The sequence below is a fragment of the Leucoraja erinacea genome, chromosome 37, assembly GCF_028641065.1.
Source record: "Leucoraja erinacea ecotype New England chromosome 37, Leri_hhj_1, whole genome shotgun sequence".
Classification (NCBI taxonomy): Eukaryota; Metazoa; Chordata; class Chondrichthyes; order Rajiformes; family Rajidae; genus Leucoraja; species Leucoraja erinaceus.
The window spans coordinates 8777026-9065383 of NC_073413.1; the positions used below are offsets into that span (position 1 = coordinate 8777026).

The 288358-nt window shown below is 45.6% G+C and overlaps 1 protein-coding gene and 1 non-coding gene across 2 annotated transcripts; both read right to left on the minus strand.

Moving 5' to 3' along the window:
- Positions 1–3524: 3524 nt before the first annotated feature.
- LOC129713917 (glutamate receptor ionotropic, NMDA 2B-like) lies at positions 3525–157226 on the minus strand. The gene is made up of 12 exons (XM_055663295.1): positions 155335–157226; positions 112098–112696; positions 29923–30037; positions 27031–27236; positions 24013–24181; positions 22791–22944; positions 21123–21248; positions 19364–19593; positions 18577–18737; positions 15264–15451; positions 10346–10584; positions 3525–6059 (listed from the first exon to the last, which is right to left on the minus strand). The coding sequence occupies exons 1-12, from the start codon at positions 155740–155742 to the stop codon at positions 4299–4301; spliced, it is 4356 nt and encodes a 1451-aa protein (XP_055519270.1). The 5' UTR covers positions 155743–157226; the 3' UTR covers positions 3525–4298.
- LOC129714013 (U1 spliceosomal RNA) lies at positions 155899–156062 on the minus strand. Its single transcript, XR_008726307.1, has one exon. It is a non-coding gene; the product is annotated as a U1 spliceosomal RNA (small nuclear RNA).
- Positions 157227–288358: the final 131132 nt, after the last annotated feature.

Consider the following 288358-nt stretch of genomic DNA (forward strand, 5'->3'; position numbering starts at 1 on the left):
CCAATTCTTCCAAAGAGTACACCATTCTCATTTTGCCGTGCTCTTCGAAAATGAAAATAGCCTTAAACATCTACAGGTCAAAGTAAAAGTCAAATCTATGCCAAAGATGTATTTATTTTTCTCCCCCCACATCTAAGTTTGTTCAACACAAGTATATCCTTTCAACAAAAAAGAAACTATCGTGAATTTTTCTCCGCTTTTTCCACAATCTTTTCCATACCAAAATACTTCAAAATCACAAAAATCACACAAGCATGAACACCCCATTTAAAAACTCCAAAGAAACAGTCAAATACACTCTTCCCCGAATATTGGACAGCGATCTGCGCGCATTCATACTATGTACAACTTGAAAACCTTTGACCAAATCTCACCACATGCATGCAAATGAACGGCGCGCTTGAATCTGAGGCTGCCCAGAGTTACTTGTCTATTTCAATGTGATGGTGGGGGGCAACCAAGCTTGAAAAGAATGACTGGGAACTTTGGCAAGATCAAGCAGAGGAAGGAATCAGTTCATCCATAACGTTCGTGAAAGAAAATTGTACAAGCATCCCTATTTCACGAGGCACCTCTGGACTCTGTGTTCACCGACCATGGATTCCAGGCCAATGAACAAAACCAATATGTTTGCTGGGAAACCAATGAACTCATTTGGTATGGGGACATTGGGAAGACCGACCCCTTTATTTTGGATTCCAGCACCATGTTTGGAATGTGGGACTTCTCGCCTCACTGTGGTGGAGTTGCTGCCTCTCAGCGCCAGAGACCCAGGTTCCAACCTGGCCATGGGTGCGTTCTCCCTGTGTCCACAAGGGTTTTCTCCGGGTGCTCTGGTTTCCTCCCACACTCCAAAGACATACAGGGTTCATAGCTTAATTGGCTTCTGTAAATTATAAATTGTCCCTACTGTGGTGCTAGTGTACAGGAGGATCGCTGGTCGGCGTGGACTCGGTGAGCCGAAGGGATGTTTCCTTGCTAAATCTCTAAACTAAACTGTGTACTCTTTTCAGAATCTACAGGCTACTAAGAATTCACAGTTGGCTGGCATTAAATCTCCCTGTTGCTTCCTGTACCGAACACCTTCACTCAGTCTCCTTTCAATGATGTACTTTCAAGAGAGAGTTGGAGTTAGATTTAGCTCTTAGGGCTAAAGGAACCAAGGGATATGGGGGGAAACATGTTCCCGATGTTGGGGGAGTCCAGAACCAGGGGCCACACACACAGTTTAAGAATAAGGAGTAAGCCACTTAGAACGGAGACGAGAAAACACTTTTTCTCACAGAGAGTGGTGAGTCTGTGGAATTCTCTGCCTCAGAGGGCGGTGGAGGCAGGTTCTCTGGATGCTTTCAAGACAGAGCTAGATAGGACTCTTAAAAATAGCGTAGTCAGGGGATAAGGGGAGAAGGCGTTTTGGAATGGGGTACTGATTGGGGATTATCAGACCAGATCACATTGAATGGCGGTGCTGGCATGAAGGGCCAAATGGCCTACTCCTGCACCTATTGTCTATTGTCTATTGAAAAGCAGGAACGGTGCACTGATTTTAGATGATCAGCCGTGATCATATTGAATGGCGATGCTGGCTACTCCTGCACCTATTTTCCTATGTTTCTATGTCCTCAGTGATGTCTCATGGCCTTTCCAAAAAGAACAGAAAACTGTTCTAACCAAAACTAACCCAAAGATAACAAATCGCCTCTTCAGCCAATAATACTGCAGCAATCAATGTATCCACATTGTCAACATCACAGCACTCAAACCAATGTAGACTTTTGCTTAATACATGCTCCTTCCCTGGTTTATTCAGTCAAATGCTCATCCAAAAGTCACAGTAAGTAAATGTCCATACTTACTGGGCTTTCATGTTCAATCCCCGATATACCTCCTGGTTTATGGCAGAGCCATGCACCACCTAATCGCACTGTAAAATAGACTTGGTGTGTGCAATGTTACTTTGGCTCTTTGATTGGGTTCTGGCTTCTATAAGAGAGGGGGGGGGGGGGAGAGAGAAGGGTCTTACCCAATACAAATAACTGAGACAGATGCCCACCACAAGGATTATTTAACCTGCGTCCTGCAACGTGCAAACGCTTGTAAGGTTTTAAAGTTGTGGAGTCAGAATTAAAGGACGTTCTTTTAAGAAGGTGAGGAGATATTTATGGGGAGAAGGCAGGAGAGTTAGGTGGGTGAGATAGATCAGCCATGATTGAATGGCAGAGGAGACTTGATGGGCCGAATGGCCTAATTCTGCTCCTAGAACCTATGAACTGTTGGAAGTTCACAAATACTAATCCTTACCAGAAGGACTAAGAGGCCCCCATTGAACTTGTACCCCCAGACACAGAGGGCCAACCAAGTCAAAGTTCATCCCCGTTGCTAGAATTTGTTCAATGCCCTTTAATTTGTACAGTAGACTCAGGCATGTCCTATGGTAGGCAGTAACACAACACTCTCTAACCAAGACGACATCCATCAGCTGATGGCGACTGACTCTTTCACAGTTTGACTTTTGGCTCGATGCTCTATTGCAGGTGAGGTGGATATTTAGAACGATGGGCAATGGCGGGGGGGGGGGGGGGGGGGGGGGTCTGTCATGAGGGAGGGGGGAGAACAAAGGGGGGGGACCTAGCACGAGGGCGGAGGGCGGAAGGGAGAGGGGGGAATTTGTAATATTGTAAGCGCCCTTTATGAGCGACTATTTGCATACCCGAAGCAAAGAATTCCACTGTGACTTGACAATAAACATTCAATTCAATTCAAGGTATTTTCTCCCTCTATGTTACTGAGCTTTGCTGCAGCCACACGCTGCTAGTTCCTGATCAGAAATACTGGACTTTAGTGCAATATCACGTGTCGTTTCATTCCAATGAAATCCCTTATCTTGAGGCATTGAAGCGGTGAAATGATCTCCTAGACTCGTGGAATGGAAAGCAGCTGCTTTCATGCTGACCGTTAGATAACGGGCAGTGCTCCTTCACAGAAAGACCAGCAAAATACTAAGCAAGTTAGTTATGAAGTTAGTTGTGTGCAATTTGATGATGATAATTATTTCACTGGCCACAGTGTTTTCCCTAGGTCCAATTACGACTGAAATCATAACCAAATCTTGTAGCACAAGCATCTGCGGGTAATAGTTGCCCAGCTTGGACACCCCACTTCATACGTCTGCTGGGACTTCAAAAGTTGCTCAAAAAAACTTAAATCTCACCACCACTGTGATGTCAATGATTATCACCGAGTTTCAACAATGTCACGGCACGCTGTCATTATGGAGCCATGCACACGTGTGCATGAATGCACACACGCACGCACACGCACGCATACATACAAATATATACACACGCATTCATGCAGTGTGAACGTGTGTGGATACACACACACACACATGTAAATAGTCATGGTGTGTGTATATATGCACGCGCGCACACTCGCATGTAAATGGTCATGGTGTGTGTGTATATGCGTACACGCACAGATATGCACACACACACACACACACGTGTAAATGGCCTTGGTGTGTGTATATATGCACGCGCACACACACATGTAAGTAAATGGTCATGGTGTGTGTATATATACATACACGCACAGATATGCACACACACACACACACACATGTAAATGGTCATGGTGTGTGTATATATGCATACACACACAGATATGCACATACATACACACACACACACACACACACATGTAAATGGTCATGGTGTGTGTATATATGCATACACACACAGATGTACACGCGCGCACACCCACACACGCACACACACATGCATGAATGCAAACATTTGGCACACCCACCCACACCCACACGCAAACACACACGCACACACCGACGTTCTGAGATCATATCGCTGCAACCCATCTCCACGCCTGCAATAAAGTCTGCAGCTGAGGGTCATCGAGGGCCCTGTCCGGCATTCAGATCAAGGCCAGGCAGGGTCTTCAAGTGGCAAGTGGGTTAAAACAGGTTTTAAACTGTACAGTACTGGCACTGATATGCATATGTACTCTATTAATAATCGTCATCCCTACACAAAGATGCATCACCCGATGTAACGATACAATTGACATGCATTTAGAATTTTTGCCATGTTGTATTGGACCAGACTTAATGTTCATCGTGGATTCCAATTCACTGCCATAATGACGCTGCGGATAAAACAAAAAACAAAGACTGTTGATGCTCTGGATGAAGATCAAAAACCTAAACAGTAGAAAAGGACAGCTGATCTGGATCTCCAGCGCGTGGACGAGAGAGGGCAGGAGGTCCCGAGCAGCTCCCGGGCCTCTCAGACGTCCGACTCGATGCTGGAGAGCTTCTCGTACACGTGCCCGTTGCTGGAGCCGTTGAAGGCCCTGGCAGTCTTGTTGTTGGCCATGCACATGTTGGCGGCCTGGCTGCCCAGGCACATGTCCTTGGCGAACCTGGAGCCCAGCACGGCGGATGCCGAGGAGGGTGCCCGTCCCATGGGGGGTGCCGGGTGCTTGAAGTGGGACTTGGTGCCGTGCAGCAGGCACTGGTCGTCTCCGAAGGTGGGGATGAAGGGGTTCTGGGTCACCCGGTCGGGGTAGAGGGACTTGCTGAGCGTGTAGCGGCTCAGGCTGCGATGCTCGGGGACGGGGGCCTTGCCGCTGAAGGGGGGCTCCGGGGCCAGAGGGTCGAACATGTGGGCGTAGGGGCTGCCCTCGGGGAAGCGGTCCTTCTCCTTGAGGCTGACGCTACGGGGAGCCATGGCCACGCTCTCCTCCTTCTGCAGATCCACGAAGGTGTCGTAGGAGTGCTGGCGCCTCAGCTTGTTCCGCCCCCGGCGTGCCAGCTTCGCCGAGTCTCCGGGGCTCTGGTACTTGAGCGGGCCCGGCCCCGACGACAGCTCGGCCTCCTGCAGCGAGTTGTCCTCGCTGATGTCGTACAGCGTGGCCGCCTTCTTGCAGGCCTCGCACCAGTGGCAGGCCCCCCTGGCAGCCCCCTGCCCACTGTAGTTGTGCAGCTTGGCCGGGCAGTTGCGGCAGTAGGCTTCGGCCTGTTGCCCGGCCCAGTCCGGCTTGTCCCACATGCCGCCCTGGGGCTGCCCGGAGCCAGGGCCGAACTCGGCCAAGTGGAGGTGGTGGGGCCTGGCCAAGCGCGACACCTCGAACTTGCCGTATTCGTCTTCCGGCCCCATGCCCCCGCCGCCGTGCCCCTGGTACAGCTCGGTCAGGTCCACGTGCTGCCAGCGGGCCTGGCCATCCTTGGCGCAGCGGAACTGGTCGTGGTACAGGTCGCGCAGCTTGTCCTTGTTGAAGAAGCGGCCCTTGCGGTCCGTGGTGTGGGCGCGCCGCCGGTACGCCAGCTCGATCTCGTCGAACTCCTTGCGGGACTTGGCCGAGGCCGGCCGCTTCTTCAGGCTGTCCTTGTACTGCTTGCGGCGCTTGGTGTTGCCGATGTTGCCGTAGGTGACCGTGTGGGTGGAGATGTCCGACACGTCGGAGCGGATCAGGTCGTCGTGGGCGTAGCGGTCGTTCTTGAACGGGTACTTGTGGTTGTCGTAGCTGTCGCTCAGGTGGCCCTGGGCGTGTTTCAGGGGCAAGCCGATCTCAAAGGGCTTCCGCGGCAGGGTCCGGCCTTGCGTGCCAAACATGGCGTTGTCGCAGTCGTAGGGGATGTCCAAGGAGCTGGTGCTGGCGATACTGTGCGGCCGGTGGTGGTGGTAGTGGTCCTGGTAGATGCTGTTGTTGTCCTTGGCGTGGAGGTTACCGAACGTCCTCTCCACCTCGCTGATGTAGTCACTGAACAGGTTGTCGTCCGGCTGGTAGGACTTGCAGTCCGAGTGGGCAAAGCTCCTCCGGTGCTCGGACACGTCGAAGACCGACGGGTCGTGCCCGATGAAGTCCAGCGCGCTCTGCGGCGAGCCGAAGTGCGTGCCGTTCACCCCCGTCAGGTTGGCCATGCTCTTGGCTGTCCTCAGCAGACGCATGATGTTGGAATGCGTGTCGTTCACCGTGGCCGTCGGTGAGTCCATGCATGACTGCTTATCCTCGATGGGAACGCCGTGGATGCAGCTGTATATACCCTGCAAGAATGCAACAAGACAAGGCAAGGTCAAGACCTTCAATTAAGTCCATCCGAATTGTTGTTATAGACTCATAGAATGATACAGTGTGGCCCAACTTGCCCACACCCGCCAACATGTCCCAGCTACACTTGTCCCACCTGCCTGCGTTTGGTCCATTTCCCTCCAAACCTGTCCTACCCATGCAGTCTGAAGAAGGGGTTTGACCCGAAACGTTGTCTATTTCCTTCGCTCCATAGATGCTGCCTCACCCGCTGAGTTCTCCAGCATTTTTGTCTACCATGCACCTGTCTAACTGTCTCTTAAATGTTGGGATAGTCCCAGCCTCAACTACCTCCTGTGGCAGCTCGTTCCATACACCCACCACCCTTTTGTGTGAAAAAGTTACCCCTCAGATTCCTAGTAAAATATTTTCCACTTCACCTTAAACCAATGTCGTCTGGTCCCAGTGGCATGAATACTGATTTCTCTCACTTCAGGTAGCCCCGGCATTCCCTCTCTCTCTATCCCTTCCCCAACCAAGTTGCACCAGCTTCTCACTTTCACACAACAAACAGCTAACAATGGCCTGTTTCCTTTATGTTCGGGGCTTTTTTGCATATGTTTCATTCATTGCTCTCTATCTCTCCACATCACCGACTATATCTCTCGTTTCCCTCATCCCTAACCAGTCTGAAGAAGGGTCTCGACCTGAAACGTCACCCATTCCTTCTCTCCAGAGATGCTGCCTGTCCCGCTGAGTTACTGCAGCTTTTTTGTGTCCATTTTCGGTTTAAACCAGCATCTGCAGTTCCTCCTTACATTGTGAATACCAGCTCGTGGCCATCCCAGTTTCCTGTGGCTTATCGGCACCCGTTTGTGTGTTCAAATCCCCCCCATCGTTAGCCTGGGGTCTATAATTTTGGGCAAGGAAGGCAGAGCACACGATGAGGTAATTTTAAGGCAGAGAGAGAGATAGATTCTTGGTGTTCAAGAAGGAACTGCAGATGTGTACCTGAGATAGATTCTTGATTAGTGTGGGTGTCAGGGGTTTTGGGGAGAAGGCAGGAGAATGGGGTTGAGAGGGAGAGATAGATCAGCCGTGATTGAATGGCGGAGTAGACTTGATGTTTAATTCTGATCCTATCACTTATGAGCTGATGAACAACAAACCAAGCATTGCCCACAGTTTGAAAATTACAAAAAAGAAAATTGGAAATCTGAATCGAAAAACGGACAATGCTGGAAGCTCTCAACAGGTTTTGCACAGCAGTGTCTGTGGAATCACTGTGTACGGGCCGCAGCTGAACGTCACAGCTAAGGCCCAGCCATCTCTGGGTCTCGGCATAGAAACCTCAAGACAAAACTCCAAAGGTCCATCTGCTGGTGCAGCAGAGTGACAAGGACAGAATCTCCGGTCTGTGGAGTCCAAGCTGAAGATGGCCTGGTTGGGTTGCTCCTGGGCCTGGCCAAGCTGCCTGCCTCTTTTCCGGGGATACGCCCGTGCCCGGGTGCCGATAGAAAGGGAATACGCCCTGTCTACGGGCACCCTGAGGGACTTCCGTGACCGCTGGGCACTGAGTGTATCCTGGACAAGGATTGCGATATAGTTGTTTAGCAGTTGCTTAGCATATTTGTTCGTCTTGTATTATGGTGGTGTTTTGTTTTATTGTATTGTAAATGCTATTTTAATATTTGAATAAATATTTTTGATTAAAAAATTAAAAAAAAAAAAAATGAATGTCACGGTGGCACAGCGCTAGAGTTGCTGCTTCATCGCACTAGGGTCCCAGGTACAGTCCTGACTACAGGTGCTGTCTGTACGGAGTTTGTACATTCTCCCCGTGACCTCTTGTGTTTTCTCCGGGTGCCCTGGTTTCCTCCCACACTCCAAAGATGTGCAGGCTTGTAGGTCAATTGGCTTCGGTACAAATTGTAAATTGTCCCTAGTGTGTAGGATGGTAGAAACATAGAAACATAGTAACTAGGTGCAGGAGCAGGCTATGTGAATGGCCTCCTGCTGCACCTATTGTCTCTGTTTCTATGTTTCTAGCGCTGTGAGGCAGCAAGTGGACCTCTGCAACAGCAGATGCTGCCCAGGTGATTTTGCCCAGTGGGATATGGATTATGTGCAGGTAGAGGAGATTAGTTTTTGGCACCAGGTTCGGCACGGATACTGTGGGCCGAAGGGCTTGCTACTGCCCCGTGCTCTGTTGGGACGACAGATGGCGCAATGGGCTAAGTGTTCGGCTGGCGACCGGAAGGTAGCTGGTTCGAATCCCGCTTGGAGTGCATACTGTCGTTGTGTCCTTGGGGCAAGACACTTCACCCACCTTTGCCTGTGTGTAAATGTAATGTAATTATGTGAAGCACTTTGGGGTCAATGCAAGTTGACTAAAAATGTGCTATATAAATAAGATTATTATTATTAAATAGTGGCTGCATCGATTGTCTCAAATTGTGACCAAATGATTAAATCCCTCACCACCAGAGGGAGCTATCTTCAACTATTTCCCCTCACGCCTCTGACTGAAACTCTGAACTCCAAATTAATGTATAATCTCCCTACTACCTCCACAACGACTCCCTTGAAGTGAGATGCAGGGAAATAAGAATTGATTCATAAGTTCATAAGTGATAGGAGCAGAATTAGGCCATTCGGCCCATCAAGTCTACTCTGCCATTCAAACATGGCTGATCTATCTCTCCCTCCTAACCCCATTAGAAACATAGAAACATAGACAATAGGTGCAGGAGTAGAGGCCATTCGGCCCTTCGAGCCTGCACCGCCATTCAATATGATCATGGCTGATCATCCAACTCAGTATCCTGTACCTGCCTTCTCTCCATACCCCCTGATCCCTTTAGCCACAAGGGCCACATCTAACGCCCTCTTAAATATAGCCAATGAACTGTGGCCTCAACTACCTTCTGTGGCAGAGAATTCCACAGATTCACCACTCCCTGTGTGAAAAATGTTTTTCTCATCTCAGTCCTAAAAGATTTCCCCCTTATCCTTAAACTGTGACCCCTTGTCCTGGACTTCCCCAACATCGGGAACAATCTCCCTGCATCTAGCTTGTCCAACCCCTTAAGAATTTTGTACGTTTCTATAAGATCCCCCCTCAATCTTCTAAATTCTAGCGCGTACAAGCCTAATTCTCCTGCCTTCTCCCCATAACCCCTGACACCCGTACTAATCAAGAATCTATCTCTCTCTCCCTGCCTTTAACATATCCATTGACTTGGCCTCCACAGCCATCTATGGCAATGAATTCCACAGATTCACCACCTTCTGACTAAAGAAATTCCTCATCATCTCATTCCTAAAGGAACGTCCTTTAATTCTGAGGCTGTGACCTCTGGTCCTCGACTCTCCCACTGGGAGATTCTCAGTTATCTATCTTCTCGTTGGATCTGCGGCCAAGGGCAGTCCCATTAATGAGGATAAATTATCCAATTTTGGCCCAACAGTCTGTGAAAACAAATCCATTCAGACACCGTTGTATCATGGGTTTGAAGGCCAATGGTTTGAATCATTGGGATCTGCACTCTCCCTGTGTGACGGTCATTACTCAGCAGCACTTCCAGTTATGGGAAGAGCTTCCTAAAGAAGGCAGCTAATAATGTTTAAGAAACATTTAGACAGGTACATGGATAGGACAGGTTTAGATGGATATGGGCCAAGCGCAGGCTAGTGGGACTAGTATAGATGGGACCATGTTGGTCGGGGTAGGCAAGTTGGGCCGAAGGGCCTGCTTCCACAACTCTATGTTTCTAATGTCATCAAACACCCCGATGGTGCAACTGGTAGAGTTGCTGCCTCACAGCACCAGAGACCTGGGTTTGATCCTGACCTTGGGTGCGGTCTGGGCGGAGTTTGCCTGTCCTCCTCCAACATCCCAAAGAGGTTAATTGGCTTCTGACAAATTATCCGGAGTGTGTAGCGAGAGGATGAAGAAGAAGAAAGGAAGAGGAGGAGCCCGAGGGCTGAGGGAGAGCTGGGAAGGGGAGGAGACAGCAAGGGCTACCGGAAATTGGAGAATTCAATGTTTATGCCGCTAGGGTGCAGACTGCCCAAGCGGAATATGAGGAGCTGCTCCTCCAATTTCCGGTGGTGCTCACTCTGGCCATGGAGGAGGCCCAGGACAGAAAGGTTCGATTCGGAATGGGAGGGGGAGTCGAAGTGCTGAGCCACAGGGAGATCAGGTTGGTTAATCCATGCTGTATCTTGAAAGGTAACTGAGCTCATGACCGTCCAGTACCACGCTGTGCCTGCAGACGGGGCAGACGAGGTGTGTGCTTACCCTGCTGACTGAGAACAGGAAGCCAGGTTTGCCGGTGCAGACGCCCATGAAGCAGTGCCTCAGCTGCCAGAAGAAGAGGTGCTCGCAGATGAAGGTGAGGAGGCTGAGCGTCATTGCAGCGCCCAGCATGTAGAAGACGCCCGCCATGTTGTCCACGTCCAGCTGGCTGCTCATCACCTCGTTCTTCTCGTTGTGGCAGATGCCAGTCAGCCACATGGCCTCCAGCTCCTCCATGTCCCCTGCAAAATAAAACAGCCAGTCAGAGACCCGGGTTCGATCCCGACTACGGGAGCTTGTCTGTACGGAGTTTGTACCTTCTCCCCGTGACCTGCGTGGGTTTTGTCCCAGATCTTCCGTATCCTCCCACACTCCAAAGACGTGCAGGTTTTTTGCATTCAGCAAAACTCTCCACTTGGGTATTTATATTAGAAGCTCCGAATGTAAGTGTCATGGTGTAACTGCACCCTGGTGCAAGAGACGGGGGTGGGGTGCCAGTGTACAGCTGTAGTCCCAGTGGTGCATCTGTGGTCCCAGTGATGTATCTGATGCTGGCAGGGTGCCAGTGAGACAGCTGTGATCCCTGTGGTACAACTGTCGTCACAGTGGTGTTGGGTGCCAGTGATCCCAGAGGCATATGGTGCCAGTGGTACAGTTGTAGTTCCAGTTGTGTGGGGTGCCAGTGGTACAGCTGTGATCCCAGTGGTGCAGGGTGCCAGTGGTACAGCTGTGGTTCCAGTGGAGTGGGGTGCCAGTGGTAGAGCTGTGGTTCCAGTGGAGTGGGGTGCCAGTGATACAGCTATGATCCCAGTGGTGGGGTGCCAGTGATACAGCTGTGGTTCCAGTGGCCAGTGGGTGCCAGTGGCACAGCTGTGGTTCCAGTGGAGTGGGGTGCCAGTGATACAGCTGTGGTTCCAGTGGAGTGGGGTGCCAGTGATACAGCTGTGGTTCCAGTGGAGTGGGATGCCAGTGGCACAGCTGTGTGGTGTGTTTACTCAATTCTCATTCTGCAGGTTCTACTATTTTGCCTTCCCATTCACCGTACTATTCAACACTGTGTGTCGCGATCAACATAGAATGCGTAAAGAACGGGCAGCTTTGGATCGAGGGCTGACATACAGCACATCTTACAAACAATTCATTCCGTGCCCTTGAACTTCACTTGTCAAGAACTTCCACAGTCTTGATCTTCATCAGCAAAAACACAGGAGTCTGATGATATGTTAATAACTCCCCTAAGACAGCAGAGAGTGGAACACTGTGTGAATGAAAATTAATTACACTCTGTCATCAGCAGCCTATTTAGTTTGGTCCTGTGGGTACATGGCAGTATGCATTCACTGCCATGTGTGGCCATTTATCTCAGTATGTAGAACTACATCCACATTGCTGCTTTAGTTCACCAGCTTTGAACGTAAATTGAGACCTTAAAACCCTCTGGATTCTGTAAGAACCTGTTTAACACGCGTTTAAATTAGGCAGAGTATAATGTGGGCAAGTGGGATTAGTATCAGTGGGCACAGTGGCGCAGCGGTAGAGTTGCTGCCTTACGGCGCCAGGGACCCGGGTTCGATCCTGACTACGGGTGCTGTCTGTATGGGATTTCTACGTTCTCCCCGTGACCCTGTGGGTTTTCTCCGGGTGCTCCGGTTTCCCCCCACACTCCAAAGACGTACAGGTTTGCAGGTTAATTGGCTTGGGTAAAATTGCAAATTATCCCCAGCGTGTAGCGTTTTGGTTGCGAGTCCAGTTGCCGGAAAGACTACACTTGTTTACAATCAATCCGTCTACTGTACACAGATACTGGAGAGAAGGGATAATGTTTAGAGCGAGATGAAGACCAGTAAATAAAGTCCGATCATTTTGCCAGCGTTCTGCCGAATGTCGGCAATTAGCACCCCCTTCGCACTTCACCATCCGACACTAAAATGTCTCTGATAGACACAAAAAGCTGGAGTCAAGAGCCTGTCCCACTTAGGTGTCATTTGTGCGTCACGCTGATGGCGTGCAAAGATTTTGTACATCCCAAAATCCTGGGGCGCTGCGCATGACTGCCTACGTCACCACGCACCATGCGCGCATCACGTGCGCGTCACGACGAGCGAGTCGTGCGTCATAGTTAGCAGGGCTAACCATGTCTCCATTAGTATCCCAACCCGAAATGTCGCCTGCCCATGTTCTCCAGAGATGCTCGAGGAGACTCTGCACTGGAGCAGACAAAATGTGTAGGAAGAACTGCAGATAGACACAAAAAGCTGGAGTACCTTACCAGGTTGAGTTAAACTCAGTCTGAAGAAGGGTTTTGGCACGAAACGTTGCCTATTCCCTTCGCTCCATAGATGCTGCTGCACCCGCTGAGTTTCTCCAGCATTTTTGTGTACGTTCGATTTTCTAGCATCTGCAGTTCCTTCTTAAACACAATGGTTTAAACCAGCAGCTGCAGTTCCTTCCGACAAGAAACTGCAGATGCTGGTTTATGCCAGAGATGGATAGACACAAAATGACTGAGTAACTCAGTGGGGCAGGCAGCATCTCTGGAGAAAACAAATTGGTGACGTTTCGGGTGGGACTGGAAGCAGAGGGGGACACTGCCTGACATGCCTGGGGGAGTTACTCCAGCACTTTGTGACTTGTTTTTAACCCCGATTGTTATTGTTTGGATGTGAACTAGGACCGAGGAAACCATGCATGCAGACCCAAGACATATTTAAATATCAAATCGTTAACCACAAAAAAGGCTAATTTTACCATCCATTTGGGCTGATGTCACATGGCTAATTAAAATGGAGTTTCTTCCCCAAGAACACTAGGTAATTATGGCGAGGAGCAGACCCAAGGGGCGGAAGGGATGGATCTGTGCCTATGAGAAACCATTTGTTCCACTTTCATTTCAGCGGTTCCTCATTCACCCACCATTTCATCCATTTTTTAATTAAATGAATCTCCTCCAGTGATCCTTCCGGGAGTCTGGATTTCTTAACACGTTAAGGCCATCTTAATAGCAGAACAAAAATTAATTTTAATTAGTTTGAATACGTGCCTTTCTTTCAATGGAAAGCAGTGAACGACGAAGTAAGGAGCCATTCGGCCCATCTTGGCTTTGTAAGCCCATTGGGAGAACTTGCCAATTCATCCTGCACATAACTCTCTCCCTTTGCTATTGAAATGCCGTCATAAGGTCATAAGGAATATGAGCAGAATTAGGTCATTCGGTGCATCATGTTTACTCTGCCATTCAATCATGGCTAATCCATCTCTCCCTCCTAACCCCATTCTCCTGCCTTCTCCCCATAACGCCTGACATCCGTTCTAATCAAGAATCTATCTATCTCTGCCTTCAAAATATCCATTGATGGCCTCTGTGGCAATGAATTCCACAGATTCACCACCCTCTGACTAAAGAAATTCCTCCTCATCCCCTTTCTAAAGGTACGCCCTTTTATTCTAAGGCTATAACCTCTAGTCCTAGACTCTCCCACTAGTGGAATCATCCTCTCCATATACACTCCATATCCATGCCTTTCACTATTAGAAACATAGAAACATTGAAAATAGGTGCAGGGGTAGGCCATTCGGCCCTTCGAGACAGCACCGCCATTCAATATGATCATGGCCGATCATCCAAAATCAGTAGCCCGTTCCTGCTTTCTCCCCATATCCCTTGATTCCGTTAGCCCTAAGAGCTATATCTAAAGGGCCTGTCCCACTGTATGAGGTAATTCAAGAGTTCTCCTGATTCGAGCTCGTGTAATGTACGTAGCGGATATGTTGCGGCTCGTACCAGTAAAAAGTAATCATTTCTTTCATCACGAGTATTTTTTTACTCGTGGACATTTTTCACAGTGTTGAAAAAACGTCACGAGTTTACCGGATTTCCCGAGTACCTACCGTTACTCGTACGAGCCGCCACGTGACATCCACGAACTCCTACGTACCCGTTGAGTTGGCTGAGGAGGCCACATATAGACCCCGACCTCGGGTGGACTATGAGGGGGAGAACTGGACATTTTTAGTGCCTTCCCTCACAGTGAATTCTGCTGTGGGGGGACGTTTCTTGTTGATTTCTATAGTGTACTGTTTTGTGTCTTTTTTTCTTTTTCTTTTTTATTTTGTATGGATTTATTGACATTTCATCTGTTCAATTAGTTTAATCAATCTCTGTAAAGCACTTTGGTTCAAATTGATTTTGTTGAAAAGTGCTATATAAATAAACATTATTATTATTATTATTACACAAGCTCGAATCAGGGGAGAACTCTTGAATTTCCTCGTACAGTGGGACAAGCCCTTAACTTCCTCTAGAAAACTATTCGGTAAGATTCAATGAGGTCTGTCCTCACCCTTCTAAACTCCAGCAAGTGCAGGCCCAACGAATCTAAATGGAAGTGAAACTAGCCTGTCCCGCTGAGTCACCCCAGTGTTTTTGTGTCTATCCCCAGTGTAAATCAGCATCTGCAGTTCCTCCCCATGCTAAATGGCTCAGATTCTCGGGAGGATGTATCTGAAACTTACAAAATTCTTAAGGGGATTGACAGGCTAGATGCAGGAAGATTGTTCCTGATGTTGGGGAAGTCCAGAACAAGGGGTCACAGTTTAAGGATAAGGGGGATGTCTTTTAGGACCGAGATGAGAATTTTTTTTTTTTTCACACAGAGAGTGGTGAATCTGTGGAATTCTCTGCCACAGAAAGTAGTTGAGGCCAGTTTATTGAGAGGGAGTTTATTAAGAGGGAGTTAGATGTGGCCCTTGTGGCTAAAGGGATCAGGGGGTATGGAGAGAAGGCAGGTACAGGATACTGAGTTGGATGATCAGCCATGATCATATTGAATGGCTGTGCAGGCTCGAAGGGCCGAATGGCCTCCTCCTGCACCTATTTTCTATGTTTCTATGTCTATGATATACGGGAAACAATCTCTCTCACCATCGCCGAAGAGTTGCAGGATGGCCAGATCCACCGCCCGCTTCCAGCCGCTGCTCTTCTGGATTGCAATGCCGTAGCCAGTGGTGGCAAACACCTTGCCGCTGCCGATGGTGACCAGCTTGCAGCCCTCGTCCCTGCCGGCCATGTAGTTCAGCACTGCCGCATCGTAGATGAATGCGTCCAACTTCCTGCAAGAGAGGCACAGCCCGTCAGAGGTTATCCAAAACTCACCAAGAGAAAGACAGATGGGATTTCCAGGACCATTGGGTGTTGAATGCATCCTTGACAAAGGAGTGTAAGATAGGTGTATAGTTATTAAGGATATTTGTTTGCATTGTATTATGGTGGTAGGGTTCTGGTTTGTTTTCTGGTAGTGTAATATTTTTTTTTTAAAATAATTGAATACATTTTTTGAAAAACAAAAGAGAAAGATATATCAGCCATGATTGAATGGCGGAGTGGACTTGATGGCCCTCCTATCATTTATGAATTTATGAATTTATGAAATCCTGAAGTTTAAACTCAGCCTTCTTTAAAGGGTGGTTGCAGGCAAAGATGGTATCAAAGTGCAAGCCACACATCTGGGCTGAGCCATTGCACAAGATCCATGTGGCCATTCGGCCCTTTTCACGGTTCTGCAGACGCAACATGCCACTTGCACGACCCTTGTCTGTGTTTGTGTCGGGAGGGACTGCAGGTGTTGGTTTAAACCAGAGAGAGACTCACAAAAAGCTGGAGTAACTCAGCGGGTGTTGTTCGGTCCAGTTCCGCCATGCTATCCGGTCACTTCCCTCACTGTGAATTGTCTTTGGCATGGCTGGAGTTCAGGATGAATTCATGAGAATATCTCACGCAAAAGTGGCTCGAATTCCCCCGAGTTTCAAAGTGTCGAAAGATTGTTAAAGGCTTGGACACGCTAGAGGCAGGAAACATGTTCCCAATGTTGGGGGAGTCCAGAACCAGGGGCCACACAGTTTAAGAATAAGGAGTAAGCTGTTTAGAACGGAGACGAGGAAACACTTTTTCTCACAGAGAGTGGTGAGTCTGTGGAATTCTCTGCCTCAGAGGGCGGTGGAGGCCGGTTCTCTGGATGCTTTCAAGAGAGAGCTAGATAGGGCTCTTAAAAATAGTGGAGTCAGGGGATATGGGGAGAAGGCAGGAACGGGGTACTGATTGGGGATGATCAGCCATGATCACATTGAATGGTGGTGCTGGCTCGAAGGGTCAAATGGCCTACTCCTGCACCTATTGTCTACTGATCAAGATGTCTAATGTGAAGAGATTCAACAGGGTGCTGGGGGAAATCTTCCCTTCTTGTGGGAGAAAGTATTAGGAGTGCAATCTTATAATTACGACAGGGACCTTAAGGTAATCAGAAGCCAGAGTAGCGGTGGTGAGTTGTTCGTTTAAAGCTCTCCTCTCTGACATCAGTCATCAGCTGGTTCCTGTGCCTTGCCTTGAAGGTCTTGGGGGACAAATCAAATTAAAATCAATGCCAGTGTGATTTTAACACAGTTGTTAACCATCTGTTAATGAGAATATTAATTAAGGCGCAGAGCGAATCAAAAATTATAATCCAGCCGGTAACAACTTTTATATCTTGGACTCGTCCCACAGCCTTGTGCGGCACGGTGGCGCAGCGGTAACGTTGGGTAGAGGGGAAGAACAATGGACAATGGAGGACCTGGCATGTTGGGGGGGGGGGGGGGATGGGGGGACACTGCCGTGAGGAGGGGGGGGGGGAAACAAAAGGGGGCCTGGTGCGCCAGTACTTTGCAAACTTGTAAGCGCCCTTTATAGGCGACTATTTGCATACCTTGCGTATCCAAGCAAAGAATTTTGCTGTGACTTGTCACATGTGACAATGAAGTATTCATTTCAATTCGATTCAGTTGCCAGACCCGGGTTCGATCCTGACCACGGCTGCTGTCTGCACGGAGTTTGTCAGTCTGAAGAAGGATTTCGGCCCGAAACGTTGCCTATTTCCTTCGCTCCATAGATGCTGCTGCACCCGCTGAGTTTCTCCAGCTCTTTTGTCTACCTTCGGAGTTTGGACCTTCTCCCCGTGACCTGCGTGGGTTTTTTTCTCCGGGATTTCCGATTTCCTCCCACACTCCAAAGACGTGTCGTTTTTGTAGGCTGATTGGCTTGGTATATATGTAAATTGCCCCTAGTGTGTGTGGGATAATGTTAGTGGGTCGGCGCGGACTCGGTGGGCTAAATGGGCCAGTTCTCGCTCTGTGTCTCTGGCCTAACACACAGAGGAACTGTCTGTGTTTTGTAAGTAGGATCAATCCCAAAAGCTCACCAACTGCACATGACCCTGTATTACACTGCACCAATCTTGCCCAAACTCCCAACAGGTTTCCAATTGCCCACAACAATAATACAATAATAAACAATGATCTAATGATACTTTAATGTCACCTGTACTGAGGTACAGTGAAATGCTTTGTTTTACATACAACCCAGTCAAAGCATACAGCGGACCTCACCTGGGCAGTACGCAAGATGCAACGAGACCTGGGTGTCATGGTACACCAGTCATTCAAAGTAGGCATGCAGGTGCAGCAGGCAGTGAAGAAAGCGAATGGTATGTTAGCATTCTTAGCAAAAGGATTTCAGTATAGGAGCAGGGAGGTTCTACTGCAGTTGTACAGTGTCTTGGTGAGACCACACCTGGAGTATTGCGTACAGTTTTGGTCTCCAAATCTGAGGAAAGACATTCTTGCCATAGAGGGAGTGCAGAGAAAGTTTACCAGACTGATTCCTGGGATGTCAGGACTTTCATATGAAGAAAGACTGGATAGACTCGGCTTGTACTCGCTAGAATTTAGAAGATTGAGAAGGAGATCTTATAGAAACTTACAACATTCTTAAGGGGTTGGACAGGCTAGATGCAGGAAGATTGTTCCCGATGTTGGGACAAGGGGTCACAGCTTAAGGATAGAGGGGAAATCCTTTAAGACCGAGATGAGTAAAACATTTTTCACACAGAGAGTGGTGAATCTCTGGAACTCTCTGCCACAGAAGGTAGTTGAGCCCAGTTCATTGGCTATATTTAAGAGGGAGTTAGATGTGGCCCTTGTGGCTAAAGGGATCAGGGGGTATGGAGAGAAGGCAGGTACGGGATACTGAGTTGGATGATCAGCCATGATCATATTGAATGGCGGTGCAGGCTCGAATGGCCGAATGGCCTACTCCTGCACCTATTGTCTATGTTTCTATGTTTCTATGTTTCTATGTTTCTAGCACTGACAACGTTACAAACAAGTATTCAATTCCTTACAACAATAATACGAATAATTCTTACCCAGACTTCAAGCTTACTAGTGCGTCCAGCACTGATTTCTGATTGTACTTAGTCATGTAGGAGTGCATTTCGAGGTAATTGTTACGGATGTTTCTCTCTGTGCTGCCATTGGGAACTGTCCCGAACCGAAAAGGAGGAGAAAAATCATTTGGTCTCTGAAACTGAAGAGAGAAAAAGACAAACTGATATTGACTGAGGTTCTGATATTCAAAACATGGTGCGGTACTAATTCACAGAGAGAATGGCTATCCACGACAGAGTTGACGTGAATAAGCTTTTCCCATTGAGAGTAGCGAAGATTCAAACAAGGGGACATGATTTGAGAATTAAGGGACAAAAGTTTAGGGGTAACATGAGGAGGAACTTCTTTACTCAGAGAGTGGTAGCTGTGTGGAATGAGCTTGCAGTGGAAGTGGTGGAGGCAGGTTTGATTTTATCATTTAAAAATAAATTGGATAGGTATATGGATGGGAAAAGAATGGAGGGTTATGGTCTGAGTGCAGGTAGATGGGACTTGGGGAGAATATGGGTTCGGCACAGACTAGAAGGGCCGAGATGGCCTGTTTCCGTGCTGTAATTGTTATATGGTTATTCAACAATCTGTTAAATAATGTCTTAAAGATATCATTGACTTGACCTCCATATTACAATGTCCCAGCGTTGTTTTGTGATGTTAAAGGCACCGTGGAAATCTGATTCTCATTGTTGTTTCTATCTACAACCAACGCTTGTGAACTCACGTGTCTACTCGAGCGTTGGGCTATCGCAGGAGAGGCTGGCCGCTTACCTTCTTATCGCTGAGGCCTGATACTTGGTCCACGTACTCCTCTTGAATCATGAAGGCAGCCAGGTTGGCCGTGTAACTGGCCAAGAAGATCACAGCGAAAAAGGCCCAGACCGACACCATGATCTTACTGGTGGTGCCCTTGGGGTTCTGGACTGGCACAGAGTTGTTGAAGACGAGGCCCCAGAGCAGCCAGATGGCTTTGCCGATGGTGAAAGATGGACCTCCAGGCTCTGCACGCAAAACACAAGATGGGGCATTCAGTGAGCTGCAGATTGCAGTGAGATTTCTGTACCTTCCCCCAACTCTGTTGCACTTCCCCAATGATCTTGATTCCAGTTGGCCCTTGACCGCTCTCATCTCCCCACCATTTCCTAATATATGAATTTACAAATCTCTCAACTCATTCCACCTTAGAAATTAGCACCTCCTATACTGCTAATGACCACGTCAACCTTGGCAATAATTCCTCAGGGAAGTTTTCAAGACAGAGTGGGATATGTGGAGACAGACTTACTGACTGACATCTTCCCAGGAGGCAGACTATTGACGGACATCTACTACAAACCTACTGACTCCCATAGTTATCTAGACTACGCTTCTTCCCACCTTGCTTCCTATAAAGACTCAAGAATATAATGATAAGATTATAAGATCATAATTTCCCTGGGACTGCGTGGGTTTCCTCCGGGTGCTCCGGTTTCCCACCACATCCCAAAAGGTGTGTGAGTATGTAGGTACGTTGGCCTCTATAAACTGTCTCCTGGTGTGTAGGAGGTGGATGTGAAAGTGGAATAAGCAGAGGACTATTGCGAACGGACTCGGTGGGCCAAAGGGCCTGTTTCCTCGATCAGTTGGATCAATAATCCAGGTGATCAGCAGCCCTGTGTAGTGACTGCGGGGCTGTAACAATGGTGAGACAATTGTAAATCGTCCCTAGTGCGTAGGGTAATGCTAGTGTACGGGGTCATCTCTGGGCGGCATGGACTCGGTGAGCCGAAGGACTTAGAAACATAGAAAATAGGTGCAGGAGGAGGCCATAGGAGGTCAGGAGATATGGGGAGAAGGCAGGAACAGGGTACTGATTGTGGATGGTACACAAAATGCTGGAGAAACTCAGCGGGTGCAGCAGCATCTATGGAGCGAAGGCAATGAATAATAATATAATAATAATAATAATCTTATTTATATAGCACATTTTTAGTCAACTTGCATTGACCCCAAAGTGCTTCACATAATTACATTACATTTACACACAGGCAAAGGTGGGTGAAGTGTCTTGCCCCAAGGACACAACGACAGTATGCACTCCAAGCGGGATTCGAACCGGCTACCTTCAGGTCGCCAGCCGAACACTTAGCCCATTGCGCCATCTGTCAAATAGGCAACGTTTCGGGCCGAACCCTTCTTCAGACTGATGTTTCGTCCTGAAACGTTGCCTATTTCCTTTGCTCCATAGATGCTGATGCACCCGCTGAGTTTCTCCAGCATTTTGTGTACCTTCGATTTTCCAGCATCTGCAGTTCCTTCTTGAATAATGATTGTGGATGATCAGCCATGATCACAGTGAATGGGGGGTGCCGGCTGGAAGGGCCGAATGGCCCCCTCCTGCATCTATTGTCTATTATCTATTGGATCAACCAACTAGGTCACAGCCCCACCCTCTTCTGGCAGAGCCCTAGGACCTCAGTAACGTGTCCAGGCGATGTTAATGTACTGAGTGAAAGAGTGGATGAAAGCTTGTGGTGTGAAGGCATCTTACCCCTTCCATCAGCCAGACACCGGTTGTATCCCACGGGGCTGAAGTATTCAAAGACAAAGACAGCGACCGCTGAGACAATCAGAAGCATCACGAACATCATCACCCAGACGTCAGCGCTGAAGGGCTCTGTGGCATTGGGCAAAGCAAAGAGGCAAGAGTCCATAACCACAGCATCTTCCACATTAGTTAATGGGCTGAAGAGCCTATTTTTGCACAGGCGAGATGTCTCTCATCCAGTTACTGATCATTACTGGTTGGTCCTGTTTAACAATGCAAGGCCTTCCTTATTGAATTTCCGTTTATTATCTATCTATTTGGGGCTGGCGGTAGAGTCGCTGCCTCACAGCGCCAGAGACCACGGGTTCCGTCCTGACTACGGGTGCTGTCTGTGTGGAGTTTGTACATTCTCCCCATAACCTGTGTGGGTTTTCTCCGAGGACTTGGGTTTCCTCCCACACTCCAAAGACGTACAGGCTTGTAGGTTAAATGTAAAGCAAAGATCCTATAGCGGAGCAAGATAGACCACTCCTGCTAAATGCAATGGGCTGACGTGTAGTATGCAACGGAACGGAACGTGGGCCTTGTTTTCATCCATTTCAGTAACCTGACCCGACCCGAACAGTGTAATCAACATTGCGGGAGGAACAATTTGTGTTAATAATTTATAATTCTGAAAATGAGAAGATTTTTACCAAATAACTTTTATTTTTACGAGGATGTTTCCGTAACCGGCTTCCGTCTCCGCACTAGTATATTTGCTCCGCTGTGACGGGATCTTTGGTGCGGAGACGGAAGCCGGTTACAGAAATGGGGGCGAAAATCACCCATGAACCTGCCCATGACCGTATTATGTCTTTTTCGTCGAGTGGACTATCTTGCTCGCTGTAGGATCTTTGATGTAAACTGTCCCTAATGTACGCAGGATAGTGTTAGCGCGCGGGCATCGCAGGTCGGTGCAGACTCGGTTGGCCGAAGGGCCTCTTTCCACACTGTATTTCCATCTGTAAACTAAGCTCATTGACCTTTCACAACCCACCACCGTCGCTGGAACCCCACTGGTGAACAGCATTGAGGGGATGTGATGTTCTGACAATGGGAAGAAGGTACATGAGCCTGAAAACTGTGACCTCCAGGCTCAACGTCAGGTTCTTCCCAGCTACTAGCGAGATGTTGAACACTGCAGCACGCTAACCGTCACCCTGCCTCAGCATCGATGCGCTTCACTGTGGTTGCACTACAGTCTCCGGTTTAGCACTCTTATGATCTGGTTACCTGTTATTACTGATTATTAATTTATTGATCATAAGTTATAGGAGCAGAATTAGGCCATTCGGCCCATCACATCACGGGTGCTCTGGTTTCCTCCCGCGTACCAAAGACATGCAGGTTTGTAGGTTATTTGGCCTCTCTTAAATTGCCCCAAGATTACATAGAACTAGTGTGAACGGGTTGGCGATCGATGGTCGGCATGGACTTGGTGGGCCGAAGGGCCTGTTTCCATCTGTACTCTCTTAAAATAAACCCAGAGATTTCTGTATCTTCAACCCGACCAAGGTCACATACAGATGGGGGATGTCACCCTGGGCACTTCATGCAACACGGAAGAGCTTTAATGAATGGATTAAGGATCTGAGAGAAGTTATCTTGATAGCCTAAATCATGACTTACCCAGAAATGCGGAGGGTGATACCGTCCCGTTGCTCCGTGACACCATGACACTGATCCCAGTCTCAATGAAAGGCACCGAGAAGTCTATCACCTCTGAGCGTTCTTCGTTGATAGTGAGGGAACCCACGGCCATGTGTGCGTGCTTCCGGACAACCTGGTGACATAGAATGAGACTGTTTCTGTCATGACTCCTATGATCAGCCATGATCATATTGAATGGCGGCGCAGGCTCGAAGGGCCGAATGGCCTACTCCTGCACCTATTGTCTGTGTTTCTATGCTTCTATGTCCACCTTACCCTCTGAGCAGCAGTGGTGCAGCGGTAGAGTTGCTGCCTTACAAGCTAGATGCAGGAAGATTGTTCCCGATGTTGGGGAAGTCCAGAACAAGGGGTCACAGTTTAAGGATAAGGGGGAAATCTTTTCGGACCGAGATGAGGAAAACATTCTTCACACAGAGAGTGGTGAATCTGTGGAATTCTCTGCCACAGAGGGTAGTTGAGGCCACAGTTCATTGGCTATATTTAAGAGGGAGTTAGATGTGGCCCTTGTGGCTAAAGGGATCAGAGGGTATGGAGAGAAGGCAGGTACAGGATACTGAGTTGGATGATCAGCCATGATCATATTGAATGGCGGTGCAGGCTCGAAGGGCCGAATGGTCTACTCCTGCACCTATTGTCTATGTTTCTATGTTACAGCTCTTGCAGTGCCAGAGACCCGGGTTCGATCCTGACTACGGGTGCTGTCTGTATCGAGTTTGTACATCCTCCCCGTGACCTGTGTGGGTTTTCTCCGAGTTTCCTCCCACGTTCCAAAGTAAGTAAGTAAATAAGTTATGCCCCTGTCCCACTTCGGAAACCTGAACGGAAACCTCTGGAGACTTTGCGCCCCGCCCAAGGTTTCCGTGCGGTTGCCGGAGGTTGCAGGTGGTTGCCGGAGGTTGCAGGTAGTGGAAGCAGGTAGGGAGGTTGACAAAAACCTCCGGGAACCGCACGGAAACCTTGGGTGGGACGCAAAGTCTCCAGAGGTTTCAGTTCAGGTTTCCTAAGTGGGACGGGGGCTTAACTCTCTCTTGAATGGGAAGGGTTTGGCAAACGGGAGATCGCGTAGGTCAGGACGGACTTAGCGAAGGTTTTCGGCGAAACGCTGTTAGTCGGGCTCTCGCCAGTTTTGGACCAAACATTAAATGACATTTTAGGCAATTCCAGTTTGTGATGAGCGCACCTCTCCGACCAGTCCGTTCCACGTCCCATTAATTTTCTTCCCGTGCTTTCCATTTGTCACCAGATACAAATCATATGTGAACTTGACATACTTGGCAATTTTCTTCAAAATGTCAATGCAAAATCCTTTACAGCATCGCTTGATGTAGATCCCTCCTTCGCTTTCATTGCTGCAAGGAATGAAGAACAACAAATGAAGAGCAAAGTAGAAGTTCCCAGGAAAGATTTCCTTCCCTTTAGATCCCCTTCAATCCCCCTGAAAGATTCTGCCCAGCTGTTATCAGGCAACTGAACCATCCCACCACAACTAGGGAGCAGACCTGAACTACTATTGTCCTCATTGGTGACCTTTGGACTATCCTCGGGATGGGAGATTGCAACCTTCACGTGACCCACCCTGTTTCGATGAATGCAATCAACCCGGCGTGTACAAACAGAAGATCAAACAGAACGAGTTGTCCTACAACTTTAGGCTGTGCACGCCGTACGCAAGAAGAAGAAGACTATCCTCGAGCGGACTTTACCGGCTTTAAGGGCCTGTCCCACCAGCATGCGACTCCATGCGGCAAGCATGACCTAAAGGGCCGGTCCCACCAGCATGCGCCTGCATGCAGCAAGCGCGACCTAACGTGGTCGCTTGAGCCGTACGGCCTCGCAGGGCCGGTCCCACTTCGATCGCCGGAGCCGTATGGAGTTGTGCGGAGCTGGTCCCGACATCGCGCGGGGCTGATCATGGCTGATCATCCCCAATCAGTACCCCGTTCCTGCCTTCTCCCCATATCCCCTGACTCCGCTATTTTTAAGAGCCCTATCTAGCTCTCTCTCGAAAACCGGCCTCCACCGCCCTCTGAGGCAGAGAATTCCACAGACCCACCACTCTCTGTGAGAAAAAGTGTTTCCTCATCTCCGTTCTAAATGGCTCACTCCTAATTCTTAAACTGTGGCCCCTGGTTCTGGACTCCCCCAACATCGGGAACATGTTTCCTGCCTCTAGCGTGTCAAAGCCAGTAATCCCCAATTACACGGTGGCGCAGCGGTAGAGTTGCTGCCTCACAGCGCCAGAGAGTGTTGTGTTCTTTATTTTACTTGTATGGTGACCACACATTTCACTGTACCAACTGCTGCATGTGACAAATAAATGTATCTTGTATCTTGTGTTGCCATATAATACTCTTTCATGCAATCTGGTCTTTCTGTCTTTAAGTGGCTGCTGCTTTAAAGTGAATCTGGGGGGAAGAGCCTCTGCAATCTGTTTGCTTCCAGGCGCTATGCCACAATCTGAAATCCTGACAAAAAAACGAGGGTCACAAAAGGTTCAGGGCTCCCATTTATACCGATAATCTTCATCGGTTGCGGGGAGATAAGGATTTCTTATAGACACTTCGGGTAGCATCTAATGGGGATCTAAACGCGTTCCAATTCTCCCGACATAATCTATATTAGGTATCTCTATTCTACAGAAACATCACAGTAATCTTTACGTAGGATCAATTTCAAGATAATTTCACATAAATAGGTTTCTCCCTCTCAAAGAATATATTGTGTCCTGGCAGCCAATGGATTGGATTATACTTGGTTCGCAGTTAGGAAAAGATGTTCCTTACTCTTCAATGCCTCTTCCCCTCCCATCCTCTTCCATCTAAATTCCCTCCTCTGGCTTCACTTTTCGTGCCTCTTCTTTCTTTACACTCTCATCTCACACAATAGACAATAGACAATAGGTGCAGGAGTAGGCCATTCGGCCCTTCGAGCCAGCACCGCCATTCAATGTGCTCATGGCTGATCATCCCCAATCAGTACCCAGTTCCTGCCTTCTCCCCATATCCCCTGACTCTGCTATTTCTAAGAGCCCTAGCTAGCTCTCTCTTGAAAGCATCCACCGCCCTCTGAGGCAGAGAATTCCACAGACTCACCACTCTCTGTGAGAAAAAGGGTTTCCTCGTCTCCGTTCTAAATGGCTTACTCCTTATTCTTAAACTGTGCCCCCTGGTTCTGGACTCACCCAACGTCTGGAACATGTTTCCTGCCTCTAGCATGTCAAAGTCCTTAACAATCTTATATATTTCAATGAGATACCCTCTCATCCTTCTAAACTCCAGAGTGTACAAGCCCAGTTGCTCCATTCTCTCAGCATATGACAGTCCCGCCATCCCGGGAATTAACCTTGTAAACCTACGCTGCACCCCCTCAATAGCAAGAATGTCCTTCCTCAAATTAGGGGACCAAACTACATAAAATACTCCAGGTGTGGTCTCACTAGGGCCCTGTACAACTGCAGAAGGACCTCTTTGCTCATATACTCGACTCCTCTTGTTATAAAGGCCAACGTGCCATTCGCTTTCTTCACTGCCTGCTGTACCTGCGTGCTTACTTTTGTCTTTTTGTATTTTCTTCTGTGGGTTTAGTCCAGCTATCTACCTATCGACCTCCCCTTCTACTGTATCCACCTATCACTTGTCAAACTATATACCAACCCCACCTCTCTTCCTGCTTTATCTCTCTCCCCCCACCCCCCTCACTACCATGAGTCTGAAGAAGGGACCCATCCCGAAGCATCACCTATCCATGTTCTCCAGAGATAGACACATATGCAAAGGGTAAGCCTGGCAAGATCTCTAGTGAAGAGGAATAGGCGATGTTTTGATGTTTCAAATGGAAACCCTTCTTCTCCAGAGATGTTGCCTGACCCGCTGAGTTACTCCAGCACTTTGTGTCTTTTCTTCTCTCTAATACAGCATCTGCAGTTCCTTGTGTCTGCATTGATGATCGCTGTGCGCCCAGTCACATAGAAACATAGAAACATAGACAATAGGTGCAGGAGGAGGCCATTCGGCCCTTCGAGCCAGCACCACCATTCAATGTGATCATGGCTGATCATTCCCAATCAGTACCTCATTCCTGCCTTCTCCCCATATCCCTTGATTCCACTCTTAAACCCAATCAGTGACTTGGCCTCCACTGCCCAGCAATATACCCTGCTGTTAGCACCGCAGACAAGACCAGCTAGGTGGGTACGTACATGGGTTTGACGTGCTTCCTGCAGGGTACCGTGTTCCTCATACACGTGCCGCTCAGAGAGTCCACGTTCTCCACAATGACGAAGGGCGCCTCCTCCAACGTGACGATGCTCAGGTGGTCGTCTTCCTCTTCCGACTCCGAGAACAAGTAGTACCGGGGCCAGATGTGATACTTCATGGCCAGCCTTTTTGCCTCCCACGTCCCAACCTGCACACAAGTGAAAGACCAGTCAGTTAACCACGGGAGGTAACGGTATGAGCTGCTTCTTGCTCAGTGGAATATGTGGGCTGTCTGGCCTGGGCCACACACAGAATGGTGGTCTATAACAGTAGACCTACTGCCTTACAGCGCCAGAGACCCGGGTTCGAGAAGATTGCAACCTTCACGTGGCCCGCCCTGTTTCGACTAATGCAATCAACTCAACGTGCACAAACGGAAGATCAAATAGAACAAGTTGTCCAACAACTTTAGGCTGTGCACGCCACATGAAAGAAGAAGAACCTGACTACGGGTGCCGTCTGTATGGAGTTTGTACGTTTTTACGTGACATGTGTTTGTTTTTTTCTCCGGATGCACCGATTTCCTCCCACACGTGCAGGTTTGTAAGTTAAGTGCCTGTCCCACTTGGCAATTTTTTCGGCGACTGCCGGCATCATATCAGTGTTGCCAAAAGATTTTGAACATTTCAAAATCCAGCGGTGACAAAAAAAATGTTGCGACTCTTGAAAAAACACCGTGCGTATATACGTCACCACGCCGCGTCACGCCGCTAATTTTCCGGTGACCTGATACGTCAGTCAACGTTGCCGGCATTCGCCGAAAATATCGCCATGTGGGACAGGCCGTTTAATTGGCTTGGATTAATTGCAACATTGTCCCCTGTGTGTGTAGTATGGTGTTCGTGTGCGGAGGTTGCCGGTCGGCACGGACTCGGTGGGCCCAAGGGCCTGTTTCCGCACTGCATCTCTAAACTAAACAAAATTGAATTGAATTGAATTGAATACCTTGAACTGAAATATGGTTCAGAGTTGCAATTCATGCCCTCTCTGTATTTATCCATTATAAACATAGCACCGTACAACACCGTACAACGCAAAAACAGGAAAGCAGACTATTATCTAAATGGTGGCCGATTGGGAAAGGGGGAGATGCAGCGAGACCTGGGTGTCATGGTACACCAGTCATCGAAGGTAGGCATGCAGGTGCAGCAGGCAGTAAAGAAAGCGAATGGTATGTTAGCTTTCATTGCAAAAGGATTTGAGTATAGGAGCAGGGAGGTTCTACTGCAGTTGTACAGGGTCTTGGTGAGACCACACCTGGAGTATTGCGTACAGTTTTGGTCTCCAAATCTGAGGAAGGACATTATTGCCATAGAGGGAGTGCAGAGAAGGTTCACCAGACTGATTCCTGGGATGTCAGGACTGTCTTATGAAGAAAGACTGGATAGACTTGGTTTATACTCTCTAGAAATTAGAAGATTGAGAGGGGATCTTATAGAAACTTACAAAATTCTTAAGGGGTTGGACAGGCTAGATGCAGGAAGATTGTTCCCGATGTTGGGGAAGTCCAGGACAAGGGGTCACAGTTTAAGGATAAGGGGGAAATCTTTTAGGACCGAGATGAGAATAACTTTTTTCACACAGAGAGTGGTGAATCTCTGGAACTCTCTGCCACAGAGGGTAGTTGAGGCCAGTTCATTGGCTATATTTAAGAGGGAGTTAGATGTGGCCCTTGTGGCTAAGGGATCAGGGGGTATGGAGAGAAGGCAGGTACAGGATACTGAGTTGGATGATCAGCCATGATCATATTGAATGGCGGTGCAGGCTCGAAGGGCCGAATGGCCTACTCCTGCACCTATTTTCTATGTTTCTAATAACAGGCCCTTCGGCCCACAATGTCAGGGTCGAACATGATGCTATGAACCTGCGTGGATTTTCTCCGAGATCTTGTGTTCCCTCCCACGCTCCAAAGACATACAGGTTTGTAGGTTAATTGGTTTGGTTTAAATGTAAAAATTGTCCCTAGTGTGTGTGGGATAGCATTAGTGTGCGGGGATCGCTGGTGGGCCGAAGGGCCTGTTTCCGTGCTGTATCTCTAAACTAAACTAAACTCACAAGCAGGGAAACCAATGGAAGTAGAACATCACAACTAAGATAATTGAAAGTTATGGGGAACTGATATAGCATAGAGGACACGAGACCTGGGGCAGTCAGATAATCACACTGACTTAAATGTGGTGTAGGTTTGAATGGATGAGTTCATGTTCATAAGTGATAGGAGCAGAATTATGCCCCTGTCCCACTTAGGAAACCTGAACGGAAACCTCTGGAGCCTTTGCACCCTACCCAAGGTTTCCGTGCAGTTCCCAGAGATTCCCGGAGGTTTTTGTCAGTCTCCCTACCTGCTTCCACTACCTGCAACCTCCGGCAACCACCTGCAACCTCCGGGAACCGCACGGAAACCTTGGGTGGGATGCAAAGTCTCCAGAGGTTTCCGTTCAGGTTTCCTAAGTGGGACAGGGGCATTAGGCTATTCGGTCTACTCCGCCATTCAATCATGGCTGATCTATCTTTCCCTCTCAACCCCATTCTCCTGCCTTCACCCCGTAACCCCTGACACCCACAAATAGTCGTCTATTTCAGGTTACAACCCTTCATCAGCTAGAAGACTGAAGATGTCAAAAGAAGGGTCCCGACCCGAAATGTCACTGGTCCTTTTTCTCCAGAGATGCTGCCTGACCCGCTGAGTTACTCCAGCATTTTGTGTCTTTGTTTGTAGATGAGATTATAATAAATACCCTTGGTTGCTTCTATCATGGCACGATGGCTAAGGTGGCTTGCAGCACGTATATCTAGGATCTTCATTGCCATACAAACCCCACTGAGCCCCTTACCTTTTCCCATAGCCGTTCTTTGTTCAGTAGGATGATTACTAATTTGGGGTGCATCTGGTACCCGTCTTCACTGAAGGAGAGGTTTCTTCCCTCAAAGCTTACATTCATAAGGTATCTGCAAAGACAGGAGGAAAAGCGATCAGTGAGTACCTGGAGCGTGTACGGGTTCATGCTTATTTTTGATTATTTAACAAAGCACGGGTGTCAAAAGCTCAGGACGAACAGAGCGCACAAGAGCCTGTGGGTTGAACTCATTATAGTTCAAACCTCAACATGCGTTGACTCCCCCACTGTGCGCAGTGCTATTCTCGGGATGCTCGTGCACTGATTGCACTCAGCAATCTCACATTCCTTTTCTTAAACCCGCAAGGTCGAATTTATACAGTTTGGTTTCTTGCCACGTGTATCGAGGTACAGGGAAAAGCTTCCGTTTGCGCGCTATCCAGTCAGCGGTAAGACAATACGTGATTACAATCGAGCCACTTGCAGTGTGTGCTGATACGTGATCAGGTAAAGCCAGCGAACCGGGATGCAGAGCTCATCCTGAAGCTGATGTGCAGCTCTTTCAGTTGCTGCCATTGAGGGAGACGTCATTGTCTTGAAACCATAATACTCAGCTTGTCATCTCCTTCCTTTACCCCATTGAACACCTTTGCTCAGCCCGCCTGGGCCTACCTGATCTCCCGGTTGCTAAACACTTTAACTCCCCCTCCCATTCCCACACTGACCTTTCTGTCCTGGGCCTCCTCCATTGTCAGAGTGAGGCCCAGCGCAAATTGGAGGAGCAGCACCTCATATTCCACTTGGGCAGCTCACGCCCCAGTGAGTTTACAACCCAGTATGAATATTGATTTCTCTAAATTCAAGTAACCCATCGCTCTCCATCCCTGCCCCCACCCATGTGGATGTACCAGCTTCAAAGTCTTCTTGTTGAGTCTCGTTGTCGGCAACTCGTTTTCACCTAGGCCACAACAAACAATGGCCTGTCTCCAATATCATCGGTACTTTTTTGCATTTATTTGTTATCTGTCTCTCTCTATATCACCGTCTGTATTTCTTGTTTCCCTTTCCCCTGACTCTCAGTATTAAAACGTCACCTGTTCCTTTTCTACAGAGATGCTGTCTGACCCGCTGAGTTACTCCGGCACTTAGTGTCTGACCCGCTGAGTTAGTCCAGCACTTAAGGACCTGTCCTACCTGGGCATCATTTGCGCGTCACATAGATGGCGCGCAAAGTTTTTGTACTCCCAAAATCCTGGGGCGCCGTGCGCGACCACGCATTACTACCTACATCACCATGCACCATGCGTGCGTAATACGCACCATGCGCATATCATGTGCGTGTCACGATGCACGTGTCGTGCGTCGTGACGCGTAAATGAGGTCGCGTAAATTACGCGCAAATGACGCCCAAGTGGGACAGGCCCTTTAGTGTCTGAGTTACTCCAGCACTTAAGTGTCCATTTTCGGTTTAAACCGGCATCTGCAGTTCCTTCCTACACACATCAGAAAGACTGGATAGACTTGGTTTATACTCTCTAGAATTTAGGAGATTGAGCGGGGATCTTATAGAAACTTACAAAATTCTTAAGGGGTTGGACAGGCTAGATGCAGGAAGATTGTTCCCGATGTTAGGGAAGTCCAGGACAAGGGGTCACAGCTTAAGGATAAAGGGGAAATCCTTTAGAACCGAGATGAGGAGAACTTTTTTCACACAGAGAGTGGTGAATCTCTGGAACTCTCTGCCACAGAGGGTAGTTGAGGCCAGTTCATTGGCTATATTTAAGAGGGAGTTAGATGTGGCCCTTGTGGCCAAGGGGATCAGAGGGTATGGAGAGAAGGCAGGTACGGGACACTGAGTTGGATGATCAGCCATGATCATATTGAATGGCGGTGCAGGCTTGAAGGGCCGAATGGCCTACTCCTGCACCTAATTTCTATGTTTCTATGTTTCTATCATTGTTTAAGGTCTGGCCCACGATGTTGGCAGACGGGTGATGGTCCTTGCTTTACCCAGATGCCAAACTGGGCATTGTGTGAAAGGTGAGGATATCAAGATAGACACAAAAAGCTGGAGTAACTCAGCGGGCCAGGCAGCATCTCTGGAGAGAAGGAACAGGTCGGGACCCTTCTTCAGGTTGGATATCAAGGTAGCGTCTGGTCAAAGTGATGGGCTGTAAGGAAGGGGAAGGAGGTGGAGAGACAGGTGGAGCCAAGGTGGGAATTGTTGGCTTTGGTTCACACACTATTGCTCAACCTGGGAAAATAGGAAAAGCCCACAGGCGTTCTGTCAGAATTCAAGAGCTCAAAAATAGCTGTGGCAGAGTCCTGTGAGTCAGCCTCATATAAGGTGACTGATCTAAATTGCACCTCCATTCACATTGAGAAAATTGCATTCATCAATACTGCCCATTTCATTGATAAGGCCTTTGAGTTTTAATTTGCGAAATGACAATTGAAAATTGCAGCAGGACCTTAGGGCACTGCCTAGCTGTTCATCATTTGGACTGCGTCATAGGTCTAAACTGCACAAATTATACTGTGGTAAATATAAAGATCTCTCACAACTGCTGGCAATTGTATGTGTACATTGTACGCATGTAGATCACAGTGCAAATATAATGTGGTGTACGATACAGGTATACATTGTGTGGTGTACACAGTTCAAGTCTACATTATGCAAGCCTACTGTTCAGGAGTAGATACATCCCGACTTACGCAATAATTGTTGAGATGCAGCATAAGGTTTTATCCTGATTCATTGCAACTTTACATAGCCTGGTTGCTTTTTAGTTTACTTAAGTTTAGTTTAGAGATACAGCGCGGAAACAGGCCCTTCGAATCTGCACCGACCAGCGATCCCCGCACATTAACACTACCCTACACACATTAGGGACAATTTACATTTATACCGAGCCAATTCACCCGCAAACCTGTGCGTCTTTGGAGTGTGGGAGGAGACCGAAGTTCTCGGGGAAAACCCACACAGGTCACGGGGAGAACGTACAAACTCCGTACAGACAGCACCCGTAGCCAGGATTGAACCGGGGTCTCTGGAGCTGTAAGTGCTGTAAATGCTGCAAAGCCCCTGTCCCACTTAGGAAACCTGAACGGAAACCTCTGGAGACTTTGCGCCCCGCCCAAGGTTTCCGTGCGGTTCCTGGAGGTTGCAGGTGGTTGCCAGAGGTTGCAGGTAGTGGAAGCAGGTAGGGAGACTGACAAAAACCTCCGGGAACCTTGGGTGGGACGCAAAGTCTCCAGAGGTTTCCGTTCAGGTTTCCTAAGTGGGACAGGGGCATAAGGCAGCAACTCTACCGCTGCGCCACCGTGATGCCCTAAGGCTTCTACTCTTCAGCAGTCATGAATAAGGAGCAAGCCATTTAGAACGGAAACGAGGAAACACTTTTTCTCACAGGGAGTGGTGAGTCCGTGGAATTCTCTGCCTCAGAGGGCGGCGGAGGCAGATTCTCTGGATGCTTTCAAGAGAGAGCTAGATAGGGCTCTTAAAAACAGCAGAGTCAGGGGATATGGGGAGAAGGCAGGAACGGGGTACTGATTGGGGATGATCAGCCGTGATCACATTGAATGGCGGTGCTGGCTCAAAGGGCCAAATGGCCTACTCCTGAACCTATTGTCTATTGTCTATTTTCTATTGAATCTTTACTAGTATTTCTTAGATATTTTCATAATAGGGATTTGCAAACCCTTGAATTTCAAACAGCAAGACTTTTACTGTATAATTTCCACTTTCAAGCAAAGAAAGTATGATGAACAATAACATTTCTAAAATAAAGAAATATTCTAACGAAACCATTCTATTCCCTGCCATCCAGTACTTGGCAGCACTTACAGCCACATACATCACGATGAAGCTCCAGTTGGCCAAATATTTGCCTGCAAGGCTGCTCAGCGCGGTAAATGTTATTCCCTTGGGAATTCTGCACCGACAGAGATTAATATCATCACTTGAAGCAGATAATTACTTAAAAGTCTGTCTTTACTGAACCAGTAAAACAGCAGCCCTGGTAAAATAAGGCTCATTAGCTTCAATTAGTGTGTGGACATCGTACAAACCAGTTTGTGTTCTGCTTATTGCCACTGAAATTGTAACCTTTAGACACATGTGCATATGAATCCCGGTATTTACAGGCTTAATCCCAAAGGACATTGTGGTCGACTTCAACTGATCAGCTGAAGATAGACACAAAATGCTGGAGCAACTCAGCGGGACAGGTAGCATGTTGTTAAGAAGGAACTGCAGATGCTGGAAAATCGAAGGAAGACAAAAATGCTGGAGAAACTCAGCGGGTGCAGCAGCATCTATTGAGCGAAGGAGATAGGCGACGCTTCGGGTCGAGACCCTTCTTCAGACTGAGAGTCAAGGGAGGGGGAGACACAGAGATAAGGAAGTGTAAGGTGTGAGAATGAGACATCAAAGGGGATGAAGTTCGTGGATCATTGTCAGCTAGGAGAAGGTAACAACAAAGCAAACAGAGATAAAATGTAATCAGTGATGGTTAGACTGGTCGGAGAACTGGGAAGGGGAGGATGGAGAGAGAGGGAAAGCAAGGAACTTGAAGTTTATACCGCTGGGGTGTAAGCTGCCCAAGCGGAATATGAGATGCTGTTACGATCAGCGCTCCCTCAGTGACTGTAACTGAGATGGAATAATGGTGATAATTTGGTCCGGGGCTAATAATGGCTTTGGATTGTGCACTGTAAATAAAAATGCAGGGTCTAACAAGTTTAACTTGCTTGTTTTATGAATCCTAATTATTTTAACACCTAGTAAAGATGCACTTATGTTTCTTGTTCCCCGGGGATCCCTGGAGCCTAATGATGATTCCACAGTGATGCCTGGGTGTGAATTCTAACATGGGGTGACTGTGATTACCACACGGTCTAGAGAGAGTGAGGACTTTATTGGAATCGAAGTATAAATGATTGCACACCAGGATCTGTTATATATCCACACGCACACACACACACACACACCACACACACTTAGACATATTTACTCAGGTACAAGCAAACAGAGACACTGAAACACAAGCATTTGCACACACGTGCACATACATTCATTGACACACCTATACATAATCAGAGACACATACAAGAATACATATCCACGTGCCTACACGAGCCCTACATACACACACACACACATATACAAACACACACCTATACAAACACATACCAAGACATATACACACAATCACACACCTATGCATATAAAGACACTAACATACAGACACTGACACACAGATACGCACACACATAGGTACCTAGACGTACATATACATGTGTACACATACATGCACATATACAGGTGCACACGCACAAACACACACACACACACACAGACAGGCACCTAGAGCCACATATACATATACAAACAGGTGTGTAGACACTCACGCACATACACAGAGGCATCCAGCCACACACATATTAAATACATGTAGGTATACTCTAACAGCACACACTTAAAAGGACATGAACACATCGAATCTTGCTTGCACAATTATCTTTGGTCCACTGTGTATTGTATCTGAGAATGTCCGTAGTGGATGCTTTGCAGCGCTCGGACAAGTAAAAAGTAACAGTTTTTTTCATCACGAAAATTTTTTTTACTCGTGGACATTTTTCAGTGTTGAAAAAATGTCACGAGTTTACCGGATTTCCCGAGTACCTACCGTTACTTACTCGTACGAGCCGCTACGGGACATCCACGGACTCGTACGGACATTCTCCGAGTTCGAATCAGGGGATAACTCGGGAGAACTCTTGAATTACCTCGTACAGTGGGACAGGCCCTTTACTGTTATACCACCTTCATTGTTACACCCCACTGTTGCAATTGTAGTGTCGCACCATGTAATGGAGACAGATTCACAGAGCGATGCTATACAGACACAGGCCATTCAGCCCATCTCGGTTTGCCCACGTACGCTAATCCCGTTTTAGCTCACGTTCATTGTTACAGTATTGTTACAGGACAATATTGACCATTGTTGTTGTGTTCTGTTGTTATGGAACATAAACATCTTGTTGTACTGTTACACACTCACATAGGTGGAACCTAATGCCCCTGTCCCACTTAGGAAACCTGAACAGAAACCTCTGGAGACTTTGCACCCCACCCAAGGTTTCCGTGCGGTTCCCGGAGGTTTTTGTCAGTCTCCCTACCTGCTTCCACTACCTGCAACCTCCGGAAACCGCACGGAAATCTTGGGTGGGACGCAAAGTCTCCAGAGGTTTCCGTTCAGGTTTCCTAAGTGGGACAGGGGCATTACTGTTGTACACTATTGTGACAGGAATAGACTTATCACTGTTACAGAATTATTGCAGTTCCATCATGGTGTGCCCTCACTGTTTACATTCAATTTCACTGCACATCTCGTATGTGTATGTGACGAATAAACTTGACTTGACTTGACTATAATATTCCACATTAGTTAAACTCCATTGTTCCACATTACAGTGAAACACTTTCCCTCTTGGTGCATTTCCACAGATAACACCTTCACATAATGCACTCTCGTACCAGCATTGAAGCACTACCATATTGATCACCTTCCATTATTGCACACTGATGTTGCAGACTCTATTAGTGTCCCTGTTACATTTTAATATTGACATCACGATATTGCTGCACTTGCATTTTGTGGTTTGCACTGTGGTTGTAACGTTCCATTGCCATAACTGCATTGTTGCACCACGGTATTAATGCACGCTCAGTATTACACTCTGTTGTGCCAGAACATATTGGTGCACCCTCATTTGTTACACACCATTGTATCACTCCTTTTAGTGCACTCTCATTGTTTCACTCTGTTGTGACACATATTTATGCACTATCGTTTTGCACGATTATTACACCACTATTTGTCGCATCCCTGCTGTTACGCTGCATTGTAACACACCTTCACTCTGATGTGACACCATTGTTGCACTATTGTTACACCACCAGATTGATGCACCCTCGCAGTCATTCTCTCTTGGTACATTGCCACGTTGGTGCTCTCTCATTGTTATGGGGCTGTCCCACTGTACGCGCTAATTCAAGAGTTCTCTCGAGTTTCCCCTGATTCGAACTCGGAGAATTACGGTAACGGCCGCTCGTGGGTACTCGGGGCTCTCGTGGACATTTTTCAACATGTTGAAAAATCTTCACGAGTCTTCCCGAGCTTACCGCATTTCCCGAGTACCTGCCGTTAGCGTTACGAGCCGCTAAGAGCCGTCCCGAGCTCCGACGTACCCGTACGTACATTCTACATGCTTCCACGAGTTTGATTTTTTTTTAAACTCAGGAGAGCTCTTGAATTACCTCGTACAGTGGGACAACCCTTACACTCTATTGTTCATCTCTATATTGGCCCTGGCGCATTATAACACTAGATTGTTACACATTGTATCGGTGCACTCTTATTGTTACAGTATCGTTACATTGCCACATGGAAGCCCCCTTGTTGTTGCACTATGGTTACACACCATATTGATACAAGCTCACTGTTACACTGTACATTTGTACACCATTTTGAACAATCGTTTTTGTTACTGTCAATGTACCTGTACATATGACAATTGAACAATAAGACTCTTTAAGTCTGTTGTCACACAACCATTTGATACAGCTGATTGTTACACACTGTACCAGATCGCTTTCTTTGGTACAATATCATTGCAGCCAGACTGTTGAGTTTAGTTTAGAGATACAGCGCGGAAACAGGCCCTTCAGCCCACTGAGTCCGTGATGACCAGCGATCCCCGCACACTCACACTAGCCTACACACACTAAGGACAACATTTCACTGCACATCTCGTATGTGTATGTGATGAATAAACTTGACTTGACTTGACAATTTACACATACACCAAGCCAATTAAATTACGAACCTGTACGTCTTTGGAGTGGGGGAGTAAACCGAAGATCACGGAGAAAACCCGCGCGTTCAACGTGCAAACTCCGTACAGACAGCACCCGTAGTCAGGATGGAACCCGGGCCTCTGGCGCTGTGGGCCAGCAACTCTACCGCTGTGCCACCGTGCCGCCCTGGCTGGGTGCGTTTTTATTGCCAATGTCTGCATTAAGATATTTGTTGCCATTTGTATTTTGTCATGCTGATATAGTTCCCTCTTAGTTCTCCCTCAGATGAGCTCCCTTTGAATGAATGATTGTGTTGGAGTAGACCAGTCTCATGTGCACGGCTAAATCACTGCACACTCTCAGAATGATGCACTGATGTCTCGAAGGCTCTTGGCTCGACACACACTCGATTGTTAAGACTCTCAGATTGATTCACAGTCATCGTTATGGCTTTAGATTTTTAAATTGCAGATCGCTGTGTTGCAATGACATAATGAGAAATAAACCTCAGCACACTGCCAGCTTTCACACCCAAAATTATACATCTTAATTAGTACACTTTCAGACTGCCCTATGCTTCTTGATAAACACTCAGGCTTTACTCAGATTAAACAAACCTGCAGATGCTGGAAAACAAACCTGCAGAGGCTGGAAAATCGAAGGTATACAAAAATGCTGGAGAAACTCAGCGGGTGCAGCAGCATCTATGGAGCAAAGGAAATATCCAACGTTTTGGGCCGAAACCCTTCTTCAGACCAATCTTACGTTGGCATCAGTATCTATATCTATCTATATAATATTAAAACTCTGTGGCTGGCTGGCAGTGTGTGTTTCTGCCTGACTTGTGGGTGCCAGCCTTTGATTCGTTGCTACGCCAACACCAGACCCAGAAACGCCCAGATTTTTTCCATTCCGGTAGAGATTTCACTTTTCATTCCAAGTATCCACTCCTCATTAAATCTAGTCATGTTTATGTACACATTTTTAATAAAATGCTTCTTCCCCCCCCCCCCCCACTCACTCATTTTGCCGCCTGCTGCTGGCCAGCGACCATAACGGCTGCTGGCGCCCGCCTCAAACACGCCATTTAAAAACAGCCGCACTGCTGATTCCTGAGCCGCTTGAGTTGGAGGACCACGTCTCCCGTGGGGGCTACGGGTAGGGAACGGCTGCGTTGGGGGAGCAGACCCAACGGGTCTGCACTTGGTCTAGTATTCTTTAAAATTCTGATTTGGCACGTTTATCAGTTCACAGTTTAGTTTGTTGTCACGTGTGCCGAGGTACAATGAAAAGCTTTCGTTGTGTGCTAACCAGTCAGCGGAGAGACAATACATGATTACAACCGAGCCGTTCGCAGTGTACAGATACATGATAAGGGAATAACATTTAGTGCAAGGTAAAGCCAGATTTACCGACAAAACCTGTACGTCTTTGGAGTGTGGGAGGAAACCGGAGATCTCGGAGAAAACCCATGCAGTCACAGGGAGAACATGCAAACTCCGTACAGACAGCACCCGTGTTACACTCTGTTGTAGCATACCTTTCAGTGCACCTTCCATGTTTCACTCAAGTGTGATCGAACATATTGGTGCACTGTTACACACTCATTTAATGTATCCCCATGGTCACACTTTGTTGATGCCCTTTCATCACTTCACTGTTATGACACAACATATTAGTTACAGTTTCGTTTATTGTCACATGTACTGAGGTACAGTGAAAAGCTTCGGGTACAACCTCATCTCCATTACACAGCTACATCTCTTCACCAGATAAAAGCTGTCCAGGGTCTGACCTCCCCAGAGGAGCATGGGTGAAGCTCAACAGACTTGGCACTGGAGTTGGGCGTTTCAACGCCAGCGTGTGGTGATGGGGCCCAGCCTGTGAATGTGGAGCAGAACAACAGACAGACAACCATGTCATCTCTGGGTGCCCACTCTACCACCCACCAAATGGAGCTGTGTCAGGGCCTGGCAGACATTGACGCCATCAGAGACAACAACCTGGCTGTTCAACACCCGGCTTGAGTTCTAACTATTCCTTTGGTTTATGTTTCATTCGCAAGAAGAAGGGTACAGTGAAAAGCTTTCATATACAAGCTGTAATAAAAAGCGTTAGTTACCCCACTAGATTTGTGCACACTCTATTGTTCAAACGGCATTATAATTGGCCCTCTTTTTTACACTATTATTAAATACCTTATTGGTCTGCGCACATTGTTACACTGGAACATTTGAAATTTACATTGGTTCACTTTCACCTGGAAATTCTCAATTAGATATGTTCATTGCTCACGTTCTAAGGATATTTCACACTCTATAATGCATATTTTCAGATTGATTTGGAGAGAGATTGCAATTCTCTCAAGTTAACACACTCTCTGAAGAATGTGCCTTCTGTTGCACTCGCAAATGTGTACCATGTGTATCCTCTGGTTTCTCAACTCTAGAATTGGTAAGTTCAGATGGTGCACACATCCTGGCACTCTCTCAATATCGGCTTACTCTCATCAAGGTAAGTTTATGGGTGGCATGGTGGTGCAGCGGTAGAGTTGCTGCCTTAGAGCTCCAGAGAACCGGGTTCGATCCTGACTAAGGGAGCTGCTGTATGTTCTGTGTTTGCACATTCTCCCTGTGACTGCGTGGGTTTTCTCCGGGCGCACGGGTTTCCTCCAACACTGCAAAGACATGCGGGTATGTAGGTTAATTGGCTTCTGTAAATTGCTCCCAATGTGTTGTGTAGCGCTAGTGTACGGGTGATCGCTGGTCGGCGCGGACTCGGTGGGCTGAAGGGCCTGTTTCTGCGCTGTATCTCAAAACTAAACTAAATTATACTGCCAGACTAGGGAGCCCCCATTTACAGTGTGAGTTGGTTTCAACTTTAGACCAATACTGTTCAATGTCGGCTCACGACTGTAATTCATGCACCTAGATCGCCAGAATCGCAAACTGCGGCACGATTGAATTAACAGACCCTGGAACAGGTAAGAGCCTGTCCCAATTGGACGTCACTTGCGCGTCACGCAGATGGAGTGCGGAGATTTTGTACATCACAAAATCATGCGACACCACGCTTGGCCGCGCGTCACTGCCTATGTCATCACGCACCATGCGCGCATAATGCGCATCACGCGCGTGTCACGACGTGCATGTCGTGCATCGTGACGCGTAAATGATGTGGCGTAAATTACGTGCAAATGACGGCCAAGTGGGACAGGCCCTATAGATATTTCCACTGACATGCTCGCAGATTTTTACATTGCCGTGTCGGCACTCACCATCACTGTTACAGACTGACAATTGATGAGACTGACGATGTACAGACTGACGAGCTTAAAGATGATTATTCTGCTTGGCCAGTGTTCCTTCCTTGCTTCACATATCGTTACATTGATTGCAACGTGAGTGTTTTCTACTGATACAGTGCTCAGACTGGTCCACTCTAATTGCCGCACCCTCAGGTTCCTGTGCTGCAAAGTCCCTCTGTTCTCTTTAGCGCATTGCCACATCAGTGCAGCCATGGATCATTTACTCTTATTAGTTAACACCATTTTTTACATTGTGTGGGAAGGAACTGCAGATGCTTTGGATTAAACGGAAGATAGACACTGCAATGGCAATCTCAAACCTTTCCACTGTCATTACTATGCAGGCGGGGGGGGGGTGAAACAGATTTACGCAGTTGATGATAAAAACAAATCTTCCAGTTGTTATTTCCACAAGTTTCATTGATATATTTCATTGAAGTTGCTTGTAAATGCAAAGAAGTGAATATACCAGATCCTCTTCATTCTTATACTTCTTCTTCTTGCGTATGGCGTGCACAGCCTAATGTTGTCGGTTAAGGGTAGACATCCAGGCCAGGACAGCATCAGTTACTGGGTGGATGGCTTTGATGCCCCTCCAGGGAAAAGCCTCAGTGGGCAGTCAAATACAACTTCTTATACAAATTGTGGCTTTCCGTTCTTACTATCTGAACTATATTCAGTAGACAATAGACAATAGGTGCAGGAGTAGGCCATTCGGCCCTTCGAGCCAGCACCGCCATTCAATGTGATCATGGCTGATCATCCCCAATCAGTACCCCGTTCCTGCCTTCTCCCCATATCCCCCTGACTCCGCTATTTTTAAGAGCCCTATCAGGATTGAACCAAGGCTGTGAGGCAGCAACTCTACCGCTGCGCCACCCCGCCACCCTTATCAGGTTATTTACATCACTCAAATTATGTCACAGCTGCATTGCTTATTGATATACTCAGACTGCGTTGACTACTGAATCTTTGCTACGATATTATGCTCACAGGTTGTCTCCCAGGCTTCTTACAGCTAAGTCAGTATAATCCCACTGATCCAGTAGACTTACTATTAAATCGGCAGCATGACTGTCACAATTTCTCATCCTCTCAATGGTTAACACTGCCACCCAACCCAAGTTGTTCAAGAAGGAGCTGCAGATGCTGGAAAATCGAAGGTGGAGAAACTCAGCGGGTGCAGCAGCACCTATGGAGCGAAGGAAATAGGCAACATTTCGGGCCAAAACCTTCTTCAGACTGATGTAGGGTGGGGGCTACGTACAAGTTTGCTCCCTGCCCCCCCGAGCCTCCAACCTCATCGTTCCCCAGCCCCGCACTTGTGATTTTACCTTCCACCCAAAATCCCCCCTCCCCCCACCCTACATCAGTCTGAAGAAGGGTTTCAGCCCGAAACGTTGCCTATTTCCTTCGCTCCATAGATGCTGCTGCACCCGCTGAGTTTCTCCAGCATTTTTGTGTACCCTGTACACTATCTGTTTTAGATACTCCCATTGGAGTGCTCCTAAATTGAGTGTATTCTTACTTGTACACAGTTAAACTGCAGCACTGTTAAAATGGTGAGCAGTCAGAATGGCTCCTATGTGGAATGCCACTCGCCCAGCCCCAGTACACTCTTCATGGCATGTGCCCAGATTGCAGCAATCACAGGCCGGACACTCTCAGCTCAGTACACCGTTGTGCTCTCACAAACCGCACACTCTTGGTAAACATGTCGTCTCGCTATAACGAACCTTCTGGTGCAGATTTGGACTGTGCACTCCGACATCAGCTTACCCTCAAAGACAAATTCCCACATTGTTACATTCAAATTACCTCGTTCCTTTAGGTACGTACTCACATTCGTTTTTGGACGCGATAAAACACGCTTTGATACATTGACAAGTTGCTGGCTGCCCTTATTGAACAGCTACACCAAGTACGAGAGAAGTCAACTATTACTGGAACATTTTCTATTACAAGGCTAGATGATGCTGATTTGTGTGGCTCAGTTTGGTACACCTTAACGCTGATGTACTTTCATTCAGAGCGTTTTAGATTTTGCATTCATTTGCGTGCAAAATGGCTGTTGTTTGACTGGTTATGATTAGATTCTCGGAACTGGCCCATTTTCAGTTTGCTGAGCTCATACTCTGTGCTCTCACTGGTACAACAGAATGTCACCGCAGATTATTGCACTCACGTTTGTCTGCTCTTAGATCGTAGGTGTCGAGGTGATTACAGTTGGGTTACTGCAATCAGACTGAAATATTGCAGTTTCCAATATTGGTGCACTTCAAATTGATGCATTGTCTCTCTAATGCCCCCCACTTAGGAAACCTGAACGGAAACCTCTGGAGACTTTGCGCCCCACCCAAGGTTTCCGTGCGGTTCCCGGAGGTTGCAGGTGGTTGCCGGAGGTTGCAGGTAGTGGAAGCAGGTAGGGAGACTGACAAAAAAACCTCCGGGAACCGCACGGAAACCTTGGGTGGGGGCGCAAAGTCTCCAGAGGTTTCCATTCAGGTTTCCTAAGTGGGACAGGGCATTACACACTCACACTAGTGCACTGTCAGGCTGTTGATGCATTGTCTCACTTACACACTCGCACTAGTGCACTCTCAGGCTGTTGTGCTCAAATTATTACTGCTAGATCCTACTATTGTACACATACACATGTACCTATACATATATACTGGCAACCTCCTAGATCGCCACACTTATTGTAACTGCTCCAGATTCCACACCATGAGTTTTGTACGATCAGACTAATGCACTCAGATCTCTTCACCCTCAGACTCACAGGCTCTGAAATATTAATTGCCACATTCGAACGTTATATTGATATGAATATAAAATATAAGATTGGTACAATCTCAGAATTCCACACAACTATTGCTTCCGTTTCATGAGTGCATTTGCAGATTATCTACACACATTGCTTGTACACACATTGTCAGACTACGAGAGCATGTGACAGGTTGGTACATTTGTTTTAGATCCATGCCCCAAGTGTTTATATATCACATCCACCTGTAGGTGAATGGGTCAGTTCGCACATCTTCAGAAAGCGTAGTTGAACACAATAGGTTTTAGCACAAAGTGGTGGCAAGGGTGAGCTGCCTCGGTCAAGGGTCACACTGGCACTCTGGTTCCAGTTACCCAGTGGCACAAATACCACCACTGATTCAGCAAGACCCCACAGTAGCTGGGGTGAATTGAAGACCTGTACTGCCAAACCTCCGCCAGCCATTAGCTTATTCAACCAACGGCAGCAATTGCATCCATTCCACAGGTTGGTGTAGTAAATCTGAAATAAGAAGCAAGAGCTGCTGGAAGCACTCCACAAGGCAGGCGGCATCTGCGGAGAGAGAAACAAGAGTTAACATTTTTAGCTTTTATATAGTAACTACAGATTTTAGCTCCAAGATTCAAGAGAGTTTATTGTCATGTGTCCCTGATAGGACAATTAAATTCTTGCTTTGCTTCAGCACAACAGAACATAGTAGGCATTGACTACAGAACAGATCAGTGTGTCCATATACCATTATATAAATATATACACACATGAATAAATAAACTGATAAAGTGCAAATAACAGATAATGGGCTATTAATATTCAGAGTTTTGTCCCAGCCAAGTTTAATAGCCTGATGGCTGTGGGGAAGTAGCTATTCCTGAACCTGGACGTTGCAGTGTTCAGGCTCCTGTACCTTCTACCTGAAGGTAGCGGGGAGATGAGTGTGTGACCAGGATGGTGTGGCCAGAACGGTAACTACAGTTCAGATTAAGTATGGGACACAGTAGTTAGGGTGTGCCAGTGATGGATACACTATATATCAGGGTAATGTACTAGGTAGGGGATTACTTTGACATGGAAGCTATTAAGGTCAAAAGGTCATAAGTGATAGGAGCAGATTAGGCCATTCCGTCCATCAAGTCTACTCCGCCATTCAATCATGGCTGATCTATCTCTCCCTCCTAACCCCATTCTCCTGCCTTCTCCCCATAACCCACTTCTATCCACGTACCTGTTCAAATGGCTTCCAAATGCTATTAGTTTTGGTCCTCAATTTGAGGAAGGACATTCTTGCTATTGAGGGAGTGCAGCGTAGATTCACCAGGTTAATTCCCGGGATGGCTGGACTGACATATGATGAATGAACGGATTGATTAGGCTTATATTCGCTGGAAGGCAGTGGAGGCCAATTCCCTGGATGTTTTCAAAAGAGTTAGATTTAGCTCTTAGGGCGAATGGAATCAAGGTGTATGGGGAGACGTGATTGTGGATGATCAGCCATGATCATATTGAATGGCGGTGCTGGCTCGAAGGACCGAATGGCCTACTCCTGCAACCATTTTTCTATGTTTCTATGGTGGTGGCTTGTTCTAGATGAAGATAGACTGATTGTGCAGTCTCATTCACACAGAGAGTGGTGAATCTGTGGAACTCTCTGCCACAGAGGGTAGTTGAGGCCACAGTTCATTGGCTATATTTAAGAGGGAGTTAGATGTGGCCCTTGTGGTTAAAGGGATCAGGGGGTATGGAGAGAAGGCAGGTACGGGATATTGAGTTGGATGATCAGCCATGATCATATTGAATGGCGGTGCAGGCTCGAAGGGCCGAATGGCCTACTCCTGCACTTATTTTCTATGTATCTATGTAATGTCTTATGGGATCGAGTGTGGCTGACGAGTCCGATGCACGAGCCATACACAAATGCTGCATTGGGGGGGGGGGGGGGATTTAGGGCTGCAGCCTTCCTCCTGTCTCTGGCACTAACGAAGGGTCTCGACCCAAAACGTCACCCATTCCTTCTCTCCAGAGAAGCTGCCTGTCCCGCTGAGTTACTCCAGCTTCTGGCACTAACGAGCCGGCTTTGGCGATTGTCTTCCTAGTGGTTGCAGGCCAGCCAGTCCTGCCACTGGCAAGGGTTTCCCCTTCTATTGTGGCTCAGCCTGCTCACTGGCGGTGGGCCTTGATGCAGTCCGTGACCCGTGCCTTAGGTCGCCAAGGTTCACGTAAATTACGGCGCCAAAGAAAAGGGTCATTTTAAAGAGCAACAAGTCCACTGAGATTTCCAACCCCAGGGTTGAAAGGGATTGAAATCCAATGGGAACAATGCAGAGACCCTAAGTATTATCCTCCAAAGCTTCTTGCATTCAGGAGCCACTCCCACCTCTGTAGTAATGAGGTACTGAACCTAGGCAACCTTCCCCTGGTTCTCCTCGAGATTCTTCACACTGCCACCCTACTTGTTCATTGAAAGCACACAGGTCTGGTGTAGACGCAGAGTGGACACACTTCGTAAAGACCAAAGCTGTAGTTGTACCTTCCACCACCTCAAACACCCATAAGTCATGACCCAGAGAGCAGTGCTGTACTACTATCTACCTGTTTGGTGACCCTCGGACTATCCTTGATCGGACTTTGCTGGCTCTACCTACATAGAAACATAGAAACATAGAAAATAGGTGCAGGAGGAGGCCATTCGGCCCTTCAAGCCAGCATCGCCATACATTGTGATCATGGCTGATCGTCCCCTATCAGTAACCCGTGCCTGCCTTCTCCCCATATCCCTTGACTCCACCAGCCCCTAGAGCTCTATCTAACTCTCTCTTAAATCCATCCAGTGACTTGGCCTCCACTGCCCTCTGTGGCAAGGAATTCCATAAATTCACAACTCTCTGGGTGAAAAAGTTTTTTCTCACCTCAGTCTTCAATGACCTCCCCTTTATTCTAAGACTGTGGCCCCTGGTTCTGGACTCGCCCAACATTGGGAACATTTTTCCTGCATCTAGCTTGTCCAGTCCCTTTATAATTTTATATGTTTCTATAAGATCCCCCCCTCATCCTTCTATATTCCAGTGAATACACGCCTAGTCTTTTCAATCTTTCCTCATATGACAGTCCCGCCATCCCAGGGATCAATCTCGTGAACCTACGCTGCACTGCCTCAATCACAAGGATATCCTTCCTCAAATTAGGAGACCAAAACTGTACACAATACTCCAGATGTGCTCTACCTTGCATTAAACATTATCTCCTTATCATGGTATCTACAGTATACACTGTAAATGGCTCGATTGTAATCATGTGTTGTCTTTCTGCAGACTGGTTAGCACGCAACAAAAAGCTTTTCACTGTACCTCGGTACACGTGACAATAAACTAAACTGAAACTGTAAATAGTCAACAAGCCCCAAATCAGTTTCTAATGACGAGCTCCATCCTGAGTCGTGGGCAGGGTCCACTATTTACAGTCCACACATTCCATTATTTGATTTGTACGGTCTGCTATCAGTCTCTCCTGAGGGACTTTATCAAATACCTTTTGGAAGACAATAAATAACATCCGCAGACAAATCCCTGTAATTATCTCATCAGAAAATTCAATCAGGTTGGTCAGGCATGACTGCTCCTTATAAATTCACTGCCATTCTCTGATCTGCTGGGTTAGAGTTCACTCATTCCACCCATAGTTATGAGGTCTCACACACATCCAGATAACTGACCATAATTCTCTGGCAATGCCCCCTCTCATCTTTGTTCATTAGCAGTTTGGCATGTGCGATTTTTCAGTCCAAATAAACCACCTGTGTATCCTTTCCAACACCCGGCCCTCTTTCCAGTAAAGGCATTGTCCCCCTGTACAAGGTAATTCAAGAGAGGACTGGGCTCGGCTTGACTTCTCCCTGCCCCTCCAAGAGCGAGCACACTGCCCCACCATCCTGCTTCTCCCGGTCCTCCTCGGTGAAGCACCACCTCAGTGTTCTCGGCAACCCTCGTCTCCTCGGGCTTCTGTCGGTCGATCTGTGGGAAGGAGGTGCAGAATATTACAATGTTTATCTTCCACCTGCTTCAACCACCCTCATACATTGGCAATGCCCCAAGGAAGTCACGCACTGTGTACGCAGCACCAGCTTCAACATTTCCACTCCTGTTTGTCATAAAGGTGATCTACGGGTGTATCCCTGGACTGCCTCAAATCTCCACGCCTCTCACAAAGCCTGAAGATGCAACACTAAAGCCCCTGTCCCACTGTACGAGGTAATTCAAGGGTTCTCCCGCGTTTTCCCCCGATTCGAACTCGGAGAATGTCCGTAAGCCATTTAGAACGGAGACGAGGAAACACTTGAACTTGAACTTTGATTTTTTGGAAGGTTGGGGAAAAAGACAAAGTGATGAAGGAACATCGTCATCGTGTATGGTCTTTCCGCTGGCTGGTTAGCACGCGACACTCGTGACAATAAACTAAACTCAGTTCAGGCAGCATCTGTAGGGAAAACATAGAAACATACCCAAAACGTCATCCAGAAATTAGGTGCCCGAGGAGTCCAGGCCATTTTTTTTTGGCCCTTCGAGCCTGCACCGCCATACACATATGATCATGGCTGATCATCCAACTCAGTATCCCGTAACAACACACAAAGAAAGGGTTTCATGTTTGCCTTCAAATGGGTTCGATGGTTCTTTCGTATGAAATCTTTCACAATTTTGGTGCCGTTTTAACAAAACACTCCATACCCCCGGAGTTTGCACGTTCCTCCCCCACCCATTTAGCCACGAAATTTTGGAATCCCAAAATCAGTCTAACTCCCTCTTAAATACCCGGGTTCGATTCTGCCAATGAACTGGCCTCAACTACCCTCTGTGGCAGAGGGAATGAACAGGCGACGTTTCGGGTCTGGACCCTTCTTTATTCTGACCCAAAACGTCTATCCATTCCACCTCACAGAAGCTGCCCGACCCGCTGAGTTCCTCCAGTACTTTGTATTTTTTTGCTCAGGATTCCAGCATCTGCAGTTTCTTGTGTCTCCACTCTGGGGAAAATTGTTACACATTCCGATTGTATGTTACAGGGCGGGATTAAGTCTTCCGTAATTAACACAAAACGGACTAGATTGGAGGGAACAACACGCAGACTTTAAAGGTCAAGACTTTAATGGGTCAATGGTTCGATGGTTCTTTACTGCCACGTATGAAATTCTTTAGCACAACCCACAAAATACAGTCGCCACAATTTCGGTGCCGCTTAACAAAACACAAAGAAAGGAAAAGTTCGATCCTGACTACGGGTGCTGTCTGTACGGAGTTTGCACGTTCTCCCCACTTGAGCGCCATTTGCGATGGTGGCGCACGAAGATTTCGCGAATCCCAAAATCGTAGGGTGCCGCGCACGACTGCGCGTCACTGCTTACGCCGCCATGTCTCACCATACACGCCAGTGACCCGGGTTCGATCCCGACTACAGGCGCTGCCTGTACGGGGTTTGTACGTTCTCCCCGTGACCTGTGTGGGCTTTCACCAAGATCTTCCGTTTCCCCCCACACTCCAAATACGTACAGGTTTGTAGGTTAATTAATTTGGTCTCATTGTAAATTATCTCGAGTGTATGTAGGATAGTGTTAGTGTGCGGGGATCGCTGGTCGGTGTGGACTCAGTGGGCTGAGTTGTACCCTCACAGTGTCTCTAAACTATACGGAACTAAACTAAACTTCTTTCAAGAACGGTCTGTGAAGAAATGCATGGACTTAGCTCTGCCAATTATTTTCTACTGCTGTGTGGATTGACATTAAAATATTCTTGGTTAATTTTAGCCGCCTTTTTTATAGCTAGCCCCAGTGCCACACTTTAACGGTGATGATGTGTGGCTGGCCTACTTAAAAATTAGGTCTGATTGTCACAAAGTAGTTGAAGAATCGTTGACCTTAACTCGCTGCTGCTGAAACATTAGCAACAATTAGAAGTTGGAAAGTAAGACAGCCTGAAGAATGAGTTCATAAGTAAATCTTTAAATGATAGGAGAAGAATTAGGCCATTTGGCCCATCAAGTCTACTCCGTCATTCAATCATGGTTGATCTGATCTTTACTTCTTAATCCCATTCTCCTGCCTTCTCCCCATAACCCCCGACACCTGTTTGCAGTCGTTGCCTTAAAAAGGCTGGCAGTATCATCAAAGACCCACACCATCCTGGCCACACACTCATCTCCCTGCTACCTTCAGGTAGAAGGTACAGGAGCCTGAAGACTGCAACAACCAGGTTCAGGAATAGCTGCTTCCCAACAGCCATCAGGCTATTAAACCTGGCTCGGACAAAACTCTGATCATTAATAACCCATTATCTGTCATTTGCACTCTACCAGTCTATTTATTCATGTGAGTCTATTTGAGGCAGCCTGTGAGGCAGCAACTCTACCGCTGTGCCACCGTGCCTCATACAAGGTAGGAAGTATGAGGTAGGAAGAACATCTCAGAGGGTATTACTGAGGGTACACCTGGTGAGACTGGAAGTGGATGGTGACCCTTCAGTGTTGAGGATGGGGATGCTGATGTACTGTCATAAATACGGGGGCCCATGTTGTCGAACCTCCCCGTGGCGAGCCCTGCCAACTGACCTCAGTCAAGCCAACGGCAACAAACAGAGACAGCAGCAGCGACGCAGCTCGGCGCCAATGCGGAGCATGCGCCCTTTATAGGGCGGGGTCCTACGGATGTCAAACCGGATGGGCATCACCCTGCTGCGGACTTCTGCTGCCTCAAACGCAAGAGGAAGAAGAAGTCATAAATACCGTGGACTCCCACATGAAACCACAATACTGCAGTAAGCAATGATACTGAGGCAGTGGCACATGGAAGTAACACATTATCAGAGAGTATAAATATAGTGAGATCACAGTGTGTATCATGGCAACACACTCCCAGTGCAGCTAAAGATGCAGTGCTGGTGGTAAATTGTTATGTATGTTAATACAGCATGTAAAGCTCACAATGGTGTAGCGTGTACAATTACAACACAGGACCACCTCATGATAACACAATGAGGCCACAGCATGTATCAGTGCAGGCGATAATATAAATACATGCACTCATTCTGTCAGCTGCACCATGCTAACACGTGATTGAAGTACTGGGATTTTATATTGTACCAAGAGTGGCGCAGTGGTAGAGCTACTGCCCCACAGCGCCAGGGACCCGGGTTTGATCCTGACTACGGACGCTTGTCTGCACGTTCTCCCCGTGACCTGTGTGAGTTGGCACTTCAGAGGAATCTTGTTGGCTGTAAATGCCTGGGATAGTCTTGGGATTGTTAAACTATGATATAAATGGCAAGACAATTCCTTTTCCTGATAATACAATTATAATTCCTGTGTATGACAACTCACTATTAGTCTCGTGGAAATTGACTGAGACCACTATGTTCATGATGGCAACCCATTGCTATAAGATTAGATCGTAATAAGGCAAATGTATTATCATGGCACATTGTGGAGGCCAACTCAGCATGTTGAGGCTATATTTTACATTCTAGCAAAAAATTATCACAGGTGACAGCACTCATACTAGGCTACATTACAATGAACACATTATCTCAGGAATAAAAATTAGCGATGCCATGGGGCTGATCTTCGCCACAAGTTTCAAACATGTTTGGTTGCGCTTGCCGCATGCAGTCACATGCTGGTGGGACAGGCCATTTAGACTCATTTTTGCAGTATTTGGATGGACCAGTAAGTCTTGATTGCATGCATTACCATTTAGTGTGACTGACTCCAGCCATGGGAATCCACCAACATTGGCAACTCACACTGAGGCTTAAAGGTAACAACTGATAATGAATGAGTTGCTTTTGACTTGTGTACTGTATATGGATCATTTGGCAGAGTTGGCAGTGTAATAGAAGGTAAAGTGAAGGGAAGATTTCACTCATGACGGAGTTACAAACAGCAGCTAAACACCCACCAGCAAATGAGTTCATGCATGATACATGCGTTGGGCAATTTGTATTCTGTGATCTGGTCAAACATGGAAAAATAATAATTAGGTTGTACATCCCCTTGACTGAGCAAACAACAAACATAGAATTACCTAGAGCAGGAAGGAACTGCAGATGCTGGTTTACACTGAAGATAAGACACAAAATGCTGGAGTAACTCAGCGGGAAAGGCAGCATCTCTAGAGAGAAGGAATGGGTGAAGTTTCGGATCGAGATCCTTCTTCAGACTGAGTACTAAACCCATGTACTAAAGGGGGTTAAATGTGGTGCCTCAAAGGCAGTAAGGTAGAGTAACAATATTTAATGAACAAAATCATGAGAGGAATAGAGTCTGTTGCCCAGAGTAGGGGAATCAGAGGGCATAGGTTTAAGGTGAGGGGAGAAGGTTTAATAGGAACCTTAGAGGTAACTTTTTAATACAAAGGGTGGTGGGTGTATGGAACGAGTTGCCGGAGGAGGTAGTCGCGGTTGGGACAATCGCAACATTTAAGACACATTTGGATGGGTATCATGGATAGAACAGGTTTGTAGGGACATGGGCCTGAAACTAGCAGTGTTTATCGTTGCAAGAAAATCCGCAGGAATGATGTTACCTGATGAGGCAATATTTTGCAGCAGCACAATAGGATGCATTGACTGCCATAGCTGGGATCTCCAACAATTCTCCCTATCGGCTCAAACGTGAAACGCTCCCTGTACAGAACCAGGGAAAATAACATTCATGAAAGAATGAAGAGCATTTTGAGGGGAGAAGGGGTTCCAGTCAGAGTCAATAAGCAGGTGTGAAGAAGGTTGTAGCGGGCTAAAATGGGTTAAATGCAGTGCCTCAAAGGCAGTAGTCAGTTTCAGTTCAGTTTAATGTCACGTGTACCGAGGTACAGTGAAAAGCTTTTGTTGCCTGCTATCCAGTCAGCAGAAAGACAATACATGATTAAAATCGAGCCATTTTCAGTGTATAAATACAAGATAAGGGATCATGGGATACAGGAGCAGCTGGGCTTGTACCCTCTGGAGTTTAGAAGGATGAGAGGGATTCTCATTGAAACATATAAGATTGTTAAGGGCTTGGACACGGTAGAGGCAGGAAACATGTTCCCGATGTTGGGGGAGTCCAGAACCAGGGGCCACACAGTTTAAGAATAAGGATGAAGCCATTTAGAACGGAGACGAGGAAACACTTTTTCTCACAGAGAGTGGTGAATCTGTGGAATTCTCTGCCTCAGAGGGTGGTGGAGGCCGGTTCTCTGGATGCTTTCAAGAACGAGGCCTCTTAAAAATAGCGGAGTCAGATGATATGGGGAGAAGGCAGGAACGGGGTACTGATTGGGGATGATCAGCCATGATCACATTGAATGGTGGTGCTGGCTCGAAGGGCTGAATGGCCTACTCCTGCACTTATTGTCTATTGTCTATTGAATAACGTTTAATGCAAGGTAAATACAGCAAAGTCCAATCAAGGATAGTCTGAGGGTCACCAAAGAGGCAGATAGTAGTTTAACACAGCTCTCTGGTTGTGATAGGATGATCCAGTTGCCTGATAACATCTCGTAGAGTTAAGGAACGCCAGGATTAAGCACGTTAATGCACATCTGGGTAAAACAGTGGGAGAAAACGGATTAGTTCTCATCTTGAGAACATGGAACAAGAGAGGCAGATGCCTCAGTCTGAAGAAGGGCCTCGACCCGAAACGCCACCCATTCCTTCTCTCCAGAGATGCCGCCTGTCCTGCTGAGTTACTCCAGCATTTTGTGACTGAAACTAGGATAAAACGGATTAACGCACAGCTGGATAAAACACTGGGATAAGAGGGATTGTTGCACATCTGGTTAAAACAGTCAGCTAGAGCATTAAGGCATAGCTGGATAAAACAGCAGGATGAATGAAACAGTGGGATAAGAGCAGATTAACACATAGCGGGGCGAAAGAGTACAAGAAGAATGGATAACACAATGGGATAAACGTTGATTAATACACGGCTGAATTAAACAGTAAAATAAGACAGATTATCACACAGCTGGACAAATAGCAGGACCACACAGATTAACATACTGGATAGAGCAGTGGGATAAAACAGACAAATATCCCAATGCAGAGATGGTACTAAGGGAGGACTTTATATTCCTGGATCATTGGGACTGATCCTGGGGCAGACTGGAGCTGATTCAAGGTGAACAGGTTGAAATTTGACAAAGCTGAACATTAAACAGATTTGCTTCATATGCTCATAAGTTCTTGTAGCAGAATTAGGCCATTCGATCCATCAAGTACATGGATAGTAGACAAAAGTGCTGGAGAAACTCAGTGGGTGCAGCAGCATTTATGGAGTGAAGGAAATAGGCAACGTTTCGGGCCGAGACCCTTCTTCTGATGTAATAGAAGGTAAAGTGAAGGGGCAGGTACATGGATAGGACAGGTTTGGAGGGATATGGGCCAAACGCAGGCAGGTGGGACTAGTGCAGCTGGGACATGTTGGCCGGTGTGGGCAAGTTGGGCCTGTTTCCACACTGTATCACTCTATGAGTCTAAGTCTACTCTGCCAGTCAATCATGGCTGATCTATCTCTCCCTCTCAACCCCATCCTCCTGCCTTCCCCCCCCACAACCACAGGCACCGGCACTAATCAAGAATCTGTCAATCTCCGCTTTAAAAAAATCCATTGACTTGGCCTCCACAGCCGTCGGTGGCAATGAAGTCCACTCAAATCCCGCTTGTGGGAGGTGGGGGTGTGTGGCGGACACTAGGATGAAACGAGGTGCACAGACAAACAGAAGAGACAAATAGCTCCTGCACTTGAGAAGTAGAGGCAATTATGCTGTTTGATTTGTCAGTCTGTAGGTGCAAAGATTTGATGGATGGTTTGTTAAAGTTGATGAACTGCTGGCACAGGTGGCCACAGGAGACAACGATATGGCAGCAGTGACAGACGGCTGGCAGCAGGCACAGGTGGGAAGCAGAGAATAATATTCTTGGGATCGAGATATGTTGGGAAGGTACAGAAGACAAATAGATTGGGGGAGAGGTGACAGTGTTGATCAAGTAAACTGGTACTGTACTGGAGAGGAATGACTGAGATGAAGGATTAAAGGCAGATTCTAGTACATCAGATTAAGCAAAAATAGAGTGATGATTTCACTTCTGGGAGTTTACTGCAAACCATCTGATGGTGAGGAACAGATGAAGGGGGAACATTGCAGTAAATTACAGGCAGGCGCAAGAATAAAGCCTTTGAATACGTCCAGCAATAGTAACCATGTCAGGGATAAACGGGAGAGGAATTCCTAAAATCTTCAGAATACAATCTTCCTGGACTGTTGATAGACACTAAAAGCTGGATTAACTCAGCGGGACAGGCAGCATCTCTGGAGGGAAGGTATGGGTGACGTTTCGGGTCGGACTTATGCACTCGACTCCAAACGTCACCCATTCCTTCTCTCCAGAGATGCCGCCTGTCCCTCTGAGTTACTCCAGCTTTTTGTGTCCATCTTCGGGTTAAACCGGCATCTGCAGTTCATTCCTACACACTTACTGAACCATTGGCGGGTGGCACGGTGGCGCAGCGGTGGAGTTGCTGCCTCACAGATTGGCGGGTTCGATCCTGACTACGGGTGCTTGTCTGTGCGGAGTTTGTACCTTCTCCCCTAGACCCGGGTGCATTCTCTCCGGGATCTCCGGCTTCCTCCCACATTCCGCAGACGTACAGGTTTGTAGGTTAATTGGCTTGGTAGAACTGTAAAGTGTCCCTTGTGTGTGTACGATGGCATAAGTGTGTGGGGATCACTGGTCATAGAAAACATAGAAAATAGTCATTCGGCCCTTCGAGCCATTCAATATGATCATGGCTGATCATCCTAAAACAGTACCCCGTCCCTGCTTTCTCCCCATATCCCTTGATTCCGTTAGCCCTAAGAGCTGTATCTAATTCTGTCTTGAAAACATCCAGTGAATTGGCCTCCACTGTCTTCTGTGGCAGAGAATTCCACAACTCTCTGGTTGGTCAGCATGGACTCTGTGGGCTGAAGGGCCTGTTTTTCTAAACTAAAGCAAACTAATTTGCCTTCAGCATTCTTGATTAGTATGGGTGTCCAGGGCTATGGGGAGAGGGCAGTAGAATAGGGTTGAGAGGGAAAGATAGATCAGCCATGATTGCATGGCGGAGTAGGCTTGATGGGCCGAATGGCCTAATTCTGCTCCTAGAATTTATGAACAGCCCATGAGTAAGGAAAGGGGTGATCTGGGGAAAGAGAGCCTGTTTGAACTGGGCAGCATTTAGGGAATAGAGATTACTACATCAAGTTTAGAAGAGTTACAGAAAGAAAGGAGGTACAATCAAATGTCAAATTGTGTGATTGGGAGAGTGATTTGTAAATGGATTTGGTGGAGATAATTTAGAATCTAAATCTGCCAGCAAAACTGTTGAACAATGGACCTTCAAAGAGATGGTGTGTGTGTGCAGAATGAATGCATGCCTTTAAAGAGACAAGAAGGCATTGAAAATGAGAGAAACAGGTCACATCAGCCCGAAATACATTCACTCGGACAAATAAATCCTGGGTTAGTCATGGCAACATGCTTGCATTCTGCATAATAAACCAGTTTGGGACATCTTTCAGCAAGCCATCACTCCAGTTGAAGAATACACCGTATCTATAGGCCATTCCAGGGAAACACATCACCTAAATGAATAGACATAGACTGTGGATCTGTCAATGTGACTTCAATTAGCAAACTCACTGGGGCTTTAGGTCAATGCATGCACAATAGCAACACACTTCTTTAGTCAGTACACACAGCAAGGTCACAATGAGCATTGTGGTTCTATGTTGGTGCAAGGTAAAATAACCTCCACACCTCCAGATTCAGGGACAGTTTCTTCCCAGCTGTTATCAGGCAACTGAATCATCCTCCCACAACCAGAGAGCGGTGCTGAACTACAATCTACCACTTTGGCGACCATCGGACCATCCTTGATTGGCTTTACCTTGCACTAAATGTTATTCCCTTCTCACATATCTATACACTGTAAACGGCTCGATTGTAACCATGTATTGTCTTTCCGCTGGTAGACAAAAGTGCTGGAGAAACTCAGCGGGTGCAGCAGCATCTATGGAGCGAAGGAAATAGGCCAAAACCCTTCTTCAGACCCTATACTCCACACTATTGTCTTTCCTCTGACTGGTTAGCGGGCAACAAAAAGCTTTTCATTGTCCCTCGGTACACGTGACGGTAAACTAAACTGAACTGAAACTGAAATGAACCGAAAGGTAGAAAAAAAAGACATTGCAAAGTTATTGGGTACATTGTGGCAATATACAGCAAACGCACAGGATCACACTGAGGTAATACTGAGTTATGTGGCAGCCCAGGGTAAAATATAATCACACTGGTGTTATAGGATGCATTATTACAATCAGAAGGAATGAGCAAGCATCACAGGCCCACAATACCTCTACAAATAGTTATACTGAAGCCAGAAACTGTGTCACATCAACATATTAATCGAATAATTGAGCATAATGAGGCTATAAAGTGAATTCTTGCAGCATATTAACATGCATTAAAGAAAGAAGCGGCATAAACGGCACTCGTTATCCCAATACGAAAATGGGCTGAAGCTGTGCAGGATGGAAGTACAGATGCTGGTTTAAACCAAAGGTGGAAACAAAAAGCTAGTGTTACTCAGTAGGATGGGCAGCATCTCTGGAGGGAAGGGATGGATGACATTTCAGACTGGGATCAAGAATCTGAATTCTTTGATGTACTTACTGTTTGTAAGGGATGAGTTCTGCTCCATTCAGTGATGTTGAGTGCGGATTGCTTCCATCGCATAAACCAAAGGCCTCTTCTCGAAGTCCGGTATATTTTGAGAAGATATTCTGCAAAGATGATTGGCATTTTGATACAAGCCGCTACCACCCTGAGTGACAATGATACTATCACGTGTAACATGAGGACGCACAACCTCCAGAGTCTTTAATTGTCCTATGTACCTGCAACAGAACAATTAAATTCTCACTTGCTGCGAATTAACAGGCCCGCTAATGCAACGATCCACAGATAAATACATAACAATCGATAATACAATAAACTGCACTTAAATGGAAGTTCAAGCAGAACCCGATGTGGGGGGGACCCGCCCGGGGGGGGAGGGGGGGGGGGGGGGGGGGGGGGGGGGGGGGGGGGACGACAAAGGAAGACCTGGCATGGGACACTTTGTGACTTTTTTTTGACGACCTTTATGTGGCGACTCTTGGCATACCTTGGGTAGGCAAAACCAAGAATATCACTGTGACTCATCATATGTGTCAACAAAGTATTCATTCTTTCATTCATGACCCCACAATTTCACAAACGTTTACAACAAAGTATATAGACTATTCTATTAAGGTGGCCTAATTCTGCGCCTTTGTCTTATGAACATGATACACTCTAATTTGTTCCACACAGGTCTCTGATACTGGTGTGCTGCAATTTTGAGAGTTATATTCTGCACTCTGTATCTTTTCAATTGTCCCACCCATGGTACACAAAAATGCTGGAGAAACTCAGCGGGTGCAGCAGCATCTATGGAGCGAAGGAAATAGGCAACGTTTCGGCCCGAAACCCTTGAAGGAAATAGGCAACGTTTCGGGCCGAAACCCGGAAGGGTTTCGTCCCGAAACGTTGCCTATTTCCTTCGCTCCATAGATGCTGCTGCACCCGCTGAGTTTCTCCAGCATTTTTGTGTACCTTCGATTTTCCAGCATCTGCAGTTCCTTCTGAAACATCCCACCAATGGTACTTGAGTTTGACTTGATTGCATTTATGCATATAATTATCTGATTGTATTAGATAACATGCAAAACAAAGCTTTTCACTGTACCTCAGTACACGTGACAACAATAGACCTAAACCTGAACAGGAAACCATTTGATCTCCGGAGAGGAAACGGCTGGATGGAATAGTCAGGATGGAATCCTGGTCTCAGGTGCTGTAAGGCAGCAACTCTACCGCTGAGCCAACGTGCTGCCGCTGAGATAAGATTGGCAATTTTCTGTGACAGCTGTGTGAGGTGAGAATATCCAACCCATGAGGGAGTTTAAAAATCGTTCATATCACAGGCTTTTCCAAAAAAGAAAGTCTATGGACTATCAGGCGCATGCTGTGTGTACAGGCAAATATTCTCTTGCGTAAATTTGGTGCGTGTGCAGATGTGGTGAAGATGTCGCTTATCTAGAGCATACTGCACACCACTCTACACCGCGCACCTGTGGTCGAACTATGGAAAGACAAGTTTGCAGAGACTAAAGGTGGCATATAACGATGTCATGAGAACACTGCTAAGGAAACCTAGATGGTGTAGTGCCAGTAATATGTTTGTGGCTGCAGGAGTCAGTACTTTAGAAGCTATCCTCAGAAATCACATGTATAAATTCATTTGCAGGATAAATGACTCTAAAAATGTAATTATTGTGGCCTTGTCAAACATAAGGGTTAGCACTACACGCTACAAATCCCAGCTGTGGAGACACTGGTATTGTTGTCTCGTTGTAGGACATTGATCATTCTTTTATTCTGGATTTTTAACGCATGTACAGTATTGTGTTTTTTTTAATATAATTTATGATGCTTTTATAAGTGATATACTAAGATTATATATGTACTTTATGGCATATTTTTTAATATGCAATGCATTTTTTTAAATGTAATGTTGCCCCTTGTCTGGATCTCAAGTCTGTAATAAAGTTTATTATTATTATTATTATTATCAGATTAAAAGATACAAGATTGAGACAGGTTACTATAATTCTAAACCATATTTAGTCAATGGGAACCATCCTCCGTTAAATTAAAGACTACACCATAGCTAGATGTTACTCCAATAAATAAACAAAATGAAGTTACAGAGTACATGATGGCGACACATAATTTCAGTAGAGAGTGTCATATTTAATCTTAGTACGTATCACAGCGATAAATTACTAAAGGAAATAAAAGTAGTGATACCGAAATGTCAACAGCTTCTGAAGTAAATAAACATATTAAATCCTATAACATGCATGTCTTGTTATGTATAATATAATACCTTGGTATTATACATATATATCATATCAATATATTATATGTGTGTGTTGTGGCAAGGAACTGCAGATGCTGGTTTACACCAAAGATGTAGAGGCAAAATGCTGGAGTAAAGGGCCTGTCCGTTTTGGCTCGTCTGAAGAAGGGTCTCAATCCAAAATATCACCCATTCCTTCTCTCCAGAGATGCTGCCTGTCCCGCTGAGTTACTCCAGCATTTTGTGTCTATATACATATACAGTATTATATATATATATATATAAAACTTGGCAAATAACTATGGGTTGCACCATAAAACACACCATGTGGGTGAATAAACATACAGGCCATGGGGTGCATTGTAGTAAAGATATTAGATTCAGTACCTATAATGAGGTGTATCTTGCCAACATAGATTCACTAACACACATGAAAGACCCTCTGATTATTTTGTTGCAACCCTTTGTGTAGTTCAATATATACGCTCTCTATTGACTCAAAACCCGACAATCAGCAGATGAAAAACTGAAATCGGGCAAAGAGAAACGTGTGAATTTCCTCCCTAAACCCTCCCCGTCTACTAACGGATGACTGGACCCATCACGGTCTGGCACTAATTTGCTTGGATTACCTACCCTTGAGGGAGGTGAGAGGGAGAGGGGGAGAGGTGACCTTAGTCTCAGCCAGAAACTTGTTCAGATCTCACCTGGAGATTTGAATCCATTGTATCAACCAATGGCCTTTTCCAGATGCCCGCTACTTTCTGGGAAAATACAAAACCTTCCTGCAAGGATAATTGTCATTTTGTTATGTCATTTGCCAACATACTTAACCATATTTGCAACAGACACTGAACATGGGAATTTGCATTCAGAACTTTAATTAATTAAAAAAGATCCCACTATGTACATTCAATGGATATTCCCAATCTATAGCCATACGTCACTAAAATCTGGACACATCCATGGGAACAGTTTACCCCAATGATGGATGTCCTGGCTGTAGGAACTTTACAAAAACCACTTCTGAGATGAAAGGAACTCCCAATATATTCTTTCTGTTCCACACATTTGTGGTGTCTTGTTCATCACACAATATAAATAATCTTCACCACACTCAGAGCCATTTGATCTTCTATAAGATGCAAAAAAAAAGATTAAATGCCAGGATCATTTGACAAGGAAATCTGTGAAATTCATCTCTAACCTTTCATTCATATTCTCTACCACCTCTCCATCCCACCCCTTCCCACCCCCACCCCACCTCCCCCACTCCATCCCACCCCTCCCCTCTCCCCCCCCACCCCACCCCTCCCCCCTCCCCACCCCCCAACCTTCCCCACCTCACCCAACCCCACCACCCCTCCCCCCACCCATCCCCACCCCTCCCACCCTCCCCACCCCCCCCCACCCCTCACCCCCCCCCACCACCCCCCTCACCCCTCCCCCCCACCCACCCCATCCCAACCCTCCCCACGTCACCCAACCCCACCCCTCCCCACCCCATCCCCCCCCTCCCCACCCCGCCCCACACCATCCCACCCCAGTTGATTAAAATAAGCCCAAGTTTTGTTTAAATCTCTACCTTTTGTCAGTGGCGATCTCCATCTCAATCCAAAACAGAAGATAGACACAAAAAGCTGGAGTAACTCAGTGGGTCAGCCAGCATCTCTGGAGAAAAGGAATAGGTGATGTTGCGGGTCGAGACCTTTCTTCAGACCCCAGTGCAAAACAAATTCTCCGTGAGAAATTAGTGGGATTCACATTCGGTGATTTCAACCTTTTGCCTGTCTTAGGTTTCCGCTATTTTCTGAGAAAATATAAAACACTCCTCCAAAGTTAAATCTCATTTTGACCCAAATCACGTTTGACCCAAAACCCAATTCAAACGGGAGTTGAGAAATTGATGTGGCCTCACAGACTAATTCCAAAGAAATCCAATGTTAAGATGATGGCAGCGCACTGCGACTAAACTCTGACCGCGTTGGAGCATGAGGCTCGTGTGAACCACTTTGGTGCCATACAGGAGCTTACTTACTTAACGCCTTGAACTGTGCACCATTTTAACCAACACGGAAGATCCTACCAAAACTCAAAGGTGCAGTGCTGTAAAATAATGCTAACGCTGAAGTTATAGGCTGCTTCGTGGTAAGACATCACCATTATGCGCAAACATATTCAGGCTTTAGAATGCTTCAATGGAATAATAGCATTGTATGTGGTATTCAGGATACAGGTTGCATCTGCACAATGCAGAATTAGCAATGCAGGAACATGCTTCAGTTGTAGCAAGCATCAAGGTGACATATTACAAATTAGGTAACGACACCAAGGGAGCATCGTTGCATCTCATTAATATATTAGAGAGGCACATTGAAAAATTAGCATGGATTATTGCAACTCATTAAAGAATCACAAGTGATATAATATCATGCATCATCGCAACATTATTATGCTAAGAGCAAGGGGTCAGCATTCCCTCTTACATCCTCGTGAATACAAAGCTAAGCAGGCCCAGGCCTGGTCACCACTTGGATGGGAGGCCACCCAGGAGCACCAGATGTCTTGGAAAACATATGATCCAACCAGCAGACTGAATTCAATTAAGTCCTTGATTGTACTGTATATACTAAACTGGTAACATGTTTAAGGAGCATACTCATACAATAGCACGCATGTTTGTAGTGCAATAAGCAGATATTTAGAAATACACCGTGCATGAGAAAATACACTCATGGCAGATCATTAAAGCCCTGTCCCACTGTACGAGTTCATTCAAGAGCGCTCCCGAGTTTTAAAAAAACTTGTGGAAGCACGTAAAACGTATGTAGCGGGTACGTCGGAGCTCGGGGACGTCTCTTAGAGGCTCATAACGCTAACGGCAGGTACTCGGGAAACGCGGTAAGCTCGGGAAGATTTTTCAACATGTTGTCTGTGGCAATGATTTCCACAGATTCACCACCCTCTGATAACAGGGAGAGCCACGGCTGCATGTTGCTATGGCGTTGCAACCGTCCCGTGTGGTCGGGTGAAACAATAATATTTACATTTGTAATGTTATTTTTCATTTGTTATATAATTTACAGTGTACTATGTTTGCAAGATACAAGATACATTTATTTGTCACATGTGCCAGTTGGCACAGTGAAATGTGGAAAACCATGAGGCCAGGGGATGCAATGAGGGCAAACCAGCTGTTAATCAAGCTCCCTCCATGGATCATGTAACAAGATGTGTATAAACGATCAGTATACCGCCAGACTTCACTTATGCAGTTGAAATGATTGAAGCATATATTCCATATTTCTGATATCTCTCTCGTTCTTGCTTGGGTCATTTGCCCTTACTTGTGGCATTTCATGCACAGCAACTCTTTCCGCTCCATATTACATGGTACCTTGCAAATGAGGGTGAAATTGGCTGTTTATTTCATCCATGGACCACAGTCCTGCATTATTCAACAGTAAACACTCTTGGTCGAAGCTTATTCTAGTCCCCAGCTCCTTTGTATTTTAGAGGAACGGCAGTCGTTTAATCGTGTTCTGTCATACGTTTCATCGTGTGTTTCCCAGGCAACCAGCAGTTACAATGACCAGTTGGGGATTTAGTTGGATAGTTTGCATGTTAACCATTGACTCTGCAATATGCCGCACAAGCAGCCGGCGTGCACAGTGATGCTACTAAATACCGCATGGCCGCATATTACCACAAAACTTCATCACGGTGAAGTGGTGGAGTTATTAGGGCAAGGCACTAATGAAGTAAATAAGGAGGTCAAGATGAGATGTTCCATCCTGGATTGCATTACCGCCTCAAAAAGGCAGCCAGCATCTCCAGAAACCCGACACCACACTCTCATTTCACTCCTGCCAGCGGAACGAAGGTACAGGAGCCTGAAAACTTAACGCCCAGGTTCAGGAACAGTTTCTTCCCTACAGCCATTAACACTACAACCTCATATAAGCTCTGAACTACAATAGACTATTATTGTTCTTATTGCACTGTAATTGTTTGTATTGTATATGTGCGAGTGCGTGTATATATATACATATTTATACATTTATAAATATATAATATATACACATAAATATAAATGTATGCGTATATATTATACATATATACGCATACAATTAACTTTTTTTCTCATTTGTTATATTATTTACAGTGTACTATGTTTACAAGATACAAGATACATTTATTTGTCACATGTGCCAGTTGGCACAGTGAAATGCGGTCACCATACAGCCAGCCAACATAATAGAGAACACAACACACGATAGAGTTCAACATAAAACATGACCACACAGCAGAATCAAAAGTTTCCCACTGTGAGGGAAGGTACCCAAGTCAGTCATCTTCCTCCGATGTTCACATATTCCATTGTGCTGCTGCAAGTAAGAATTTGTGAAGAAGGGTCTCGAACCGAAACGTCACCCATTCCTTCTCTCCAGAGATGCAGCCTGTCCCGCTGAACTTATGTTTTTCTCGTCTATTACGTCGTGCTATGTTTACGTATCCTGTTGTAAGAAGTTGATTGTTCTATCTGGAACATGCGACAATAAAACACTCTTGACTATCGCCCCTTGTTACGGGTTGAAACCGGAGCGCCCGCAATGAACTCACACAGTCACGGGGAGAACGTGCAAACTCCACACATCGCCTGTGGTTGGGATCGAACCTGGCGCTATGAGACAGCAACTCGACCAACCGCGCCACATTGCCACCCTACATACGGCATTACCTACAGTACTCACTGCTCAGAACGCAACAGGGCTACATTCTGCTAGAAAGGATAAACACATTGAGATTCCGAAGCTCATCACAACAATGCCTAAATTAAAGATACTGAAGTAATAAGATGATTCTTTACCAGACTTTACTAAAAGTACTGATACTGTAACAATGGCGATAATGAGGCATTAGCAGGCATCATTGCAAAAGATCTCCACAGTAAAGGAAAATATTTACATTATTGGATGCTTTAGGCAATATGTTCTTACGATAAGTAAGGCTATTAAGGCGAGACTGCATCCAGCTAATATTCCGCATGTTCTAACACAACACTTCCTTGCCCAACAGGAACATAGTGTGGAGCAATAGGCAACAGATTAGTGTAATAATGGAATACACAGGGGCTGTAAAGAGCTTCACTGCAGCCCAATACCACAAGAATATTAACGCTCTAGGGTGCAGCATGAGCAAACATTAATCTGAAAATTAAATGCTTAAGAAAGAACTGCAGATGCTGGGAAATCAAAGGTAGACAGAAATGCTGGAGAAACTCAGCGGGTGAGGCAGCATCTATGGAGTGAAGGAATAGGTGACGTTTCGGGCCGAAACGTCACCTATTTCCTTTGCTCCATAGATGCCGCCTCACCCGTTGAGTTTCTCCAGCAGTTTTGTCTACCTTCTGAAAATTAGGTGCTGAGGTTAGAATCTGGACCACGGAAACACATTGCTACAGCGGTTTAGGTTTGTTATCATTACCACAGGTGCCGAGGTACAGGGAAAAGCTTTGTTTTGCATGCTAATCATATCAGAGAATACGATACATGAATATAATCAAGGTAAATTAATAGTTAGAGCAAAGGGAGAAGGTACAGAGTGTAGAATATAGTTCTCAGCATTGTAGCACAACAGTTTCAGTGACAGAGCCTGAAGAAGGGTCTCGACCCGAAACGTCACCCATTTCTTCTCTCCACAGATGCTGCCAGTCCCGCTGAGTTACTCCAGCATTTTTCATCTACTTCAATTCCAGTGACAATATCCAATGCCTGCCACAGGGCAGAGGTGAATCAGGCAGTGGAACTAGCTTGTGGAACTATCTCATCAGAAGCCTGATAACAGTCGGGAAGAAGCTGTTCCTGAGTCTGGTGCTGCATGCTTTTTAGCTTCTGTATCTTCTTCCCGACTAGAGAGGGAAAAAGATGGAACAGCCAAGATGGGACAAGTCCTGTCTGAAGAAGGGTTTCGGCCCGAAACGTCGCCTATTTCCTTCGCTCCATAGATGCTGCTGCACCGGCTGAGTTTCTCCAGCACTTTTGTCTACCTGTCTTTGAATATGTTGGTTATTTCAGTTTAGTTTATTGTCACTCGTACAGTGAAAAGCTTTTGTTACATGCTAACCAGTCTGCAGAAAGACAATATCCATGTTTGTAATCGAGCCATTCACAGTGTACAAATATATGATAAAGGGAATAAGGTGAATAATGTTTAGTGCAAGATAAAGCCAGTAAAATCCGATTGTCCGAGGGGCTCCTATGAGGTAGATAGTGCTTCAGTTGTGGTCGGAATAGATCAGTTGCCTGATACAATGTAATTTTCCCAATGCAGCATGAAGTATAGATGGTATCTATCAGTGGTGGTGAGTCTGGTGTGTGTGTGATGGACTGGGCTACATCCACAACTGGTACATTATAGCATGCTTTGGGCACGGGTGATATAACCCATTGAGGATAAAGTTGTAACTCGGGGCAACAGATTAGGGTGCATTGTGTTAGCAGAGTGTTGTGGACAGCATGAGATGGATCAATACAAGGTCATTTTACAACATGCATTCAGGGGATGCACTAGGGGCTAAAGCATGCATTAAGGCAACACTCCACTGCAAACCAGGGGCAGACTGAGGCCAAAAGATGCACATTACAAAGTGGAACACACAGAGCAGTAGGGATCTGCATAACGAGGCATTTAAATAGCAACAGCAAATGCCAAGATTCCAGTGCACAAAATGTAAAAGTATGAAGGAAAAATAACATGTTGGCACCAAGGTACCAGAGTGCCAAGTAATTGCTCATCACTGCAGCGTGAAAAGAAACAGAGGTTGCATTATGGAACATAGTGCCAAGGTAACTACATGGATTTGGGTTTGGCGATAACACAAAGATAAAGGAACTGAGGCGCATGAATGTAGGGCATTCTAAACATGCAAGTGACAAGAGCATTGTTTATCATATGTCCCAGATAGAACAATGACATTCTTACTTGCAGCGGCACAACAGAATATGTAAACATAGTACACTGTAAACTATAATAAACAGGGATAAAAAATCAGTGTGTGTATATACACATACTCATAGATACATAGATATAGAGACAGTAGATGCAGGCATAGGCCATTGGGTCCTTCTGAGTCAGCACCGCCGCCATTCAATGTGATCATCCACAATGAATACCCCGTTCCCCATGTCCTTCTCCCCATATCCCCTGACTCCACCAGCCCCTAGAGCTCTATCTAACTCTCTCTTGAAAGCATCCAGTGAATCGACCTCCACTGCCCTCTGAGGCAGAGAATTCCACAGATTCACAACTCTGTGTGAAAATGTTTTTCCTCATCTCAGTCCTAAATGTCCCACCCCTTATTCTTAAACTGTGGCCCCTGGTTCTGGACTCCCCCAATACTCACATATGTGCACCAACATTATATAGATATTTAGATAGACACAAAATCAGGCAGGGTCTGAAGAAGGGTCTCGCCCCAAAATGTCACCTATTCCTTCTTTCCATGCTACCTGTCCCGCAGAGTTACTCCAGCATTTTGTGTCTATCTTCAGTTTAAACCAGCATCTACAGTTCCTTCCTATAGATATATATGTGTGAGTATTTATGTGTATGACAAAAAAGGATCTATCTATCTATCTATCTATCTATCTATTTATCTAACTCTCTGCCACAGAGGGTAGTTGAGGCCAGTTCATTGGCTATATTTAAGAGGGAGTTAGATGTGGACCTTGTGGCTAAGGGGATCAGGGGGTATGGAGAGAAGGCAGGTACAGGATACTGAGTTGGATGATCAGCCATGATCATATTGAATGGCGGTGCAGGCTCGAAGGGCCGAATGGCCTACTCCTGCACCTAATTTCAATGTTTCTATGTTTCTATCTATCTATCTATCCATCTATCATCTATATCTATCTATCTATCTATCTATCTATCTATCTATCTATCTATCTATCTATCTATCTATCTATCTATCTATCTATCTATCTATCTATCTATCGTGTAAATTGTCAATTGTCAAATGCTTTCAAGAGAACTAGATAGGGCTCTTAAAAATAGCGGAGTCAGGGGATATGGGGAGAAGGCAGGAACGGGGTACTGATTGGGGATGATCAGCCATGATCACATTTAATGGCGGTGCTGGCTCAAAGGGCCAAATGACCTACTCCTGCACCTATTGCCTATTGTCTATTGTCTATTGTCTATTGTAAATGCCATGGCTGCCACACTGGGTAAAATCAGAGTGGAAAGGTGTCCTGTGCAACGAACAGGAACTCATGCACTGCTATACAGCCACACGTTAAAGTAATTGGTTAATCTGTCAGGATGCAAAACGTGACGAAATATTGCCAGTTGAGTAAGCATGCCATGCTGCATTGTGCATCAAAGCTGTGCAGTTCAGTAGGAGAGGAACGGATTAAGATTGCATGATGCTTCAAGGGTAACAACACTATAAGAGTGAAACACACTGAATCTTTAGGTGCTTCGCTGAAGCGCAAATCAGGAATATAGGCCTGTCTGGAGGCCAGAGTCTTCATTACTGTACACACCAGTGCCCCAGGCTGTATCATGCCGCATTTACACAGGAAACATTCTGAAACGAAAGGAGCATGATGGCAATATCTTCCGAAATGTCACAAATATTCTGTGGCTGTGGGTGCCACTCAGTCACAGCTGCACAATAGACAATAGACAATAGACAATAGGTGCAGGAGGAGGCCATTCGGCCCTTCGAGCTGGCACCGCCATTCAATGTGATCATGGCTGATCATCCCCAATCAGTACCCCATTCCTGCCTTCTCCCCATATCCCCTGACTCCGCTATTTTTAAGAGTCCTATCTAGCTCTCTCTTGAAAGCATCCAGAGAACCGGCCTCCACCGCCCTCTGAGGCAGAGAATTCCACAGACTCACCACTCTCTGTGAGAAAAAGAGTTTCCTTATCTCCGTTCTAAATAGCTTACTCCTTATTCTTAAACTGTGGCCCCTGGTTCTGGACTCCCCCAACATCGGGAACATGTTTCCTGCCTCTAGCGTGTCAAAGCCAGTAATTCCCAATTACACGGTGGCGCAGTGGTAGAGCTGCTGCCTCACAGCGCCAGAGACCCGGGTTTGATCCTGACTATGGGTGCTGCCTGGACAGAGTTTGTACCTTCTCCCTGTGACTGCGTGGGGTTTCCCCAGATGCTCCAGTTTCCTCCCACACTCCAAAGGCGTGCAAGTTTGTACTTTAATTGGCTTTGGTATCTTCCATACACAAGTGCAACAGGGGGAGCAAAGAGAAAAATGCAGTATGGCCGTTAGTTCCTATGGTGAGAGAACATTGATAGTGTGAGGGGTACATCGTTGAACAAACAGGTATTGATTCAACAACTTCAAGCCTTGACATATCTTAACTACCCCTGGAATCAGACGGCTGGCTTTCTAAATTTATTTGTGTAGGACGGAATTGCAGATGCTGGTTTAAACCGGAGATAGACTGGTGCTGGCTCGAAGGGCCGAATGGCCTCCTCCTGCACCTATTTTCTATGTTCTATAGACACAAAAAGCTGGAGTAACTCAGCGGGACAGGCAGCATCTCTGGAGAGAAGGAATGGATGTCGTTTTGGGTCGAGACCCTTCTTCAGACTGAAGACCCAAAACGTCGCCCATTCCTTCTCGCCAGAGATGCTGCCTGTCCCGCTGAGTTACTCCAGCATTTTGTATCTATCTGTCTACCTATCTTCTGAATATATTTAATGAGTCAGCAACATCAACTCTTGCTGACATATTAATTTCCAATTGGAAGTGAAATTGATGCATTATTATTTATTTTAAGGTCTTTGAAAATGTTTACCCAATTTATGACTCAAATTATAGAATGCAAAAGCACTAACCTTTTGCAGTTCTGAATGAAGTGTAAATTTGGTCTGTAATTGTACCGGAGTGCTAATCCCATTAAATCAATATGTGAATTGTAATACTGTATCAGATCAAATAGTTTCCATTAATTATGCATGTTATTAGGTATTAAATTGTCGCTTGGATCAGTTGGTAGCTTTCTCAATCCTCAGACTGAAGAGTGTGGATTTATGCTCCATTTAGGCTTGAGCAGTCCCTGTGCAATGTGGAGAACATGAAATTCACAGATTCACCACTCTCTGATTAAAGAAATTCCTTCTCATCTCCTTCATAAAGGAACATCCTTCAATTCTGAGGCTATGACCTCTAGTCCTAGACTTTCCCACCAGTGGAAACATCTTCTCCACATCCACTCTATCCAAGCCTTTCATTATTCGGTCTGGTTCCCTGGATAATGGCATTTCTTTAATGTCAACCTAATTGGTCTGTAGTTCCCCATTTTCTCTCCCTTCTTTTCTTTAATAACTGTGTGACACTTGCAACCTGTCAAAACCGCTCCAAGAATCCAAGACATTTCTGACGATGGTCTCTTTCAGATTATCAGGTGTCAGAGAATGACTTCTGCTAATGTATTTTTAACAATTGTTAATTTCTTTCAGCTTCTCACTCGGTCGAGGACTGCTGCTCTCCTCCGCTATTTTCCAGGAGGTTATCTGTGTCTTCTTCCATGAATAGGCAATAGGTGCAGGAGTAGGCCATTCGGCCCTTCGAGCCAGCACCGCCATTCAATGTGATCATGGCTGATCATCCCCAATCAGTACCCCATTCCTGCCTTCTCCCCATATCCCCTGACTCCGCTATCTTTAAGAGCCCTATCTAGCTCTATCTTGAAAGCATCCAGAGAACCCGCCTCCACCACCCTCTGAGGCAGAGAATTCCACAGACTCACCACTCTCTGTGAGAAAAAGTGTTTCCTCGTCTCCGTTCCAAATGGCTTACTCCTTATTCTTAAACTGTGTGGCCCCTGGTTCTGGACTCCCCCAACATCGGGAACATGTTTCCTGCCTCTAGCGTGTCCAAGCCCTTAACAATCTTATATGTTTCAATGAGATCCCCTCTCATCCCTCTAAATTTCCCACTGAAAATGTTCCTGTCTCTGTCTGAAAGTAATTTTGTGTTAATCTTTGTACATATCAATGGAAGCACCTGCAGTTGGTCTGTTATTGTTCCTTTCCAGTTTAGTTTCATACTCGCCTTTCCCTTTTCACATCAATGTCTTGGTTCTTCAGAACTGTTCCTACTACTCAGGCTCACTGCTCTGCTTGGCAGCATTGGAAGATTTTTACTGTGATCCAAGACGGTCCTTAACTTGCTATGTCAGCGACAGCTGGACCATGTTACCCACTGGGATTTTTGCCTTGAAGAGATTTATATTCACAAATGTGCAAATATATGAATCGGCAGCAGGAGTTGGCCGCATGGGCCTTCAAGACTGCTCTGTCATTCTATAAGATCTCGGCACGGTGGCGCAGCGGTAGAGTTGCTGCCTAACCTGTCAGGTTCGATCCTGACTGCGGGTTCGCACGTTCTCCCAGTGACCTGTGTGGGTTTTCTCTAGGGTGCTCCAGTTTCCTCCCACACTCCAAAGACGTACAGGTTTGTGAGTTTGTAAATTTGCTTCTGTGAAATTGTAAATTGTCTCAAGATAGTGTTAGTGTGCAGGGATTGTTGTTCAGTGTGGACAGGGCCAGTTTCTGTGCTGTATTTCTAAACTAAACTAACTCACAGCTGAGCCAACAGTAACTTTAACTTTCTTTTCGGCCAACCCTCAGTAACCTCTCACCGTCTCGACTGTGGAACAGCATCCCCCTTCCCATCAGAACTGCCCCCTCCATCGACTCCTTTAAGTCAAGACTAAAATCTTATCTCTACTCCCAAACCTTTCCTGACATCCTGGAGAGATAAGTTTTTTTGCCTTCCATCACAGCGAGGAGGAGATGCGCTGTGATGGATGTCTGTGTATGGATGTCTGTGTAAATTGTGTTGTGTCTTGGGTCTTTTTTTTCTTGTATGTATGACTGCAGAAACAACATTTCACTTGAGCCTCTATGAGGTTCAAGTGACAAATAAATTGTATTGTATTGTATTGTACATCCACTGAGCGAGGGCTATATGTATGTAGCTTGTTTGTTTATACTATTCTTATAACAAATGTAAAGCACTTTGGCCAACGAGAGTTGTTTTTTAAATGTGCTATATAAACAAATGTGACTTGACTCGACATGACCATCTTACATAGCAAGATATACCTACCACTGCCTTCAAAATATTCAATGAATCTACTCCTACCACCTTTTGAGGAAGAGCGTTCCGAAGATACATGACCTCCCCAAGAGAAAAAAAATCACCTCTCTTATATTATTTTGAGATTCTCCCACGAGAGGAAATATTCTCTTTACATTCAACCTGCCAATGGCCCTCAAGATATAGAACGTTCTGTCAAGTCACCCTTCGCTCGATTAACTCCAGTGCATTCAGGGGAACCTTTTCTCAAGTCAACCTGCCTGTTCCACTTATCTGTGCAGTAAATCCTTGAACTATTTCTAGTCCTTCTTTAATTAAGGAGAGCAATATTGTCCACAGTACTCCAACACGTTCTCCATGGTGCTCTACAGTTCTCACCAATGCCTTATACAACTAAATCTTAGACACAAAATGCTGGAGTAACTCAGCGGGTCAGGCAGCATCTCTCAGTCTGAAGAAGAGTCTCGACCCGAGACGTCACTTCTTTCTTTACTCCAGAGATGCTTTTTGTTCTTTTTAATGTATGACCGAAAAAAACTATTCATTCATTCATTCATTCATTCATTCATCATCATTCATTCATACATTCATTCATTCATTCATTCATTCATTCATTCATTCATTCATTCATTCATTCATTCATTCATTCATTCATTCATTCATTCAATCATTCATTCATTTCATTCATTCATTCATTCAATCATTCATTCATTCATTCATTCATTCATTCATTCATTCATTCATCCATGCTGCCTGACCCGCTGAGTTACTCCAGCATTTTGAGTCTATCTTCAGTACACCAGCATGTGCAGTTCCTTTCTACACATAACTAAAATATACCTCTCTATACTTAAATCCACTAGCAATAAACAATAAGATTCCGATAGTTTTCCTAATCACTTCCAGTACCTGCAATTGTCTTATTCAAATCATGAACAAGGAGACACAAATACCTTTGCATCTCAGAGTTCTGCAATTACTCACCATTTAGATACAATGCCTGTTTTTCTTAATTTTTTTTAAACTAAAATGGATAATTTCAAATGTTTCCATGTTATAATTTCATTTGTTAGATCTTTGTCCACTCTGGTAACTTATCCATATCCCTTCGTAGCCTCTACCGCTGCACCACCCAATAAGTCTGATCCAGTGCTGCACAATGTTCTGAAGCACATGAGCCATGTCATTTCAATTATTAATTTCCTAGAACTACTTTCTTGAGGACCAACGCTCAGTTTGCTAACTCTTTTTTTTAATATCAATAATTATCACATCTCCTTGCTACTCACACACACACACACACACTGTAATTTTCTTTCCTTATTAATATTTTAGTCATTCTTTGGCATTTAAAAAATTCTGTTCAAACTTTCCTCCCTGCCACCAGTCTTCAAGCAAATCCATGTTTTGTTTCAATTGGATGCCAAATGTAACCTTTTCATTTAACTGTGAATAATGGGTTTCCCCTTGGAAGTTTTCTTTCTTGAAGAAATGTATCAATTCTGTATGCTGCAAGATCACCGCAAATCTCAGCCACAGCATCTTTTAACTTCAGTTGTCAGCTCACTTTACCCAGGTCTGCATTCAAATCCACGTAATCGTTTTTAAATTCACAGATTTGTCAATGGCGATCCGAGGAAATGTACAATGGTTCATTGTTAGCTGAGGGGAAGGTGACAACGTGGCATCCCCTCAGCTAACTATGAGCCATTGTACATTTCCTTGAGCATCGTCTACTTTGATCATCCCTTTTCACACCTTACCCTTCCATATCTTTAGTTCCCCCTCTCCCCTGACTCTCAGTTTGAAGAAAGGTCTCGACCCGAAACGTCACCCATTCCTTCTCTCCAGAGATGCTGCCTGACCCACTGAGTTACTCCAGCATTTTGTGTAAACCAGGGTCTGCAGTTCCTTCCTACACATGAAGGACATCTATTTGGTCAATGGGTGAGTCGTTGCGAGCAGATGGGAGGGTGAAAACAGGGAGAAAATAAGTTAGACGAAGGATGGTGGAAGTCGCAAAATGTAAAGGAGAAGGACAAGTCTAGCGGGTCAGGAAGAAAGGAAAGAAAAAGTAAGGAAAAATACAACAAGTGAGCTAGAGTGTTGCTATTAACGTCAGTAAAATGTTGTAATTACATCACAGAGTAGCATCAGTATGTGTATCAGTATCATATTGTGTAGGCAAGAACTGCAGATGCTGATTTAAACCACAAAAAACTGGAGTAACTCAGCGGGTCAGGCAGCATCTTTGGAGAGAAGGAATGGGTGACGCTTCGGGTTGAGACCCTTCTTTGGCACACAGCACACACAGCATTCGAATCGAAACAGATCAACTGAGGGGAGAGACTCAAAGTCTGAAGAGGGGTCCCGACCCGACCCGAAATATTCCTATTCCTTTTCTCCAGAGATGCTGCCTGACCCGCTGAGTTACTCCAGCATTTTGTGTCTATCATCAGAAAAATATTGCTACAGTGCATCCTGTATCCATTCTTCTCTCTCTCTCACAGAGTAGCAGTAGGCTCTGGTATCTTTATCCATTCATGTGCTGCAATAATCCATCTTCTAGACTGGCCATTTTAACTCAGATGATAAAGCATTTTCATGATTAATGTAACACAGTTGCTACTCTTGGTACGTTTACCTATTTCAATAATATGATTTCATGAAAGAGCCGACAGCCGACATCTAGTTTGCTTATTGGAATAATGTGCAGCTCCCGATTGAAGTAATGAAACATTCCCCTGTCTCAATATGTTCACTGATTGTGGTAACAAGATCCCTAAGCTTTAGCGTGCTTAAGTGTGTGTGTGTGCAGGTCCACTGACTTCAGAGCTGCCACAGCACAAAGCTTAGTGACAACATTGAGGAACCTTGCTTGAGAATATATCTTCGATGCACATCCAGTGGGAATACCTGTGGATCGAGAACCTGTCCGAAGGCTCGTCGGACAGTGGGATCTGGAGGGAGCTGGAGATGCAGGATGCGAGGAGCAAGGGCCGGAAGGAGCGTGAACCAGGGTAATAGAAACATAGAAAGATGCAGGAGTAGGCCATTCGGCCCTTCGATACAGCACCGCCATTCAATATGATCATGGCTGATCATCCACAATCAGTACCCCGTTCCTTCCTTCTCCCCATATCCCTTGATTCCGTTAGCCCCAAGAGCTAAATCTAATTCTCTCTTGAAAACATCCAGTGAATTGACCTCCACTGCCTTCTGTGGCAGAGAATTCCACAGATTCACAACTCTCGGGGTGAAAATTGTTTTCCTCATCTTGGTTCCTCATCTCAAAAGGGGAAGGGCAACAAGACCTGGGTGCCCTTGGCATATCAATCACTGAAAGTAGGCATGCAGGTACTGCAGGCAGTGAAGAAAGCTAATGGCATGTTGGCCTTCATAACGAGAAGATTTGAGTATAGGGGCAAAGAGGTCCTTCTGCAGTTGGACAGGGCCCTGGTGAGACAACACCTCGAGTATTGTGTGCAGTTTTGGTCTCGTAATTTAAGGAAGGACATTCTTGCTATTGAGGGAGTGCAGCGTTGGTTCATGAGGTTAATTCTCAGGATGACGGGACTGTCATAGGATGAAAGAAAGGAATGACTGGGCTTGTATTCACTGGAATTTAGAAGGATGAGAGGGCACCTTATAGAAACATGTTAAATTGTTAAGGGAATTTGGACACGCTAGATGCAGGAAACATGTTTCCGACGTTGGGGGAGTCCAGAACCAGGGGCCACAGTTTAGGAATAATGGGTAGGCCATTTAGAACTGAGATGAGGAAATACTTTTACACCCAGAGACTTGTGAATTTGTGGAATTCTCTGCTTCAGAAGGTAGTGGAGGCCGATTCACTGGATGCATTCAAAAGAGAGTTAGATAGAGCTCTTAGGGCTAGTGGAATCAAGGGATATGGGGAGAAGCAGGAACGGGGTATTGATTGTGGATGATCAGCCATGATCACATTGAATGGCGGTGCTGGCTCGAAGGGCCAAATGGCCTACTCCTGCACCTATTTTCTATGTATCTATGTAAAATATTTCGAAGAGCTCTTCTGTTGAGATTCAACTGGCAATTTACCAAGATGTTAACCTTGCTGCCTTTATTTTAATAACCGATGCAGATGGTAACATCGGTTTCTAGAGGGTTAGTTTGCCGTGCGCTTTAGCTGAATGAGATAATGTTACACATGAATCAAATCCAGGCATCGTTATGCCACAAAAACATTGAATTAGACTCTTAGATGCAATTAAGATATTGATGTTGGCACTGTTACGGAGGGTAAAAAGAGAATAATTACAGATCCAGGAATGAATAGGTGGATTCTGTGAATGGTTTTCCAATGACATCGAATGAAATGGAAAGACATCTTGGCACATAGCCAACAAAGACGGGAGGATATTGAACTAAAGGCCTAAATGGTCCAGTTCCGGTGACTGATTTGGAATAAATGTATTAAATTGCATCAACTCAAGCAAACGCACCTTATGCATAAAAATGAACGATGATGCGCTTGGTGGAGGTATGTACTGTGGAACTATCTCCTGTACTCTGCGATTAAAACTCCTTCTTCAACCTCCTGGGAGGTACAACATGCACCCGGGTACACTTGCATTCATAACCTCACGTCAGGTGTTCTTGAGATAGGACAGTGGTTGAGTTTATAAATTCATAAGTGACAGGAGCAGAATTAGGCCATTCGGCCCATCATGTCTACTCTGCCATTCATTCATGGATGATCCATCACTCCCTCCTAACCCCATTCTCCTGCCTTCTCCCCGTAACCTCTGATTCCCGTACCAATCAAGAATCTATCTATCTCTGTCTTAAACACACCCATTAACATGGCCTCCACAGCCCTCTGTGGCAATGAATTCCATAGATTCTCCACCGTCTGGCTAAAGAAATTCCTCCTCATCTCCTCCCTAAAGGAACGTCTTTTAATTCGTGAGGATCTGAGGTTTAGTGATCAAGATTTTTCCTGCATTGATGTCTGAGTTCAAATCCCATAATGGCAGCTGTGGAATTCAAATGAAGATAAATAGCCTGGAATACTAAGCAGTCATTAATATCGAAGTCAAACACCTGAATTCTTCAGTGAAGCAAGCTGCCATCCATATCCAACACAGCCTTCACATGACCCTCGATCAACCAGAGTGATTGGCATCAAAATGGCCCAGCAAGCCACAATTTCACCAACAAATGCTGGTGGACAGATTCTGAAAAATCAACCTTTTAGAAGATTACTAAAGGAGCTCAGTGCCCAAGAGTTCCTCTCTTGTAGTTGTGCCTGAACAAGTGGACAAATGGGAGCAGGTCATAAAACTCAGCTGGGAATGTGTCAGACCCTAATTTACTTGCTGGTCACACCAGGCACAGTGATAATATGCAACAGCTGAAGGCAGCATGGGGAAGAGACAGAGGTGAGATGATATATTTTTCTCTCAAGGTCGTTTGGAACTGTGTTCCAAAGACTGTGGCGAAAGTGAAGTGAACAGCACAAGTTCTCAGAAGATCAAGAATCTGGGCACTGAAGATGTAAAGGAGGAAGTGTTGTACTCCATGGACTGACTCCAGTATGAAGAAGAGTCTCGGCCCGAAACGTCACCTATTCCTTTACTCCAGAGATGCTGCCTGACCCGCCAAGTTACTCCAGCACTTTGTGTCGATCTTCATCATGGTCCTTGGACTAGTTTTGTTTCTCTCCTAATTGTGATTTGCACTCATTCCTTGTTTTATTACAGTCGTCTCTTGTTCTGTTTTACTGTCTTGTAGGATTTATGTAAAATGTGTTTGTGAGCTTGTGTGAGTGTGCAGGCCTGTAATGCTGCTGCAAGCAAGAATGTACCACACTGAATCTGGCGAGTCCCAGTGGCTGGAGGAGGATATGTGACCAGTTACTGGTGTTCTGCTGCTGGGTTGAGGACTTATGTATTGAGAGGAGCAGCAATGAGGAAGAGTCAGGCTCATAACTCGGGAAGAACCCCAGTACTGGGGGCTCAAGGGGGTACGGTGAGAAAGGGTGGCTGAGGAATGGGGTTGAGAGAGAGCTCACTGTGGTTGATGGGAGGGGGAGAGAGAGAGAGAGAGAGAGGGCTGGGGGTTGGCCTTGATTAGCGAGAGGGTATCAGGGGTTATGGGAGAAAGAAGGCAGGGGAATGGGGTAGATCAGCCATGATTGAATGGTGGAGTGGGCTTGATGGGGCGAATGGCCAAACTCTGCTCCCATAACATGAAGATGATGACCAGAGAATTGTAACATTGGGTTCTGTGCAGGAGTTGGATTGGGAATGAGGAGAGGGTAATTGAGGAAATGTGTTGCTAACTGGAGACTGGAGTGGTATTGGTTTATGATTGTCATGCGTAACCGAGATATAGTGAGAAATATAGTGAGATATAATGTTTTGCATACAGCATCTATGTATCGGTGTGCTGTGGGAACAGGCTATTTTAGTTCATCACACATGGCACACCCTCGTCTTGGAATGTTTCCTACTTTTTGGAATTGATCTACTTATGTATTCTCCACATATCCCCGTCAATAACTGCTGCTGCTGCATCATGAATGACTGATGCACCATGCACTGCAGGTCATGCAACAGGGGGATGACTCTAAAAACAAGGAACTGCAGATGCTGCTTTGCAAAAGAAGACATCGAGTAACTCAGCGAGTCAGCCAGCATCTCTGGAGAGAAGGAATGGGTGACGTTTTGGGTTGAGACCCTTCTTCAGTCACAACCTGAAACATATAAAATTATAAAAGGACTGGACCAGCTAGATGCAGGAGAAATGTTCCCAATGTTGGACGAGTCCAGAACCAGGGGCCACACAGTCTTAGAATAAAGGGGAGGTCATTTAAGACTGAGGTGAGAAAAAAGTCGTGAATTTATGGAATTCCTGCCACAGAGGGCTGTGGAGGCCAAGTACTGGATGGATTTAAGAGAAAGTTCGATAAAGCTCAAGGGGCTAGTGGAGTCCAGGGATATGGGGAGATGGCAGGCACGGGTTATTGATAGGGGACAATCAGCCATGATCACAATGAATGGCGCTGCAGGCTCAAAGGGCCGAATGACCTCCTCCTGCACCTATTTTCTATGTTTCTATGTTTGTATGTCATCCATTCCTTCTCTCCAGAGGTACTGCCTGTCCCACTGAGTTACGCCAGCATTTTGTGTCTATCTTCGGTTTAAACTAGCGTCTGCAGTTCTTTCCTACACATGAATAGGCAACATTACGGGTCGGGATCCTTCCTCAAATTGATGAATTCATTACTTTTGTAAGGGTGCTTTTAGAGAAAAGAGTTAATAATATAAAAGCAACGTCTTAGGTCTAAGAAGGCGGCACTACAAAGGGATGCAAAATAAATTGGTTGCGATAGATGAGGAAACTGGATTAAAAGTAATGATTGCACATGATCAATGGCAAGCGGTTAAAGGTCATCAATTGTAACAAATAAGGGAAATAAGATGAGAGAGATCATTGTGTAAGTCAAAGGCTGGAGTGATAGATGTGGGTTGTGATTCTTGGGGCACTGGCATCACCGAGTGGAGAGTGGGAACTGCGTAGATTGGATGTTCAGAAGGTTTTAAGTGATGGGAACAGAATTAGCCATCTTCTCCAAGGCCATCAGGCCTGTTGAACATCACTGCTGACCATTCCTTCTACATAGAAACATAGACATAGAAACATAGAAAGTAGGTGCAGGAGTAGGCCATTCGGCCCTTCGAGCCTGCACCGCCATTCAATATGATAATGACTGATCCATGGCAGTACATTTAAGAGCATCTTGAATACGTGTCAGGTCACTTTTTGGCCATTTTGTCTTCAGCTGAATCTGCCGGCCTCCCGTAAACAACAGAGGTCGCTAGAGATGACCCAAAGGTTCATAGGAGCAGAAGTAGGCCATTCGGCCCATCGAGTCTACTCTACCGTTCAATCACGGCTGATCTATCTTTCCCCCCTAACTCCCATTCTCCTGCCTTGCTGCAATGACAATAAAGCATTCTGATTCTCCCCATAACCCTTGATAGACTCAAAAAGCTGGAGTAACTCAGCGGGACAGGCAGCATCTCTGGAGAGAAGGAATGGGTGACGTTTCGGGTCGAGACCCTTCTTCAGACTCGTGCACTCAATCCATTCCTTCTCTCCCAGGGATGCTGCCTGTCCCGCTGAGTTACTCCAGCTTTTTGTGTCTATCTTCGGTTTAAACCAGCATCTGCAGTTCCTTCCTACACCCTTGAAGCCCTTGTTTGGACAATCTGTGCCTGATCTGTGCTGGGACTGGTATTCCAGTGAACAGCATATCTTGGGACGTGCAGAGGATTTAAGACCAAATATTGAGAACAAAGGATCAAAGATGAGAAGATGTGGTGAAAATATGGCGAGAGAGAAAGTATTAATATGGATAACAATGCACAGACTGTAACTGGAAGGGATCGAGAGTGCAGACTTCAGAGGAAAGCAGCAGATAAGGCTAGAGATTGCTAAACAATGATCTTAAGGCTTGTATTTGAACGCACACAGCATTCAAATGGAAACTGATGAACTGTGGGCACGGACATAAAACAAATGTTTGGTTTTATTGTCATCATGGAGACAGGGTTGCAGAATGACAGAGGTTGGGGTGTGAATATTTTTATTTTATTTTTATTAGAAGCAAAAAGAAGCCTGCACCGCCATTCAATATGATCATGGCTGATCATCCAACTCAGTATCCTATCCCTGCCTTCTCTCCATACCCCCTGATCCCTTTAGCCACAAGGGCCACATCTAACTCCCTCTTAAATATATCCAATGAACTGTGGCCTCAACTACCTTCTGTGGCAGAGAATTCCACAGATTCACCACTCTCTGTGTGAAAAATGTTTTCCTCACCTCGGTCCAAAAAGATTTCCCCCTGATCCTTAAACTGTGTGTGGCCCCTTTTTCTGGACTTCCCCAACATCGGGAACTATCTTCCTGCATCTAGCCTGTCCAACCCCTTAAGAATTTTGTAAGTTTCTGATTTGTAACAATTACAAAATGTGATTCCATTTACTGAAGCTCATTATGCTAATAGGAGACTAGATCAATACAATGTTGGCAGCAACTTTTTTGTTAATCAATAGGCACACTGTGCATAGTTGTATGCTTTATGGAAGCATAAATATTATGCACACATTCCACAGATGTGGATGCATTATAGCCACATGCTGATGCTATTGTGTCATGACATGATTGCAGCAAACCAGTGAATTGAAGCCAGAAGCAAAACACCGCAGATGCTTGAAATTTGAAATAAAATAGGAAACATCGGAGGAGATACGAGGAACTAACTGCAGATGCTGGAATCCTGAGTAAAACACAAAGTGCTGGGGTAACTCAGCGGCTCAGGCAGAAATTGCTGTGGGAATGACGTTTTGGGTCGGGACCCTTCTTCAGACATTGGAGGCATCACCAGTGGCGGCACGGTGGCACAACGATAGAGTTACTGCCTCACAGCGCCAGAGACCCAGGTTCGATCCTGACCACGGGTGCTGTCTGTAAAGAGTTTGTACGCTCTCCTCGTGACCTGCGTGGGTTTTCTCCAGGATCTCCAGCTTCCTCCCACACACCAAATACGTACAGGTTTGTAGGCTAACTGGCTTGGTACAAATGTAAATTGTCCCCAGTGTGTGTAGGATAGTGTTAGTGTCCAGGGATCGCTGGTCGGAGCAGATTCAGTGGGCCGAAGGGCCTATTTATATGCTGTACCTTTAAATTAAACTTAACTAAATTTTAGGTTGATGTCAGGTTGGGAAAGAGAAACAATTTATTTTTCCAGTTTTGATGAAGGGTCATCAACATGAAACTTCCATTCTATGTCCATCCCCGCAAACACTGCCTGGCCTGTTGAGTGCTTCTGGCATTTTTGGGTTTTCATTTGAAAAATTCAGTGTTTTGATTTTCAGCAAGCTCCAGAAATACTCAACATGTCGGGCAGCATCCGTGGAGAGAAATCTGGTCAGTGTCAGAAACGTTTTACTCTTGACATTAACTGTAATCCATCTACAACACAAATCACTGCCATACTACAGGCCCTGTGCTGATAAATCACACATAATACTCAGCGTTGGCTGAGTAAATCTGCCAACGCTTTAGGGAAGATCACATCAATAAATCAATGATTTAAGATGTATCAAATCCGGGGGATATCATGGTAATGTGAAAATAAGAAGATATTCTGAAGCCATCGGCAATGCTGTGACAGAATGGTACTTGGATCAGTAAGCAGGGAGGTAACTCGGAGCATAACATAAGATTGACACAGTAAATACACATACTGAAGCCACAAGCCACATCATGGGAGCTCCGTGCTAATGTTAGTACATGGTGCAAGCCCATGTGAATACCACAGTCAGTCAGACAACTCCACAGGCTGCAGTTCACAAGAATGGTGCACATTTTTACATTAATTAAACAGCTCGTGTACAAAATCAAGAGAGGGATAGATTGGGTAGATGCATAGAGCCTCTTGCCCAGTGTAGGGGAATTGAGAACCAGAGGGCATAGGTTTAAGGTGAGCGGGTGAAAGATTTAATAGGAAATTGAGGGGTAACCTTTTCACACAAATAGTGGTGGGAAGGAGTCCTCGCCCCCTGTTGATGATCCCTTTTCTCGTCTCCAACGAACCCCCTCCTCGTGGACCCCCCCCCTCATGGCCATCTTCCGGCTTTAGACCGGCGGGGCATCAACCACCTCACTCCAATCTCTGCCCCCCTCAACGTACAGCTATCAACTCACTCCGCAACAACCCAGACTGGGTGATCAAACCCACCGTCAAGGAAGGTGCCATGGTAGTCTGGCGAGTCGATCTCTACAAAGCTGAGGCCACGCGCCAACTCTCGGACATATCCTCCTACTTACCTCTGGACCATGGGATGTGGGGGAGGGAGCTCACAAGTGAAATAGCTTAGGGCCTCTCTTCATCTAAATCCGGCCCTGGGTGGGTGTATGGAATGAGCAGCCGCAGGAGGTAGTTAAGGCTGGGACTATCCTAATGTTTAAGAAACAGTTAGATAGGTACATGGACAGGACAGGTTTAGAGGGATAAGTACCAAATGCAGGCAGGTGGGATTAGTGTATTTGGGACATGTTGGCTCGTGTGGACAAAGTCGGGCCGAAGGGCTTGTTTCCATGCTGTAAGGCTCTCTATGACTATGAGATCGAGCTATAGGGCGAATGGGAAATCTGTTCTAAACTAGGAAAACACAAGAGACTGTGGTGTGCTTCATGGCAACGAGTTACCATAATATCGAACGGTCTGGATGCTCCTCCAGCCCAATGTCATGAACTCTCTTATCCCTGGAGATGTCAGCGTGAAAGGCCACTTGAATCTTCTTTGACTTCTCTGACCTCATCCTCTTTCCATTCTAGTACATGGTCCACCAACACCGCTGCGCTGGTCAAGAAGGCACAGCAACGACTGTTCTTCCTGAGGACATTAAAAAAGACTGGTCTGCCCCAACAGCTGCTGACAACGTTCTACCGCTGCACCACAGAGAGCATATTAACGTATGGCATCTCTGTGTGGTATCTCTGCTGCACGGAGGCGGAGAGAAGAGCTCTTCAGCGCGTCGTCCACAGAGTGCAGAGGATTATTGGGACACAGCTACCCGCCTTGGAGGGCATCTACCACACACGGTGCCTCAGGAAGGCCGTCAGCATCCATAAAGACTCCTCACACCCTTGTAACGGACTGTTCGAACTACTTCCCTCCGGCAGACGTTACAAGGCCTTCTACGCCCAAACCTCCAGACTCAGAAACAGCTTCGTTCCCAGAACTATAGCGGCTCTGAACTGGCCCTGCTGAGTGCCCCCCATGGACTGTCTCCCTCGGATAGTCACATCGCACCGTTTATTTATTTATTTTATTTTTTTGACATCGGTGGGAAGCTGCATACTAAATCTCGTTGCACTGATGTGCAATGACAATAAAATATATTATTATTATTATTATTATTATTGCTCTATATGTACACATTTTTTTCATCACAAGTATTTTTTTACTCGTGGACATTTTTCACGGTGTTGAAAAAATGTCACTAGTTTACCGGATTTCCCGAGTACCTGCCGTTACTCATACGAGCCGCTACGGGACATCCACAACCTCCTACGGACCCGCCACGGACATTCTCCGAGTTCGAATCAGGGGAAAACTCGGGAGAACTCTTGAATTACCTCGTACAGTGGGACAAGCCCTTAACAATACCACCAATATTCAAAGCGGCAGTGTGCTCCAAAGCAGCTGATTGAGGATACAATCAATGAACATAGACGTGAAGGGCTGGAGTAACTCAGCAGATCAGGCAGCATCTCTGGAGAGGCAAATTTCTGGGTTGGGAACCAAGGCGTCGAATCTCCGGAGATGCTGCCTGTCCCTCTGAGTTACTGCAGCACTCTGTGTCTTCAATCAATAATCATACTCAGGTTATACAATGCATCATAGAAATGCCTTATTAAAGTTGACAACGCACTGCGTATAAGATGCATCATTGAACATGACAATACAAGTAAATATGGTGGTAGGAAGCTGGTTTACACCGATGATAGACTCTGCTGTTGTGATGTACCCTTTAACCTCAGAATGTATATTTATTCTGTTAGCACAACTCAAATCCTCTCGCTATGAAAATGATTTTCATGGCGGTATTTAACACGTCCTTCAAACCATTCTTTCTTGACTCTGTTGTTATGATGTACCCTTTAACCTCAGTATGTATTTTTATTTCTGTTAGAACACTACATCCTCAACAAGTTTAATAACTCTAACATTATGTTGCAATGATTCATGTTGTAAGGTCTACTATATTTCCGAGTTATAAGATATTGCAGTTTTACAACCTGCAGCCTTTGTACATTTACACGTTCCAGTAACCATTTAACCTGAAGCTGTTCAGTACGCTGTTCTTTTACACAATGCTGCCCTAATGTAGCAAATATTCTTAATCCTTTTGCTTCCTTTGGTTCAGAGTTTACATACTGCAGATAGACTCAAAATGCTGGAGTAACTCAGCCAGTCTGAAGAAGGGTCTCGACCTGTTCCTTCTCTCCAGAGATGCTGCCTGTCCCGCTGAGTTACTCCAGCACCGTGTGTCTATCTTAAATGTGTTGGTATCTTGTGGGTCCATTGTGGCAATAATGGTGCAGGTTAAGTAACCAGAGACATATTGCCATGGTAAGTAAACATTCTGTTGCTGCACATTTTGCGGGGTGGGGGGGGGAAGGGTGTGGCGGAGACGCCCCTCAAAATAAGGGAAGGAATTCCACGCCATGAGAGGAAAGGGTGTCCGGGTAAAACTGCGATTTGTGCAAACAGTGGTGAATGTATGTGGAGCCTCCGAGAATGTCGGAAGAATTGTTTGCACAGTCCCTGGATTGGACATATTTTTTACTTGAATAAAGTTTATTTTGATTAACGAATAGAAACATAGAAAATAGGTGCAGGAGTAGGCCATTAGGCCCTTCGAGCCTGCACCACCATTCAATATGATCATGGCTGATCATCCAACTCAGTATCCTGTACCTGCCTTCTCTCCATACCCGCTGATCCCTTTAGCCACAAGGGCCACATCTAACTCCCTCTTAAATATAGCCAATGAACTGTGGCCTCAACTACCTTCTGTGGCAGAGAATTCCACAGATTCACCACTCTCTGTGTGAAAAATATTTTTCTCATCTCGGTCCTAAAAGACTTTCCCCTTATCCTTAAACTGTGACCACTTGTTCCGGACTTCCCGAACTTCGGGAATAATCTTCCTGCATCTAGCCTGTCCAACCCCTTAAGAATTTTGTAAGTTTCTATAAGATCTCCCCCTCAATCTTCCAAATTCTAGCGAGTACAAGCCGAGTCTATCCAGTCTTTCTACATATGAAAAACACTGGGAACAGAAACACAGGGAGCCTGAAGTTGCAGCTGAATTAGGTAACTCATGTAAACATGGCAACGCATTGCTGTGGCAGGTAAGCGTACTGCGTGTGTGTCGAGTTATCGGAGTGACGCTGCTAAAGTTAGTAACTAAATGTAACAGGGCATAGAATGTACCATGGCAACACATTACGTGGAATGTAAGGTGAAGCATTTGCAACACCATGTATTGAGCCTGAAGGGAGCTTAGCAGCGGCATTGTGTTGATGTAATTAAAGATACTGCGTGTGTATACGATGCCCAGGTCACCAAACTCGGTAACCTGGGCATCGACCCCTCCCTCTGCAACTGGATACTGGACTTTCTAACCAACAGACCCCAGTCTGTGAGGTTAGACAAGCACACCTCTTCAACCCTCACCCTGAACACCGGCGTTCCTCAGGGCTGTGTGCTGAGCCCCCTCCTCTACTCCCTCTTCACCTATGACTGCACACCTGTACATGGTACTAACACCATCATCAAGTATGCAGATGATACAACGGTGATTGGCCTCATCAGCAACAACGATGAGCTGGCCTACAGGGAGGAGGTCCAGCACTTAGCAGCATGGTGCGCTGACAACAACCTGGCCCTTAACTCCAAGAAGACCAAGGAGCTCATTGTAGACTTCAGGAAGTCCAGAGGCGGCACGCACACCCCCATCCACATTAACGGGACGGAGGTGGAACGTGTTTCTAGCTTCAGGTTCCTGGGAGTCAACATCTCCGATGACCTCTCTTGGACCCACAATACCTCTACTCTGATCAAGAAGGCTCATCAGCATCTCTTCTTCCTGAGGAGACTGAAGAAGGTCCATCTGTCTCCTCAGATCCTGGTGAACTTCTACCGCTGCACCATCGAGAGCATCCTTACCAACTGCATCACAGTATGGTATGGCAACTGCTCTGTCTCCGACCGGAAGGCATTGCAGAGGGTGGTGAAAATTGCCCAACGCATCACCGGTTCCACGCTCCCCTCCATTCAGTCTGTCCAAAGCAAGCGCTGTCTGCGGAGGGCGCTCAGCATCGCCAAGGACTGCTCTCACCCCAACCATGGACTGTTTACCCTCCTACCATCCGGGAGGCGCTACAGGTCTCTCCGTTGCCGAACCAGCAGGTCGAGGAACAGCTTCTTTCCGGCGGCTGTCACTCTACTCAACAACGTACCCCGGTGACTGCCAATCACCACCCCCCCCCCCCCGGACACTTTTTTTTTTTTTTATTCAAATCGTTTGCTATGTCGCTCTTCAAGGGAGATGCTAAATGCATTTCGTTGTCTCTGTACTGTACACTGACAATGACAATTAAAATTGAATCTGAATCTGAATCTGAATCTGAATCTGATACTGTCGCTACAGCAAGTGTACAACGCAGCACCAGAGACCCGGGTTCAATCCTGACCTCAGGTGCTGCTTGTGTGGAGTTTGCTCGTTCTCCCTGTGACCAAGAGATTCAAGGTTCAAGAGAGTTTATTCTCATGTGTCCCAGATAGGACAATGAAATTCTTGCTTTGCTTCAGCACAACAGAATATAGTAGGCATGAATATGGAAGGCATGAAGGCATGGCCACGTGGGTTTCCTCCGGGCGATCCGGTTTCTTCCCAGGATAGAGGTAGATAGTATTTCAGGACAGCTCTCTGGTTGTGGTAGCATGATTCAGTTGCCTGAAAACAGCTGGGAAGAAACAGTTACACAGGTACATGGATAGGACAGGTTTAGAGGGATATGGGCCAAACGCAGGCAGGTGGGACTAGTGTAGCTGGGAGATGTTGGCCAGTGTGGGCGAGTTGGGCCGAAGGGCCTGTTTCCACACTGTATCATTCTATGTGATCAGGACTATAGTAAATATGATTCTAATGATAAAACAATACACCGACTCTATAGTGCATCACAGTATAAAAGAAAGTAAACTGAGATAATGCGCAAATCATGCACGTATCCTTTGAGTGGTTAATATAGAGGCAACAAGATGCATCAAGCCAATGCAATCGAACCATATAAGATTGTTAAGGGCTTGGACACGCTAGAGGCAGGAAACATGTTCCCGATGTTGGGGGAGTCCAGAACCAGAGGCCACAGTTTAAGAATAAGGAGTAAACCATTTAGAACGGAGACGAGGAAACACTTTTTCTCACAGAGAGTGGAATTCTCTGCCTCAGAGGGCGGTGGTGGCAGGTTCTCTGGATGCTTTCAAGAGAGACCTAGATAGGGCTCTTAAAGATAGCGGAGTCAGGGAATATGGGGAGAAGGCAGGAACGGGGTACTGATTGGGGATGATCAGCCATGATCACATTGAATGGCGGTGTTGGCTCGAAGGGCCAAATGGCCTACTCCTGCACCTATTACCTATTGTCTATTGTCAATCAATAAATACAAGCAAGGTAATTATATATTAATATAATGCACTGCTAAATACCCAGGCGTGTTTGTACTAGGAAGTTGCAGAGGGAAGGTACAATGTGCATCGTTGCAATAGACTACAACAATATGAAACTTACCAAGATTAGAAGGTGCACATTTTGTAAATGAACTGAACAGATCAGAGCTACAGGGGGCATTGGATCAAAACATTATCAAAATAATTACATTGTGAGGCGGCAGAATGCATTGGGGGGGGGGGGGGGAAATGCTACTCAAATTAAAATACAAGCAGGTCAAAAAGCAACACCTTGTAAAGTATTCACGGAATAAGTGTTAGATCATTGCAACAAGTGAAGATAATACTCATGGGTGAATGGTAACAATGCATTACTAAACAAAAGATGTCAACACTTGGTACAGTATGTAAAGGAAGGGGGTGAGAGATTGCAAACCTCATGTGGTCCACACTGTTTCAAAAAATGCAATCAACCTGGCGAGCACAAACACAAGATCAAACAGAACAAGTTGTCTTACAACTTTAGGCTGCACGCCATATGCATGAAGAAGAAGATGTAAAGGAAGGGAACTGCAGTTGCTGGTTTACACCGAAGATAGACAATCGATGCTGGAGTAACTCAGCGGGACTGGCAGCATCTCCGGAGAGAAGGAACAGGTCGAGACCCTTCTTCAGACTGGCTGGGTTACTCCAGCATTTTGAGTCTATCTGCAGTATGTAAACTTTTGAACCAAAGGAAGCAAAAGGATTAAGAATATTTGCTACATTAGGGCAGCATTGTGTAAAAGAACAACGTACTGAACAGCTTCAAGGTAAATGGTTACTGGAACGTGTAAATGTACAAAGGCTGCAGGTTGTAAAACTGCAATATCTCATAACTCTGAAAAAGAATAGACGTCGCAATATTAAACATTGCAACATAATGTTAAAGTTATTAAACTTGCTGAGGATGTAGTGTTCTAACAGAATAAATATACATACTGAGGATAAAGGGTACATCAAGACAGAGTCAAGAGAGAATGGTTTGAAGGACGTGTTAAATGCTGCCGTGAAAGGGGGTTGGACAGGCTAGATGCAGGAAGATTGGTCCCGATGTTGGGGAAGTCCAGAACTAGGGGTCACAGTTTAAGGATAAGAGGGACGTTTTTTAGGACCGAGATGAGAAAATCATTTTTTACACAGAGAGTGTTGAATCTGTGGAATTCTCTGCCACAGAAGGTAGTTGAAGCCACAGTTCACTGGCTATATTTAAGAGGGAGTTAGATGTGGCCCTTGTGGCTAAAGGGATCAGGGGGTATGGAGAGAAGGCAGGGATGGGATACTGAGTTGGATGATCAGCCATGATCATATTGAATGGCGGTGCAGGCTCAAAGGGCCGAATGGCCTACTCCTGCACCTATTGTCTATGTTTCTATGTTTCTATGGTGTAGCCTGTATGGTCGTGAGTAGTCGCCCAAAGAGTCGTACCTTTTTCTGGTCGCCGCTGGATTTTCAACATGTTGACATTTTTCGGCCACCTGCTGCGACTATGACGGGTGCGGGCAAGTCGCCGAAAAAAATCACGTAAGTGGGACAGGGCCTTAACACTATAAAATACATGAGGCCAATACAAGACCTCAAAGAACTATAGCGACAATTTATACTATACTAAACTGAACAAGCATTGCAGAGTTCTGTGGTGGATATGTAGAGTTTAGAGTTTAGAGGTACAGCACAGATTGAAACAGGCCCACCAAGTCCATGCTGACCCTTAATCTATGATACACATGAGTTAGCCTGCTTCATTGTCCACTCCCTACACACTTGGGGCAATTTCAAGAGGCCAATTAATCAACAAATCTGCATATCTTTGGGATGTGGGAAGAAACCGGAGCACCCGGAGAAAACACACAAGGTCACAGAGAGAACATGCAAACTCCACACAGCCAGCACCCAAGGTGAGGATGGAACTCGGGTCTCTGGCACTGTGAGGCAGCTGCTGGAAGTAATACATTGGTGTGTAACATGGAAGTCAGTGGATACAGGCACAATGTCCAAATGCCACCAAGTCACACATTAGGTGCATAAATATAATCCTCCCCAATTTATTAATCTTTCCCTTCTCTCCGTCAAATGCTCGTTGATCATTGATCCGACTAAAATGGCCAGCTTGCAAGTTTTTTACTTTGCAAGTTGCAAGGTTGAGCACTCATCCTAACACAAGACTTTAATGTTTATCATAAAACAGTAGCGAACCTTTGGATCTGCTTTCTGGAACACCCTGTACAACTTAGACCAGGACCGAAAAAAAAAGACATTTATGTTAACTGCTTTCAATTCCTTGGCCTATTTTGTATTCTATTTATTCACACCGCCATTTTAAATAAACTACGCCCGATACCTCAGAGATAGACACAAAATGCTGGAGTAACTCAGCGGGACAGGCAGCATCTCTGGAGAGAAAGAATGGGTGACGTTTCGGGTCGAGTCCCTTCTTCAGACTGAGAGTCAGGGGAGAGGGCTCTTAAAAATAGCAGAGTCAGGGGATATGGGAAGAAGGCAGGAACGGGGTACTGATTGGGGATGATCAGCCATGATCACATTGAATGGCCGTGCTGGCTCGAAGGGCCGAATGGCCTACTCCTGCACCTATTGTCTATTGTCTATTGTCTATTTAGAGGGAGACATAGAGATATGGAAGGGTGGGGTGTGAAAACGAGAGATCAAAGGGGACGAAGTTAAAACGTGGTCGTAGATCTGGTGAGCAGGAGGAATCACAGAGGGGGAACAGCGAGAGGGAATGTTGCAGGACTCCTGTCGAAGCGAGTTGCATGAGGCCCTGTACGCCTGCCATTAGCCGCATTCACCTCAGCCTTCGACACAAAATGCTGGAGTAACTCAGCGGGACAGGCAGCATCTCTGGAGAGAAGGAATGGGTGACATTTCGGGTCGAGACCCTTCTTCAGACTGAGAATCAGATCGACCTCAGCCTTCCTTTGCTACTTCATCGAAAAACTCAATCACTGGTCGCCCATGATGTCTCCCTCACCAATCTTTCGTCTCTCCCTGCCTGAGTGATGGATTCAGTTTGTGGACTGACATTACTGTGTCTAACGGAGCACCGACCATAAACTGGCTGATGAGTAATTGCCCAATTTATCCTTTTGCTTGCTTGTGAAGAAAGTTTGAATGTCCCTGCCCTCTACTGTTAACTCTAATGGGAAGTTTATCACCAGCAGTCCCTCAGTTTCTGTTATTACTTCTCTCAACGGACTAGGAGGAACACACCACTAACATAACGGCAGCGATTTTTGTCTATCTTCTCCTTGGTAATCACCGAGCCTTAAGGGCCTGTCCCACTTGCATGCGATTGCATGCGTCTGGCGCGACCAAACATGGCCGCTTGAGGCTTACGGGCACAGTATATCCGCGCAGGGCCGGTCCCACTTCGAAGCGCGGCGGCGTATGGAGTTGTGCGGAGCTGGTCCCGACATCGCGCGGGGCTCCGATAATCCCGCACTGTCTGAAAACTTTGCGCGCCAACGGCCTGTCGGCACGCGGGCGCATTGAGGGCGTACGCAGCATCTTGACGGCATACACGGCGTCTTGACAGCGTATTCCTAGCGCGTGGCATTGCGCGATGACGTCACCGCCCAAAGCCGTGTGACACCCAAATTCTGTCGGCCCGCCTCCTGCCCAGCTGATTGGTGAGTATGACGCAAATGACATCACGCGTGTACTTAGCGCGAACTTCACGTGAGCTCCGCTTCCGTTTGGTCGTGCCAAACGCGTGCAATCGCATGCAAGTGGGACAGGCCCTTTACTTATCACTTCAAGCCTACCATCAACGTGCACTGATAGATAATGGGTACTTATCATGTGGTACTTTATTATGGCCTGTAATCCATGCAACACACAGGCGCAGTGGTAGAGTTGCTGCATTACAGCCCCAGAGACACAGGTTCGATCCTGACTGTGGGTGCTTGTTTGTACGTTCTCCCCGTGATCCTGCGTGGGTTTTCTCCGAGATCTTCGGTTTCCCCTCTATCATCCAGGGAGCTGTGATTCCGATTGTCCTCACTAATCCCTTTAAAAACAATGCAATAACTGTACACGAGCTAACTCATCTTTAAGTGCCACCCATTCATTCCAGATGTCTAATTTTTAGAAACCTGTTCAGTTGCATCAAATCCCTCCTCAATTTGCAAAAATGAACCTTCACGCAACTAAGTCCATAGGTTGATGTTATAGGAGCAGAATTAGGCCATTTGGCCAACCCAGCCTACTCCACCATTCAATCATGGCTGATCTATCTTTCCCTTTCCACCCCATCCTCCTGCCTTCTCCCCGTAACCCCTGGCACCCGTACTAATGAAATGAAATGAAATGATTCAATTTATTGTCATTGTCAGTGTACAGTACAGAGACAACGAAATGCATTTTTAGCATCTCCCTTGAAAGGGAGACACAGGGCGTCGCGGTGTGCCCGCGCCTGCCGCCGTAATTACATTCCATTACAGGCAAAGGTGGGTGAAGTGTCTTGCCCAAGGACACAACGACAGTATGCACTCCAAGCGGGATTTGAACCGGCTACCTTCCGGTCGCCAGCCGAACTCTTAGCCCATTGTGCTATCTGTCGCCTAATGCATCAGACAGAAAACTCTGAGAAAATTCTCCTGATCACCTATCCCAAATTTCTCCTTTTCTCCACTCCAAAGTATTTACTGTCTCACTTAATTTAGGATCCGTTAAAGTATTGCCTTCTTAGTGTCTGCATCAATCATCTATCTATCTCTGCCTCAGAAATATCCAGTGGCTTAGCCTCCACAGCCTTCTGTGGTATTCTAATGGTGGATTAAATATTTTAAATACTTTAAATACTGGGGTCTTACAGTGGTGCAGCGGTAGAGTTGCTTGCAGCGCCGGAGTCCCGGGTTCGATCCCAACTACGGGCGCTGTCTGTATGGAGTTTGTACATTCTCACCATGACCTGCGTGGGTTTTCTCCGAGATCTTCGATTTCCTCCCGCACTCCAAAGACGTCCAGGTTTGTAGTTTAATTGGCTTGGTATAGGTGTAAATTGTCCCTAGTGTGTGTAGGATAGTGTTAATGTACGGGGGTCGCTGGTCGGCGCGGACTCCGTGGGCTGAAGGGCCTGTTCCCGCGCTGTATCTCTAAACTAAACTAAACTAAGCATTATGCCCCTGTCCCACTTAGGAAACCTGAACGGAAACCTCTGGAGACTTTGTGCCCCACCCAAGGTTTCCGTGCGGTTCCCGGAGGTTTTTGTCAGTCTCCCTACCTTCTTCCACTACCTGCAACCTCCGGCAACCACCTGCAACCTCCGGGAACGGCACGGAAACCTTGGGTGGGGCGCAAAGTCTCCAGAGGTTTCCGTTCAGGTTTGCTAAGTGGGGCAGGGGCATTACTTACTTTAAATATTACGCCATCACTAATGCTCCCCATTTGATCCGCCTCATTCCTTAATATCGATTCAGCAATGGCACCTCATGCATCAGACAGAAAACTCTGAGAAAATTCTCCTGATCACCTATCCCAAATTTCTCCTTTTCTCCACTCCAAAGTATTTACTGTCTCACTTAATTTAGGATCCGTTAAAGTATTGCCTTCTTAGTGTCTGCGTTTCAGTCATCTTCTGACAACTCTGCTCCCCTAATTTATTCTCAGTATTTGATGACATAACAATGAAGAAATAACATATTTGCCTTTTTTATTATTCATCAACCACATACCATCACTAAGAAACTAAAGGACATTGTTTCATTCAGTCAGGATATATTCCTTTTCCAAAATGTTGAAATCTCCTTTACTTGACTCCCAAATAATTCCTGAATTCTGATACTAAGAATCCAATCATTAGAGCCATGCGCTTGTAATCAGGGTTCCACCATATTCAAACACATCAAACATAAGAACCACATTATTCATTCACATGCCCACACTTCAAAGCCAACCGAACTCTATTGCATTTTTACAACTTTACTTTGTTCTATATGCTATTATTCTTTCCCGGTTCTCCAGCCCTTTGCTGTAATTTTTCATACCGGGCCCAGATGCTAATCCGTTGCACAATCATTCAAACCCTTGACTACACAATCAGTTAACCAGCTTGTCAGAAAATCGATTCCACCTCGCTTCAAGTGCAACCCATCCGTCTTGAAGAAGCCCAGCTGCGTTGGCCCAGGAATTGAAAGTCCTTGCTTTTGCAACATGTGTTAATGACCACATCCTTCTATTTCCACTCTCATTAGTATAAAATAGACAATAGACAATAGACAACAGGTGCAGGAGTAGGCCATTTGGCCCTTCGAGCCAGCACCGCCATTCAATGTGGTCATGGCTGATCATTCCCAATCAGTACCCCGTTCCTGCCTTCTCCCCATATCCCCTGACTCCGCTATTTTTAAGAGCCATATCTACCTCTCTCTTGAAAGCATCCAGAGAACCTGCCTCCACCGCCCACTGAGGCAGAGAATTCCACAGACTCACCAATCTCTGTGAGAAAAAGTGTTTCCTCGTCTCCGTTCTAAAAGGCTTACTCCTTATTCTTAAACTGTGGCCCCTGGCTCTGGACTCCCCCAACATCGGGAACATGTTTCCTGCCTCTAGCATGTCCAAGCCCTTAACAATCTTATATGTTTCAATGAGATCCTCTCTCATCCTTCTAAACTGCAGAGTATACAAGCCCAGCTGCTCCATTCTCTCAGCATATGACAGTCCAGCCAATCCCGGGAATTAACCTTGTAAACCTACGCTGCACTCCCAACAATTACATCCTTAGAGGCCCTGCATGTTAGCTCTCTTTGAGCTGCTTCCGGTCTGGTTTCTAGACCCTCCATTCCTCCCTACATGGTCACAATTGTTGGTTCTTCTCCATCACCCCCATAGAACCTCCTACAGCCTGGAATAGCAACACCCAACATCACCATCGCTCATTTGTCCCATCCCTCCAGCTCACTCCACCATAGTAGTGGTTTTATCTCAAGCACCTCATCACTAATATGCAGACAATGCGCAATAAAAGTAGTTTAGTGTCATTTGGAGATACAGCGTTGAAGAGCCTTGTGATTGAGGCAGTGCAGCGTAGGTTCACGAGATTGATCCCTAGGATGGCGGGACTGCCATATGAGGACAGATTGAAAAGACTAGGCTTGTATTCACTGGATGAGGGGGGGATATCTTATAGAAACATATAAAATTATAAAAGGACTGGACAAGCTAGATGCAGGAAAAATGTTCCCAATGTTGGGCGTGTCCAGAACCAGGGGCCACACAGTCTTAGACTAAAGGGGAGGCCATTTAAGACTGAGGTGAGAAAAAACTTTTTCATCCAGAGAGTTGTGAATTTGTGGAATTCCCTGCCACAGAGGGCAGTGGAGGCCAAGTCACTGGATGGATTTAAGAGAGAGTTAGATAAAGCTCTAGGGGCTAGTGGAATCAAGGGATATGGGGAGAAGGCAGGCACGGGTTATTGATAGGGGACGATCAGCCGTGATCACAATGAATGGCGGTGCTGGCTCGAAGGGCCGAATGGCCTCCTCCTGCACCTATTTTCTATGTTTCTATGATACTGCCATTCCTTATGTGATTCCAGTTGGTGTTAACACTTAGAAAGATATAAGGAGAGGTGAACATTTGGTTAAGCCATAGCTGAAATGATGTCTGTGTTCTGGCTGTTTCTGTAGGGAAGATGCAATTGACCAGAGTGGATGCAGAGGAGATTCACCGGGATAGTGCCTGGGATGAAACATCTCAGAAATGCTGGATAGACTGAATTTGCTTCCCTTTGCATAAAGGAAGCTGTTAATGGACACTGATGGTATAGTTAATGAACAACCAAAATGATCCCAGCCAGGGGTAATTAAAACTGGAGAACATAGGTGTTTAAGAAGGAACTGCAGATGCTGGAAAATCGAAGGTAGAAAAAAGTGCTGGAGAAACTCAGCAGGTGCGGCAGCATCTATGGAGCGAAGGAAATAGGAAATAGAGAACATAGGTTTCGGGTAAAGGGTAAGATGTTGAGAGGAGATGTGTGGAAGAATAATTCACTCAGAGGATGGTTGGGATCTGGAACACACTGCCCTGGGAGAATGGAGAAGACAGGGATTCTCATGAAAGCCAAGCACTTGAATCACCAGGGCCTTGAAGGCTATGGACCAAGTGCTGGTGAATGGGATTAGTATAGTCAGGTATTTGATAGTCAGCATAACCTTGTAGGCCAACTGAGCCATGGGTATATTATTACCAGAATGAAATGCTCCAAATAGTGGAAACCTGAAATAAAACAGAAAATGCTGGAATACTCAGCATGTGAAGCAGCACTTATGGAGAGAGAGGCCAAGAGTATCTATATCCAATTGATGATGTTTCATCAGGACTGATCACTTGGACAATCTGTTCTATCATTCAACAACTGAACAGATCACAAGAGAGGCTGTAACGCTGTTCATTGTGCCTTCAGAATATAAACCGACCCGGACTAGCTTAACTCCCCCGAATTGACTGATTCTCAAGTCTAAGCTCGCAGTGAGTGATTTATTACAGTTCCACTTCTGCTGTCAGCCCAAGAGCTTTTAATGTGGCATTCAGCCAACACAAGCTGCAACGAGAGCGACTGCAATTAGCACTCGGAGTGAACTCCCATGTTGGATCGTGATGCAAGAATCCAAGACTTCCTTTTAACTCAGGGTTTCGGCCCGAAACGTTGCCTATTTCCTTCGCTCCATAGATGCTGCCGCACCCGCTGAGTTTCTCCAGCACTTTTGTCTACCTTCGATTTTCCAGCATCTGAGTTTCTCCAGCACTTTTGTCAGAAGGGTTTCGGCCCAAAACGTTGCCTGTTTCCTTCGCTCCATAGATGCTGCTGCACCCGCTGAGTTTCTGCAGCAATTTTCTCTACCTTAGATTTTCCAGCATCTGCAGTTCCTTCTTAAACTGTTCTTTTTAACTCGATTGTTGCAGAAGTCTTGTGTGAGGTGGAGATGGTGAAGGGGTTTCCAATTGTCACGGGTCAAATGGCTTTACCCACCTAATGTGTAGGAAAGAACTGTAGATGCATGTTTAAATCGAAGGTAGACACAAAATGCTGGAGAAACTCAGTGGGGACAGGCAGCATCTCTGGAGAGAAGGAATGGGTGACGTTTCGGGTCGAGAACTTTCTTCAGACTGAAGTCACCCATTCCTTCTCTCCAGAGATGCTGCCTGCCCCGCTGAGTTACTCCAGCATTTTGTGTCCACCTTCCCCATCTAATGTTGCACAACCAAGGACCAATTCTAACTGACGTTGGCTCGGTTATAAAAGTTGGCCCGGCTTGCCAAGGTGAACTCACTGTTCTTACTACGAGTTCTTTATCTCCCACTGAGAACAAGCCCCTGGTTTATCGTGCCATTAAGGAAGTGGCTGTGCCAGTGTGGCATTCTCTCCGCACCGTGCTACAGGTCCCCGCGCTATTAACAAGAAACCACACTTCTTCGTATTCAATGATGAAGAGCAACTTGGGAGTGTGGAACCCTGCAGTGCCTGACTCTTGTGTAGGGAGGAACTACAGATGCTGGTTTGCACCGATGGTAGACAAAATGCGGGAGTAGGCAAAAGTGCTGGAGAAACTCAGCGGGTGCAGCAGCATCTAAGGAGCGAAGGAAATAGGCAACGTTTCGTCCCGAAACGTTGCCTATTTCCTTCGCTCCTTAGATGCTGCTGCACCCGCTGAGTTTCTCCAGCAATTTTGTCTACTTTCGATTTTCCAGCATCTGCAGTTCCTTCTTAAACAAAATGCCTCAGCGGAACAGGCAGCATCATGGAACAAAAGGAATGGGGTGACGTTACAGGTCGAGACCTTTCTTCAGACTATAGGAAGGAACTGCAGATGCTGGTTTATAATCGAAGACAGACACAAAATGCTGGAGTCACTCAGCGGGATGGATGGTTCTCTGGATACTCGCTGGAATTTAGAAGATTTAAGGAGGGATCTTATAGAAATGTACAAAATTCTTAAGGGGTTGGACAGGCTAGATGCAGGGAGATTGTTCCCGATGTTGGGAAAGTCCATTAAAGCTGGAGAAACTCAGCGGGTGCAGCAGTATCTATGGAGCGAAGGAAATAGCCAATGTTTCTTCAGACTGATAATATAAATTGTCCCTATAGCGTGCAGGATAGTGCTAGTGTACGGGGTGATCGTTGGTCGGCACGGACTCGGTGGGCCGAAGGGCCTGTTTCCACGCTGTATCTCTAAAGTCTAAAGGAGAAATGTAAAAGTCGTCTAGCACAGAAACAGGCCACTCAGCCCATCATGTCCATGCTGGCCATCCTACCTGCCTGCACTGATATCATTTGCCTGCATTAGAACCATATCCCACACCTTGCTCAGACCATCTCCAGAGATGCTGCCTGGCCCGCTGACTGTATCCCACACCTCGTCTATACAAATGCCTATCTCAACACCTCAATTAATGTATTTGCCTCCACCATCACCTTTGGGCATTCAAAATCTTCTCAGATTCTCAGATTCAGAATCCTCGCAGATGCCCTTTAAACTCTTTCCTCCCTCTCAATAAACTTATGCCCTCTTGTTCTTGGCGTTCCTATCATGGGAAAAACCTCTGACGTCAAGTATGTTTCGAACCTGTACATTTTTTTTAAAATTTCTTTCTTTACTTTTCCTTCCAGCCTCAAATATCTGGTCATAATCCATTCTTGCTTGCTCTGTTGATTATTCATCGTCTCGACTGATTCCTTCTCCTTCCGTGTCAATGCTTGTCTTCCTTCACTATTTTCTAATCCCATTGGTTTGGGAGATTGGTCTCACAATTCATGGTTAGGTTGCTGTGGACCAGAGCTCTCTTTATCAGCGTTAACACCCATATTTTGCACGCTGAAAGGAATAGAAAAATTTCTATCAACCACCACCTGAAATAATCTGTTCCAGTATAATCGACCCAAGTGCAGTGTAAGACTTAGTGAGGCTGTAGGATGCACTCACCAATATGAAACGCATATAAAGGATACAAGGTGGATCCTAGTGATATATTACTAGCAGACACTGCAGTTGTAGGTGCAGTAGAATAAAACAAAGTCTTGCAGCAAGACTACAGAGTGAAGAGAACACACATAACTGCAAAGGGATAAGAATCACTCAATATTTACATTACAATAACAGGCCATTCAGCCCACCATGCTGGTCAAAAAAGAGCTTCCCTTCCTGATTCCACCTCCTAGCACTGGGTCCTACAGACCATGTTCTTTGTCCACACCCAAGTTCTGTTTAAATGTTGTGAAGGTTCTCAACCAGAGAGGAGTGCTGAACTGCTATCCACCTCTTTGGTGACACTCGGACTATCCTTGATCAGACTATGCTGGCTTTACCTAGCACTCATCTTTATTCCCTTATCATGTATCTGTACACTGTAGATGGCTCGATTGTAATCCGCTCGGTCCGCATTAACCAACCTGATCTCCCAGTGGCTCAGCACTTCAACTCCCCCTCCCATTCTGAATCCGACCTCTCTGTCCTGGGCCTCCTCCATGGCCAGAGTGAGTGGGCAGTCTGCACCCTAGCGGCACCCTAGTGGCATAACATTGAATTCTCCAATTTCGGTAGCCCTTGCTGTCTCCTCCCCTTCTCATCCTCAGCCCTGGCTCCTCCTCTTTCTTTTTTCCTTTCTTCTTCCCCCCGCCCCCCCCCCCCCCCCCCCCCCCCCCTACATCAGTCTGTAGAAGGGTTTCGGCCCGAAACATAAAAAAGCCTACTTCCTTCGCTCCATAGATGCTGCTGCACCCGCTGAGTTTCTCCAGCAGTTTTGTCTACCTTCGATTGTAATCATGTCTAGCCTTTCCGCTGACTGGATAGCACGCAACAAGAGCTTTTCACTGTACCTCAGTACAGGTAATAACAATAATTAATAATACATTTATTTGTATAGCACGTTTAAAAACAACTCACGTTCCTAGTTCATAAGTTCTGGGTACAGAATCAGGCCATTCGGCCCATAAAATCTACTCTGCCATTCAACCATGTCTGATCTTTCCCTCTCAATCCCATTCTCCTGCCTTTTTCCCATAACCTCTGACTCCCAAACTAATCAAGCATCTGTCCATCTCCTCCTTAATAATATCTATCGTTTTTGCCTCCACTGCTGTCTAAGGCAATGAAATCCACAGGTCCTACTCCTTATAAAAGTTAGGCGAGGTTTTGGGTGATGTTTCATGTCGAGACCCGAAATGTCACCCATTCCTTCTATCCAGAGGTGCCGCCTGTCCCGGTGAGTTACTCCAGCCTTTTGTGTCTATCTTGGGTGTAAACCAGCATCCGCAGTTCCTTCCTACCCATTGAGAGTTCTGATTCACCTTTGGCAGATGACACACATTATTTTAGCTGAGATCTTATTAAAGTTTGGCAAGGCAAGGCAAGTTTATTTGTACAGCACCTTTCAACAGCAAGGTAATTCAAAGTGCTTTACATAAAACATTAAAAGCATTGGAAAGAAACACATATAAAATGACATTTAGATGTAAAACGATTATTAGATTATTCAGATAAAATAATTACAAAATTAAAAGCAATCAAATAGAATATTTAAAATAGAATAAAAGCAGGAATAGAAGTTACAGTGCAGTATAGGTAATTAATAAATTGTATTGTTTACTGAAAGGCAGCAGCAAACAGGAAAGTCTTCAGTCTAGATTTAAAAGAGCTGAGAGTTGCAGCAGACCTGCAGTTTGTTCCAGATATGTGGTGCATAAAAACTAAATGCTGCCTCTCCATGTTTAGTTCTGACTCTGGGGACACAGAGCAGACCAGTCCCAGACGATCTGAGAGGTCTGGGTGGTTCGTAGCTAAGCAGAAGATCAGAAATGTATTTTTGGCCCTAAACCATTCAGTGCTTTGTAAACCAACAGTAGTATTTTGAAATCAATTCTTTGACAGACAGGAAGCCAGTGTAAAGACCTCAGAACTGGAGTAATGTGATCTACTTTTTTGGTCTTAGTGAGGACTCGAGCAGTAGCGTTCTGAATTAACTGCAGCTGGCTGATCGACTTTTTAGGGAGACCTGGTACAGTGTCTCTACTTTCTCCCCTCGCTTTGCAGCCCAGGAGATAAGGATCATCGGAGACAGATATACGGTTCCAAATAATTGCTTCTATTTACATTTTGACATGACAGTTTAACAGATAACGATTTTCTTACAACCTTATCCAGTAATACACCTCAAAAACAAGCCTGATTAATCATTCTCATCGCAGAACAAAGGGTTAATTGTTCTTTTACGCCATTTATCTTCACTTGTCTCCGGGAAATCACTTTAAAATGTCTCTTTAGGTACCCTTCTGCTGAAGCAAGTTGGCCAGCAATTGTCTTTTCTCTCAGTCTGTGAGGACAGCTGTGTTTGATGTGATTTCCTTATCTCTACACTTGTCTTTCGGAAGTACAGCGTCTCTCGAAAATAGCAGCTAGTTGCAATACTTTCTCCTTCTAGCAAGGTCAAACTTCCCGGCATGCCTTTTCATTTTGGTCAGAGTTAACTTTCCTTTGATGATCACCAGATTCTATATCTCCATCGTTCCAGGTGCGACAGAGGTTCACCTGCATCTCCTCCAACCTCATCTATTGCATCCGCTGCTCTAGATGTCAGCTGATCTGCATCGGTGAGACCAAGCGTAGGCTTGGCGATCGTCTCGCCGAACACCTCCGCTCGGTCCGCATTAACCAACCTGATCTCCCGGTGGCTCAGCACTTCAACTCCCCCTCCCATTCCAAATCCGACCTCTCTGTCCTGGGCCTCCTCCATGGCCAGAGTGAGCACCACCGGAAATTGGAGGAGCAGCATCTCATATTCCGCTTGGGCAGTCTGCACCCTAGCGGCATAAACATTGAATTCTCCAATTTCCGGTAGCCCTTGCTGTCTCCTCCCCTTCTCAGCTCTCCCTCAGCCCTCGGGCTCCTCCTCTTCCTTTTTCCTTTCTTCTCCCCACCCTACATCAGTCTGAAGAAGAGTTTCGGCCCGAAACGTTGCCCATTTCCTTCGCTCCATAGATGCTGCTCCACCCGCTGAGTTTCTCCAGCGCTTTTGTCTACCTTCTATAACTCCATCTCCTTACTCATAAGCAGTAACTCAGCGGGTCAGGCAGCATCTGTGGAGAGAATGGATAGGGAATGGAGGAGGTGAATGACTTTCAAGAAGGGTCCCGATCCGAACGATCGCCAGTCTTCCCTCCACAAATGCTGCCTGACCTTCTGAGTTTATAGTTTTAGATTTTAGAGATATGGCAGGGAAATAGACCCTTTGGCCCACCGAGTCCATGCTGTGCATTCACATGATCTTATACGCCTCTATAAGAGCATCCCCTCCTCCTCCTGGACCAAGGAATAAAGTTTCCGCCCGCTCAACTATTCACACTATGTTACTCCACCATCGCATCCACTCCCTACACATTAGGGGCCATTTTACAGGGCCTAATTAAGCTAAAAAGCTACACGTCTTTGGGGGGGTGGCAGGAAACCGGGGCACCAGGTGGAAACCCACGTGGTCACGGGGAGGACGTGCAAACTCCACACACACACAGACAGCACCCGAGGTCAGGATCGAACCCAGGTCTCTGGCAGAGTGAGGCAACGGCTCTAACAACTGTGCCAATAACTGTGGAGTTATTCCCGCCTCATATTACCCGTTGCGAAGGACTACCTTAGCCTCAAAAAGATCTTCAATTCAGTTACCCTTTAAACACTGCCAGAACTCCCATATTTAAGATAGAACTTAGTACGGATTAGTGCGGGTGTCAGGGGTTACGGGGAGAAGGCAGGAGAATGGGGCTAAGAGGGAGAGATAGGTCAGCCATGATTGAATGGTGGAGTAGACTTGATGGGCCGAATGGTCTAATTCTGCTCCTCTCACTTATGGACCCATGAAACCCCATATTAAAAAATCCGAAATCCTTCAATCTGAGAGACACTTTCAATGCATTTAATTTCTGAATTTGATCATGGAGAAGGTTAAGTGTTGTTTTTACAAGAAGCTGCACTCACTGACTTTTACACAAACGCTCGTTTGAATATGATAAAGGAGTATAAGAGAGGTGTTACAATCGTAAGAAGCTGTGAAGGAACACAGAGCAGAGACATTAATGACTACTCCTGGCAGCCATGGAGCCCCAAGAGTGGGAACACTCTTTACTTCAACAGCATTACACTGTTTCAAACGCAGTCTACCTTTCAGTGGTCTCTAAACTACAAGAACTGTTAAGGGTTTGGACACGCTAGAGGCAGGAAAAATGTTCCCGATGTTGGGGGAGTCCAGAACCAGGGGCCACATACACAGTTTAAGAATAAGGAGTAAGCCATTTAGAACAGCGACGAGGAAACACTTTTTCTCACAGAGAGTGGTGAATCTGTGGAATTCTCTGCCTCACAGAGGGAGGTGGAGGCCGGTTCTCTGGATGCTTTCAAGAGAGAGCTAGATAGGGCCCTTAAAGATAGCGGAGTCAGGGGATATGGGGAAAAGGCAGGAACGAGGTACTGATTGGGGATGATCAGCCATGATCACATTGAATGAGTGTCAGGGAGGGATAAACTAGAGGTAATGGGAGCTATGGAACAAACTTCCACTCGTAATTGATTGCCTTAAAAAAAAATTGCCTGCAACAACGAGATTGAACAGCATAAATGCTTTAGATAGACGCAAAATACTGGAGTAACTCAGCAGGTCAGGCAGCATCTCTGGAGAAAAGGAATAGGTCATGTTTCGGGTCGGAAGTCTGAAGAAGGGTTCTGAACTGAAAAATCACCTCTTCCTTTTCTCCAGAGATGCTGCCTGACCTGCTGAGTTACTCCACCAATTTGTATCTGCCTTTAGTGTCAACCAGCATCTGCAGTTCCTTCATGCACATCACCATCAACTCTACATGCTTAGAAATTTACAGTGATTCAACATATCTCTGAGTACGCTGACATTTACAAAAGTGCCCTGGCTGGTTGAATCATGGGCTGCTATGAAAACTGCAGAGAGTGGTGGGCTCAGCCCGGTCCATCAAACGCACAGCCATTTATTCATCAGAGTTATAGAGTCATAGAGTGATACAGTGTGGATTTGTGGGATTTAAAAGGGATATCTATGTAGATGCTTTTGATGGAGGTGAGGGCTGTGTCTGTGGTGGACCGGGCTGAGTCCAGCACTCTCTGCACCTTTGTGTGTTCCTGCGTTTTGGAATTACCGTAACTGGCCACGACTCTACCAGTCAGGGTGCTTTCTGCAGTGCATCTGTATATGTTAGCGTATATATTTGGCAAGAGACAGTGCTTCACATTTACAGAAAGCATGATGATGGGGGGGGACACACACGACGACTTCAATCACTCAGCCAACTCTACATCCCGAGAGGGCAGCTGCCTACAGACCCTGCTCCTTGCAATTCTCTTGCATGCACTCACACAGCCTCTGGCAATGCACCTCTGCTTTAACACAGAAACGCAGATCTAACTCTTGCCACTCATTGCTAACTGGGGCACCGATTTTAAGTCGCAGTCGCTGATGCAAATGTTCCGTTTAAATCTTGCGCTGTTCAATTATTTTTTTTCTCGTTTGATCCTGATTCTCAGCACCAGAGCCAGCTTGCTGCCTAAGAAACTCATCAAAAATACTCATCAAAAAGTTTATGGAACTCTCATTCTGAAGAAGGGTCTTGACCTGAAACGTCACCCATTCCTTCTCTCCAGAGATGCTGTCTGTCCCGCTGAGTTACTCCAGCATTTTTTCGTCTATCTTTGGTGCAAACCAGCATCTGCAGTTCCTTCCTACACAATGTACAGTTTATTTTGGGGGGGGGGGGGGGGGGGGGGGGAAAAAGCACATTATAGCATATTGTGCATCATGTCTGTGCTTAACTATAATAAAGGAAAATATTCGCACCACGACAACACATTATTGTAGCAAAGATATATACAAAGTATGTGAGTAACTCAGTGGGACATGCAGCATCTCTGGTGAGATGAATGGGTGACGTTTCAGGTCGAGACCTTCAGCAATGGAACATACTAAGACTTTTCACTTAATTTAAGCAACTCATTACACAGTAGAGGAACTCACTAGAGGTAGTACCTTACACCAAGGCAATATGCTGCCATTGTAAAGGACTGTGTGCTATTATAATACTAAGTACTGCAGCCATAGGGGACATCGAGACAATGGTCACGGTGCTAAAGGAATATATTGAGGCTATGCAACAAATGGAGTACTATAAGGGAAGCTACTTAGGTTGCATGTTATGTACAAGTAACATTATTGCAATAGTTGGTTTGGGGCATCGTAAGAGAAAGTTCACGTTATAATGAATCAAAATCTGAAAGAGACACGCGGGCACTGGAGTAAAGGGAGGAACTGGGGCATTGCACAAGACATTACTGGAGTAATGCACCAAGTGGAGGGCACGCCGTGCAATACAGCCATACATCAGCAGAATGAGTATGTACACATTAGGGAGTGATTTAGAGATCCAATGTGACACTTTCAACATTTCTTGAGTGCCCTGGGCACGACACTATCAAAGTATGGAAACTGGTTTGATGCCAATCCCCCAACCTTGTCTCACCCATACCCCACATGCCGAGGATATATTCCTGATGTCCCAAATCTATCTTGATCCAGCCTTTGCACTTTTCTTCCACCTGCACTTTCTCTGTAGTTGTAAAAGGGCTGTCTCACGTTGCGAGTTGACACAAGAGGTACCCCAAGTTAAAACTCGTGGTAATAACGTACGGAACTCGTGGACGCAACTTAGAGACTCGTGGCGCTAACGGCAGGTACCCGTGAAACTTGTCAACTCTTGAAAAAAATGACACTGTATTCTGCACTCTATTTACTTTCTCTTTTGTACTACCTCATGTATGATCTTATAACCTACATGCAATGCTGGATGGACAGCATGCAGAACAATGTTTCTCACTATATCTCGGTACCCAAGACAATCATAAACCAATACCACTCCAGTCTCCAGTTAGCAACACATTTCCTCAATTACCCTCTCCTCATTCCCAATCCAACTCCTGCACAGAACCCATTGTTACAATTCTCTGGTCATCATCTTCATGTTATGGGAGCAGAGTTTGGCCATTCGCCCCATCAAGCCCACTCCACCATTCAATCATGGCTGATCTACCCCATTCCCCTGCCTTCTCCCCATAACCCCTGATACCCTCTCCAATCAAGGCCAACCCCCAGCCCTCTCTCTCTCCCATCAACCACAGTGAGGTCTCTCTCAACCCCATTCCTCAGTCACCCTTTCTCACCGTACCCCCTTGAGCCCCCAGTACTGGGGTTCTTCCCGAGTTATGAGCCTGACTCTTCCTCATGGCTGCTCCTCTCAATACATAACTCCTCAACCCAGCAGCAGAACACCAGTAACTGGCCACATATCCTCCTCCATCCACTGGGACTCACCAGATTCAGTGTGGTACATTCTTGCTTGCAGCAGCATCACAGGCCTGCACACTCACACAAGCTCACAAACACATTTTACATAAATTCTACAAGACAGTAAAACAGAACAAGAGACGACTGTAATAAAACAAGGAATTAGTGCAAATCACAATTAGGAGAAACAAAACTAGTCCAAGGACCATGATGAAGATCGACACAAAGTGCTGGAGTAACTTGGCGGGTCAGGCAGCATCTCTGGAGTAAAGGAATAGGTGACGTTTCGGGCCGAGACTCTTCTTCATACTGGAGTCAGTCCATGGAGTACAACACTTCCTCCTTTACATCTTCAGTGCCCAGATTCTTGATCTTCTGAGAACTTGTGCTGTTCACTTCACTTTCGCCACTGTCTTTGGAACACAGTTCCAAACGACCTTGAGAGAAAAATATATCGTCTCACCTCTGTCTCTTCCCCATGCTGCCTTCAGCTGTTGCATATTATCACTGTGCCTGGTGTGACCAGCAAGTAAATTAGGGTCTGACACATTCCCAGCAGAGTTTTATGACCTGCTCCCATTTGTCCACTTGTTCAGGCACAACTACAAGAGAGGAACTCTTGGGCACTGAGCTCCTTTAGTAATCTTCTAAAAGGTTGATTTTTCAGAATCTGTCTTCACCAGCATTTGTTAGTGAAATTGTGGCTTGCTGGGCCATTTTGATGCCAATCACCCTGGTTGATCGAGGGTCATGTGAAGGCTGTGTTGGATATGGATGGCAGCTTGCTTCACTGAAGAATTCAGGCATTTGACTTCGATATTAATGACTGCTTAGTATTCCAGGCTATTTATCTTCATTTGAATTCCACAGCTGCCGTTATGGGATTTGAACTCAGACATCAATGCAGGAACTCTTGATCACTAAACCTCAGATCCTCACAAATTAAAAGACATTCCTTTAGGAAGGAGATGAGGAGGAATTACTTTGGTCAGAGGGTGGAGAATCTATGGAATTCATTGCCACAGAGGGCTGTGGAGGCCATGTTAATGGGTGTGTTTAAGACAGAGATAGATAGATTTTTGATTGGTACGGGTCAGAGGTTACGGGGAGAAGGCAGGAGAATGGGGTTAGGAGGGAGAGATGGATCATCCATGATTGAATGGCAGAGTAGACATGATGGGCCGAATGGCCTAATGCTGCTCCTGTCGCTTATGAACTTATAAACTCAACCACTGTCCTATCTCAAGAACACCTGATGTGAGGTTATGAATGCAAGTGTACCCGGGTGCATGTTGCACCTCCCAGGAGGTTGAAGAAGGAGTTTTAATCGCAGAGTACAGGAGATAGTTCCACAGTACATACCTCCACCAAGCGCATCATCGTTCATTTTTATGCATAAGGTGCGTTTGCTTGAGTTGATGCAATTTAATACATTTATTCCAAATCAGTCACCGGAACTGGACCATTTAGGCCTTTAGTTCAATATCCTCCCGTCTTTGTTGGCTATGTGCCAAGATGTCTTTCCATTTCATTCGATGTCATTGGAAAACCATTCACAGAATCCACCTATTCATTCCTGGATCTGTAATTATTCTCTTTTTACCCTCCGTAACAGTGCCAACATCAATATCTTAATTGCATCAAAGAGTCTAATTCAATGTTTTTGTGGCATAACGATGCCTGGATTTGATTCATGTGTAACATTATCTCATTCAGCTAAAGCGCACGGCAAACTAACCCTCTAGAAACCGATGTTACCATCTGCATTGGTTATTAAAATAAAGGCAGCAAGGTTAACATCTTGGTAAATTGCCAGTTGAATCTCAACAGAAGAGCTCTTCGAAATATTTTACATAGAAACATAGAAAATAGGTGCAGGAGTAGGCCATTTGGCCCTTCGAGCCAGCACCGCCATTCAATATGATCATGGCTGATCATCCACAATCAATACCCCGTTCCTGCTTCTCCCCATATCTCTTGATTCCGCTAGCCCTAAGAGCTCTATCCAACTCTCTTTTGAATGCATCCAGTGAATCGGCCTCCACTACCTTCTGAAGCAGAGAATTCCACAAATTCACAACTCTCTGGGTGAAAAGGTTTTTCCCCAACTCAGTTCTAAATGACCTACCCCTTATTCTTAAACTGTGGCCCCTGGTTCTGGACTCCCCCAACATCGGAAACATGTTTCCTGCCTCTAGCGTGTCCAAACCCTTAATAATTTAACATGTTTCTTTAAGGTGCCCTCTCATCCTTCTAAATTCCAGTGAATACAAGCCCAGTCATTCCATCCGTTCATTATATGTCAGTCTCGCCATCCCAGGAATTAACCTCGTGAACCTACGCTGCACTCCCTCAATAGCAAGAATGGCCTTTCACAAGTTACGAGACCAAAATATTTCTATGTTTCTAACATATTATCAGGCAACTGATTCATCCTGTTTAAGAAACTGCAGATGCTTCTCGAAGGTTCACAAAAAACTGGAGAAACTCAGCGGGTGCAAGCAGCATTCATCCTACGAAGGAAATAGGCAAGTTTCGTGCCGAAACCCTTCTTCAGACTGATCCTTGTTGGTGCCCCGCCCCCGATCGGAGAAGGGTTTTTGCCCGGACTTTGCTTTCCTTCGCTCCATGCACTGCAACGTTATCATGTATCTGATTCATCCTACTGGAAACAGAGATCAGTGCTGAACTACTATCTACCTTGTTGGTGACCCTCGGACTATCCTTGATCGGACTTTGCTGGCTTTACCATGCACCCAACGTTATCATGCATCTATACATGAGCAGGTCATACGGCCAGCATGCAACAAAATCTTTTCACTGTACCTCGGTACACGTGACAATAAACTAAACTGAACTCACAGGGTCTGATAACTTCATCGAATCTATGTTATGGCACTTGAAGAAAGTTAATGCCTGAACATAGAACAAATCTTCGCACCGCATTTCTTTTAAACGCTTTAAATGTAAACATGTTCCGGGGTGGCCGTGCCCCTTGAATTCCCGACTAGATTACACTTGTGTCTTCAACGTCGATTTAAATATTGCAAAATTCATTGCACGCGCGCACAGTTTGAGATTACAGGAGCAGCTACCATTCGACTACACAATTGATGTAACATTCGGCTTGTTCTTACCAGAGCGTGAACCACCCAATTTCGTTTTTTTGTACAAAAAGAAAAGACTGAACATTTGCATTGTCATCTACAAAGAGCAGAATTTGCACTTAGTAAACTATTAGCTTATTCAACCATGTAAAATCAGTGCCCCGCACAGCCATTGTTACCAGCAATGTTTTGTCACACTTTTGAGTTGCTGGGCTAAAGTTTGGATGAAACGCCATTGAAGTAAAACATTTGTCCTTTCTCTCTTCACAAATCCCACTGGGCCTTTCTGACCAGTTTTGTTCACATTTCAGAATTGGACATTGCTAATAATTTTCTCTTCGTGAAACTAGTTGAAGCTGCTGGCAGTTTCATCTACATCGATAATCACTTTGCAGGAATATTAACGCGTTCAACAACAAATGGAACAAACCGTAAGAAATATATTTTTGCAATATTCTTTTAGAATCTGTTCTCAATACTGTGATTGCTAATGACGAGTCTGCATAAGAATCTGGACAATGGGAAATAACGTTTCAACGCCAGTTTGTAGCCCTGGAGGTTTTTAGAAGATCAGAACTTGGTTAACGAAGGAAATTAGGTTTGACCAAAATCACAATGTGTGTTTGACAGCTGACCACATTTGCAAGGCTTCATGGATGAAGTTACTGCTTGAGACTTAAAACACATTAACTGCTGTTTTCAAGATTCACCAGACTTAGAAAAGTTATCTGATATAAAATAAACAACAATGAAAGAAACTCACGTCTCAAATAATGAGAGAATACAAAACTATGAATAACATGTTCTACCTGCAGTGAAGATGTATAAAATCCAGCCTCTTTACAGAGGCAATTTACAGTAGACCTCAACAATTCTCACAAGGTGAATGGATTCACGCCTTGCTTCTGAGTGTGCTCACAGATAAGATAATCTACAACATTTTCTACAAACCATCATATTATAAAGTTAATGAAACCAATTATTTAGACGAGTAATTCAGTCTTGGCTATTTCTTACCATTTGTGTCCCATAGAACAAGGAAAAAATGATGTGCATTCTACAACATTATTTTATAAAACCCTTTTACGTTGTTGCTGGTTTGGGGCCAGTTTTGGGCCAGTTGTATTGGGCACAGTTCACAGAGAGCACAAAACAGTCCCAATGCCACCTGAAACATCAAATATAACGAGAGACTTGCAACATGGAGTCAGGCTTTATGAGAACATTGCAGGTTATCAATTGAATATTGCTGTCAATGTTTAAAAGCATGAAAGGATGAGTCAGACTAGGAGGATTAATTGAGGGGGTCAATATCTACAGTCCATTGGTACAAGATTAAATGTAAGCATGTAAACCCGAGGGCAGGATAATGTCTTTGCTCAGAGAGATGTGAATCCACTACAGACAGGAGCAAAGTCAACAATGAAGATTAGATTGGATAAGTGGATGAGGAAAGGGACTGAAAGGATACAGAAACACGATTAGAACAACTTGTTCGATGCACCGACGCAAACTGGTTAGAGTCATACTACAAATGCACATCTCCATTCTCTAACCTGTCTCAGTTGCAGCAAGCTTTTCGGAGATATCAGCATGTTCTAGTTGAAGGAACAAGATCGACAGTGTTGGTTTTAGATGGTGGACCAAAAGTAGGCCTCCCAAGCCGTTTATTTCCTTATTGTAATGAGACGTGGTAATAACAGGATTAGCCTTCTACCATGGAAGATCCAGGTTGTAATACTGTGTTGTTCTCACCGGATATACCTTATGGTGCAGTTCACCCATAGCCAGTGGACGTGGCACCATGCACTGTGCCAGACGTCCAGTGATACCCAACACCACTCAAGCCCGAGGGCTACCTCGTAACTTGGTCCGCGTACAACGTCAGTGAATAACCAGCAACACATCTCAACACAACACATTCCAATAAACAGGCAGGTTGCAACCTTCACGTGGTCCGCCCTGTTTCGACTAATGCAATCAACTCGGCGTGCACAAACAGAAGATCAAATAGAACAAGTTGTCCCACAACTTTAGGCTGTGTGCACGCCAAACAAAAGAAGAAGAAGAACAGACAGGTACAGAAATTGAGATATGTAAATACAAATTCTACGCAATCATTTCATGATGTTGTATGAACAGTTCATTGGTGTTATTTCCACACAGCGTGGACAGAGTGCTGATATTTGTATTAAACAATGATGTATATATATTGTGGCAAGCTGCAATTCAATGGTGAGATGTTCCGAATCACCTTACCTGTGCAAAGTGTTTGATTGATGGGCCCTTCTTTCCTGCACACTGTAGCAGCTGGTTTTAGGTTCCATGATCTCCCGCCGTTCATCCAACATGCTCGAAGCCGCCGTGGTGATGATGGCGACTCCGTCCCTGACCCGGGCCGGGAGCCCATAATCCCACTCGTCGTGGGAGACAGAAATTAATCCCGTGGGGAACTCTGGCAGGATGATGTCGGTATTCCCGGTCACAGTGCTCGGCACGATCCAGATGTAACCATAGCCCGTCAGGCCGACGGACTCAGCCACTTGGAAAATGTAAGTGGCCTCGTCCTTAGTGCAAAACAGGAGGATGACTGGGCTCTGAAGCTTCTTCAGCTGGTTCTGGATCTTAACCTCGCCGTCGTCCATCGAAACGTCCAGAGACATGACCTCCTCCATCTCCCAACCGACAAAGCTGTTCTCAATGGTGCTTCGAATCTTATTGACAAATTCCTGGTACCCCGGGAAGTAACTTGTTACAATGGAAAAAATATACCAGTCGTACTCCTCCATAACGTTCAGCATTACTGAGGCTTGCTGCTCAATGGACGGGCCAAATTGGAAGAACATCGATGAGTCGTCCTACAACACAAACCAGAGCAGAGTTATTGCAACAAACTGCACAACATTCATCATTGTTTTATGTTACACTCGGTCATTTTCTGACCCAATCATTAGGTCAGAAGTGATAGGAGCAGAATTAGACCATTCAGCCATCAAGTCGACTCTGCCCTTCAATCGTGGCTGACTCTGCTGCCTCACTAATAAGGAGTAGCACCTGTGGAATTCATTGCCATAGACTGCTTTGGAGGCAGAAGCAATGGATATTTTTAAGGCGGAGATGGACAGATGCTAGATTAGTATGGGAGTGTGGGGTTCGGAGTCAGAATCTGAAGAAGGGACTCGGCCAGAAACGTCTCTCCAGAGATGCTGCCTGTCCCACTGAGTTACCCCAGCATTTTGTGTCTAAAAATGATCAAAGTATTCTGCTTTAGAATAGAGGGCCCAGGGTCATTCTCATCTCCTCTTTGTGCCATGTGGCTGGATAAAGCAGCTTAAAATCACGTGTGAAATTTGTTAAACACACAGGAGTGTAGAACAATTTGGAGCAATTTGATCACCAGCTCCCATCGAAAAAGTGTTTCCTCGTTTCCGTTCTAAATGGCTTACCCCTTATTCTTAAACTGTGGCCCCTGGTTCTGGACTCCCCCAACATCGGGAACATGTTTCCTGCCTCTAGCGTGTCCAAGCCCTTAACAATCTTATATGTTTCAATGAGATGTCCTCTCATCCTTCTAAACTCCAGAGTGTACAAGCCCAGCCGCTCCATTCTCTCAGCACATGACAGTCCTGCCATCCCGGGAATGAACCGTGCAAACCTACGCTGCACTCCCTCAATAGCAAGAATGTCCTTCCTCAAATTAGGGGACCGAAACTGCACACAATACTCCAGGTGTGGTCTCACTAGGGCCCTGTACAACCGCAGAAGGTATCTTCGGAACAACTGACGTTCTCTCGACAGAGGCTCTCTTGAAGGTGAGAGTGCTTTCAGCTGTCCTGAAGCTGCCCATTGATCACACCCTCACATCCGTAAGTCATTTGCCACATGCAATTAGTTCAAACAGGCACAATGCCTTTGCTCTCTCCTCCCATTAGGCACTCCATAATTTCAGTGCAGAATCAATTTGATTTCCAGTAATCCCATATGCCAAAGAGACAGGTCTCTCACACTCAGCCTCACTCCCTATCATTTATAACTGTAATTAGACTCATTTTAATTTAATTTTCAAGATGACTATTTTCAGCAGTGACTTCCCTGAGCTGTGGGTCCCAGCGCAATCGTACTTATCCTTCCTCTTGCCTGCGTCTTATTCCTACATCTTATTTCATTGCTGTCAATGGATCCTTCTCTTCTTGACTTGTGGGATGCAGATGTTTCTTGGTTTCACCGGTTCACAAGTTACAGGGATAGAATTAGGCCATTCGGCCCATCGTGTCAATCGTGGCTGATCTCTGCCTCCTAATCCCATTTTCCTGCCTTCTCCACATAACCCTCGACACCCGTTCTAATCAAGAATATGTCTTAAAAATATCCACTGACTTGGCCTTAACAGCCCTCCATGGCAATGAGTTCCACAGATTCACCACCATCTGACTAAAGATGTCATTCTTGTAACTGCAGGTTGGGGGTGCTGCTAGTTCTGCACAAGGGGTCTCCAGTATTACATAGAAACATAGAAAATAGGTGCAGGAGTAGGTCATTCAGCCCTTCGAGCCTGCACCGCCATTCAATATGATCATGGCTGATCATCCAACTCAGTATCCTGTACCTGCCTTCTCTCCATACCCCCTGATCCCTTTAGCCACAAGGGCCACATCTAACTCCCTCTTAAATATAGCCAATGAACTGTGGCCTCAACTACCTTCTGTGGCAGAGAATTCCACAGATTCACCACTCTCTGTGTAAAAAATGATTTCTCATCTCGGTCCTAAAAGATTTCCCCCTTATCCTTAAACTGTGACGCCTTGTTCTGGACTTCCCCAACATCGGGAACAATCTTCCTGCATCTAGCCTGTCCAACCCCTTAAGAATTTTGTACGTTTCTATAAGATCCCCCCTCGATCTTCTAAACTCTAGCGAGTACAAGCCTGATTCTCCTGCCTTCTCCCCATAACCCCTGACACCCGTACTAATCAAGAATCTATCTCTCTCTCCCTGCCTTTAACATATCCATTGACTTGGCCTCCACAGCTTCCCCAACATCGGGAACAATCTTCCTGCTTCTAGCCTGTCCAACCCCTTAAGAATTTTGTAAGTTTCTATAAGATCGGCTGGGATGAAACCTGGCCCCATAGTCTTTGCTGTATCCAGTGCCTCAGCCATTTCTTGGTGTCATGTGGAGTGAATCAAATTGGCCGGAAAGGGACTTCTGTGAGTACGTCGTAAGGGATCATCTACTCCCCACGTCTCCGGTTGAAAGGGGCTGCAAACACTTCAGTCTTTTCTTTAGCACTCACATGCTGAGACCCACCACTCCTGGGGACAACATTGCCCCTGGAGCCCGTGCTACTCGTTAACTGTCTAATTGTCCAACGCAATCCATCATTTGTTGTAAAAGCCCTGCAGAGATTTGATCTGATCTGTTGGTTGTGGGATGGCTTAGTTTTGTCTGCTGCATGCTGTTTTTATTGCTAAGCCCTTGTAACTCAATATGTAGCTCAGTCTGGAGAAGGGTCTCGACCCCAAACCTCACCCATTCCTTCTCTCCAGAGATGCTGCCTGTCCCGCTGAGTTACTCCAGCATTTTGGGCACATCTTGGATGTAACCCAGCATCTGCAGTTCCTTCCTACACACCCTCTGCACAATACTAGTCCACTAATGAAATCAGTCTGTGAATGAACCGGAGAAATGCTCTGTTAACTGCCTTTCACGACCACGGCATGCCCCAAAACTTAACAGCTGCTGAAACACATGAAGGTTGGAGCCTCCATTATAATCGTGAAATCCCAGCATTCGAGCTGTGCACGACAAAATCCAGGGTGCAGCGACTAGTCTGTTTCTCGTGACGCCGTTTGGCAAAATAAATATGTCTGGTGGCAGCCCTTCTTTTTGTTCCATTGACAGTGCAGTCAGTCTCAATAGCCACAAGTTGCTGGGTTTTGCATCGCGTCTGAAAGGCAGCATTCCGTCAGTACGGATTACACGCCAGCCTGGATGATGGGCTCAAATATTGAGGATGAGACAGGGGTGAGAGTGGGCCAACATGAAATGTAACTGATCCCAACGTTGTGTGATTGCTGTTTATTTCAGTTGAGCAGGCTGGGCTGGAGCGGAGACAATGTTTGCTGCCGACTCGCTCACTGCCTGTTCACTCATCACCCGCTTGCTCGATCCAGAGGTTTGTCAAGTCTCCCATTCCAGGAAGTTGAATGCCTTTATCTCTGCTGTTTTAATAAGCTCCCTCTTACCATCTGGACGGCTGAAGAAATGTGATATTCATGGATGAATGAACACAACCATAAAATATTTACCATGCAGCTCCAGGTTTCTGCATAAATGATGACATTTACTATTTTAAAATGTTTAACATGTTAACTGAAAATGAGCTCTTTACTGAGTTCTGCCTTCTTCCGTTTGTTTCTGTTAGATGATCAGCCGATCATATTGAACGACGGTGCAGGCTAGAAGGGCCGAATGGCCTACTCCTGCAGCTATTTTCTATGTTTCTCACTTCTTGACTGTTTGAAACCCACGCGGGTCACGGGGAGAACGTACAAACTCCATACAGACAGCACCCATAGTCGGGATCGAACCCGGGTCTCTGGCGCTGTGAGCGCTGTAAGGCAGCAACTCTACCGCTGCACCACCCTGCCACCCACATTTACGTGTAGGTTCATCAGATAGAACAGCAAGATAAACAAAGCTGCAGCTTGGTACACATAGAAACATAGAAATAGAAACATAGAAATTAGGTGCAGGAGTAAGCTATTCGGCCCTTCGAGCCTGCACCGCCATTCAATATGATCATGGCTGATCATCCAACTCAGTATCCCGTACCTGCCTTCTCTCCATACCCCCTGATCCCCTTAGTCACAAGGGCCACATCTAACTCCCTCTTAAATACAGCCAATGAACTGTGGCCTCAACTACCCTCTGTGGCAGAGAGTTCCAGAGATTCACCACTCTCTGTGTGAAAAAAGTTCTTCTCATCTCGGTTTTAAAGGATTTCCCCCTTATCCTTAAGCTGTGACCCCTTGTCCTGGACTTCCCCAACATCGGGAACAATCTTCCTGCATCTAGCCTGTCCAACCCCTTAAGAATTTTGTAAGTTTCTATAAGATTTGTAAGTTTCTATAAGAAAACACGTGACAATAAAGAACACACCTTCGCTCAGCCCGCCCGGACCTACCTGATCTCCCGGTTGCTAAACACTTTAATTCTCCTTCCCATTCCCACACTGGCCTTTCCCTAGGACCTATTGTGAGTGGGGCTCTGGAGGAACCTCATAAATTTTGCTAAACACTTTAATGATTTCTCAAACTTCATGTCCCATTCCCACACTGGCCGCTCTCTGACCCTAGGCAAAAGGAAGGGCCTTCGCCTTCCATCACAGTGTCAGAGTGGGGCTAAATGCAAATGTGGAGTGATCTGTTACTTTTAATTGTATGACTAACCTGGCCAATGAAATTCCTCGTATGTTGCAAAACATACTTGGCGAATAAAGTGTGATTCTGATTCTAATATCTTCAGGCCCTGGATGTGGTATTGTGGTCTCCTTGAGAGTCTCTTGTACCTCCTAGTATGAATCCTTGATTTCTCCAACCTACCCCTGTTCATGAAACCTAACGGAAACCTCCGCACACTGCGGTTCCACGTTGCCGGAGGTTGCAGCTAGTGGAGCAGGAACACAAAAAGGGAAGAGAAACCTTTGAACAAATCTCCAACTTTAGGTTTTTCACCTTCCATCACAGTGACTGGGAGATGTACTGGATTTAGAAGTCAGGGGGGGTCTTATAGAAACTTACAAAATTCTTTGATGTTAAAATGCAGGAAGATTGTTTTTGAGTGAACAAGGGGTCACAGTTTAAGGATAAGGGGGAAATCTTTTAGGAACGAGATGAGGAAAATTGTATGAACTGTGATTCCTGGCCAATAGTTGAACAGTTCCTATATATTTCGTATGTGCCCTTTGGCTTAGTACAGGGATACTGAGTTGGATACTGATGATCAGCCATGATCATATTGAATGGCGGTGCAGGCTCGAAGGGCCGAATGGCCTACTCCTGCACCTATTGTCTATGTTTCTATGACACGCTGTTAATGTCATTCCGTCACTGTTTCCCGAAGCATCCCCACGATGAACCGATGCTGATGAATTACCGGGAGCCTCATCTTTTGCTGATTTGCCACAATTAAAATCACATCGAGGGTTACTTCAGTCATCAGTTTAAGGAGAACGACACCCACAGGTTCTTTCTCATCCCAAATTGAGGCGAGGCGTGAATAATTGTGTGTGCGGATCTGACTCACTGCTGCTCTCTTCTGTCTGCTTTGTGTAATTACCAAGCAGCGTTGCAATTGAACGGAAGATAGACACAAAATGCTGGAGTAACTCAGCGGCACAGGCAGCATCTCTAGGGGGGAAGGAATGGGTGACGATTCGGCTAGAGACCCTTCTTCAGACTGGGATGGTTTGTGTTGAAACTACTCCTGTTGTGATCTGTACGCTGGAGGATCAGAATCCAAAAGCTCAAAGGCTGAGATAAGGAGAAATGTCTTCAACCAGAGGGTGGTGAACCCTTGGAATTTCACTATTCAATGGCTCAGACTCTGAGTGTATTCAGGAAAGAAATTGATACATTTTAAGATCTTCCCAATAATTCAGGGCCGCACAGTGGCTCACACAGAGCCGGAGAACATTGTTCAATCCTACTTATGGGTGCTGCCGGTGTGGAGTTTGCACGTTCTCCCTGTGACTGCTTGGGCTTTCTCCGGGTACTCCGGTTTCCTCCATCATCGCAAAGGCGTGTGGGTTTGTAGGTTAATCGACTTCTAAAAATTGCCAATTACTAACAGGGCTACTTTAGGTCATAGGTAGACACAAAATGCTGGAGTAACTTAGCAGGACAGGCAGCATAGAAAATTGGTTGGCAGACAGGAAAGAAAGAGTAGGGATTAACGGGTACCTTTCAGAATGGCAGGCAGTGACTAGTGGGGTACCGCAAGGCTCGGTGCTGGGACAACAGCTATTTACAATATACATCACGATTTGGATGAAGGGATTCAAAGTAACGTTGGCAAATTTGCAGATGACACAAAGCTGGGTGGCAGTGTGAACTGTGAGGAGGATGCTATGAGAATGCAGAGTGACTTGGACAGGTTGGGGGAGTGGGCAGATGCATGGCAGATGAAGTTTAATGTGGATAAAGTGTGGTTATCCACAAAAACAGGAAGGCAGATTACTATCTAAATGGAGTCAAGTTGAGCTAGATAGGGCTCTTAAAGATAGCGGAGTCAGGGGATATGGGGAGAAGGCAGGAACGGGGTACTGATTGGGGATGATCAGCCATGATCACACTGAATGGCGGTGCTGGCTAGAAGGGCTGAATGGCCTACTCCTGCACCTATTGTCTATTGTCTATTGTCATCTCTGGAGAACAGGAAGAGATGACCTTTCGGGTCGAGACCCTTCGTCAGATTGTCAGGGTGCCTGACCCACTAAATTACTCCAGCACTTGGTGTCTATCTTTGGTGCAAATAAGCATCTGCAGTTACTTCCTACATTTTTGGTCATGTGCGTTTGTAGGTTAATTGGCCTCTGTAAACAATAGCCCCTCGTGTTTATGAAGTGGACAATACAGTGGGCTAACATCCAACACGTGTGAATGGGTGATCGTTGGTTAGCATGGACTCGGTGGGCTGAATGGCCTGCTTGCATGCTGCATCTCTAAGCCTAACTCCATCTCATCTGCGCTCTCTTCCCCCTCCATCGCACCTTCTCTCTCTCTTCCCTTCCCTTCCACTCCCTCACTCTCTCTCTCTCTCCCCCACTTTCTATTTCTCTCCATCAGTCTGAAGAAGGGTCTCGACCCGAAACGTCACCTATTCCTTCACTCCATCGATGCTGCCTCACCCGCTGAGTTTCTCCAGCGTTTTTGTCTACCTTCTCTTTCTCTCCCTCTCTATCCCGCGCTCTCCCTCCCTCCCTCTTTCTCTCTTTTCCTCCCTCACTCTCTTCCCATCACTCCCTCCCCCCTCTCACAACCTCTCTCTATCTCCCTCCCACTCTACTCTCCCTCCCACTCCCTCTCTCTGCTCCCCCTCTCTCTCTCCCCCCCACTCCGTCTCTCTCTATCTCCCATTCTCTCTCTCCCACTCGCTCTCTCTTCCCCTCCCACCCGCTTGCTCTCACTCGCCCCAGCTCAATTACAGGCTTGTGTGTGTGCGCTTGGGCCACGCCTCCTGCTGCCTCCCTCCTCTGCCATGCCTGGCACCTCAATTCACATCCTCCGGGGAGCTGTTCCTTCCTTGCCCAGGTCCATAATTATACTATCTGCTGCCTCCCACTTCTGGGACAAGTACCTCAAAATTCTCAGCATCTGGGGAGCAGCCAAGCTTCCCTGTGGCGGCGTAGACCCGTAATTATAGCCCCCATGTTGCCTGCTTCCTTGTTCCACAGAGAAACAATTTGAGAGTAAATAGTAAGGCCACAGATTCCTCCTGCCTGCCGAATACTGTGTGTGAAAAATCACAAGCGTCATCGGAGCCTGGTTTAGATTTTTCTTTGAGGCAGCCGTGGTCTTATGTAAAAATGTTATTACATGGATTCTATATTCCAGTGTTTTGTTGTCCATTTCTGGTCACCCTCAAAGAGCACTTATCCAATCGTTGTACGAAACAAGCGTGTAAGAAACAAGCTCAAGAAATTATTAAATTCAATTATTAGCTGAGTCCAAATATTCCCATAACTACAAGAAGAAACTGGAAATGAAAATCAAAAAATTAGCAATTGCTGGGAATCTGAACTAACTCGTAGTGTCAGAGACCTGGGTTTAATCCTGACCTTGGGGATGATCAGCCATGACCACATTGAATGGTGGTGCTGGCTCGAAGGGCCGAATGGCCTACTCCTGCACTTATTGCCTATTGACCCAAAAGACATGCGGGTTGGTAGGTCAGTTCCTCCTCTGTAAAATTGCCCCCAAGTGTGTCGGGAGTGGATGAGAAAGTGCGATCAGCCATGATCACAATGAATGGCGGTGCAGGCTCGAAGTGCCGAATGGCCTCCACCTGCACCTATTGTCTATGTTTCTATAACGAGTGATCGATGGCCGGCATGGATTTGGTGGGCTCTAGGATCTGTCTCCATACAGTATCTCCAAACTAAACCGATAAAAAGACACAAAGTGCTGGAGCAATTCAACGGGTCAAGCAGCATCTATGGAGGACATGGATGGGCGATGTTTCAGGTCCTTGTCTGAAGAAAGGTCCCGACCCGAAATGTTGCTCATCCATGTCCTCCAGAGATGCTCCCCCCTGACCTGTTGAGCTATTCCAACTCTTTGTGTCTCTAAAAACAGATAATGTTGGAAACGTACAAAAGGGCAAATAGCATGTGTGGAGAGAGAACCACTCAACAGTTCAGTTCCAAGACCCTGCCTTTATTCCAAACATTTTCTGTTCCTATACCAAAAAATTGTATTAAAACACTCTAAGCATATTTGTGCAGAAAGGAACTGCAGATGCTGAAGATAGACACAAAATGCTGGTGTAACTCAACGGGTCAGTCAGCATCTCTGGCAATAAAGGATGGGTCAACAGACAATAGACAATAGGTGTAGGAGTAGGCCAGAGCCAGCACCGCCATTCAATGTGATCATGGCTGATCATCCCCAATCAGTACCCCGTTCCTGCCTTCTCCCCATATCCCCTGACTCCGCTATCTTTAGGAGCTCTGTCTTAAAAGCATCCAGAGAACCGGCCTCCACCGCCCTCAGGCAGAGAATTCCACAGACTCACCACTCTCGGGAGAAAAAGTGTTTCCTCGTCCCCGTTCTAAATGGCTTACTCCTTATTCTTAAACTGTGGCCCTGGTTCTAGACTCCCCCAACATCGGGAACATGTTTCCTGCCTCTAACGTGTCCAAACCCTTAACAACATGTTTCAATGAGAAACCCTCTCATCCTTCTTAACTCCAGAGTTTACAAGCCCAGCTGCTCCATTCTCTCAGCATGTGACAGTCCCGCCATCCCTGGAATTAACCTGGTGAACCTACGCTGCACTCCCTCAATAGCAAGAATGCCCTTCCTCAAATGAGGGGACCAAAATTGTACACAATACTCCAGGTGTGGACTCACTAGGGCTCTGTACAACTGCAGAAGGACCTCTTTGCTCCTACATTTGATTCATCTTGTTATAAAGGCTCACATTTCGTTAAAACTGGAGAAGGGTCCCGACCCAATACGTCACCCATCCCATTCTCTCCAGAGATGCTGCCTGACCCGCTGAGTTACTCCAGCGGTAGACACTGGTTTTCGATTCCCCTATTTATTCTCTCTTCCCCGATCTATTCCTCTCACCTATCCAGAGACTATCTCATTTCATCCACCTTGCAGTCTAATTTGTTTGAATGTTCCTAGTCTGTCAGCCACATTGGAGACCCAGTGGATAGACACTAAGAGCTAGAGTAACTCAGTGGGCGAGGCAGCATCACGGGGGAAAAGTAATAGGTGGCGTTTCGGGTCGAAACCTTTCACCCTTCATCAGTTTCTCCAGCATTTTGTGTCTAAACATACAATCTCTCCCTGTCCCTCTCCCCCACCCCCTCTCTCTCTCTCTCTCACACTCTGTGGAAACTCCATGAATAATCAATGCACAAGGCCAATATTTGGTCCCATTGCTGGATGGACCAGACCTGGAATTAGGGCCATTGTTTCTTCCAGGTGCATTGCTTTGAATAAAGGAGAGGCCTGATCATGAAACAATACTCCAGTTGTCCCTGGAAGTTGGTTGAATGCACAGACCCCTCCTTGTTATCTTGTCAGCTGATCTACATCGGTGAGACCAAGCGTGGGCTTGGCGATCGTTTCGCCGAACACCTCCGCTCGGTCCGCATTAACCAACCTGATCTCCCTGTGGCTCAGCATTTCAACTCCCCCTCCCATTCCGAATCCGACCTCTCTGTCCTGGGCCTCCTCCATGGCCAGAGCACCACCAGAAATTGGAAGAGCAGCACCTCATATTCTGCTTGGGCAGTCTGCACCCTAGCGGCATGAACATTGAATTCTCCAATTTCCGGTAGCCCTTGCTGTCTCCTCCCCTTCCCAGCTCTCCCTCAGCCCTCGGGCTCCTCCTCTTTTTCCTTTCTTCTCCCCACCCTACATCAGTCTGAAGAAGAGTCTCAACCCGTAAACGTTGCCTATTTCTGGTCCCGACATCATGCGGGGCTCCGAAAAACTGACACTGTCCAAACATTCCGCGCGGCAAAGGCCTGCCGGCCGGCCTGCAGCCGCATTGAGGCCGTACGCACCGCCTCGACGGGCGTGCGCAGCGTCTCGACGCCGTATGCAGCGTCTTGACGGCGTACGCCTTCGCTCGAACTTCACGTCAACTCGTACGGGATCACTCGACCTCCGCGCGGCCCCCGCTTCCGGTTTGCTCGTGGGACAGGCCCTTAAGGGGAGGGAGGGGACCTCCTGCCATATTTAGAACCCTGAGCCTCTGACAGAGGGAAGTTGGCAAAGAGAAAAATCTCTTCTTTATGCATTCGGACAAGAAACTGTAAGTGTTTCTATGGAAACAGTGAACGAGTGAAGGCATATCGATGAAAATGTAATGCAGATACAAAACAATGCATCCGAAAATGTTACTTTCACGGCATCGCAAGCTGTGAGGATCCGAGCTGGCACTCGCCACAGGTGTAGCAGGCAGTGGCGTGGGCTGGAGGGGATGATCTGATGCCCTTGCATGGGTGCTGGAGGTCATGGTTTCTGGAACGAACGAACGTGTTTGATCAGCAGCTGCAAGGCGCCCTGTGGATTGCCTCGCGCAGAGCAACCTCCCGCCCTAGTGCCGACTAAACTCATTCACAGAATCAGATCGATGCCAGCGTCCAGTGTATGGCACCCTTCACCTGGTCGTCACCTCAATGGTTAAATGATGCGCATCAACCCTCCACTGAAGGGGGTCTCAGGATGACTACAGCCCCTTCACAAATCACCGCTTCACTTGCACGAGGCCATTTAAAGCTAACTACACCTATTATCCATCACAGTCATGTTTGTGTTAGAGACACGCATGTAACCGACACACCCACGCACACACACGCCCACGCATGCACACAGACATACAAACCCGCACACACACACACACACACACACACACACACACACACACACACACACACACACACACACACACACACACACACACACAGACATACAAACCCGCAAAACACACACACACACACACACACACACACACACACACACACCACACACACACACACACACACAACACACACACACACACACACACACACACACAGACATACAAACCCGCGCACACACACACACACACACAAAAAATCACACATGCAAGTACACACAGACATACAAACGGGGATACACACCCACACATACAGGTATAAATACACACACGCACATATGAGTAAGGATGCATAAATATGCAGACACACATTCATGCAACACACACACATAAAACAAGCACACGCACATAGAAATATGGGCATATACACAGACATACACACGCACACACTCACACAGAACCATACATGCATGGACACATATACATACAAACAACCAGACACATACACACAGGTAGAAATACAGACAAATACGCACACATGGATAAGGGTGCACATATATGAGACACACATATACGCACATACACGCACACAAAACCACACACATGTATGTATAGGCAGACATATGGGCTCATACATGGACATACAGGCATGTACACAGACATGCTCACATGCACACACATGCATACACATACTCACATGGAACTCCACACACATATCAGTAGCAATACAGGCCACACACACACACACACACACACACACACACACACACACACACACACACACACACACACACACACACACACACACACACACACACACACACACACACGCATTCACAACTCAAATACATCATGCCTACACACACTTGTTGACACACAGGCAAGCGACACACGCGCACACACACACGCGCACACACACACACACACACACACACACACACACACACACACACACACACACACACACACACACACACACACACACACACACACACACACACACACACACACCCACACACACACACACACACACACACACACACACACACACACACACACACCCACACACACACCCACACACACACACACACACACACACACACACACACACACACACACACACACACACCCACACACACCCACACACACACACACACACACACACACACACACACACACACACACACATACACACACACACACACACACACACATACACACACACACACACACACACACACACACACACACACACACACACACACACACACACACACACACACACACACACACACACACACACACACACACACACACACACACACACACACACACACACACACACACACACACACACACCCACACACACACACACACACACACACACACACATCACCACACACACACACACACACACACACACACACACACACACACACACACACACACACACACACACACACACACACACACACACACACACACACACACACACACACACACACACACACACACACACACACACACGGACTGTGAAGAAGTGTTTCTGTCATGAACCAAAACCCTTGCTGCTCTAGGGTGCTGCCTGAATGCCCCGTGCCATGCTGCCCCCCGGCAGCAGGTGGTACCGATGGAGTACTGGACCACAGCGGGGCTCGGAGCAGAGGGTGGCGCAGGTCAAAGCTGTGCCCATCGGTATGTGGGTGGGTATTCCACCATCTACTGTTCCACCTGGGATCGGTTGGGCTGAGCAACCTCTCCACTTGGAGCGGGTTGAGCGAGGGTCCAGGACATAGCTAGACCTCCAAAGGCGGAAGGGAGGAGGCGAACATCGTTTTCTCTCCATACACACGTACAAGGAGCTGGAAGTGTTTCCATGGAAACAGAGAACAAGTGAGTGAAGGTGTTGCCGTGGCAACGTTATTGCAGGAATCCAAATAGAAGGCACCAGCAACGTTTGCCTTCACAACGTTACGGGTTAATAAATAGCTTCAGTGCCAAGGGCAATTTATTTTGGCTGGCTAATGTTCGAGCTGGTGTTCTGCAAAGTGATGGGCAAAATCCAGAGCAGCGCCTCAACTATTAATTTCAGGTCTTCAGCTGCAGGCAGGAGCGTGAGACAGGTATAATTATACTGTGCCAGAGGAACAAAGAGACTGCACTTTGAACAAGAGCTTTGAACTATCCCAGCCACCACTGCGCCACTCTGCAAAGACTTCACCACCAGGAAGGGCTCGGAGTTCTGCCATAAATCTCTGTGCTTTAACCCTTGTCGAACCAATTCCAACACCTTTACACATTTGGTGGAGAATCATGGGCATGGTGGCGCAGCGGTAGAGTTGCTGCCTCACAGCGCCAGAGCCCCGGGTTCTATCCTGACTACAGGTGCTGTCTGTACGGAGTTTGCACGTTTTCTCCCCGTGACTGAAGAGTCTAAAAAAGGGTCTCGACCCGAAACGTCACCCATTACTTCTCTCCAGAGATGCTGCCTGTCCCGCTGAGTTACTGCAGCATTTTGTGTCTATCTTGGGTGTAAACCAGCATCCGCAGTTCCTTCCTACCCATTGAGAGTTTGGATTCATTGAGAGTGTCTACCTCCCCGTGACCACGTGGGTTTTCGCCGGGTGCTCAAGTTTCCTCCCACACACCAAAGGCGTACAGATTTGTAGGTTAATTGTCGTCGGTAAAAATTGCAAAATTGTCCCTACTGTGAATAGGATAGTGTTAGCGTGTCGCTGGTCGGCGCAGACTCGGTGAGCCAAAGGTCCTGTTTCTGCGCTGTATCTCTAAACTATACTAAACTAAACTCAGCCCATCTCTGGTCATGTGCCCAAAGTAACAGGCAGAGATAGGCAGAGATAGATAGATTATTGTGTTTAAGAAGGAACTGCAGATGCTGGAAAGTCGAAGGTACACAAAAATCCTGGAGAAACTCAGCGGGTGCAGCAGCATCTATGGAGCGAAGGAAATAGGCAACGTTTCAGGCCGAAACCCTTCTTCTGATTAGTGCGGGTGTCAGGGGTTATGGGGAGGAGGCAGGTGAATGGGGTTAGGAGGGAGTGATTGATCAGCCATGATTGGATGGTGGAGTAGACTTGATGGGCTGAATGGCCTAATTCTGCTCCTATCACATATGAACTTGTGATTTCCATTTCCCAACTGGTGACTATGCTTTCATCTTCACTATTCTATCAAGTAGTCCATTCCAAGATATCTTCCAATTTGCCTTTGAGCATTCTGAACTTCATGGCATTGAAGATAATGCATGAGTATTTGTAGAGTATTGACTTTAGACTTTTAGACAAAGCGTGAAAACAGACCATCCAGCCCACCGACTCCACGCCGACCAGCGATCAGCCCATACACTAACACTATCCTACAGACCAGGGACTATTATGGGCTGGAAATGATTTGACATTTAATACAGAGGACCATAAATTCAATGGAAATCTTCTTAGCCTTTGATGGTGAATTATTTCACCATTAAAGTTACTGGACCAAATAATGCAGAGACTGCAACTAATTAGCTGGAAGCATGAGGTTAGGTCTCACCCCAGCAGCTGTGGAATTTGCCTTCAGTTAGTTAAATAAACCTGGATAAAGAGTCATTGTAACTGAAAAACTATGGATTATTTAAAGACCTATCGGGCTGACTGAAGTCCTGTTCGACACAAAAAGTTGTAGTAACTCCGCTGGTCAGGCAGCATCTCTGGAGAAAATGGAGAGGTGACGTTTCGTCTGAAAAAGGGTCTCAACCTGAAATGTCACCTATCAATTTTCACCAGGGTTGCTGCCTGAGCATTGAGTTTGATGCCGAGCATTTTGTGTCTATCGCTGGTATAAACCAGCAACCGCTGTTCCTTTTTATTACATGAATGTTCTTCAGCCACCTGCCATCAAAACCCACTTCTGCCACAGACTGGCTATTACCCACATTCTGAAACGGAAGTGGCAAGAATGGAGAGAGGTGAAAGTGGTCAAAGTGGTCTCCCCACAAACCCCTGGGTGACACCTGACCCATTGTTCTCTCCTTCCCCGGCCCCTCTCCCAGCTGAAGTCTCACTAAATGCTTTGCCGATTAGCGGACTGGAACTGGAACTGGTGCAGATCCAGCTGTTACTGGACGGGAGCCAAGATTTTTCCGATTCCAAGTGTCTGCTTCACTCCTGACTCACTAGTAAATATATCCGCAAGCCTTCTGCAGCTCCCGGTCGCTTATGGCACTTCGACTGGGAGTTACACAAATATAAATCTCGCCAGTTTTAACATCGGTAATAAAACCAAATGGCATGGCAGTTCCACAACAACCTCAGCCCAGCGTGAACAAGGCAGCCACAATGATTACGGCAGAACTCTGCAGGAATCAAACCACAACTTTAACGACTCACTCCTCTGCGGATTGGGGTTCAATACGGCACAAGGTGAAGTCCATCAACAAAGCCAGGTATTGAACGCAACTTCAAACAAATAAACTCACTTGACATGTACTCAATAACACACAGGTCGAAGAACAAAGATCAAAGTCTGCCCAATCTAGTTTAGTTTTAGTCTCGAGACACAACGCGGAAACAGGCCCTTCGGCCCACCGAGTCCACGCTGACCAGCGATCCCCGCACACTAACACTATCCTAACACAATTGGGACAATTTACAATTTTGCGATTTTACCAAGCCAATTAACCTACAAACCTGTACGCTTTGGAGTGCAGGAGGAAACCGGAGCACCCGGAGAAAACCCACGCAAGTCACGGGGAGAACGTACAAACTCCGTACAGACAAGCACCCGTAGTCAGGATTGGACCCATGTCTCTGGCGCTGTGAGGCAGCAACTCCACCGTTTCACTACCACGCCGCTTATTATTTCTAGTTTCCCAATTCTGTCTGCATGGACATTTTTTTTTTGCTCTCCCTATTCCCCTTGTAAGGTCACGGAGCCATCCAGCGTGGAAACAGGCCCTTCGACCCAACTTCCCCTCACCGGCCAACATGGCCCATCTACACTAGTTCCACCTGCCTGCGTTTGGCTCATATCCCTCTAAACTGTATGAAGAATATCCCTCTAAATTCATATGTAGAAAGACTGGGTAGACTCGGCTGGTACTTGCTAGAATTTAGAAGATTGAGGGGGGATCTTATAGAAACTTACAAAATTCTTAAGCGGTTGGACAGGCTAGATGCAGGAAGATTGTTCCCGATGTTGGGGAAGTCCAGAACAAGGGGTCACAGTTTAAGGATAAGGGGGAAATCTTTTGGGACCGAGATGAGAAAAACATTTTTCACACAGAGAGTGGTGAATCTCTGGAACTCTCTGCCACAGAGGGTAGTTGAGGCCAGGTCATTGGCTATATTTAAGAGGGAGTTAGATGTGGCCCTTGTGGCTAAGGGGATCAGGGGATATGGAGAGAAGGCAGGTATGGGATACTGAGTTGGATGATCAGCCATGATCATATTGAATGGCGGTGCAGGCTCGAAGGGGCGAATGGCCTACTCCTGCACCTAATTTCTATGTCTCTATGTTTCTAAATGTTTCTTAAACGTTGCGATTGTAACTACCTCCTCCGGCAGCACATCTCCCTCTCAACCCCATTTTCTGCCTTCTCCCCATAACCCCTGACTCACGTACTAATCAAGAATCTTTCAATCTTTGCCTAAAAAATACCCATTGAATTGGCATCCACAACCTCCTGTGGCAATGAATTCCACACATTCACCACCTTGCATGTTCTCCAGAGATGCTGCCTGAGCCACTGAGATTTTAAGCCCTCGATGGCCTGAAATTCCAGCAACACTTTGAGCTCACTGCCTACTCCTATTCATATTTCACGCCCTTGAGGAGCTAAATGGCCCACTGGTATTCTTATTTTATTTTTCTACTGTTTGAAAAATTGGCCGCGGACGTCTGAAAATATAATTTCAGCTCCTGAGATCCCTCGGCCTGCATTAGAAATTACCAGAAGATTTAGTTCAGAAATGACAGGCCAAGAACTCAGCCAACGAGTGTTGAAGCAAGTATTCCCACTGTTGCATTTTACACGATTGCATCTGCAATCTATGGACGTCATGACCCTAATAATGAATGCATAATTTCCTCTCCGCTCAAACCGTATGAAGAGAAAATTGGGCCGGCTGCATTTAAAGCTTGGTCTCTCTCCCACTGTTGTTCCCAAACCAGGACTAAAGTACTCTATCTCTTGTACCTCATAAAAGATAGAACACATAACATATGTAGGAAGGAACTGCAGATGCTGCTTTAAACCGTAAACACATAAAGCTGGAGTAACTCAGCGGGACAGGCGGCATCTCAGGAGAGAAGGAATGGGTGACGTTTCTAGGTCGAGACCCTTCTTCAGACTCTATGACTTCAGACTTCAGTATTCATATGGTCGTTCACAGGGCAGTGTTGGCTTCTCAGGTCTCGACCCTTCTTCAGACTGAAACGTCACCCATTCCTTCTCTCCATGCTGCCTGTCCCGCTGAGTTACTCCAGCTTTTTGCGTCTATCTTCGAACATAAAATATAGAACCGCATGTCTCGAGAATAGGCCCTTTGGCACACAATGACTGTGCCGAACATGATGCCAAGACCAACTCCACGATCCATTCCCTGCACATCATGTGCCTTCAGCAATAGTCTCTGAACCTCCACTATCTTATCTGCCTCCACTACCACCCCCCGCATGGTGTTCCAGACATTCACCACCCTCTGCATAGAATACACTTGCACCAACATCTCCTTTAATCTTTGCCCCTCTCACCTTGAAGTTATCCCTTCTAGTAGTTGATATTTCCATCCTGGGAAAAATGTTCTGACTGTCTACCCTATCTGTACCTATCATAATTTGCTGTGCTTCGATCAGGTGTTCCCTCAGCTTCCAACGATCCAGGGAAAACAATCCAAGTTTGTCCAACCTTATAGCAAATAGCTTCTAATCAAGGCAGCATCTCATCTGCACCCTCTCCAGAGCCGCCATATCCTTCCTCTAATGGGGTGACCAGAAACCCACACAATACTCCAAATGTGGCTTAAACAGAGAGCTGCATTATTACTTCCTGACCCTGATACTCAATAACCCGACCAATGAAGGCAAGAAAGTCAGGACTTTCATATGAAGAAAGACTGGATAGACTCGGCTTGTACTCGCTAGAATTTAGAAGATTGAGGGGGGATCTTATAGAAACTTACAAAATTCTTGAGGGGTTGGACAGGCTAGATGCAGGAAGATTGTACCCGATGTTGGGGAAGTCCAGAACAAGGGGTCACACAGTTTAAGGATAAAGGGGAAATCTTTTAGGACTGAGATGAGAAAAACATTTTTCACACAGAGAGTGGTGAATCTGTGGAATTCTCTGCCACAGAATGTAGTTGAGGCCACAGTTCATTGGCTATATTTAATAGGGAGTTAGATGTGGCCCTTGTGGCTAAAGGGATCAGGGGGAATGGAGATAAAACAGGTACAGGATACTGAGTTGGATGATCAGCCATGATCATATAGAATGGCAGTGCAGGCTCGAAGGGCCGAATGGCCTACTCCTGCACCTATTTTCTATGTTTCTATGTTTCCATGAATACCAAATGCCTTTTCTGCTTTCAGGGAATTGGACCCCATGATCGCTCTGAGCATCAATGCCGTCAACAGTTTGCCGTTAATTGTATATTTTCCCCCGTTCATTTGAGCTCCCAAAGTGCAACATAGAAACATAGAAAATAGGTGCAGGAGTAGGCCATTCGGCCCTTCGAGCCTGCACCGCCATTCAATATGATCATGGTTGATCATCCAACTCAGTATCCTGAACCTGCCTTCTCTCCATAACCCCTGATCCCTTTAGCCACAAGGGCCACATCTAACTCCCTCTTAAAGATAGCCAATGAACTGTGGCCTCAAGTACCTTCTGTGGCAGAGAATTCCACAGATTCACCACTCTCTGTGTGAAAAATGATTTTCTCATCTCGGTCCTAAAAGATTTCCTCCTTATCCTTAAACTGTGACCCCTGTGACCCTGCAACACCTCACACTTGGCCAGATTAAACTCTATCTGCCCTTTCTCCGCCCATTTCTGCAGCCGATCTATATTCCGCTGGGTTCTTTGACGGCCCTCCTCACGGTCCGCGACCCCGGCAATCCTGGTGCCATCTACAGACCCACCAGCCAACCCATCCACGTACACGCCCATCGGCACGTTCCTGCCAATGTTGCCGTTCAATTGAACACTCTGACAGTGAGACAATGCTTCCTGAAACAGCTGGCGTAGGACGCTGGCACAAATATGGCAAGAACCTGGGCCACCATGTCCTCCAGCCTTCGGAGTTTGCAAATACAAAATAAAAATTCTGAAACATAATCAAATTTCTCAAACCATCTGTGATTTCACTGAGCTGGCACCATCACTATAGTAACAGTTCTGGTTACTGCAAGCTGTTGCATTTCCCTGTTCACACACCATCCTCCTTCCCACCCAATGTAATAAGAGGTGATGCTCCATAAGCTGAAAAAAATCACACCCACTCCTTCAGAAATGTTGGCTAAAATTATTGACAGGAGGAATGTTAACTCAAGCCTGTGTACTGTTCTTCTTCTTAATTTCACACAAATATGCCCATGTTCACTCATCTCATTTTATCCCTATGGTAAATCTTGCCACAAGGAAACGGGGTTTGTTCGCTGCAGACAGGCACAAACAGCTGGAGTCAGTCGGCGGATCAGGCAGCATCTCTGGAGAAAAGGAATAGGTGACGTTTTGGGGCGAGACCCTTCTTCAGGCAGGGGAAAGGGGAACAAGAGATACAGATGGCATTTAGGACAAGTAAATGGAAGATATGTTAATAGCAAAGCTAATAGGAACAGGCAGGGTAGTTCTGTCATTCATTAAGATCATGGCTGATCTTCCTCCTCAGTGCCTCTCCATATCTGTTGATTCGCTGAGAGGCTAGAAATCTATTCATCTGCTGCCGCACGATTGGCACAGCCCCGCCAACAGTCTGTCTGTTTTTTTGTCTTTTCAAAAAAAAATTTAGTGTGTGTTAAAGGTCTGTATAAATGTTCTCCCGTTTGTTTTATTTGGGGGTCGGGGGCAACTTTTTTTCAGTCACTTACATTGCCGGAGATGCGATTGTTTTCCGGGTCGCATCTCCGCTCGCTCTGCGGCCTACCATGGATGGAGCTGGACTGACTTTGTGCCCCACCGCCGGGCGAGGACTTACCATCGGAGCCGATCCCTTGCCTGTGATCGCTCCAACCGCGGCCTGCGGACTTTACCATCAAGGGCTCGCAGTCTCGGGCGAGGCTAGTCGAGAGCTCCAATGACGCAGGGGCTCGACGAGCAGCGACCCGGGGTCCGATCGCCGGCGCGGGGGAGCTGACATCCCCCCCGATGCAGGAGCTGATCGCCCTGATGCGGAGGGCTCTACCGCCGGCTACGGGAGTCAACGGACCCCGACCACGGGAGAGCATCGAAGGAAAGCGATTTGAACTTTTTTTCGCCTTCCGTCACAGTGAGGATTGTAGAGTCGCTGTGGTGGATGTTTATGTTAAAATGTATTTTGTATGTTCCTTTGCTTTTTATTTGTATGACTGACTTGGCAAATGAAATTCCTCGTATGTTGCAAAACATACTTGGTTATTAAAGTATTATTGTGATTGTGATTTGAATGAAGACATCAACTGAGCCACCACAACTTCCTGGGATAGAGTATTCTAATGGTTCTCCATGCTGTGAGTGAAGACAGTTCCTCTCATCTCATTCCAAATCAGCCACCCACTTTTACTCATCTTCTTTCCCTGATCCTCGAGGAAACCTGAAACCAGCCCCTCCGGCCATTATAAGGTTTGCGTATGTTTCCTGGAGATTTCACTCTTCTAAACTCCACATGAATGCAGTCCTACTCTCGTCAATCCCTCTTCATGTGGTATACCCACCATCCTTGGACCCAGATGAGTGGATCTTCAATGCACTCTCTCTATAATGCAAGGTACATCCTTTCTTAAGCAAGGGAACATAAATGATGCTTTATGCCCCTGTCCCACTTAGGAAACCTGAATGGAAACCTCTGGAGACTTTGCGCCCCACCCAAGGTTTCCGTGTGGTTCCCGGAGGTTGCAGGTGGTTGCCGGAGGTTGCAGGTAGTGGAAGCAGGTAGGGAGACTGACAAAAACCTCCGGGAACCTCCGGGAACCGCACGAAACCTTGGGTGGGGCGCAAAGTCTCCAGAGGTTTCCGTTCTGGTTTCCTAAGTGGGACAGGGGCATAATACTCCGAGTGTGATCTCACTAAAACCCAACGGAATTGCCAATTCCTTCTTTGGTCCTGAATTCAAATGTTCTTGAAATAAGGGCTGTGGTACCAGTTGTCCTCTTCACCATCTGCAGCATCTACATGTTTGCCAAGCAGATATAATTGTTCAAGTGGCCCATAGTTACGTTTAATCTGTCATGGATACATATCCAGAGGATAACATTAAAACACATTTGGACTTGTACATGTGTAGGAAAGGTTAAGGATATGGACCAAATGCAAGCAAATGGGACTAGCTCAGATGGGATATCAAGTTCAAGTGAGTTTTTTTGTCATGTGTTCCTGTATAGGACAATGAAATTCTTGCTTTGCTTCAGCACACAGAACATAGTAGGCATTTACTACACAACAGATCAGTGTGTCCATATACCACAATATAAATATATACACACATGAATAAATAAACTGATAAAGTGCAAATAGCAGATAATGGGCCCCTAATAATCAGAGTTTTGTCCGAGCCAGGTTTAATAGCCTGATGGCTGTGGGGAAGTAGCTATTCCTGAACCTGGTTGTTGCAGTCTTCAGGCTCCTGTACCTTCTACCTGAAGGTAGCAGGGAGATGAGTGTGTGGCCAGGATGGTGTGGGTCTTTAATGATGCTGCCAGCCTTTTTGTGGCAGCGACTGCGATAAATTCCCTCGATGGAAGGAAGGTCAGAGCCAATATCTTGGCCGGCATGGACGAGTTGGGCTGAAGGGTGTGTTTCTGAGCTGTGTGGCTCCATGGTGCCTATCATAACCCCTTGGACATGTGTAGGGAAAGTTTTGAGGGATATACGCAGGTAAATGGGATTAGCTTTGGTGGGGCATTTTGGTTGGCATAGATGAGATGGGCCAAGACCCGAGAGTCCATTTGTGTTCAGTACGTCGCGATAATTCCATGATTACACTCATAATTGCGAAGATATTGAATAAAATGTTGAATAAAATCCATTACAAGCCTATAATTGTGAATGCTAATCACACAAGTTTTTGAAGTGCAATCAAACTCGCAAGTGCACAATTAATTTGTATTGCCTTATTGTATAAAAAAACTCTCCAGTGTAAATGAATTATTGGGAGAACAATGCTACTCCCTTGTGCTTGGTAGACTTCCACTCCCTTGGGAACATTGTTCAATCCAAGTGTGTTGTGTGCTTGAAGGCCAATTGACATGAAGAAGGTCCACGTCTATGCCATGCTTCCAATCACCAAAGGAGTTTCGATCAACCTTGACTGTAGAATGTACAAAACCACAATACACCACAGTGCTGGAGGTGTTACCAATGAATTATGAAGATATGCCACAGTTTGAGAATTAGGTATCGAAGCTGCCATGGAATGAGTCAATGCTCCAGCTCTTATATATTGGTCAATATGTATACAGCAGCACAACAACAGGTTATATTGTAGATCAAAGATAGACACAGAATGCTGGAGTAACTCAGCGGGACAGGCAGCATCTTTGGAGAGAAGGAATGGGTGACGTTTCGGGTCGAGACCCTTCTTCAGATTCACATTACATTACTTTGTGGATCAGATATATTGTCCTTTCCACGGGGATCTTCAGTTTCGGAAGCCAATAAGCCATTTTCTTGATTAATACGGGTGTCAGGGGCCATGGGGAGAAGGCAGGAGAATGGGGTTGAGAGGGCAAGCTAGGTCAGCCACAATTGAATGATTCAGATTCAGATTCAGACTCAATTTTAATTGTCATTGTCAGTGTACAGTACAGAGACAACGAAATGCATTAGAAGAATGGTGAAGTAGACTTGATGGGCCGAATGGCCTAATTCTGTTACTAGGGCTTAGGAACTTAATAGAAGTGCTGCCGTATTTTGGTGACTCTATACCACTGTGCAAACCAGTTCCTCTCAGCCATGGAACTAGGAACTGCAGATGCTGGCTTACAAAAAAAAAAGACACAAAGTACTGGAGGAACGCATCGGATCAGACACGCAGCATCTCTGGAGGAGATGGAATGGAGACATTTTGGGTCAGGACTCTTTCCGAGTCTGAAGAGAGGTCCCTACCTGAAACATTACTTTGGTCACCAGAGATGTTGCCCAACCCGCTGAGTTACTCCAGCACATTGTGTCCTTTCAGACATGGTTGGGTGCATCTCGTTCAGTGCAATGAGAAAGGGTTAATCTAATCTTCTTGCCAAGAAGCCTTTGGGAAAAGTGACCATAAATTGATTGAATGATATCACCGGATGTGAAATTCTATGTAAAATTGGGAACTTAAATCTGAATGAAGGGAAACAATGAAGGCACAAGATGAGTTAGCTTTGAGTTAGAACACAATGCAACGTATCATAGTACACTGGCAATGGCTGGTATTTAAAGAGAGAATGCATAAATTGTTTTAAAAAAACTATTCCCTACAGGCATAAAAACCAAACAGAAAAAGTGATTCATCCATGCCTGACAAGAGAAATTAAAGATAATATTAAATCCAAGGAAGAGGCTTATAACGTTGCCAGAAATAGCAACAGGTCTGAGCATTGAGAACAGTTTTGAAGTTGGCAAAGGAAGATCAAGGAAAAGCAAGATAATTGTGAGGATGGACAGGCAAGGAGATGAAACCAGGCTGTAAGAATTTTTATAGGTGCGTAGACAGGGAAAGATGAATAAGGACAAATGTGGGCCTCTTACAGATAGAGACGGTGGAATTTCTGATAGTGAGAGAGACATGGCAGAGGAGAACCATTGTGGCCTCGCAGAAGATGACACAGTAACTTGTGGGATATAACCATATAACCATTACAGCATGGAAACAGGCCATCTCGGACCTTCTAGTCCGTGCCGAACACTTACTCTCACCTGGTCCCATCTACCTGCACTCAGACCATAACCCTCCATTCCTTTCCCATCCATATACCTATCCAATTTATTTTTAAATTATAAAATCAGACCTGCCTCCACCACTTCCACTGGAAGTTTCATTCCACTGAGCCTGGGATGTCAGGAAAATCTTCCCCTCAAGAAAGACTGGATAGACTTGGTTAATTCTCCCTAGAATTTATGGGAAAAGCTTATCCAGGGGAACTATAGTCTATTACTCAAATTTTTAAGGACCTCTATACAGGCTAGATGCAGGAAGAGATTGAGGAAATGTTGGGGAAGTGTTGGTTAAAAAGTGTTCCTGAACAAGCTGATAATGATTTACATTACAGTTTTGATAGAAGTGGCTCCAGAGATGGTGGACACTTCGGTTGTCAGCTTCCAAGGTTTAGAAAGATAAGAAACAGGCCACTTCAGGTACTGATTTACAGAGGGAAATACAAAGTGCCCTTGTGGCTCAGGGGATCAGAGGGTATGGAGAGAAGGTGTATGGGATTTTATGTCGGGACCTTTCTTACATAGATTAAATGATTATTGCAGGATGAAAGGGCCGAAATGGCCATAACTCCTGCAATAATTTCTATGTTTCTATGTTTCTAGGAATTATTCCACACAGAATCTAGACTCAAAAAAGTTCCCCCTCATTCTACCTCTAAACTTCTGTCCCTTAATTCTCAAATCATGTCCTCTTGTTTGAATCTTCCCTACACTCAATGGGAAAACCTTATCCACGTCAACTCTGTCTATCCCTCTCATCATTTTAAAGACCTCTATATTGGAGAATCAAGGCAATTGAGGAAAAGGGACTAAGTGTTTTAAAACCACTCTCTGAACAAGCTGTTAATGATTTCAAGGGACAATAAACCTAGTATCCAGAGGGTCTATGGATCTACAAAACTTCCCAAGGTTTCACTATTTACTGTGTAAGAACTGCCTGTACTGATTTTTCCACAAATACAAAGTGACAGGAGCAACTGAAAGGGCTTGGATAGAGTGGATAGGTGACGAGGATGTCGGGACCTTTCTTGCATAGATTCTAGGATTATTCCTGTGGATGAAAGGGTAGAAAATACCATAAGAAAGCAATAGAATCCCTCTCATCCCAGGAATTAGCCCAGTGAATCTATGACGCAAAATATCACCCTTTCCTTCTCTACAGAGATGCTGCCTGGCCCGCTGAGTTACTCCAGCTTTTTGTGTCTATCTTCAGGGCAACCCGACTCCTGTAATCAGTACCCCGACCAATGAAGGCAAGCGTGCTTTGGCTTTCTCCACCACTCTCCACAGTGTTGCAGCTTTCAAGGGACAATAAACCTATATCCCTGTGTCTATGATCTACAAAACTTCCCAAGCCCTCACTATTTACTGTGTAAGTCCTGCCTGGCCTGCCTTTCCACAAAATGCAAGAGACAGAATACTGAAAGGCTTGGATAGAGTGGATGTGAGGAAGATGTGTCCACTAGTGGGAGAGTCTAGGGCTAGAAGTCATACTCAGAATTAAAGGGCATTCTTTTAGGAAGGAGATGATGAATCAGAGAGGGTGGTGAATCTGTGGAATTCTTTCCCAGAGAAGGCTGTAGAGGTCAAGTCAGGTGGATATTTTTAAGGCAGAGATAGATAGATTTTTGATTAGTACGGGTGTCGGAGGTTATGGGGAGAAGGCAGGAGAATGGAATTAGGAGGGAGAGATAGATCAGCCATGATTGAATGGCGGAGTAGACTTGATGGTCCGAATGACCTAATTCGATTCCTATCATTTATGACCTTATGAGAACAGACCTCATGTCGATAGTAGGGAATCTGTAATGGATGTAATAGCTGTACACCTTGATAAGAATAATAGGATTCATCAGAATCAACGTGGATTAGTGAAAGGAAAATCATGTTTGACTAATCTGCTGCAGCTCCTTGACAATACAAATATCGGATATATAAGGAAATTAGTGGATGTGGCATTTGGAATTTCAGAAGGCATTCAATAAGGCCCTATTTATATGGCATTGATCAACAAGATTGGACACGTGGAAATGGAGGTCATGGACTGATGTGGATTGAAAACTAGCTATCATGGAAAGCAAAGTGTGGTCATGACAGAAGATAAGGGTCTGTCCTACTTAGGCGATTTTTGAGGCGACTACAGGCGACTCGGCTGTTGCCCCACATGGTCGCCGGGGTGTCGCCTGTATGGGCATGAGTAGTCTCCTCTGTCCTCATATCACGAACAAATCTATCTATCTCTGCCTTAAAAAATGCCATTGACTTGGCCTCCACAGCCTTCTGTGGCAAATAATTCCACAGATTCACCACCCTCTGACTAAACAAATTCCTCCTCATCTCCGACCTAAAGGAACACCCTTTAATTCTGAAGCTGTGACCTCTAGTCCTAGACTCTCCCACCAGTGGAAACATCCTCTCCACATCCACTCCATCCAAGCCTTTCACTAATCGGTAAGTTTCAACAATCCTTCCAAACTCCTGTATGGAGTACAGGCCCTGAATACTGGTTTTGTGCTCTCTGTGGTGCCAATGAAGAGAAGGTGGCTCGGTATTGGAGGCAGGTCTCTGATCCTTTCTTCTGACCCTCCTTTCACACGCTGTACGCTTTCAGACTGGAACGTGACTCAGAGTGTGTTGCACAGCAGCGAGACACCACCAAGGCTTAGAAGACTTGCCACTTTAACTTGCCCCCCTGCTGTTAACAGGGCCACAGGTCCTGAGCTCCCATTGATTCACGGTTTGACAATAGATAAACCGACCTTTCCAGTTGAAGACGGGTAGACTGCTGTTCAGAGAGGTCGCCGCTGTGTTTCTGCCTCTCACTGTCACAGTAGGCTGAGTGATTTGAATTGGGACAGATCCCCAGACGGGAAAAAAATCTTTGGTACTTTTTATTCGTATATGGCTGAGCAATTTGAATCGACAAATTTGACTTGTTTTTTTCATTAGAAGTAGAAATAATTCTTGTCTTACTGTAAAAACAGAGGCAGGTTAAAAGAAAGAGTTGATATAAAAAGGCATCTGCTCAAACGAGGATGGATGGATGGAGATGATGTCTGTGCAATGATGTAGATGCATTTAATGGAAAAAATAAATCGAGAAAGAGATCAGGAGATAGACAGATAGATAAACAGAGGTTGATATTTTCCTTTGACTGAATTTTAACTTCATCTGCTTTGTCCGTCGGAAACCAGCACCACTGCGTCGCTAATGTTTTCAACAATATTAATAATAATAATATTAATAATTATATTAATAATAATAATATATTAATAATAATAATAATAATAATAAGCTATTGGTTCATTCAGACTGGATAGACTCGGCTTGTACTTGCTGGAATTTAGAAGATTGAGGGGATATCTTATAGAAACGTACAAAATTCATAAGGGGTTGGACAGGCTAGATGCAGGAAGATTGTTCCCAATGTTGGGGAAGTCCAGAAGAAGGGGTCACAGTTTAAGGATAAGGGGGAAATCTTTTAGGACCGAGATGAGAAAAACATTTTTCACACAGAGAGTGGTGAATCTGTGGAATTCTCTGCCACAGAATGTAGTTGAGGCCACAGTTCATTGGCTATATTTAAGAGGGAGTTAGATGTGGCCCTTGTGGCTAAAGGGATCAGGGGGTATGGAGAGAAGGCAGGTATGGGTTACTGAGTTGGATGATCAGCCATGATCATATTGAATGGCGGTGCAGGCTCGAAGGGCCGAATGGCCTACTCCTGCACCTATTGTCTATGTTTCTAAGAGTCCCGGCTTGGTTCCAGCCCCTTTCCACCCAGGCCACAGCTAACAGTGGCATGTTTCCTTTATCATCATTATTTTTTGCATATCTTTCACTCATTTGTCCAGAACCAGGGGCCACAGTTTAAGAATAAGGGGTAAACCATTTATAACGGAGACGAGGAAACATTTTTTCTCACAGAGAGTGGTGAGTCTGTGGAATTCTCTGCCTCAGAGGGCGGTGGAGGCCGGTACTCCGGATGCTTTCAAGAGAGAGCTAGATAGGGCTCTTAAAGATAGCGGAGTCAAGGGGATATGTGGAGAAGGCAGGAACGGGGTACTGATTGCGGATGATCAGCCATGATCACATTGAATGGCCGTGGTGGCTCGAAGGGCCTACTCCTGCACCTATTGTCTATTGTCATTTGGTCTCCATTTGTTGCCAGGACTAGGGGGTCTGAGCTGGAGGCGGAGGTTGAGTAGGCTGGGACTCTATTCCTTGGAGCGAAGGAGGATGATGGGTGATCTGATGGCAGTGTGTATGACCATGAGAGGAACAGATCGGGTGGATGCACAGAGTCTTTTGCCCAGAGTAGGTGAATCGAGGGCCAGAGGCGTAGGTTTAGGGTGAAGGGGGAAAAGATTTAATAGGAATCTGAGGGGTAACATTTTCAAACAAAGGATGGTGGATGATTGGAACAAGCTGCCAGAGGAGGTAGATGAGGCTGGGACTACCCAATGTGTAAGAAACAGTTTGACAGGTACATGGATAGGACAGGTTTGGAGGGATATGGACCAATTGCTGGCAGGTGGGACGAGTGTAGCTGCGACATGTTGGCCGGTATGGGCAAGTTGGGCCGAAGGGCCTGTTTCCGCACTGTATCACTCTTTGACTCTATCTCTCTACATCACCGTGTATATCTATCATTCTCATTTCCTCTGACCCTCAGTCTGAAGAAGGGTCTCGTCCCGAAATGTCACCTATTCCTTTTCTCCAAAGATGCTGTCTGACCCGCTGAGTTACTCCAGCTTTTTGCGTCCATCTTCGATTTAAACCAGCATCTGCAGTTCCTTCCTACACATCCAGCCCCTTGTAATCTGTGTTCAATCAAACCATATGCAAGGATTATTGGTGATGCCAAGGATTGAGTGGATGGGTTCTGGCAGGAAATAGCTCAAACCAAGCATAGAAACCTATCTTTAGTCAAACAGTACTGAACCTGTAGCATTTAATCTCACACCTTCATTAAAGCTGTTATCGTTAATGATGCAGGTATCTATTATCAGATTTTGAAAACGAGCAGGATTCGAACATGGAGATGGTTCAGAGGCTAATCTGTGTGCTTATGTTGTCAAGCACTTGGAACGAGGAGCTGAAGAAGAAGTTTACATTCGAGATACAGTGCGGGAACAGGCCCTTTGGCCCATCGAGTCCATGCCGACCAGCGATCCCTGTACACTATCACTGCACACTTGGGGCAATTTACAATTTTTAACCAAAGCCAATTAACCTACAAACATGTACGTTTTTGGAGTGTGGGAGGAAACCGGAGCACCCGGAGAAAACCCACACGATCATGGAGAGAAGGTAAAAAACTGTACAGGCTGCACCCGTGGTCAGGATTAGACCCGGGTCTCTGGCACTGTAAGGCAGCAACTCTACCGCTGTGCCACAGTGCCGCCCCATTGATGTTGGAAAATTGCCCAAGTGCTTGAAGACGGAGGATGCATGTTTTGCTTCCCATCCTGCACTGGAAGAGGGCTGCATTTTGCATGCATTTCCAGGGCAGTTTAGTTTAGCTTAGTTGATTGTCACATGAAAGGCTTTCTCTCCAATGAAGAGAAGGTGGCGCATTATTGGAGGCAGTATTGTGTACACTGTACTGCGTGCAGTGAAAGGCTTTTGTTTCGTGCTAACCAGTCAGCGGGAAGACAATACATGATTACAATCAAACCATCCACAGTGTGCAGAAACATGATGAAGGGAACAACATGAATAGCGTTTAGTGCAATGTAAAGTGCAAGGTAAACTCCGATCAAAGATAGTCCAAGGGTCTCCAATGAGGTGGGTAGTCAAGTCAAGTCAAGTCACTTTTATTTCTATAGCACATTTAAAAAAAAACTCTCATTGGCCAAAGTGCTTTACATTGGTATAAGAATAGAAACATAGACATAGAAACATAGAAGATAGGTGCAGGAGTAGGCCATTCGGCCCTTCGAGCCTGCACCGCCATTCGATATGATCATGGCTGATCATCCAACTCAGTATCCCATCCCTGCCTTCTCTCCATACCCCCTGATCCCTTTAGCCACAAGGGCCACATCCAACTCCCTCTTAAATATAGCTAATGAACTGTGGCCTCAACTACCTTCTGTGGCAGAGAATTCCACAGATTCACCACTCTCTGTGTAAAAAATGATTTTCTCATCTCAGTCCTACAAGACTTCCCTCTTATCCTTAAAATGTGACCCCTAGTTCTGGACTTCCCCAACATTGGGAATAATCTTCCTGCATCTAGCCTGTCCAACCCCTTAAGAATTTTGTAACTTTCTATAAGATCCTCTATAAGTATAACAAACAACAGTGGTTCATAGATTAAGGACACAGATCACTACATACATATAGCCCTCGATCAGAGGACGTCAAGAAAGGCTTGGGAGTAGAGATGAGTTTTTAGTCTCGACTTAAAGGAGTCGATGGAGGGGGCAGTTCTGATGGGACGAGGGATGCTGCTGTTCCACAGTCTAGGAGCTGCAACCGGAAAGGTGGTAGTTCAGGACTGTGCTCTGCTTGTGGTAGGGTGGTGCGGTTGCCTGATAATTAATTCCATCATGTGGTGGAATCAGAGCCGGAGTTGGAGGGAGGGGTGCCGGGCAACTCACCCAAGGACAGAAATGCAGGAACAGTGATCGGTGGAAACCACAATATGCTGGTCAAGAAGGTGGGATCGCCATCGTGGGTCAAAGCACAGGGAAATGTGGAGGTCAAGGAGGCTGGAACGATAGATCGAGGGGTTGGGGGGCAGGAAGTACAGGATCAGAAGGGATTGAAACAGTAAGTTGAAGGAGTAGGGTTGTCTGCATCAAAGGGCAGGATTGGAAGGTTGGGAATTGGGGTTAGTAGGGGCAAGGTTGGTATCAGGATCAGACAAAGATCAGGAGATCAAACAGTGGGTTCTGCAGGATGTAGTCAAAGAGAAACAGGCCCTTCAGCCCAGAATAGCCATGCCGTCCCATTTGCCCACGTCACAACCGTATGCTTCGGTATCTTGCCTATTTAAGTGTCCATCGTTTTGGGTAACCCGTGCTTTCTCCTTCCTTCCCCTCCCCCTTTCCCAGTTCTCCCACAAGTCCAGGAACAGAGAGCTAGGGCCTATTTAAAGTCCTTGGCAGCTCTGGCTCCTATGGGACCAATCTAAGGAGATCCTCTTTGTGCAACATTGAATCTGGCCACAGGCAAGGTAAAGGCGTGGACAACCTGTAGGTGGCACTGCATGGGACATACATAGGAGCAACTGGTAGACATTCAGAGACAGAACCGTGGGATCAACGCAACTCAAGCCCCTCAAGTCGTTCGTTGGAATTAAATCACATAAAGGATAAGAGACCAGGCCTTCATACCAAACTACTGAGGGAAGATCCTTAGCACCGCGTAAACCTGAGGCAGAAAGAGGGGTTTGGACACAGATAGACACAAAATGCCAGAGTAACTCAGCGGGACAGGCAGCATCTCTGGAGAGAAGGAATGTATGACGTTTCGGGTTGAGACCCTTCTTCAGACTGATGTCAGGGGGGAGGGAGATAGATAGATAGATAGATAAGGAAGTGTAAGGTGTGAAAACAGGGCAAAGGGAATCGAGATCAGGGAAAATGTAAAATAGATCATTGTTAGGAATGGATGGCTCTATTGGTATTGGTGTTGGTTTATTATTGTCACAGGTATTGAGCTATGTGAAAGGACTTTATTTTCTGTTGCGATCCAGGCTAATCACATCATGCACAAGTGCATCAGGCAATGCAAGGGAGAAAATAAACAGTAAAAGTGCAGATTCTAAAAAGTGCAAAAGCTGCAATAGGATATATTGCAAGATCAGGAATTCATCCCTAGCATAGAAGAGGAGAGTTTAAGAGTTTGCTAACAACTTGTAAGAAGCTGTGCTTTAAGGGCCTGTCCCACTTTCCCAAATTATTCACAAATTCTCCCGAGTAATTCATGAATTCTCCCAAGTTTTCCCCTTGATTCAAACTTGCAGAATGTTCGTAACGAGGTCGTGGATATATCGTAGCGGCTCGTTATGCCAGCCGTAGGTACTCGGGGCTATTTTTTTACTCGTGGACATTTTTTATCGGGCTGGAAAAAACGTCCCGACTTACCCGATGCCACGAGTACCTACGGCTGGCACAACGAGCCGCTACGATATATCTACAAACTCCTACGGACTCGTTACGAACATTCTGCGAGTTTGAATCAAGGGGGAAAACTCGGGAGAATTCGTGAATAACTCGGGAAAGTGGTACAGGCTGGTGGCACGCGCTTTCAAGCTTTTGTACCTTCTACCCGACAGGAAAGGGGAGAAGAGGGAATGACTGGGGTGTGAGCAGTCCTTGATAACGTTGGCTGCTTTCTTGAGAACGTATAGCGTGAAGTATGGATGGAGTCGGCAAGTTAGGTAGAAGATCCTGGTTGGCACGGACAAGTTGCGCTGAAGAGCCTGTTTCCGTGCGGTGCGGCTATGAGTCTGCGTCTCCTTGACTCTAAATCCATCTTTGCCAATCGCATATGAGGTTGTCGGCTATCCACTGTCCTCAGTCCTCAGATTTGTGAGACTGAACACAACAGTGGGACGACCACACATACGTTTAGCACCAACCAGCCAAACACCAATTCAGAGTTTTTTCCATTTCTAAGATAATGAAGCAAGCTGCCAAATATCGATAAAAAATTAATTGGTTCACCAACGTCCTCGGGAAAGGTAAGTATACCCGGGGGCTCCAACACCACATCGCTTGGTTGCTTCTTAATGCCTTGAGGACAAGTCGAGGTGGACAAGGAATGTAGTTTCATTCATGTCGTGCCCCAAAAAAAATCGGCTGAGCGATCCTTGCCTAGACATTGCTAAATGCCTGAAGGTAGGCTAGTGGGCTCATGTCACCAGAGGTTGCTCAAGTACAAGGAGGCACAGCACAGCACTTCAACTGGTACAGACCATGTCGGCTCAACACTCGATTCCACCGATACAGCTGTTCATCACATGGCTGTGTCAGGACATACAATCTGATTTGTGATTGCTCTGGGGCCCACCAGGTGGATCTTGGGCAGTTTCGACAGTTTCGGCTGGTTGTATCCGACGTTAAATCATCTCCTTGCATCTTTCATTAACTTCTAATCAATTACTGTTCTACTGTACGTCACAGTCTGCTGCATCCTGGCTGCGGACCAGTCCAGGCTACTAACCTGCCAAACTCTCCAGTTCATTACTCAACACCATTTCTGCACCACTGCCAGCGAGAAACATAAAAGAGGAAGAAAGACCTTGCATTTGTATCCCGAGTCCAATTGAAATAGCTATCCAATTAGACCTACCCCTACGCATTCTCCAGAGCTGTGCAGTATTTTTTTCCTTCAATACATCCAATTCTCTTTTGAAGGTTACCATTAAATCAGTTTCCATGTCTCTCCCAAGCAGACCATCCGAGATCTTACTTCCCCCCCACCCCCCCGGAGGGTAAACATTCTCGTCTTTGCTCTGATTCTTCTGCCAATTATCTTAAATCTGTGCCCTCTGGTCATCAACCTTGCACCATCTTCCAGAGAACAAAGCAGCAACTGATCATACGGGCAGATGTCATATGTATTTATGGATGTGTATTCTCATCTGTCTTTGTGGATGAAATAGACATTGACCAAGAAGAGGATGACGTGGTGAAATGATAAATAGAGAAACGGAGGACAAATTAAGAGGTCCGCCATCTTTAAACACACACACACATACAGATAATAATTCAGTAGCATTTACCATAGTTGTAAAAAAAGACAATGACTGCGTAAAAGGATTTTAGTATAGGAGCAGGGAGGTTCTACCGCAGTTGTACAGGGTCATGGTGAGACCACACCTGGAGTATTGCGTACAGTTTTGGTCTCCTAATCTGAGGAAAGACATTCTTGCCATAGAGGGAGTACAGAGAAGGTTCACCAGTCTGATTCCTGGGATGTCAGGACTTTCATATGAAGAAAGACTGGATAGACTCGGCTTGTACTCGCTAGATTTTAGAAGATTGAGGGGGGATCTTATAGAAACTTACAAAATTCTTAAAAGGTTGGACAGGCTAGATGCAGGAAGATTGTTCCCGATGTTGGGGAAGTCCAGAACAAGGGGTCACAGTTTAAAGGATAAGGGGGAAATCTTTTAGAACCGAGATGAGAAAAACATTTTTCACACAGAGAGTGGTGAATCTGTGGAACTCTCTGCCACAGAAGGTAGTTGAGGCCAGTTCATTGGCTATATTTAAGAGGGAGTTAGATGTGGCCCTTGTGGCTAAAGGGATCAGGGGGTATGACGAGAAGGCAGGTACGGGATACTGAGTTGGATGATCAGCCATGATCATATTGAATGGCGGTGCAGGCTCAAAGGGCCGAATGGCCTACTCCTGCACCTAATTTCTATGTTGCTATGTTTCTATGGCTGGCCAGGTGATAAAGTTCTAAATTGGGATAAAACAAGCTTCAGTGGTCATTGATCAATCCATCTCAGCACAATGGGAGGTGGCCAGCAAGGAATTAGGATTCCAACTTAATTGCCTTGAAATTCAATTGCTTAAAGCTGTTTTTTTTATTTTTTATTTAATCAATCTTTCTCTGGAATGGAATGCAGTTACGACTTCTTCCAGATGCTCTCACCACAGCTCTTGGACAATGTGACCAAGCCTTTGGGGGCAAGTCCCCTGGATGTCATTGGGAATGGTGGCATCAGGGTGCACAGGATCTTGTCATTCCCACAACAAGGGAACTGCAACATCCCAGCAGCATGCCCATATAAGGTGCCCATGTAAACGCAATGGGTTGGGACCTACATGCATACATGGATAGGACAGGTTTGGAGGAATATGAACCAAACGCAGGCAGGTGGGACTCGTGTAGCCGGGGCATGTGGGCTGACATGGACAAGTTGGGCCGAAGGGCCTGTTTCCACGCTGTATCACTCTGTGACTCTATGGCCTCTGCAAGATAAGTGAAACACACATCTATGCCACAATCTCCTTTCCCTCATTCAGTCTCCAGGCAAGCCCCAATTCCACCCAATCTGTGCTTCGCACTTTCATGGTGAAAAAGGACCCCTCTCGTATCCCCTCATTCTCTTCCCCTTATCCTAAATCTGTGTCCTTTCGTTTAGCTTGGTTTAATTTAGTTTAGAGATACAGTGTGGAAATAGGCCATTTGGCCCACCAAGTCTGCACCGACCAGTGACCACCCCATACACTAGCACTATCCTACACACCACGGACAATTTACAACTTTAACCAAGCCAATTTGTCCCCAATCATGTACATCTTTCGAGTGTGGGAGGAAACCAATGTGGTCAGAGGGCGGTGGAGGCAGGATCTCTGGATGCTTTCAAGAGAGTTAGATAGGGCTCTTAACAATAATGGAGTCGGGGGATATGGGGAGAAGGCAGGAATGGGGTACTGATTGGGGATGATCAGCCATGGTCACATTGAATGGCGGTGCTGGCTCGAAGGGCCAAATAGCCCACTCCTGCACCTATTGTCTATTGTCTATTGTCACAGGAAGGACGTACTAACTCCATACAGACAGCATCTGTAATCGGGATCAAACTCAGGTCTCTGGCGCTGTAAGGCAGCAACTCTACCACTGCACCACCATGCCGCTCTATGCTGTTCAAATTTTATCTACGTCTTCTCTGGAGAATAGTTTCTTGCAGTTTCGACCATCTAACCTTTTATGATTTTATATGCCCCAGTCATGTCTCCTCCTAACCTCCCCACTCTCCCAGTGGAACGGATCTACCTTCTCCTTATTATGGATTCCTGTCCCTGACCTTCACCTCCTCCTTCACTGAATTCTAAACGACAAAGTCTGCTTCCTTTGTGAATACTGATGAAAAGTATTCACTTATACCTCACCCACAACTTCCGGCTCCACGCATACATTGCCCACGATCTCACGGACTAGTTCAGTATAGTTTAGAGATACAGCGAGGAAACAGGCCCTTCGAAGATTGAGGGGGGGTCTTATAGAAACTTACAACATTCTTAAGGGGTTGGACAGGCTAGATGCAGGAAGATTATTCCCGATGTTGGGGAAGTCCAGAACTAGGGGTCACAGTTTAAGGATAAGGGGGAAATCTTTTAGGACCGAGATGAGAAAATCATTTTTTACACAGAGAGTGGTGAATCTGTGGAACTCTCTGCCACAGAAGGTAGTTGAGGCCACAGTTCATTGGCTATATTTAAGAGGGAGTTAGATGTGGCTCTTGTGGCTAAAGGGATCAGGGGGTATGGAGAGAAGGCAGGGATGGGATACTGAGTTGGATGATCAGCCATGATCATATTGAATGGCAGTGCAGGCTCGAAGGGCCGAATGACCTACTCCTGAACCTAATCTCTATGTTTCTATGACCCTCCGAGTCCACACACTAACACTATCCTACACACACACGGGATCATTTACAATTTTACCAAGCCAATCGGCGTAGAAACCTCCACGTCTTTGGAGTGTGGGAGGAAACCGGAGCTCTCAGAGAAAACCCACTGTGGTCACAGGGAGAATGTACAAACTCCGTACAGACGGCACCCATAGTCTAGATCGAACAAGGTCTCTGGCGCTGTGAGGCAGCAACTCTACTACTGCACCACCACGCTGCCCTAATGGTTCCTAATTTTTTTGTGCAAGGTAAAGCCAGTAAAGTCTGATCAAAGATAGTTCGAGGGTCCCTGACGAGGTAGATTGGTTTGTGTGGTAGGGAAAGATGAAACAGGTTGAGAAGACACAACAGTGGGTCTTCAATTTAAATGTGAACCACCCAGGTCCAATGACTTGTTTTCCTGTCAGTGACACTTTATCTATGATATGATGACAAATAATAATCCAATATTATTTTTGTGTCATGATTAATGTGTTTGCAATATATGTTATGCACAGTAGCATTTCCCATCAATACAAATTAAAGCAAGGTGTAAACGTAATTTATTTTTATCACACATTTCAATAAAGTACGTTAAAATCTTGTTGTATTCTCATGTTCAAATGGAAAGCAGAGCTTATGATGCTTCATCAAACTGACTGAGTGAAAGCATGTAATCCAAGCACATTCCTGACTTCCATTGTCCTCTCATGCATTTTGCACAAGAACAGAGGAAAATAGGAGCAGGAGAAGGCCACTCTGCCCCTCAAGCCTGCCCTGTCATTAAATATGGCTTGGGAACAACTCCATCCAAGACCGTAAGAAATTGCAGCGTATTGTGGGTGCAGCCCGGACCATCACACAAACCATCCTCCCTTCTATTGACTCCATTTATACCTCACGCTGCCTCGGCAAGGCCAGCAGCAGAATCAAGGACGAGTTGCACCCTGACCATTCCCTCTTCTCCCCTCTCCCACCCTGGTTGAACCCTGACCACTCCCTCTTCTCCCCTCTCGACACCTACTCAGGATCCTGGCAACAATGAACTGCTATTTTACCACAACAAAAAAAGATGCAAAGTGCTGGAGTAACTTAGCACTTCAGGCAGCAGCTCTGGAGGACACGGATAGGTGACATTTCGGGTAGGTTGTCTGAAGAAGGGTCCAGAACCAAAACATCACGATTCCATGTTCTCCAGAGATGCTGCCTGACCTGCTGAGTTACTCCAGCATTTTGTGTCCCTCAGAATCTTGCTTGTTTCAATAAAATCACTTCCCATGTTCTGTACGCCGATGTATACAGGTCAAACCTGCGCGACCTTTCTTCGAGTCAGAGTCATACATTCAGAAATAGACCCTTCATCCCTTCTTCTTCTTGGTTCTTCTTGGTTTCTTGGTCCTCCAAAATATTCCAAATGGAATTTAAACTGGAGGTGGTGGAGGGAGGGCTTAAGCCAGAAAGGGTTTTTGTGAAGAAAGACCTACCTTAAATTTAATTGCATCCGGTTGGGTAACTGGTGAAGATTATTCCATGCTTTAATTGTGCGGGGGAAGAACGAATTGTTGTACACATCTGTCTTTGTAGCTGGGATCACAAATTGGATCGAATGCCCTCGTCTGCTCCTAATTGGTTTGGGTTTGGTGTAGGTTTTGTAATACATGTCGAGCTGACCATTTAACATTTTGTAAAAACAGATCAAACGGTGAGCTTCACGTCTGTCTTGGAGAGGGTTCCTTCCACCCCAGTGAAGTTGTCCACGTTCACCATTGTACCCACCTTTACTGCACCTATTTACCAGCTTTTGGTCCACAGCCCAAATCCTTCACTGCCTTGGTCATTCAAATACTGATCTGGGTGATATGAGAGTTCCTGCCTCCAGTTCAGTTTAGTTTATTGTCACATGTATCAAGGTACAGTGAGTGAAAAGCTTTTGTTGCGTGCTAGTCAGCGGAAAACAATACGTGATTACAATCGAGCCATTTACAGTGTACAGATACATGATAAGGGAATAACGTTCAGTGCAAGGTTAAGCCAGCAAACTCTGATCAAGTCTGAAGAAGGGTTTCGGCCCAAAACGTCGCCTATTTCCTTTGCTCCATAGATGCTGCCGCACCCGCTGAGTTTCTCCAGCAAAACTTCAAATTCTGATCAAAGAAAGTCCGAGGGTCACCAATAAGGTAGATAGTAGATCAGGACTGCTTTCTAATTGTGTTCCAGATTCCAACCACCTTTTGGACAAAATACTCCTCCTTACATCCTCTCTAAACCTTACTCCTTAGCTTAAACCTATGCCCTCCTATTGGAAAACTCTGTTAAGGAGAACAGTTTACTGGGAGCTACAGTATGTATCGATGCACCTCCACTCTGTACACCTCTATCAGGTCCTTCTTCATAAGATCATAAGATCATGTGATAGGAGTGGAATTAGGCCATTCGGCCCATCAAGTCTACCCCACCATTCAATCATGGCTGATCTATCTCTCCCTCCTTACCCCATTCTCCTGCCTTCTCCCCATGACACCAAGTACTAATCAATAATCTACCTATCTCTGCCTTAAAAATATCCACTCACTTTGCCTGCACAGTCTTCTGTGGCAAAGAAAACCACCAGAGTCTCCACCGAGGAGACACAAAAAGCTGTCTGAAGAAGGGCCTCGACCCGAAATGTCACCCATTCCTTCTCTTCAGAGATGGTGCCTGCCCTGCTGAGACGCCAGCTTTTTGGGTCTATCTTTGGTTTAAACCAGCATCTGCAGTCAGGTCCTACACAGATTCACCACCCTCTGACTAGAAATTCCTCCTCATCTCCATCCTAAAAGAACGTCCTTTAATTCTGAAGCAACGACCTCTAGTCCTAGACTCTCCCACTAGTGGAAACATCCTCCCCACATCAACTCTATCCAAGCCTTTCACTCTTCAGCAAGGAAGACAAACTCGGCCTAACCTATAGACAGAGACTGAATCGGCTCGAATACAGCACAGAAACAGGCCCTTCGGCCCACCAAATCTGCGCCGACCATTCACTAGTACTAGCGGGGATGATCAGCCATGATCACATTGAATGGCGGTGCTGGCTCGAAGGTCCGAATGGCCTACTCCTGCACCTGTTGTCTATTGTCTAATCCTACACACACTAGGGACAATTTACAATCTTTGCCAATTAACCTACAAACCTGTGCGTCTTTAGAATATGGGAGGAAACAGGAGCACCCTGGGAAAACCCATGGGGTCACGGGGAGAACGTGCAAACTCCGTACAGACAGCGGCCATAGTCAGGATCGAACGCTTTAAGGCAGCAACTCTACTGTTACACCACTAAATCTTTATTGCGTAGAGCATGGAAACAGGCCCCTCGGCGCATTGAATCCACACCAAGACCCATTTACACTAATACTATTTTATTTTACACACATTCCATCGGCCCACTGAGTCCGCGCCGACCAGTGATCCTTGCACACTTACACTATCCTGCACACACTGGGCACAATTTATAATTGGACCAAGCAAATTAACCTACTCTACTTTTCTCTACTGAATGGACCAAACTGCTCCCATTATTCCAGATGTGGCCCCACCAGTGTTTTATAAACATTGGCTATAACTTGGCTACTCTTGAATTCAGTAGCACATGTAACGAAGGTAACATCTATATGACTGCCACCACATCTACATGTGCTGCCACCTTCAGGGATCTTTGGGACATACAACAATAACCCTCTGTTCTCCAGTGCTCCCCAGGGTCCTATCATTCACTTTCCGATCCTTATCTGCCCTCTCACAAAGCTACACTTCACACTCATTGGAATTAAATTCTGTCAGCCCATTGAGCTGTGCAGCTGATCAATATGTTTCTGTAGCTGCACTGTCCACAACACGACCAATGTTGATGTCATCTGCAAACTTACTAATCACACCTCCTATATAAACATCAAAGTCACTATTGTACACAGCAAACAGCAGGGGTCCCAGTATTGACCACCGCAGTACACCACTGGTCTCGGATCTCCATTCATAAATGCAACCCTCCGACATCACCCACTCTCTCATTCTACTTGGTTCGGCAGCTTGAGCGCCCAGGAGCGGAAAAGACTACAAAAAGTAGTAAACACTGCCCAGTCCACGGTACACAAAAATGCTGGAGAAACTCAGCGGGTGCAGCAAACGTTGCCTATTTCCTTCGCTCCATAGATGCTGCTGCACCCGCTGAGTTTCTCCAGCATTTTTGTCTACCTTCGATTTTCCAGCAAATTGGCTCGCAATTTACACGACCTCGTGGTCGCATTGAGGCGCATGGGCATCCTATGTCCACGCGGGGCCGGTCCCACTGAGAAGTGCGGAGGGGTATGTAGTTGTGTGCGATATCGCGCGGGGCTCCGAAATTTTTGTAGCGAATGAAATCTTCGCGGGCCAACGGTCTGTCGTGGAACTGATGGCCAAATTGGGACAGGCCCAGGACCCTGGACCTCCAACAGCAGCAGAAGCAGGCAAACGGTCGTTGAACTCGGCCTGGGGCTCACGGCCATTGCAGTCCGGATCCGCCCCCACCTACTCCCAGAGCAGTGCCAAGAAAACCCCAAAAAGTCAAAGAGACAAAGATCAAAGACTCATACAGCACAGAAACAGGCCCTTTGGTCCAACACGGCCATGCCAACAAAGATGCCCCATCTAAGCTACTCCCATTTATCAATGTTTGGCTCATAAACCTTTCCTATCCATGTCTTGTAAATGTTGTTATTGTACATTTCATTGCCTCGACTAATTCTCCAATTATTGCTTTAATGTCTAATATGATTTCTAAGTCTACGTTTTCATATTTTCAAGACGTTACATCAATTCTTAATTGCTTACTTTAATTTTGTTAGTTTTTCAAATGTTGCTAAAAGCCTGAGATATTCATAAGGTGTGGAAATCTCTGACAGCTTTGTCAAGCAGCGGAGCTCCCTGACCATGGTATTGCTGACACAGCCCGGCAGGTGTGTGCCGAGGTCCGGCCTTTGCAGTAGGCCATCCGAAGCCTAGCGCTCAGCATTGAAGCAGGCTCTTCAGCCTACCTTGTCTCTGTCAACGTCCAAGTTGACATACTTCCCATTCATATACTTTATATTCCTTCTGCAGTTGTACAGGGCCCTAGTGAGACCACACCTGTAGCATTGTGTGCAGTTTTGGTCCCCTAATTTGAGGAAGGACATACTTGCTATTGAGGGAGTGCAGCGTAGGTTTACAAGGTTAATTCCCGGGATGGCGGGACTGTCATATGCTGAGAGAATGGAGCAGCTGGGCTTGTACACTCTGGAGTTTAGAAGGATGAGAAGGGATCTCATTGAAACATATAAGATTGTTAAGGGCTTGGACACGCTAGAGGCAGGAAACATGTTCCCGATGTTGGGGAGTCCAGAACCAGGGGCCACAGTTTAAGAATAAGGGGTAAGCCATTTAGAACGGGGAGGAGGAAACCCTTTTTCTCACAGAGAGTGGTGAGTCTGTGGAATTCTCTGCCTCAGAGGGCGGTGGAGGCAGGTTCTCTGGATGCTTTCAAGAGAGAGCTAGATAGGGCTCTTAAAAATAGCGGAGTCAGGTAATGATTGGGGATGATCAGCCATGATCACATTGAATGGCGTTGCTGGCTCGAAGGGCCAAATGGCCTACTCCTGCACCTATTGTCTATTGTATATGTCCAAAAGTCTTTTAGAGTCATAATTGCATCTGCTGCTATAGCCGAACTACTGGTGCCAAACAATTTGCCACAGAGCAAACTTAGAGATCAGGGGAGCTGAGGGAAGAACTCAGTTACAGTCTTTGGTCATATCTAACATACAGTATATTACATCAGCTCCATAGATGAATACCAATAGTTAAAAGCATCCAGCGATAACTAAGCAACCAGCACATGAACAGAGCGAAAGCCAGCTCCTACCTTGTCTGCCATTATCATCGAGGAGCCGCCGTGTATTCCAAGGATTGGGATCATAGTCTGAGCGGAAATAAAATCCAAAATTTCTGCAATGGATTCGTGATCGGTGTCGTCGCCAAACACCACGCCGTGCATCTTCATCCCGGACATGAGGTCGCACACGCGCGTTATGATGCTCTTGGGGTCGGTCTCGTTGACCGAGACCTGTACCACGTTGGGGTCGATGGACAAATGTTGGAAGTCATCTTTGTTCAAAACGTCCTTGACGTCCATCTCGCAAGACGTGCCACCGAGGATCACGGCTATGTTCAGGGTGGATTTGCTCTTCAAGATGCCTTTCGCCCAAACCACATGAGACACGAGAATGAATAAAACCTTCAGAAGATGCAAGCCCATGTGCCTCATCTTCATTGAATTTATTCCCTGCAATAAATAAGTACAGCCTTAAACCAAAGTAATCAATATACACCTAAACACCGAGATGGGAGCAGGATCAGAGTTGTAACAAAGAACTGCAGATGCTGTTTTTTTGTTTTTGTTTTTTTTAAATTATTTTTTATAATTTTTTTAACATTTTCGCGAACGCAGTCCCCCACTACCGCAAATTTTGCAGTAGAGTATCCCGCATTTGGGGACATCGCAGGCATCAGCACACCCGAATTGCAATGGGATAGCCTTGTCCTGGGAGAAACGCCTTTTTGATGACAGTCTCTCCCCTGCCAGGGAAGTATGCAGATGCTGGTTTAACAAAAAAAGACACAAAGCGCTGGAGTAACTCAGTGCGTCGGGCAGCATCTCTGAAGAATATGGTTAGGTGACGTTTTGGGTCGGGACCCTTCTTAAGGACAAGGGATCAGAGCTTAAGGATAAGGGGGAAATCCTTTAAAACTGAGATGAGAAGAACTTTTTTCACACAGAGAGTGGTGAATCTCTGGAACTCTCTGCCACAGAGGGTAGTCGAGGCCAGTTCATTGGCTATATTTAAGAGGGAGTTAGATGTGGCCTTGTGGCTAAGGGGATCAGAGGGTATGGAGTGAAGGCAGGTACGGGATACTGAGTTGGATGATCAGCCATGATCATATTGAATGGCGGTGCAGGCTCGAAGGGCCGAATGGCCTACTCCTGCACCTAATTTCTATGTTTCTATGTTTCAGATTCATCGTGGAAGAAAGGTGGAAGAGAGGAGGGGCAGGCCAAAGTGATAGGTGGATACAGGCCAGATGGTTGGACAAAGCCAGATATGAAATTAATAAAATGTGGGATAAGGATAGAGGAGATGCAGACTGTGAAGCCAGAGGAAGGAATATAGGTGAAAGGGGAGGGAGCGGAGAGTTCAGAAGATCGGCATTAGTGGCTGTGCTAATTCCTATGGATTTACATCTTTAGTTTCAGTACCATTGACCTGAAATGCCACAGATCTCCCCACAGATGCTGCCCGAGTAGTAGATTATTTCCACCCCTTTCTCTAGATGTATTCCAGACTAAAAAACATTTTAAAGCAAGTGTCCTCGCTAAGGTATCATGCAAAAGATGAATTTGGTTCTGGAGAAGATATTGAAAATCCGTAATAAACGCAGTAAAAGCTGGAAACACTCAGTGGGACAGGCAGCATCTGTGGAAAGAAAAATAGAGTTAACACGGGGCGGCACAGTGTTGAAGCGGTGGAGTTGCTGACTTGCAGCGCCAGAGACCCAGGTTTGATCCTGACCCGAGCTGTCTGTAGGGAGCTTGTACGTTCTCCCTGTGACCGTGTGGGTTTTCTCCAGGTGCTTCGGTTTCCTCCCACAGCTACAAAGACGTGCAGGTTTGTAGGTAAATTGGCTTCAGTAAAAATGTGAAATTGTCCCATCGTGATAGTGTACGGGGATCGCTGGTCGGCACCAACTCAGTGACCCGAGGGAGCTGCTCCCACTAGGTATCTCTAAACTAAACTAAACTAAACTAATTTCTTTAAAACTTATTAACTCGGTTTTTATCTCCACAGATGCTGATAAAACTGCTGTGCAACCATAAAACCTAAGGGCCCACTCATCAGGGGATTATATGCACCAGATTCAATTGCCTCAAAGTGATCAGGGAGATACAGTTGGAATTACTCTGAAGCGCCCTTCACTTGCTTGTGCATGCAATTGTGCTTGCATGCACAATTGACCTGGCCAGGTGGGCCATTAAAACATGCACTGAACATTATTGGTGCTACTGCACAAATCAAGGTGCTTCTGCATGAAGCAGAAGACCCTTACCAATGAGAAAGTTCTCCTATATATCGGAGAAACCAAGCTCAGACTGGCCGATCGTATCGCTGATGCCATCTAAAGATGGGTCCCGACCCGAAACGTCAACTATTCCCTTTTTAGTTCAGTTTCAATAGACAAGAGACAATAGGTGCAGGAGTAGGCCATTCGGCCCTTCAAGCCAGCACCGCCATTCAATGTGATCATAGCTGATCATCCCCAATCAGTACCCCGTTCCTGCCTTCTCCCCATATCCCCTGACTCTGCTATTTTTAAGAGCCCTATCCAGCTCTCTCTTGAAAGCATCCAGCCGTGATCACAGTGAATGGCCATGTTGGCTCGAAGGGCCGAAGGGCTGAATGGCCTCCTCCTGCACCAATTTTCTATGTTTCTAATGCCTTGCAAATAAAATAGCTGCAAATAAATAACTGCTTATATTTGTATTTATATTTATATTTGCGTGGTACAGTAGTTAAATATTTAACACAGCTTATGTGACAAATCCTTTAATCTAATTTCACAATCTACTTTAACCAGCTCATCCTCTGTATCTGCACAATTGGTTGTATTAAATAGCCAGTAGAGCTGTGTCCCACAACTCCTTGTTCAATCCTGACCTGTCTGTGTGGAGTTTGTACGTTCTCAATAGACAATAGACAATAGGTGCAGGAGTAGCCCATTTGGCCCTTCGAGCCAGCACCGCCATTCAATGTGATCATGGCTGATCATCCCCAATCAGTACCCCGTTCCTGCCTTCTCCCCATATCCACTGACTCCGCTATTTTTAAGAGCCCTATCTAGCTATCTCTTGAAAGCATCCAGAGAACCTGCCTCCACCGCCCTCTGAGGCAGAGAATTCCAGTTTCAGTTTGACTTTATTGCCACGTGTACTGAGGTACAGTGAAAAGCTTTTGTTGCATGCTAACCAGTCAGCAGAAAGACTAATGTATGATTACAATCGAGCCATTTACAATATACAGATACATGATAAGGGAATAATGTTTGGTGAAAAAACTCTAAAAATGACCCTAAAAAGTAGGTGGTCCAATCAAAGATAGTCCAAGCATCACTAATGAGGTAGATAGTAGTTCAGGGCTGCTCTCTGGTTGTGGTAGGATGGTTCAGTTGCCTGGTAACAGCAGGGAAGAAACTGTCCCTGAATCTGAAAGAGATGCTGCCTGTCCTGCTAAGTGACTCCAGCTTTTTGTGACTATCTTTGTTGTAAACCAGCATCTGCAGTTCCATCGTACACAGAAAATCCTAGAGTTTAGTTTAGTTTAGAGATACAGCAGGCCCTTTGGCCCATCGAGTCTAGGCCATCCAGCGATCACTGCACATTAACACTGTCCCACACACACTAGGGATAATTTACAATTTTACCAAACCAATTATCCTACAATCCTGTCTGAACAAGTCTGAGGAAGGGTTTTGGCCCGAAAAACTGGAGTTGCGTACAGTTTTGGTCTCCAAATCTGAGGAAGGACATTATTGCCATAGAGGGAGTGCAGAGAAGGTTCACCAGACTGATTCCTGGGATGTCAGGACTGTCTTATGAAGAAAGACACTTGGTTTTACTCTCTAGAATTTAGGAGATTGTCTTATAGAAACTTACAAAATTCTTGTAGGCTAGATGCAGGAAGATTGTTCCCGATGTTGGGGAAGTCCAGGACAAGGGGTCACAGCTTAAGGATAAGGGGGAAATCCTTTAAAACCGAGATGAGGAGAACTTTTTTCCACAGAGAGAGTGGTGAATCTCTGGAACTCTCTGCCACAGAGGGTAGTTGAGGCCAGCTCATTGGCTATATTTAAGAGGGAGTTAGATGTGGCCCTTGTGGCCAAGGGGATCAGAGGGTATGCAGAGAAGGCAGGTACGGGATACTGAGTTGGGTGATCAGCCATGATCATATTAAATGGCGGTGCAGGCTCGAAGGGCCAAATGGCCTACTCCTGCACCTAATTTCTATGTTTCTATGTTTCTATGAAACGTTGCCTATTTCCTTTGCTCCATAGATGCTGCCACACCCGCTGAGTTTCTCCATCATTTTTGTCTGCCTACAAACCTGTATGTCTTTGGAGTGTGGGAGGAAACCGGAGCTCCCGGAGAAAACCCAAACAGGTCAGGGGGAGAACGTGCAAACTCCATAAAGACAGCACCTGTAGTCAGGATCGAACCCGGGTCTCTGGCGCTGAAAGGCAGCAGCTCTACCGCTGCGCCACCATGCAGCCCATAATATGCTTGCAGTAATAACAGAATACCTGCAGCAATGCAGCTCTCCTTCAGTGCTGCGCTGACCAACAGCGCAGCAAATCTTGCTGCATTGCTGCTTATATAACCGGGTGAATAGAGGTTGAACCATCAACAATATTCTTTACTGAAGGCAGTTCATCTCAACTAATGGCATCGTCTGTGACAATTTATCAAAATTATACTATGTGGCGCACTCTATACTTAAAGGTACATTAATACTAATACGTACAGTTTTCCTTTTTAAGATATCAATGCAAATCGTCAGCCTTCCAGAAACATGAACTAACACAGACAGTTAACTAATTACGTTCATCTCCATCCCTCACCCCACCCTAGTTCTCCGACTAGTTTCACTGTCCTCCTGATTAATTATTGTCCTAATCATCCTCCCCTCAGCTAACAATGAACCATTCTACATTTCCTTAATCAACATCTGCTTTGATCTGTCCTTTTCACACCTTGCCGTTCCATATCTCTGGTTTTCATCTCCCATGACTCTCAGTCTGAAGAAGGGTGTTGACCTGAAACGTCACCCATTCCTTCTCGCCAGACAGAGATGCTGCCTGCCCCGCTGAGTTAAGCCCCTGTCCCACTTAGGAGACCTAAACAGCAACCTCTGGGGACCTTGCCTGCCACCCAAGGTGTCCATGAGGTCACCGGAGGTTTTGGTCACTCTCCCTAATGGTGGAAAGTGGTTTCCACGTGGTCGAGGCTTCATCTAGGTTGCTGCTATTTTTTCATCATGATTTAAACCAGCCTCGACTAAAATTAGGTTTTAAAAATCGACCAGTTTTTAGTCGTAGGTCTATTCGAAGCCGGATTTCTTCATAGTCGAGGAAGGTTTTCAACACATGCATGGGAGGTGGTAGGAGGTTGTAGGTCACCTCGACCTTGATTTTTTTTGGGTGGCGGGCAAGGTCACCTGAGGTTGCTGTTTAGGTCTCCTAAGTGGGACAGGGGCTTTACTCCATCATTTGGTGTCTATCTACATTCATCCATAGTCACAATTTCATTGTCCTATCTGGGACATATAACAATAAACTCTCTTGTCAAATTCATCTAAATTTTCACCCAGTCTCTTGCTCACTGAAACACATTTGATATTTCTGAAGACCCTACCCCTTGGGCATCGGTCGGTAGCCTCTGGGCCTCGTACACACCTGCTCTCACCTCCTCTTCTGCAATTCTTTTAGTTTAGAGATACAGTGCGGAAACAGGCCCTTCAGCCCACCGAGTCCACACTGACCAGTTATCCCTGCACACCAGCACTATCCTACACATACTAGGGACAATTTTTACATTTGTACCAAGCCAATTAACCTACAAACCAGTTTAAGAAGGAACTGCAGATGCTGGAAAATCAAAGGTACACAAAAATGCTGGAGAAACTCAGCGGGCGCAGCAGCATCTATGGAGCGAAGGAAATAGGCAACGTTTCGGGCCGAAACCCTTCTTCAACCTACAAACCTGTACGTCTTTGGAGTGTGGGAGGAAACCGAAGACCGATTTGCTGCTTGCCAGCACCAGTAGACCCGGGATCGATCCTGACTACGGGTGCTGTCTGTACGGAGTTTGCACCTTCTCCCCGTGACCACGTGGGTTTTCTCCAAGATCTTCAGTTTCCTCCCACACTCCAAAGACATCTGTAGGCTAATTGGCTTGGTATAAGTGTAAATTGTCCTTGGTGTGTGTTGGATAGTGTTAGTATGCGGGGTGATTGTTGGTCGGCGCGGACTCGATGGGCTGAAGGGCCGGTTTCCAAGCTGTATCTCGAAAGTAAAAGGTGGAATACAATTTTGTTGCCGAGTACTTCACAAAGAAAAACTTTAACAATGAAGGTACGCAAAAATGCTGGAGAAACTCAGCGGGTGAGGCAGCATCAATGGAGCAAAGGAATAGGCGACGTTTCGGGTCAAGACCCTTCTTCAGACTGATGTGGGGGGGGGGGGGGGCGGGAAAAAAAGAAAGGAAAAGGCAGAGACAGCAGGCTGTGGGAGAGCTGGGAAGGGGAGGGGAAGGAGGGAGAAAGCAAGGACTACCTGAAATTGGAGAAGTCAATGTTCCTACCGCTGGGGTGTAAACTAACCAAGAAATATGAGGTGCTGCTCCTCCAATATGCGGTGAGACTCACTCTGGCCATGGAGGAGGCCCAGGACATAAAGTCGGATTCAGAATGGGAGGGGGAGTTGAAGTGCTGAGCCACCGGGAGATCAGGTTGGTTAATGCAAACTGAGCGGAGGTGTTGGACGAAGCGATCGCCAATTTAACAATAACGTTATTTGTCGCCTAAAATCGCGTGCACCTTTAAATACAGAGTACGATACAAATTTGCAATGTATCAGCTGCAAAATACATTGCTCAACTCAAATCTGAAACACACATAATAGACACAGGCTTCTGATAGAAGCTCAGAATTGTTATATTCAGCCCTTCCCTGTAGGCTCAGCGACATATTTTGCCCAAAAAAACATCAGGCAATTCATTCATGCTTCGAAGATTAAATTCAAGCATTTCCTCAACACCTTCCATTCTTAATAAATGCAAAGTACAACTTTGTCTCTTGTCCATTGCTCTGTCTTCCTTTTGTTAATGAAATTAAATTAATTGTGTTGGAGTGGTAAGAGACTGTATTCATACGTACTCACACACGCATAATCATGGAAGAATATATCATTGTCAAGAACAGACACATACGCATGCTAACATGCACGTAAGCACGCATGGAATTACAGGAACAAATGCACAGCAGCATAGTCACGCATATATGTAAGTATGTGTAAATACATACTTATGTGCACACACACACGTGCACACACACGTGCCCACAGACGCACACACATCGCACACACACGCACACATATGTGCACACACGTGCACACACACGTGCACAAAGGTGCACGCACACACACACCGCACACACATGCACACACACTTGTTCACACACATGACACGGCAATGCTAAGGATCACTACTCCGCATCAGGTGGTGCGTAAATAAAGTTCAGAATATAGTGTTATTCAGAGAAAGTGCAAATAAAATAAAGTAAAAGGGCCACAAGGAGGTAGCTTGGAAGATCGGTAATTCACCCCTAGCACAAGAGTGGTCTGTTCCAGATTCTGATAACATTGAGGAAGAATCTGGTGATATGCTAATAGTCAAGAGTGTTTTATTGTCATGTGTCCCAGAAAAGAACAATGAAATTCTTACCTGCAGCATCACGACACAATATGTAAACATGGTGTTCGGTAAACATATAATAAACGAGAAAAAAAATCCAATGTATCCATATATATATATATATATATATATAATATATATGCACGCACATATGCATGCGCTCAAGCACGTGCACACACACACAAGCACGCACGCACAGCCCTGAGAACAGTCCAAATGATACAGCGTTGATAAGCATCACTCCTCCCCTCTCTAATGCAATACCAGTTTGGAAGATAGAACATATGAAACGATGGGCAATTCTTTCTAGCTAAAATGACTAATCAAATTTAACCATAATTAATCAGTTGCAAAAATAAACATTATCCATCACAATAAAGATACTTATAAGGTGTATGTTCTGTTAAAGATAATCACAAAGCCGTCCGCCAGTAATCATTCCATGCATTTGTGACGGCAGAATAATATATTCCTTCATTACAGAGTTCCTTCTTCCTGACATGTTCAGAATGAGAAACAGCAATGATGGATTGGTGCCACAGTGTAGCTCTAACAATATTTAATGCAGCACCATTTGGCTCAGTGGTACTCCTGTGTCTTTCTATCATTGAATGTTCCGTTGAATTAACAGTGTAGGTATAAGCCACCAGCCCAAAAACAAAACGTTCGCTAGAACATTAATTGGGGACCAGAGTACAAAAGCCAGTGCCCCAATTGTAGCATTTCTGTGCACCAGAAACTAGGAGAGGCCTGAGAACCATGATTGAGTGTTTAAGAAGGAACTGCAGATGCTGGAAAATTGAAGGTACGCAAAAATGCTGGAGAAACTCAGCGGGTGCAGCAGTATCTATGGAGCGAAGGAAATAGGCAACGTTGCCCATTTCCTTCGCTCCATAGATGCTGCTGCACCCGCTGAGTTTCTCCAGCATTTTTGTGTACCTTAGAGTAGTTTAATTTAGTTTAGTTTAGGACTTTAGATCTTCGACCGCCGGCCTGCGGCCTACACCATTTTGAAGCCGCGGTCTCAGGTAGGGAAGCGCTGATTCGGGGCTTACCTTGTCTGCACATCTGGCCGCCCGCAGCGGCGACTGCGGAGGGTTGTGGTCCCGACCACGGGGGAAAATGGAGGAGGACTGGCCAAACATTGTGCCTTCCAACACAGTTATAAATGCTGTGGTGGGTGTTTGTGTTAAATTTTTATTGTGTATTGTGTGTTATTTATTTTTATTGTAGGTTCATTTCACTGCACTTTGCTGTGTACGTGACGAATAAATCTGACTTGACTTGACTTGAGATACAGAGCGGAAACAGGCCCTTCGGCCCACCGAGTCCGCACCGACTAACCATTCCCGTACATTAACACTATCCCAGGATTACTGGTCTTAATGACTACAGGCCTGTCACACTGACTTCTGTAGTCATGAAGACACTTGAAAGACTTGTGCTGGCCCTGCTGCAAATATCACAAACCCCCTGCTGGATTCCCTGCAGCTTGCATACTGGGCAAATAGTTCAGTGGATGACGCAGTCAACCTAGGCCTGCACTTCATCCTCCAGCATCTATACCACCAGGGTGGTGTGTACCTATACAAGGATTATGTTTATGGATTTTAACTCTGCATTCAACACCATTGTGCCAGAGCTACTACACTCCAAACTCTCCCAGTTGACTGTGCCTGAACCCCTCTATCAGTGGATCATCAACTTCCTGACAGACAGGCTGGGAAAGCAAGTCTCGGGCCCGCAAACACACAGCATAGGAGCACCGCAAGGCTGCGTACTCTCTCCTCTCCTCTACTCTCTCTATACCAACCACTGCACCTCCACAGACTCCTCTGTCAAACTTCTCAAGTATAGTGGGACAGGCCCTTTAGGCTCTTAAAGGAAGCAGGTGACAAACAAGTGCGGGCTCTGATATCATTTCCCAGTGCTCTTTGGCCCTTGGGCACGGCACCAGAGGGCTGGAAAGCTGCTGGTTGTTTAAAAAGGGACGAAGGGGCAGATGGACTCCAAGGAGACCAGGCAGCCTGATGCCAAGACCAGGCAAATGATTGGAAAAAGCCCAGAAGGAGCATTTACAGAGGGGCGGTTTAATCAAATAAGGCCAGCATGGTTTTGTTAAAGGAAGGCATTTTTTTTCAGAAGATAACAATGAGTTTCAATGAGGGCACAATAGCTGAAGCAGCATTAATGGTTTTTAAAGGTTGTTTGACAAAGGGATTTATAGACAATAGACAACAGGTGGAGGAGTAGGCCATTTGGCCCTTCGAGCCAGCACTGTCATTCAATGTGATCATGGCTGATCATCCCCAATCAGTACCTCATTCCTGCCTTCTCCCCATATCCCTGACTCCGCTATTTTTAAGAGCCCTAACTAGCTCTCTCTTGAAAGTATCCAGAGAACTCAGCGGGTCAAGCAGCATCTCTGAAGAACAGTCTGAGGAAGGGTCCCGGCCCGAAATGTCACCGATGCATATTCTCCAGAGATGCTGCCTGACCTGTTGAGTCACTCCAGCACTTTAAGGAATCATGTCCATAGGTGGCCCCATAGCAGAATCATCCATGTCAGGGGGGGGGGGGGGCTGGAGACTGGACATATCCTCAGTTCATTCTGCTACCACCATCATCTATTGCAACAAGTGATGGCTCCCACTGATTGTCGCCGGAAGTTGGCGTCCTTTTCAGAATGGATGATGACAGCGAGGTCAACATTTTGAAACATGGAAGATGGACACCCACTAGATTGTCGCAGGAGTGGCGCCTCCATTTTTTCATGGCTGAATCAGGATGATGATCCGCTTGGAGGTCAACTTAAATTTGAAACAGATGTTCCAGAACTCTCTGTGGACACAGATGGAAGAAGAAGATCACCGTTGGCAGCGAGGGCAATAACTGCAGGTAATGGATTTGTTCATCTGTAGAAGGATGAGAACGAGATATAAAAATAAACTATTTCACGCACCAAGGTGGGTGTCTGGAAATCTTTGCCACCAACTCTTCCATGCCAAGCCCGTGTGGGGGGGGGGGGGGTTGTGCGGGGGCGGGGGGTGGGGGTGAGAGGGGGACATTTCCCCCCACATCAGATCATAAGGTCATATGCTATAGGAACAGAATTAGGCCATTCGGCCCATCAAGTCTACTCCGCCATTCAATCTTGGCTGACCTATCTCTCCCTCCTAACCCCATTCTCCTGCCTTCTCCCCATAACCCCTGACACTTGTAATAATACAGAACCCATCTATCTCTGCCTTAAAAATACCCACTGACTTGGCCTCCACAGCCATCTGTGGCAAAGATTTCCACAGGTTCGCCACCCTCTGACTAAAGGAATTTCCCCTCACCTCCTTCATAAAAGAGCATCCTTTAATCCTGAGGCTGTGACCTCTAGTCCTAGACTCCCCCAGAGAGGTAGGGAACACCTCTCAGCGAAGGTACGAGGATGTTGCCTGGACTAGAGGGTCTGAGTTAGAGAGAGGGGTTGAGTAGGCTGGGACTCTATTCCTTGGAGCGCAGCAGGATGAGGGGTGATCTTATTGAGGTGTGTAAAATCATGAGAGGAATAGATCGGGTAGATTCACAGTGTCTCTTGCCCAGAGTAAGTGAATCAAGGACCAGAGGACATAGGTTTAAGGTGAAGGGGAAAAGATTTCATAGGAATCTGACAATAGACAGCCACATCACAGCACATGGTCTACAGCAGCCTACCCCTCAAGATAGAGGAGCATGAGGTGAGGCGCACTCTGCGGGCCATCAATCCAAGGAAGGCTACTGGTCCGGACGGCGTCTCTGGACGCGTGTTGAAGGACTGCGCAGACCAGCTGGCTGGAGTCTGGACGAGGATTTTTAACCAGTCTCTGGCCCAGTCCACTGTTCCACCCTGTCTGAAATCCTCCACCATAGTCCCCTTGCCCAAAAAAAACAACATCTCCAGCCTCAACGACTACCGGCCACCTGTAATAATATGAAGTTTTGAAAAAAACATCCAGGGTCACATCACATCTCTGCCCGAAGCTTGACCCCCACCAGTTTGCGTACAGAGCGAATAGATCCCACTGACTCTGGCCTCACTGTCTCACCTGGAGCAGCGGGGCAGCTACGTGCGGATGCTCTTTGTACTATCCTTTCCCCACAAGATTTCCACCTGGTGGATAAATACCCTCGGGTCGAAGCCAGAGAGTCAGAGTGGGCCATTTCCACGGCCCTCAGCCTCAGTACCGGCCTCCACAGGGCTGTGTACTGAGCCCCCTGCTCTACACCATCTACATCCGCATGACTGCACCCCCGCCCACCACAGCAACACCATTGTCAAATTTGCGGATGACACTACAGTGGTGGGACTCATCTCCGCGGGGGACGAGTACGCCTACCGGGATGAGGTGGGAGCAGCTGACAGTGTGGTGCGAAGAAAAGACTGCTCCTCAACCCTCAGAGAGGTAATAATAGACTTCAGGAAAAAAAACAAACGGACTACCACTGACCATCAGAGGGGACTGAGGATTTCCGCTTGCCACATTGAGGGACCTGAGAGGGCGTGAACACCACTGCGCTGCTGAAAAAGTCCAGCAGAGGGGGTGCTCAGGAAGAACAACATCACTCAGAGGCTGCTGCTGTCCTTTTATCGGTGCTCCATTGAGAGCATACTAACTACTGTGTATGCGTGTGGTACACCAGCTGCAGCTCAGAGGAAAGCGGAGGGCCATTGACAATGCCCTCTCTCCTTACCTTGGAGGACCTACACAGTTCCCGCTGCACCAAAAAAACCCAGAATAATATAAGGACATCTGACACTCCCTGTTTGAACTGTTGCCGTCAGGCAGACGGTATAGATCCACAAGGACAAGGACAAATAGACTACAAAACAGTTTTTACCCCACTGCTATAAAAGCACTAAATGTGGCCGCCAAGGACCAGGGGGACAGACTAGGGACTGTGGTAACGGTGAAAATCGACAGAAGGATGGAGGGTTGGGTGTGTATGCGTGCTTTGTCTGTGTTTTTTATTTATTTGCTTATCTTTATTATTTTACCGTGGATGTTTCGTTAGCTTTAGAAATGTTTGAATGCTGCACTGACTGGCTGACATTTTAAATTTCGTTGTACATGGCCCATGTTACAATGACAATAAAGAAACTATTCTATTCTAATTCTATTCTAAATAGACAATAGGTGCAGGAGCAGGCCATTTGGCCCTTCTAGCCAGCACCGCCATTCATTGTGATCATGGCTGATCATCCCCAATCAGTACCCCGTTCCTGCCTTCTCCCCATATCCCCTGACTCCACTATTTTTAAGAGCCCTATCTAGCTCTCTCTTGAAAGCATCCAGAGAACGGGTAACTTTTTCACACAAAGAGTGGTGGGTGTATGGAACAAGCTGCCTGAGGAGGTAGTTGAGGCTGGGACTATCCCAACGTTTAAGAAACTGTTAGACAGGTACATGGATAGGACAGGTTTGGAGGGATATGGACCAAATGCGGGCAGGTTGGACTAGTGTGGCTGGTGTGGGCAAGTTGGGCTGATGGGCCTGCTTCCACATTGTATCACTCTATGACTGAGGTAAAGGCCACCCCCTTCCTCCAGTATTGTTGATAGGATACATCTCTTTCTTGATACTGGACCTCTTCACCCTGCTGAAGGTTTTTGATCAAAAGGTACAGCATGGAAACAGGCCCTTCGGCCCAAGTACACGCCGACCATCGATCAGCCGCTCGCACTAGTTCCAAGTAAGGTCACTTTTGCGTTCACTACTTACGCTCCAAGGGCAATTTACAGAGGGCCAGCAAACCTACAAACCCGCGCGACTTCGGGATGTGGGAGGAAACCGGAGCACCCGGAGGACACCCGCTCGGCCACAGGGAGAAGGTGCACCCGAGGTCAAGATCGAACCCGGGCCTCTAGCGCTGCCAGTTGCACCACTGTGCTGCCCCAAAGCCTCCAACAGTAGAAGCTGCAACACCATAGAGAGACACAAAATGCAGGAGCAACTCAGTGGGTCAGGCAGCATCTCTGGGGAACATAGATAGTGGGTCGGGACTCTTCTTCAGGCTAATATTTTGGCACTTTTATCGTAACGGTATCCTTACAACTGTGGGAGATCCCAGAAATTTAGTTACTCCAATGATAGACATAAATGCAGGAGCAACTCAGAGAGACAGGCAGCATCACTGGAGAGAAGGAATGGGTGATGTTTCGGGCCGAGACCCTTCTTCATCACTGAATTCCACCAGTAGTTTCCTGTGTTACAGGTAGAAGCCAGTGGCTAAATGAGGAGAATTCAGTCCGCATCCTAACCCCCCCCCCCCCCCCCCTTTCCTTTTACGGCAATACTTTTATATTCTGTACATTTAAAGAGCAAAAACTTACAGCAAGTTGCGAAGCAGGGATGTGGAATTGATCGAAGCATAGACGTTTCTCTGCAGTACGAGGAGTACTGAGGCTGGCTTGCACTGGGGAGGTACCGTTTTCTGGATGAGATGTCAGTCCGAAGCTCCGTCTGGCCTCTCAGCTGCACGTAACGGGTCCCCTGGCACTGTTTGGGAGAAGAGCAGAGAAGGTGCTTATGACCTCCTTGTGGGAGCTTGCTACGCGTGGCCTGCCTTACCTACCCTGCACCACCCCGCTGCACAAACATACACCCTGCCCTGCCTCCCATCAGTCACTTGGACCTTCACCTCTGTTGAAAGCCGGCGCAGAATCCTCCTTTACCTTCAGTGACACCATTCTTTCCCCGAAACCGGGCGCTTTTCCCCGCCGAACCTGACTCGCATTTTTTTGTGTACTCGTACATAACCCAGAACCGTAACAATAGTGTCCCTTGGTACTTGGACTGGATGCTTCTGCCTTTCACAGACACACTTATTCAATCTCTCCAGAAGCACAGAGAGGGAAGGATCAGTAAAAACTATTAGGCTGATTAATTGCCCATCCAACAAACATCCAGTTATGTTCAAATTCAGGTCTTTGGAACTGTTCTTTTCCTTACGTAATGAGTCAAAATAACAGGCCCGCGTTATGTGCCCATATGGTTAATTGGCAACTTCTCGCAGCTATACCAGGCATGGTATTAATTTGTCCCCAGAATACAGGATAAATCCAGAGTAACCTCAACCCCATCAGTCTACTCAAAATCATCAGACAAGTGATGGAAGGTATTGCTGACACTGCCATTAAACAGTACTTGTGCACTAGTAACCTTTTCATCAAGGCCCAGTTTGAATTCCATCACACGCTAAAAATGGTGCAGCTGATATAGCTGCTGCCTCCCAGCGCCAGAGACCCGGGTTCCATCCTGACCTTGATTGCTTCCACATCCCAGAGACGTGTGGGCTTGTAGGTTACTTTAATCATGGCTGATCTCTGCCTCCGAATCCCATTTTCCTGCCTTCTCCCCATAACCTTTGACACCCATTCTAATCAAGAATTTGTCTATCTCTGCCTTAAAAATATCCACCTGACTTGTCCAGAACCAGGGGCCACACACAGTTTAAGAATAAGGAGTAAGCCATTTAGAACGGAAACGAGGAAACACTTTTTCACACAGAGAGTGGTGAGTCTGTGGAATTCTCTGCCTCAGAGGGCGGTGGAGGCAGGTTCTCTGGATGCTTTCAAGAGAGAGCTGGATAGGGCTCTTAAAAATAGCGGAGTCAGAGGATATGGGGAGAAGGCAGGAACGGGGTACTGATTGGGGATGATCAGCCATGATCACATTGAATGGCGGTGCTGGCTGGAAGGACCAAATGGCCTACTCCTGCACCTATTGTCTATTGTCTATTGTCTATTGTCTAATCCCATTATCCTGCCTTCTCCCCATAACCCTTGGCACCTGTTCTAATCAAGAATCTGTCTATCTCTGCCTTAAAAATATCCACTGACTTGGCCTCCACAGCCCAATGAGTTCCACAGGTTAACTGCCCTCTGACTAAAGAAGTCCCCCCTCACAATTATCCCTAGTCTGTGTGGGATAGTGTTATTGTGCGGGGATCTCTGGTTGGCTCGGACTCGGTGGTCTGAAGGGCCTGTTTCCGCCAATACAAAGGCATTCACAAAGTCTTTCACTGTACCTCTGTAGACATAACTATAATAATAAATTCTAAACCTAAACCGCACTACAACTTTCTCAATTAGGAATAGGTAATAAACGGTGGTTTTGCCCGCAACGCCCACGTCACAGAAACAAAGTTCATGGTCCTGTTTGAAAGCTGAACTGTCTCGGAGGTCCCAGTCTCTAACACAACCGCAAGGGCTTCACAGGGAACAACTCAAGATGGCACAGATCTAATGGTCAAGCTGTTCTTCCAATCGCTGGAATCATGAGCTAAAGAATGGCTTATCTTTGTGTAAGAAGGAACTGCAGATGCTGGTTTAAACCAAAGATAGACACAAAAAGCTGGAGTAACTCAGCGGGACAGGCAGTGTCTCTGGAGAGAAGGAATGGGTGACGTTTTGGGTTGCGACCCTTCTTCAGACTCGGTCTACCACAAGAAACATTTTCTTTACTAACTTTTCACAGTTTAAGGATAAAGGGGAAATCTTTAAGGACTGAGATGAGGAAAGTCGGAGGTTGCAGGTAGTGGAAACAGGTAGGGAGACTGACAAAAACCTCCGGGAACCGCAAGGAAACCTTGTGTGGGGCGCAAAGTCTCCAGAGGTTTCTGTTCAGGTTTCCTAAGTGGGACAGGGCAGACACTGGGGTGTCAGGGCTTTCATATGAAGAAAGACTGGGTAGACTCGGCTTGTACTCGCTAGAATTTAGAAGATTGAGGGGGGATCTTATAGAAACTTATAAAATTCTTAAGGGGTTGGACAGGCTAGATGCAGGAAGATTGTTCCCGATGTTGGGGAAGTCCAGAACAAGGGGTCACAGTTTAAGGATAAGAGGGAAATCTTTTAGGACCGAGATGAGGAAAACATTTTTCACACAGAGAGTGGTGAATCTGTGGAATTCTCTGCCACAGAATGTAGTTGAGGCCATAGTTCATTGCCTATATTTAAGAGGGAGTTAGATGTGGCCCTTGTGGCCAAAGGGATCAGGGGGTATGGAGAGAAGGCACGGATGGGATACTGAGTTGGATGATCAGCCATGATCGGTGCAGGCTCGAAGGGCTGAATGGCCTACTCCTGCACCTATTTTCTATGTTTCTATGTTCACTTACCAGAAAAGTGTTTCACTGTGCCCCAGTACACGTGACAATAAACTAAACTGAACAGAACTGACTTTCAGTCACACGTTTATATTACTTAAAACTTTGATAGGATTTACAATTAAGTTTTTCTTTTTTTAATGTTTCCAAAACTTCGCAGCAGATAAATTACTATAAAGAATCGTGCAACACTGCTGTGCCTCGGGGCACGGATGCATCAACTGTGATGTGAGACGCTGGAGTCAACTTTAGAAACTTCAGAAGTTTCTTGTCTTAGGACCTCACACCACACTGACACCATGTCCCAGGAGAGCATGGTTCCATTCTATCCTCAACAATCAATCATGGCATTTTTAAAGAGAAAATGTGAAGTATGAAGGAAGTGATCCATCCCTCTCTTGGCTAATGTCTTTTTTTTTAAATGTCTGGTCTTAAGGGATGCAGGTACCTTGAATTCGATGCTTGACAGATTCCCTTCATTTGTGCCTGCACACAAGAGGCCTTGGATTTACTCACCCTTGTTTTGGTCTGAAGCAGTGGTTATTGGAGTGTTATATGTTTGCCAGGGTCAAGCCAAATGCATTCACAACAGGCGGCAGTATTCAGACACAACTCACAACTCAAATATGTGTCTACCTTTAAAGTTTAGATTTGAGAGATAGGGCATGGAAGCCCATTGAGTCCACTTTGACCAGTGATCATCCGCTTACACGAGTTTGTAGGTTAAGTGGCTTGGTATAAATGTCAATCATCCCTAGTCTGTGTAGGATTGTAGAATCTATCGCAGTCGCTGCCTCTAGAAAGGCTGGCAGTATCATCAAGGACCCACACCATCCTGGCCACACACTCATCTCCCCACTACCTTCAGGTAGAAGGTACAGGAGCCTGAATACTGCAACAACCAGGTTCAGGAATAGCTACTTCCCCACAGCCACCAGGCTATTAAACTTGGCTCGGACAAAACTCTGAATATTAATAGCCCATTAGCTGTTTATTTGCACTTTATCTGTTTTATTTATTCATGTGTGTAAATATTTATATAATGGTATATGGACACACTGATCTGTTCTGTATTCATGCCTACTATGTTCTGTTGTGCTGAAGCAAAACAAGAATTTCATTGTCCTATCGGGGACACATGACCATAAACTCTCTTGAATCTTGAATCTAGTGTTAATGTGCGGGGATCGCTGGTCGGCGCGGACTAGGTGGGGGGGAAGGGCCTGTTTCCGCGCTGTATCTCTAAACTAAACATCATCCACTGCATACACGAGGGGAAATCTTACAGAGGACAATTAACCTACAAAACCCGCACATCTTTGGGATGTGGGAGGGATCCGGAGCACCCAGAGGAAACCCACGAGGTCACAGAGAAAAGGTACAAACTCCAGCCAGACAGCACCCGAGAACAGGATCGAACCCAGGACTCTGGCGCTGTGAGGCAGCTGCACTACCAGCTGTGTCACTGTACCACCCTTATTTATTTAACTATTTTGGACTTAAAACACAGTGAGCAATAGACAATAGGTGCAGGAGTTGGCCATTCGGCCCTTCGGACCAGCACCGCCATTCAATATGATCATGGCTGATCATCCAGAATCAGTACCCTGTTCCTGCTTTTTCCCCATATCCCTCGATTCCATTAGTGCTAGCTATATTTAACTCTCTCTTGAATACATCCAGTGGATTGGCCTCCACAGCCTTCTGTGGCAGAGAATTCCACAGATTCACAATTCTCTGGGAGAAAAAGTTTTTCCTCATGGCATCGCTAAATGGCCTACCCCTTATTCTTAAACTATGACCCCCAGTTCTGGACTTCCCCCAAAATCGGGAACATTTTCCCTGCATCTAGCCTGTCCAATCCTTTAAGAAACAGACCAACCCTGCCTCGACCCAAGTACTTGTTCAGGTAATGTCTGAAATTTACAGGCACATACAGTATGGCAATTTGGAGACGCACGGGAGGCTAAATTGGGCAGCCCTCGATGAGTGTGTTAATAATGATGTGACATTAATCTGAAGCACTAATGTAATGTGTGCTGGTGCCCAACTGATTGACTTCACCATCTGATCCCTGCTAGCCTGGAGATGCCCAAGCAGTCCAGATCTCACAAGCATCCAGGAGGTAGGATCACTGCTGCCTGGTAGTCCATGTATTGTGCACCTCGTCAGAAGTCTTGACCTTCAACTATTTGTTCCCTCGACAATTCCTCCCATCAACTTTGAAGCAAGTAGTGAATATCATGTGTGAAGAAGGGTCTCGACCTGAAATCTCACCCATTCCTTTTATCCAGAGATGCTGCCCGTCCCGCTGAGCTACTCCAGCTTTTTGTGTCTATCTTCGGTTTAAACCAGCATCTGTCTGCAGATCCTTCCTAAAAACTTGAATATTATTATTGGGTCTAGCCTTCTCTTTGCAGTCACGGGAACTCAGAATAAAAGAATGTACCTTTAGAAAGGAGATGAGGAGGAATTTAGTTTAGTTTAGTTTAGAGATAAAATGCAGAAGCAGGCCCTTCGGCCCATCAAGTCCGTGCCAACCAGCGATCCCTGCACACTTACACTATCCTACAGACTAGGGACAATTTACAATTATACCAAGCTAATTAATCTACATACCTGGACGTATTTTCTTTAGTCAGAGGGAGGTGAATCTGTGGAATTCTGCCACAGATGGCTGTGGAGGCCAAGTCAGTGGATAATTTTAAGGCCGAGATAGATAGATACTTGATTCGTACGGGTATCATGGATTATGTGAAGAAGGCAGGAGAATTGGGTTAGGAACTAAAGATAGATCAGCCTTGATTGAATGGAAGAGATGGGCCAAATGGCCTAATTCTCTTCCTAACACTTGTGAAGTTGTCAGCTTCTCTGAACAAGGAAGACGAACCAACCTCATGGTCCTGAAGCGGACTTAAACCCTAAGCACTGAGGACATATTTCCTCTCAGCAGGGCAATGATACCAGAGGCACTGGCCAAAGGTTCTATTCTGTTTCAACAGGTGTTCTATTCTGAGCTCCGTCATAGTAAGAGATTAATAAGACAGAGACAAAGATGCAAGGATGTGCTCAAAACCTCCTTTGCAGGATCCCCACTGACTCATGAGAATCTTTGGCCCATGGCATAGATCAAATAGATGGGGTAAATGCACAGATTTGCTTGCCCAGAGTAGGGGAATCAAGAACCAGAGGACATGGGTTTAAGGTGAAGGGGGGGAGAGAGATTTAATAGGAACCTGACGTGTAAGTATTATTACACAATGAATGGTGGGTGTATAGAACGAGCTGCCGGAAGAGGTAGTTGAGGCAGGGACTATCGCAATGTTTACGATACATGTAGACAGGTACATGGACAGGACAAGTTTAGAGGGATATGGGCCAAATGCTGGCAGGTGGGACTAGTGTAGATGGGACGTGTTGGTCGGTGTGGACAAGTTGGGCCGATGGGCCTGTTTCCACGTTGTATGGCTCTTAACACTTTTTCTCACAGAGAGTGGTGAGTCTGTAGAATTCTCTGCCTCAGAGGGCGGTGGAGGCGGGTTCTCCGGATGCTTTCAAGAGAGAGCTAGATAGGGCTCTTAAACATAGCGGAGTCAGGGGATATGGGGAGAAGGCAGGAACGGGGTACTGGTTGGGGATGATCAGCCTTGACCACATAGAATGGCGGTGCTGGCTCGAAGGGCCGAATGGCCTACTCCTGCACCTATTGTCTATTGTCTATTGACTCCATGACAGCTCAATGTGGAGAAGAAGAATTTGCGATGATGACCCAAAACGTCGCCCATTCCTTCTCTCCAGAGATTCTGCCTCACCCGCTGAGTTACTCCAGCATTTTGTGTCTACCTTCGATTTAAACCAGCATCTGCAGTTCTTTCATACTCAATAAGATCAGCCCTCATCCTCCTGCGAACAGAGTCCCAGGCTACTCAGCCTCTCTCTCCCTGTAGCTCAGACCCTCTAGCCCTGGCAACATGCCCGTAAAGTATCAATGAATCGATTAATGAATCAATTGCTTGTCACAGAGTCTCAAGTGCGTCTTGCACAAGAGCCGTTCCCAGGGTGAAAGCATTGTGAGTGTTGCCAGAGCACTGGACATCGATCTAATGCGGCCCCACGCTGTCAGACACGGGTGGAACCTTTATCATCGCTGACACAGGGGCAGAGATGCAATGCAGTGGGCAAGCTGTCAATAGCAGTCCGCGCCGCAGGGAAGCTTGCAATCCTCACAAAGCCATTGTGCTCTTACAGCCGACAAGAGGATAAAACAGACTTAGGTCTCTTTGAATAGCGAGTCTCAGTGAATTCCCGTTTTACAACTGGGAACATCGAACCACCAGATCTTGCCTTGCAGGCATTTTCATGCACAGAGGGAAAGGAATCTGATGCGCTAAGGTTAATTTTTTTGACAATGTAATGCCCCTGTCCCACTTAGGAAACCTGAACGGAAACCTCTGGAGACTTTGCGCCCCACCCAAGGTTTCCGTGCGGTTCCCGGAGGTTGCCGGAGGTGGCAGGTAGTGGAAGCAGGTAGGGAGACTGACAAAAACCTCCGGGAACCGCACGGAAATCTTGGGTGGGGCGCAAAGTCTCCAGAGGTTTCCGTTCAGTTTCCTAAGTGGGACAGGTGCATAAGGATATGTTTCTGAAGCTGAACCTCGACTTGGTGAATTGCTCACTAAATATCCCGAGTGGTTATTGTCTCCTGGTGGGATACCTAGACCCCACATCCCCTGTTCATCCTCCCTTGTCCAGCTCATCCTGCTGACAGTCATTCCCCCAGCTATTACTGGGGAATTGCCTATTAATGGACTCTGTGGTTACAAGAGCCTTGAAGGCAAATTACAATTAAAACATGGGTACTTGACACCTTCCACCCCACGCCAGATAGATTTAGGCAACTTAAAGTAACAACAACTATATATAGCATCTTGAACAGACTGATATGTCGCAGATTTGTTTAGAGATACAACGCAGAAACAGGCCCTTCCGCCCACTGAGTCTGCACCAAGCAGCGATCCCTGCACACTAACACTATCCTACACACACTAGTCAAGTCAAGTCTATTCGTCACATACACATACGAGATGTGCAGTGAAATGAAAAGTGGCAATGCTCGCGGATTGTGCAAAAAACAAACAAACAAACTACAAACAGAATGGAATAGAATCACATATTCACATATTACATATTTGTGGGAGGGAAGAAAAAGGAAAAAAAAACAGCAATTTTAAAAAGACACCATACAATGGTAAAATGGTTCAGTAAAGTTAGTCCCTGGTGAGATAGGAATTTACTGTCCTAATGGCCTCTGGGAAGAAACTCCTTCTCAACCTCTCCGTTCTCACAGCATGGCAACGGAGGTGTTTGCCTGACCGTAGCAGCTGGAACAGTCCGTCACACTATGGACAATTTACATCAACCCAATTAACCTATAAACCTGTACATCCTTGGTGTGGGAGGAAACCGAAGATCTCGGAGAAAACCCACGCGGTCACGGGGAGAAGGTACAAACTCCGTACGCCCGTAGTCAGGATCAAACCCAGGTCTCTGGCACTGTGAGGCAGCAACTCTACCGCTGCCCCACTGTGCCGCTATCAGGGGAGGTTGTACAAACTTGGGTTATTTACTCCGTAACACTGGAGACTAAGAGGAGAACTGATAGACGCTTATGAAATAATGAGAGGCGTAGATAGAGTAGAGAGTCAGATGGAAATGTCAACGATTTGGGGGAATAGCTTTAAGGTTAGAAAGGGAAAGTTTAATAGAGATGTGTGGGGCAAGTTTTGTTTTTACATAGAGAGTGATGGGTGCCTGCACGCACTGTCAGGGGTGGTGGTGGAAGTAGATATGATTGTGACATTTAAGAGGGTTTTTTTAATAGGCACATATGCAGGAAATGGAGGGATATGGATCACGTGCAGACTGAGGGGATTATTTTAACTTGGCATTATGTACAGCAAAGATATTGTGGGCCAAAGAGTCTGTTCCTGTGCTGTACTGTTCAATGTTCTTGGTATTCCAATTCCTTGATGACAAATCTTGATTAGTCCTATAGCTGCTGATATGAATGTGAATAAATGGCATGGCAAGTCTAAGAGCAAGGATAACCATACATCAGTACATGAACTTAAAACTCAAGGTGCTCATTAGTAAAGTACTGACTTATTTAATGGTTTTGAATTGATGCATGGCATTGATGGGTGGTTTAAGTTGCTGAACAAGAGAGCATTGCTTATTTAGTTTGGATATACGGTGCAGAAACAGGCCTTTCGGCCCACCAAGTCCGGACTGACCAGAGATCGCCATATGTTACACACATAGGGAAAGTTTACAATTCTCACCGAAGCCAATTAACCTACAATCCTGCATGTCTTTGGAGTGCGGGAGGAAACCGGAGCACCCGGGGAAAACCCACGCGGTCACGGGGAGAACGTACAAACTCTGTACAGACAGCACCTGTAGTTAGGATCGAACCTGTGTCGCGGGGTGATGCCTGTTTGGTCGTGAGTAGTCGCCCAAAGAGTCGTACCTTTTTCTGGTCGCCGTTGGATTTTCAACATTTTGAAAATTCTCAGTGACCTGCTGCGACTGTGACGGGTGTCGGCTAGTCGCCGAAATAAATCACGTAAGTGGGACAGGCCCTTTACAGTATTTACGGGGATGTTTGTGAGATGGAAGATTATGCACACAAGCATGGGAAGAAGAGGACAAACACTAGTATCAACTTAGTTCCATGTTGGAAACACTGTCCAGTACTATGGGACACATATTGGAAAAAGCTAAATGGATGAAAACAAGGGTTAAAGCTTAGGTTTATTATTGTTTAAGAAGGAACTGCAGATGCTGGAAAATCGAAGGTAGACAAAAGTGCTGGAGAAACTCAGCGGGTGCAGCAGCATCGATGGAGCGAAGGAAATAGGCAACGTTTCGGGCCGAAACCCTTCTTCAGATTTATCATTGTCACGTGTACTGAGGTACAGTGAAGTGCATTGTTGTGTATGCTATCCAATCAGACCAGATAATACTATACATAAGCACAATCTATCCAAACGCAAGTACAATAGGTAGAGCAAAGGGATGCAGAGTGCAGGATATAGTTCTCAGTATTGTAGGGCACCAGTTCCTGAGACAAAGCCCAGTGTCCGCAATGGGATAGAGGTGAATTGGACCAGGGGCGGAAAACCCAGGGGGGCAAGAGGGGACACGTCCCCCCCATGTTTTGAGAGGTGGGGACACGTCCCCCAATGTTTTGAGAGGCCCGATTTTAAAATCTCTGCTTTTAGCGCTGGATTGAGCATCCGAAGCCTCGCCCGTGTGTGCGCGTGTGTGTGTGTGTGTGTGTGTGTGTGCGCGCAAGCGCGCGTGGCCGCCAAAAAATTGTGTCCCCCGTCCCCTCCATGTTTAGATAGCGAGTTCCGCTCTTGAATTGGATGGTACTCTAGCTAATGGATGGACCGTTCAGAAGCCTGACAACAGAATCCAATGCTATCACAATAACACAGAAGGCTTTGAGTACCTTCACTTCCCAGCCTCTCCCCGGGGATGAGGGGAAGTGCCCAATTAACACTACACTAGTTGGAAGGGTGCACAGTGGCTCAGCTGTGTGTTCAGTGAGGCAGGAGGGTCAGAGTACAATGAACCAGCTGATCCCACCGGAGATGGCGTGGGTGTGTTACAGCCTGGCATGAAGCACAGACACATGCACAAATCAACATCAAGAGCTGGTGGCACTGTGGCGCAGCGGTAGAGTTACTACCTTGCAGCGCTAGAGACCCAGGTTCGATCCCGACTGCGGGTGCTGTCTGCATGGAGTTTGTACGTTCTCCCTGTCACCTGGGTGGGTTTTCCCCGGGATCTCTGGTGTCCTGCCAAGCTTCAAATACGTGCACATGTTGGTCAATTGGCTTGGTATAACTGTAAGTTGTCCCTAGTGTGTGTAGGATAGCGTTAGTGTGCGGGGAGTGCAGTTTCCCCTTCTCACCTGGCAAACAGCTAACAATGCCCTGTATCTTTTATCATCATTACTTTCTTGCATATCTTTCATCCATTTGTTCTATAGGCTCTCCACATCACCATCTACACCTCTCGTTTCCCTTTTCCCTGACTCTAGTCTGAAGAAGGGTCTCGACGGGGTGGAAGATTCACGTGGCCCACCCTGTTTCGACTAATGCAATCAACTCGACGTGCGCAAACGGAAGATCAAATAGAACAAGTTGTCCAACAACTTTAGGCTGTGCACGCCACACGAAAGAAGAAGTGTCTCGACCTGAAACGTCACCCATTCCTGCTCTCCAGAGATGCTGCCCGTCCCGCTGAGTTACTCCAGCATTTTGCGTCTATCTACAGAACGAAACAACGTGGATTTAAACTGCCAATTGTATTTCGCTCCAAGCAATTCCATTTTTAATCATGTTACAACAACTCAATCACTATTTTAATCGATGTTTCTTCTTCGCTTCCAGGCTACTGTTGCCAAGACTGATTACAGCATGCGTTATTGTCACTGATTTTTTTATTTGAATATAAAATGCTGGAGAATAGACTCCACACTGCTCAATAAGCCATGTAACCGCAGGTTCACAGTTAATGCCAGCACTAAACTCAGTCCACGACCGGAATAATTTTACAAGCAAAGTCACTGATTACCAATCTATTTTCATCACAGAATAATTGTGTTGTAAATTGGGATGTGATCTTCATTTGAATCTTAATAAGGTGTAATGCAGATAAACAACCAGTACTCCAACTAAATCGAGATGCACTGATGGGCTGCACAAATGGAAACAAGTGCCACCTCGATAACCCGTCTTAGCTTCTTCCCGAGACCGCCCGGCAGGTCAGTGCTGAAGATGGAAGTATTTTCATCCACAAATGTGGAGTAGATATGTAGGAAAGAACTGCAGATAAGACACAAAAATGCTGGAGTAACTCAGCGATACAGGCTGCATCTCTGGCTAAAAGGAATGAATGGGTGACATTTTGGGTCTTCATACTGACCCGAAATGTCACCCATTCCTTCTCTCCAGAGATGCTCCCTGTCCCGCTGAGTTACTCCAGCATTTTGTGTCTATCTTCATTGTAAACCAGCATCTGTAGTTCACTCCTACACAAGGAACTGCAGATGCTGGTTTATACTGGAGATAGACACATAGTGCTGGAGTAACTCAGCGGGTCAGGCAGCATCTCTGGAGAATTCTCTGGAGTAGACGATTCCTCATGGCTTCCTCCCGAAGTCCTCACTGTCTCACAAGACTGTCGCCAGCCATTTCGATTCACTCCACATAATATCAAGATATGGTAGACAAAAATGCTGGAGAAACTCAGCGGGTGAGGCAGCATCTATGGAGCGAAGGTGATAGGCAACGTTTCGGGCCAAAGCCTTTCTTCAGATATTCAAGATATGGCTGAGCGCACTGGATACAGCAAGAACTACAAAACTAGGCAACACCCAGATTGTATAGCAAGGAACGCCAGATGCTGGTTAAAACTGAAGATAGACACAAAATGCTGGAGTAACTCAGCGGGACAGGCGGCATCTCTGGAGAGGAGGATTGGGTGACGTTTCCTGCCTCTAGAGTGTCCAAACCCTTAACATTCAATAAGATACCCTCTCATCCTTCTTAACTCCAGAGTGTACAAGCCTAGCCACTCCATTCTCTCAGCATATGATAGTCCCTCCATCCCGGGAATTAACCTTGTGAACCAACGCTGCACTCCCTCAATAGCAAGAATGTCCTTCCTCAAATTAGGGGACCAAAACTCCACACAATACTCCAGGTGTGGTCTCACTAGGGTCCTGTACAACTGCAGAAGGACCTCTTTGATCCTATAATCGACTCCTCGTGTTATAAAGGCCAACATGCCATTTGCTTTCTTCATTGCCTGCTGTACCTGCATGCATACTTTCATAGACTGATGTACAAGGACCGCCAGATCCCGTTGCACTTCCCCTTTTCCCAACTTGACGCCATTTAGATAGTAATCTGCCTTCCTGTTTTTGCTACCAAAGTGGATAACCTCACATTTATCCGCATTAAATTGCATCTGCCCACTACCCCAACCTGTCCAAGTCACCCTGCATTCTCATAGCATCCTCCTCGCAGTTCCACACTGCCACTCAGCTTTGCGTCATCTGCAAATTTGCTAAAGTTACTTTGAATCCCTTCCTCCAAATCATTGATGTATATTGTAAATAGCCGCGGTCCCAGCACCCAACGAGCCTTGAGGTACATCGCAGTGTAACCACAGAGCAGGGGGTGACAGAATACAATGCAGTGTGGGGAGGGGGGGTGCAGTACACAGTGAATGCATACCAGAGTAGCACCACAGTGTACAATAGGAGTTAAGTGCAAGGGTATTATCCTCGGGAGTGCAAGTGAGAAATCTCCCCTGTCCTGAAACCTCTTCCATCCAGATCCAGACTCCTGCCAGTTCACATGTTCCATGACCTTGCTAAAAAGGTATTTGATTTGATGTCCAGCCAGTTCTGGACATATTCCTTTTAAACGTAATCAGAATGCATGGATTCATTTAATTATATCTGCTGCGTCCCCCTGCTGCTCAGTGTAGCGTTTGCCCACACACTTGGGCATCATTCGGCTACCTCCTGCCCTACACCGCAGATGGCCAGGCAATGTTTACCCTGCCAACTGCCCATCCGATTCCCCACCAGCCAGTCACACAGGCGATCAGAATGGCTTTGAAAGGCGACGGCCTGATTTATACAGCAGCTCTTGAAAGCTTCGTCGTAAAGCACTTACCATGGAGCAGATTACTGTAAAGTGCCATTGTGATGCTGTGAGGCCTCTCGAAGGGCAGCTGCTCTGCGCTTGGCAAGGTCCCACCAAACATGCGACTCTACCAAACATGCATTGTGGCATAGCGGTGCAGTCGCTGCCTTACAGTGCCAGAGTTCCCAGGTTCGATCCTGACCACGGGTTCTACCTGTACGGAGTTTGCACGTTCTCCCCGTGTCCACATGGGTTTTTCTCCGGGTGCTCCGGTTTCCTCCCACACTCCAAAGACATGCAGGTTTGTAGGTTAATTGGCTTCGGTAAGAAAAATTGGAAATTGTCCATATTGTGTAGAATAGTGGAGTGCACAGGTTGATCGCTGATCGGCGAGGACTCGTGCACTGTATCTCTCCTGTCTAAAGAATGTTTCATATCATCTAATTATGTAAACAGCTTATTGAAAAAGGAAAAAAAAAAAAAAGAATCATTATGAAATGACTCAGATGCATCTGAATGATGAAAGGAAAGTCGGAATGATATTGCATTATTCCCGGGAATTAACCTTCGCTACGTCAATAGCAAGAATGTCCTTCATCAAATTTGGAGACCAAAACTGCACACAATACTCCAGGTGTGGTCTCACTAGGGACCTGTACAACTGCAGAAGGACCTCTTTGCTCCTATGCTCAACTCCTCTTGTTATGAAGGCCAACATGCCATTCGCTTTCTTCACAGCCTGCTGTGATGAGGAGTGATGCAGACATTGGAGGCATAATTACAGAGATAGGGTGGTGGGGACTGGGAGAGGAGGTATAGTTACGGAGAAAGGGAGGGGTGTAAGGATCGAGAGGCATCAACAGCAACAGGGAGGCAAAATAGTCTTACCAAAATCGTTCTTTCTTGACTGGCGTTGGAGGGGTCCAGAGGAGGTTTATGAGAATGATCCCAGGAATGAGTGGGTTAACATATGATTAACATTTGATGGCACTAGGCCTGTACTCCCTAGCGTTTAAAGGGATGAAGGGGGGGGACCTCATTGAAACTTACCGAATAGTGAAAGGCCTGGATAGAGTGTATGTGGAGTGGATGTTTCCACTAGTGGGAGAGTCTAGCCTCAGAATAAAAGGACGTAGCTTTGGAAAGGAAATGAGGAGATATTTTTTTCGTTAGAGGGTGGCGAAAATGTGGAATTCATTGCCACAGAAGGCTGTGGAGGCCGTCATTTGATATTTTGAAGACAAATTGACAGATTCTTGATTAGTAAGAGTGGCAGGTGTTGTGGTGGAGAAGGCAGGAGAATGGGGTTGAGAGAGAGAGAGAGAGAGAGAGAGAGAGAGAGAGAGAGATAGATCAGCCATTATTGAACGGCAGAGTAGACTTGATGGGCCGAATGGCCTAATTCTGCACCTAGAACTTATGAAAAAAGCAAGCAGACGACGGATGGACCACCAAGGGATTGAGCATCAAACAGATATGTTAAAGCAAGATGATGCTGAACTGGAGAACTTTGCCAGTTATGGGGAGAGGATGAAGGGCAAATGGTGACCAGCAGGAGTTGGGATACAGACAGGAATGCTTAGGATGCGCTCAGCCAGAGAGCAGAGTGGGCAGTGCGTGTTCGGGAGCAGTGCGTGTGAAGGTAATGTGTCTGGGTACTTCTGAAGGGGACAGACTGCCACCAGATTGCGGGTGGCAGTGGAAACGTCAGTGACGTGAGGTTAGAACCTTTGGATGGGATAGGAAGCTGAGGCAGTGATCACAGAGGTGAATATGATCAATACCTGGGCATTGAAGTGTGTGTGTGTGTGTGTGTGTGTGGTGAGGCAAGAAGTAAGGTTCATTAAATACTTCAAGTATTTAATGAACATAAATTTCTCCTCATCCAAACTTTGGTCAACTCAGTGACCAAACCCGATTCACTGGTGGGCAAGAAGTAAGGAACGCGTTCAGTTTAGTTCAGCTTAGTTTATTGTCACATGTACCGAGGTACAGAGAAAGGTTTTTGTGCCGTGCGATCCAGTCAGCAGAAAGACAGTACATGATTACAATCGAGCCATTTACAGTGTACAGATACATGATAAGGGAATAATGTTTAGTGCAAGGTAAAGCCAGCAAAGTCCGATCAAGGATAGTCCAAGGGTCACCAAAGAGGTAGATAGTAGTTCAGCACTGCTCTCTGGTTGTGGTAGGACGATTCAGTTGCCTGAATACAGCTGGGAAGAATGTCATTGGCAATAAGGTTGTCAATGGTATATGAGAGAGTCAAATAGGCTGCTCGTCCATAGGTGAGCCTTGTAACAACCTTACCACAACCAACTGAGACAGACAATGCCTCTAACAATATACTAGCTGTGAAAACTGAAGATGCATAGCTATAAATAAAGAGTGTGTTCTTGGAGACTGATGGACTATTAATTACGAAGCAGTTAGAGACTCAGGCACTTAGGGTGGTTTGTTGCAACAAAAGGGAACCAAAATGGCTAATGGAATATTGGCCTTTATCTCAAGGGGATTGAAGACAGAAAAAAGCGAGAGAGAGAGTGATGTTTCAGTTATAAACGGCATATTTATTAAGGGATTTGGGAACAAGACAGAACTGTAGAGTTGATGTGGTAGATTAGCCATGGTGTACGTCTCCAGGGGCTACAGGGCTCAGTCCAGCTCCCGTTTCAGTTTTTTTAGTCATAGCATCACAGTGCACAGAAACAGGCCCTTCAGACCAAAATGCACAATCTAAGCTACCCCATTTGGCCCATGTCCTTAATGTTTCATATCCATGTACCTGTCCAAGTGTGTTTTAAATTATGTTATTGTACCCGTCTCAACTACAAGTTCAAGTTCGTGAGTTTATTGTCAGGTGTCCCTGATAGGACAATGAAATTCTTGCTTTGCTTCAGCACACAGAACATAGTAGGCATTGACTACAAAACAGATCAGTGTGTCCATATACCATTATATAAATATATACACACATGAACAAATAAACTGATAAAGTGCAAATAACAGATAATGGGCTATTAATCTTCAGAGTTTTGACTGAGCCGAGTTTGATAGCCTATACCACACTAAATTATGAGGATGGGTTTTCCTACATTTGTCTTGCTTTCCCTGGAGATGAGATGATTGAGGGGATATTTAAAGGGATTCACGGCTTCGATAGGATAGAATTAGCAAAACAATCGCCTATATTGAGAGAATTCAGAAATAAAGGGGTGATAAAATCAGGCAAAGCCATTTCAGAGGTGATTTTTTTACACAAAGGAGGGTGGAAATCAGAAACTTTCCCCTCGAAGACCAAGGTCACCAGGATTCAATAGAAACATTCAAGACTATGTTTAGGAAGGAACTGCAGGTGCAGATTTGCACCGAAGATAGACACAAAATGCTGGAGTAACTCAGCGGGTCAGGCACCATTTCTGGAGAGAAGGAATGGGTGATGTTTCGGGTCGAGACCCTTCTTCAGGCTCTGAAGTAAGAATCTCAACCCGAAGTGTCACCCGTTCCTTCTCTCCAGAAGTACTGCTTGCATTTTGTGTCTATCTTCGGGGTGGGAGATTACAACCTTCACGTGGTCCGCCCTATTTCGACGAATGCAATCAACCCGGCGTGCACAATCAAGTCAGATCAAATAGAACAAGTCGTCCTACAACTTTAGGCTGTGCACACCATACGCAAGAAGAAGAAGAAGAAGTGTCTATCTTCAAGACTTGATGTCACTGGGTTCATATTGAAGAAGGATTTAAGGAAAGAGATGTAGACAAATGGAATTTAGATACTGATTAGCAATGATCTCGTTGAAGATTAGATTGACTTTCGGGGTCAAAGAACGCAGTCTTACTCCTAGAGGCAGACAGAGAGACCAACGTGAGCATCAGGAATGATTAACTTCCTTCCCAGGGTTGGTGCAACTACTGCTATCTAAGTTGAGAGGTTTAACATATTCATAATATATTAGTTAGTATGTAACCTTCTCTCAAGCAGCGCTCTGAGAAACACAATATAACATGACAGCAAACTCAATACTACTCAATAAGATGATTTTCCTGGGAAATGCAATTAATACACGGTAATAAGAGGCTGCTTCTAAAACATGCCATGTGAAATTCTTGCATTCACAGCACGGTGCTGAGAAAGGATAGACAAATGATTACATGTATGGTATGCTCGCCTTCATTGAGCGAAAGAGTCAGGAATTCATGATGCGGCTCTACCAGACTTTGACATTTGGAGTATTGCACGCAGCTGTGGTCGCCCCCATTACAGGAAGCATGTGGAGGCTGAGGAGAGGGTGCAGAGGAGGTTTACCAGAATGCTGCCTGGATTAGTGGGGGATTAGCTACAGGGAGAGGTTGGACAAATGTGGATTGTTTGCTCTAGAATGGCAGAGGTTAGGGGAAGTCCTGATAAAAGTATCGAGGCACAGAGAGATAGGTTAGACAGTCAGAACCTTTGTCCCCCCCACCCCCAACCCCAAGGTGGAAATGTCAAAGACAAAAAAGCTTAGTTTTAAAACAAGAGGGATAAAGTTTAAAGGAGATATGTAGGGAATACTTATTTTACCGAGAGTGTGGTGGGTGCCTGGAACACGTTGCCAGGGTGGTAGTGGAGGTAGATACGATATAGGAATTTAAGAGGACATGGGTTTGCAGGGAATGAGGGATATGGATCATGAGTAAACAGATGAGTTTAGTTTATCTTGGTACAAGGTTTGGCACAGAATTCATTGCCCCTGAAGGCTATGGAGGCAAACCAATGGATACTTTTATGGCAGAGATAGAAAGATTCTTGATTGAGTATAGAAGCTGGGATGTAAGGTTAAAATTGTACAAGGCATTGGTGAGACCAAATCTGGAGTATGGTGTACAATTTTGGTCGCCTAATTATACGAAGGATGTCAACAAAATAGAGAGAGTACAGAGGAGATTTACTAGAATGTTGCCTGGGTTTCAACAACTAAGTTACAGAGATAGGTTGAATAAGTTAGGTCTTTATTCTCTGGAGCGCAGAAGGTTAAGGGAGGACCTGATAGAGGTCTTTAAAATGATGAGAGGGATAGACAGAGTTGATGTGGACAAGCTTTTCCCTTTGAGAATAGGGAAGATTCAAACAAGAGGACATGACTTCAGAATTAAGGGACAGAAGTTTAGGGGTAATATGAGGGGGAACATGGACATTGTTCGGCATGGACTTGTAGGGCCGAGATGGCCTGTTTCCGTGCTGTAATTGTTATATGGTTATATGGTTATTAGTGGGGGTGTCAGGGGTTATGGGGAGAAGGCAGGAGAACGGGGTTGGGATATCGAGATAGATTGAATGGCGGAGTAGAGTTGATGGGCCGAATGGCCTAAATCTGCTGCTTTCACTTTTGAACATGACATTGTGGGCCAAAGGATCTGTTCCTGTGCTGCAATGTCCCGTGTTGTTGCAGGACTCCTGGTTCCTGCTAAAGGAACCCACGCCACACTGGAGAAGGGTTTCGGCTCGAAACGTTGCCTATTTCCTTCGCTCCATAGATGCTGCTGCACCCGCTGAGTTTCTCCAGCATTTTTGTGTACATAGAAACATAGACATAGAAACATAGAAAATAGGTGCAGGAGTTGGCCATTCGGCCCTTCGAACCTGCACCACCATTCAATGTGATCATGGCTGATCATCCAACTCAGTATCCTGTACCTGCCTTCTCTCCATACCCCCCTGATCCCCTTAGCCACAAGGGCCACATCTAACTCCCTCTTAAATATATCCAATGAACTGTGGCCTCAACTACCTTCTGTGGCAGAGAATTCCACAGATTCACCACTCTCTGTGTGAAAAATGTTTTCCTCATCTCGGTCCTAAAAGATTTCCCCCTTATCGTTAAACTGTGACCCCTTGTTCTGGACTTCCCCAACATCGGGAATAATCTTCCTGCATCTAGCCTGTCCAACCCGTTAAGAATGTTGTAAGTTTCTATAAGATCCCCCCTCTAGCGAGTACAAGCCGAGTCTATCCAGTCTTTTTTCATATGAAAGTCCTGACATCCCAGGAATCAGTCTGGTGAACCAGCTCTGTACTGCCTCTATGGCAAGAATGTCTTTCCTCAGATTAGGAGACCAAAACTGTACGCAATACTCCAGGTGTGGTCTCACCAAGACCCTGTGCATCTGCAGTAGAACCTCCCTGCTGCTATACTCAAATCCTTTTGCTATGAATGCTAACATACCATTCGCCTTCTTCACTGCCTGCTGCACCTGCATGCCTACTTTTAATGACTGGTGTACCATGACACCCAGGTCTCGTTGCATCTCCCCCTTTCTTAAACGGCCACCTTCGATTTTCCAGCATCTGCAGTTCCTTCTTAAAGACACCACACCATGTTTGGGTTCTGAGCGGTTCCCAACGAGCAAACTGAACGTAGTGGAAGGGATCCAATTTGGATGAACGGTCTTGCCAGTGGAGAGGTGGCCAACAAGGTGAATGCGGGAGGCTGATGACAATGCTCGCCTCCCCTCTGCCTCGCAGATAAATCCACTCACTGACAGCTGGTCAGAGAGCAGGGAGCTCGGTAATAAAATTATATCGCGTGATCAAGCCGATTAGAGCTAATACAGGACAGCTTGTCACTTCATTATTCTGCCGCTACCTGGGCACAGAGAGTTGCGGAGGTGAAGAACTCTCACCCCAGTCCGCCTGCCAGACGTCACCAAGAGCAGCCAACAGCGCACATGGATGGAGCAGAGCTCTCAGCTCCCACTTAATCCACGTCTGGAGTATTGCGTACAGTTTTGGTCTCCTAATTTGAGGAAGAACATCCTTGTGATTGAGGCAGTGCAGCGTAGGTTCACGAGATTGATCCCTGGGATGGCGGGACTGTCAAATGAGGAAAGATTGAAAAGACTAGGCTTGTATTCACTGGAGTTTAGAAGGATGAGGGGGAAATCTTATAGAAACATATAAAATTATAAAAGGCTAGATGCAGGAAAAATGTTCCCAATGTTGGGCGAGTCCAGAACCAGGGGCCACACAGTCTTAGAATAAAGGGGAGGCCATTTAAGACTGAGGTGAGAAAAAACATTTTCACCCAGAGAGTTGTGAATTTGTGGAATTCCCTGCCACAGAGGGCAGTGGAGGCCAAGTTGCTGGCTGGATTTAAGAGAGAGTTAGATTGAGCTCTAGGGGCTAGTGGAATCATGGGATATGGGGAGAAGGCAGGCACGGGTTATGATTGGGGACGATCAGCCATGATCACAATGAATGGCGATGCTGGCTCGAAGGGCCGAATGGCCTCCTCCTGCACCTATTGTCTATGTTTCTATGTTAACATCTCGACTTAGCTCACAGGGCTGTCCTCAACATCTAAGGAGCAAAGGAAATAGGCAACGTTTCGGGCAGAAACGTTGTCTATTTCCTTCGCTCCATAGACCCTGCCGCACCCGCTGAGTTTCTCCAGCACTTTTGTCTACCTTCGATTTTCCAGCATCTGCAGTTCCTTCTTAAACAAGCGAATTATGAGGTGCTTTTCCTCCAAGTTGCGCTGGGCCTCACTCCGACAGTGGAGGAGGCCCAGAAGAGAAAGGTCAGTGTGGGAATGGGAGGGGGAGTTATAGTGTTCATCAAACAGGAGATCAGGTAGGTTTTGTCAGGTATGCTATTTTTGTAAGAATAAAAAAGACAAGGCATGACTTTGCAAGGACGCAGTGTTGGTGATGTCAAGTGCTCCATCTTAAAGGCTGCTGTATTTCAGCAGGTGACAGGACACACATTTTGAGCCTCTGCGATTGGGAGTTATTGCGAGCAGCCATGCATTTATTCTCGGGTTCATTGGACGAGGGTCAAAGGTTTGGAGATGAACAGCCAGACTGTGGCAATAAAATGTAGAATGAGAAAGCACAAATTACGCACAAATTACGCCCCTATAGAAACTTATAGAAACATATAAAATTATACAAGCACTGGACAAGCTAGATGCAGGAAAAATGTTCCCAATGTGGGGCGAGTCCAGAACTAGGGGCACACAGTCTTAGAATAAAAGGGAGGTCATTTAAGACAGAGGTGAGAAAAACTTTTTCACCCAGGGAGTTGTGAATTTATGGAATTCCCTGCCACAGAGGGCAGTGGAGGCCAAGTCACTGGATGGATTTAAGAGAGAGTTAGATAGAGCTCCAGGGGCTAGTGGGAGGAGTCAATGGATATGGGGAGAAGGCAGGCACGGGTTATTGATAGGGGATGATCAGCCTTGATCACAATGAATGGCAGTGCTGGCTTGAAGGGCCGAATGGCCTCCTCCTGCACCTATTGTCTAAATAACACTCACACTGGTACAAAGTAGGGTTTTGGACAATGACAGAGATAATCATAAGCAATAATAACGCGAGCACACCAGACTTCAAAGGGAAGAGTTAAAGGCCGTGTGTTGGAAAATACAGTGCAAGTGGAAATCGCCATAGCAACTAGGCTGTCTTCAGGAGTAAATGTGGTAGGTAAGGCTAGATGCGGCTGGCAATTTGGAGGTTCACGTCGCCCGTTCCTCTGGTTTTACACAACTAAAGCAAGTCGAAGAGGCACCGTGAACAACTTTAGGATTATCCAATTATTAAAGCTCCCAAGGTTTAGTTTAGAAATGCAACGCAGAAACAGGCCCTTCGGCCCACCGAGACCGTGCCGACCAGCGATCACCCCGCACACTAGCATTATCCGACACACACTAGGGACAATTGACAATTTTTTTTAGCCAAAGCCAATCAACCTACAAAACTGTATGCCTTTGGATTGTGGGAACACCTGGAGAAAACGGATGCAGGACACGGGGAGAGCATGCAAACTCCGTACAGACAGCACCCATATTCAGGATCTAACCTCTGAGGAATTCTCTGCCACAGAGGGCGGTGGAGGCCGGTTCTTTGAATGCTTTCAAGAGAGAGCTAGATAGGGCTCTTAAAAATAGCGGACTCAGGGGATATGGGGAGAAGGCAGGAACGGGGTACTGATTGGGGATGATCAGCCATGATCACATTGAATGGCGGTGCTGGCTCGAAGGGCCGAATGGCCTATTCCTGCGCCTATTGTCTAAGCTGGGTCTGTGGCACTGTAAGGCAGCTACATACAGATCCATACAGAAAAAGCCTGCAACTATTGTGATCATTGGCCAGGGAGAGGGGAACAAGTAGTGATGGCTTCAGGGAAACTATGGAGAATGTTATTGGGTATTTTCTAACCACTGCCACAGTCAAAATGAAAAGGGAAGTTGTCAGATGTTGGAGCAAACAGATTGATGGCACAGGAGGTTACGGAAGAGGCATTGATTAAATCCTGCTGAGCCAAACTCGCCATTTGAGACATACCTCAAAATAATGACAAACAAAATCGATCATTAGAAAATTAAATTCACGTCTGAAAGAAGGGGGCTGAGAATTCATATATAAGCTGGCGGCTCGGTGGCACAGCGGTAGAGTTGCTGACTCACAGCGCCAGGTTTGATCCTGACTACGGGTGCTGTCTTTACGGAGTTTGTACGTTCTCCCTGTGACCTGCGTGGGTTTTCCCCGGGTGCTCCGGTTTCCTCCCACACTCCAAAGGCGTACAGGCTTGTATGTTAATTGGCTTGGTGTAAATGTAAAATTGTCCCTAGTGTGTGCAGGATAGTGTTAATGGGCGGGGATCGCTGGTCGGTGCGGACTAGGTGGGCCGAAGGGCCTGTTTCCGCACTGTATCTCTAAACCAAACTAAACTAAGCAGTGACGCTCCATCTGGGTGAGATCTTGTTGACCTGGCTGGCTTTGCAAATGTGGCACCTAATTATGAGAACAAAAGTCTCCGGTAACGCTGAACTGTTCACCCACACATCAACCATAGAGAAACGTATAAAACCAACAGAATCCACGACCAAGAAATCCACTGATAATTACCAAGACGGCTTCACCAAAGATTATGGGGCCAACTAAAAGAAGATTAAGCCGTCCAAATCAGTTATGGGCGGCAGGGTGGCGCAGACGTAGAGTTACAGCCTCACAGCGCTTGCAGCGCCAGAGACCTGGGTTCGATCCCGACTACGGGTACGGTCTGGACGGAGTTCTCCCTGTGATCTACGTGGGATTTCCCCATTGTCCCCCAGTGATCACGCCGACTACATTTTTTCTATGTTTCTATAATGGGAACGATCAGCCGTGATCACAGTGAATGGCGGTCGGTGTTGGCTCGAAGGGCCGAATGGCCTACTCCTGCACCTATTTTCTATGTTTCCAATACCTTGCAAATAAAATAGCTGCAAATAAATAACTGCTTATATTTGTCAATAGACTGAGTTGGATGATCAGCCATGATCATATTGAATGGCGGTGTTGGCTCGAAGGGCCGAATGGCCTACTCCTGCACCTATTTTCTATGTTTCTAATGCCTTGCAAATAAAATAGCTGCAAATAAATAACTGCTTATATTTGTATTTATATTTATATTTGCGTGGTACAGTGGTGCAGCAGTTAAATATTTAACACAGCTTATGTGACAAATCCTTTAATCTAATTTCACAATCTACTTTAACCAGCTCATCCTCTGTATCTGCACAATTGGTTGTATTAAATAGCCAGTAGAGCTGTGTCCCACACCTCCTTGTTCAATCCTGACCTGTCTGTGTGGAGTTTGTACGTTCTCAATAGACAATAGACAACAGGTGCAGGAGTAGGCCATTTAGCCCTTCGAGCCAGCACCGCCATTCAATGTGATCATGGCTGATCATCCCCAATCAGTACCCCGTTCCTGCCTTCTCCCCATATCCCCTGACTCCGCCATCTTTAAGAGCCCTATCTAGCTCTCTCTTGAAAGCATCCAGAGAACCCACCTCTACCGCCCTCCGAGGCAGAGAATTCCACAGACTCACCATGCTCTGTGAGGAAAAGTGCAGAGTAGATTTGATGGGCTGAATGGCCTAATTCTACTCCTACGTCTTATGGTATCTCTTGCTTTCTAATCGCTCATTGGCGCAGTGGTAGAGCTAATGCTTTACAGCGTCAGAGATCCGGGTTCGATCCTGACTGCGGTTGCATGTCTGTACGGAGTTTGTACGATCTCCCTGTGACCCGAGTGGATTTTCTCCAAGAGGTTTGGTTGCCTCCCACACTACAAAAATTGGCTTGGTATAAAATGAAAAAATTGGAGGTAGACAAAAGTGCTGGAGAAACTCAGCAGGTGCAGCAGCATCTATGGAGCGAAGGAAATAGGCAACCTTCGGGCCGAAACCCTTCTTCAGACACTGAAGACACAGGTCTGAAGAAGGGTTTTGGCCCGAAACGTTGCCTATTTCCTTCGCTCCATAGATGCTGCTGCACCCGCTGAGTTTCTCCAGCACTTTTGCCTACCTTCGATTTTCCAGCATCTGCAGTTCCTTCTTAAACACAAATGTAAAAATTGGCCCTAGTGTGTGTGTGTGTGTGTGTGTGTGTGTGTAGGGTAGTGTTAATGTGCGGAGATCGCTGGTTGGCACAGAGACGGTGGGCCGAAGGGCATATTTCCATGCTGTATCATTGTGTCTATCCACCTTCAATTTATTAATTGACTAAGCATCCATGGTTCTCTGAGTAAACGATTCCGAATCCTCTGGATGAAGAAATCCCTTTTAACCTTCACTCTCCATAATGAGACCATACCTGCTAAAACAAACAACCACTTAAACCACTCCTGCCGAGCCCCTTCAGAATATTTTATATTTCAATAAGGTCGCCTCTCATTTCTCTGAACTCTAGAGGGTAAAGATCATTCAATTCAACCTTTTGCACAAGGTTGCCTTCCCATGAATCTTTCTAGTAACCCATTATTGCACTATCTCCGAGATATGTGTATTTATCTGGAGATAAGGAGGCCAAAAATATGTCCAATCTCCAGGTGTGATCTCACTAATGTCCTTGCAAAACATCCTTACTGTTGTACTACAGACTGCTTGCAATAAAGGGAAAGGTGTGATATAAAGAGGAGAAATGTCTTTAGGCAGAGGGTGGTGTATCCGTGTAATTCATTGCCACAGGTGGCTGCAGAGGCCAAGACATTGGGTATTTCAGATTGGTTTAAGTTTGGTTCATTGTCACGGGTACCGTGAAAAGCTTTTGCTGCGTGCTAACCAGCCAATGGAAAGACAATACGTGATTACAATCGAGCCGTTCGCATTGCACAGATATTAGTACGGGTGTCAAAGGTTACAGGGAGAAAGCAGGAGAATGGGGTTGAGAGGGAAAAACAGATCAACCATGATCGACTGACAGACAATAGACAATAGACGCAGTAGTAGGCCATTCGGCCCTTCGAGCCAGCACCGCCATTCAATGTGATCATGGCTGATCATCCCCAATCAGTACCCCGTTCCTGCCTTCTCCCCATATCCACTGACTCCGCTATTTGTAAGAGCCCTATATAGCTCTTAAGCATCCAGAAAACCTGCCTCCACTGCCCTCTGAGGCAAAGAATTCCACAGACTCACCACTCTGTGAGAAAAAGTGTTTCCTCGTCTCGGTTCTAAATGGCTTACTCCTTAGTCTTAAAGCAGAGTAGATTTGATGGGCTGAATGGCCTAATTCTACTCCTGCATCTTATGGTATCTCTTGCTTTCTAATCGCTCATTGTGCCTGCATAGAAACTTTGTGATTCGGTAAGTTAATGATTGTTATCTGCTTAAAAACTATTGTGTTTTAATTTCTTCATGGTAAAGTGAGCAACCTCACATTTTCTTACATTACATTTCATCTTCCTCTGCCTTGTCCACTGCGTACTGCTGCCGATGTTAAGTCATTTAAAAAGGGGATTGAGAAACTAGATCTCCTCAACTTGGTCAAGAAGGACCACTTCAAAATGTAATCGCTACTCTACTCACTCCGACCTGCGCGAGGTGACCGCTGATGAGGTGTTTGCGCAGTAATCAAGCAGAACCAAAACCAGAACCTTCTTTGTGTCATTGGAGGAATAACTTGGATGGATTGTATTGGCCCCTTCGTGTAATTCAGTGCCGAAGATTGTGTATTTGTGAGGCCCAACACTCTTCTCTCCGTCAACACTCACCCCTCTAGTTACAAACTGCTAACCTGAAAATAGCCTTTCTATATGTTCAAACGCATGTAGTACACTGTTAGCCTATGTCATATTTGTTACACCACACAAATTTTGGCCCTTAACATCCACACAAGCCTCACCGTGATGACCAAGGCAGAAATGTACAACTTTCTATCACTGGGATATTGAGATTCCTTGTTGAACCTAGACTGGGATTAGCTGGCACAAATAGACACAAAATGCTGCAATAACTCAGTGGGACAGGCAACATCGCTGGAGAGAAGGAACGGTCGACGTTTCGGGTCTGAAGAAGGGCCTCGACCCAAAACGTCACCCATTCCTTCTCTTCAGAGATGCTGCCTGTCCCAATGAGTTACTCCAGCATTTTGTGTCTTTGTCCTTTGCCTCAACACACTATGCTTTTGAAGTGTCCTTTTGTAAACGGGTTAGCAATTTCCCACACACCAGCATCTGGAAGACCGAGTTAGGGTTCTGGGTTTATTTTCTCCTGTCTGTCTTGGACAGCAACACTAGAGATTTGTCAGCATTCCAAGAAGCAATGACCAGTCCCAGTGGCTTGGAGTGGGAGGTGAGAAGGGCTGAACAACAACGGAAGATAAAAGTATGAAATCGAACATGGTAAGTCATGCCTGGAATAGAAGTGGCTACATGAAAGGATGATGATAACATTGTCAATATAACGCATTTTGACTCTAATACGGGTTTTTCTGCATTCCTCTCAAAAGCCATGTTGAAAATTAATGCTCGTGGTGGTATGGAAAGAGATTACCATTCGGACAGAAAATTGTCTTCCCAATAAAAAAAGCGGGGAGTTCTCAGCGGCAATTATGGGCAACGGGGAACGGTGGCTGGTGAATCTGCAGGGATCAGTCCAACAGCGTTCACTATTCACAAACTTTATTAATGACCTTGAGACCTGAATTTTAAGCAGAGTGCCGATAATAATGAATCGACGGAATGACAAGGCATTGAGCAACCTTCAAATGTATTTTTAAATTTGTGCCTGAGCAAATTAGTGACATATGGTATTCAGTTCTGGTAAATGGATGATAATGTCCATGAATATTAATAACTATGATTACACAATGAATGGGTATGATTCCTTTAGAACACAAGGCAAGAGAGAGACTTAAAATATGATCACTGACTTCCCCTTAATTATTGCTCTATTAGACAGCTACACTGGCCACAGAAACAGTGGCACGCTGGAGTATTTATTGGTGAATGCATCATGAAACAAGCTCAAGAAAATAATATCGACATGGCCACCGACATCATGGAAGGTAATTAAAGCTGCTAAAAGAAGTGCGGTTGTTATGAAAGATGAAATAAAGAGCAACAAGGGAAATGGGGCAAATGCTCCTGTTTTTTTGCAGTATAAATATTTACACTGATGAATTCTTCCTATATTGTAATATTTAAGAGCTTGTGTCAAACAGCAACTAATAAATTTGTCCATGACCTCTGCCTTGTACTTTATGACTAAGTTAATATTGGACATCTCAGCCCTTGTACAAGATGACAATGATTCTGACTCTTTTCACATCATTCCATTGCAGAGGTCAAAATTGTGAGGTAAGTAATTAGAACACAATAATGGAATAAATGAGGTGCCAACGGTGCATCAATCGAATGAACCACAGGGCATAATTAATAGACGGAGACCAGCCACTGAGGAGACCGTCACGAATTTAGGTCAAGTTGCTCCTCACTTCAAGCCAGAGCAATAAACAGAGCAAGTTCGCCTCAGATAATGAAGAACAGAAAATGGCGCAAAAACACTCAGCAGGTCAGGCAGCATCTGTGGAAGGAGACATCATTAAAAGTTCAGGTCTGAGACGCTTCGTAAGAACATCAGCTGCTTCTTGTTCTACTGATGCTAGCCGAGTGTCAGGTACATTCCACACACTAAGGATTCCTGATTGTAGCAAACCGACGACTCTCGGCTCAGTCGCCTGGGGTGGCGCAATGGTGGAGTTGCTGCCTTACAGCGCCAGAGACCCGGGTTCGATCCTGAATTCACCAAAGTCAGCACCGGCAACAACCTACGTCACCTGGTGACAACCTACGACAGCTCCTACGTCAGGAGAAGTCAAGCTACGCTCATTGTCGCCGATTTCAATTTCAAAATCCAGGGGTGACCAGAAAAACGCTACGCCTCTTTGGGCGATTGAGGAGACGACTCACCACCATACAGGTGACACCCCGGTGACAGCCTAGTCGCCTGTAGTTGCCTAAGTGGGACAGGATCTTCAGACTATTTCCAGTCAGGATGGTGTGCAACTTGGATGGGAATCCCCGCTTCCCTGTGCCTCCTGTCCTATGCTTACAATACTGGGAGAGGCCAAGGGCTAGAGAGATGCTGGTGGAATAGCCTGGGCAGTTTGTAAATGGTAGACATTGCAGCCACCGTGCAACAGTATTTAGTTTATTGTCACATGTACCAAGGTACAGTGAAAAGCTTTTGTTGCGTGCTAACCAGTCAGCAGAAAGACTATACATGATTAGTTTAGATCAATTTAGTATAGAGATACAGTGCGGAAACAGGCACTTTGGCCCACCGAGTCCGTGCCAACCCGTGATCCCTGTACTCTTGGGACAATTTACAATTATACTAAGCCAATTAACCTACAAACCTGTACATCCTGAGTGTGGGAGGAAACCGGAGCTCCCAGAGAAAACCCACACAGGTCACGGGGGAGAGCGTACAAACTCCATACAGACAACACCCATAATCAGAGTCGAACCTGGGTCCCTGGCACTGTGAGGCAGCAACTCTACAGCTGAGCCACCGTGCAGCCCTAATCAAGCCGTCCACAATGTCGATGGAATTAATGTTGCGGGTGGTTGATAGGGTGCTGATCAAGTAGGCTTCATGAAAGATTTTTGGAGAACGGTGAACGATATTCCACTTGCCCGAGTTAGTGCCATGTAGATGGTAGAATGGCTTTGGCGTGTTAGGAAAAATCACTCATGGACACCCACTCTCTGGCCTGCCCGTGTAAGCCATGGTATTTATACGGTTAAGGTCCTGGTCAAAGCTGACACAAAGGTTGTTGATGGTGGGGGATGCACAGCTGATAATGCCATTGAATGCCAAGGGGAGGTGATAAGTCCCTTTCACGTTGAAAATGTCAGCTAATGCTACACTGCACAAGAGTTGGACGTTGTCAGGTCCCGCCAACTTTGAGCATCCAGCGCTCTCAACTCATTCTTGACACCACGTGCAATTAATCGATTTGGCTGGAGGCAGACGTCCGTGGCAGTGGGGTCAGCAGGAAGCCTTGAGGAATCATCTAGTCCACATTAAGGCTTGAACAGGGTCACAAATACTTCAGCCTTTGCTTTAGCACTCACATGCTGAGTCCCACTAACACCGAGGGTGATGTCGCCCTTGGAACCTGCACCACTCATTAACTGTTTAACTGTCCACCACTATTCATGGCTTGATGTGGCAGGCCCTGCAGATCTATTGATCTGACCTGGTTCACAAGTTCTAGGAACAGAATAAGGTAATTCAGCCCATCAAGTCAACTTCGCCATTCAATCAAAGCTGATCTATCTCTCCCTCTGAATGCCATTCTCCTGCCTTCTCCCCACAAATCCCAACACCCGTACTAATCAAAAATCTATCAATCTCTGCCATAAAAATACCCATTGACCTCCACAGCCTTCTGTGGCAAAGATTTCCACAGTTTCACCACCCTCTGATTAAAGAAATCCCTCCTAAAGGAACGTCCTTTCATTCTGAGGCTATGGCCTTTGGTCCTAGACTCTCCCACTAGTGGAAACATCCTCTCTACATCCACTCTATCCAGGCCTTTCACCGTTTGGGAAGTGTCATTCCTCATCCTTCTTAACTCCAGCGCGCAGAGGCCCAGTGCCATCAAACTCTCATTATATGTTAACTTACTCATTCCGGGGATCATTCCCGTGAAGCTGGATTTTGAGATGTCTATTGCCTTCTGCTTTAGCCGCTCAGCACGTGGGCAGTCCAATGCTGTTGCTTCATCTGGTTGACACCTCATTTTCTTTAGCTGTGGAAATGGGGAGACTCTACTTCATTTAAACCTCCTTTCTTGATAAGCCCTAATGTCATTATGCAATTTTGTTGAAGGTTGTTTGCAAGCACGCCTTATACCGTTTTGTTATAGCAATGGAGCTACATAAATGCAGAGTATTGCTGTTAACTTTTAGTTTAGACATACAGCATGGAAACAGTCCCTATGGTCCACCGAGTCCGTAACAGCCAGCGATCTCCATTCACTAGCACTATCCTACACACGAGGGATAATTTACAAACTTTAACGAAGGCAATTAATTTACAAATGTCTACGTCTTTGGAGTGGGGGAGGAAACCGGAGAAAACCCACGCAGGTCACGGGGAGATCGTACAAACACCGTACAGACAACACCCATAGTCAGGATCGAACCCGGGTCTCTGGCGCTGTGAGGCAGCAACTCTACCGCTGTGCCACCGTGCCGCTCTGTAGCGGGGAGGAGCTGTCGAAGCCAGGAGGGAATGCTTCATGTCACAGAGCAGAGTAGACAGTGGCTCTGGCTGAAGAGGAAAGACCCCAGTTGGTCTCCCAAATAACCGACTGGACAGATGCAGAGGGGGTGGTTCTGGAACGGCAGAATGCATCGCTGAGCCTACTGGGTTCAATCAGCGAAACATCGATGAAAGTAGGTGCCCATTTGATAACCCCAATGACTAGCCTTTCTCAACATCGGAGGAGCATAGGTGAGTGCAGAAGGCTCCCATCACCATGGGGAGTAAGTTGATCTAGTCCTGTGTATTTGTAAACACAGATATGAACCAAACAATGTCAAACCACATGGAGCAATACTGGGAGTCGAGAGTCCACAAGCTGGATGCGTTCCTTGTAGGGATACGTACGGCGTTGCAAGCAAAGGATCAGCCCCAAGTGGGAACTGAGAGCATCTGGTAATTGAGGAGAAGGAATTACCTTCACCACCAGGGATCCAGAAGGACATTGGAGAGGGAACACTTTGAGCTCGCTCGTTTTGATTATTATGTACAGATTATCACAGTTTATTGATTGCTCTGCGACTCACGGGCCCCAGGAGGAAACAAAAACGATGTACAAATGAAAAGCATTGCTGCCTGGGGATGAGCAATTAAAGCAGGCGGCAGCCTCAAGCCTCAGCCCTTGCCAAACTCTGCACCTCAATCCAGCCACTCTTATTTGCAATGTCGGTAAGAATCATCCGTCCTGAAGTGTCTGGATGTGGCCTGCGCTTCCCGATCCACATCAAGTCAAGTCAACTTTATTTCTATAGCACATTTAAAAACAACTCTCGTTGACCAAAGTGCTTTACATCAGTGCAGGCACTAACGTTCTACAACAGTGGTACATGGATCAACAACACATACATAGATACACACATACAGCGCTCCCTCAGTGGACCTCAAGAAAGGCTTGAGAGTAGAAATAAGTTTTAAGTCGCGACTTAATGGAGGGGGCAGTTCTGATGGGAAGAGGGATGCTGCTGTTCCACAGTCTAGGAGCTGCAACAGCAAAAGCGCGATCGCCCCTGAGCTTATGCCTAGACGTAAAAAACTACATGGTCAGTAGCCCCCAAGTCGGCCAACCTGAGGGACCTGGAGGTAGAATGGTGGGTTAGCAGCTTTTTGATGTAGGTGGGGGCAAGCCCGTTAAGGGTTTGTATACATAAAGGAGGAGCTTGAAATTGTTTCGGAACCACACAGGGAGCCAGTGGAGAGAGGCCAGAATCGGGGTGATGTGGTCCCTTTTTCGGGTGCCTGTCAGGAGTCTCGCTGCGGCGTTTTGGACCAATTGAAGGCCGGGACAGGGAAGATTGGCTGATGCCAGTGTAAAGGGAGTTGCAGTAATCGAGGCGGGAGGAGATATCGCAAGGAACAGGCCAGCCATGGTCTCCCTGACACTTGGCTGCTCCGTTACAATTTTCTGCGGCGAGTAGCAAGTTTTAAAACCTTCGCACGAAACGTCACCCATTCTATTTCTCCAGAGCGGCACCCCCTTCTCCAAGGGTGGCACCGTGGTGCAGCGGTAGAGTTGCTGCCTTACAGCGCCAGAGACCTGGCTTCGATCCCGACCACGGGTGTTGTCTGTACAGAGTTTGTACGTTTCCCCCATGACCTGCGTGCGATTTCTCCAAGATCTTCGGTTTCCACCCACTCTTCAAAAACGTACAGGCTTGTAGGTCAACGGTATAAATGTAAATTGTCCCTAGTGTGTGTAGGATAGTGTTAATGTGCGGGGATCGCAGGTCAGTGCGGTTTCGGTGGGCCGAAGGGCCTGTATTTCTAAACTAAAGACGCTTAGTTACTCCAGCATTCTGTGGCTAACTGCGATGTAAATCAGCATCTGCAGTCCCTTTCTACACACTACTCACTGAGTTGAAGACTTGCTAGCCAGACATGGACCAGGAAGTAAATAAGTATCATCACAGCCTCAGGAAACAGCAGATGCATTATCAAATGGTCACCACATCAGGGCAAAGAGGCAAATGCCAAAGGCAAAAATATATTTAGAAGTGATGGTAATAAGAACATCAGATATGAGAGTATTTTTGTCCCTAACCAGAATAGAATGCAAGAGTGGGGAGATGATGCAAGAAATGCTTTTAAGACGAGGTCTGCAAATAACGAAACAAATTAATCAATGAGAATTAGCAGCAGAGGGTTTCGTTCAATTTGCAGCCTTCAGAAGGGAATTTGATTGATGGAAAGATACAGCTGGCAACAGATCGTTCTGCTAACGAGTCCACGCTTAGACCATCGATCACACTTGCACGTCACCTCCACACACATTAGGGGGCAATTTACAGTGGCCATTTAACCTACAAAACCCCACACAATTTTGTGATGTGGGAGGAAACCAGAGGACCGGGAGGAAACCCACATGGTCACAGGGAAGATTGACACAAAATGCTGGGGTAACTCAGCAGGACAGGCAGCATGTTTAAGAAGGAACTGCAGATGCTGGAAAATCGAAGGTGGACAAAAATGCTGGAGAAACTCAGCGGGTGCAGCAGCATCTATGGAGCGAAGGAAATAGGCAACGTTTCGGGCCGAAACCCTTCTTCAGGCTGAAGTCTTCAGACAGGCAGCATCTTTGGAGAGAAGGAATGGGCGGCGGTTCGGGTCGAGCCTCACAAGGAGAACGTGCAAACTCCACGCAGACTGCAACCCGAGATCACGATCAAACCCAGGTCCTCTGTCGCGGTGAGGCAGCAGCTCTACCTGCTGCACCACTGGGCTGCCTCGAGTTGGATGAATGACCAAAGGTTAAGGACTGAGGGTAGAGGGTGGTGGGGTGAGACCGGCTGCATTGCACCTGCTAAGAACCAGCATGTACTCAGTGGAGCAAATGTTCTTTTATGTTGCAACCATTCTGTAGTTGTAAGAAATTACTTCTCCTTGGGAAGGGGGCATGGCTGTAAAGGAAGGAATTCACAGCCAACCCTAATGCCCCTTTGCAATGCTCACTGGACCATTTACAACGGCAAGATCAGGTACGCACTGTAGATTGGCTTCCTGATGGGAGATAAACTGCGAGGTTTCTCCAGAAATTCTGACACTTTTAATGATATTAGATTTCATTCTGAATCGCTTAATCTAATTTGAATTCCCATCACGGGGAGATTTGAATTTGTCCTGGATCATTAGACCACATTTGAATTTGTCCTGGATCATTAGACCACATAACTAGGTTTCTGATCCAGTAACGTTGCCACTGAGCTACTGGACCCTGCCTAATCCAATACTCCCTCTAGTCCCGCGCCAAAAATCCAGTGGATTTAAAGAGTCGGTGTACTGAGACTCTGCCTCGAGTGGATTATTCGTTAGCGGCAATATCTGCCCATCAAAACTAACCATCCATCACCTCCATTTCCCCGGCCGCTCAGAGCCTGAACAACTGCCAATTTGTCCCCAATTATGAACAGCTTTGCACTGTCAACTCACATTCACTGACCTTTACAAATTAGGAACGTTTCTCAAAATCTCCCGACATTCAAGTCTCACTTCAATCCAAGATAGCAGTCCCAAGCACATTTCAAATCAAAATCCTGCAGAGGAAGAGACATTTGCCTCAGAGAGCCCTGGATGAAAAATCTATACCAACCGGTGGAAGAATAACACGTAATAAAATGTCCTGTCAGAGAGGAGGCTGTCAACTGCTGGCTGAGGAGACAAATTCAAACCCAGCTTCACCCAAAGGAGATGTGTAGGAAGGAACTGCAGATGCTGCTTTACATAGAAACATAGAAAATAGGTGCAGGAGTAGGCAATCGGCCCTTCGAGCCTGCACCGCCATTCAATATGATCATGGCTGATCATCCAACTCAGTATCCTGTACCTGCCTTCTCTCCATACCCCCTGATCCCTTTAGCCACAAGGGCCACATCTAACTCCCTCTTAAATATAGCCAATGAACTGGCCTCAACTACCTTCTGTGGCAGAGAATTCCAGAGATTCACCACTCTCTGTGTGAAGAATGTTTTCCTCATCTCGTTCCTAAAAGATTTCCCCCTTATCCTTAAACTGTGACCCCTTGTTCTGGACTTCCCCAACATCGGGAACAATCTTCCTGCATCTAGCCTGTCCAACCCCTTAAGAATTTTTGTAAGTTTCTATAAGATCCCCCCTCAATCAGAAGGTAGTCGAGGCCAGTTCATTGGATATATTTAAGAGGGAGGTAGATGTGGCCCTTGTGGCTAAAGGGGTCAGGGGGTATGGAGAGAAGGCAGGTACAGGATACTGAGTTGGATGATCAGCCATGATCATATTGAATGGCGGTGCAGGCTCGAAGGGCCGAATGGCCTTCTCCTGCACCTAATTTCTATGTTTCTATGTTACCCCTTATTCTTAAGCAATGAACGATGGACTTCCCCATGAGCTTAAAGTTCTACACATCCAGGAACTCTTAATGTCTGGTCACCTGAAGGCTATTCTCTAACCTTGCTTGTATGTTTTGCCTGCAATCTGTGATAAAGTCATGAACAAGGCAGAAAGCTGGGGGGCACTGCTTTGATCGCTACTGCTAAATAAGTCCTGCCTACGAAAAACTGAATCTCAAAGGCGCACAGGGCTATATTTTCCATCACTGCTACAAACTGACAGCCCTGCCTCTCAGGACTGATTTACAACAAACACAGAACCTTCTTGTCAGTCACCTACTTTGGAATTAAAGCAAGCTGCCCACACTGTTCCAACTATCCAAGCAAGATGGGTCTTTAAATGGTGGTGACAGGGTAGAGCTCACCAGTGCTCTCTTGTGACGCCACATTATTCTGGCAACTCTAGAACAGTTAAAAACTAGATATTCACATTTTTAATAATTCAGCCACAGTGTGATAGACTCGTACAGCATGAAAATAGACAACAGGTGCAGGTGTAGGCCATTCGGCCCTTTGAGCCAGCACCGCCATTCAATGTGATCATAGCTGATCATCCCCAATCAGTACCCCGAAGGAACTCAGACAAGGAAACAATTTTTCTCACAGAGAGTGGTGAGTCTGTGTAATTCTCTGCCTCAGAGGGCGGTGGAGGCCGGTTCTCTGGATGCTTTCAAGAGAGAGCTAGATAGGGCTCTTAAAAATAGTGGAGTCAGGGGATATGGGGAGAAGGCAGGAACGGGGTACTGATTGGGGATGATCAGCCATGGTCACATTGAATAGCGGTACTGGCTCGAAGGGCCGAATGGCCTACTTCTGCATCTATTGTCTATTGTCACAGATGGCACACACTACCCAGACACAGACGGCACACACCGCCAGACGCAGACAGCAAATACCCCCAGACATCAACTGCACACTCCCAGACACACTCAGACACAGAAAGCACACACCACCAGATGCAGACAGCAAATACCCCGAGACACAGACAGCACACTCCCAGACACCCCCCAGACATGACTACGCACTCCCAGACACCGCCAGACGCAGACAGCAAATACCCCCAGACATCAACTGTACACTCCCAGACATGACTACGCACTCCCAGACACAGACAGCACACTCCCAGACACCGCCAGACACAGACAGCAAATACCCCCAGACATCAACTGCACACTCCCAGACACCCCCCAGACATGACTACGCACTCCCAGACACAGACACTGCTGAGCTACAGACTCATGCGGCACCTAGGAGTTCCACCCAGGCACCGACACCACAGACCCCCAGACACAGACACCCCCAAACCCGAGACACAGACGCTGCCAACCTCCAGACACAGTTGGCGCCGGTTTATGCTAAAACACAGACAGGCGGCGCTGATCTCAAGACACAGCTGTCACCCAGACATAGACGGTGCAGACTCCCTGTACAGACGGTGCTCAGAGATCTTGCGTCCATTCACAGACATGATCTCCACGCGAACGCATGACCAAGGGCACAGTTCCAAGCCAAGGTCAGACAAGAGGGCAGTAATTCAGAGCTACCGCCGGTACTGAGGACAAGAGCAACCGCCCATAAACAGCGGTGTAGACACTAACCGGCCACAGGAAGCACCTAGGGCCCCATCTCCCAACCTCACGCACTCTGAACAACACCAAGTGAAGTCCACACACCGGTGATGCCGAGGAAAATAACTCACAGTGAGAGAGACAAAATTGAAGGCTCTTTATCCAAATGTACATCCAAGGTATGTGACATAATGGCTCATGTAGAAATAAATGGATATGATCTAATCTTCTGCCAGCAGTTTAGTTTCAAGGTGACCAAGGTTGAGAATGAAATATTCCTCCATAGTTAAAGCCCTGGCCCACGGTACGAGTTCATTCCAAGAGTTCTCCCGAGTTTGCCCTAATTCGAACTCGGAGATTTACGGTAATGGCCGCTCATCGGTACTCGGGGCTCTCATGGACATTTTTCATCATGTTGAAAAATCTTCACGAGCCTTCCCGAGTACCTGCCGTTAGCGCTAAGAGATGTCCCCGAGGTCCGACGTACCCGCTAAGTTCATTCTCCGTGCTTACCATGAGTTTGATTTTTTTTTAATGAATGAACTCGTACCGTGGGACAGGGCTATCACCTTTTAGATGCGATGGACAAAAGCAGGCCCTTTGGCCCACAGAGTCCGCGCCGACCAGCGATCCCCGCACATTAACGCTACCCTACACACTGAAGGGACAATTTTACATTTACACCAAGCCAATTGACCGACACACCTGTATGTCTTTGGAGTGTGGGAGCAAGCCGAAGATCTTGGAGAAAACTCAGGCAGGTCACGTGGGGAACGTACAAACTCCGTACAGACAGCACCCGTAGTCGGGATCGGACCCGGTTAGCTGGCACAGTAAGGCAGTAGCTCGACCGCTACTCCACCGTACAGTTCAGTACAAGTATCCCTATACACAAGCACTTCCATACATATGGCGACAGATAGCACAATGGGCTAAGAGTTCGGCTGGCGACCGGAGGGTAGCCGGTTCAAATCCCGCTTGGAGTGCATACTGTCGTTGTGTCCTTGGGCAAGACACTTCACCCACCTTTGCCTGTAATGGAATGTTACGGCGGCAGGCGCGGGCACACCGCGACGCCCTGTGTCTCCCTTTCAAGGGAGATGCTAAAAATGCATTTCGTTGTCTCTGTACTGTACACTGACAATGACAATAAATTGAATCATTTCATTTCATTTCATATCAGATAGGAATCTCAGAAGCACTACAAGTGTATAGCAGTGGTACACTGAGACGGTAGACAGAGTCGCGTGGAGGGTGCAGAAACATCGGTGGACATTGTAGAAAGATCCCCAAACTGTGCGATGAAGTATAAATCAGGAACTTAAGAGTTGCATGTAAAAATAGGAGTGCAATTGTCATTGGGATCTTAATCTGCATTGATCGGGCAAAATAAATTGGCGTTAAGAGTGTGATTGATGAATTTATGGATAGTATAATGGTCGGTTTTCAAGATCAGTATGTTGATACATCATTGAGGCAACAGGTCACTTTAGACCAACAACTGAGCAATGAGAAATGGCTAATTGATGATCTGGTAGTTAAGCAGCCTTCAGGGACACAGTGATGATCATATAATAGAATTGTTTTGTAAAGATAGGGAGAGATTTAGTTCAATCTGAAGCCAGGGTCGTAAATCTAAATAAGACAAACCGAGAAAGGCATAAAGCGTGATTTGTGCTCTGGTGCATTGAGAAAACCGCATGAGAGAGTCCAATCAGCAAAGAATTAAAACAGAGCTTGAAGTTTCTGTTTCCTTTAGAAGGAAAGAAAATATAGAAAAAATCTGGAACTGCAACATTACAATGCTGTCACCCCATATTCTGAACTTCGGAATTGTTCTCGTTGCACTATCTGCTGTACTTGTGTGTGGCTTCATTGTACTCCTGTATCGTATGATCTGATTCAATTGGATAGCATGTAGGTTTTCACTGTATCTCACAACATGTATCGATAATAAACCCATACCTATATCAATATTAATCACATTTCACACCGTCTGATATCCTTTTCCATTCGCATGTGGCTGAGATAAATGGTGCAGTCCGATTGAATTCCTATGCCCTTTGTTATGGTTTAGTTCAGAAATACAGCACGGAAACAGGCCCTTCGGCCCACTGAGTCCACGCCAACAAGCGATCCCCGCACACTAACACTATCCTGCACACACTGGGGAAAATTTACAATTAATAATAATAATAATATCTTTTATTGTCATTGCACATATGTGCAACGAGATTTGGTATGCAGCTTCCATCCGATGTCATAACTTAAACAACTAATAAAATTTAGATTTAGATACCCCGTGAAACATGACTTATAACAAGAACAGTAAAAACAGTCAAAACAGTGTAAAGTGCAAATGTGTCTGTGTCGGGTCGATGTGAGACATGACCATGCGAGGGAGACAGTTCATGGAGGTGGGGGGCACTCAGCAGGGCCGGTTCAGGGCAGATTTTGTTAACCTATAGTTACTTACAGACCTGTACGTTTTTGGAGTGTGGGAGGAAACCGAAGATCTCGGAGGTGATGGGGAGAACGTACAAACTCCACACATAGAGCATCTGTGGTCAGGATGGAACCTGGGTCCCTGGCGCTAAAAGGTAGCTAGCTATTCTACCGCTGCGACATCGTGCCTTCAAATACTTTGGGACCTGTTGTAATTCAAGTCAGATTTCTCTTGAATGAGATTCAGGTGTTTTAATTATAGAACTAAACAGATTGCCAGCTCTTCGATCCTGTTTCGCTGGCCTCACCCCCTCACACCCAGCCCCAGATAAAGCATCTTAATTAGCACATTGACACCTTTATCAACAGATCGCTGGCACAATTGCTGACATGGTCAAATTCTATGAAACTGTCCTTATATATCCCATCACTCGCTGCCACAGACGCCAGAACCAGCCAGAACGTTTGTCCAAAAGGAGCTTCAAAGGAGACCAGGAAGATTCGGTCAATTCTTCAAACAAACCATCAGGAATTGCTCCCGTTAATAGACATAACGATAATAAGAAGGAATGCAATGTCAACAGGGACAACCATCATCTTCCAGTTGCCTGCCAGCTTTCTTCTCCGTCCCATTAATCACACGGCGTGGAAACAGGCCCTTCGGCCCAACTTGCCCATACCGGACACGTCCCAGAACCAGGGGCCACAGTTTAAGAATAAGGAGTAAGCCATTTAGAACAGAGACGAGGAAACACTTTTTTCTCACAGAGAGTGGTGAGTCTGTGGAATTCTCTGCCGGTTCTCTGGGTGCATTCAAGAGCGAGCTAGACAGGGCTCTTAAAAATAGCGGAGTCAGGGGATATGGGGGGAAGGCAGGAATGGGGTAATGATTGGGGATGATCAGCCATGATCACATTGAATGGCGGTGCTGGCTGGAAGGGCCGAATGGCCTACTCCTGCACCTATTGTCTATTGCCCCAGATACACTAGTCCCACCTGCCCGCGTTTAGCCCATATCCCTCCAAACCTGTCCTATCCATGTACCTGTCTGACTGTTTCTTAAATGTTGGGATTTCTGAGGTGCATCTGTAGAAATTGGTTGTGTTTTTATGCCTGATTGTCTACGTGGCAAAGGGTCTTCAGCCTAAAACGTTGAAACACACTGCCGGACCTGCTGAGCAATTTTTCTTTTCACTTCGTATTCTCAGCAGCTGATTTTTATTCAGACTGCACGGTTCCGCCGCTGGAGTTCTATCGCAGAGAGTGTTGATTAAAATTCTACCCTGGCAGCACGAGAATGTGAATCCAGTTTAAAAAAAAAATAATAATAACTGGACAGACAAAAGCAGCTTCACAAGAATAATATCAAACAAAATCCAGCACTGAATCACATAAGGAAATATGTGATTCAGGACATAAGGAAATGGTTGGGCAGCCAGTTAAAGGCTTAGTCGAAGGGAGATTTTAAGGAGCATTCTGAAGGAGAAAGATTCAAGGAAGGCTTTCCAGAGCTTAGAGCTACAGCAGCTAAGGACATGGTCACCTGTAGCAAGCGATTAAAACTGCACATAGTCAAGAGATCGGACTTGTATAGCACAGGGATCTCAGGGTGTCGCAAAGCACTGTGTAGTCTAATGCCCCTGTCCCACTTAGGAAACCTGAACGGAAACCTCTGGAGACTTTGCGCCCCACCCAAGGTTTCCGTGCGGTTTCCGGAGGTTTTTGTCAGTCTCCCTACCTGCTTCCACTACCTGCAACCTCCGGCAACCACCTGCAACCTCCGGGAACCGCACGGAAAGGTTGGGTGGGGCGCAAAGTCTCCAGATGTTTCCGTTCAGGTTTCCTAAGTGGGACAGGGGCATTAATGTGTAGGGAGGAACTACAGATGCTGGTTTAAACCAGACACAAAATATTGGAGTAACTCAGCGGCTCAGGCAGCATCTCTGGAGAGAAGGAATGGGTGACGTTTCGGGTCGAGAGCCTTCTTCCGACCTATTCCTTGATGCTGACTGACCCACTGAGTTATTCCAGCATTTTGTGCCTGTTTTAGATGTAGTCTTAATTCTGTTCTCTCCCCACAGATGCCTCCTGAGTTGCTGAGTATTCTCAGCATTTTCTATCTAAATTAAATGAACTTTGAACAAGTTGAATGGATCATTTTCCCCTCTGTGATATGAAGACTGCGTTAAATTTAATAACTTAGTTCCTTCATTAAGCCGCAAGTGATGGAAGGAACAAGATGCTCAGCTTTCTGGCAGGGATTAATCAAAAACTGCAATTGTCCCCAAAGTGGACAATATAGTGCTTCTTCTTAGAACTCAAGAGTTCAAGAGAGTTTATTGTTATGTGTCCCTGATAGGACAATTAAATTCTTGCTTTGCTTCAGCACAATAGAACATAGTAGGCATTTACTACAAAACAGATCAGTGTGTCCATATACCATAATATAAATATATACACACATGAATAAATAAACTGATTTCTGTATCACGCACTTCTCTATTTTTCTACTATTCTCTTTCTTTTCTTTCTTTTACTGCTAAAATTGTTTTTAAAAAGCTGTACATAAAATGTAACATGTCAATATATATTAGGTATCTACAAGGTACCACATTATTGTACTTACTTCTAATAAAAACATTTAAATTTAAAAAAAAAAAAATAAATAAACTGATAAAGTGCAAATAACAGATAATGGGTTATTAATAATCAGAGTTTTGTCCGAGCCAGGTTTAATAGCCTGATGGCTGTGGGGAAGTAGCTATTCCTGAGCCTGATCCTGATATTTGTGATATTTGACTTGTCAAAAATAAATTTATTTTGAGAAATCATTTATTACAACAAAATACCCATTGTAGGTCTCAAATTCCAGGTATTTTGTTGTAATAAATGATTTCTCAAAATAAATTTATTTTTGACAAGTCAAATATCACTTAATTATTTCCACACCTGGGCGATAGATGAACTGAAATAAAGCATCTGTAGATGAGATCTGAATTCAGCCTTTTTAAGTGAAGACTGTGCCCTCTGCTTCCACTGTTCTAGAGGAGGTTAAAGAGCATAAACTGGTCAATGTTATCTAGAACAGAGGGCGATGGATGTCTTGGAAGTGCTGCCAGTGGTGGTGGTGGTGGTGTTGGATAGGCACATGGTTATACATGGAAGGTACACAAAAATGCTGGAGAAACTCAGCGGGTGCAGCAGCATCTATGGAGCGAAGGAAATAGGCAACATTTTCGGGCCAAAACCCTTCTTCAGGTTATACATGGATGTGGATTATGTGCAGACAGAGGAGATTAGTTTGAGAGGAGATCTTGATATTATGTTCCACATTGTGGCCCACAGCCCCTGTTCCTACGCTGCACTGATCTACGATCAAGGATCTAGGATTTAAGGGGCTGTCCCACTGTACGAGGTCATTCAGAGTTTTCCCGAGTTTTCCCCCGATTCGAGCTCGTGTAATGTCCGTGGCGGGTACGTAGGAGTTCGTGGATGTCCCGTAGCGGCTCGTACGAGTAACGGTAGGTACTCGGGAAATCCAGTAAACTCGTGACGTTTTTTTCAACACTGTGAAAAATGTCCACGAGTAAAAAAGATGCTTGTGATGAAAGAAATTGAAAATAGAAAATAGGTGCACGAGTGGCCATTCGGCCCTTCGAGCCTGCGCCGCCATTCAATATGATTGTGGCTGATCATCCGAAATCAGTACCCCGCTTCCTGCTTTTTCCCCATATCCCTTGATTCCCTTAGCCCTAAGAGCTACATCTAACTCTCTCTTGAAAACATCCAGTGAATTTCCCTCCATTGCCTTCTGTTGCAGAGAATTCCACAGGTTCGCAACTCTCTGGGTGAAAATGTTTTTCCTCATCTCAGTCCCACTCAGTCCTCAGTTCCACAAGACGGACGGAGCAGGCTCCCTCATCGCTTACCGACTGCTAACAAAGAAACATCCAGCATACCTGCGCACACTATCTGACGACAGCTCCAAGCTGTCACACAGAGCGCAAGCAGACCGTGACTCACACACGACAGTGGGTTCCTGACACACAACTCAACTGTGGGAAGATTCTTAATTTGGGATTTAACACATTGTTGGGGTCTTGTTGAGATGACTTTGACTGTGCTGTGTTTCCTCGCAATGGTGACCGTGTTTCCTCAGCTGGGACATGCTGGGGTGGTTCAAGCCTTTCCTTGTCCTGATCCCGACTAATGGTTTTAACAATGAGTGACCAATGGCTAAATTAAGCATGGTGCAATCGCTCAGCTCTGAAAGCGGTCAGGAGCTCATAATTGGAGGTCTGGAGTCCACCAGCACAACTTTACATCCCATCTTTACTTTAATATCTCAAGGCATGGATGTCTCGGTCTCCTCACTAATTGGGCATGGTGGGACGATGGTGACTATTTGCAGAGGCACTGGGTATAGGGCCTGAGGATTTCTCTTATGTTGCTGAAACACAGGCAGTCATACAGAAACATAGCTAGAATGCAACATCCGTCATTGAAGGCAGTAACTCTCAACTGGACTAGACTGTGCTGTCCACTACAACAATGCATCAGTCTCGCATCATATGATACTAACCAGTTCATGAAGGCCACACATGCGCACATGCAAACACCACACACATATGCAAAAATACACCGCACACGCATACGCACCACGCACACACACACATGCATACACACCACACACACACAAACACACCACATGCAAACACACCACAGGCACACACATGCAAACACCACACACATATGCAATACACACCACACAAACATACACACAAACATACACACATGCAAACATGCCACACACACATGCAATACACACCACACAAACATACACGCCACACACACATGCATACACGCCACACACACATGCAAACACACCACAGGCACACACACATGCATACATACCACACACACATGCAAACACCATAGGCACACACATATACACGCCACATACCACAGGCACACACACACATATGCAAACACACACACACACACGCACACACACACACGCATGCAAACACACACACACACACACACATGCAAACACACCACACAGGCAAACACACCACACATGCAAACACACCACACACGCATACAAGCACACTACACACACGCTAACACATGCAAACACACCACACACACACACAAACACATCACACACACCATTTACCAACCAATATGTGGCAGGAGGAAGATGATCTTAACCCTATCTGTGTTCTCCAGAGATGCTGCCTGACAAGCCGAGTTCCTCCAGCATTTGTGTCCTATGTGGAGATAATATACTCTGGTGGGTGAGAGGGTGAGAGGGGGAGAGGGTGAGAGCATTAGAGTACTAGAGGGTGAGAGGGTTAAAGGGTGAGAGGCTTGCAAGGTGTCTAATGCACTTTGCTATACATTACAGATACTGAATCATGCGTGTCATTGTTGTGCTATGGGCCACAGTTTCCCGTTGTCATAGAGTTACTGAGAATCTTTGTTCGCTCAAAATTGCCTCGAAATCAGGATTACTGAGCTGCGGCAGGTTTTATTTTTGATAAACCCTCTGCGGTAAAATGAATTCGCTTCCCCCCCCCACCCCCCCACTCAGAGAAGTCACACTGGGTACAACACACACCTTGTAGCCCCAGGCTCAGAGCCCAGACACCCACTGTGTGAGAGAGTGTGAGAGTGAGCAAGGCAGCAAATGGTCTGGATGTCCTTCTTTCTCCAAGGCTGGAGTCCATCTCTGGCAGCGCGAGTGCTCTAACGATGTCAGTTCATTGGCTATATTTAAGAGGGAGTTAGATGTGGCCCTTATGGCCAAGGGGATCAGAGGGTATGGAGAAAAGGCAGGTACGGGATACTGAGTTGAATGATCAGCCATGATCATATTAAATGGCGGTGCAGGCTCGAAGGGCCGAATGGCCTACTCCTGCACCTAATTTCTATGTTTCTATGTTTCTATGTGGAAACAATCGGAGAATATTCTCGTGTTTAAGAAGGAACTGCAGATGCTGGAAAATGGAAGGTACACAAAAATGCTGGAGAAACTCAGCAGGTGCAGCAGCATCTATGGAGCGAAGGAAAAAGGCAACGTTTCGGGCCGAAACCTGAAAGGTTTCGGAAACGTTGCCTTTTTCCTTCGCTCCATAGATGCTGCTGCACCTGCTGAGTTTCTCCAGAGAATATTCTCGGCTGTTTGTGTTCTCGTTGACATCGAAGGGGTCTTGGGTTGTCTGAGGGAATTGGTGCAGGACTTGTCCCTCAGGCAACCCAAGATCCCCCCCCCCCCCCGACGTCAAAAAAAGCCAACGAGAACACAACCGGTTAAACAGCCGAGAATATTCTCCGAATCAAACAGACCCCGTGTTAGAATTGCAAGATTTTCTGGCTGGTATCCAATTGACCATTTTCCAAATCACCATCTAATTTCTGTAAAGCAGCACCCACTTTTCCATGTTTCACATTGCAAGCAGGCAGTTTCCATAGCAACACGGACTTATTTCGAGAATGTGACAATATTCTGAAGAGAAGAAAGAGGTATCCCACAGTGCAGATGGATTCAGTTCAAGGGTGAGTGGCGAGCGGGGATGACGTTGGCAAGGCCAGTGTGGACAGTGTGCCCAGTGTGGTCCTGACTCTGGTCCCCAGAGCTAGCCAGTGCAGTCTGGCTTTCATCTCTTTACAGATAAATGATGATCTGCAAAGTGACAGATCAGATCACTTCAACATGCCAGTTGATACCGTACAAAGACAACAGGGTCAACAATCCCCACATTTGGCCAGTGCAGCCTAGTTCTGGTCTCTAGAGCTGGCCAGTCCATCTCCAACTGTGCTCTACAGTTGCTAAAGTGACCCGAGCACTACCCCTCGTCTCTGTGAAGAGGGCCACACGGTGGCGCAGCGGTAGAGTATGGGTATGGTTTACCAAGGAAAGACACAAAATGCTGGAGTAGCTCAGCAGATGAGGCAGCATCGCTGGAGAACATGCATAGGTGATGTTTCCAACCCGAAAATGTCACCTATCCACGTTCTCAAGGCGTGCTACCCAATCCACTGAGTTACTCCAGATCATTTTTGGGTCCACCCACGAATCTCGATTTCCACAACAATCTTAACAGAGCTAATACCTTGAAGGGGAAACACAATAAAATAACAAATGACGGAGAACCATACGGGGATGGATTGCAGAAAACTTAATCGAAGGTCAAGGTTTTAAGGGACATCTTAAAGGCTGAAAGACGGACTGAAAGTTGAAATCTCGGCAGAACATGTAAAAGTTCCCAAAGGTGGGGTGGTTAAATCCAGAGTCTGAGCGAGAGACTGAGCGAATTGTGTAGAGATCTCATTGTTTTACAAGAATAGAAGTGATTCCAGAGACAGGGTTGTGCATGTCCAAGAGAGGAATGGCTTAATGTGAAGCCAGTACAATAGACAATAGACAACAGGTACAGGAGTAGGCCATTTGGCCCTTCGAGCCAGCACCGCCATTCAATGTGATCGTGGCTGATCATCCCCAATCAGTACCCCGTTCCTGCCTTCTCCCCATATCCCCTGACTCCGCTATCTTTAAGAGCCCTATCTAGCTCTCTCTTGAAAGCATCTAGACAACCTGCCTCCGCCGCCCTCTGAGGCAGAGAATTCCACAGACTCACAACTCTGTGAGAAAAAGTGTTTCCTCATCTCCGTTCTAAATGGCTTACTCCTTATTCTTAAACTGTGTGTGGCCCCTGGTTCTGGACTCCCCCAACATCGGGAACATGTTTCCTGCCTCTAGTGTCCAAGCCCTTAACAATCTTATATGTTTCAATGAGATTCCCTCTCATCCTTCTAAACTCCAGAGTGTACAAGCCCAGCTGCTCCATTCTCTCAGCATATGACAGTCATAATGACAGGTCACAAAATACATGGTCATGGAGAATCAGGAATCCAGTTAGGACATTGCCAGCAAAAGATTTTGAGAGGCCCAGGTTTATGGAGGGCAAATGGGAGAAGTCAGGGGAGTTAGACACAAAATGCTGGAGTAAACTCAGCGGGCCAGGCAGCTTCTCTGGAGAGAAGGAATGGATGGCATTTCGGGTCGAGACCCTTCTTCAGACGAGAAGTCAGGGGAGTGTTGGAATAGTCTAGAGTAACAAACGGCAGCCAACGGGCAAATGCAACGACTTGTGGTGTGAACTCATAGCAGAAGTAGAAGGAAGTAAGCACTTATAGGCTGGAGTCGAGGGAGAATTCACCCCCATCTTGTGGGGAGACCTGTCTAGTCTTTGCCTACGTTACAACAGCGGCTACTCTTCAGAAATATGTAGACATGCAGATGCTAGAGTAACTCAGCTGGTCAGGCAGCATCTCTGGTGAACATGGTGGATAATGTTTTGGGTTGGAACCCTTCTTCAGACTGATTGTGGTTGGTGGGAAAAACAAACAGGAAGAGGTGGTGACAGTAAATAACCACCCCAATCCACCCCCCCCCCCCCCTCCAATTTTACTGATTGTGCACCTTGTTGTCACCTTCCCCTCAGCCAACAATGAACCAGTCCACATTTCCTTGATCAGTCTGCTTTAATCAGACATTTTCACACCTTACCCTTCCACATCTCTAGTCTCCCTCTCCCCTGACTCTCAGTGTAAATAAGGGTCTCGACCCAAAACGACACCCACTCCTTCTCTCCAGAGATGCTGCCTGTCCCACTGAGTTACTCCAGCATTTTGCGTCTATCTTCGGTGTAAGACAGCATTTGCAGTTCCTTCCCACACATGTCGCCTATCTGTGTCCTCCATGGAGGCTGCCTGGCCCGCTGAGTTACTCCAGCACTTTGTGTTTTGTTTTTTTAAAAGACGTCAGAAATAACCAGCTAGTAGGCACTTGGGAATCCATAGTGTGTGAAGGGCGTTATATCAATGCAGGCTTCCCTCCTGCACACTGCGTGCTCAGTTCCCTGCCTTCAGTAACAAGAGTGTGAAACTTCACAAATTCCCCCACTTCCGCCTGCGACATCACTAAACCCCCAAAAGGTTCACAACATCGCAGGGATCCCTCTCGGAGCCGATGGTGTTCGGAGCACGTCTTTCACTTTGCAGGTATTCATTTTAAAAAAAAGTATATTGCGCGGGAGAGCTGGGAGAGGGAGGGAGAGGGGGGAATCAAATGAAATACCTCGAGGCTTGAGCCAGCTGGGATAACTTCTCCCTGGATTTCTTTAACCTCTCTCTCGCATCAGATTCCCTCTGGATGGTGTGTTGTTTAAATTCAGACTGTGTGTTGTTGCATTGCTTAAATTCAGCCAGCAGACAGCCATCAGGGACAGTCAGTGGCTGGTACTGAGTTAGCGGCTTCAGCCTTTGGATTAACTGTGGTGTTATTTGTTACGGGATGTCTGGTGGAAGAAAAGAAGAGAAAAATGTAAATCACCGCGCTTGAAATTAACAACAGTGCTTTCTCACCAGTTGGTGCCACAGACTAAATGAAGACTGGGACTCATGGTTGGGAGGAGGTGGGAGGGGGGGGGGGGGGGGGGGGGGGGGGAGGGCTCATACCTGCTACCAGCTGGAGAGAAATAGTGACAGGGAGTGGGGAAAGGGGGAAGAAAAATAGAATGCCAGTGCAGAGGTTAAGTGAATTGAGGCTTGGACCATTAATCCAGAAACAGGAGGTCAAAGCTTAGAAAGCACCTGGGGATTGAAATTCATTTCTTCAGAGTCATTTTCTGTCTGTCTGCATGTTCAGGAAGAGACTGATTGCACTGCGCTTACAATTGAATCCAATCACCACCCTCCAGATAACCCGAGCAGCAAGATCTGGAGCACCTACAACACCCGTAGAGCAGTACCTGTGGAGGGAAGTGAACAGAATTCCCCTGGCCCTCAGTCAGGAGAAAGGTCTCGACCCGAGATGTCACCCATTCCTTCTCTCCAGAGATGCTCCCTGTCCCGTTGAGTTACTCCAGCATTGTGTGTCTAATTGAGTCCTGGAGATAGGCACAAAGTGCTGGAGTAACTCAGCAGGTCAGGCAGCGTCTCTGTAGAAAAAGGATGGGTGACGTTTCAGGTCAGAGCCCCCTCTTCAGACTGCAGTCTGACCCGAAACGTCACCAATCCTTTTTCTCCTAAGACGCTGCCTGACCCACTAAGTTACTCCAGCACATTGTATGTATCTCCAGTATAAACCCGCATCTGCAGTTCCTTCCTACACAATTGAGTTCTGGAGCGCGTTCCGAAGAGGGCCAATATGCGATCAATAATACTCATGGGCATCGTGCTAGACATCCAGCGTTTAACTGCCTCATCCCAACGTTCAATGGCAATCAGTCTGAAGAAGGGTTTCGGCCCGAAACGTTGCCTATTTCCTTCGCTCCATAGATGCTGCTGCACCCGCTGAGTTTCTCCAGCATTTTTGTGTACCTCCAATTTTCCAGCATCTGCAGTTCCTTCTTAAACAAAATTCAATGGCAATAGTTTTGCTGGATGCAAGTAGAATTTCTTTCACCCAGAGGGTATTTGGAATCCTGGAACACATGTTCATAAATGCTAGGAGCAGAATTAAGCAATTCAACCCATCAAGTCTACTCCGCCATTCAATCATGGCTGAGCTATCTTTCCCTCTCAACCCCATTCTCCTGCCTTCTCCCCCTTACTAATGCACAATCTGTCAATCTCCGCCTTAAAATACCCATTGACTTGGCATCCACAGCCGTCTGTGGCAATGAATTCCACAGATTCACCACCCTCTGACTAAAGAACTATTGAGAAGGTGGGGGAGACAGAGACTGTCACAAAATCTTAGAAGCATCCAATAGACAATAGACAATAGGTGCAGGAGTAGGCCATTTGGCCCTTCGAGCCAGCACCACCATTTAATGTGATCATCCCCACTTTTTCTCACAGAGAGTGGTGAGTCTGTGGAATTCTCTGCCTCAGAGGGCGGTGGAGGCAGGTTCTCTAGATGCTTTCTAGAGAGAGCTCGATAGGGCTCTTAAAACAGCAGAGTCAGGGGACATGGGGAGAAGGCAGGAACGGGGTACTGATTGGGGATGATCAGCCATAATCACATTGAATGGCGGTGCTGGCTCGAAGGGCCAAATGGCCTGCTCCTGCAACTAATGTCTATTGTAACTCAGCGGGACAGGCAGCATCTCTGGTGATGTTTCGGGTCGCGACCCTTCTTCAGTTTCACGCACATCAGGTGTGCGTAAAAAATATATGAACTATTACAAATCAAGAAATAGCACAGGTTGAAAATCCCAGATCTAGAATTAGTGTGTGGCTCATCTTCAATCTACAAGCGTAATACTATAGGTGGATTGCCACCAATCTGAAAATAGCACAAAAAGCAAATTGTTGCAGCCGCTTATCTCACATAAATTATCACAGATTAAACATTTCATTTCTGGAAATATTACAAACCAATGAAGATCATATGCCTGGAAATGTTACAGACTCGCCACCTAAAACCTACGAATGCTGAATATTCATGAGAGCCCAAATATGGAGATTTATCAGACCTAATCTCTCACTTACTGGCATTACAGCGGGAAATGGCTGTGACTCTGTGGGGAACTTATCAGTTGTTCTTACACGGGTTGACAGAATTTGAGCTTCCAATATTACACCCACTGCCTTGCTCTCCCCAGCAGGTCCAGCCCCTGTAAAGAACCTAAATTATGGTGCCAGTCGAAAGCTACGGCAGACGCAATGTGTAGGAAGGAACTGCAGACGCTAGTTTAAACTGAAGATAGATGCAAAAATGCTGGAGTAACTCAGCAGGACAAGCAGCGTCTCTGGATGAGGGAATGGGCGACGTTTCGGGTTTCTAAGGTGAGATGGAGTCAAGGTGAGATGGAGAGACCAGTGGAAGTCAGCGGAACCACCTAGGCTACACCAGTACATCAATGACCCCATGGACGTCCCTGGCCAGGACCTGCCCCGAAAGCAATGGACAATCCTTAACCGCTTGAGGACGGGCATCGGACGCTATCTTTAAGGACACTATTATTACATACAAGAAACACTTAAATAGACACTGCATAGAAGGATATGGGCCTAATGCAGGCAAATAGGATTAGTATAGATGGGCATAAAGGTCAGCAGGGACATGATGGACCGAAGGGTCTGTTTCTATGGTGTATAACTTTATAACTCTGACTTGATGACCACATGAAAACCTCAGAGATAGGCTCTGAGATACTGAAACAGGCCATGTTGCACCTTAATTTGATCATCAAGTGATCCTGTATTAAATCCATATTTCTGCTTAATCCTACATCCTCTGATTCACAAAGTCCGAACATCAATCAATCTCTGCCTTAAGTCCACTGACAAAGTGAACAAACATTGAAAAACTAGTGTAGTGCCTTTATAGAGTCAATATCTCAGATTGAGAAATCTAATAGATGGAATAGTTGAAATCTGAGCTCTGGCTGGGATTCTTTAGCTGCACCCTCGAGAAAAGAAATAGGTGACATAGAAAGAAACATAGAAAATAGGTGCAGGAGGAGGCCATTCGGCCCTTCGAGCCAGCACCACCATTCATTGTGATCATGGCTGATCGTCCTGTATCAATAACCCGTGCCTGCCTTCTCCCCATATCCCTTGACTCCACAAGCCCCTAGAGCTCTATCTAACTCTCTCTTAAATCCATCCAGTGATTTGGCCTCCACTGCCCTCTGTGGCAGGAAATTCCATAAATTCACAACTTTCTGGGTGAAATAGTTTTTTCTCACCTCAGTCTTAAATGGCCCCTCCTTTATTCTAAGACTGTGTGGCCCCTGGTTCTGGACTCGCCCAACATTGGGAACATTTTTCTTGCATCTAGCTTGCCCAGTCCTTTTATAATTTTATATGTTTCGAGTTGAGATCCTTCTTCAGACTGAAAAAGGGCCTTGGTCCGAAATGTCACCTATTCCTTTTCTCCAGAGATGCTGTCTGACCCACTAAGTTACTCCAGCTTTTTGTGTCTATCTTCAGGTTTAAACCAGCATCTGCAGTTCCTTCCTACACATTCTTCAGGTGCAGCTGGACAGGTGGAGAAGCCCAAAGAGAAGGTGCCCTTGTTGGAAGAGGCCAAAGGCAGTGATAGAGAGGTTCTGCTGTAAGAATGCATTTATTTGCCTGCTGTTTAGTGGCTCTGCAAGCGAGGCATACAGCAGGAACTGGATAATATTAAGTGTCAGGTTACATTCTTGACAAACAAGTACCAGGTAACTGGTGTGGGGCGCCATGGGGGCACAGTGGTAGAGTTGCTGCCCGATGCCCCTGTCCCACTTAGGAAACCTGAACGGAAACCCCTGGAGATTTTGCGCCCCGCCCAAGGTTTCCGTGCGGTTCCCAGAGGTTGCAGGTGGTTGCCGGAGGTTGCAGGCCGTGGAAGCAGGTAGGGAGACTGACAAAAACCTCCGGGAACCGCACGGAAACCTTGGGTGGAGCACAAAGTCTCCAGAGGTTTCCGTTCAGGTTTCCTAAGTGGGACAGGGGCCTTAAAGACCATAGTTCAATCCTGACTACGGGTGCTGTCTGTACAGAGTTTGTACGTTCTCCCCGCGACCTGCGTGGGTTTTCTCCGAGATCTTCGGTTTCCTCCCACAGTCCAAAGGCGTACGAGTTTGGAGGTTAATTGGCTCCGTATAAATGTTAGTTGTCCCGAGTGAGTGTAGGATAGTGTTAATGTGCGGGGATTGCTGGTCGTTACGGACTCTGGGCCGAAGGGCCTGTTTCTGCGTTGTATCTCTAAACTGATCTAAACTCCAACCTTCCCGTTACTTTTAATCACCACATCCTCCACTGTACACATCACCAAAGAAGACAGGTGTAGAGGAAGGAAGTGCAGATACTGGTTTTCACTGAAGATGGACACAAAATGCTGGAGCAACACAGCGGGACAGGCAGCATCTCTGGAGAGAAGGAATGGGTGACGTTTCGGGTTGAGACCCTTCTTCAGACCCGATCCCTTCTTCAGCCAACACTGCTCTGAGAACGACCATAGGAATGCTGAATTCTGAAGTCATAGAGTCTGAAGAAGGATCTCGGGGTGGGAGATTGCAACCTTCACATGGTCCACCCTGTTTCGACGAATGCAATCAACCCGGCGTGCACAATCAAATAAGATCAAATAGAACAAGTTGTCCTACAACTTTAGGCTGTGCACGCCATATGCAAGAAGAAGAACAAGGATCTCGACGCAAAACGTCACCCATTCCTTCTCTCCACTGATGCTGCCAGTCCCACTGAGTTACTCCAGCATTTCCGTGTCTATCTTATGTTTAAACCAGCATCTGCAGTTCCTTCCTACACATAATGAAGCCTTAACGAGGACAGAGCAGACCACTGAGTGAAAGACCCTTCAAACACCCTGAAGATCTACTGTCTGTCCACCACTGACACACTGTGGCAGCAGTGTGTACTACCCACAAAGGTGGCCTCAGTAAATCACCAAGGCTTTCTTGACTGTGCCCGGAAGAATCATAAACTCTAACACTTAGTAGCCTAAGGGAAGCAATTGCATGGGAATGGCATCAACCAAAAGCAAACATATGCCATCTCGATTTGTGCTCATATCCTTTCAAAATCCTGAGATTCCCTGAGGGAATTATATAATTCACATGTTCATAAATTCCAGGAGCAGAATTAGGCTATTCGTCCCATCAAGTCTACTCTGCCATTCATCATAGCTGATCTATCTTTCCCTCCCAACCCCATTCCCCTGCCTTTGTCCCATAACACATTCAGTTGAGCATATTGTCACATGTACCAAGGTACAGTGAAAAGTGTTTAAGAAGGAACTGCAGATGCTGGAAAATCGAAGGTAGACAAAAGTGCTGGAGAAACTCAGCGGGTGCAGCAGCATCTATGGAGCGAAGGAAATAGGCAACGTTTCGGGCCGAAACCCTACAGTGAAAAGCTTTTTTTTCACGCTATCCAGACAGCAGAAAGATTACAATCGAGCCATTTACAGTGTGTAAAATACATGATAAGGGAATAACATTTAGTGCAAGGTAAAGCCAGCAAAGTCTGATCAAGGAAAACCCCAACACCCTCACTAATCAAGAATCTGTCAATCTCAGTCTTGCAAATATCCATTGACATTGCTTCCACAGCCGTCTGTGGCAATGAATTCCATAACTGAACAACGCAAATATAGAAATATTACATTGAAAATCTCAAAATAAAAAAATTACCAAGTCAAAAATCACAACTGTACATTCAAAGGTAGAAATATTACAGATATCATGGGCTGAGTTTCACATCTGCGACGAGTGCTTTCCTGCATGTCTCATCAGGAGGTAGTGCCCATTTATCATTGTGCCAAGAAATTTTACATGTTGTGAGATTAAGCCACAAATCTTAAAAGGCACTGCAGGTGAATCTTGGCTACCTGTGGAGTTATCATAGATGGCTAACAATGATAAAATAACTTCCAGATTTCTGAACGGGCGGCATGGTGGCGCATTGGTTGAGTTGCTGCATTACAGCACCAGAGCCGTGGGTTCAATCCTGGCTACGGGTGCTTGTCTGTACGGAGTTTTACGTTCTCCATTTGACCGCATGGCTTTACGCCGAGAAACATAGAAACATAGAAAATAGGTGCAGGAGTAGGCCATTCGGCCCTTCGAGCCTGCACTGCCATTCAATATGATCATGGCTGATCATCCAACTCAGTATCCTATACCTGCCTTCTCTCCATACCCCCTGATCCCTTTAGCCACAAGGGCCACATCTAACTCCCTCTTAAATATAGCCAATGAACTGGCATCAACTACCTTCTGTGGCAGAGAGTTCCAGAGATTCACCACTCTCTGTGTGAAAAATATTTTTCTCATCTCGGTCCTAAAGGATTTCCCCTCTATCCTCAAACTGTGACCCCTTGTCCTGGACTTCCCCAACATTCGGGAACAATCTTCCTGCATCTAGCCTGTCCAACCCGTTAAGAATTTTAAACGTTTCTATAAGATCCCCCCTCAATCTCCAACTTCCCACTCCCCAAAGACGTACAAGTTTGCAGATTAATTGGCATGGTAGATATAATTGTCCCCAGTGTAGGATTGTGTTACTGGTCGGTACGGACTTGATGGGCCAAAGGGCCTCTTTCCGCGCTGTATCTCTAAATCTAAAAACTAAATTTATACCAATGAGTTGCTTGCATCTAGAAGTACAGATATCACATTGAACATTTGAAGTTACTGTACACCCTAAGGGATACTTACTATAGAAAACATTGTAGGCTAAATATCGTAAATTGGTAAATTGCTAATTACAAAAAATAAATCTAGATATTTTTACACAGTAATTGTATTACGCATTCAAAGATCACAAGAAATAGCGGAGAGTTGTAGATGTAGCCCAGACCATCACGCAAACCAGCTTCCCTATCATTGACTCCATCTACACTTCACTCCACCTCGGCAAGGCCAACAGCATAATCAAGGAACAGTCTCACCCCAGTTACTCCCTCTTCTCACCCTCTCCCATCAGGTTGGAGTTTCAAAACCCATACCTCCAGATTCACAAACAGTTCCTTCCCAGTTATTACCAGGCAACTGAACGGTCTTTTCATCAGCTAGAGCGTGATCCTGACTTTTCACCGCACCTTGATACAGGTGACAATCATAAACTAAACCACATATAAGTATCTCAAACGTTAAAATAATCTAATACCTACGCACACTTAAAATGAATAAACATTTCAAATTGAGGGGTGGCCAGTGGCCATAGCGGTAGAGCTGCTGCCTTACAGTGCTGGAGGCCCGGGTTCGATCCTGACAACGGGTGCTGCCTGTACGGAGTTTGCACGTTCTTGCTGTGACCATGTGGGCTTTCTCCGGTGCTGCTGTTTCCTTCCATACCATGAAGACGTACAGGTTTGTAGGTTAATTGTCTTTGGCAACAATTCTAAATTGTCCCTAGTGTGTAAGGTAGAGCTAATGGTGGAACGGAACCTCATATTTCGCTTGGGCAGCTTACACCCCAGCGGTATGAACGTTGACTTCTCTAACTTCAACCCTTGCTTTCCCTCGCTCTCCATCCCTCCCCCATCGCAGTTCCCTGACCAGTCTTGCTGTCTCCGACTACATTTTATCTCTGTTTGCTTTGTTGTCACCTTCTCCCAGCTAACAATGATCTATTCTACATGTTCCTTGATCTCCATTCCCTTTGTCATGTTTTCACACCTTAAACTTCCTTATCTATCTCCCTCTCCCCTGACATCAGTCTGAAGTAGGATCTCGACCCGAAACGTCGCCCATTCCTTCTCTCCAGAGATGCTGCCTGTCCCGCTGAGCTACTCCAGCATTTTGTGTCTACCTTCGGTTTAAACCAGCATCTGCAGTTCCTTCATACACATAGTGTCAATGTACGGGGTGATTGCTGGTCGATGCAGACTCGGTGGGTCTTCAGCGGTTCATCTCTAAAGCCTATCTGTTTCTGATTGAACCTCATAATTGGAGATCCCTCCGGCCACGCATCTCAGTGCTCGAAGTGTTACAAACTAGCTCGGACCTCGAGATTGGAAACTTTTTACAAGTTCGACCCAAGGGACCATTCACAATGGAAGATCTCGTCTAAAAATACTGTCATCGTAGCATCTAGTTTCAGAACTGTCACAGGAAGAACGTCTCAAATCAAGAAATGCCACAAACAATAAAACATCACTCATGCACTCATATTAAAGAGCAATAAATATTGTAATGGGAACCCAAACCACAAGCCAACCTCAGCAACGATTTACTATGGACTTTGTTTTGGTACGCACTACGCACTACTTCAGTGGTCGGGTAACTGAGTGTTACTGATAACATTGTATTATTGAATATTTATGTATTGAGTTGTTGCGTTAATGTGCCCGCAAAGCCAAGTAAGAACGAAGAACAGTCTCGACCCGAAACATCACCTGTTCCTTTTTTCCAGAGATTCTGCCTGGCCACTGAGTTACTCCAGCATTTTGTGTCTATCTTTGGTGTAAACCAGCATCTGCAGTTCCTTCCTACACAAAAATGTCATTGTTCCATTTCCAGGGCACACAATAATTAAACGCTCTTGACTCTTGAAAAATAAAATATTCCAGCCTTTGGAGAATCTAGAAACATTACAGACTCATGAAGACTTCCATGGTACAGAATGAACATCTCAAATCTAGGAAATAATGTTACTGTTGATCTAGAAATATTGCAAATAATACTGGGATTCAAAAGAATGTTAACTAGGTTAAACATCTGAAACATTGAACAGGTCAAAATATTATTTGAAATATTATCTTAAAATATTAATAAATCATTACACTGTGGAATGTTTAAATCTTAGCTGTGGGAACATGGTGGTGGTGGAGGGAGTAACATCAAAAGGGGTGACAAAGAATGGTTGAAAATGAATAATATTCAGGGCAGCTGGTAGAACTGCTGCCTCACAGCGCCTGAGACCCATGTTCGATCCTGACCCCGCGTTCTGCTTATGTGGAGTTTGCATGGCATGGTCTCCCTGTGACTGCGTGGGATTTCCTCCGGGTGCTCTGGTTACCTCCCACATCCCCAAGACATGTGGGGCTGTGCGTTAATTGGCCCTCTGTAAAATTGTGCAGGGAGTGGATGAGAAAGTAAGTAAGTAAGTTTATTGGCCAAGTATTCACATACAAGGAATTTGCCTTGGTGCTCCGCCCACAAGTAACAACATGACATACAGTGACAGTTACGAATGACTCCGGAAACAGCAAAAGTGGGATAAAATAGAACTAGTGTGAACAGGTGATCGATGGTTGACGTGTTCCTGGTGGGCCGATGGGTTTGTTTCCATGCTGCATCTCTAAACTAAATATTAGAACATTCAGCCAGGGTGATTACTAAATCCAATATTTCGAGCTACAGGATAGCTGCAAATGCCCGAGCTGATGGTTGCATTTTACCAATGCTACCTCATTCTCTCATGGGGAGCAGACACTCCCAGCCTCTTGCTCTATTTAAAAAAGAACGAAACCCTTAAAACCCAACAGAAATAGTCACAGAAAAGAAAGCAATGCAAAGGGATGGTAGCACTAATTATAATACTCCACAGCTGGCTTCTTTTTAAAAGGAGTCCTGAGGTGAAGTCTTTAGTCTTTAGCCAAGGTCTTGGTGGGGAACATTGCACTTTAATTGTATCAGTAACACATGGCTCCCTCCTAACACTCCACGGGTATGGGGAGTGTATATTAATCACAAGGCCCTGGTGTTTAATGCATTCGCGTGGCTGTGGAGCTCAAGTTAATGTTGCAAACTATATTTAACCAAAAAGTCCTTTTGTAGATTTAGTTTGTATGTGTGAGTGCGTAATTGTGTAGGTTCGCAGGCTTGACGATCGTTTCGCTGAACTCCTCCACTCAGTTCACCTAAACCTATGGTAGACAAAAGTGCTGGAGAAACTCAGCGTGTGCAGCAGCATCTAGGGAGCGAAGGAAATAGGCAACGTTTCGGGCCGAAACCCTTCTTCAGACTGATGTAGGGTGGGGGCGGGGAGAAGAAAGGAAAAAGGAAGAGGAGGAACCTGAGGGCTGAGGGAGAGCTGAGAAGGGGAGGAGACAGCAAGGGCTACTGGAAATTTGAGGATTCAATGTTTATGCCGCTAGGGTGCAGACTGCCCAAGCGGAATATGAGGTGCTGCTCCTCCAATTTCTGGTGGTGCTCACTCTGGCCATGGAGGAAGCCCAGGACAGAGAGGTCGGATTCGGAATGGGAGGGGGAGTTGAAGTGCTGAGCCAGCGGGAGATCAACTACCTGATCTCCCGGTTGTTAAACACTTTAACCCCCCCCCCTCTCCCGTTTCCACACTGACCTTTCTGTCCTGGGCCATTGTCAGAGTGAGCCAGATAGCCAGCGCAAATTGGTGGAACAACACCTCATATTTTGCTTGGGATGCTTACACCCCAGCGGTATGAATATTGATTTCTCTAGCTTCAAGTAACCCTTGTTATCCCTCACTCTCCATCTCTTCCCCCTTCTCAATTCTACAACCAGTCTGACTGTCCCCTGAATTACATTTTATTCCTGTTTGCTTTGTTGTCACCTTCTGCTAGCTAACAATGATCTATTCTACTTTTTCCTTAAACTTCATCTCCTTTGATGTCTCATTCTCACACCTTACTCTTCCTTATCTCTGTCTCCCTCTAACCTGACTCCAAACTGAAGAATTGTCTCGACCCAAGCATCTGCAGTTCCTTCCTACACTTGGTGTAGGTTTGTATATTCCTCTGTATGTGCATGTCAAAATATTCAACTTACAACACATTGGTAAGACCATATTTGGAGTATTGTGTTCAGTTTTGGTCGCCCTGCTATTGGAAAGAGGTTATTAAGCTGGAAAGAGTGCAGAGAAGATTTACGAGGGCATTGCCAGGACTGCAGGTCCTGAGCTGTAGGGAGAGGTTGTGCAAGCTAGGACTTTATTCCTTGGATCACAGGTGGATGCGGGGTGATCTTGTAGAGGTGTATAAGGTCATGAGGGAAATAGATAGGATGGGCACAGAGTCTTTTACCTGGAATAGGAGAATAATGAACAAGAGATCATAGGATTAAGGTGGGAGGGGAAAGATTAAATAGGAAGCTGAAGGGCAACTTTTTCCACACAAAGTTCAAGTTCAAGTTCAAATGAGTTTATTGTCATTTGTCTCTGATAGGACAATGAAATTCGTGCTTTGCTTCAGCACACAGAACATAGTAGGCATTATTCTACAAAACAGATCAGTGTGTCCATATACCATGATATAAATATATACACACATGAATAAATAAACTGATTAAGTGCAAATAACAGATAAGTTATAGTGGGTAGTGGGTACACAAAAGGGGCTGGCAGAGGAGATAGTGGTGGCAGATACTGTAACTACATTTAAGAGACATTTGGACAGGAACATGTGTAGAAAGGTTTGGAGGGATTGTGGGCCAGGTGGGACTAATGTAGATGGGGCATCTTCGTCAGCTTGGGTAAGTTGGGTTAAAGGACCTGTTTCCACACTGTGATTGTCTATGTCCATAAAGGCCTGTGTGTGATGGTGCACACATGCATGGGTTGGGTGATGCACCTACCGACCCCGCCCGACCCATTACGATGACAAGGTTCCCATTCATAATGACCACGGTTCACCTGCTCGAAGGCAAGCCTTGGAACTGGGTCTTGTCAACTGGCCAACTCAGCAACTCCCTCCGGGTCAAACAGCTCACAATGTTATCAGTTATCAATTTTACACAAACAAAATAATAATTAGTTCTTTATTGAGATTATTAGACACTTTAAGAGAACAAGAAATGCCAGCTTGGGTTTCACCAGCTCGATGTAGCGAGAACTAATGATGAAGCAAGTCACCCCACATTATACACTCAAGCCTTATTTGAGGTCCTCTGTATGTATGTATTGTTGATCTATGCACCATTGTTTGTAGCACGTGAGTACCTGCACTAATGGAAAGCAAACGTGCTGGAGAAACTCAGCGGGTGCAGCAGCATCTATGGAGCGAAGGAAATAGGCAACGTTTCGTTCCGAAACGTTGCCTATTTCCTTCGCTCCATAGATGCTGCTTTTGTCTACCTTCGATTTTCCAGCATCTGCAGTTCCTTCTTAAACACCAATGTAAATCACTTTGGTCAACGAGAGTTGTTTTTAAATGTGCTATTGAAATAAAATTGACTTGACTTGACTTGATCCCATTTACCTGATGACTTTCAGCCAGCATCATTCAAGAGTGGAGGCACACCACAGTCCCAGGTATTAATCTAGCTATCGACAGAAATGTGATGCACTCAAAGGCAGGTACGGGATACTGAGTTGGATGATCAGCCACGATCATATTGAATGGCGGTGCAGGCTCGAAGGGCCGAATGGCCTACTCCTGCACCTAATTTCTATGTTTCTATGTTTCTATGTAACATGCAATATACAAGAAGAAACACACACCATCCACTTGAATTAGGCGTGCTTAAATATATCTAACAACGACCTAGTGTTATACAATGCCCACTGTGAACACACATCACCAAGAAATATCCAAACATCCAAAAATACACAGTTAACGTTTAAAAAACTCAAACAAATTTGCCACAAAACTGGCAGCATGGATAGCATCAGGATATGCAGGTAATGGAGGAATACAAATGTGCAGGTAGATAAGAGGTGGTACTGGCATCTTGGCACCATGTTCAACATGGATATTGTGGGCCAAAGGGCCTGTACTTGTGCTGTACTGTTCTATGTTCTATATAAGGAGCTTATTAAAGGGGCATGTGGTGACCAGCATCCCCTCCATGTTTCTAAATAGATTTTCATGCCCCTTTTAAATATCTGAGATGAGAAGAACTTTTTTCACACAGAGAGTTGAAATGGATCTTGCCAAAAGTTGAGGCCAGTTCATTCTATATTAAAGTTAAATGTGGCCCTTTGGCTAAGGGGATCAGGGGGTATCCTAAGGCAACGGGATACTGGTGGTAGCCATGATCATATTGAATGGCGGTGCAGGCTCGAAGGGGCAATCTCCTGCACCTATTTCTATCTTTTATCTTGTTATAAATCTTATTAAACGCATGTTTCTGCTTCCTACAGCACGGTGGTACATTATAAACCACGGGCAATCTATATCTCTTTTATATTCAACGCATCTTCTCCTTGTGGCTTATTTTAATGCACCAAGTGCATGCAGTCAATTCTCCATTGGGTCAGCTGCAATGTGTCACTACTCGTTGCAATACGATGTCAGGTTCAATGAGCTGGTCTTCAATGGTGCATTTACACCATCAAAACTGCACAGCATCTTCAAGAATTCCTTCAGCATTTGCAAGGAAATATTTGATAAGCATAAACAATCATTTCTAAAAATAAAGAGATTTGGGTACATATCACGTTTGAGTACCATCTCAAAAGACAATGATATATATTTGCCTGGGAGTGAGAGACAGTGGTACAAATGGTATCAAAATTTGATCTATTTTTATGGGAAAATGAATTGCTATATATGATACACAGAGATAGACATAAGCACCATATTCCTGCAAAATTCAATCAACTAATCAAGTCTCTCGCTAAATGATTCTAACTCACTCGCTATTAATCATTAAATAATTCTTTCTGTAATGAGGAATCAAATGCTTTAAATAATGAAAGCAGGTGTAGATGAGATAATGCTCTTTCACAAATGGGTCACTACATCCACTGCTCGCTCTGCATATTAAAAACCATATTTCCCACCTCTTTAAACAAGCTTTTGGCTATCCGACATTCTGCACTCTTGTAGTTTATAACCCCAGGCTTACAAACCAACGATATGAACATTATTATTAGGTAACTAACCTAGAAACACCACAACCCCCACCTCCCCTCTTTTCCCCTCTCTTTCCTGCCCCATCTAGATGCCCACCCATTTCTCCCTTCCCCTTTCACCATCTCTTCCTCCTCTATTCATTCATCTGGCTTCACATTTCTTCCATCACCTCCTTATCTCACATTTTTAAGTCTTTTCATCTCTGGTCTTTGTCCAACCATCTGCCAATCCAAAAAACCCACTCACCAATATCCACCTGTCTCTGAATGTTGCATCAGCCTGAAGAAGGGTTTCATCCTGAAACATTGCCCATGTCCTTCGCTCCATAGATGCTGCTGCACCCGCTGAGTTTCTCCAGCATTTTTGTGTGCTTTCCACCTATCTCCAGCCAGGCTTTGTGCTGCCCCCACGTCCCTCCCATCTTTCTTCCCTCTACTGAAGAAAGGTTGCAACTCGCAACGTCGCCTTGGCATGTACTCCAGACCCGCTGAGTTACTCCAGCACTTTGTGTCTATTTTTTGTGAACAGCATCTATAGTTTCTTGTGTCTCCCTTGTAGTTCACAATGCTCTTGCAAAAAGCTTGGGCTGTTTTGTTACATTGAAGGTGCTATACATGTACAAATTGCTGTGGATGTTATAGAAAAATGCACACCATTCCCAATATGTCAAGCACCATTAAATGTTGCACAATATGCAGCAAAATATTAAGCACATAACTGTTATGTATGATACAGCATCTTGCAATACTTGGCCACTCTTATGTGCTTTACATAATTAGTCACTATTCAGTCCTTGGCCCCCACAAACTGGGAATTATATACACTAATGATACCCCTAAAATATTGGATGGCTACAGTTTATGCGAGACATCAAACCCCTGTTTATAACTATAATCTCTGCATATCTTGCATGATACCCTACTTGAGTAACTTTGGAATGTCCTCCAGATTTAAACACTCTATTTTTTAATAATCACTGCCTAATGTAAATGTTGTCTCAGTGAAGTTGAAACTACGTCCATCGACTATTATGCATTTGCAATGTCCCCATATATCAAGTGTCTATTGTAGGTAATATTAAGAAATTAGTATATAATTTATAATCTGTCTCTGCTCACAAAGTCACTATTATGTATTTCGCTATACCTCTGCATACCAAGACTGTTATATGCTTTAAAATATGTCTGCGTATAACAAGTTATTCTTACACTATTAAATGCACAGATATACTGTACCTATAGATTACAATATTCATTTACTTACTGAGTGCCTACATTATGCAATTTTACATTCTGACATGCTGTTGTACATGCACTGCGCATTACATGCTTTACAAAAGACACAAAAAATGCTGGAGTAACTGCAGATTCTGGTTTACATAAAAATGCACAAAATGCTGGAGTAACTCAGTGGGTCAGGCAGCATCTCTGGAGAACATAGTAGGTGACCTTTCTGGTCGGTAAACATTATCTATCCATGTTCTCCAGGGATTCTGCCTGATCCACTGAGCAACTCCAGCACTTTGTGTCTTTTCTGTAAAACCAGTCTCTGCAATTCCTTGTTTCTACACACTTTACAAAGTTTCCATTTGTCACCATTTAATTGAACCACATACCCCAATTCATTGAGTGATGGTTTGAGATTCTACAATACCCCTAATCTAGTTGAATGCCTGTTATATACTTCACAATATGTCCTAATGCGCTGAGTGTCTATTATTAGATGTCATAATGTTCCCTTATAAACTGAGTGACTATTACATATTTTACAATATGTGGATAGATATTGGGCATCTGTTAACATGGTTCACAATATGGACTCCTGTGGTTGAGTTATATCATACACCTCACAGCAAGGTGCACATACCGAGTGACAATTATACATCATACGCAATATGTCCAATATAACAAATGCTTCTTCAGAGCGTGTACCCAGATGTAGGATGACAATTATGTATTACAATACTGCATTCCTCTTTATATTATATTATCATAATGTTCTTATGCATGGAGTACTGTATACTTGTCAGGTCAAGGTGTAGCCTTGCAACTGGTACCATGTAGTCCAGTTCAACCTGTGGGACATGCTCATCCTTCATGGAAAGACTGCTTCAGCGGACCAGGTGGAAGAGATCTTTACGAACCAACGGCTGGAAAGTCGACGCAGCAACCACTGTGGATATATTTACCACTGTGGAACGCGAAGGGCTAGTCAGAGCACTAAGGACGACATGGCAATAGACAGTAGGCAATAGACAATAGACAATGGGCGCAGGAGTAGGCCATTTGGCCTTTCAAGCCAGCACCACCATTCAATGTGATCATGGCTGATCGTCCCCAATCAGTACCCCGTTCCTGCCTTCTCCCCATATCCCCTGACCGCTATTTTTAAGAGCCCTATCTAGCTCTCTCTTGAAAGCATCCATAGAACCTGCCTCCACCGCCCTCTGAGGCAGAGAATTCCACAGACTCAACACTCTCTGTGAGAAAAAGTGTTTCCTCGTCTCCGTTCTAAATGGCTTGCTCCTTATTCTTGAAAGAATCCACTGCATCCATGGCCATCCACTGCAGCCAAGAAGTCTCCAGCCGTGATGATTTTTCATTACCACTGGACCCTGACTTCTGCGGCCGAGAGGATGGGGTTGTTACAGTGCAACACCTTCTCCACCTTAAACCCATACACACACAGGGTTTTTGTGCAGTCCTGGACTCGCGAGTCATGTTAGAACTGTGACTGCAGTTGTGACTGCACAACCCGCCATCGTCCTTACCGATGGGCCACCACCACTGTATATTTCACAATATGCACATATTTGTTAAATTATTCTTATATTTTGTAAGGTGTCCTTGAGACTCTTGAAAGGCACCCATAAATAAAATGTATTATTATTATTATTATATGCTTAACAAAACAAATCTTTAACAGGTTTACAATATATGATTCAAAATACCTCTATCTTTTTTGTTATTATATTCTTTACAATATCCCCCTATATATCAAGCAATGATACAATGTGCCCTACATATTAATGATTAGTATGCATGTTACAATACAGTGTCTAGAGTATACATTACAATATGCCCAATATATTTACTGGTTGTCTTATACGTTAGATTATAGAAACATAGAAACATAGAAAATAGGTGCAGGAGTAGGCCAATCGGCCCTTCGAGCCTGCACCGCAATTCAATATGATCATGGCTGATCATCCAACTCAGTATCCTGTACCTGCCTTCTCTCCATACCCCCTGATCCCTTTTGCCACAAGGGCCACATCTTACTCCCTCTTACATATAGCCAATGAACTGTGGCCTCAATTACCTTCTGTGGCAGAGAGTTCCAGAGACTCACCACTCTCTGCGTGAAAAATGTTCTTCTCATCTCGGTCCTAAAGGATTTCCCCTTTATCCTTAAACTGTGACCCCTTGTCCTGGACTTCCCCAACATTGGGAACAATCTTCCTGCATCTAGCCTGTCCAACCCCCTAAGAATTTTGTAAGTTTCTACAAGATCCCCCCTCAATCTTCTAAATTCTAGCGAGTATAAGCAGTCTTTCTTCATATGAAAGTCCTGCCATCCCAGGAATCAGTCTGATTATGTCCTTATATGTTGTCTATCTACAGAATGTTTCACTATATTATATAATTATATTTTTAAATGTTTCTATTTATCGTGCCAACTTTATGATATATTTACCATGGTGTGATTCATAGGTACATATTGTAAAGTGAGTGATTATTATACACTCAAGCATTAGCGTCTACTTATTGGGCGGCTATTACATAATTTACAATACATCCCAAATATCGAGTAATTATTATAGACTTTACAACATATCCTTTGTACTGCAATTACAGAATCCCAAAACGATCACAGCACCGTGGAAGACTATTCAGCCCATCAAGTTTATTTTAGCTTGAGGCAAGAGAACTCAAACCAGCCCTACTTCCCTGCCCTCTCCCCACATCACTGCAAATGATTTCCTTTTGGATATGTACCCAGCTACTTTTTAAACACTGCTGTTGAATCTGCCTCCACTGCCACATGTCAACGACTTGCTTCGTAAAATCTCTTTGCCCTCAATTCAGGTATTTTGCCAATCGCCTTATACTTACATTGACTTAGTTCTGTCCACCAGGATCATAGGCACATCAACTCCCTTGTGATTAACCTACATCAGTGGTAATTTATAATAGTTAATTAATCTACTATCATCTATTTGGGATGTGGGAGAAAACTAGAACATTAGGTGAGAAACTCATAGAAACATAGAAAATAGGTGCAGGAGTAGGCCATTGGTCCCTTAGCCTGCACCGCCATTCAATATGATCATGGCTGATCATCCAACTCAGTATCCTGTACCTGCCTTCTCTCCATACCCCCTGACCCCTTTAGCCACAAGAGCCACATTTAACTCCCTCTTAAATATAGCCAATGAACTGGCCTCAACTACCTTCTGTGGCAGAGAATTCCACAGAGTCACCACTCTCTGTGTGAAAAATGTTTTTCTCATCTCTGTCCTAAAAGACTTCCCCCTTATCCTTAAACTATGACCCCTTGTTCTGGACTTCACCAACATCGGGAACAATCTTCCTGCATCTAGCCTGTCCAACCCCTTAAGAATTTAGTAAGTTTCTATAAGATCCCCCCTCAATCTTCAAAATTCTAGCAAGTACAAGCCAAGTCTATCCAGTCTTTCTTCACATGAAAGTCCTGCCATCCCAGGAATCAGTCTGGTGAACCTTCTCTGTGCTCCCTCTATGGCAAGAATGTCTTTCTTCAGATTAGGAGACCAAAACTGTACGCAATACTCCATGCAGTACTCCATCCTATAATACATGCAGTCATAGGGAGAAAATCCAAACTCCAAACAGGCAGCATCAGTTGTCAGGCTTCCATCCCAAATCCTTGGAGCTGCAAGGCATGAATACTTGAAGATTCCCAGATTTTGTGTACCTTCGATTTTCCAGCATCTGCAGTTCCTTCTTGAACAGGCATGAATACTCACTGCTGCACCACCATGCCACTCTTCATTCCCCCACTCCAGGGTCTCCAGCCCTCAACCACTCTGATACAACTCCACACCTTGTGACCATTTCCATCAGATCTCCTCACAATCTCCTCTGATCCAAGTTGAACAAACCTGCTTCTCCAGTCTCTCCATGTAACTAATGTCTCCACTCTCTGAAACCATTTTGGTAAATTTGTTCTGCATGCTCTCCACAATCTCTGCTAAGGAGTTGCACTTTGCATAAACACAATAGGCCAGTGATATCATCATGACTTCCTTGCTCTTGTACTCCACATCTCTATTTATAAAACTCAGGATGTCGTATGTTTTTAAAAAACATTTTCACAATCTGTCCTGAACAAACAATGCAGATATATTCCCAGATCACTCTCTTCCTGTAACCCCATTTTGGCAATGTACCCTCAAGGTAATATTGTCTCTTCTTTTCCTTCCTTTAAAAAAATTACATTTCCTATTATTAAATCTCATCGATTCCCCCTCATTCACCAGCCTGATTATATTCCTATCACTATTACTATCTTCATCAAAGTTTGCTTTGTCATAGAGACATGATGTGGAAACAGGCCCTTCAGCCCAACTTGCCCACATGGGCCAACGTGTTCCAGCTACACTAGTCCCACCTGCCCACATTTGGTCCATATCTCTCCAAACCCGTCTTATCCATGTACTTGTCTAAATGTTTCTTAGTCCCAGACATTATTTGCCTTCAGCAAAATTACGATGATATTGTCTAATCAATAATTTGTCCACACTTTCCAACCAATTTTGACCCCGATTACTTTTCTCGAATTTTCCTCACCACCAAGGTTAAAGTGACTTAGCTGCGTTTATTGCGTTTATTCGACATATTTTTTGAACAAAGGTTCAAATTTGCAATTGACTGGTCCTCTGACTCAATTAATGTTTTGGAAGATTCCGTGACATTAAGTCATTTCTTCCCCCTCCCCCACTTCCTTCAATAACCTGTTGCACATGTCACTGAATCACCCACTAAGATAATTAAATATTTTAAATTTAAAATGATTTATTGTGTTACACAGTGGATATTCGTCAATGGATATTTTTAAAGCAGAGGTCGATAGATTCCCGAGTACAGGTGTCAGGGGTTATGAGAAGAAGGGGGTGAAGAGGGAAAGATAGATCAGCCATGATTGAACAGTGGAGTCGACTTGATGGGCTGAATAGCCTAATTCTGCACCCATCACTTACGAACCCATGAACTTTTATACTATTATAAATTATATATATGTATATATATTTATATATTATATACGTGTACATTAATAATTATTATATATTATATACAAAATTTGACCCAAAAATATTGTAACTATTCGTTATGTCCCAATATATGGAATATCGATTGTACAGAGAGCATTTTATAATTTACAATGTCCTGCTCATTAGATGCTTATCATTTACCAAGGGGCCAAACATAATGACAAGCCACATCTGGCACTTTTGCTCATCAATGCAACTCAAAAATTCATGCCAAACAAATTCATTGGAACCCTTACAGTACAAAGTTGGCAGGTGCTTATTGAGGAGTTATTGCATTCAACACATTATACACCCGGACTCAATGTGTACGTATCATGGAGCTATAAATACCCGGTCATGGTGCCCGTGACCTCAGCGATTGCCTTGGAAAGCTCCAACATCCAGTATAACGTCCCCTCTGACCTAAACACTTATCAAGAAGCTATCACGGTTCTTTGACGTCAAATAAACGGGCAACACGGTGGCGTAGGGCAGCAAAGTGGCACAAATGGTGACACATGATGCAATGGGTGGCACACTGGCGCAGTTGGTAGAGCCACTTCCTCACAGCGCTAGAGACCTGGGTTCAATCCTGTCCTCGGGTGCTGTTTGTGTGGAGTTTGCACGTTCTCCCTGGGACGTGCGGGTTTTTCTCCAGGTGCTCCAGTTTCCTCCCACATCCCAAAGACATGCGGGTTAATTGAATACCTCTGGAAATTGCCCCAAGTGAGCAGGGTCTGGATGCGAATGTGGGATAACATAATCCTCTAATGTCCGAAGAAGGGTTTCGACCCGAAACGTTGCCCATTTCCTTCGCTCCATAGATGCTGCCTCACCCGCTGAGTTTCTCCAGCATTTATGTCTATCCTCTATTGTGAACAAGGGTTGATGGTCGGCGTGGACTCGGTGGGCCACAGGGCCTGTTTCCATAGTGTATCCCTAAACTAAACTGAACTGTTGGAAACCAAACTGTAGTCAGCCAAAATGGCAAACACGCATAGGGATACTTGCAAACTCCCAGCAAAATATTAGTGCAGAATACAGGTTCAGCTGACAATGCACAAGATTTAAGTGTCTGTAGTCCTACATTAATTTTATGGGTGACAGTGACAGCTTAAAGAAATGCTGGGGGGAAAGAAAACTGGTTTTAAGCCAGAGTTAAAGAAGATTTTAACATTCATCATTAAAGATGAACCAGTGTTCTGCAAGGCTTCCTCAATGAAAAACAACCAACTTAAAATGCCATGCAAAGCAAATGATGTTTTCATCTAAATACATGTAGAGATGGCTTCTAAGGTTTTTACTTATTGAAATGCCTATTATATACTTCATGGTATGTTCCATTTATTGAGGTGACTATTAAATATTTTATATGTTCCTATATACTCAATGAATATAATGTCGTTTATAATGGTCTATTATTTAGTGAGTGACAATTTTATATTTATATTTACACAATTCCGTAATATGCAGCCACTGCTGTACAGTATGAGATCGCCTATTTATTGATAATAAAAGCAGAAACTTTTGGAAATACTCAACAGGTCAGGCTGCATCTGTGGGAACCGAAGCAGAGTTAACGTTTCAGATTGTAGTCACTTCATCAGTACAGTTCTCAGAAAAATTATTTCTGTTTCTCATCCTACAAATGCCACTTGACCAGTTGAGCATTTCCAGCATTTGATGATTTTAGTTCAGATTTTCCAGCATCTTGCAGATATGTTTTGGTTTTAAGAATAAGGGGTAAGCCATTTAGAACGGAGACGAGGAAACACTTTTTCTCACAGAGAGTGGTGAGTCTGTGGAATTCTCTGCCTCAGAGGGCGGTGGAGGCAGGTTCCACCGCCTCCACCGAGAGAGCTAGATAGGGCTCTTAAAAATAGCGGAGTCAGGGGATATGGGGAGAAGGCAGGAACGGGGTACTGGTGGTGCTGGATCGAAGGGCCAAATGGCCTACCCCTGCACCTATTGTCTATTGTCTGTTGTCACCTGCCTGCATTCCCAATTCATCAAGGATTTAATATTAATATTTTATCCTTGTGTTCAAGATCCACCTTTGGGTCTCAACCCTAACAACCCTCTAACTATTACGTTCCGATATGCTGGCCACCTGTGGACACTGCTTCCTTTGTCCTAGTTACATAACTCTGGGATTCATTCCTGAACCTTCGGATCCACACTCATCTCATTCCTTTTATAATGTGCATAAAGTCCATCTTTTGACCAGGTTTGGTCATCTGCTCTGATAACCATTTGTTTGCTCCATGGTACATTGTAGAAAGTAGCCATGCATGGGAAACCAATACACACCATGCAATGTAAAGTGCAATCAGGATTCTATTATGCACAGCATAATATTTTTCTCACTGTATATTGAATTATCCTATTAGAAACAATAATATGGTCCTCTAATCCAGACATTATTTTTCCAGTGATAGCAGACAATAATTTAATTATTGCTGAACACATTCGCTCAGTCCGCCTGAATCTACCTGGTCTCCCGGTTGCCAAACACTTTAATTCTCTTTCCCATTACCCCTGACCTTTCTGTCCTAGGTCTCCTCCATTGTCAGAGTGAGGCCAATCGCAAATTTGAGGAACAGCATCCCAGCTTACAACCCAGTGGTATCAATGTTGATTTCACTAACTTCAAGTAACCCCTTCACTCCCTCTCCCTCCACCCTCATGATTCCTGGGATGTCAGGACTTTCATATGAAGAAAGACTGGAAAGACTTGGTTTGTACTCGCTAGAATTTAGAAGATTGAGGGGGGGGATCTTATAGAAACTTACAAAATTCTTAAGGGGTTGGACAGGCTAGATGCAGGAAGATTGTTCCCGATGTTGGGGAAGTCCAGAACAAGGGGTCACAGTTTAAGGATAAGGGGGAAATATTTTAGGACCGAGATGAGGAAAACATTTTTTACACAGAGAGTGGCGAATCTGTGGAATTCTCTGCCACAGAAGGTAGTTGAGGCCACAGTTCATTGACTATATTTAAGAGGGAGTTAGATGTGGCCCTTGTGGCTAAAGAGATCAGGGGGTATGGAGAGAAGGCAGGTACAGGATGCTGAGTTAGATGATCAGCATTGATCATATTGAATTGCAGTGCAGGCTCGAAGGGCCGAATGGCCTACTCCTGCACCTATTTTCTATGTTTCTATGTATCCCTCCCCTACCCAAGTCACACCAGATTCCCAATGTCACCTAGCAAAGAAATAACAATGGCCCGTTTCCTATATCATCGTTACTATTTAGCGTATCTTTCATTCATTTGTTTTATATCTCTCTACATTACCGTCTATATCTGTCATTACCATTTCACCAGACTCGTCTGAAGAAGTGTCTCGACCTGAAACGTCACCCATTCCTCCTCTCCAGAGGTGCTGCCTGTCCCGCTGAGTTACTCCAGCATTTTGTGTCTATTTTTGGTTTAAACCAGCATCTGCAGTTCCTTCCGACACAATAATTGAATGTAATTATACAACATCCCCTTGTCTGCTCTATTACAAGTTTAATTAAATGGGTAACTAACACCAACCAGAGCAGCAGATAGGAATGTCATATAAATACAATCAGCATTTCTCTGCGATTGTCAAGCGTAATATGTAACCTCTGGCCTTCCAAATCCACAGTATTATAAAGAAGACCATTAAACCTCCAATGGCATTGCTAATGGATAATATGGATAGACCTATAGATAGAAAACTAGACATCTAACATGGCAGAGCCTTCTTTGGCCCGAAACGTTGCCTATTTCCTTTGCTCCATACATGCTGCCTCACCCACTGAGTTTCTCCAGCATTTTTGTCTACCTTCGATTTTCCAGCATCTGCAGTTCCTTCTTAAACATCTAACATGGCAGAGCAGTTTTCAATTCACTTGCTTAGGGTGTGGGTTAACTTGTCAACAAAATGTATGAAAAGGTAAGGCTAGTTTACACAATCAAATTAGTATGTAGGGTGATTTGATCAAGGTGTTCATATTATCCTAATGCCCCTGTCCCACTTAGGAAACCTGAACGGAAACCTCTGGAGATGTTGCGCCCCACCCAAGGTTTCCGTGCGGTTCCCAGAGGTTGCAGGTAGTGGAAGCAGGTAGGGAGACTGACAAAAACCTCCGGGAACCGCATGGAAACCTTGGGTGGGGCGCAAAGTCTCCAGAGGTTTCCGTTCAGGTTTCCTAAGTGGGACAGGGGTATTAGGGTGTGATAGAATGAGTATGGAGAACCCATGATCCCAGGAGTCAAGAGTATTAAGAAACATCACCTATCCATGTTCTCCAGCGATGCTGCCTGACCTAGCAAATTTATGTTTCTTAAGATAAAATCAAATTATTCTTGAATCGCAATAAGACACTGCTTAAATAATTATCGGAACTATCGTTCTGAAGAATGGTCCCAACCCAAAATGTCTTCTATCCATTTCCTCCTCAGATGTCGCCTGACCAGTTAAGTTCTTCCAACACTTGGTGCTTTGATCAAATCTTTTCATCAAAGCCACCTTGGTGTAGACCTCTTACTGAAGAATGACAGCTCAAATAATCCTCTACTGATCTCAGCGATGCCTCAAACACTATAGAGATTCTAGTCTAGCCAAGTTTGAGACCTTCTCCAACAGCAGGAGAAGACCACAAGCTGAGGCCAATCAGAGGCCAATTGTCTATCAGAAGAACTGCGCACGGTGGTGGTAGTCAGAGTTGAATTGTTTATCTGGAGAACAGTTCAAGGTGAGGGCAATCAAATCTAATTGTTTGGAAGGAAAACTGTACAAGATAAGTGTTTAGGAAGGAACTGCAGATGTTGGTTTAAAGTCTGAAGAAGGGTCTCGACCTGAAATGTCACCCGTTCCTTGGCTCCAGAGATGTTGCCTGTCCCTCTGAGTTACTCCAGCATTTTGTGTCTATCTTCTGTACAAGACAAGGCCAATCAGAGAGTAATGCACCTGTCCCACTTAGGAAACCTGAACGGAAACCTCTGGAGACTTTGCATCCCACCCAAGGTTTCTGTGCGGTTCCCGGAGGTTGCAGGTGGTTGCCGGAGGTTGCAGGTAGTGGAAGCAGGTAGGGAGACTGACAAAAACCTCCGGGAACCGCATGGAAACCTTGGGTGGGGCGCAAAGTCTCCAGAGGTTTCCGTTCAGGTTTCCTGAGTGGTTCAGGGGCATAACTGTTTGAATAGAAATTTTTGTCTGGGCCACAAGTTAGGATTCAGAGTTAAATGGTGGGCTAATATATATATATGATTACCGAGCTCGCATTTCAAATAATAAACTGAAGATTCAAGTTTCTTAAGATGTAGTCAAATTATTCTTCCAAAAATATATATATTTTGCCAATAATTGAAGATGAGTGAAGAATGTAACACAGAAAGTGACAGGGTGGACAAGAAATTCACACTTAAATACTCCTGCTATTATTAGACATCATTTACATATAGTATTTAAAACAGTCTACGCTGAAGCTATTTATTTATTTGTGACCTTCATACAATATGCTTGTACAGCCTCCTGATATTATGCAGTTTGTCCATTGATCCTGACTGGTGTCCCTATTTTATATATATGTCACAATATACCCGACATTTACTATATATAAACTTTTATATGCATGTCCTATATTTCTACTGTACACGTGGTGTCTTTATTTATCCTGGATAGACTCTGCTATCCATAATGTGCCAGCTGAAGACTATTCAGACCCTCAAGCTTCCTCTCTTGTTCAACTAGATTGTGGCTAACCTACATCTCAAGTCCATTTACCCACCACACCAAACATACAATCAGTCGGCTCTACAATAATTCCAATAAGCACAACACCCATTGCATTTTAGGGGGTTAAGTTCTATTTTCAAGCCACCCTTTTACATGAAGTTCTTCCCAACCTAGTCCTGTTCTCAATTTCCCTGAATGGATGTCATTGTTCCATTGTCAGTACAACTCCTTCTGCAGTTGTCCAGAGCCCTAGTGAGACAGTTTTGTGAAGAAGGGTTTCGGCCCGAAACTTTGCCTATTTCCTTCGCTCCATAGATGCTGCTGCACCAGCTGAGTTTCTCCAGCATTTTTGTGTACCTTCGATTTTCCAGCATCTGCAGTTCCTTATTAAACACCAAGTGAGACCACACCTGGAGTACTGTGTGCAGTTTTTGTCCCCTAATTTGAGGAAGGACATTCTTGCTATTGAGGGAGTGCAGCGTAGGTTTACAAGGTTAATTCCCGGGATGGCGGGACTGTCATATGCTGAGAGAATGGAGCAGCTGGGCTTGTACACTCTGGAGTTTAGAAGGATAAGAGGGTATTTCATTGAAACATATAAGATTGTTAAGGGTTTGGACACGCTAGAGGCAGGAAACATGTTCCCGATGTTGGGGGAGTCCAGAACCAGGGGCCACAGTTTAAGAATAAGGAGTAAGCCATTTAGAACGGAGACGAGGAAACACTTTTTCTCACAGAGAGTGGCGAGTCTGTGGAATTCTCTGCTTCAGAGGGCGGTGGAGGCAGGTTCTCTGGATGCTTTCAAGAGAGAGCTAGATAGGGCTCTTAAAAATAGTGGAGTCAGGGGATATGGGGAGAAGGCAGGAACGGGGTACTGATTGGGGATGATCAGCCATGATCACATTGAATGGCAGTGCTGGCTCGAAGGGCTGAATGGCCTACTCCCGCACCTATTGTCTATTGTCTAAACACAAAAATGGACACAAAGTTCTGGAGTAACTCAGCGGGTCAGGCAGCATCTCTGGAGAACATGGATGGGTGATGTTTCTTCAGTCTGCCCCGACAATGAAATACTCTTGACGTTTGAGGTTGTGGGTTCTCCATACTCATTCAATCATCCTTAGGATAATTCGAGCACCTTCAACAATCCATCCTCGTTGTCTGAACACTGGGGACTATAAAACGAGCACATGTGGCCAGTCCCCAACAAGACCTTTCAGGCCCTTTGTTCATACTAGCCACGCTTGTCCCATCTCCAAGGCCTATATGAGGTGCAGAGGCCAGAGGTTGATATTTGAACCATTGAATTTAGACACAAAATGCAGGAGTAACTCAGCGGGCACAGGCAGCATCTCTGGAGAGAAGGAATAGGTGACGTTTCGGGAAGAGATCCCCATTTGAACCATTGAGTCTGGCCCAGTCTGCCATCCCCTCTGCACGTTATGTGTCTACACTGTTAGCCCCCATGCACGGCCTACTCAGCAGAGACAGAGCATTGGGGGTTAGTTACTGTGATGTGAATTTCAGCACCGTCTGAACACCCGCTCATCACTGGAGACTGGCCTGTCCCTTTAAAATGACCCATTTAACCGCCTGGTGGTACCAGTCAAGTCCGCGCTAAACCAACGCGCTTCCTGGCTCAGCTTGAGCTGTGAAAAATCCCTCTAACCCCATCACGGATGTGGCCGGAGCGACCTGCCCCCCTCCCCTCCCCTCCTCCCCGTGACTTCTGAGAGCCCAAGGGTCTGATCCCAGCAATGGGTCTCGGGGGTAAACTTTGTCACAAACCCCCCCCCCCCCCCCCCCCCCCCCCCCACCACACCACCAGCTGACTGGTTGTCTCTCTTCTCTGCCGCTGCCCATATTGTAATTCCACAAGTCGCTTACCTTTCTGGTCACTGAACAAGCCGCCTCTTGGGCTTGTCACTGAGCTAAGCATGATGAGCAGAGCCCCGGCGCGGACGTGTGGAGAGCCTCTCTTCGCCTTCCAACCTCCACCGGACACCCCGTTCCTTCTTCGGATTGTCCAGCTTTGAAATCATCAACTCCCCCCACACCCCTCCCTCCCCCTCCCCCTCTCCCCCTCCCCCTCTCTCTGGGAAGGTGGTCTTGTCTCGGGGAGGGAGAGAGAGAAAATGAACAGTGAGTTTGGAGGGGGGAGAGATGTACAGAGACGGCACTGGTGCGGCTTGATGTTATATCTCCGACCGCTTGCTGCCCAGATTCCTCGACGTTAATCCCATATCCTCGCTGCCCACGGGGGTTTTTTTTCCTTTTTCCTCCTCTCTCACCTCCCTGTTGAAAGAGGGGGAGAATAATCAATATTTATTGGGAGAAACGTCAGCGCACGGCCACGGAATGACAGAGGAACTTGGGGTGGCACAAGCCCAGGCGATTTCATTTCCCCATCCTTATTCAACCAACCCCCCCGCCCCCCGCATTGACATTCAAAAAAATCCTCAGCACATCTTTTTTTTTAAACCTGCAATCTGACGGGAATTTGTAACCAAAACCACCCACTCCCCTTTCAAAAAAAAAAATCCTTCCAGCTCTGCCGTTTAATTCACATGTTGCAATTACAATGTTCATTACCTGGGAAGGCGAAATAATAAAACATGCACATTTGAGGGGGGGGTTAAAACGCGACCAATTTACACACAATTGTCGATATAGCCAACCCGACAGAATCGCCCCCTGAGTTCTCTCCAGATGCAATCGGAGCTACTATCAGATATTAAGAACAAAACACGGGCAGCCAGCCCAGAGGAAAGGACACCGGTTACATAGAATAAAAATCAGCACCTACTTACAAGAATTTTCTCTTGTCTGTTTCTTCTGTGGCGAGGCTAGAGGAACGCTAAGCCCATTTTTTCCCCTCTCTCCTCCTTATCAATTCACCCACACAGCGAAAATACATCCACCGAAAGATTCCTTTGGGAAACAAAACATATACAAGGGGGAAGAGAGAGAGATATATAAAAAATCTAAAGTGTCCCTATTCAACAACCTGGCACGCACACAGGGGCCACTCTCAATTCCAGATGTGAGCGGGATAAAAATGGAAAAAGGAGTGTGAAAATGCCAGCAGCTCCGTCTCCAGATGCCTCTGTGAGATACATCAAGCACACATGAGGATGTGGGAAGGGAGATTTGGAATCTCTCTTCCTCTCTCTCTCTCTCCTGCTGTATTGCTAGGAGACAGAAGAGGCGGCACGTCATGTGCCCGTTGGCTTTCACATGGAGAACCGGGTTGCTGGCTCCCCCTGCTGTTTCCCCCGCCCCGATCCCAGGCTTCATCCTGGGGTATTAGCCTGCCACCCCCACCCACCCCACATCTAAACCCTACAGCCCACCCCCACACTCCCCAGTCCACCCCAACATTCCCATGCTGACCTCCACATCCCCCATCAGCCTGATACTGCCCACACCCCAAATTGGACTTGCTTCCATGGGGTATCTTGGACAGGTTGGGCCAAAGGGCCTCTCTCTGCGCCCCAAGACTCCACGACCAACCTACAACCCTACCCCTACGCCCAATTTGTTGCTTGCTTTGGGGCAAAGAGAAGCGTGGTGGGATGGAAGGTTTGATGGCTCCGGTTGTGGACCAGTGTGGAGTTTGCGGCTCTGGGTCAGTGCGGAGAATGTCGGCGCTTGGGAGTTGGGGTTTGTGGCAGAGGTTGGTGTGTACGATAAGGGTTGTAGGTCTCCATCCAAGCCAAAACCCAAACCCCAACAATCACCCCCATGTTGGTACCTACATCCCTTTGCTGACAATAGACAATAGACAAAAGACAACAGGCGCAGGAGTAGACTATTCGGCCCTTCGAGCCAGCACCGCCATTCAATGTGATCATGGCTGATCATCCCCAATCGGTACCCCGTTCCTACCTTCTCCCCATATCCCCTGGCTGCTATTTTAAGAGCCCTATCTAGCTCACTCTTGAAAGCATCCAGAGAACCTGCCTCCACCGCCCTCTGAGGCAGAGAATTCAAACCCAAAACAGACAGACAGACCCAAAATTCAATCCAAGCCCTACCCCGAACCTCAACATCCAGACCCCAGCATTGTCCAAACTGACCTAGAACTCTACCCGAACAAACCCCACCACAAACCCCAAACTGGGCTAGAACCAGAACCAACAATCCTTCCATCCCTACACGTTTTTCTTTATCCCAAAGCAAACGACCCCTACAATCCTACTCACTCCTGCAACCCACTGCCACTACATACCCTTGCATCCCATCATCACTGCACAACCTCACCTCAGCATACCAAGACAGCCCATCCTGCCAACCCTACCTGTACATTCCCCCTCACCACCCCACAACATGCACACTCCCGCACTCATTCCCTTTATTACCCTGCACCTCCACCCCACCCATATTGCAAACTTCCCTCACTACCTCTCTACCCTTGCTCAATTCTTGAGCAGCGTAGGTTTACAAGGTTAATTCCCGGGATGGCGGGACTGTCATATGCTGAGTGAATTGAGCAGCTGGGCTTGTACACTCTGGTGTTTAGAAGGATGAGAGGATATCTCATTGAAAGATATAAGATTGTTAAGGGCTTGGACACGCTAGAGGCAGGAAACATGTTCCCGATGTTGGGGGAGTCCAGAACCAGGGGCCACAGTTTAAGAATAAGGAGTAAGCCATTTGGAACGGAGACGAGGAGACACTTTTTCTCACAGAGAGTGGCCAGTCTGTGGAATTCTCTGCCTCAGAGGGCAGTGGAGGCAGGTTCTCTGTATGCTTTCAAGAGAGAGCTAGATAGGGCTCTTAAAAATAGCGGAGTCAGGGGATATGGAGAGAAGGCAGGAATGGGGTACTGATTGGGGATGATCAGCCATGATCACATTGAATGGCGGTGCTGGCTCGAAGGGCTGAATGGCCCACTCCTGCACCTATTGTCCAGTGTCTATAACCCCATTCTCATCTACTCCAATCACCCTCCATCCCCTAACCCAACCCATTACCTCTCACCTACAAAACCCAGCCAGTTGTAAACAAATTCCCACACTCCTACCTTCCCCACCCACTCACTCACTCCCCTCCACCTCTCCTTTATTGCCATTTGGAAACTAAAAGCTCCAGTTGTGTAGAACATCAGGGTGTAAACGCAGGCTACTTTCCACAACTCTCCTGGAGAGGTTGGATGTTGGCAATGCCCAGACTACAGCAGATCTGGTGACAACCAGGGAAGTAATGGGCATCAGCTCAACCTGGCTCATTTATGTTGTTAGTTTTGCTTAAAATTAACCAGCCTTCATCTGAAATGTTGCACCCTCACCAGAGTGAGCACCAGTGCAGGAAGCACAGCATCCACAACAACATTATAATCTCCATTCTTTCCTCCCTGCTCCCAACTCAGTCTTTCCTTCCTATTCCATTGCCCTGCTCTTCTGATTATTGTTGAGCCCATACATAGACTGTGCGGTTGGTCATCAGTACATTATAGACAATAGACAATAGACAATGGGTGCAGGATGAGGCCATTTGGCCCTTCGAGCCAGCATCGCCATTCAAGTGATCATGGCTTTCAACCCCAATCACTACCCTGTTCCTGCCTTCTCCCCATATCCCCCGACTCCGCTATTTTTAAGAGCCTTATCTAGCTCATTCCTATACACAAACATATCCTAGACATTCCGATACACGAACATATCACCACATAAATAAAAGGAACACAGACATTCTGACACACAAACACGTAACGACACATTGACATGTTCACACAAAAATTTCCAAGCTCATTCCTACACACAAATATACGGACACAGAGATTCCAACATGCAACGTTCCATCACACGGACATTCCTAGACACAAACATACCAACACAGATATTCCTAGATACAAACATATGAACATAAACATTCCACACACACACACACACATTTCCACGTAGGAGCAGATACCAACACACAGACATTCCAATATACAGTCATTCCATAACACCGACATTCCAACACACAAACACACCAGTACAGACATTCCTATGAACAAACATCTCAACACACATTTCAATGCACATATATACCGACATACAAATTAGCAGTTGGGAGAGGCTATTGGATCCCTTTATGTTACTTGCGATCGAATAAGATGTTGGCTGATAATAGACAATAGACAATAGGTGCAGGAGTAGGCCATTTGGCCCTTCGAGCCAGCACCGCCATTCAATATGATCATGGCTGATCATCCCCAATCAGTACCCCGTTCCTGCCTTCTCCCCATATCCCCTGACTCCACTATTTTTAAGAGCCCTATCTAGCTCTCTCTTGAAAGCATCCAGAGAACCGGACTCCACCGCCATCTGAGGCAGAGAATCTGACCACTAACATCTACACATTCACTCCAGCCCCCAGGAATCCTGCATCACTTTGATCTTCAAGTATCTGCTTTTAAAATAGTCAAAGCCCTGTGAGGGGAGAGTTCCAAAGACTCATCCTCCAACTATTCTCGGTGCGGACAATCCCTTATGGCTTCACAGTGACTCTTGGACCTCGATTCTGCCATGTCTTTCTGATCTTTGCTGTAAGTGTTGGCTATTGATTCATCTGATAGATCCTGTGATCAGACTGAGAGATTTATCGTACAGCTTTGATCAGCCCGCATACCATCGAGCTCTATCACACGGCATTCTACACTTACATGTAAAGCTGAAGCAAATCTTTGCATATATGGATTATCATAACCCCTTTTGCAATTCTCCAAAATGCCTGTAGTCACTGCTGTAATGAAGAAGACGTTACAAGTACTTTTCATTCAGTAAGGTCCCAGACACCACAGAGCGCATCTTATGGGTGTTGCTTAGGAAATTAATATTGACCAGTGTACTAAGAAAGTCTAATGAACTTATGAAATGCTCCATTGCTTTTCTTTCTATGGTATGAAGGGATGTTTTGCGGGCAAGTGAGAGGGCAGAAAGATCCTCAGTTTAACATTGTATCTGAAAAACAGCACCTTTTCACCACTCCCTCCCTCTCCCCGCCCTTCCTCCCAGGGGCTGCCCAGTAGCATCTGCTGGGATTGTGGGGTTTAGGAGATTGGACACACAAGAGACCCAAAAGCCAGAGTTCCCCCTTATAACCACTGATATAACCACCTAACAGACTGAGGATTCTATGAATAGTAGTGAGTCAAAATAACCAGTGGAAACAATTCATAAGTTCATGTGTTCATAAATTCTCGGAGCAGAATTAGGCCCATTGGCCCATGAAGTCTACTCCACCATGCAATCATAGCTGATCTTTCTTTCCCTCTCAAACCCATTCTCTAGCCTTCTCCCCTAGCACCAAACACTGTTAATAATCAAAAATGGGTTATATAAATTGATTATATATTGACTTCTGATTGATTGATTGATTGATTGATTGATTGATTGATTGATTGATTGATTGATTGATTGATGAAAAGATACAGCATGGAAACATGGAAACATAGCAACATAGATAATAGATGCAGGAGTAGGCCATTTGGCCCTTCAAGCCTGCACCACCATTCAATGTGATCATGGCTGATCATCCAACTCAGTATCCTGTACCTGCCTTCTCTCCATATCCCCTGATCCCCTTAGCCACAAGGGCCACATCTAACTCCCTCTTAAATATATCCAATGAACTGGCCTCAACTACCTTCTGTGACAGAGAATTCCACAGATTCACCACTCTCTGTGTGAAAAATGTTTTTCTCATCTCGGTCCTAAAAGACTTCCCCCTTATCCTTAAACTGTATGTGACCCCTCGTTCTGGACTTCCCCAACATTGGGAACAATCTACCTGCATCTAGCCTGTCCAACCCCTTAAGAATTTAGTAAGTTTCTATCAGATCCCCCCTCAATCTTCTAAATTCTAGCGCGTACAAGCCGAGTCTATCCAGTCTTTCTTCATATGAAAGTCCTGCCATCCCAGGAATCAGTCTGGTGGAATCAATCAGGAAACAGCCACTCTGCCCATCAAGTCCACTCTGACCATCAATCACCCATTCACACTAATTCTATGACTCCCCACTGCCACATGCTTCCCTACACACTCATGTAAATTTACCAAAGCCAATTAACCACCCAACAATGAGGGATGACCCCATTGAAATTTACTGAATAGTGAAAGGCTTGGAAAGAGTGGATGTGGATTGGATGTTTCCACTAGTTGGAGAGCCTAGGACCAGAGGGCACAGCCTCAGAATTAAAGGGCGTTCCTTGAGTAGGGAGCTGAGGAGGAATTTCTTTAGTCACAGGGTGGTGAATCTGTAGAATCCTTTGCCACAGAAGGCTGTGGAGGCCAAGTTAATGGATATTTTGAAGGCAGAGATTGATACATTCTTATTAGTACGGGTGTCAGGGGTTATGTGGTGAAGACTGGAGAATGGGGTTAGGAGGGAGAGATAGATCAGCCATAATTGAATGGCAAAGTAGACTTGATGTGCCGAATGGCCTAATTCTGCTCCTATCACTTATGACCTTTTGTGGGAGAAAACCGAAGCACCCACATGGATACAGGCAGAACATGCAAACTCCACACAGACAGCACCCAGGGTCAGGATTGAACCCAGATTTCTGGCGCTGTGAGGCAGTAACTCTACCTGATGCGCAACTTGTTCTCGTCTACCTTTCTTTTCTCCTTAAACCTTCAGAACCTACAACTTCATATCTCCCCTGATTCTATCTGTCTGTCTTCCATTAATTATACCCTCTGGCCTACTTTAACACCACTCCTCCAATGATATATAATGGTCCCCAGGTACCGACTCATTATACAATGTTCTCACATTTACCCTCCTTAAGGGAAAAGCATATAAAATATTTTTCACACTTCTAAAATGTCCTTTCCAACAGTTCTTCCCAAAGTGCTTGAATCTTGTCGTTTTTGGAAACAACATGATTATCATGCGCTTTGAGGAGTTTGGGCCCTTTCTTCATTGTGTCATAAGTATGCAGGTACAGCAGGCAGTGAAGAAAGCGAATGGCATGTTGGCCTTTATAACAAGAGGAATCGAATATAGGAGCAACAAGGTCCTTCTGCAGTTGTACAGAGCCCAAGTGAGACCACACCTGGAGTATTGTGTACAATTTTGGTCACCTAATTTGAGGAAGGACATTCTTGCTATTGAGGGAGTGCAGCGTAGGTTTACAAGGTTAATTCACGGGATGGCGGGACTGTCATTTGCTGAGAGAATGGAGCAGCTGGGCTGTACACTCTGGAGTTTAGAAGGATGAGAGGATATCTCCTTGAAACATATAAGATTAAGGGTTTGGACACACTAGAGGCAGGAAACATGTTCCCGATGTTGGGGGAGTCCAGAACCAGGTGCCACAGTTTAAGACTAAGGAGTAAGCCATTTAGGACGGAGACGAGGAAACACTTTTTCTCACAGAGAGTGGTGAGTCTGTGAAATTCTCTGCCTCAGGGGGCGGTGGAGGCGGGTTCTCTGGATGCTTTCAAGAGAGAGCTAGATAGGGCTCTTAAAAATAGCGGAGTTAGGGGATATGGGGAGAAGGCAAGAACGGGGTACTGATTGGGGATGATCAGCCAGGATCACACTGAATGTGCTGGCTCAAAGGGTTGAATGGCCTACTCCTGCATCTATTGTCTATTGTCTATTGTCTATTTCTCCCTTTCTCCTTCCCTCATACCCTTCCTGCTATACTTCTTCTTCTGCCATAACATTTCACACCTTTTCTGTCCTAATTCCTCATTATCTCATTACCTTTTGTCTTTTCATCTCTGGCCTTTGTCTAACCATCTGCCAAGCAGAACCCCCTCACCTGTATCCACCTATCACTATAGACACAAAAAGCTGGAGTAACTCAGCGGGTCAGACAGCATCACTGGAGAGGAGGAATAGTCTTTAGAGTCTGAAGAAGGGTCTCCACCCCAAAACGTCATCTATTCCTTTTCTCCAGAGATGCTGTCTGACCCGCTAAGTTATCCAGCTTTTTGCGTCTATCTTCGATTTAAACCAGCATCTGCAGTTCCTTCCGACACACTTCACCTATCACCTGCCGGGCTTTCAGGACATCGCAAGTCATAATGCAGGTAACGAGTTACTTTCAAATTGCAGTTACTGCAGCATAAAGTGCATCAGCCAATGTGCACACTGAAAGATCCCTAAAATAGCTGTGCAATAATAACCAGGAACTGGCCTGATTGATAAATAAGTGGTGCCCAGGATTCTGGGGAGATCTCCCTTTGTCTTTAGGTGGTGCCATAGGATTTCTCAAGTCCATCCCACCCGAGAGAGAAGATGGTCCTTGTCCGGGCTTCTCATCTGACAACTGTCTCTCTGGGCTGCTGCGCTCCAAGATTTGAGGGCAAACTTAGATTGTTTTCTCAAATTTGGATTATTTTCTCTTGAATGCCAGATATTCAGGAGGCACTAAATAGAAGTGTGTAATATCATGACAGGTGTGGGCGCGTTTTTCCAGAATTTAAGTATAAGCTTTTTTCCCATTATTAGCCCGTAATTAAATAAATTCTTCTGAAACACGTTTAATTCAGGGTTATCTTCCGATATTCCAAAGATAATCCATTCTGGTTTTGGTACCAGTTTTATTTTGATTAATTTTGAAAAAATATCAAATATTTCATACCAGAATTTTTGGATTTTTGTACAAAAAACAAAAGAGTGCGCTATGGTAGCTTCTTGACACAGGCATTTATCACAGATTGGTGAAACATTAGGGAAGATTTTATTTAATTTAGTTTTTGAATAATATAATCTATGTAATGTTTTAAATTGGATGAGCGTATGTCGTACGTTGAAAATGTGGATATCAAATATGTTTGAAACATTACATCAGGAAGAGATGAGATTCCTCTTAGCAGGTAAAGCAGACCTATTCGAAAAGACGTGGTCTATGTTTCTGGACCTATTACAAGTATGAGGTGCAATAGTAATTTAAATAAACAAATAAATAAATAAGTGGTATCAGGACCTGGTAACGGGAGGTAAAACAACAAAAACAGACTTGGTTGGTAGTCCCCTTTCTGCGGAGTTTAATGTTATAATAGAGCGATTGTTCCTATTTTCTTTTTCTTTCTTTTCTAGGATCTATTTTCTCACTTTACTTCCTTCTCTAACTTCTTTTCTAAGGGCTTTCTTTTCCCAACACTCTTGCACTTCACGACTCTCGCGCACTTTCTTTACTTTCCTTACTTCTATCTTTTTCTTAAAGCTCAAAAAAAATGAAGCAGTACAAAAAATGTATTAAGACATATGTGTTGTGTAGTATTGTAATTTACCGTATTTCTAATAAAAATAAAATAAAAAAAAATAAAATAAAAAAAATAATATCATGACAGAGCTAAATAGGGTAGGCAGACAAAACCTTCTAAGGTGAGCATGGCAAAGTTGAATGGAGATGTGCAGGGCAAGTTTTTTACGCAGAGGGTGAAAAAAGCTCACCCTCTGAATAGGTTGCCTGGAACGTGTAGCCAGGGATGGTGGTAGAGGCATATAGGATAGTGACATTTATGAGGCTTTTAGATAGGCGCAGGGATCGGCAAAGTATAGAGTGATATGGATCACGTGCAGGCAGAGATAGTAAGTAATGACCCTAGTCCCACTTAGGAAACCTGAACGGAAACCTCTGGAGACTTTGCGCCCCAGCCAAAGTTTTCGTGCGGTTCCCAGAGGTTCCCGGAGGTTTTTGGCAGTCTCCCTACCTGCATCCACTACCTGCAACCTCCGGCAACCCACCTGCAACCTCCGGGAACCGCATGGAAACCTTGGGTGAGGCGCAAAGTCTCCAGAGGTTTCCGTTCAGGTTTCCTAAGTGGGGCAGGGGCATAAGTAAGTAGTAAGTAATTTTTATTAATATAGCACTTTTAAATCAAATCATGTTGAAGACAAAGTGCTTTACAGAGAAAAAAAATTAGATTACCATACATCCATATATAATAAAAAAGAAGAAAAAAAAAAGACACAATACACTATAGGATTCAACATGAACGTCCCCCCCAACAGCAGAATCAACACTGTCCACTGTGAGGGAAGGCACCAAAAAGATGATCAGTTTACCTTGGCAGCATCATCAGCAGTGTAGACATTGTGTGCCGAAGGGCCTGTTCCTGGACTGTTCTAAATTCTACATTCACAATATTCTATGTCGCTCTTCTAGGGAGATGCTAACTGCATTTCGTTGTCTCTGTACTGTACACTGCACAATGACAATAAAGTTTGAATCTGAATCTGAATCTGAATCTGAATCTGAACATGAACATGAACCCGAAACACCAGCTACGATTAAACTAAAAAAAGGGGGAAATACTGAGAATGCACAGCAGGTCAGACAGCATCTGTGAAGTGAGATGAACAGATTCTCTTCCTCCCTCCCCACTTGCTGCCCGACTGCCAGGAGCCTCCAGCGGCATGTGTTTGAGAATTGTAGCATCTGCAATTTTTTTTCCGATGGGCACCCATTGTTTGAGCTTAGCTCTCTGGGATAGGATGTGGAGCTCTGACAGAGGTGGGAGTTTTGCCACTGAGACACAACTGACAAATAGTAAAAGGTGGGAGGGGGAGTATTTTATCATCATTATCATTGCTTTAATTCCTTGACTACTGAACGGTGGTCGGGTGCCTGTCACACGTGGTATATTTTTCCTTACTTTGTGCGTGAGGAAGGTTCTCTAATGAAATAGTGTCTCCATGGCAACACCTGTGCTTGGTAGGGAATATACTTTGGGCAGCATTGGGATAGAGTATCGCAGCCTTGCTGCTCACAGTCCAAAGGAACCAACGCAAAAAGAGACATTTGTTCACTCCCACCTGATAGGGCTCTTAAAAATAGCGGAGTCAGGGGATATGGGGAGAAGGCAGGAACGGGGTACTGATTGGGGATGATCAGCCATGATCACATTGAATGGTGGCGCTGGCTTGAAGGGCTGAATGGCCTACTCCTGCACCTATTGTCTATTGTCTATTTCTCCCTTTCTCCTTCCCTCATACCCTTCCTGCTATATTTCTTCTTCTGTTGTCTATTGTCCATTATCTATTGATATGTCACGAGGGAATTTGGGATAGAGTTGAGGTGGTTTCTTTCTTCGGAGGTGTAAATCTTTGGAATTCTCTCCCCCACCTCCCCCAAGATCTGTTTTGCCCAATTGGATAAATTCAGGTAAAATACAAAGTGCTGGAGGAACTCAGTGGATCAGGCAGCATCTCTGGAGGAAATGGACAGGCAATGTTTAGGGCCGGGACCTTATGTCTGGATATATTCAGGATATATAGTTAAGGAATAAATGAATCCATCAGGAAAATAGGGTCAAGTATCAGTCATAATGCGATTGAACAACAAGTTTAGTCGAGTTTATTGTCATATGCAGAAGTACGGTGAGATACAGGTACAATGAAAATCTTGCTTGCAGCAGCAGTGGTCACACACACACTCAGTCAACATTGAACCATATAAGATTGTTAAGGGCTTGGACACGCTAGAGGAAGGAAACATGTTCCCGATGTTGGGGGAGTCCAGAACCAGGGGCCACAGTTTAAGAATAAGGATGAAGCCATTTAGAACGGAGACGAGGAAACACTTTTTCTCACAGAGAGTGGTGAGTCTGTGGAATTCTCTGCCTCAGAGGGTGGTGGAGGCTGGTTCTCTGGATGCTTTCAAGAGAAAGCTAGATAGGGGTCTTAAAGATAGCGGAGTCATGGGATATGGGGAGAAGGCAGGAACTGGGTACTGATTGGGGTTGATCAGCCATGATCACATTGAATGGCGGTGCGGGCTCGAAGGGCCAAATGGCCTGCTCCTGCACCTATTGTCTATAACACTCAAAAACATAAACAATCCATATATACATAAATTCTACCAGACAGTGTGAGGAAAAAAGGCTGCAAACAAAACCAAGGCTTTAGAGTAGAATCAAGGGGCTATATGTGTCACTTTGGCACCATCATGGAGTCCCCATTGCCAGCTAATATTTTAATTTTACAAGATGATGAAGTGGGTCAATATGAGAACAAACAAGCAGGGACTTAAAAGCTCCATTTAACCCATCAAGGTGACGACGATGGGACAAAAGGAGCGTTAAAGAACAAGATGAATTTTATTGGTGAAGGTATCAAGGGATATTATCTGAATGGTGGCCGATTAGGAAAAGGGGAGATGCAAGGAGACCTGGGTGTCATGGTACACCAGTCATTGAAAGTAGGCATGCAGGTGCAGCAGGCAGTGAAGAAAGCGAATGGTATGTTAGCATTCAGAGCAAAAGGATTTGAGTATAGGAGCAGGGAGGTTCTACTGCAGTTGTACGTGGTCTTGGTGAGACCACACCTGGAGTATTGCATACAGTTTTGGTCTCCTAATCTGAGGAAATACATTCTTGCCATAGAGGGAGTATAAAGAAGGTTCACCAGACTGATTCCTGGGATGTCAGGACTTTCATATGAAGAAAGACTGGATAGACTCGGCTTGTACTCGCTAGAATTTAGAAGATTGAGGGGGGATCTTATAGAAACTTACAAAATTCTTAAGGGGTTGGACAGGCTAGATACAGGAAGATTGTTCCCGATGTTGTGGAAGTCCAGAACAAGGGGTCACAGTTTAAGGATGAAAAGGTAATCTTTTAGGACTGAGATGAGAAAAAAACATTTTTCACACAGAGAGTGGTGAATCTGTGGAATTCTCTGCCACAGAAGGTAGTTGAGGCCACAGTTCATTGGCTATATTTAAGAGGGAGTTAGATGTGGCCCTTGTGGCTAAAGGGATCAGGGGGTATGGAGAGAAGGCAGGTACAGGATACTGAGTTGGATGACCAGCCATGATCATATTGAATGGCGGTGCAGGCTCGAAGAGCCGAATGGCCTACTCCTGCACCTATTTTTCTATGACAATGAGTTAAATCAGGAATAGAGCTAAGGTAATAGGGCTGACTAACTGGCAGAGCAGTCTGGAAAAGTCAAGTACCCTCCCCGTGCCCTCATGTTCAATCATTTTCAGAACCGTCACAAATCTAGTGCAGAGTCCAAACACGTGTACGATTTTTGAATGGGCATTGACAGATTTGATTGAACCCAATAGAGAGAACAGGCTCAGCTTTACTGAGTAAACAGATTTACACGTGGGAATCTGTACCACTCCGTACTGGAGGGAGTCGCAGCTGGCTCCAGAAAAGCAGAACATCTTAATTCCCTCCTTGACAAGCTGCCTCCAGGCCCATGGCCTCAAATACTTGACCTCTATCTATAGTGTGGAACCTTCACTTACTTAGCAGAAGCCACTTCCTGTCCCAAAATTCAGCCCGACCATCGATTCTATTTTAGAGATTTAAAAAGTAATGTAGCATTTCTGAGATTCAAGGTCTCCCTTTCTCACACATTTCATATCTCTTCCTCTCACTTTTTTTCTTTCTCTCTATCCCCACCATCTCTGAACCTTTCAGTCTCTCTTACTCTCTCCTCCCTTTTTGCCTCCAGCTCAGTTTTCCTCTCTCTTTCTCATTCCTCCATATCTTCCACTTTCTCTCTCTCGTTTCCCTCACTTTCATTCACTCTTTCTCCTTCTTTCTCTCAGTTATTCTCTCTCACCCACTGACTCACTGTTCAGTTGTCTCTTTCTCTCTGTCACACATTCACATAATTTTGTTCTTTCTTTCATTCATTCTGTCTAGTTTCCCTTGCTCCGACTCGCTCTGAGCTGGTTGCTTCTGATTCTAAACACGACTCTATCTAGTATCAGTAATAAGTCTCTGAAAGGTGCTTCAAAAGCCTAACATAGTGATCAATCTGTACTTGGCTCTTCATTTCTTCAATTGAATACATATCTCTATATAAAGGCTGAGTGTTTACATTTGTCTGGAGAAAATCTCAAATCTTTATAAGTGCCTGTCTTTTCCTTTGGTTTCTAATATGTTATCTGTTCATCTCCAATCACAAGAAAGATATTTGCAACTTTTAACCCTTTCATTGATAACTCAATGCTTCATCCTGCTCTGGGTTTCCAATCACAGCTGATATTGTTCAATAGTGTTAATTCTTCCGCAATTTCAGTCACAAGCTTTTTATTTTAGCACCTCCTACACCATGCAACGATCACTTTCGCAACATACTTTGTTGATTTATAATGCTGCGTCTCAAAAGACAACGCTAACAATACTGCCTTCCTTCCCCCAATGTCTTGGATGGAGCATATTTCCATATGGCAGGGAGGAAGACCGTTCAGCCCATTGATTCCATACCAGCTCTAAGAACTATCCCATCGATGCCATTTCTCCTACTTCACACACAGTGCAATGGGAAAATAAGTGGGGAAATGTTGGCGATACAACGGCACAGTTGGCAGAGCTGCTGCCTCACAGCATCAGAGACCCAGGTTCGATCCTGACCTCAGGTGCTGTCTGTAGTGGAGTTTGCACGTTCTCCCCATGACCACATGAGTTTCCTCCAGACACACTTTATCCAGGCAACTTTTTGAATGAAGCCACTGTATAAGGAAAGATTGTTGTGGTCATTTTACCTCGACACCAGGTACATCTAATACCCTTATCCATTCCTAGAGGGCTTTCTGATCTTCCCCATAAAACCTCAAGGTGTGCCTGTTAGACATAAACTGGCTGTAGACAGACCCAGAGCCTCTGCCTCTTTGTCCTCATCCCAACGGCCCCAAAACTGGTGTCCACAGGGGGCTGCAAGGAAGGAAGTCAGCCTCTGTGACACAGGAGAGCGTCTATCCTAGAAATGACCTATTTTTCATCTAGCACCAACAGCTGCCCGTGATATTCGCCGTGCTTCCATTGGGCTGCGGGTAGGGCATGGGGAGGCCCTGACCACGGGGAACAATGGAGGAAGAGACTGACTTGGTGCCTTCCCACACAGTGGGAAACTTTGATTCTGCTGTGTGGGGATGTTTTATGTCAAACCCTATAGTGTGTTGTGTCCCTTATTTTTATTGTATGGCTGTATGGGAATTTCATTTCACTGTGCCATCTGGCACATGTGATGAATAAATCTATCTTGTATCTTGTATCTTGTCTTGTATATCAACCATAGATACAAGTTACAACAATTTAATTGAAGTCCCCGAAGTTGAGCACAAACTAATTCTTAAAGACAAGGAAATTCTTCACAATCTGCTTGCGATGGGTTGGCTGCATTTAACCTCCTGTTATAACATGGGCATCGAACTGATCAAGTCAAGTGAGTTTATTGTCATGTGTCCCTGAAAGGACAATGAAATTCTTGCTTTGCTTCAGCTCAACAGAACATAGTAGGCATTTACTACAAAACAGATCAGTGTGTCCATATACCGTAATATAAATATGTACACACATGAATAAATAAACTGATAAAGTGCAAATAACAGATAATGGATTAGTAATAATCAGGTTTGTCCGAGTTAGGTTTAATAGCCTGATGGCTGTGGGGAAGTAGCTATTCCTGAACCTGGTTGTTGCAGTCTTCAGGCTCCTGTACCTTCTACCTGAAGGTAGCAGGGAGATGAGTGTGTGGCCTGGATGGTGTGGGTCTTGGATGATACTGCCAGCCTTTTTGAGGCAGTGCCTGCGATAAATCCCCTCGATGGAAGGAAGGTCAGAGCCGATGATGGACTGGGCAGTGTTTACTACTTTTTGTAGTCTTTCCTCTCCAGGGCGCTCAGGGAATTGCAGAGAGAATCTGCCAGACCTCAAGCTTACAAAATGTCCTTGGGCACTGGAGAGGGTGAAGAGGTTAAAAAATGTTAATATCCCTTCCCTTTCAGGTCTGGGTTTAATAGAGGTCAGATTAGTTGGATTCACACGTGTTAGTCAGGGACTTTAATGGAGTGAGTTTTAGCTCCATGCCTTTTTAGATCACCAGCCTCTCTTGCCTATTATTCATTCAGCTCTGACACGTTTGTGTAGAGGGCTTGTGTGGAGATATCACAGTGCTGAGATTCTATGCTAAGGCTGAGGCACCAGGAGATGAGGCGGTCCTTTCTCAAGAGGGGACTTATCAGATGGGACCTATAATGTTTAAGAAGGAACTGCAGATGCTGGAAAATCGAAGGCAGACAAAAGTGCTGGAGAAACTCAGCGGGTGCAGCAGCATCTTAGATGCTGCTGCACCCGCTGAGTTTCTCCAGCATTTTTGTCTACCTATAATGTTTAATTTAGTTTAGTTTATTATTGTCATGTGTAGAGTGATACAGTGAGAAGCTTTTATTTGCCTGCTATCATCATCAGAGGTCACTCGAAACGAGTATGACTGCCCTCTCTATGGTGGACGCCTGTGCATGACTTTGTTTAACGTGGGGAGACTGGTGCACAGACAGCCACCCCTCGGTCCTTGACAGATCTGGGTCGGGATCCAGTGGCGTGGAGTCCAAGACGACCGGAGACCCTTTTCTGCTGCAGCCTTCATCCGCCTTCCCAGCCGTCGTGACGCTCCACTAAGATCAGCCATCGTCCTCCGCCTGTTCCACCGTTGAGGTCTTGGTTGGATTGACTCTTTGTCAGGGACCTCCCCCTCGACCTTACCGCCATGGGTGGCCCTATCAGGAGCACAGCTCCGGACGGCATCGCTCTCAGGATCTCAGGTCCACACAAGCTTCTCCACCACGACAAGGTGACAATCCACAAAAGAGTCAAAGTAAAAGACTATACATGGATACAACCAAGCCGTCCACAGTGCAAAGATGAAGGATAAAGGGTAGAACATTTAGTGTAACTACTGTAAATAGCATCAAAGTTTGATAAGGCCCGATTAAGGATTGTTCCAGTTCGAGGCAGCGCCGACCAGTGATCACCCAGTACACTAGCATTATCCTTCACACAAGGGACAATTTAGAATTTTTACTGAAGACAATTAACCTACAAACCTGTACACCTTTGGAGTGTGGGAGCAAACCGGAGCACCAGGAGAAAACCCACGCGGTCACAGGGAGAATGTGCAAACTCCGTACAGACAGCACCCGTGGGTAGGATTAAACCCTGGTCTCCGGCGCTGTAATGCCCCTGTCCCACTTAGGAAACCTGAACGGAAACCTCTGGAGACTTTGCGCCCCACCCAAGGTTTCCGTGCGGTTCCTGGAGGTTGCAGGTGGTTGCCAGAGGTTGCAGGTAGTGGAAGCAGGTAGGGAGACTGACAAAAACCTCCGGGAACCACACGGAAACTTTGGGTGGGGCGCAAAGTCTCATGAGGTTTCCGTTCAGGTTTCCTAAGTGGGACAGGGGCATTAGGTAGCAACGCTACCAATGCAGCCACTTTGGCACCCCTCAATTTGAAATGTTTATTCATTTTAAGTGTGCATAGGGATTAGATTATTTCAACATATAAGATACAGTACGTAAATTTGGTTTAGTTTATGATTGTCACCTGTATCAAGGTGCAGTGAAAAGTCAAGATCACGCTCTAGCTGATGAAAAGGCCGTTCAGTTGCCTGGTAACAGCTGGGAAGGAACTGTTTGTGAATCTGGAGGAATGTATTTTCCAACTTCTGTAACTCCTACCTGATGGGAGAGGGGAGAAGAAGGAGTAACTGGGATGAGACTGGTCCTTGATTATGTTGTCTTCCTTGCTGAGGCAGCGTGAAGTTTGGATGGAGTCGATGGAAGGGAGGTTGGTTTGTGTGTTGGGAAATGAGAGACAGAGTCATTGAAATGTACTAAAAGGATTGGGAATCAGGATCAATAGACAATAGACAATAGACAATAGGTGCAGGAGTAGGCCATTTGACCCTTCGAGCCAGCTCCGCCATTCAATGTGATCATGGCTGATCATCCCCAATCAGTACCCCGTTCCTGCCTTCTCCCCATATCCCCTGACTACGCTATTTTTAAGAGCCCTATCTAGCTCTCTCTTGAAAACAATTGATTAGTTCTACTAAAATTGGGCATCAGAATCAATAGGTTAGTTCTGCTAAAAATCATCACAACAGCTACAGGCTTGCATCATCCTATGATTCTCCGTCCACCCAGCCTGTCAATAAGTGAACTCTCAGAGATGCGTTTGATACAGCAACGTATCTAAGAATCCAAGATCAACCTAGTCCCAACGTCCCGGCACTTTGTTTCAGAGGTGCAGTGAGCAGTGATTGTTGAGCGTTGGTGAATGTCAGGCAAGCTGTTTACAGAGCTGCCTTCTTAGTCAGTTCATTCTCAGGGTACCACTTATCTGGCTGTCAAAACACCTCTGTAATTTCCACTAGAGAGGCATTGTAGTGCGCAATCTCGCTGATGTAGTCAGAGATGCTGGAATAATGGTTTTAGTGAGCAGGCAAGAAGCTCATGATAGCTGTGGTCACTAGTCAAGTCAAGAGAGTTTATCGTCATGTGTCCCTGAAAGGACAATGAAATTCTTGCTTTGCTTCAGCACAACAGAACATAGTAGGCATTGACTACAAAACAGATCAGTGTGTCCATATACCAATATATACGTAAATACACACATGAATAAATAAACCGATAAAGTGCAAATAACAGATAATGGGCTATTAATGTTCATAGTTTTGTCCAAGCCAAGTTTAATAGCCTGGTGGCTGTGGGGAAGTAGCTATTCCTGAACCTGGTTGTTGCAGTCTTCAGGCTCCTGTACCTTCTACCTGAAGGTAGCGGGGAGATGAGTGTGTGGCCAGGATGGTGTGGGTCCTTGATGATACTGACAGCCTTTTTGAGGCAGCGACTGCGATAGATCCCCTCGATGGAAGGAAGGTCAGAGCCGATGATGGACTGGGCAGTGTTTACTACTTTTTGTAGTAGTTTCCTCTCCAGGGTGCTCAAGTTGCCGAACCATGCCACGATGCAACCGGTCAGCATGCTCTCTACTGTGCACCTGTAGAAATTCGAGAGAGTCCTCCTCGACAAAGCGACTCTCCGTAATCTTCTCAGGAAGTAGAGGCGCGGATGTGCTTTTTCCTATCTACTGAACTCATTTCCTATCTACTGAACCCACTCTAGACCACTGCGATGGTGATCAGGGAATTGGTTTTATTGTCATTGATGGGGGGGGATAATATTAGTCCAGATGTTGGTGTGAATCCCTTGTTTTTTGGAAAATATCCCGGGGTTATTATGTCAACCATCTAAAAAACAGGTGGAGACCCTGATTTAATCTCTCACACAACAACCTGCTTCTGAAACAGTTCAACTCCTCCTTGTAAATGGAGTGGAGTGACAGTCTGCCTTATCTGATCAAGACACCCTTTTGAACCGATAGTTAAAATGCCCTTCTGCAGGATGTGCTCTGTTTTGAAAGATACACCATGGAAACAGGCCTTTTGCCCAACAGCAATCATCGATCATCTATCATCTATTCAAACTAGTTCTATGTTATCACGCATTCACATCCACATTCTACACACTTAGGGCAATTTTACATAGACCAATTAACCTACAACCCTATTCTTAGGATGTTGGAGGAAACTGGAGCATCCAGAGGAAACCCACATGGTCACAGGGAGAACCTGCAAACTCCACACAGACAGCACCCATTGTTAGTATCCTACCTGGATCTCTGGTGCTGTGAAGTAGAAACTCTGCCAGTTGTATTCCTGTTCAGATTTTTCATAGTCTTTGTATGACTCCAGTGAATTGTGATGGCCACGCATTCTCTGAAGTTTGTTTTGGCCTGGTTTTGATTCACCCTTGTCCTTTTAGACCTGTAATGTATAACAACAGCAAACTTCATTTGTATAGAGCTTTTGGCATGATCAAATATCGTAAGGTGCTCCATTTGACTGATATTGCATCACATTTGACAATGAGACACAGCAAGATCATAGGGCAGACAAAAATGCTGGAGAAACTCAGCGGGTGCAGCAGCATCTATGGAGCGAAGGAAATAGGCAACATTTCGGGCCAAAACCCTTCTTCCGACTGAGCTGGTTGGATGTTTGGATATAAATGTTTTCAAGGCAGAAAGAGAGGTGTAGATATTAAGAGAGTGAATTTGAGAGCTTGGGGCCACCATTAGTGGATCGTCTAGATACAAGGCATGGAATAGTCTCAAAAGGTTAGAAATGGAAGAATAGAAGAATAGAAAATGGAAGAGTTTTTAGGCTGGAAGACACCACAGAAAAAGTAAGAAAAAAAATCCAGGGATGATTTGAAAATAGTGTCAATTAACAAGCTCCAAGGTGCTAGGTGAACATTATTCTGTGGCCAGAAGAAAAGAAGTATGCTTAGATTTTCAAAAGCTGGGAGAGGCAAATCTGGAACAAGAGCCCTGCACTAGTCATATCTAAATCAGTGTAATGCAGACATTGTCACAAGCAAAAATAGTGCAGATCAGATATCTCTGAAAAACAAGGTGGACTTAACAAACGGATGATATGAAACGATTCAATCAAGTGCAAATTTGACACATTTCTTCCAGGAAATAACATCTCGGCATGCCAAGTGATTTGTGGGATGCTAAGTGTGACATACTAAGGAGGAACCAATGGCTCTGACTTCTGTCCACCACCAGGGAGTTTGTGTCTCCTGTCTGGGAGCTTGTGAATTAATTCATAGAGACTGATTGCTGTCATTAGTCAATAACTCCATTATCATTGTATCATGCAGTCACCAGAAAGGAGAAGGTCAACCAGATTGACCCGAGTCTTTCATCTGATGGAAGGAGGTCTCAGTGAGTGGGTGACCACTGCTGACACAGTCACATACCTCCACACATACACTCATATCCTTCACCTGAGAACATTCAGTCTTCTCCTGTGATACACGGTTTCATCTGGCTCTCTGTAATGCACTCTCCATCGCTGTGCTTTCTCTGATTTAAACACTATATATATATATGCACATAATCCTCCACACATTCAGACACATGTTCAGACACCTCCTCCCCTACACCACTGCTGAATACCTCCCTGCCACAGTTTAAGGATAAGGAGGAAGTCTTTTAGGACCGAGATGAGAAAATCATTTTTTACACAGAGAGTGGTGAATCTGTGGAATTCTCTGCCAGAGAAGGTAGTTGAGGCCACAGTTCATTGGCTATATTTAAGAGGGAGTTAGATGTGGCCCTTGTGGCTAAAGGGATCAGGGGGTATGGAGAGAAGGCAGGTACAAAATACTGAGTTGGTTGATCAGCCATGATCATATTGAATGGCGGTGCAGGCTCGAAGGGCCGAATGGCCTACTCCTGCACCTATTGTCTATGTTTCTATGTTTCTGCTCTCTTTTCCAAAAAGATCTCAGGTAAGGACAACGACAAACTCTTGGACAATTATTCAGATGGTTTATTATGAGCACAGATGACCATTTATTCCGCACATCCATGGTGCCGTCAATATTTGGAGGTTTGGGATGGTCGGGTGTTTCCGAGGAGAATCATAGAACAGACTCCTTCAACATTCTATATCACTGGATGGATTTAAGAGAGAGTTAGATAGAGCTCTAGGGGCTAGTGGAATCAAAGGATATGGGGAGAAGGCAGGCATGGGTTATTGATTGGGGGCGATCAGCCATGATCACAATGAATGGCTGTGCTGGCTCGAAGGGTCGAAGGGCCGAATGACCTCCTCCTGCACCTATTTTCTATGTCTCTATGTTTCTAACACTGGCACACACTGGAAGAAATCACATTCCCATTTTTATTTCTCTTTGGAATGTCCAATTGTTGAGTATTAAGAAACTTTTTTTTAATGTTTTGCATTGCTTATCTGACAAATCTTTTAATCTAATGTATCTACCTACTTTAGCCAGCTTATCCCCCGCATCTAAATAATTAGTTGTATTAAACAGCTGGGGGAACTGCCGCCTCATAGAGTAACCCAGTGACTTGGGTTCAATCCTGACCACTAATGCTATCTGGAGGGATTACTTATTATACTGGCATTCCAATTATATCCATGCCAGCTTTTTATAAGAGTATCCATCAGTTCTATTTCCTTGGTCTTTCCATGTAGATAGACACAAAATGATGGAGTAACTCAGCGGGGCAGGCAGCATGTCTGGAGAGAAGGAATGGGTGATGTTTCGGATCGAGACCCTTCCTCAGACTGAGAGTCAGGGGAGAGGGAGTCTAGAAATATAGAGGGTAATGCCCCTGTCCCACGATGCTAGTTTACCTAAGAGCTCTCCCGAGTTTAAAAAAAAAATCAAACTCGTGGTACTTCATCACGAGTATTTTTTTACTCTTGGACATTTTTCACAGTGTTGAAAAAACTTCACGAGTTACTGCGTTTCCCGAGTACCTGCCGTTAGCATTACGAGACGCTACGAGACATCCACGAGCTCCGACGTACCCGCTACGTACATTCTACATACTTACCACGAGTTTGATTTTTTTGTAAACTCGGGAGAACTCTTGGGTAAACTCACATTGTGGGACAGGGGCTTTAGGGTGTGAAAACGACCGATCAAAGCAGACAATGATAAGGAAATGTAGAATGGTTCATTGTTAGCTGCGGGGAAGGTGACAAAGAGGCACACAATCAGTAAAATTAATCAGTTGAACAGTAAAACTAGTCGGAGAACTAGGGTGGGGAAGGGACAGAGAGAGAGGGAGATCTTACCACCATCAATTCCCACCAGGTTATACCACTGGGGGAAATTCAAAGTGGCCAATGGGGTGGGAGGTTGCAACCTTCACGTGGTCCACACTGTTTCGTCGAATGCAATCAACCTGGCGTGCACAAACAGGAGATCAAACAGAACAAGTTGTCCTACAACTTTAGGCTGTGCACGCCATTTGCAAGAAGAAGAAGAAAGTGGCCAATTAGCCTTGCAACCAACACATCTTTGGATGTGAGAGGCAACCTGAACATCTTGAGGAAACCCATGCAGTCATGCGGAGGACATGCAAACTCCACCCAGACAGCACAATCAATCAGTAATCAGGATTGAACCCTGGACACTGGAGCTGTGAGGAAACAACTCTACCAGCTGCTTAGTACAATCAATTCAGTAGTTATGGGGGAATGAGCTGCTGGATAAAGTAGATTGAGAAATAAGATTAAAAGATTTGTCAGATAAGCAGTGTTAAACATCTAAGGAAATATTTCTCAATACTCAACAATTAGAGATTCCAATGAGAAATAAAAACTTCCTGGAAAGTATTTCTATTCATAGCCAAGAAAAGAAGCAGAGTGATAAATTTAAAAAATGTTACAATACTGCTAAAATAAAATTGTACGCCTGAGGACTGAAAGAGATTTGGAAACATGCATAGGAGGAACAAAAGACTGATGGTGGGAGAAGTTGGAATATGTGGTCCCTTGGGCATAAGAAAATAAGGAAATAGTTGGATCATTGAACAAATATCTTGAACCTATCTTCACAACAGATGATGTAATAAGCAGAGCAGAAGTTGTGGAAGTGGGGATGAGGAAATTAAAATCAATAGTATTCATAATTAGTAAAGAGAAGGGACTGGAGAAATCAAGGTGATTAGAAGTCAAACAATCCTTTCAACCAGAGACACAAGAAACTGCAGCTGCTGGTTTACAAAGAAAGGGACAGAGTGCTGGATTAACTCAGCAGGTCAGGCAGCATGTCTGATGAACATGAATAGATGATGTCTCGGGTTGGGACCCTTCTTCATTCATCTTGGGGTCGGGTCATGCTCTCCAGAGATGCTGCCTGACCCACTGAGTTACTCCAGCATTTTCTGTCCTTTCAACCTAGCAGTCTGCATTTCTAGCATTCTAAAGGCAACTGCAGGGCTGCTGTGTTAGTGGCTTCCAAAATTAGCAAGATTCAGGCATCATTGTGGGGGTGGGAAGACAGTAAACAAAATACTGCTGTTCAAGAAAGGAATACAAATGAGCAATAGAAACCTTGTCGGGAAAGGCATTGAAGCAGAAAATGATGGTGTGTTTGGGCAGAATCAAAATGGTTGAAAACCAAATCATCTTTGACAAATCTGATATGGATTTTGAGGGAACAACTAGATTTTGAGGGAAGGACTAGCAGGCTAGAAGTGGGAGATTCCAGCTTGAGTCATTGGCATTGCCAGCATTTATTGTTCATCCCTAATTTTTCCAGACTAAAATGGGAGAGAAAGGGTGGAGATACCCGCATGAGGTGACGGGAAGAGCTGAAAGGTGTGGGATCTGCTGATGAGGAATAAACATGTTAAATGGACATTTTTGTGCTGTGGTGGTGGCCCGTTGGTAACCACGATGGCGGGGTTGTGCAGTCTCAATTCTGGTGAGTTCTGACATGGCTCACGAGACATTCGTCAACCACACACTCGAAGACAGTGCTGTACAGTCTAAATAACGGGGAATATTGGAATCCATCAGTTCTCTTCTATGTGTAGAACGGTTTAAACCAAAGAAAGACACAAAAAGCTGGAGTAATTTAGCGGGTCAGACGGCATCTCTGGAGAAACGGAATAAGTGACGTTTTGTGTCGAGACCCTTCTTCATACTGAGAGGCAGGGGAAAAAGGGAGAGCTATTCCGTGGCTGGATTATAAGGAGATTAAAAATAAGGAGTAAGCCATTTAGAACGGAGACGAGGAAACACTTTTTCTCACAGAGAGTTGTGAGTCTGTGGAATTAATCGATTGATTTCAAGAGGGAGCTAGATAGGGCTCTTAAAAAAAAAGCATAGTCAGGGGATATGGGGAGAAGGCAGGAACGGGGTACTGATTGGGGATGATCAGCCATGATCACATTGAATGGAGGTGCTGGCTCGAGGGGCCAAATGGCCTACTCCTGCACCTATTGTCTATTGTCTATTGGATTTCAAAGCATCAATTGTGGTTCCAATGGCATGTGTCGATGTTCTCTCGTTGGTGGCCGGGAGTCACTGAGTCAGTCTGTTATGGAGCTGCAACATCATTCACCAAAATACAGTCACAAGATCAGCGATGATTCAGCATCAGCTGTGCATGTTAATTCAACTCCATCACCCTGTCTGTCTCGCAGCCCCTACTCAGCACCTACAAACACATCGCCAGCAGTCATTAGTTTAATTACTTTTTCTTAAAGTCGAACAATGCTGAAGAAAAACAATCATATGAACATTACTCAGGATTCCTTTTACGTTCTGAAAAGGCTCTCGTTGGTTTGAATTCTTTTTTTACATTTTACAAGAAAGATGTCTTGATTTGAGGTAGTTGGAGGTGAATTATTTTCTGAGTTTACCTTTGGCAATTTATGGATTTTAAATCTTTGGGAACATGCTTCAGCTGCATGGCATTACCATACATAAAGCAAGAAAGAAAGAACTTGCACTTATATAACATCTATTACAACCACAGGATGTCACAACATCCTTCACAGCCAACAAAGTGCAGTGCATTTAGAATAGTCTGTGATCTTATCAAGTAGAGCTGGTGAATACTGTCCAAAGTAATCGCTAGGAATAGTCAGGAATTTATAACTGAGCACCAGAACGGACTGACAACAAGCATGTGTACTTACATCACAAGCTTGTGGGTGCCTTTACATCCAGATACATCACTCTGCCTTCCTTTTTTAAAGTGTTTCACATACATACAACAATTACGAATGAATTTAGGAGTCTGAAAAAGCCATAGAAACATTCTTGTGATGGAGGTAGCTTTTGTTCGAAGAATGTGCGACATCCTGACTCACTCCCTATGGACATATCTCCTCCTTAGTGTTTGAGAAGGAACTGCAGATGCTGGAAAATCGAAGGAAGACCCAAGTGCTGGAGAAACTCAGCAGGTGCAACAGCATCTATGGAGCGTAGGAAATAGGCAACGTTTCGGGCCGAAACCCTTCTTCCTTAGTGGTTGGTTTTGCGACAAATTCATTGTCACCATTTATTTGTTATTCTTTACGGGTGCAGTGAGGAAACAGGTCCTTCAGCTCACCGAGTCCGCGTGGACCAGCGATCCCCATACACTAACACTATCCTACACAGTATCTTACCACTTTTACTGAAGCCAATTAACCTACAAGCCTGTATGTCTTTGGAGTGTGGGAAGAAGCCAGGGCACCCGGAGAAAACCCACGCGGTCAGGGGGAGAACGTACAAGCTCCGTACAGACAGCATCCGTAGTCAGGATCGAACCCGGCTGCCTGGCGTTGTAAGGCAGCAACTCTACCACTGCGCCATCGTGCCGCCACCTATTTCTCCATTGTGCTGGCGTGAATCCCACTCCAATCGTTAAGCAAATGTGGGCGCTTTCCTCCGATTCACAGTCAACTTGCATCACCTCACCAATACCCTACTCGCAGATGTTGCACATTTGATGTTCTTTGCTACTCTCGCTGTCTCATGTTGCTTGATTTGCGTCCCAATGAGTTGTCAGGATACGAGTCACGATTTCCCTTTTAATTCCACTGCTGTCCCTCCAAGCTGGGCTGGCGCCAGTCACTGGCATCCTGGTGAGTTTCATTGTCTGTACAACTCGTTATCACCTCGCCCACAGCTAACAACCGACCGTTTCCTTGATCATCGTTTTTGCATATCTTTCATTTCTTTGTTCTTTATCTCTCTATATCATCTATATCTCTCGTTTCCCTTTCCCCGACTCTCAGTCTGAAGAAGGGTCTCAACCCGAGTCATCACCTATTCCTTCTCTCCAGAGATGCTCCTGACCCACTAAGTTACTCCAGCATAGTGTGTGTTTTTATTTGTAAACCAACATTTGCAGTTCCTTGTTTCTGCAAGAAAGGCATTGTTACCTTAAGGCAAAATCAATATGAATTTATTGAAATGGTAGTGTGGGCCATGTCTATGACTTGGGGGAGTTGTTGGTGGTTTTATTCTGTGCTCTTGACAGATATTGTACATGTTGACATTAAATCTTCCAGAGCTCTGTCAATACCTGCCCTGTATATTTAACCTCCAACAATACCTTTCATTTTTACATTGCCAGTCTGCTTTGATGTAATTCATCTAAGTCTCAGGTGACCATTCAGGCTCCTCACTTCAAACACCCATGGTCCTTGGAAAAATTGAGTCTTCCCTTCTAAAATGGTTGCGTATCAGCATTGGGCACCTCTCTTAGTCTTCTCCCTTCTATTGACTCTACTTATACCTCACGCTGCCTCGGCAAGGCCAGCACCAAAATCAAGGGTGAGTTGCACCCCGGCCACTCCCTCTTCTCCCCTCTCCCATCGGGCAAAAGTTATAGAAGTGTGAAAACGCACACTTCCAGATTCAGGGACAGTTTCTTCCCAGCTGTTATCAGGCAACTGAACCATCCTACCACAACCAGCGAGTAGTGCTGAACTACTATCTACCTCATTGGTGATCCTTGATTGAACTTTGCTGGCTTTACCTTGCACTAAACATTATTCCCTTATCATGTATCTGTTATAAATGGCTCGATTGCAAGCATGTATTGTCTTTCTGCTGACTGGTTAGCACGCAACAAAAGCTTTTCACTGTACCTTGGTACACGTGACAATAAACTGAACTGAAACAATTGTTTTATGCTCTGTTAGTGTACACAGGATCTCATGTTGGAGGAGTATTTTCTCTTTGTGGCGTCAGCCATTTCGGCAGCTACAACTGGACATCATTGTCTAATCATGACATTGTAAAGATTATGTTTTCACAAAGTATATCAGAATCTTTGTGTGTTAGTCCGCATAGAGCACCTGTGATTGCATTTGGTTTGGGAGACTGATAGTCAAAGGTGTTGCTGTACAGGGATAAAATAATTGTATTTGAAGCCTCTCGTGGTTGGAATGGCTGATCTTACACCCAGAACTCCTAATAAGAATTTGTGATCCGTGACTAAAATGAAACTCTTCACTCCAAAATTGATGCCAAGTACTTCTCAATCTAGCATTATTCGGTTCATTTTTTGTTAAATTGTGAGATGCGATTTTCATTGGCACATCGGTCATTATTCATTATGTGACTGATAATAGAACCCACTCCAGAGTTTGAGGTCACAGGCAAGGTCCTGAATCTTCGTTCTATCAAAGTGCACCATTAAAGATGTGTCGGCGCAAATCGTTTGCTCCCTGGTGACCCTCTCTCCGTGCCCATCTTTAAAGCAACTAGTGCAGTAGAGTCATAGAATCTCGACAGATTCCGACTACGGGTGCTGTCTGTATGGAGTTTGTACGTTCTCCCCGTGACCCGCGTGCGTTTTCTCCGAGACCTTCGGTTTCCTCCCACACTACAAAGACGTGCAGGTTTGTAGGTTAATTGGCTTGTTTAATTGGCTTGACAAAAATGTTAAATTGTCCAAGTTGGCGATATGCAGAGTACTGCCCCGCCGACTACAAATTTCAGAAGGTTCAGAATCAGAATCAGACAGCAGGGAAACAGGCTCTTTGACCCAACTAGTCCATGTCACCAAGATGCCCCATCTAAACTAGTCCCATATGCCCATGTTTGGCACATAATCATCTGAACCTTTCCTATCCATGTACCTGTCCAAATTTATTTTACATGTTGCTATCGTACCTGCCTCAACTACCGCCTCTGGCAGCTCATTCCATATACCCAATTGTGTGAAGAAGCTGCCCCTCAGGTTCCTATTATATCTTTTCCCAGTAAAACAACCACATTTGAAAGATATTTGGACAGATACATAGGTAATGATTATGAACCAAATGCAGACAAATGGGACTAGCTTAGATGGGGGCATCTCAATCAGCATGGATGAGTTGGGCCGAAGGGCCTGTTTCTATGCTGTATGACTCTATGACCTGGTGTGCCTTGGACATCAGATTGTTAGTCCAAACCTCCAGTGACTCTGGCCATGGGTGCCATACTTCTGTGTGAAATAATGATGTTGTCTGTGATGTTCATTCAGAAGAAAATATATCTTGGTTCAATATTTTATTCAAAAGGCAGCTCCTCTGATGACGCAGTGCTTCCTCTCCATAGGGCCAAACCAATGTTCCATCTGTGTGTTAAACTTGGAAGTATTACATGTGGTCAGCAACAAGTGATACAACGGTGATTGGCCTCATCAGCAACAACGATGAGCTGGCCTACAGGGAGGAGGTCCAGCACTTAGCAGCATGGTGCGCTGACAACAACCTGGCCCTTAACTCCAAGAAGACCAAGGAGCTCATTGTAGACTTCAGGAAGTCCAGAGGCGGCACGCACACCCCCATCCACATTAACGGGACGGAGGTGGAACGTGTTTCTAGCTTCAGGTTCCTGGGAGTCAACATCTCCGATGACCTCTCTTGGACCCACAATACCTCTACTCTGATCAAGAAGGCTCATCAGCGTCTCTTCTTCCTGAGGAGACTGAAGAAGGTCCATCTGTCTCCTCAGATCCTGGTGAACTTCTACCGCTGCACCATCGAGAGCATCCTTACCAACTGCATCACAGTATGGTATGGCAACTGCTCTGTCTCCGACCGGAAGGCATTGCAGAGGGTGGTGAAAATTGCCCAACGCATCACCGGTTCCTCGCTCCCCTCCATTGAGTCTGTCCAAAGCAAGCGCTGTCTGCGGAGGGCACTCAGCATCGCCAAGGACTGCTCTTACCCCAACCATGGACTGTTTACCCTCCTACCATCCGGGAGGCGCTACAGGTCTCTCCGTTGCCGAACCAGCAGGTCGAGGAACAGCTTCTTTCCGGCGGCTGTCACTCTACTCAACAACGTACCTCGGTGACTGCCAATCACCACCCCCCCCGGACACTTATTATTATTTATTCAAATCGTTTGCTATGTCGCTCTTCCAGGGAGATGCTAAATGCATTTCGTTGTCTCTGTACTGTACACTGACAATGACAATTAAAATTGAATCTGAATCTGAATCTGAATCTGATACCTTACTCATTGCATTATAGTGGTAGTTGTGAACAATAATCCACTTTAAGAAGACTGAAGAAGAGCCCTGACCCAAAATGTTACCCGTCTAAGTTCTTCAGAGATGTTCCCTGAACTGCTGAGTTACTTCAGTACTTTGTGTCTTAGTTTGTAGACTTCGTTGAGTCCACACTTCACTTGTGTTATAGACTGTGTGGCGCCACCTGGTGGTTAGGCCACTTACTGAGCGAACCCTCGCCACTTGGGCTGGCAGGGTCACTTGACTGTGTTTGGCGGGAAGGAGTCGTCACATGGTTAAGAGGTGTGCCCTGGTATATATTCAGAACCCTGGGAAAACCATCCCCAGTCGCGTATGTGCTGTTCTCCGTATTGCCTTAATAAAGTTTAGAAGGAGTTTAGAAGGATGAGGGGGAAATCTTATAGAAACATATAAAATTATAAAAAGGACTAGACAAGCTAGATGCAGGAAAAATGATCCCAATGTTGGGCGAGTCCAGAACCAGGGGCCACTGTCTTAGAATAAAGGGGAGCTAATTTAAGACTGAGGTGAGAAAAAACGTTTTCACCCAGAGAGTTGTGAATTTGTGGAATTCCCTGCCACAGAGGGCAGTGGAGGCCAAGTCACTGGATGGATTTAAGAGATAGTTAGATAGAGCTCTAAGAGCTAGTAGAATCAGGGAATATGGGGAGAAGGCAGGCACGGGTTATTGATAGGGGACGATCAGCCATGATCACAATGAATGGCGGTGCTGGCTCGAAGGGCCGAAAGGCCTCCTCCTGCACCTATTTTCTATGTTTCTATGTTTCTACAAAGACCACTTTGATTCACAACACGTGGCTTGCTATATCTGAATATATATATATATAGAAATTTCCAGAATCTGTTTAGAATAAACTGCTTGAACATCTTATGTCTTACATGTGTCAGTCTGTACACTTGGCAAAGAACTATGTTTGAGGTCATTAACACACTGAGAACACGCATTTTACATCTATGAAATAGCACTGGGACAAATCATTTCAATCTTTCCAGTGAAAGCTTACCTGTGGATTACTGTGGTGCAACAGAGGGCAGCTGACTTGCATTGATTCCATCCATGATAACTCTGAAGAGCTTGTTCAGGAAGGCCAGTGGTTGTCAGGCAACACCTTCCCAGGGGGCCATGGGGCAACCTACCAGAGGGCCATGGGGCAACCACCCAGGTTGAATCCATCTAGACTGGAGAAAGTTGGCATGATAACATTATGTGTAGGAAGGAACTGCAGATGCTGGTTTACACCAAAGATAGACCCAAAACGCTGGAGTATCTCAGCAGGACAGGCAGCATCTCTGGAGAGGAATAGGTGACGTTTCAGGGTGAGACCTTTATTCAGAGTCAGGGGAATCAAACTTCCATCTGCACATACCCATCGTATTCTATACCTTCAGCTGCCGATTCCCTTCCCTGAACACTTTTCTTGTTGACGTTTCCAGTTTGAAAGACATTTGGACAGATACATAGGTAAGGATTATGAACCAAATTCATAACTTGGACATGAACTGAAATGCAAGTTGTGAAAACAACAAATCAAAGGGTCGACAAAGGGTGGGGGAAGCGATGGAGGCAGACATTATGTTTGACTCAGAATCGCGATTTTCACTTTGATCAGGTACAAGTTTGGTGTGGTGATCAACTTTTGTTGTATTGAAGGCCTTACACTGTCTGCTTGCTTGAAATAACCAGTCAGGCCAAAGCTGGGCCCGACAACTGAGGGGATTCTTGGCACAGAGAACAGTGAAGAAGGTGGCTCATAATATGGAACACTGATTCATCTTGAGAGCTTGGCCAGTTTCTGGCTGAGACCTCATATGAAGATAAACATCAGAATGGTCTCCATGGTTAGTTTCAATTGTCCGTAGAATCTGTGAGGAATTTCCCAGTATTTTTCCCTGAGTATTACGTCCCCCCCCCCCCCCCCCCTCGCAGCCAATCTACTACCCAACTTTATATTATTAGCCATCTTTTTTGGAAATATTACACACAATCTCATTAATGGAGACTAAGAGAGTCTGGGCCTTCAGAATTAATCCCGTCAATCCCAACACATGAAGGACCCATTTATTCTTCCTCTGTTTTCCGTCCATTGGCCAATTTTCAATCCACACCAGTGTGTTACCCCAACACCATGTGTCTGAGAAGGATCCTGACCTGAAACGATGTGTTGCCATTTATTCCAGAGATGCTGCCTGACCCGCTGAGTTACACCAACACTTTGTGTTCTCACTTCGGTTTATAATCCCTTGTATGGTGCCTTCTTAATGTCCTTCTGAAAGTCCAAATGCACAATATTAATTGCTTTAACCATATCTATGGATGTTTGTGTAAACTGTGTAAAAGTGTGGGTCTTGTTTTTTTTTTGTAATGTAAAAAAACTGTAGGAACCGAAATTTCGTTCAAACCAAGTTGTTTGAATGTCAATAAAAGGCATTCCATCTATCTTCTATCTATCTATTCTATCTAACTGTAACCCCTAAACATTTCATTCCAGATTCATTCCAGTCCTATCGATTTGGGAATGTTAGTTAAGTTGAGAGTACTCATATGAAGCTTAAAACAGTCTAACGGAGATAATGATAAATAAGTCTGTTTTATTGTCTCTGCGCAATTAATGATAATATAGTAACACTTATTGCTGTTCAAGTGTACTTCCTCTCACAGCTATTGTTTGGCTTTGTAATCCATTTATATAATTTCATAACTGGCCTGAAATAAAAGCTTTCAGATTTAATCTTTGGTATCTTTCGAATTTCCTTTGGATAAAGCGACATATCTTACAACTATAAAGTAGACAAAAATGCTGGAGAAACTCAGCGGGTGAGGCAGCATCAATGGAGCGAAGGAAATATGTGACGTTTCTGGTCGAGACTCTTCTTCAGACTGATGTGAGCGGTGGAGGCAGGTTCTCTGGATGCTTTCAAGAGAGAGCTATATAGGGTTCTTAAAAATAGTGGAGTCAGGGGATATGGTGTGAAGGCAGGAACGGGGTACTGATTGGGGATGATCAGCCATGATCACATTGAATGGCGGTGGTGCTGGCTCGAAGGTCCGAATGGCCTGCTCCTGCACCCATTGTCTATTGTCTATTTTCTATCAAGCTTCATGAATAGCAGATAGACACAAAAAGCTTCAGAGACACAAAAAGCTGGAGTAACTCAGAGGGACAGGCAGCATCTCTGGAGAGACAGAATGGGTGACGTTTCGGGACAAGACCCTTATTCAGATGTGCCTATCTTTGGTTTAAAACAGCATCTGCAGTTCCTTCCTACACATTTCGTGAATAGCAGACTTGGGGAGGAATATGGGAAGAATAAAAAGAGTTTTAGTGATGCTGAGTGAGCACATAGACCTCGACACCAGGAGATCACCCACGTCTGCCTTCAAAAGTATATGTGCTGCCTTTAAGATGACCTGCAAGATCAAACAGGATCTTGGCTTGTTACCTTATCCAGTAGGTGGCACTCCAGCAGTGTAGCCCTAGTTCAGCATGTCATGATTCACTCAGTTTAACATTGTGTCTGGAGTGGGGATTGAACTCACAACCTTACAACTCAGAAGTGAGAACTCTCCTCCCCCACCCACACTGACTCACGGTTGACGCTGTCAATGTGTCCATCAGATAAGTACATCATTTTGTCTGGTGTCCTGAGGGCCTCCTGGTTTAATGGTAAATGCTTGGATTAGCCTCTGAGAACCGCTGCAGTGTGTTTGAGAGCTGCCTTCTTTGTGCTGGGACTGGAGGTGTGAGCAATTACTGTCAGTCTGCAAGCTACTGCAGTCACATTCCCCCCGCTTCGTTACTGACCCCTGCGCCACAGGTCCCCAGACATCATCATTACTTTTCCGTTGTGTTCCATTCACAAGGAATGAAGAGATCCTTTGAATGAATGATTCAGTCACTCAATCTCTGTTCTTGCATCCATAGAGCCACAGAGCTGGGAAATAGGCCCTTCAGCCCACCAAGTTCCATACTGACCCTTTTTGCCCATTTACACTATTCCCATTTGTCGGCATTAAGATGGTATCCTTGCATGTCTTGCCTATTCAGTTATGTGTCTAAATGTCTTATGAAACATAGTAATTGTATCTGATTCCACCCACTTCCTCTGGCAATGTCTTTCAAATATCATCTACTCTCTGCGTGAAAAACCTACCCCTGATATCCCATTTAAAATTCCTTCTTCGTATTTTATACCTATGTCTTCTTGTTTTTGATACCCCGACCATGAGAAGAAACTTTTTGTCTATTTACCCTATCAATGCCTCTCGTTATCTTGAGTTGTTAAATTTGTTACCTCTATCCTCCAGATGCGGTAATCTCCAAATAATGCAGTTTCCACGCGGGTCAGACTACCAAGTACCAATAACCTCCCGGCGGCTCAGCACTTCAACTCCCCCTCCCATTCCGTATCCGACCTCTCTGTCCTGGGCCTCCTCCACGGCCAGAGTGAGCAACACCAGAAATTGGAGGAACAGCACCTCATATTCCGCTTGGGGAGTCTGCATCCTGGTGGCATGAACATTGAATTCTCACAATTCTGTTAACCCTTGCTGTCTCCTCCACTTCCTACCTCTCCCTCAGCCCTCGGGCTCCTCTACTCTTTTTTTCCTTTCTTCACCCTGCCTCCCACCACCCGCCATCAGTCTGAGGAAGGGTTTCGGCCCGAAACGTTGCCTATTTCCTTCGCTCCATAGATGCTGCAGCACCCGCTGAGTTTCTCCACCATTTTTGTGTACCGAGGAATTTCATTTCCCAAGTCAGTCATACAAAGAAAAAGCAACAGAACACACAAAATACATTTTAACATAAACATCCACCACAGTGACTCCTCCACCTTCCTCACTGTGATGGAAGGCGAAAAAAAGTTCAATCTCTTCCCTTCTTTGTTCTCCCACGGTCGGGGGCCACGAGCCTTCCGTTGACGGGACGATCTTACTCCCATAGCCAGCAGTCGGGCCCTCCGCGTCGGGGCGATCAAGCTCCTGCATCAGGAGGAATCTCAGCTCCCCTTGCCGAGAGATCTGACCCCGGGTCAGAGCTTGTCGAATCTTCTATGTCGTTGGAGCTCCTGACATCTACGTTCTCTACCCGAAAACCACAAGCTTTCGATAGTAACGTCCGCAGGCTGTGGTTGGAACGATCCCAGGCAAGGGATCAGCTCCGATGGTAAGTCCACGCCCCGTGGTGGGGCTCATAGTCAGTCCCGAGCGAGGCCTCCAGCTTCATGGTGTTAGGAAGCAGAGTGACCGGAGATACGACACGGAAAACAAACGCATCTCCGGAAGGGTAAGAGATTGAAAAAAAAGTTTCCCCCGACCCCCTTCCCCCACATAAAACAAACCAGAGAACATTAACACCTACTTTCAAAACACACTAAAAATGACAGAAAAAGGCGAAAAAACAGACAGACTGTTGGCGAGGCTGACAATCGTGCCGCGCCCCGGTGCAATCTGAACAATAATAGTCTATTGTAGTTCAGAGCTTATTTGGAGGTTGTAGCGTTTAATAGCCGGATGGCTGTAGGGAAGAAGCTGTTCCTGAACCTGGACATTACAGTTTTCAGGCTCCTGTACCTTCTTCCCGATGGCAGTGGTGAAATGAGTTTGTGGCCAGGGTGGTGTGGGTCTCTGATGATGCTGGCTGCCTTTTTGAGGCAGCGACTCCGATAAATCCCTTCGATGGTGGGGAGGTGCTAACAGTGTTTATCGGGAGAAAATTCCTGATTTCCACTCCTTTGTGTGAAGCAAGGTTTCCTGACGTCATCTCAGAACGACCTGGCTCTCATAGTGAGAACATGTCACCCTGTTCTGAACTCGTCCACCAGAGGAAACAAATTCTATCAGTTCCTTTCTTGCTTTAAACACGTCAATGAGATCACCAAACATTGATTATCAATTCCAGTGCTTTAATCCATCATATATCTCACAGTTGGAGAACATATTTGATGTGGTTTCACAATCCACTGCACTGCTAACGTTGAACTATGAATGTTACCAGCAGTAAGTGCTGGAATTAGTCATTGCAAATTGCAAGTGTGCATTATCTTTACCCTTCTAACCCTTCATTACCACTTTAATTGGCTCTTGATCACTCTGGCAGTAACCATGGTAACGTGGAAACTCTGAACACCCAACATAATGTGTCATGTCCGTGTTTAAAGCCCAAAAAAGCATTAGCATTGACGTTGAATCTATTTAATTGCTTCTCCTGCCGAGGGAGTTATTTTATGAACGTTGTATCAAGGGGCACACAGTCACAAGGTGAACTTTGCTTGTGACTTTTCCTCAAATACAGTCAGCACAACTCAACACACCCTTGGCTTGCGCAGACCTCTTCATTGACTTGTTCTTGTCAGACTTGGCCCGCTCATTCTGATACCTGCGTCTGAGTTGGATGGTCATGGGCTAAAATTAGAGATTGGAGCAAAAGTCCAGGCTGACATACCTGTGCATTACTGAGGGAGTGCTACACTGCCAGAGGTGTCATCGATCAAATAAGTCAATAAGCCAAAGGGACCTTGAGTAAGCATTAAAAAAACACACAGCAGAGAAGGATGTTATTAAACTCGTCATGTCTATGTTAACTCTATCTGTCTCTTAGTCAATTGCATACACACAGTGTTACTGCCCCTTTAATTCCTTGGTCTTTACTTTAGCCAACAATTCTATTACATACTATGTTATTAAATGCTTTTAGGACGCTCAGATGCACACTAACAGCAGTGCTCTCATAAACATGTTCATAATCCTGCCTATGAACTCCATCATGTCCCTCTTCCCTGACTCTCAGTATGAAGAAGGCTCTCGACCCAAAAACATCAGCCATTCCTTCTCTCCAGAGATGCTGCCTCTCCCACTGTTGCCCCAGCATTTTGTGACTATCTTCGGTGTAAACCATCATCTGCAGTTCCTTCCTACTCTTTTAATCCATTTATATTCTGCTGCAGCAACCTCCTCCTATTCTGTGACAATGAATGCTCGAAGACACCCTGGCTGTGCCCTCCACTCTCACAAGCAGATCTGCTCACAGTTCAAGCCCACCCTCCCTTTTTCCACCCTCTCGTGATTAAACTGAAGGATTTAGTGTTGGATGCTAACCTTTAATTGCGTTCACTGGCTTCCCCTCTTTTCTGTTCTTTCCTGCACTCTCACTGATTTTTCTCTAAATCTCACAATTACTACTACTTCATATGATTTTCTATCTCCATATCCAGTGGCGGACTGGGTCTAAAAATATTAGTTGCCAGGAGACAAAGGGGGCCCACCCACAACTACAATGCTATCATTTAACAGGGGCCCACTTGCCATCGGGCAAGCTGACACCCTGGCCAGTCCGCCACTGTCCATATCTGTCATTATGTTGAGAGCCCTAGCTTTGAACATCTTGTTCGGCATCTGAGGGGACTATAGAAACATAGACATAGAAACATAGAAACTAGGTGCAGGAGTCAGACAACCTCCTTGCTGAAGTTCATCTCTTGCCGAGTTTATGACTATATTTAGCTCTCTGTCAGTAGTGCTAAGGTTCCATGGAACCATCTTCAAATGGTTGGATTCCACCTCTGATATTCTTTGCACCTACTACTACCTAATGCCATCATTTGTGGTCCACCTGGACAAGATCTACTTACACCTTTGACATGAGCAAAATAAGATCTCACCTACTGAGTGCCTAAATCTTTCATTTGGAGCACAGTGCAAAGACTTGTTCAGTGTGTTACACAAAGGGCAGAGTAGCACTAAGGAAACAGAGTTGCCAGAGCCAGTGGTTTACACCTATCATGGATAGAAAAAGCTGCAAGGTCACTATTCCCTGGAAACACAAAATATTTGGAGCAGCCAAATGGAGATCTTCAAATTATTGAAGGATAGAACATTGAGAGAGAGAGGGAGAGAGAAATTCCAAAAGAGAGGGAAGAGTAGAGAATCAAGAGAATGCAATAATACAATAAATTCAGTAATACTATTTAATCAGACCATAATCCAACATGAGAGAGAGGAGAGAAAGGGAGGGGGAAGACAAGGAAAGGGTGGGGAGGGAAAGAGGGAAGGAGGGAATAGAGAGGAGAAATAAAGAAAGACAGGGAGGAGAGAGAGATGAGAGATAGAGAAAGAGAGAAAGAAAGAGTCATCACTTGTGGAGCAGTTAGGGTCTAAAGCCACTAATAGAAGATAGTCTACAATCAAAGGAAATTCTGTTATTTTTCCATGGAGAGATGGGAATGTGGGGATCTATCTCAGGAATTAGCTGTGGAAAATATTGCCTACAATGTTCTGTTGCGCTGAAGCAAAGCAAGAATTTCATTGTCCTATCAGGGACACATGACAATAAACTCTCTTCTCTCTTGAGATGCTTTTAAGTGGGATTGGAATGGCATATAGAGAAATGTTAAATTATGCTAATGGTTTACGTGAGGTCAGATTGGACAAGGCTCAAGCAGAGCATTAATGCAGCACAGATGGTTGGTTGAGTTGACTCTTCCCATGCCTTCATTAGATATTGCTCATCCACTACAACAGGCTTCTCTTGGTCCTTTCTTCTTCAATGCTGGATCTTTGGCTATTTTCTTTTTTTTAACTTTCTTTTAACTTACAAGGAAACATAGAAGTGTCAGGTAAATCTTTCAAGAATTTCTACAGGAATTCTACAAGAATTCATTGCCACAGAGGCTGTGGAGGCCAGGTCAATGGATATTTTAAAGGCAGAGGTTCTTGATTAGTACGGGTGTCATGGGTTATGGGGATAAGGCAGGAGAATGGGGTTGAGAGAGAAAGATAGATCAGCCATGATTGAATGGCAGAATAGAGTTGATGGGCCAAATGTCTAACTCTGCTCCTATAACTTAAGAACATGATTTTCTCCCTTTATAATATTATATTAAGTTGTACATAAAATGTATTATGAAAATATATATTAGGCACTTTGGTGCCATATGACTGTACTTACTTCTAATAAAATAAAATATTTAAAAAAAAAATAATAATAATAATATTATATCCCCTGTCTAAAGCTAGATAGTCAGATGTTCATTATCTCATGTCAAAAGTCAAGTCAAGTCAAGTGAGTTTATTGTCATGTGTCCCAGATAGGACAATGAAATTCTTGCTTTGTTTCAGCACCCAGAACATAGTAGGCATCTACTACAAAGATCAGTGTGTCCATATACCATTTTCTGTGGTCAAAAGGGTCAAGAGTCAGGAGCAGTTAATTGTCATATGTACTAGGACTGGAACGATTAAATTCTCACTTACTACAGCTCTGCGGGCACATTAAACATAACACAATAGGTAAATATGCAAAAAAAATATTTCCAGTTATTCTAGATAAACCAAAGCAGAATAGTGCAAACCAAAGTAGATCGTGCATCCTTAGTGCAAAATCCATCATCTCTCACCTCCCTGTTCAGCACTGTGGTAGGGATATGGTCCAAGAGCCTGATGTTCGATGGGAGGACGTTGTTCTTGCACATGTTCCTCATGCTCCTACAGGGGACAAGGTGGTACCAAGGTTAAACTTGTTCAACTACCAATCTGGAGGCCTGAGTTCAAATCCCACTGGAACACCCTTGAATTTACATCCACAGTCTGGTAAAAAAAATCACCATGAATAAATATAAGACAAGCATGCAACATACAAGATAATGAGAACACAGATCGATAAGGTAATCAAAATCTCTTTCTCCATGATAGGAATATCAAAAACAAGAGAACACAGCATTAAGGTGAAGGGAAGGAGTTTTAAAGGGGATCTAAGGGGTAAGATCTATACACAGAGAGTGGTTAATATCTGCTTGAAAGTACTGCTTGAGGAGGTGGTGTAATCATATACAATGATTAAGAGGTATTTAGACAGACACTTGAATAGGTAAAGCAGAGAACATTGTACTAATGAGGGCTGATAGGATTAGTGTGATGGGTAAAAAGGTCAGTGTGGATGAGGTGGGCCAATCACCTGTTTCTACGTTGAATAACCCATGAATCTTTGACTTTGTGATTATGGAACAAATGGATTGTTGCAAAAATACACCTAACACACTAATGTTTATTGAGAGAAGAAATCTACTGTCATTATCCATTCTGGCTATTTTACTCCAGAATGTTGCTGACTTCTATGGCCCAACAAACAAGGCAAGGAAACACTTTTTCTCACAGAGAGTGGTGAGTCTGTGGAATTCTCTGCCTCAGAGGGCGGAGGAGGCAGGTTCTCTGGATGCTTTCAAGAGAGAGCTAGATAGGGCTCTTAAAAATAGCGGAGTCAGGGGATATGGGGAGAAGGCAGGAACGGGGTACTGATTGGGGATGATCAGCCATGATCACATTGAATAGTGGGGCTGGCTTGAAGGGATGAATGGCCTACTCCTGCACCTATTGTCTATTGTCTAAACCATTTATTTCAAAGGTCATTATTCCTACTCTGATTCTTGCTTACATACGAAATGGCAGCAGAACCACCTGTTTCACCAGTCAACAAGATCATGGTGTTCTAATCCTGGCCTCAATTTCATTTATTAGCTCTTCACTCTTTGACTTTGCTGTAGAACAAATGTCTGCCATCTACATTCAATGACTCTCCCCCACAGCTCTCAAGGGAAAGAGTTCCAAAGATTCACAACCCTCCTAAAGAAGACATTCTTCCTCATCATAATCTGAATAAAGGGGAGGTCATTTAAGACTGAGATGAGAAAAAACTTTTTCACCCAGAGAGTTGTGAATTTATGGAATTCCCTGCCACAGAGGGCAGTGGAGGCCAAATCACTGGATGGATTTAAGAGAGAGTTAGATAGAGTTCTAGGGGCTAGTGGAGTCAATAGATATGGGGAGAAGGCAGGCACGGGTTATTGATAGGGGACGATCAGCCATGATCACAATGAATGGCGGTGCTGGCTCGAAGGGCCGAATGGCCTCCTCCTGCACCTATTTTCTATGTTTCTATGTTTCTACGAAATGGACAACCCCTTTAATCTGTCACAATGCCTACTGGTTCCACCCCAATACGGGAAACATCTTCTCAGCGTCCAACCTGCCAATCTCTCTCAAAGTTTTACATTTCGATAATATCTCCTTTCATTCCTCCAGACTCCAGTTAGTATTAGCCCAGCCAGCTGGATCTTTCTTCACAAATCAAAAGAATAAAACTTACCTAATGGGTCCCAAAGGTTCAATAAATCTCCTTTGGAAAGTTTCTGCAAGCCCTAATGTTCCAAACAGAGACACAAAGAATTGTACAAAATCCTAGAAAGTTCTGGACTAACTCAACGGGTCAAGCAGCATCACTGGAGGACATGGATAGATGATGTTTTGGGGACCCTTCTTCAGACTAAGCTGAATGAGAAAAGATTTAATAGGAATCTGAGGGGTAACTTTTTCACAAAAAAGGGGTGGTGGGTTGTATGGAACAAGCTGCCAGATGAGGTAGTTGAGGATGGGACTATCCCAACGTTTAAGAAACAGTTAGGCAGGTACATGGATACGACAGGTTTGCAGGGATATGGACCAAAAACGGGCAGGTAGGACTAGTGTAACATAGAGAAACATAGAAAATAGGTGCAGGAGGAGGACATTCGGCCCTTCGAGCCAGCACCGCCATTCATTATGATCATGGCTGATCGTCCTCAATCAATAACCCGTGCCTGCCTTCTCCCCGTATCCCTTGACTCCACTAGCCCCTAGAGCTCTATCTAACTCTCTCTTAAATCCATCCAGTGATTCGGCCTCCACTGCCCTCTGTGGCAGGGAATTCCACAAATTCACAACTCTCTGTTTGAAACTTTTTTTTCTCACCTCAGTCTTAAATGACCTTCCCTTTATTCTAAGACTGTGGCCCCTGGGGGTTCTGGACTCGCCCAATATTGGGATCATTTTTCCTGCATCTAGCTTGTCCAGTCCTTCTATAATTGTATATGTTTCTATAAGATGCCCCCTCTAAACGCTAGTGAATACAAGCCTATTCTTTTCAATCTTTCCTCATATGACAGTCCCGCCATCCCAGGGATCAATCTCGTGAACCTACGCTGCACTGCCTCAATCACAAGGTTGTCCTTCCTCAAATTAGGAGACCAAAACTGTACACAATACTCCAGATGTGGTCTTACCAGAGCCCTATACAACTGCAGAAGAACTTCTATACTGAAATCCTCTTGTTATAAATGTAGCTGGAACATGTTGACCAGAAATGTTCAGGCCAATGGAATATGTCTTGCCAGCAGCATCTATACACTGTGAATGGATTAAAAAAGCACACAAACTGACACCATCATTCACTGGCGAACACACCCAGACTCCCATACTAATATCCATTCACATTCACAGATTCGCACTACACATGTACTTACGAAGGTTAAAACACAGGCTTTCACACAAACATACACGCACATGTAATTATAGCCTTTACACACACACACACACTGATTTCTGGTGAAATGTACACAACAGACTTTAGATATCGCATTGTAAAGCAGGTTCCATCAACAGGATTCCCACCAACATGTGTTTCACTTGCTAAATGAAGTACTATAAACTGCGAGCTGCAAGCATCACCATGGATACTACGAGACATAGAACGGTTTCAGTGGCACCACTCGGTAACGTTCTAAGTGAGAGAATAAATATAATGCCAACTGTTACAATTTCATAGCTCTGCTTCATTAGCTCGATTATTAATTT

Coding starts and splice junctions, on each gene's coding strand:
- LOC129713917 (XM_055663295.1), bottom strand. CDS start 155,742: ATGAAGATGAGGCACATGGGCTTGCATCTTCTGAAGGTTTTATTCATT. Junction 24,182..27,030: donor AGGAAGCACGTCAAACCCAT/GTACGTACCCAC, acceptor CATTCCTTGCAG/CAATGAAAGCGAAGGAGGGA. Junction 15,452..18,576: donor CTAGTAAGCTTGAAGTCTGG/GTAAGAATTATT, acceptor CCTCTCTTGCAG/GAAGTTGGACGCATTCATCT.